Source organism: Schistocerca serialis, chromosome 2 (genome assembly GCF_023864345.2).
Source record: "Schistocerca serialis cubense isolate TAMUIC-IGC-003099 chromosome 2, iqSchSeri2.2, whole genome shotgun sequence".
In the NCBI taxonomy this organism is placed as follows: Eukaryota; Metazoa; Arthropoda; class Insecta; order Orthoptera; family Acrididae; genus Schistocerca; species Schistocerca serialis.
The window spans coordinates 496,314,680-496,558,472 of NC_064639.1; the positions used below are offsets into that span (position 1 = coordinate 496,314,680).

Sequence of the window (243,793 nt, forward strand, 5' to 3'; positions counted from 1 at the left end):
GGTACCTTGGCTATTCTGTCACTGAGTAAGTCATAAAACCGATCTTTCTCTTCCATGCTGGATGATAAGGTAGGAGCGTACACATTTAGGATGTTGACAGTGCCACTTGAGGAGCATATTTTCAAATCAATAATTCACTCTCTTCCACCGGATGGTGGTACAGTACAGTCCAGGAGGGCGTTTTTAACAGCAAATCCTACACCATGAAGTCTTTGCTTGTCTTGATACATCCCCTGCCAGAAGAATGTGTAATTATCCTCCCTGATAGAGCTCGCATCTGGAAGCCACGTCTCCTGCAGTCCCGGGATGTCTACATTCAAACGATGGAGCTCTCTGTCAATTATGGCAGTCTTATGGATGAAATCAACCTCTTGGGCATCGTCAATGTACCTTGGACACATGGTCCTAACATTCCAGGTGGCAATACGAAATAGTGATATCTTTATTATTTCATTTTTGTTGTTGGTAGGTGTACTATATCAACCCGCTTGTCGAAGATTACTTCTAAGCTTCACACACCCCGTGAAGCAGGCAGATAGTGGCAGGACAGCACCTTATTGGCTGGGGGGCTGCCCAGCTTGAGGCAGGCGGTAGCTGTCCAATGAGATGCAATGATCTCTCCCACCGTTGGAGGTGGCACCTGGCACTCGAGTCTTACGCCAATCAGACAGAGCTTATAACCGGTAACTGCCTCTTCCCGTGTTGTGCAAAGGTCCTTGGACGTCACTGAAGTGTCCTCTCCAGGATGCTACAAGCCTGAGCGATAAATATGAAGACACGTGAGTTGCCCAATCATCACGGTCTCCCTCTCGACCCAAATGATAATATCCAGAGGAAAGGCAAGCCAATACGTCTGGTATCACTTTGGTTGCACGAGCTGCCGAAAGGGGACGTAGTACGCCTTCCAACTGCCTTTGGGGCCCCACTCCAGATTTTTTCTTTCAGGGTTTTCTCCCTTAGACTTCATCCCTCCTGAGACCAACCACAAGGCAGTGGTGTGTTAAGGTAATTAGAGAAAGAAAAGGAATGGGAACTGAGGAGAGGGTAGGGAATAGGATATATGGGATATAGGATATAAGACGGGTCATTGTGAGACACACTTTGTCTGGCTCCTCTGCTGAGACCTGCCCAGCTAGGTTGAACCTGCCAGTAGCTACGCTACCACTGATATAGCTCTCAGCTTCCTTGGAGCACACAAACTCTCCCGCCCACATGGACAGTGCTACAATAAGGCGGTGCCTCATGGGAGAGAAGATATTATACTCATCACAAAAAAAGAATTGTGTCAACATTTTTATTGCTTACTCCTGTCGAAAAAGTCAATGTGAAAGGTCGGGCTGATTCAATAGTAGTAACTTAAAAGACCACATCCTGGAAACTGAAAACTTGACTGGAATAGTTACAGACAGCACATCAGTTACGACAGGAGCGAATAACGGTCTACACAAAATTTTACAAACTGATTATGGACTGCCAAATGTCGTACCTGTGCCTTCTCGTATGTCATTCTTTACAACTAGCCAATCTGCTGCATCTAGCATTCCTGGATCTTGAAAAGGCCTTTGATTGCGTGCCACACAGCACGCACAGCACAGCATGATGTGCCAGAGCAGCTTATTAACTGGGTGCATTTACTTTAAGCACAGCCAAGAAGTTATGACCGTACAACCTCAGGACTATCCGAGAACATCCCCGTCACAGTTGGCATCCATCAAGGTTCTGCATTATCACCACTTCTGTTCATTCTCGTAATGGACACCGTGACAACTGACCTGCACCGGCCATTACCACGGACCCAACTTTATGCTGACGACGTGATGCTGGCAGCAGAAAACAAGCTTGTTCTAGAGAACCTAACTCAAGAATGGAGCGACCGGTTGTCACAACATGTTTTGTGCCTTAATTTGAAGAAAACCGAGTACATGACTCAGGCAGACATGAAATGGGAACCATCACATTTAATGGTGAAGATCTGATTCGTGTGAGTAAGTTTAAGTACCTTGGATCCACGATCACCATTGATGGCCGACACACTGAAGAGGTTAACACCAGAACTCAGACAGCCTGGGTGAAGTGGCAAACAACAACTGGAGTCACTTGTAACCGCAGGATGAAAGATAATTTAAAATAAAAAATGTATTGCACTGTCATTCGACCAGTTGCCTTGTATAGTTGTGAATGCTGGCTGACTGCAGTTGAGACAGATCAGTGCATAAGTGTAATTGAAACAAAGATTCTAAGGTGGACAGCAGGCCTCACTAAGCTAGATCACATTTCTAATGACAGCATTAGGAAACAGTCTGGTGTTGCACCAATCCAAGACAAGATGCGTGAGAGTCATCTTCGATGGTTTGGGCATGTTTTACAGGCCAGTGATGACTCTATTGCCAAGGAGGATTACACACTTGAAGTCACTAGCAGTAGACCCAAAGGACGACCTAAGCAACGCTGGGCTGATACGGTTCATAAAGACCTTAAATGGGTGAACATCCACCGGACCCATGTAGTGGACCCCACAGGCATGTGGGACAAATGCTGAAGGCAAAGAAGAAGAAGAAGAAGAAGATGCTATCTTGTATACATAGTAACCATTTTAAGATTCCATTGTGTGAGTTCTACTGGCCATTGGTGTTTGCATAGTTTTGTTGAAAGTTATCAGTCTGAATTCTTAAACATACATCTTGTTGTGGTTCATTTTGTAAATTGTAACAGAAAGTTCTCATGTCTTTTTCATATTAGCATTTGAAGAATAAAGTTCAAATTTCTCTCTCGCTCTCTCTCTCTCTCTCTCTCTCTATCTCTCTCTCCCTCTCTTATTTTTTTAATTTTTTTATCTTGATTTGACTGAAGGCCCAGAGGTAGTCTAGATAGTGCATCTGGTAGTATGTTATCCTTTCCTCTTATGTACGTAATAGAAAATCTGAACTCTTGTTGAAAAAGAGCCCCGTTTTCTGAGTCTACTATGTTGTATTTTACTTCTCAGTAGAAATGTTAATGCACTATGGTCAGTGTGTACTATTGTTTCATTTACTGCTAATAGGTATTTAAATTTCTTAAATGCCCATATTATAGGTACAGTTCCTTTTTCTGTAATGTGTAATTTCATTCATACTGTGCAAGTATATTAACAGAAGAAGCTATTGGTCAGTGTCCTGTTGCATTGTGTATTATATTCCTGAAATGTGTGGGATACCAAACCATAATCTAATGCATTCACAGATAGATGGAAAAATAAAGAGAAATGTAGGTGAACTAGTAATATTGAGTTTCCGGAGTTTCTTTTAAATTGTTCTGTGCAGTGTATATCCCAGTACCATCCTGTGTCATGTTCAATAATTTCATTAAATTAGGTGCATTATGCATTGCATTTTGAAGGTATTTTTTTGTAAAATCCTACCATTCCTAGATAAGACTGAAGTTGTTTTTTCATCAGAAGTTTCTAGATGTAGTTTGATAATGCATCTAACCTATGTGGATCAGGCTTGATTCCAACTGTATTTATAATATGTCCCATAAAATTAACTTCATTTCTTCTGAATTGTGACTTCAACAGCTTAACTGTAATACCTTGATGGAAAATTCATCCATAGATTTGAGGTCTTCCTTCCATGCTGTGAATACTATTATTATATCATCCATATATAAAAGCACTTTATCCCTTAATTCTTTACCTATTACCTTATTCAACACTCTTACGAATACAGATATGAAAATATTTAGACCAAAGGGTAGTACTTTGGTTTGGTATCATCATCCTTTGAACAAAGATGATGTACATTGTACCTTGCCCCGGCAAACATTGTTATCATCTCCTTCTGTTATGGGTGACCTATTTTTTTCTGGTTCAGTTATTTTTCTGACAGTGCATGCATCTAAAAGCAATCACACGGTTCCATCTGGTTTTTTAATAACTACTAAAGGGTTGTTGAGAATGGGATATTGATTTTTTTCTTCAGTGGAGACGTGTTTCACAAAGTACAGTAGCAATTTATAACCAGAAATCCTTCCTTTGAAACTGACTTTCTCCCACATGGACTTTTTAGTGCTTTCATCCTTAATCATGATGCATGATTTCTGAAGCTCCAGTTGTTGCTTCAATTTTTCATTCAATACAGTTATACCTTTACAGTGGGAAACAGTATGTATCAATAAGGAACTCATACCAGTCAGAAACCAAACTCATCAAATATAGGGTGCCACAGAGATTGGTAATAAGTCCATTGCTGTTTAATGTTGGAGAGAAAGGGAAGAGAAATTGTAGACAGATGACATGGCAAAACTGAACAGTGACCCAAATGTGGAATGGCTTGAAAGAAGAGGATATGTTTCTGCAAACATCACAACTCAAGGGCTCATGGAAAATGAACTGGCTATAAATCTGAAAAAGACAATGTACTGAGTGTTTTTTTTTTAAGAAGAAAAAAAAAGGATAAGTCTGTGCGTACATATGTCAAGGTGGATGACACAAATCTGGAAGAAGTAGAATTCACTAGATTCTTAGATATCATTGTGGATAATGAGCTGAAATGGAAACAACAAATTAATTCTGTCTACAAGAAACTTGGCTCCATCTTATTCGTAGTGAGCCAGCTATTGCTATATGCAGACAAATATCTTCTGAAAACAATTTACCATGGACTCTTTGAACTGTACCTGCAGTATTGAGTGACAGTTTAAGGAAACTCAAGCAGTGAAAAGTCCAGGTTGGAATAACAACAGTATGAAAATGATAGATCACTACTAACCACACAAAGGTGGTGTTGGAACACAGACAGGAACCATGAAAATGACTGCCAAATATTTAAGCTTTCAGTCAAAAAAGTTCTTCTTTTGCCTTAGAAAATTCACAAACATTCAAAAAGTGTTAACTCACACACACACATGGCCAGTCTCTGAGCACTGGAGCCTGTCTGTAGCCTGCAAGGGAACTCAAACATTCGAGAAACAAAAAGAAAGTTCACATCATAAAAAAAGCATCAACTATCATTTGTAGAAGAAGGACTTCTGAAACATGCATAAATTGCTTCAAAAATCTAGGCATCTTAAAGTTTACATCTTTTTACACATATAAAACAATAATGTAAATCAGGAAGGTAGTTCAGAGTGGATTACAAATGCCACTGTACACATCCGTAACACACAGAGGAATAACAATACACAAAATATACCTCTTTGACTGACAGTGCTTGAAAAAGGACTACAGAATGTATTCAAAATGGACACTCCTTAGGAAAAAAGTGGTCATGAATGTTTTCTGTTTTTGATGTGGCATATACAACATTTACTGTACACAGTGTAATCCTACAGGATCAAATAAAATTCAATTCTATTACGGACCTGTGTACTTTGGAAGTGGGATTGTAGCCTAACATGTGACTCCTGAACCTGCCCATAGCCTGCTAGTTTGTTATACTATTAATGTGTGGAATGTAGCTACTTCTGCCTTTAGTGGATGAGGTTAAAGATGCCGTTTTAGTAGCGATTAAAAGAAAAAAAAAGAAAAAAGAAAAAAACCATGACTTTACAAATTTGTAGCAGTGTTAAAACTGCTGTCAAATGTACAAATGTACTTTCAAATGAACTGTTTACTAAATTAAAAGTATTCTGAACAAACAGTGTATCTAGCATATTCAGAAACAATTAAGTGCTGCTGCTCGCCTCCTACAGCTGAAAAACCTTAAAAGACATCAATTATTCCTTGGGATGATAAGGCATTATACCCCTTACTTAAGACACCATAAGAAAAGGTTCACATAAACTCCTATTTGCAATTTAGTTTTCTTGGCATTAAGTCTGTGATTTTTGAATTCATAGTTCGTTGCTCCATCACTCAACTCCTCAAAGCAGTAATTGTTGTCACCCTATCTATGCAGTTTAGGCCTTCATCAACATCTGGTACATCAGTTTCATCTGTTCAGAGGGATTTATTGCAGGAGTTCCTCTTGCAGTTGGCACAAATCATCATGCACTGAATCCCTGCCTTCTGACACCAGACATTGTGGAGCTGGTTCCTTGGAGGTAAAAAAGGGTTCAAGATCAGATTTTGAAACCTGCCATCCCCAGAAGAGTGGATCCATCTGGTGTCCTAACCACATTTGTACTTGTACGTAAGTGCTCAAGAATCGTTGGTGGGCTGCTTCAGATGTTGGCGGTAGGGATACCAGGTTGAATTTGGATTTCACAAGGAGTTTGGAAAACACATTGAATTGGAATTTATGTAAAGTATCTCCTGCCCTCCCTCCATAGAGGGTTATTAAAAATTGTAGGCCAGCTTCATCAATAGCTTCAGCCTGAGTATCATACTCACCGAAAGATTTGATTTCTTCTTCAAGACATTTATTTTTGACCAATGGCTTGCTACCTTCTTCTTGCACTGCTTGATGAGCGCTTAATTTGTGTCACTGAAAGATTTGATTTCTTCTTCAAGACATTTATTTTTGACCAATGGCTTGCTACCTTCTTCTTGCACTGCTTGATGAGTGCTTAATTTGTCTCCACTTATGGTGTGGAGAAATATGAATGGTGTCCTGATGTTGTCTGCCAGTATGAAGTCACTGGGACCAAATACTTTTGATGGGGTGTTCCTCTTCCAGGTTTTGAGAAATGTGTATTTGTTGATGGTGTAGCTAAGACAATGAGCATGATGTGACTACCTCAACCTTCTTATGCTACTGTGATGCCTTATGGGTCATGACAATGATCAGGTGGTTTATATCTTTATTAGCTTGTTTTACTGAGAAGCTTCACCTTCAAGCCTCTAAATAAGCAAGTTAATGAGACATTCTTTATTTCCATCATTGGAAAGGAATTGCCCCTGAGTAATGGTCACCACCATTAACTCAGTAAAGGTGACTTGATGAGTAGTGTGTATTTTGCTTTGGTGGAGGTGCTCAGCATATTTGATTCTGTTGGTGGGCAGGTCTTCTGGGTAGCCATCAAACACCACACTGGTCACAATTTTTAGGCATTCAATGTATCTGGTTAGGGTTGATCGAAATGTTCCATCATTCTTCCACACAACCCAGGGGAGAAGAAAGGTTATGATAATGACAGTTACCACTTGTGGGCATTCAGTCTTAGCTGTCTGAAAATGAAATCATCTCTGGCATCTGTGTTACAAAAATGCATTTTGTTTTAAAACTGAACAGAGGCTCATGTGATCAGGCTTGACATGCAACTCCACTTCCATTAGCATTCTCTACAGCTCCCTTGTGTAAGATTTGTGACACAACTTACTGCACCCCAACAAAGTTCTGATTCCTCTTGCTTTCAGTCTCTGCCTCATTCTCCACTGTTTTCTTTTCACACACAGGGCACAGACCGATCATTTTTGTATCTGCTTGTTTCCAACCAACAACAAAATTAATTGTAAATTTCAATTTTCAGTTAAATAACAAATTACCACAATTACTAGGTATAAGGGTAGTACTATGGCATGTTATAGTACTATGTTTTACCCTTAACCCATCTTCAATAAGAAATAGACTGAAAAAAAGAAGAAAGAAAGAAAATTCCCTACTTTTCCTCACAACCTACACAATCAACGTGAGTTGGTCAAACCTTGAGATAGGGCAGTATGGAAACAGGTGGTCCAAAAAATTCATCAAAAGGAGAATTTATTCCTCTATAACTTTTGATGGACCTCTTTATTGGTAGATGGGTGACCAAAGTATAGGTTAAAATGAAAATTTATCGTAAATGTGTAAAGTCTGTAAGGGAATGGGTGGTAAAAAAAATATGTCTGGCCTCATTCAATGCAGAAATAAATGCCCTACAACTTTTAATAGGACCTTGTTTTTGAGATTTTGAGTCCTGTATGAGATATAACCTTGAAACTGCAAAAATACGTATTTTGGCAGTACATGTTTATCCTCCACCATATAAGCACAACTCTGCCAAGGGGGAAATATAGGATAGTCATATTGGGCCACAAATGAAGCCATAAAAATAATTACACCTTTTGTAGCAATTATTTCTGATTTGGATTCTAATTCTACTGGCCTATAAGTGGCACAAGAAATTCAAAGTGGATGGTTGTTTCTGTGATGCAAAAGATTTGGGTTGACTGGACATATGAGAACAGACAGTGGAACATGTGAGGGATGTGATTTTACAAAGTCTACATAGTGTATCACTGAACATCCCTCACCCAGCAGCATGCAAAATTCTTGATAAATGATTAAGTGTGAAGCTGTACAAATTGCAGCTCCAACAAGCCATACATCTTGACAACAAACTGTGCTATACACAGTTATTCACTGATGTGCAGAACATCTCAAAAATGACAACTTTGGAAGTAAATTAATCTTAATGATGAAGCCACTTTTTTTCTTTTAGGAACGGTCAACTGACACAATACACATGTATGTTACACAGAAAATCTACATGCAACTGTAGAAAATGTCTTTTGTTCATAGAAAGTTAATATGTTCTGTGCTGTATCTAACAAGACAGTCCGTGGATTCTTCTTCTTTGCTGAGAGAACTGTCAGTGGTACCATCTATCAAGACATGTTGAAATTGCATCTCAAATCACAACTTGAAACTGAAAGCAGGGATTTCATCATCCAACAAAATGGTGCCCCTCCACATTTTCACAGTTATGTATGAGATTATTCGAATAAGATAGTGCCATGTCACTAGATGTGCTGTGTTGTGGCTGCTGATCAGGTACTATTTCAGTGGCCACTATGGTCACCACACTTGATGCCATGTGATTTTTTTCTTGTGCAGTTAGACCAAATATAATATGTACATTTCACATCTACCACAGAACATTGAAGCCTTGGAACATCACTTTATAACAGCTATTCTTACCAGCACTCCTCATATTATGGGTTGGGTATGGGCACAAGCAGACTGCTGATTAGATATTTGGCGTGTGATGAATGTTGGACACACAGAACATTTGTAAATATTATAAAAACATTTTTGAGAGTTTGTCTTTCACATACTTGTATAATTTAGTTGTATCAGTTTTCTGAAACTGCTCATAGATTATACATTGCTCTAAAATAGTAGTGAGTATAAGTAACTGAAGTTTATTGTTTTGACTGCTTCAGTATCAAAAATAGATACAGTATTGGACAGTTTAAGAGGCTGATCTAAGCTACTTTTGAAGGTGAAGCATATGATCATTCCATTTAAGATTGTTATGAATATGTACATTCATAAACTTAGAAGGTTCTGCACTCAGATTTTGCATTACATTTAATATTGATTTGTCCCTGCAGTTTTTTGCTGGTATGGAAATGAATGAACTGTGTTTTGTCAGCATTAGGATTGACTCCATTTGAATAAAACCACTCTATAACTTCACCAAATACAGTATTTGCAGTTTCCTCAAGATTATTGCAGGCTTCTTTACCAACCAGCTGCATTAATAATTTAATGTAACTATATTGCAATAAGCTATCAGTGCTTGTCAAGGCACGTTTAACATAGTAAAACTGACTGAAAAGTTACTTCTCTGGGAAAAAAAACTGTAATGTCCTCACCTCTGTTAAATAGCTGCTGTTTATCTCTCATTGCTACTTCTATGTCAATGTGATTGCAATAATATTTATTATAGCACAACAATCTGTTAAAATCTAGATATTTAGATAATTTGCAGAAGGAATAGTTATTAACAAATATTTTATGTGTGGGAATTGCAGTTTGTTGCTTTATATCCAGTGAGAGCTTGTTGAGGACCTTCAACCAAAAATAAAGAACACCAACTGAACTCCAGACAAAGAAAGAAACTATAAATGAAAATTATTTTTGGTTCTTGTATTGTGGTTGTATTAATCATAGTTCAACTGGGACAGATTTTTACAATTAGCAACACACATCAATAACGATAAATAAAAGGGAAATAAGTGTGAGAATTATAATAAGTAAATCATGTATTGTTCTTGGCATAATGTATTTATCAGGGTTACCAGCACAGCTAGCAGTGACATGCTTTCAGGAACAGGAGGCAAATGAAGATGTGTTACTCCCATTGTTCTACATCATTTCTTTGCACTTACTTTTACACACATAGATAAGAAGCAACAGCATGAGTTTCTTAATATACAGCCATAGGTGGACGGTGGTTACATAATGATCATTCCTCTTTATCATTCTCTCTCAGGTGCGTCATATGGAGTGTGTCTTAGCATTGCATCCCGACTACTGATCTGAATTGTTAAGGTCAGTTTGATAACTTCCGTAATACAAATTTTGTGCTAAATTATATGTCAGTTTTACTGTATGTTGCCACTATGTTATAAATGTCACATGATTAACAAATATTCTTGAATATAGTTTCATAGTTTTTGTGTGCTGCATAGTCGCTATTCAGAAAAAAAGTAGTTTCTGATGAACCACTTAATGACTGAGCACTTCTTGAAGAACATACTTTAGGAAATGTCTGTACAATAACAACGTTTCATTCTACATCATAAAATAAATAAGACATGAGAAAACCAGTTACTGGTTATTTTAAGCATCACTACAGCCATAAATAATTTTTGACTCTGTTATATGCATGCATAAGAGTATTGTCCTCCAACCGTCCCCTCCTGCTCCCTCCTCCTCCCCCCCCCCCCCCCCCCCCGCCCCGAGTCTCAGTCTTAGTGTGTTACTTACAATACTATAAAGATATTAATTAATTTACTCACTAAGATGCAGAAAACTATTATAAAGTTAATTATATATCTCCTGCTCTATCTTCATAGTTAGCCAGTGGTGACAGATTTATTTTCCAAGAGATTAAAACTGGAACTGCACTGTAAGCTAGTGAAAATGCTTGTTAATATGTGACAAGTTCTTACTTTTTTCTTTTTATTAATGCTGCAATACATTTTAGAGACTAATATTTGATGCATTTCATGCCTGTATTATGTAACATGAGAATATGTTGAACATCCAATTTGTTACTATCCCTTATATTTCTGTATTGAGGAATAGAGTACCTTGTTTGGGAGAAACTACTTATCTGTGTTGGTTTTTTTTAACACAGGAGTTGTCCATGAAATAACTTATGACTTCACAAAGCATGGGAAGTAGTAGGTGCAATGGGATGGTGTGCTTGGACCTCTGATAGCAAGAAAACCACATTCCTCCTCATTCTCCTGCAGTAGTTACATGTCATCATATAGCCTTTCCCAGTCCAGGCAAAACCTTGATGCTCTGACATGGTGAGGCATGTTCAGAGACATGGTTCTTGCTAGCACATCTGTGGGTCATCTGTGCAGAGGCCAAGTCTGTGGTTACAAGTCCAGCTGTTGTCAACACTACTCAGGATGAGCTAGATGCAGTGGCAGGGATAGTGGTGGTGTGTGAGATCACCTCAACCAGAGCTGACCCTGATGGTATCACTGTAGGCCATCGTAGGCCATCTCATGTGTTGACCTCATAGATGAGGATATCCTGACGTACCTCCACAGTAGTGGGAATTGGAAAGTTCTCTTGTTCATGTGCATGCCCATTCCAAGGCATCTAATTGGAAGTGTGCTAAGGGTAGAGCTCATGGATTTTTTCATCAGATGCAGGCAGTGGACCTGTGTCTCAGAGTGTTACCCATGTAGTGCCTTAGCAGACTTTCCTCTGTTCACTGGGGTTTCAAAATATTTATACATGTTAACTTACAATTTAGCTTTTTTGTGTTAATATTTCTGCATTAGTGTCATTGTGGTAGGCATTGAAAAAAAAAACATTATTGTTGCAAATTTGGTAATGGATTTATGAATGGTTCTATACTGGTCACATTCATACATCTGGTCTAAAAATTCCTTTAATTTTTGAGCTGTGTGTAATGCCCAGTAGCTTCAGCCTAGCATCTATTCCTCTGCCAAAACTAGAAGTGAAGATTTTAATTTTGTGAGTTCTATTGGATTTCTTCTCTCTTTTTGAACTGTGTCTTCATACAGGATTTTTTTCCATTTCTATGTGCATTTTGTGTTCTCCTTATTGTTTTAGTGCACATAGATTTGCCATTATTAGATTAAATAGCATGTGCACTTATATGGTCTGGTGTCTGAAGGTTAAATGTATTTAGCAGCTCTGGGTGTACATATGTGGATCAGAGGAAGGAACATGCTCACAAAAATGTGTGTGAAATCTTATGGGACTTAACTGCTAAGGTCATCAGTCCCTAAGCTGACACACTACTTAACCTAAATTATCCTAAGGACAAACACACGCACCCATGCCCGAGGAAGGTCTCGAATCTCCGCCGGGACCAGCCGCACAGTCCATGACTGCAGCACCTTTAGACTGCTTGGATAATCCCGTGCGGCAACATGCTCACATTGTCAATTTTATGAAATAAGAATAACATGCACTATTTAATTTTCATGGGCATATCAGTTTTAAAATTAATGGCATCATGTAAATTACACATTTTTTATTTTCTTGTCAGTCTTCTTGTACACATTTTATTTCTATTACAGCATACATAAGAACACACCTAGAAATTACTGCCCAACTACCTAAGCATGCCTACTTCCATTTTTTACATTTAATATGTTTTCACTGACTGAATTGAAAGGATTTTCTATAAGCAATATTTTCATCACTTGCTTAAATTTCTGTTTCAAGCTGATATTTGAAACATCAATAAATAAATAGTTGTACAATTTTATTGCTGTATAAGCAGTACTTTCTTCAAGCTTGGCTGTGTTGTGAAACTATTAACTTTCATCTACATCTAAATAAGCATAGATAATCTGCAAGGCACCATACTGTGTGTGGCAGGGAGTACCCTTCCAACTACTTGTCATTTCCTTTCCTGTTCCATTTGCAAGTAGAGCAAGAGAAAAATGACTGTCTGTGTGCCTCTGTATGAGCCCTAATTTCTTGTAACTTATCTTCATGGTCCTTACATGTAATGTATGTTGGCGGTAGTAGAATTGAACAGCAGTCAGCTTCAAATTCCAGTTCTCTAAATTTTCTCAATAGTGTTTCTTGGAAAGAACATTACCATTCCTCCAGGGATTCCTATTTGAGTTCCTGAACCATCTCTGTAACACTTACATGTTGTTCAAACCTACTGGCAACAAATCTACTAGTCCGCCTCTGAATTGCTTTGATGTCTTCCTTCAATTCGACCTGGTACAGATCCCAAATACTCAAGCAGTACTCAAAAATAGTTTGCACCAGCATCCTATATGCTGTCTCCTTTGCAGGTGAATCACTCTTTCCTAAAATTCTCCCAATAAACCAAAGTTGACTATTTTCATTCTCTACCACAGTTTTCACATGCTCCTTTCACATCATATTGCTTTGCAACATTATGCCCAGATTTTTAAATGAGTTGACTATGTAATGCTATGTATATCTTCAATATAATAGAGGGAAACATTCCACATGGGAAAAATTATATATGAAAACAAAGATGAGGTGACTTACCGAACGAAAGCGCTGGCAGGTCGATAGACACACAAACAAACACAAACATACACACAAAATTCAAGCTTTCGCAACAAACTGTTGCCTCATCACGAAAGAGGGAAGGAGAGGGAAAGACGAAAGGAAGTGGGTTTTAAGGGAGAGGGTAAGGAGTCATTCCAATCCCGGGAGCGGAAAGACTTACCTTAGGGGGAAAAAAGGACAGGTATCACTCGCACACACACACATATCCATCCACACATACAGACATGTCTGCTTGTGTCTGTATGTGTGGATGGATATGTGTGTATGTGCGAGTGTATAGCTGTCCTTTCGGTAAGTCACCTCATCTTTGTTTTTATATATGTATATCTTCACTTTTATTAAACTTCTTTTTATGTCCCCATGCAAAGATTAGTAGTTTTATATATACATACAGTAAAAAGTTAAAATTTTAAGTTTCTCAAATAGTGGCCTACAGCATTCTTTCAGCATTGTCCATTATTCTGACATTTACTATTTTTAGTTCGAAGATTTTCATTGCATGACTCAAGTGACTTTGCATTTCTATTCCATAGGTCATGACAGCATTAAAATATGAGATATACTCTATTCCCATAGCATCAAATGCCAGCAGTGGTTTATGTTTTGGAGAAGAAATACAGCTGAAGTTAGTTTGCTTGTTATGGTAGCATTGTGGTCTTTCCACAGTAAACCTTGCTGGTATCTATTATGAACACTAAGAACTTTGTGTTTTGGTCTGTACTCATATTCAGATCTTTCAATTGTGTTGATTCCTCTATTCTCACTCTGTTGTTCTTCTTAAGTAGCGTTGTTTTAATTTCCTCATTATTCAGAATTAACCAATTGTTTCCCAGCCACTGAGTGATAGACTTAAGTATCACTTTGCGTTTAATTTTGTGCCTGTAATTATATTATTGTTATAATCTGTAAAAAGAATCATTTTGCTTTCAGTGTTCAGAAGTAAATCATTCACATACATAAAAAAACACAGAGGACTTAATATGCTGTATTGTGATACACTGTGACTTATTTGTTGAAAATCTGACAAATATATCTTTTTTTTTCAGATTGTATTTCTGTTACTTGTTGTCTATTTTGCAGGTATGATTTAATGATACTAAGAACAGTTCCTCTAATCCCATAGCGATCAAGTTTCCTTACTAGTATGTGATGGTTAACCGGGTCAAAAGCTCTCAACAAGCCACAAAACATGCTTAGAGGCTTTTGACCTTAATCTAATCCCTCTGAGACTATACATACACATTCAAATGCTGATGACTCCATTGATTTTTCTTTTTGGATTCTAACTGCCTATTGTCTCTGATACCATTTCTTTCAAAATGTGAAGTAAATCTAATGTATACTTTCTTCTCAACAACTTTTGGGATAATGGGCAGTAGGCTGTCTTGTCCACATGTGATACAGTGCTTAGGATCTCCAATATTGTACAGTCATAATACTGGCTATTTAAATTCAATTTGAAAAACTACCTTTCATCAGACATGAATTAACTAGGTGGCAAAGCAGATAGTCCATCTCATTTGTTATTAACTTTAAATTTTATTTGAAGGCTCGTTTATGTGAGGGGAGATTTTATTATCAAATTTTTTATGACTTTTACTATGTCTTGCTTTGTTGAAGGACACAAGTAACATGAGCCAATGATGGTGTCTTGTTTTTTTCTAAGAAACTTAGGCTTTGTTGAGGACCACCTTTGTTATTTTGTGTTAATCTCTCGAGTATACTGGTAAAATATTTGTAGAAAGTACTTCTAATAGCTGCAGGATGTTCTATTACTCTGCTGTTTAGTTTGACCTTTAGGGATTTGCCATTATTGTCTGATTGTTTTCCTGTTTCTTTATTAATTATATTCCATTTGCTCCTGACTTTGTTTGATAACTGAGCAGTCATGTTTCTCACAAAAAAATTCTTCATGTCTTAGTGTAAGTCTTTTTGTAAGCTTCATAATATTCATCAAAATGGACAAGCCTGTGTGGATCTTTGCTAATAGTATAAACATGTGTTGATGGAGAATTTCCTTTAACATAGCTGTTGTACAAAAATATCATGCAGACTTTGCAGATGATACATTTTTAGAGCAAGATTTTTATAACTACACCTTAGTTTTCTGTTTCACTAGACATTATCTACACAGCCATAAATGACCTTACAAATGAAGTCTTAACAGTGCAGTAACATCTGTTAAATGTTTGTGTGTTATTGTTGCATTTGACTGTCAAGTTCACACCAACCAATGATGCTTGTGTGTTTAGTAGTGTAGTGTCACTTGTGCATGGAGTAACAAGTGGATCATAGCTGTCAAGCAGCTTCTGCTCCTAACACCAGGAGTGCTGTGTTTTCTAATAATATACTAATAATACTATTATTCTCTGTGTACTGTTTATTCTTTGCTATGAATTTTTATATGTTACATGTTTTATGTTCCATTCTTGATCCTGTCACTCTGGATGAGAGTAGTAATTGCATACTGATTTCCTCTCAAGTATTTGTAATTCAAGAATGATTTACCTCATAGTTTACATTCTGATCAATACTTGACAGACAGTAGTAATTGCCATGCTCCCTGTTCGCCCTCTTCATTCAATACAGTTGCTGCAAAAAAGTATTTTGTTCCACAAAATCTCCAGTCTCTGATTGTTCTGTTTTTGCAAAGGTCGAATAGCCCAAACTGAGCTGTACTGACAAGTGATGACCCCCCTGTGATTTGAACATAGAACAAAAACTATTCTGTTCATGTACTTTGGGACCTTGTATGGCCTTTGATTGTGTAGCTTATAAATTTATAATTGACAGACTAAAGTGTAATGACATCCCTCTTGCATTAATTCAGTCTTTGCTTCCTAAGACTTGCAAAGGATCAGATTGAGAAGCTACGCCACAGGAATGAACTAAACACTCAAGGAAAAACATAAAATACTGAACCACACAAAGTTTAGAACTGATTCTGTTCATGTTATCAACCTATATAAATTACTCTCTAAGAATTTTCAAGCACTAGTTAAGATCTGTAAATTGGGCTGATGACAGAAGTAATTTAACCAAAGGCCCAAACTGAAGCAGACAAGACACAGTCTACATGACAGCTGAACAGGACTATAATTAAATCACAGCAAACAATTTATGTCCAGAGTGTTCACTGTCACATTTTGTTGTCATACAGACATCACAAGCACTTGGTGGTTTTTACCAATGGCTCAAAGCAAGGGAACAATGCTGGGTATTCTGCTATCTTAGATTTTATCATAAAATCTGCCTGCCCAGCAACTTCTTGGTGTACTATGCAGAGCTCTGTGTGGTCAAGAAGGCACTGGAGCACATGAGACTTCTTAGAGAAGGGAAGTTTCTTGTCTGCACAGACTTTCTTAAAGCTCTGCAGGTATTCGGAAAATGTTCGTGGGAGATAGAATAGTTCAGATACCCCAGGATACGATCCACCTCCTGCACAAGCAGGAAAAGAGGTGGCCTTCTGCTGGGTCCCTGGACGTATGGGAATTGAGGAGAATGAGGATACTGACAAAGCAGCACAAGCAGCCTGTCAGGAAAATACCACAGTTCAAATTAGTATCCCCCAACAGGCTGTTGTGTCGTGGGTGTCAAAGAGAGTGATGGCTAAGTGGGGAAGTTTGTGTCTGTAAGTGGCTAATAACATGCTGCAGTTGGTCAAACTATTTGTCATGGTATACTTCCCTTTGAACTCCCCAAGTAGGCAAAATGGTCCTCACTTCTCTTCATATCGGACACTGTCCATTGATCATGCTTATCTGTTGCTGGATTAAAACCTAGCGCCGGGCAATGTTTTCAGTGTTGCACTTACTGTACACTGAAATTAATTATGAATTTTTTTATTGCTATGGTTAGAGTTATATGGCCTTTGCCCTTTATTTTAAAAGGAGTAATTATTCATTCACCAATCTTGCAAAGGGGCACTGATGACACACTATTTAGTACCCAACAATTTTGAATTCATCCGTCTATCTATGATTTTGCAGAAGTATCTATCACAGAGCCATAACAGTTTACATCTACATACATACTCTGCACAGTAATGTGAAGTGCACTGAAAGAGTACTTAGCATAATACAACATTTATTTATTTATCCATCCAGGGGTCATCTTACAATGATACAAAATTTGTTATCAAAATATAATGAAAATAAATAGCTCAAAAATATACATAGAAACAGAACATAAAAGTATGCTTTTACGAGGATAGAACAGGTTGTCGGCCATGGTCTTGATGAAGGAAGAAGCATCCTGGCATTTGTCTGAAGTGATTTAGGAAAATTACCAGAATTGCCAGACAGAGCAAACTTCTTTCTCCCGATTATGAGGTTAGTGTCTAAACAACTCACTGCCTCACTCAGTTTGTACCTAGTGTGCAACAGTCTCCAATTTACCCATGATTTGCCCCAGATAACTTATAATATGAAACACAGTTTTGGTCTTCATCACTGCACATGCAATTGGCCTCTACTGGTGACTCCTGAACCATGACATGCCCCTTGCAAAACTCCAGTTTGCTTGCAGAACTGATTCCAGGCCCATAAAAATGAAACTATATCCCACACATGCTTTGTAGTGTTTAAGATCCACTACAAAAGTCCTAGTGAGCCTCCTCAGGCAATTACACTTAACAAGATAGTGTCTAATAAATCTCATACAGAGGAAGAGGGTGTAGCAGACCAGAAGTACAAACCAGTCCTCAGTGAATGTACCCTGCTACCTAATAAGCCTAGCTCTGAAAATGGTGCAAATTTAAATGTGTCTAAATCTCTCACAATTTTCTATCAGAGCATAGGCCTAAGAGGACTTAAAAATTCAATAGACCAGTTTGTAATGGGTATAAATTATATTGAATGTGAAAAGCAACTGGAGATTCTGTGTTTTAGACTGAACACCGTGTCACTAGTAGTTTTCAACTGTTGTGCATCAACAGATTCAGTGTAGCATCCCATTATTGTAGATCCATCATGAAGAGGGATGGAACAGTGATTTATGTTAGAAATAACATAGACTTTAGAGGCCTATACTTAAGCAGTTTTTGTACAGAGCAACATTTTGAAGTGTGTGGCATAGAGCTGATAGCAAGTAACAGACCAGTTGTGATATTGTCAATTTACAGAGCACCTACAGGGAATCTCAGCGTCAAACAGAGTGAAGCAGTTTTGTCAAAACTGTATAAAAAACACATTTCAGTCATATTACTAGATGAGTTCAATGTAAATTTCTTGATTGAAAGTAGTGACAGAATAGAATTAGAGCAATTGATGAGCTCTTACAATTTAGTGCAAATAGTGGAATTTCCCACTAGGGTAACTGACCATTTCAGTACTCTAACTGATGCTGTTCTTGTTGATAAGTCTAGGCATGGCAGCTTGATAAGCAGTCAAGTCTCAAATGGGCTGTCAGACCATGATGCAGTACGTCTCACTATCCCTCAGTTTGATTTTAAGATAAAACCAAAACCTGTCTGGAAAACTGCGAGACCAATAAATAAAAAAAAACAATGGAGACATATAGGCTGAAGCTACAGTTAGTGGAATAGTTTGAAGTATATAATCAAACAGACGTTGACTCGAAATTTAATTTATTTATTAATCAACTAACAAGTCTTTTTGAGGAGGTGTTTAAAAAGAAAAGAGTCAGAGAAAACTAGTTTAACATGACATCTAAGCCATGGATTACCCAGGGCATTAAAGTTTCATGTAAAACAAAAAGATAATTGTATGTGTCAGCCAGATTGTCTAAAAATACTGAAATGATGGGGCAATATAAAGTGTATAAGATATTAAGGAAACTGATACAGAAATCAAAAAGTACTTAAAAGAGAAAATTGATAAATCTGATACAAAATGAAAACCATATGGAAGTATGTGGAAAGTTAGACTGGGGAAAGATCGGCTGCCAAACAAATTACTAGTTTGAGAAATGGGTGCAATACAGTGGATGATCCTGAAATACTGGCTAATATTTTCAACACTCATTTCTTAACAGTCAAAAATCAAATGGGGTGCCTGGGTTCTGTAAAGAAAGCTACAGAATTTATGCATAACACTTTAACTAACAAAAAAGATGAGATGCGTGTCTGGAAAATAGCAGTGAAAGAAATGGAAAAAGTAATTCTGCCTTCAAAAAGTAAAAACTCTGTTGGAGTTGATAACATTTCCAGCAAATTATTGAAATATTGTTGTAGAGAAATAAGTATAGTCAGCAACCATATTTGTAATATGTCACTGGAGGAAGGCATATTCTGTGACAGGCTAAAATAGGGACTTATATGACCAATTTATAAAAAAGGAGAAAAGACTGATGTTACAAATTATTGACCCACTTCATTACTCTCAGTTTTTTCTACGGTACAAGAGCAATTGATGCACAACCAAATGACTGAGCATCTTAGTAAATACAGTACCCTCAGCAGTAGCCAGTTTGACTTTCAAAAAGTTGTATCCACTGAGGATGCAATACAAGCATTTGTTGACAATGTTTTAGAATCCATAAATAATAATTTTCTGACAGTTGGAATATTTTGTGACTGGCCAAAATCTTTTGATGGTGTAAGTCACCATATTCTCCTGTATAAGGCCAACAACCTAGGAATGAGTGAAACAATAGGCAAATGGCTCGAATTCTATCTGTGTGGTAGAAAGCACAAAGTAATCATGGAAGGACTGCATCTTTTTCTAATATTTATAAATGATCTGCCACTATGCACAAAACATGGGAAAATCACCATGTTTGCTGATGACACTACCATAGCAGTTAATAATCCCTTGGGGAATGTGTCAAATAAGATAGTAAATAAGGCTTTTGCAGATATGACAAAATGGTTTGAAACTAATGGTCTTTCCATCAATCTAAAAAAAGACAAATTATGTTCTTTTTTCTTCTAATACAAATGTTACCAATGAAATGAATCTAAAAATGGGTGGACATGAGATTCTAAAGGTTGAGTCCTCCAAATTCTTGTGTCTGTGTATAGACAGAAAACTTAAGTAGCACTATCATATTCAAAAAATCCTATATCACAAATGTGATCATTGGGATGATAATAAGTAAATAAATAAATAAAATAAAAAAGGTCTGTTCAGAAGGTTAAGCTCAGCAACATTTGTTTTGAGAATCATGTCAGACAGTAGGGAGATGAGCACAATAAAAAGAGGTACTTTCGCTATTCCCACTAACCTATGGTCTACGGTGTAATATTCTAGGGAAATCAACTGACAGCAAGAAAAGCGAGCCATAAGAATTATGTGTGGAGTACATCCTAGGCACTCATGCAGAAATCTATTTAGACATCTTCAAATCTTTACAACTGCTCAATATATTTTTTCCCTGATGTGCTTTGTTTAAAAAAATAGCAACTTATTTAAAACCAATTGTTTGTGCCACAATTATAACACTAGAGAAAACATGTTATTCATTATGATCTAAAAACAAAGAGCATGGTGCAGAAGGGTGTTTTATACAGTGACACCCAGATTTCTAATGCCCTTCCACCAATACTTAAAGAACTGGTTGGAGACATACCCAAGTTTAAAGGAAAGCTGAAGCAGGTCCTTTTAGATGATTCTTATTATAGTATATATGAATTTCTAAGCCAAAATGCATAATACCTCCTGAGTATGCTTAAATCTATTTTTGTGTCCTCTGTGGCCTTATCATCATTCTTTGTCTATATATGGTGTAATTTAAAACTGAAATGTATTCTGTTCCTGTTATTTGTGTGATAAGAACACTATACTTGTGCACTAAACAATAATTTGTAAAACTTTGACTCATTCTATCCTGGGATATATTCTCCTATTGATCTACAGAACTTGAAATAAATAAATAAAATAAAAAATAAATGAAATAAATAAATAAAAAATAAACCCTTCCATTCACCTGAAAAACTGAGTCAGTATTGCTATGTGTTGGGTGTGATGTTGAAATCAGGAGAAGGACAAAACATTACTTTCAAGCACTATAGATCTTGGCACAAGATTTTCTTGTAAAAGCATTATGTTGTGATCATATACTATAATGTAATATGGTGATGTAGTTGTTCCCTTTCATTATTCGCCACTACTATGAGTCCTACAAGTAATCTTTAATTGTGTAGTATGCATTTCTTATGAAGTAATGTTTTCCCTGATTTGTACTACAGATTGGTAGATATACTCACACGGTGCAGTAAGTATATCGAGCTTTTTAAGCAGTTCTTTACAATGAGCCCGACTACCACTTCATGATGAGAGAATAAGATAGAATAACATGCAGATGACATTTTTTATGCATTCATTCCATGTTAACTGACAGACAGTATTTGTCCCTAAAAATTTTGTGTTTGCTGCACAATCTGTAGTGTTATTATTTATGTTTAATGCTGCAGAGTTGTTTTCCTTCTCTATGCTGAATTGCATATTGTTTGTTTTCTATATGTTTGATGCTAATCCCTTAACATAAAACCCTGAGTTATCTCATTTTTATTATTTTGACAGGAACTTAAAATTTCAAGTATACTCAGACAATTTAAGAACAGACTTTTGAAAAAGTAAAACCCAGTTTATATCCAAAGCACTGAAAGTTAAGTGTTTAGCCACTACAGAGTATTTAGCAATACATTTTTAGACTGGTTGTCATCTTTTGGTTGAGGTGGTCGCCACTACATATCATCTTTAGTGTTGCGTCTTTGGATACTCGTCAACAAAATCCATGCTTTCAAACACTCTTTTGTATTGTTGTTTAGGCAATGCTTTCAAAAAAGGATGGCTGAGAGATCCTCAAGCTGACATTGAACTGAGTGGATCAGGAAGTGAAGGAGAATGTAATGTTACTTCATTAGAGACAGAAAGTGATGACAATTCATGAGTCGAGTGACAAGTGCTTGCCAGTGGTATGAGATAAATACATCTACAATGCTCCAGCCAGCTCCTCCCAGGTTTATGTTCACAGGAAACCGTTGTGAAATACATGGTTGGACTTCGCAGTGATACAGAATCTAAAAAATGTCTTCAAGCTTCAGGCTATTTTAGTGAAAGTCCAGTGTACAAGTTTACTCCCGATGTAATGTCATTCATTATAAGATGTTTTTCATTAACAAAAAAATATTATTTTTTAGAACACAATTTGAGAAAAAAGACCACTCCATTAAGGGCGGGGGGGGGGGGGGGGGGGGGGGGCGTAATTTATTACATACAGTTCAGTCTTTTCAGTCATTTTCATCCATGAGGATTTCATTTGCTTTCTCTAATAGGAGTTCGGTGCTTTTATCAGTGACTGTGTTGTTTCTGTGATCAGCAAAGAAAACTTTCTCCTTGTGGCTTATACAGTCTGGAAAGTTATTGGTATATATTTAGAATAGAATTGGACACACTATACTATCTTGAGGAACACCAATATTTACATGTTTCTTGTTTGACACTTGTTTACTATAAAATCGTCATCAGCCCATAAGTGGACTGTTTCTACCATTTGCATCCTGCCTCCCAGATAAGACTGAAACCACTCATTTGGTATTCCTTTTACACCTAGTGCTTCTAGCTTGTGTAGTAGTATTTTATAGTTAACAATGTCAGAATTCTTGGACACATCTAAGAATATGCCTGTAACACAGCTATCCTTGTCAAGAGCTGCAAATACCACTTTTGTGACATATGTAAAGGCTGATATTGTACTCCTCCCATTCCAGAAACCAAACTGTGCTTTTAAAAGGTTGTATTTATTCAAATAATGTATTAGTACATTTTAATGATTGATTCAGTTATTGTTCAGAATGGACATTAGTGAAACTGGTTTGTAATATTCAGTACTCTCCATGTTACCTTGTTTAGAAAGGGCAACTCATGCGTGCTTTAGGTACTACAGAAAAATACCTGAAATAAATGACTCATTTATTATGTTCATTAATGGAGCTTGTACGCTGCCTGTGCACACCTTCAGAACAAAGACTGGTACCTCATCTGTGCTTGATGACTTCTTATTTTTAATTTGTGTAATATCTTCCTGACATCAAGCTCTGCTGAGGCAAACAACATCATCATACTTGTTGTGTAAGTGATGGTGGGTACTACACATGTTTTAGGAAGATTTTCGTTCAACTTGTCTGAGGTATCTGAGTAATAGTCCTTTTCTGTGGATTTTCTATTATTCTACCACATCTTTGGTTTACATGTTGTTATATTTGTACCTACCTTTTGCAGTTTCATATTTTATAACATCTGTTACTAATTTGGTTTTATTTTCTGCATTATGTGTTATTTTGTTATTGAATTACTTTTTTGCCACAAGCAGTACTTTTTTGTATATTTTTATTCCTTTGATGGTAATCAAGCAACTGTGGATTAGTGTAATGCTTTTATAACGAAATGAGAAATTGAACTCTCTGAGAGGTCTTTCTGATACCCACAGTTACCCATCTAGTTTCCTTACCCACTGTTGTTGAAGTGCCTAATTTTGGAAATGTCACCTCAAAAAGTAATTTAAACATTGGACAAAATTTAATGAACTTAGCATCTGCATTGCATTCTATATATGCTTCATGACAGGTCTGATTTGCCAATGCCCTACAAGAAATATGTACTTTTATTTTCTGAGATTTACAGCTTTGTGCATTTTATCAAGTCTGTCTTTCTTTGATATCCTAGCAGCAATGTTAACTATTTGTGCCATGCCAAAAATGCTCAAAATATATATAAATTAGCACTAATTTCACCCTCAAAACCTATGTTAATATCCATGTCTTCACATATTATTATATTAGCTGTGGAGGCTGAGACTCTTGCCAGGACTTCAGTAATGATTCCTTCCTGTTCCAATTAAATATGGAACATCAAAAGAATGACTGCTCAAATCCCACTGTGCAAGCTGTGCTTGCCATCTTCATAGTCTCTGCTTGAGTGATATACAGGGTGTTTGGAAAATCCTGTTGCAAACTTCTAGGACTTGCAGAGGGGAGAGTACATAATGTTTTCAATAGGAAACCATGTCCAGAAATGCATCATTTCCTTTCTATGGCAGTTTCAAGTCATCCATTTATGCTTGAGGGACTGAATTAGGCATGACACAATACAATTATTAGGTAATAGTTTGAAAGGAAATATAACAAAATATCCATTTATCACTTAAGCACACTTATCTGTACTTAAACTTGAACATTACATGTTTAAATTACTTCAAAACAAAAATGAACCAAGCATACTGTTTGTACAGAACAGTGCTGATGCATTACAATAGTGGCTCGAGATGGTGACCACCAATGTTGCTACAGACTTTATACCTAAAAAGCTTGTTCTCATCAAATTCTAAATCCCGCTTGGTGTCTCTTCAGTTCTGTAGTGTAGTGGCCAGAACTTGAGTCAACAGATCTTCCTCTGTTTCTACAGGAGTCTCATAAAGTAAACTTTTTACACAAACACACAAGAAGTAGTCCATAGGAGTTAAATATGGCAATCACAGTGGCCAAGCAGTTGGATCAACTTGGTATATCCATCTTTCACCATATCGTCTGCTGAGATATCTCCTAACCTCACATGATAAGTGAGGTGGTGCACCATGATGATGAAACCACATTTCCTGATGGACATTCAGTGGCACAGCTTTCAGTAATGGGTCCAATATGTTTGATAGGAAGGTCAAGTGTGCAGAACCAGTTAGCTTGGGTGGAAGTAGGTATAGCGCAATCACATAACGATCCAGAATACCTTCCCGCATGTTAATACCAAACCAGGGCTGAAATTCCCAAAGGTACATGGGTACAAGGGTTTTCATCTGCACAGACACTGCTGTTTCATAAATCCAGGACAGAGTCCCTAGTGAACTCACATTCATCTGTGAACAGAGCTCAACTTGGAAACAAGTGTATCTTGATACAGTGGTGCAGGAACCATGGGCAGTAAGTAGGCAACGCGTTATGGAAAAGTGGCTGGACCCATAGTGAGTACCCTTTGTAGCTGGTACAAATGTAACTGTTGCTCATACAGAACATCCCAGACAATACTGTGACTAACACTCTTTGTATGGCACAGTTGTTCGAGTTCTTATTGATGGGTCCTCTTCGATGTGATGTGGTACACCATCTTCCAATTTGGGTGTGTGGCATTGCTGTGAAGCACCACAATCCTGCCACCTCACAATGGAGGTACCTGTTTCTTGGAGCCACTGTGTGACTTGGGAAAAATGTTTGTGCGATGGTGTGCTATGTTGCAGAAAATCTTCACGATGCAGCCAATTAGCAGCTCTTCCCTTATCTTAGGCTTTGGCATACACAGGGAGCATATCTGTGTATTCTTAAAACGCGTATCTACTGAAAATGTGTACTGAACCATGTTTACTGCATTGGACATGCACAAGCATTTGATAGGTCTCGTGGCAAGGCAGATGTTAAGTGACATCAGGTGACTGTCTGACATAGTACATGTCATCCTGTCTATCCTACCGCATAGCTGGTCAAGCAACTCTGATACTTTTCTCTTTCCCTCAACAGATGTGGACCCATTACACATCTGAATTGAAAGTATCATGGAACAGAGATGATACCTTTTCAGACATACACTCTAATTCAAAGTATTATGTACTCACTCCCATCTACAAGTCCTAGAAGTTTGTAATGGGAATTTCTGAACAGCCTGTATATGGCACTCAAGAACATTTCTTGGTTCTTCACTTAATACTAGCTCTTGAAATTTTTTCAGTAGACTATAATGGGATGATTGGCACTTAACCTTAAAAAGTCCTCCAAGTGAGATTTTTCAATATTTCCCTTGATACTGTCCCATGAGTGAAACAAACCTGCGACTGTGTCGTGCTTGTTCTTGTTGTTGTTGTTGTTGTTGTTGTGGTCTTCAGTCCTGAGACTGGTTTGATGCAGCTCTCCATGGTACTCTATCCTGTGCAAGCTTCTTTATCTCCCAGTACCTACTGCAGCCTACATCCTTCTGAATCTGCTTAGTGTATTCATCTCTTGGTCTCCCTCTACGATTTTTACCCTCCACGTTGCCCTCCAGTACTAAATTGGTGATCCCTTGATGCCTCAGAACATGTCCTACCAACCGATCCCTTCTTCTAGTCAAGTTGTGCCACAAACTCCTCTTCTCCCCAATTCTGTTCAATACCTCATCATTAGTTATGTGATCTACCCATCTAATCTTCAGCATTCTTCTGTAGCACCACATTTTGAAAGCTTCTATTCTCTTCTTGTCTAAACTATTTATCGTCCATGTTTCACTTCCATACATGGCTACACTCCATACAAATACTTTCAGAAACAACTTCTTGACACTTAAATCAATACTTGATGTTAACAAATTTCTCTTCTTCAGAAACGCATTCCTTGCCATTGCCAGTCTACATTTTATATCCTCTCTACTTCGACCATCATCAGTTATTTTGCTCCCCAAATAGCAAAACTCCTTTACTACTTTAAGTGTCTCATTTCCTAATCTAATTCCCTCAGCATCACCCGACTTAATTCGACTACATTCCATTATCCTCGTTTTGCTTTTGTTGATGTTCATCTTATACCCTCCTTTCAAGACACTGTCCATTCTGTTCAACTGCTCTTCTAGATCCTTTGCTGTCTCTTACAGAATTACAATGTCATCAGCGAACCTCAAAGATTTTATTTCTTCTCCATGGATTTTAATACCTACTCCGAACTTTTCTTTTGTTTCCTTTACTACTTGCTCAATATGCAGATTGAATAGCATTGGGGAGAGGCTACAATGCTGTCTCACTCCCTTCCCAACTACTGCTTCCCTTTCATGTCCCTCGACTCTTATAACTGCCATCTGCTTTCTGTACGAATTGTAAATAGCCTTTCGCTCCCTGTATTTTACCCCTGCCAGCTTCAGAATTTGAAAGAGAGTATTCCAGTCAACATTGACAAAAGCTTTCTCTAAGTCTACAAATGCTAGAAATGTAGGTTTGCCTTTCCTTAATCGTTCTTTGAAGATAAGTCGTAAGGTCAGTATTGCCTCACGTGTTCCAACATTTCTATGGAATCCAAACTGATCTTCCCCGAGGTCGGCTTCTAACAGTTTTTCCATTCATCTGTAAAGAATTCGCATTAGTATTTTGCAGCTGTGACTTATTAAACTGATAGTTCGGTAATTTTCACATCTGTCAACACCTGCTTTCTTTGGAATTGGAATTATTATATTCTTCTTGCAGTCTGAGGGAATTTCGCCTGTCTCATATATCTTGCTCACCAGATGGTATAGTTTTGTCAGGACTGGCTCTCCCAAGGCTGTCAGTAGTTCTAATGGAATGTTGTCTACTACTAGGACCTTGCTTCAACTTAAGTCTTTCAGTGCTCTATCAAACTCTTCACGCAGTATCATATCTCCCATTTCATTTCATCTACCTCCTCTTCCATTTCAATAATATTGTCCTCAAGTACATCGCCCCTGTATAGACCCTCTATATACTCCTTCCACCTTTCTGCTTTCCCTTCTTTGCTTAGCACTGGGTTTCCATCTGAGCTGTTGATATTCATGCAAGTGATTCTCTTTTCTCCAAAGGTCTCTTTAATTTTCCTGTAGGCAGTATATATCTTACCCCTCACGAGATAAGCCTCTACATCCTTACATTTGTCTTCTAGCCATCCCTGCTTAGCCATTTTGCACTTCCTGTCGATCTCATTTTTGAGAAGTTTGTATTCCTTTTTGCCTGCTTCACTTACTGCATTTTTGTATTTTCTCCTTTCATCAATTAAACTCAGTATCTCTTCTGTTGCCCAAGGATTTCTACTAGCCCTCGTCTTTTTACCTACTTGATCCTCTGCTGCCTTCACTATTTCATTCCTCAAAGCTACCCATTCTTCTTCTACTGTATTTCTTTCCCCATTCCTGTCAATTGTTCCCTTATGCTCTCCCTGAAACTCTGTACAACCTCTGGTTCTTTCAGTTTATCCAGGTCCCATCTCCTTAAATCCCCACCTTTTTGCAGTTTCTTCAGTTTTAATCTGCAGTTCATAACCAATAGGTTGTGGTCAAAGTCCACATCTGCCCCTGGAAACATCTTACAATTTAAAATCTGGTTCCTAAATCTCTGTCTTACCATTATATAACCTATCTGACACCTTTTAGTATCTCCAGGGTTTTTCCATGTGTACAACCTTCTTTCATGGTTCTTGAACCAAGTGTTAGCTATGGTTAAGTTATGCTCTGTGCAAAATTCTACCAGGCAGCTTCCTCTTTCATTTCTTAGCCCCAATCCATATTCATCAACTACGTTTCCTTCTCTTCCTTTTCCTACTGTCGAATTCCAGTCACCCATGACTATTAAATTTTTGTCTCCCTTCACTATCTGAATAATTTCTTTTATCTCATCATACATTTCTTCAATTTCTTCATCATCTGCAGAGCTAGTTGGCATATAAACTTGTACTACTGTAATAGGCATGGGCTTCGTGTCTATCTTGGCCACAATAATGTGTTCACTATGCTGTTTGTAGTAGCTTACCCGCACTCCTATTTTTTTATTCATTATTAAACCTACTCCTGCATTACCCCTATTTGATTCTGTATTTATAACCCTGTATTCACCTGACCAAAAGTCTTGTTCCTCCTGCCACTGAACTTCACTAATTCCCACTATATCTAACTTCAACCTATCCATTTCCTTTTTAAATTTTCTAACCTACCTGCTCGATTAAAGGATCTGAAATTCCGCGCTCCGATTTATAGAACGCCAGTTTTCTTTCCCTTTTGATAACGATGTCCTCTTGAGTAGTCCCCACCTGGAGATCCAAATAGGGGACTATTTTACCTCCAGAATTATCATTTAATCATACAGTAAAGCTGCATGCCCTTGGGAAAAATTACAGCTGTAATTTCCCCTTACTTTCAGCCGTTTGGAGTATCACAACAGCACGGCCATTTTGGTTAGTGTTACAGGGCCTGATAAGTCAATTATCCAGACTGTTGCCCCTGCAACTACTGAAAAGGCTGCTGCCCCTCTTCAGGAACCACATGTTTGTCTGGGCTCTCAACAGATACCCCTCCGTTATGGTTGCACCTACGGTACGGCTATCTGTATCGTTGAGGAATGCAAGCCTCCCCATCAATGGCAAGGTCCATGGTTCATGTCATGCTTGTCAATATAAATTTAATACCTCCTGTTGGTGATATTCAGTATTGGCTGAACGTGCATAAGCAGTAGTCTAACATGGGGTGCACAGGCGATTTGTAAGCAATCTTCTTTGTACAGGATTTCCCAATATCCTGGCAATGAACTAAGTGTGCAACCAGCCTTAACTATAACTGCACCTATGTGATCACTCTGTTTCACATCTATTTATTTTATTTTTATTTATTTATTTACCCATCTGTAGACAACAAATATTGTATGGATGTTGTCTAAAAGTACGTGTAAATTTATGAGAAACAATCTGTGCAAAAGGAACATACAAAATTTAACATTAAGTAGTAAAAAGAAGAATACATACAAAATTGTACAAAAAATGTACAAAGAATTGGTCAAACAAGACACAGTAATACAACTTTCTATACATGTATAGTAACAGTATTGTAACTCCATAGTCTGTTTGCCCTAAGGCTTTACCTTTGTCTTCCCTAAACAGGAAGCCCTTATATTCACTACAATAATTCAGTAAATATTTTACCGCACTCAACAGCTGTCCATCACATTTTAAAAAATCAACAGAAACTTTAGGGGATGAAAGTGTTTTCAGTTTTGCCTTAATATAAAGATTATCAGAATTATTTATTGGCCTAAATAGTCATTTACTGAGTAAAAACATTGTTCAAGTAGAAATTATTTAAATTCTACTTTAAATCTGTTTTGATCTTCTAACTTTCTGATGTTGGCTGGCAGTATGTTGTAGAGTTTTGTACCCATACCTCACATGCCTTTGTGTGTATGTTCTTTTTATTTGCCGAGTATGGAGTGCTGTGCAATTTTGAGTATTGTAGTTATGCAAGTCAATTAAGGAAAGTATTGTTAGAACTTTAAGCTTTTTGAATAAGGGTTTTCATTGTGTCTGTGAATGACTGTGTGTTATTATTCGGATAGCCCTCTTCTGTAACAGAATGATTTGTTTTAGATGGCAAATGGTGGAACCCCAAAATATTATTCCGTATGCTGCAAGAGACTGAAAATAGCCAAAATATGCCGGCCTGGCACCCTCTACAGTACAAACATCTGCATTAATTCTAAGATGAAAACAAGCTGAGTTAAATTGCTGCACAAGTTTCATTACATGATCATTAGAATTAAGATTTTCATCTACATGAATCCCCAGCAATTTTGTTGATGCTACTCCATCCATGGCCTTGTCACCCAACAACAGATCAAGATTTACATTTTGACATATTTCCCCAAACTGCAAATAATTTGTTTTATTTGTGTTTAATCAACTGGTTTGCATTGAACCAAGTGTGGACATCTTTATTACTTGATCAGTCATTGTTTGCAGCATTTGTTGTGGTGCACCTATTGTCATACTAGTGTCATCTGCAAATAGTATGGCCTTTGCTGCTCTATCTGAGGTGTGAAAGTCATTTATGTAAACAAAGTACAATAAGGGACCTAGAATACTGCCTTGTGGCACTCCTATTTCCACTTTTTTTGCATCTGATACTAAATTTATTTTGGGAGATGGAGTAACCTGACATCAATCCTACAATCTGTGTTCTGTTTTGTAGGTATGATTCAAAACACTTTTTCCCTGTCCCATGCATACCTAATGCTTCCAGTATTTCTAAAAGAATGTCATGACTGACAGTGTCAAATGCTTTGGAGAGATCTAAATTTATCCCTACTGCGCTGTTGTCTTTTTCTAGATTTCTGATTATTTGTTCAGTGTAGCGCATTAGTGCTTTTTCTGTATTTTTACCTACCTGGAAGCCATGCTGATTTCTATTTAGTAACTTATGGTCATTTAGATATTTTTGATTCTGTGCTTCATTAATTTTTCTATCATTTTGGAAAATGCTGGAAGGAGGGATATTGGCTGTTAGTTTTCTACCTTATGCTTGTTGCTGTTTTTGAATAATGGCTTCACTTTTGACATTTTCATCCTTTCCAGAAACACTCCTTCACTAAATGATAAGTTGGCTATGTATGCCTAGAGCCTTTTGACTTGTGCAGCTGTCATTGTTATGATATAAACAGGCACGTCATTAATTCCTGCTGACATTTCAGGTTTCAAGCTTTTTATTACTTTGAACACTTCATGTTCATCTGTTGGATCTATCCTCTTGCTAGAAGCAACTTTTGGAAATCCAGGTGTTTCTTCGTTTGTAAATTTCAAGCTTAATGAAGTTGTATTTGTGAAATAATTGTTGATGTAATTTGGCAAATCTTGTTTTTTAATACTGACATTATCTGTGTTTTTGAGAATGATATCCTGGTGTTTGCATCTCTTTCCTGTTTCAGTCTTCACAAGTGTTATACCCTGTACATGTTTGAGTTGACTGGGCCCAAATGTAACTCATTGATTTGTAGTCATTGAATAATACATTCCTTTAGTTTGTGTAGTTAACCAATTTTTCATTTCCAAATGCTGAAAACAACTCAACTATTTATTCACCTATTTAAAATTTATCAAGATCTGACTAGATGTTTGTGTAGCTTTTTCATATATGGCATCATGATAAGTAACTGCATCCTCTGCAAAAAGTGTGAGGTTACTCTTACAGTAATACTGTCTGCCAGGTCACTAATATACCACGTGAACAACAAGAGTCTCAACATGCTTTCCTGTGACACACCTGAAGTTACTTCTACTTCTGTTGCTGACAGTCCATCCAAGATGTGTCCCCCTTGTAAGAATTCCTAAATTCGGTTAAAAAATTTATTTGAAATCCAATATAATTATACTTCTGTTAATGAATGTTTGTGCAGTACTGAGTCAGAAGTTTTTAGGAAGACAAGAAATACTTTATTCGCTGGAGTACCTAGTTCCACGGCTTCCAGAATGTCATGTGAGAAAAGTACAAGTTGAATTTCACTTGATCAGGGTTTTCATATCCAAGCTGGTTGGCATGGAGGAGATCACTCCGTTTGAGATACATCATTATGTTTGAGCTCAGAATGTGTTTTATGAATTTACAACACACAGACATCAATGAGATTGGACAGTAGTTCTAAGGATTACTTATGCTATCCTTCTTATTTACTGATATGACATGTGCTTTCTTCCAGTCACTAGCCACTCTTATTGTTGAAGGGGTCTATGATATATCATGGTTAAAACAGGAGCTACTTCAGCTGCAAATGTTGTTTGGAATGTAAGAAAAGCATCTGTTTCACAAAAGTGAACAATGACAATACTGAGTAATGTAGGTAAAAACACGTTTTACATAGATCTCTTCAAAGGTTTTGGAACCAACATTATTACACAAATGTTTCCAATACATAAATGCCTCAATGTGAGGTTCACTGATAATGATAAACATCAATACCAGTTTAACGATAATTTGTCATCTACAAAGCAAAAAGGTTAAAGAAAAATAATCTCAATGTCACATTTCACTTTTGACAAACCTGAAACCAGTCACTTAGAATACTTTTTGTAGACAGATGCTCAAATCCTTGGAACTGCATGTAGTATTCTATTACTTTTGAAAGGACTGGTACAACAAAGACTGGGTAGTAACTATTAGGATGAGTCTTGTCACTGTGTTTTACATAGATGCGTAACAACTGTCATTTTCAAGGACAGAGTGAAATGGCCATGACTACATATCCAGTTAACAGTAAAAGTAAAGGATATGCTATTATATATACAATTTTGTCACACAATACTGGGGGGACAATAAATGTTCTCAGATTACAGGTAACTTAACTTTGCTACTGCCATGGTAATATCAATTACATTACCTCGTTGTCTAGGATTTGTAGTAAATTCAGACACAAAAGTCTTCAACAAATTCATACTGTTTCCAGAATGAGATTTTCACTCTGCAGCGGAGTGTGCACTGATATGAAGGTAGGAGGCGAGGTACTGGCAGAAGTAAAGCTGTGAGTACCGGGCGTGAGTCGTGCTTCAGTTGCTCAGATGGTAGAGCACTTGCCCGCGAAAGGCAAAGGTCCCGAGTTCGAGTCTCGGTCGGGCACACAGTTTTAATCTGCCAGGAAGTTTCAAATTCATACTGTTTTGTAAATAATAGATTTCAGCTATCAGTCATCCTTTTGAATATTCCAAAGGACAACTGATAGCTGAAATGTATTATTTACAAATCAAAATAATGGTCGCTGCATGCAACAGTCTCTGAATGGAGGGTAACCTGATGAAAATTCATACTGTATCTTATATTAGGCAAGAATAGGAGAACTCTTACAATGGCAAAAAAAAATTAAGACCTCTCTGATAAGCTTAGGCTACCTTCTTTTCAAAAATTGACAGATTACTTTCATCTGTGGTTAAACATTCTTGTTGCGTCCATAATCAATGACTGAAGTTACTGTAAACAGGGCTCCAGGAAGTAACTGTTGGCCTAAGATTAATATCAGTGTTCCTGAATATGTTAAATTAGCAAATTAGATAAAAGATAATTATTTAACATGGCTGAGAGGGAGCAGCTTTTGTCATCTACATCTACATCTACATGACTACTCTGCAATTCACATTTAAGTGCTTGGCAGAGGGTTCATCGAGCCACAATCATACTATCTCTCTACCCTTCCACTCCCGAACAGCACATGGGAAAAACGAACACCGAAACCTTTCTGTTCGAGCTCTGATTTCTCATATTTTATTTTGATGATCATTCTTACCTATGTAGGTTGGGCTCAACAAAATATTTTCGCATTCGGAAGAGAAAGTTGGTGACTGAAATTTCGTAAATAGATCTCGCCGCGACGAAAAACGTCTTTGCTTTAATGACTTCCAACTCGCTTATCATATCTGCCACACTCTCTCCCCTATTACGTGATAATACAAAATGAGCTGCCCTTTTTTGCACCTTTTCAATGTCCTCCGTCAATCCCACCTGGTAAGGATCCCACACGACGCAGCAATATTCTAACAGAGGATGAATTAGTGTAGTGTAAGCTGTCTCTTTAGTGGACTTGTTGCATCTTCTAAGTGTCCTGCCAATGAAATGCAACCTTTGTCTTGCCTTCCCCACAATATTATCTATGTGGTCTTTCCAACTGAAGTTGTTCATGATTTTGACACCCAGGTACTTAGTTGAATTGACAGTCTTGAGAATTGTACTATTTATCGAGTAATGGAATTCCAATGGATTTCTTTTGGAACTCATTTGGATCACCTCACACTTTTCATGATTTAGCGTTCACTGCCACCTGCCACACTATACAGCAATCTTTTCTAAATCACTTTGCAACTGATACTGGTCTTCGGATGACCTTACTAGACAGTAAATTACAGCATCATCTGCGAACAACCTAAGAGAACTGCTCAGATTGTCACCCAGGTCATTTATATAGATCAGGAACAGCAGAGGTCCCAGGATGCTTCCCTGGGGAACACCTGATATCACTTCAGTTTTACTCGATGATTTGCCGTCTATTACTACGAACTGCAACCTTCCTGACAGGAAATCACGAATCCAGTCACACAACTGAGATGATACCCCATAGGCCCACAGCTTGATTAGAAGTTGTTCGTGAGGAACGGTGTCAAAAGCTTTCCGGAAATCCAGAAATACGGAATCAACCTGAGATCCCCTGTCGATAGGGGCCATTACTTCCTGCAAATAAAGAGCTAGCTGCGTTGCACAAGAACGATGTTTTCTGAAACCATGCTGATTATGTATCAATAGATCATTCCCTTCGAGGTGATTCATAATGTTTGAATACAGTATATGCTCCAAAACCCTACTGCAAACCGACATCAATGATATGGGTCTGTAGTTCGATGGATTACTCCTACTACCCTTCTTAAACGCTGGTGCGACCTGCACAGTTTTCCAATCTGTAGGTACAGATGTTAACAGATGTTAACATCCAGTATTGATTTAAGTGTCAGGAAGTCATTTCTGAAAGTATTCGTATGGAGTGTAGCCATGTATGGAAGTGAAACATGGACGATAAATAGTTTAGACAAGAAGAGAATAGAAGCTTTCGAAATGTGGTGCTACAGAAGAATGCTGAAGATTAGATGGGTAGATCATGTAACTAATGAGGAAGTATTGAATAGGATTGGGGAGAAGAGAAGTTTGTGGCACAACTTGACCAGAAGAAGGGATCGGTTGGTAGGGCATGTTCTGAGGCATCAAGGGATCACCAATTTAGTATTGGAGGGCAGCGTGGAGGGTAAAAATCGTAGAGGGAGACCACGAGATGAATACACTAAGCAGATTCAGAAGGATGTAGGTTGCAGTAGGTACTGGGAGATGAAAAAGCTTGCACAGGATAGAGTAGCATGGAGAGCTGCATCAAACCAGTCTCAGGACTGAAGACCACAACAACAACAACAGGTACAGAACTATCGGTGAGCAAGTGGTTGTATATGATTGCTAAGTAGGGAGCTATTGTATCAGCGTAATCTGAAAGGAACCTTATCGGTATACAATCTGGACCTGAAGACTTGCCCATATCAAGCAATTTGAGTTGCTTTGCAACCCCCAAGGTATCTACTTCTAAGAAACTCATGCTAGCAGCTGTTCATGTTTCAAATTCTGGAATATTCCATTCGTATTCCCTGGTGAAGGAATTTCGGAAAACTGCGTTCAATAACTCCGCTTTAGCGGCACAGTCGTCGGTAACAGTACTATCGGCGTTGCGCAGCGAAGGTATTGACTGCGTCTTGCCGCTTGTGTACTTTACATATGACCAGAATTTCTTCGGATTTTCTACCAAATTTCGAGACAATGTTTCGTTGTGGGACTTATTAAAGGCATCTCGCATTGAAGTCCGTGCCAAATTTCGCGCGTCTGTAAATTTTAGCCAATCTTCGGGATTTTGCGTTCTTCTGAACTTTGCACACTATTTCCATTGCCTCTGCAACAGCGTTCGGACCTGTTTTGTGTACCATGGGGGATCAGTTCCATCTCTTACCAATTTATGAGGTATGAATCTCTCAATTGCTGCTGCTACTATATCTTTGAATTTGAGCCACATCTCATCTACATTTGCATAGTCAGTTCGGAAGGAATGGGGATTGTCTCTTAGGAAGGCATCTAGTGACACTTTATCCGCATTTTTAAATAAAATTATTTTGCGTTTGTTTCTGGTGGATTTGGAAGAAACGGTATTGAGCCTAGCTACAACGACCCTGTGATCACTGTCAGTCATGATGCTCTCCATTAGCTCTGGATTGTTTGTGGCTAAGAGGTCAAGTGTGTTTTCGCAACCATTTACAATTTGCGTGGCTTTGTGGACTAACTGCTTGAAATAATTTTCGGAGAAAGCATTTAGGACAATCTCGGAAGGTGTTTTCTGCCTACCCTGGTTTTGAACAAGTATTTTTGCCAACATATCAAAGGAAGGTTAAAGTCCCCACCAACTATAACCGTATGAGTGAGGTATTTATTTGTTACGAGACTCAAATTTTCTCTGAACTGTCAAAGTTGTAACACTCCAGCCAATTTCACAATGTTAAATTTAACTTAAGTAGCTCAAGTATTTTAAAACAGTTAAACAATAATTACTTGTTATTTCAATCTCTAACAGCTGCTGACTTTTTTAATTTATGGCATGACATACTTCACATTCTTGAAGGTTTTCCTTCATTACTACTCATATACATGGTACCGTCAACTGGGCCAACTTTGGCCACTTTTTCCACTTTTTCAAGATTAAAGTTTATTATGTCCTTCATTTTTGTTTCCAAAAATGCAAAAAAACATCTTTGTTAAACGTGATGGGTTTTTGATTACATTTTACACAGGATGCATAAACCATTATTGTTCCCTAAATGGGCTAATGTTGCTCCATTGTAGGATAACTTTAGCATATTTATAATTATATTTTTTTGGAAAATATTTTTTGATCAGCTTGTCAATATTGTACATAAGTTACGAACAAATAATGTTAATATAGGTTCCATAACATAACTTAAGGCTGAAAAAAAGGCAGTTTTTTACTTTTTTTTACTTTACTGAATATTTTTTTTTTTTGTGTATAGGGGTGTAATACAAACAAGAGATGTATATTTATGAGACCAGAAAAGAGTGAAGTTAGCCAGTTCCAAAAGGGAGTAATGTTCTCTCCTAATTGGTCTGGGCTTCTTTACTCTAATTTTTGTATCTGAAAAATTACAGGTCATTACATCTTCTTTCCTTTCTGCTGGCCACTTCCAGACCTTCGTAGTTTTCTCCATGAACATCATTCTGACTATTTTGGATCCATCTTCTGTGACAAAACCAATAATTTTGCCTGGGCAGAGTTGTCCATTATAAAGGACTGCAACTTGGTTATTTTCTTTCAGGTCTTTTTTCCATGATTCATCCTCTTTTTGAGTTATCGCTTGTCGAATCATCAACACTGGAGTTAGACTCCTCACTAGAGGAGCTTATACACCAGTAGCTTTTTGTACATCTTCATCTACATACAGACTCTGCAAACCACTATGAGGTGCATGGCAGAGGGTATGTCCCATTGTACCAGTTGTAGGTGTTTCTTCCTGTTCCATTCATGTATTGAAGTGCAGGAAAACTGATTGTTTGAATCCCTCTGTGCATGCAGTAATTATTCTAATCTTATCCTCATGATGCCTGTGTCAGTGATACAGAGGAGATTGTAGTATATCCCTAGAGTAATCATTTAAAGCTGGTTCTTGAAACTTTGTCAATAGACTTCCTCAGGCTAGTTTAGGTCTGTCCTCAAGAGCCTGCCACATCAGTTCCTTCAGTATCTCTATGACACTTGCCCATGGATTAAATAAACCTGTGACCATTTGTGCTGCCTTTCTCTGCATACATTCAATATACCCTGTTAGTCCTACCTGGTATGGGTCCCACACACTTGAACAATATTCTAGGGGGGTTGCACAAGTTATTTGTAAGCAATCACTTTTGTGGATTGATTGCACTTCCTCAGTATTCTACCAATAAACCAAAGTCCACCACCTGCTTTACCCAAGACTGGACCTACATGATTATTCCATTTAATATCTCTACAAACTGTTACACACAAGTATTTGTATAAGTTGGCCAATTCAAACAGTGATTCATTGATATTATAATCATAGGATACTACTTTTTTTTTAAGTTAAAATTTTACATTTCTGAACAGTAAGAGCAAGTTGCCAATCTCTGCACCATGTTTAAATCTTATCAAGATCTGACTGGACATTTATGCAGCTTCTCTCAGATAGTACTTCAGTGCAGATAATGGCATAAACCCTGATTTTGCTGTTAATATTGTCTGCAAGATCATTAATATACAACATGAACAACAAGGGTCCCAACACACTCCTCTGGGGCACACCCAAAGTTACTTCTACATCTGGCGATGCCTCTCCATCCAATATAACATGGTGTGTCTTCCCTACGAAAAAGTTCTCAATTCAGTCACAAATGTCATTTGGTTACCCATGTGATCATACTTTTGACAATAAGCGTAGGTGTGGTACTGAGTCAAATGCTTTTTGGAAATCAAGAAACACTGCATCTACCTGGTTGCCTTGATCCAAAGCCTTTAGTATGTCATGCGAGAAAAGTGTGATTTGGATTTCACATGATCAAAGTTTTAGATATCCATGTTGGTTGGCACTGAAGAGGTCACTTTGTTCAATATACCTCATTATGAGATTTTCGCTCTGCAGCGGAGTGTGCGCTGATATGAAACTTCCTGGCAGATTAAAACTGTGTGCCCGACCGCGACTCGAACTCGGGACCTTTGCCTTTCGCGGGCAAGTGCTCTACCATCTGAGCTACCGAAGCACGGCTCACGCCCAGTACTCACAGCTTTACTTCTGCCAGTATCTCGTCTCCTACCTTCCAAACTTTACAGAAGCTCTCCTGCAAACCTTGCAGAACTAGCACTCCTGAAAGAAAGGATATAGCAGAGACATGACCTAGCCACAGCCTGGGGGAAGTTTCCAGAATGAGATGTTTCACTCTGCAGCGGAGTGTGCACTGATATGAAACTTCCTGGCAGATTAAAACTGTGTGCCCGACCGAGACTCGAACTCGAGACATTTGCCTTTCGCGGGCACTTGCCCGCAAAAGGCAAAGGTCCCGAGTTCGAGTCTCGGTCGGGCACACAGTTTTAATCTGCCAGGAAGTTTCATACCTCATTATGTTTGAGCTGAAAATATGTTCTAAGATCCTACAACAAACTGATGTCAGGGATATTGGATGGAAGTTTTGTGGATCACTTCTACTACCCTTCTTCCGTATGGGTGTGACCTGTACCTTTTTCCAAGAACTAGGCACAGTTTTTTGTTTGAGGGATCTGTGGTAGATTATGGTTAGAAGAGCAGCTAGCCCAACTGCAAATTCAGTATAGAATCTGAAAGGGCCTGGAGCTTTGTTCAGTTTTAACAATTTCAGCTATTTCTTAACACCACTGACATTAATACTTATTTCATTCATCTTTTCAGTGGCATGAGAATTAAACTGGGGCAATTCTCCTAAGTTGTCCTTTGTAAAGGAACGTTTGAATATGGAGTTAAGCATTTCAGCTTTTGGTTTGCTACCCTCAATTTCAGTTCCTGTCTTATTCGCTAGGGACTGGATACTAATTTTGGTGCCACTAACATCCTTTACATATGTCCAGAATTTCTTTGGATTCTGTGAAAGATCATTTGACAATATTCTGCTATGGTAGTCACTGAAGGCATCGTGCATTGCTCTCTTGACAGCCAAATGCATTTCATTCATCATCTCTCTAGCTATAGCCCTGTTCTCTGTTTTACACCTGTTATACAGTAACCTCTGTTTCTTTAGAAGTTTCCTTACAGTGACTGTATACCATGGAGGCTCCCTCCCATTATGAGCTGCTCTACTGCATACATATCTATCCGGTTTGTGATCAGCTATTCTTTTAAATTAGAGCCAGAATTCCTCTGCTTTCTCCTGACCTGTGCTGAAAGTTTCAAGTGCCTCATTGAGATATGACTACTGATTCTTTATCTAGTTTACAGAACATATATATTTTTCTGCTTGTTATGATGAGTCAAGCACTTGTAGTTCCAAGTCTGATGAGGTCATTTCTTACCCAGTTTCCCAATTTCCTTTTTCTTCTTGCAGTAGGTGTAGCCTCTGCTCTCTTACTAATTACCATTTCAGGGAATGTTTCACTGACACATTCAGCATTCACAGACCTTTCAGCACCAGGCGGTCTTTTCAAAACTGCATTTGCATCAAAAGTATAGATGTCACAACCCCTAAAACCTGAACCCAAGTTTTCTTCTTTGCCTTGAAAAAATTCTGTCACTAGCTTCTTAAGCAGTCTTGGAAACACATCCTTAGGCAGAGTCTTGAATTTTTCTCCATTTGTAGTCTGGCATCATGAATAAGTGCATTTAACTGAAACAGGGCCAACTTTATATTGGGATAAAGTTGTTCTAGATAAACTATTTTCTAACACCTAGTGTAATTTTGAAATGTTGTAAGAAAGCACACATAAATCAAGCTTTATTAAAGGGATAAAGTTATTTTATAACAAGTAACATAAAGAACTGGAACTTTCTTGAATTTTAAAGGTGAAATTAAGATCAGAGAGAACAAAGTTTTTATACTGCTTTACCATGACCAAAGATTGTAATCCATTACAACAGTGCTTCCAACACAAAAGCAGAGTTGGAAATCAGTATGATCAACTTAGACTGAGATTATACATACTAACAAAGAGTAAAGAAAATCTGCATTTCCAGCATCGTCTCCATAATCTCTGGAGGAAAATAATTTATCTTTTTCTTGTATGTGGGACAAAGTTGCCCCAAAGGGCCAATGTTGGCCCAGTTTACAGTACTAACTGAGTAAGGTGACACAGTGGGGATGGTGACAGTTCAAATCCATGTCCAGCCATCTATATTTAGGTTTACTGTGATTTCCCTAATTTGTTTAAGGTGAATGCCAATGTAGTTTCTTCGAAAGGGCATTATTGATTTACTTACCCCATTCTTCTTCAGTCCTGAGTGTGTGCTGCCTCTCTGATGATCTTGTCATCAATGGGATGTTAAGTCCTAATATTTCTTCTTTTTATGCACAGAACATGATTAATCAGTTCACCAATTATTGTAATGGTCATGGATGAAGAACTCTGAACCTAATACCGCCCCATCCCATTATAATGTAAACATTGTACCTGCACACAGCAGCAGTGCTAGGATTTTCATGCCCCAGGTAAGTGTGCTTAGACCCCTCCCCCCAAATTTTTTATTTTAAAATTTGTTTTTATGGATAAAGTACGAAAATTTAAATACAAAAAAATCACACACTGTCTGTTTTAAGGAATTTTTTAATGCTTGCCTTTCAATAGTTTACAAAACTACACTTCCTTTCTAGCTTTTTTAGATGCTAACTCTTTTATAATCTAATGAGCAGGCTAACTCTGGCTAATAAGACTATAGCTAAATCAACAAGCTGCTCTTGCTGTTACAGTTCTCAAATAATTCTTAACTCTTGCAAGAACATTGAATGAACATATGACCACTCCACTTGGGCAGCAATAACAGGCAAAACACAGAAAATACATAAGACTATCATTATCTTTGGAAATGTGTTATTAAAACTGTACTTACAAAGAGCATTGAGAAAGTGCAAAGGGGGAAGTGGCTGAGACCTAAAATTAGCTAGATGAAGCTTTTCTAATACCAAAATTTATACCTCAAATCCTGCTTATTTACATCTATGCTGTACAAACACAACTATGTTTTCTATGTGCCCTGATAGTGTAGAATTGTCCAATCTTATAAATGTCCATAAGAAAATGTGTTCATCATGTAGTCTATGGCAACATACCTTGTAGTTAGATTCCCTATAACTGTCAAGACTAATACTAAAAATAGTCCTCTGGCCTCAGGTATAAATCTGAGTCTGGTGTATCACCTATAGTGTGTTTCCTTTTGCCTTCCTGTTCCTCTGTGCTGGGAACTGTCACATTCAAGTCAGGCATACTACAATATTTTCTGCTAAATTGCAACTTTTTTCATAATTAGTTTATTTATTTATTTAGTGCCCTTATTATCATATTCTATTACATATTTACATCATTTACAAAAGCTTATCACTGGTATCAACATATCTTTATAACAAAAACATTATTCTGCTTACGTACATACAGATAGAAGAAAAGCTTACGAAATCCCTTGCTTGATTTTTTTAAAACTATTGAATACCAGCACTTTAGTTAACTAGGCATAGTAACATACAGCACAAAAGCTAGGTGCATAATTACATACATACATGGATGAAAGAAGTTTGGTTTTATCTAAGTATAGTTGATAATTATGAATTTTTGTTTGATAGTTATGAAGTAGATCTATAGATCTGAGCAAAATTTCAGGTATTTGTTAATGCTGTAGAAGCTGTTGTTTATTAGTAGAGTTTTTAGTTCTTTTTTGAATGTATTACTGTTTGGTATCTCTTTTTGATGCTATCTGGCAAAGCACTGTACAGAATATTTGGTTTGTAAACAGGACAGTCCTGATATATTGATTATCTGTGCACACCCCTATGATAGTCATCCCTGTTCCTTGTTTGATAATGGTAAATCTCACTATTCAAAGGTGAAACTTGATGGTTTTTAATGAAGCATATGCTTTCAAATGTAAATATATATGGTAAAGTCATGATTTTTAATTCCTTAAATATACCTCTACATGGTGCTCTGTAAGCAACATCACTTATTAATCTTAAAAGCTTTCTTTTGGAGCTTAAAAGACTGCTTTGCAAAAGAGGTATTTCCCTAGAACACTATTCTATACTTCAGTAGACTATGCATGTATGCATAATAAGCACTTAACGCTGTTTCGGCATTGCAGTAATCTTTAAGCACTCTTAATATGTAACAGTACTTGCTTAATTTTTTGTCAAGCATTTTGCATGTTTTTCTCATCATAGATGCTCATCCACCCACAATCCTAAAAAATTTATGTGATTCTTTTGCTGAATTTGGCTATTTGATAATTTGAATTTTACATTGATCCTATTTTTGTTCCTTATGTGGGTGAAGTTCATCCATACAGTTTTCTTGTCATTGACAACCAACAACTTTAAACCATTTTTCTGCCACTTCTACTGCTTTGTCGATTTTTTGCTGCATCTCGTAATCAATCTTCCCTTTTATAATGAAGCTGGTACCATCAGCAAATAATATGGTATCAGCTGTTGAAAACTGTTGAGGTAGGTCATTAATAAAAATCAGGAGTAACAATGGCACCAATACCAAGCCCTGGGGCACCCCATAATTAACTTTTTTATATTCAGAAGGGTACACATTTCCATCCTGAGTAATTTGTACTCTTTGTTTCCTTTCAGTTAAATATGACTTGAACCACTCATAGGAAATACCACGGCACCATAACTATACAGTTTTAACAGCAGTAGATTATGATTTATAAGATCAAACGCTTTGGAAAGGTCCAAAAGCAACCCACAGATCAGTCCCTTGTCCTCAATAGCTTTGTAAACAAGTTTTAGGAAACTGAAGAGAGCTGTTTGCGTAGATTTGCTTTTTCTGAAACCATTCTGTGCATTTACAAGAATTTTATTTTTGTTTAGGAAGTCTAGCACTCCGTCATACATTATTCATTCAATTATTTTCGAAAGTACAGACAGTAATGGTAGAGGTCTGAAATTTTTAATGTCAAACTTGTCACCACTTTTATAAACTGGTATTACTGTTGACTGCTTAAGTTTACTTCAAAACACACCAGTTTCAAAGGAGTCACTGATTATGTCCACAAGTTGAGAGACAACATTATTAATACTATATTTAATAATTTTCTCTGCTGATGTCTATTTCCTACACTGAGACACAGTATTTCCATTATGTGGTGCATGCAGTGTAACAAGGTTAGTGCTGTGTCCACATGTATATAGTCCTCAAACAGTAATGGAGGAGGTGGTTTAGCAATGATACAGAAATTGGGAATCATGCTGCAGCGACGCTGGCTGATAGCCTTATGAGATCGATGCGATGAGACATTTTGTTGATGTAACAAGTTGTTGAGAGTGGTGGTTTGGAACTCGAGTAATTGGGTAAAATGCATTTAAATTATGGTAAACCCAGTAAAATTACAGAAGCTGACAGAAAATATGTAAAACTGAGCTAAAAATGACAAACATGTGGATGACTGAGGGTACCTACATGCTCATCTGGGTGTGTGAAAATCCTTCCATTCCTGCACCAGAGTGACTGACAACTGACGGTCCATACTATCCATGCTCTCTGAGCTTAGGTCCTGCAGAATACTCCTTGTTCAACATGTGGTTATGCATTGTAAACAATAAAACAGAAAGATGCAGTGTCCAAAGATTTGACAATCGTGATGACCGCCACCTAGCACACCGAAAGAGTGATCATGTACCTGGATGCGATATGCCCCACCAATATGAGGAATCAATACTCTTTGTCTCTTCAAAAATGGAACACCAAGGCCTCTGCCAGCTCAACACTGTGGAACATGAGTTTAAACATAGAGGCCATCACCTCTGGAGAGCTGTTTGGAGATGCTCTACAGTGCTGCAAACTCTTCCAGTTTCGATATGTTGCAATGTATTCCACATTTTTGCCAATAGGAAACACCACCTTTGTCTTTTATTTCAACCATGTTGTGGGAACAGTTTAACTCACACTAAGTGATGACCAGTTTTCTGCAAGAGCTAATGGATTGAAACATGTTAATGGCTGTTTAGCATTTGAGAAAGACCTCAAAGTCATGGTTGAAAAACAAAATGTGTGGGGTGTACAAAGCTGAAGTCATACACTGCTTGGCTATGTTACAGCAGAAAAACAATGTATCAAACTAGTTACAAAAGAACAAGACACGAACCTTCTCTTGTGACTGATAATCTGTGGGATCTGGTCGTCCTACAGTACAGGTGACAAAACTTTGCACGGGTATGTGCAAACAACATCAATCACTGGCTACCTGCTCCAATTGACCAATACAGGTATATTTAACAGCGTCAACACATATGCTCGGTGTCAACATGCAGATGGTACTTGTTTTCGATATATTGAAGGAGAGGGATGCAGTAGTATCTTATTGAGTTCTCTACAGGTGACGTTAGTGAAGATTTTATAGTTCATAGTTTTACTCCACAGGATGTTACAAAAATAACAAGGGGGGGGGGGGGGGGGGGGGGGGAGAGAGAGAGAGAGAGAGAGGGACTTGACATTATTACACCGTCACATTTCTGGTGTTGTATTTGTAGGAACAGGATAAAGGAGCTCAGGACATTTACTGGGTGACACTTATAGATCGTCATTTGGTATCGATGAATTTAAGGTGCTATACTTCTGAATTTCTTAGTGCAGTCTGTGTATACTCTGTGTGGTTTTGAATTTCCTCCTGTATGTTAGCATGCTATTTTTCTAGTTGTGGTAGCCCTCCACTTGTCAGCATTGTAACTAATGGAACAGTGCTGTTGGAACATCACTAGATTTTGAGAGAATTAGCAAGGGTATGTGACTTGGTGGGAGACACCTCTCACTCGTGTAAATCATGTGGATTCAAATGCTATATACTGAAGACTGGAAGATTCATGGTAATATAGCAGGTAAGCGATATTCTGATGGAAGGGGAGTTGAGAGATGAGCTCTACACCACTACTTCTAAACGTTGTGGGCAAACATATTACAGCCTCTCACAGTCATCTCCTGAAGTGACTGCAATGAAGAAATTAGGAGTTAATATAAAGAATTTTGCTGGGAGACAGTAGGCAGCAGAATTTTAGTCTTTATTTTAATAGGTACACTAAATTCATGTCTACATCTGTATGCAGACATTGCAAGCCATCGTACGGTGGGTGGCGGAGTGTACCGTGTACCATCACCAGCCATTCTCCTTCCTATTCCACTTGAAATTAGAGAGAGGGAAAGACTGCCTATATGCCTCTTTATGAACGCCAATTTCTCGTATCCTATCTTTGTGGTCCTTATCCAAAACATACGTTGGTAGGATAGAATCCTTCTGCGAGCAGCTTCAGATGTCGGTTCTCAGTAGTGTTCCTTGGAAAGAAAATCGTATTCCCTCCAGGGCTTCTCATTTTAACTACTTGGCGAGAGTAATCCGACTGCTGGGAAAAATTACTCACCATGCAAAGTCACTCTCATGACCAATTTAATTAATAAGGCTATCAGTTTGATACTAATGATCTGCCACTGGGCGGGTGGAGGTGAGGGCTAGAGTACCACAGATACGATTCGGGAGTTGGAGCGGTAATCAGGGTTTTTTTTCGTTACAATGATATGTTTTAACGGAATTTTAGTCCCCACCTACACAGGGAGAGATAACAATCATAACAAAATCAGCTATATTACCGTAGTGTAAATCTGATATTTACAAATTCTCTGTGCCTTAAGGGACTTCACATGTAACGAAGCATCTGGCTTACTTTAAGAGAGTTCAAAAGTGAGGAAGTATACAATGACAGAGGCAGGTCTTAGCACTTCCTCATGAGCCAAAAATGAGTTTAATATTCTAGTCCTGCGATGCAGGATGTAACAGATTCTAATGAGACAACACTTATAGAAGATATAGCTTATACCGTACTACTACAGGATTTTCACAAGAAGTAACGATACTTTAGCGATGTGAAAAAGCGTGTATGCCCTGATGTCTTCTGCCTTTGAAAATAAATCGTATAAAAGGGAAAAGTCTACATTTTGTGTGAGAAATTCAAGGTGTATGATCAACAACATTCCCGTCTCAAATTGGGTAAAGTGGATTTTTTAAATTGGGGAGAGTCTATGTCATGGTGGAATTATTATTACAATTGTAGATCCATGCCACCTGCTTGTCTTGTGGTGCGCCGCAGGTATAGTATGAGTGAGCATGAGGCTTCGGTCGATCATAAGTCATGGATTAACTTAGCCTGTGATGGGCGGTTAGTTAGAAAGAATGCTGTGACCTGTCAACCTCTGTCTGTGGCCATGGGATCAATTCCTGGTTGCGCCACTCTCTGGATGACTGACTAGTAATGTGACCAATATGCTGGGTTATTGGTGTATGTAAAGTTTTTCGTAGTTCTGCACTTTTATAGACCAAGATAGGTTTAATAACATAAATTCTTGTCCTGTTGAGAATGGGCTTTCTGATCATGATGCTCAGCTAGTTACAGTATATGACATAGCTCCATTCAGTAATTCAAAACTACCCTCCAAAGTTGTGCGTTCAATTAATGACTCAACAATTAGAAATTTCAGAGAAAATCTTCAGCAGTTAGACTGGGATGAGGTGTACAAGGAACCCGATGCTATTTAAAATATAACTTATTTCATGATACATTTGTAAGAGAATTTGAAAACTGTTTCCCCAAGAAAGTAGTTAAATCTAATTATAAGAAACCACGTAAAAAACCTTGGCTTACTAAAGGAATAAAAATATCTTGTAACCACAAAAGGGAACTGAATCTAACAACAAGAAAGAGTAATGACCCAGAAACAGCCAAATATTATAAAAACTACTGCGCTACATTAAGAAAGGTTATTAAAAAGTCCAGAAGCATGTGCATCATGTCTGAGATTAATACCTTTGATAACAAAATCAAAACAATTTGGAATATTATTACAAGGGAGACAGGACAACCAAGAGTACAGGATGATGGCATCACCATCAAAGCGAATGGGAACTTCATAAACAAGCCGGAAGTCGAAAACATTTTGAATAATCATTTTTTAAATGTTGTAGAGAAAATAGGATCTAAATGTTCATTAGAAGAAGCAAGGCAGTTAATGGAAGAGGCCGTACCCACACCATTTGATACAATTGAAATTCCACCTACCTCTCCTTCTGAAATTAGGAAGATAATAAACTCTCTCAAGAATAAAAGCTCACATGGAATTGATGGCATTTCCAGCAGGATAATAAAAGCTCGTTCCCAAGAAATAAGTGGGATTCTTAGCCACATATGGAATAGCTCTCTGAAGCAGGGTATTTTCCCAGATAGACTGATGTATGCCATTGTTAAACTACTGCATAAAAAAGGGATACGTCATGTCAACAACTACCGCCCAATCTCTCTTCTGACTGCTTTATCCAAAATTCTTGAAAAATTAATGTATTGTAGAGTAGCTTCACACCTTTGTAAAAATAAAGTTTTAACAAAATGTCAGTTTGGTTTCCAGAAGGGTTTTTCAACGGAAAATGCTATAAATGCTTTCACTAATGAAATATTAAATGCTCTGAGTAACCGGAAGTCACCCGTTGGGATTTTTTGTGATCTATCAAAGGCTTTTGATTGTGTAAATCATGGAATACTTCTAGATAAGCTCAAGTACTGTGGTATGAATGGAACAGTGTTCAAATGGTTTAAATCATACCTAACTGGAAGAGTGCAGAAAGTTGAAATAAACAGTTCACATAATATGCAAAAAAACTGGTGATTTCTCAAACTGGGGAACAATCAAGAATAGGGTGTCGCAAGGTTCGGTCTTGGGTCCTCTGCTGTTCTTAATATATATTAATGACTTGCCATTCTATATTCACGAATATGCAAAGCTGGTACTTTTTGCCGATGATACAAGTATAGCTATCACACCCAACAGACAAGAATTAACTGGTGAAATTGTAAACGATGTTTTTCAGAAAATCATTAAGTGGTTCTCTGCAAATGGGCTCTCATTAAACTTTGACAAAACACAGTACATTCAGTTCCACACAGTAAATGGAATGACACCATTAATAAATATAGTCTTCGATCAGAAATCGGTAGCCAAGGTAGAATATTCAAAATTTCTAGGTGTGGGCATTGATGAGGGGTTGAACTGGAAACAACACAATGAGGATCTGCTGAAACGTTTGAGTTCAGCTACTTATGCTTTTAGGGTCATTGCAAATTTTGGCGATATACATATGAGTAAACTAGCTTACCACGCCTATTTTCATTCTCTGCTTTCGTATGGCATCATATTCTGGGGCAACTCATCATTGAGTAAAAGAGTGTTCATTGCACAAAAGCATGTAATCAGAATAATTGCTGTGTGTTCATTGCACAAAAGCATGTAATCAGAATAATTGCTGGAGCTCATCCAAGATCATCCTGCAGACACTTGTTTAAAGAGCTAGAAATCTTCACTGTAGCTTCACAATATATATATTCACTTATGAAATTTGTTATTAACAATCCGAATGAATTCAAAAGTAATAGCAGTGTACATGGCTACTGTTGTGACTCGCCGATTATTCAAAGTGCCGCCGCGCAATTACGCACGTCCTCTACGTGCGGTGCTGTCTGCCAGCCATGCAGCAGCTGCGCCACCGAAGCCGCCAGCCGAGCAGCGGCCGCTAGACTGAGACTCAGTGTTTAATCGAATGCCGACTTGTTCACAGGTCCACTTACTCACAAGGGAACCTCCCCATCGCACCCCCCGCAGATTTAGTTATAAGTTGGCACAGTGGATAGGCCTTGAAAAACTGAACACAGATCAATTGAGAAAACAGGAAGAAGTTGTGTAGAACTGTGAAAAAATAAACAAAATATACAAACTGAGTAGTTCAAGGGAAGATAAGCAACAATAAAGACGGTAGGAACTCAGGAGCGCCGTGGTCTCGTGGTAAAGTGAGCAGCTGCGAAACGAGATGTCCTAGGTTCAAATCTTCCAATAAGTGTAAATTTTAATTTTTTATTTTCAGTTTATGTGACAAACTCTTATGTTTTCATCACTTTTTTGGGAGTGATTATCACATCCACAAGAAAACCTAAATCGGGCAAGGTAGAAGGATCTTTTTACCCATTCGCCAAGTGTATAAGTTAGGTGGGTCGACAACATATTCCTGTCATGTGACGCACATGCCGTCACCAGTGTCATATAGAATATATCAGATGTGTTTTCCTGTGGAGGAATCGGTTGATCTATGACCTTACGATCAAATGTTTTCTGTTCCCATTGGAGAGGCACGTCCTTTCGTCTACTAATCGCACGGTTTTGCAGTGCGGTCGCAAAACACAGACACTAAACTTATTACAGTGAACAGAGATGTCAATGAACGAACGGACAGATAATTAACTATGCAAGAATAAAGAAAGTAAAATTTTCACTCGAGGGAAGGCTTGAACCAAGGATCTTTCATTCAGCAGCCGCTCACACTACCACGGGACCACGGCGCTTCCAAGCACACTTCGTCCATGATGTTGCTTATGTGGCCCATGGACTACTCAGTTTGTATATTTTGCTTATTTTTTCACAGTTCCACACAACTTCTTCCTGTTTTCTCAATTGATCTGTGTTCAGTTTATCAAGGCCTATCCACTGTGCCAACTTGTAACTAAATCTGAGGGGGGTGCGATGGGGAGGTTCCCTTGTCAGTGACTTATATGTGTTGTTGTGTTGTCCGAAATATATGTGTTAAATTTGAAGATTTAACAATTGGCGACGAGGTAGTGGATTTTTCCTTTTCACCGTTGACTCAACAGGGTTCCATGGCTACTGTCGAGTAGCTCTTGCAAAATCTCCTTGAACAGCAAACGCTTCTAACAGCGGCGATTCGCGATTTCGTCGCGGCGTCAAATGCGGGGCGTTTCTCGTCGTTGGCTGTACCTCCTTTTCCACCTTACGACGAGACGGCGGAAGACTGGTCTGATTATGAAAAACGTCTTCGACAGCACTTCTTGGCATTTCATGTCACGGACGAACAACCATGTAAGTGTCTGTTCCTTTCCTGGATTTCACCTCAAATGTATCGGTTGTTGTCGCAATTGGCTCCTTTGAAGGATCCTGCGTCTTTGTCCTTTGCTGAAATGTGCTCCCTTCTGTCTATTTTCAAAAGCAAACGCATGTGGTAGCCTCTCGTGTTGTCTTTTATCGTTGACAAAAAAACAAAATCAGTCCTATCGCGCTTGGGCTGCTGAACTTCACGGCCTCAGTCGAAAGTGTCAATTTGTTACTGACGTTCACAAAGAATCCTATGCCGATTCCATGGTACGGGATGCTATTATCCGATCGGTGCCCGACAAAGAAGTTCGGCAACGTGCCCTTCAGTTGGCGAATCGGACTCTAGATGAAGTTCTCTCCATTGCGCAGTCTTTTGAAATTTCTCGCGCCGCTGGGGCGCAGATAGAAGCGTGGGGTGACGTCGGGGAAATGCAACCTCTGTGCGCTGTTGACGACGCGTGCGGCGCGTCCCCGCCGGCCGACGTGGCCGCAGTACGCTCCCACGCGCAGCCTCGGCCTAGCCGTAAACAACCCACTAAGAAACTGCAGCAAAATCCCCGGCAACTTCCTTCATGTCCGCGGTGTTTTACGAAACATTCACGCGAGGATTGTCCCCAACGTTGGGCTGTGTGTCACAATTGCAAAAAGAAAGGTCATGTGTCTTCCGTTTGTAAATCCGACCGCATACACGATGTTCATGAACATGACGCTGATTCTGATTCTGTGTTGTCTGTCAATTGCACTTCTTCCCTTTCAAGGAAGTTATTCCTCACTTCCAAATCCTTGGTCGAGATGTTCGCATGCAAGTGGATACCGGTTCTGCTGCCACTATAATTAATTCTCAGACGTATCTTCAGCTGGGTTCTCCACTCCTGTCCCCTGTCACTCGGCAATTACGGACGTACAATAAACAGAAGATTTCTCTCTTGGGACAGTTTAATGCTGAGGTATCTTACAAATCCGTCGTTCGCACTGTTCCCATATTTGTGGTCGACCAGAGCAACGCAGAAAATCTTTTTGGTTTCGATGCCTTTCGCGTTTTTGGGTTTTCCATAGATGACTCTGTCAATATTGTCTCTGACGCTATTCCTTATGCTCAACTGGATTCCTTGTCAACGACATTTTCGTCCCTTTTTTCTCCTGGGTTGGGCCATGCAAACGACTTTGAAGCTCATATCACACTCAAACCTACTGCTCAGCCTAAGTTTTTTCGGGCTCGGCCCATTCCTGTGGCCCTTCGTGATCGGGTAAAACGGGAGTTGGATCGTCTCACTGCTTCAGGGGTCTTGCTTCCTGTCACTTCCAGTGAGTGGTCCTCTTCTGTCGTTGTAGTTGCTAAGCCCAATGGTGATATTCGTCTCTGTGGCGATTTCAAAGCCACTGTAAATGCTCAATGCCTCATCGACACTTACCATATGCCCTGTCCTGAAGAACTGTTCACTAAACTCGCTGGAGGACAGTATTTTTCTAAAATTGACCTGTCGGAAGCTTATCATCAACTTCCTCTCGACGCTGCTTCCCGGCAGTTTCTGGTCCTTAACACGCCTTTCAGCCTCTATCAATACCAACGCTTGCCATTCGGGGTTGCTAGCGCTCCTGCTCTTTTTCAGCGATTCTTGGAACAATTATTGCTCCCTGTCCCGGGGTGTATCAATTACATGGACGATATAGTTGTCACTGGCTCCACCACTGAAGAACATCTTCAAAATCTCCGCACACTTTTTAATGTCTTACAGACTGTCGGTCTTAAGTGTAATCTTCAGAAATCACAATTTTTTCAGGCATCTATCACATACTTGGGGTTTCAACTCTCTCGGGATGGTATTCGTCCGCTTCAACACACTGTTGCTGCGATCGATGCCCTTCCTCGCCCTACATCTGTTAAGGAACTGCAGGCCTTCTTGGGGAAAATAGCATACTATCACAAGTTTTTATCATCTGCGGCGTCGGTGGCTCAGCTGTTGCATCGCCTGTTGCATAAAAACGTGACTTTTCACTGGTCCGCGTCATGTGACACGGCTTTCCGGAAATTAAAGACTATGCTGAAACAGGCCCCGTGCCTGGCTACTTATCGACCTGGCCAACATCTTGTTCTTGCCACAGACGCCTCTCAATACGGGGTCGGTGCAGTCCTTGCACACCTTTTTTCTGACAGTTCGGAACAACCCATCGCTTATGCCTCCAAAACGCTCACGGATGCCCAACAAAAGTATTCTGAAATTGAGAAAGAAGCTTTGGCCATCATTTATGCTCTTCATAAGTTTGGTGTTTTTCTTTATGGCTCAAAATTTCATCTTGTTACGGATCACAAACCACTTGTTTCCTTGTTTCATCCATCAACGTCACTTCCCGACAAGGCTGCACACTGCCTCCAGCGTTGGGCTCTTTACTTGTCCCGTTTCAATTATGAGATTCATTTCCGGCCAATGGCTCAACATGCGAATGCTGATGCTTTGTCTTGCCTTCCCATGGGTCCTGATCAGGCATTCAATAGGGACGAACTTTTGTGTTTCCACCTGGATGCTGCCGAGCAGCGGGTTGTGGACGGGTTCCCCATCACTGGGGACCGGCTGGCGGCTGCTACATACAGGTTCTGACCCTACCCTCTCCCGGGTTTTATGCTGTATTCAGAAGGGTTGGCCAAATCGCCCGTCTGCTAAGACTTCTGATCCATTGCGGAGCTACTACACTTTGCGCTACCGCCTCACGGCTAGGGATGGTGTTATCCTCCTCTCCACTGACAATGCTTTGCTGCGTGTTGTGGTACCTGTGTCTTTCCGTGCTTCAGTCTTGCGCCTCCTTCACCAGGGGCACTGGGCTATGTCTCGCACAAAATCTCTGGCACGCCGTCATGTGTACTGGCCTGGCATCGACTCTGAAATCGCACACATGGTCGCTGCCTGCGGCCCTTGTGCGTCACAGGCCGCTGCCCCGAAGTCATCTTTGTCACCGTGGCCTTCGCCTGAGAAGCCCTGGGAGCGCATTCATGCTAACTTTGCGGGACCCTTTTTAGGTACTTATTGGCTCCTCGTAATTGACGCCTACTCTAACTTTCCTTTCATTGTCCGTTGCACGTCACCTACCACCGCGGCAACCACCAGTGCTCTCGCCCGCATTTTTTCTTTGGTAGGCCTCCCCTCTACTCTTGCTACTGATAATGGTCCGCAATTTGCCTCTTCCGACTTTGCGGATTTTTGTGCTCATCACGGCGTTACGCATGTCACGGCCCTGCCATTACATCCACAATCCAACGGTGAGGCTGAACGACTGGTCCGCACATTTAAGGCTCAGATGCGGAAACTTCTGACTTCTTCTGCTGCTGATGATGCGCTTCTCCAGTTCCTGGCATCTTACCGTTTCACCCCCATGGGCGATCACAGCCCGGCTGAGCTCTTACATGGCCGACAGCCCCGCACGCTACTTCATCTTCTGCAGCCTCCCACCTCACGGCCGCGGGTGCCTTCACTTGGCCGGTTCACCGCCGGCAACCTCGTCTGGGTACGGGGATATGGCAGGCAGCCAAAATGGAGCTCGGGCCGCATCTTACGACACCGTGGCAGACGCCTGTATGAAATCCAGACGGACACGGGTGTTGCAGTGCGTCATTCGGACCAGCTTCGGCCTCGGGTGCCAGCAACGCCTGTTCCGAATGCCGCCACACCACCTTTGGCTCTACCTGATGCTCTGGATCTTGGCATCTCTCAATACTCACAACGCAGCCCTCTCACCGTCATCGTGATGCCAGCACCAGAATGGACGCCACCAGGAGACATGCCCATGCAGGAACCGGAGGACCATCCTCTGTCAGAGTACATCTACTCGCCTCCTCCTCCTCACCGTCATCGTGATGCCAGCACCAGAACGGACGCCACCAGGAGACATGCCCATGCAGGAACCGGAGGACCATCCTCTGTCAGAGTACATCTACTCGCCTCCTCCTCCAACGGACGCCGACACATCGCCCATGTCTCCTGTCATATCAACTGGACTTGCCGCAACGGGCGGATTGGTGCATGGGGCCCCAGCAGATTCGACCCCTATGTCTCCTGTCATCTCGACCCGTTATCATCGGGGACACTTCCGTCTGTACGGGAAGCCTCCTCCTCGAGACTTTACGGCGAGTCAAACAACGCCTATGGACGTTAGCCATCTCCAGGACACCTCCATCAAGACCAGTGCAACCATTTCAAAGGGGGGAAAAGTGTTGTGACTCGCCGATTATTCAAAGTGCCGCCGCGCAATTGCGCACGTCTTCTACATGCGGCGCTGTCTGCCAGCCATGCAGCAGCTGCGCCACCTAAGCGGCCAGCCGAGCAGCGGCCGCTAGACTGAGACTCAGTGTTTAATCGAATGCCGACTTGTTCACAGGTCCACTTACTCAGTGACTTATATGTGTTGTTGTGTTGTCCGAAATATATGTGTTAAATTTGAAGATTTAACAGCTACGCTACTAGGAGAAAGGATGATCTTCACTACTCATGGTCAAATCTAACTTTGGCTCACAAGGGGGCAAATTATGCTGCCACAAAAGTCTTTGGTCACTTACCTAATAGCATAAAAAATCTGACAGATAGCCATATAGCATTTAAAAGGAAATTAAAAGAATTTCTTAATGGCAACTCCTTCTACTCATTAGATGAATTTTTGGATATATTAAGTGGGTAATTTCCCAGCCACCACAAATATAAAAAAAAAAATTGAGTGTCATGTAATATTTTGTCTAATGTAATATCTTGTATAGACACCTTTTATTAACTTGACACATTCCACATCATTACGAAGTGTTGTATTCATTATCTATGGAACAAGTACTATTCTAATCTAATCTAATCATTGTATTAGCGGTACCTAATGTACTTCTCTACTGGAGTAATAAAAGTTATAGCTGTGGCAAAAAATAAAAGTTAAAAGTAAACACCCATAATAAAATCCTGTTCAGTATGCTGCAGTTATCACCTCTTAGAAGACGTTTCGCTGTATTGTAAACAAGTCTTCCTAAGTTTACCATGTGCATGTAGTCATCTCACTCACACACCTGCTCAGAATAGCAGTGCTGGGGACGTCGGAGCACTGAGTAAAGTCGACTGCCTTCATGGAGCGTACCCGTGTGCCGAGACTGCAAATCTTGGCCAGGTCTGAACTATGATTTAAATGATGATGATGAGGTCCTATACTCGCCGACTAGGCAAGGTCGTAGCAGAGGTGGTTTGCCATTGCCTTCCTCTGACCGTAATGGGGGTGAATGATGATGAAAACAACACAACAACACCCAGTCAACTGGAGGCAGGGTTAATCCCTGACCCTGCTGGGAGTCGAACCCGGGACCCCGTGCGTGGGAAGCGAGAACGTTACCGCAAGACCACGAGCTGCAGACATCATGTAAATAGAATGTGATGGACTTTCTAATGAAGCAATCGGATGAACACATGGCGTCAAAGTAATTCAAACACGTGTGGATCGGTAGCAGCTAATCAGAGTAGGCAAGGGGGTCCGAACCTCCTCATTCTTCTGTGGCAGAAATGATAGTAATAGTAGGAACAATTATTTTTACAATAAACCTTTATGCAGTTTTGTCAGTGACCGCGAAAGAAAGTTAGGTTGTGTTATTTCTTCGAAACTGCCAGCACCAGAGAGCAAGTCAAAGTGTGAAAGCTTAACTTTAACCTAAAGCAGATGGAGGCGCGAAGCTTGTGGCGATGATGCCAGGCAAATGCTAGGCCGCCTATGAAGGCTCGATTGCTGTTGTAACCATGATGTCAGTACTAGGTACAGAAGAGTGGCTACACGTTACTGTAGCCGTGTTTTCGTGCGCTTACACTGCACGGCAGCCCAGTAAGTGTGGTGCCGCCTCTCCAGGTACCTCTTACGTTAGTTGTTTCGTGGGCAGTAGTGTGTGAACATGGATGGAGCCGAACCTTAACACATATTGATGTAACGCTTTCGAGTGAGGAGATCATTACTTCCTTCCAAAGCTGTTATTTTCAACGAGATGTGAAACTGAAAGACATGAATTTTTGTAGAAAGGACGTCCAACACCGAAGGCACACCTTCTCCAGAAAGACAAGTTCAAAACACGCGCATTTCCTTTTGAGCGATTTTAATTGTTTTTCTATTCCTCTGTCAACTATTTCGATATCTACCATTTTGTCATCTGTGCGACAAACAGGCGTCAATGAATTGGAAAGTACAGTTCTATGTACTGACTTGGCAGAAAATCCTAAGAAATTTTGGTCTTATCTCAAAGCGGTAGTAGGATCAAAACAGAATGTCCAGTCACTCTGTGACCAAAATGATACTGAAACAGAGGATGACACACTAAAGGCCGAAATACTAAATGTCTTTTTCCAACGCTGTTTCACAGAGGAAGACTGCACTGTAGTTCCTTCTCTAGATTGTCGCACAGATGACAAAATGGTAGATATCGAAATAGAGGGATAGAAGAACAATTAAAATCGCTCAAAAGAGGAAAGGACGCTGGAACTGATGGGATACCAGCTCGATTTCACACAGAGTACACGAAGGAACTTTCCCCCCCCCCCCCCCCTTCTTGCAGCGGTGTACAGTAGGCTTCTAGAAGAGCGTAGCGTTCCAAAAGATTGGAAAAGGGCACAGGTCATCCCCGTTTTCAAGAAGGGACGTCGACAGATGTGCAGAACTATAGACCTATATCTCTAACGTCAATCAGTTGTAGAATTTTGGAACACGTATTGTGTTCGAGTATAATGACTTTTTTGGAGACTAGAAATCTACTCTGTAGGAATCAACATGGGTTTCGAAAAAGACTAACGTGTGAAACCCAGCTCGCGCTATTCGTCCACGAGACTCAGAGGGCCATAGACACGGGTTCCCATGTAGGTGCCGTGTTTCTTGACTTCCGCAAGGCGTTTGATACAGTTCCCCATAGTCGCTTAATGAACAAAGTAAGAGCAGATGGACTATCAAGGCAATTGTGTGATTGGATTGAAGAGGTCCTAAGTAACAGAACGCAGCATCTCATTCTCAATGTAGAGAAGTCTTCCGAAATCAGAGCAATTTCAGGTGTGCCGCAGGGGAGTTTCGTAGGGCCGTTGCTATTCACAATATATATAAATGACCTTGTGGATAACAATTGAAGTTCACTGAGGCTTTTTGCAGATGATGCTGTAGTACATCGAGAGGTTGTAACAATGGAAAAATGTACTGAAATGCAGGAGGATCAGAAACGAATTGACACATGGTGCAGGGAATGGCAATTGAATCTCAATGTAGACAATTGCAATGTGCTGCGAGTACAAAGGAAGAAAGATCCTTTATCATTTAGCTACAATATAGCAGTTCAGCAATTGGAAGCAGTTAATTCCATAAATTATCTGGGAGTAGTCATTAAGAGTGATTTAAAATGGAATGACCATATAAAATTAATCGTCGGTCAAGCACTTGCCGGACTGAGATACATTGGAAGAATCCTAAGGAAATGCAGTCCGACAACAAAGGAAGTTGGTTACAGTACACTTGTTCGCCCACTGCTTGAATACTGCTCAGCAGTGTGGGATCCGTACCAGATAGGGTTGATAGAAGAGAGAGAGAAGATCCAATGGAGAGCAGCGCACTTCGTTACAGGATCATTTAGTAATCGAGAAAGCGTTACAGAGATGACAGATAAACTCCAGTGGAAGATTCTGCAGGAGAGACACTCAGTAGCTCGATACGGGCTTTTGTTGAAGTTTCGAGGACATAACTTTACTGAAGAGTCAAGCACTATATTGTTCCCCCCTACGTATATCTCGCAAAGAGACCATGAGGATAAAATTAGAGAGATTAGAGCCCACACAGAGGCATACCGACAATCTTTCTTTCCACGAACAATACGAGACTGGAATAGAAGGGAGAACCGCTAGAGGTACTCAAGGTACCCTCCGCCACACACCGTCAGGTGGCTTACGGAGTATGGGTGTAGATGTAGATGTAGAACGATCTGAAGAATCTATTTAGAGGTTTAGCAAGCCATGCTTCTTCTAAGTAATTTTATGTAATATAGAGAACTATCAAAGGAAGTGTAGTATTCCAGAGATAGTTAATGAACATCACAAACTAATACAAATCAGACACAACAATGAAGAAGAAGCTAACAGAGACATCATGAAAATTCCGAATGACATCGCAAGCCTTTTGTGTAAGAAAGAGCTGGCTGGCTTTGACTGGTCATGACGAGGCACGAAATTCCCTGAATCTCAGAAATTTCAGTCATTTTTAAACTTGTGCTAAACACAAAGCAGATTTGATAGCAAACTGGAAGCAAATGGGCTGTTTCAGGGGATTTTCGAAAAATATACAGAACAAAATGATTGAATGTATAAATGAGGAGATTTATGAATATGTACCTTCAAGTTTGGATAGAACCTTATTTCATGACTGCATTATGGACGGAGCAACAGATGTCTCAGACAAGCAATAATGCTCTCTTGTGAGACTAGTAAACTGCAACGGTATATTCCAGAAAATGTTCTTGGTTTTCGTGGTGTTATCGAAGCTAAAACTGCTGCTGCTGTAATCTCTGTGCTGAGTGGCTTGTTTCAGAATTATGAAATGAAGAGCAAACTGGTGGCTCAAACACATAATGATTCTTACGTCGTAGGCAGGATAATGAAATGGCCTGATTCGTGAAATTGCCCCCAAGCTCTTTTTGTTCAGTGCTTTGCACATCGTTTAGATTTAGTTTTGCAGCAGAGCTGTTCTTGTAAAAAAGCAGTAAGAATTTTTTTGTCCACACTTCAGGGCATTACTAATTCCTTCCACCGGTCTTGCAAACGCACATTAATCGTCGGCAGTACAGTTGGTGCACGCTTTCCTTAACAGTGAAACGAGATGAAACTGTACCGCTAGAACAATATCTGCCATTAATGAAAACCGCACGAGGCTCTTTGAGGTTTTAAATGAAATAATTGATAGTCCAGACTCTAGTGCATCGACTACAATAATCGCTGTGGTTTCAAAAATACCCTCCAAGATTTTAACTTTATTTTTCTTATCTCTGTTTCCCAAAGCATATTTTTAAAGACTGAACTGCTTTTCAACATTCTTCAGAAACGAACCAATGATGCACAGTTTTCCAACAATGCTGTCTCAGAATGCGTAGCTTACATGAAAAACTTTCGAAATGAACATAAATTGATCGACTTTTTAAATTCCACGAAACGCTCGACTAATTCGCAACCTGAAGCTTCCATGAACAGAGCTGGAACGATGGGTGAATACATTGGCAAACCACTGAGGTCAGAGCTGAAACGATGGATGAGTACATTGGCAAACCATTGTGGTCAGAATACAAACAAGTGTACTTCGAGGTATTGGATAATATTGTAACACAACTGGAAACAAGATTTTCACATTATGAAAAACTGCTCTTCCTTAAATTAGGCGATACTATTTAGTCTTCCAATTACGGTCAGAATTTCCCTGTAGACGGTGAGGATTCGTTATTACTTCAGTCACTCGCCATTGTGTGTAGGGAAACCGTATTTTCTTTCAAGTATGAGGAAAATATTTCACACTGCCAGTTTGGAAGACTTTATCAAAAGAATGACTGAGAATGAAACGAACCAACTTCTTCCAGAAGCTTTCAAACTATTTGTCTAATTGCTACCATTCGTGCAAAAAGTTCTTTGGCTGAAAGAAGTTTTTCTTGTCTAAAAGACGTAAAAAAATATTTCAGGAACAGTATGGTTCAGGATCGCTTATCGCCTCTTCCTTGTACCTCAAATGAAAAATCCAGTATTGCGAATGCTTGAATGCCGAGACACATTGTATGACTATATCGAAAGATTCGGGAAGAAGAAAACCGTCAAGTTACTTGTTCTACAAGTAACACAACTCAAATGCCCACTCTACCAGTTCGTTTGTAAATGAAAGTGAGTGTTATTGTTATTATTATTATTATTATTAGTAGTAGTAGTAGTAGTAGTAACAGTAGTATCCGCAGTAGTCTTTAGGAACACTAGGCTTGCTTACATTAAAAGGGAAGGAAAAGGGATTTGCCAATATGTTTCCTGGCCTCCCCAGAATTTAAATACAGTTCAGTTTTACAGAAACTATAGCTGCAACAGACAACAGTATGATTCACATCTGAAGTAGGAACCTCGCTAAAGTATCGTTACTCGGTGATCTGATATGTTTTACACAAAGCGTAACGACATCAGACGTTTCCACTAGGTTTGTAAGTCACATGTCGAAATATTGTGAGTGATGCGGCATCGTTTCTACAGAAGTCAGAAAACGTATTATGAAAGTTACTGCCAGCTCTCGGAAAACGGGAATAGCAAAATGGGAATAGCACATCGGTATATATTACACAAGATGAAAATGTTGCCGATTGCACTGACACATTCTGAATTTGTCACAGTACTGGGATGAAACGAATAAGCCATATGTTGAACATGCTGAGTGGTTTTCCAAGGGCTTGTTTGTGGTTATTGCGAAGAGACATGCAAAAAATTACTGTGAAGGTTGCATTTAATATTAAACCTCCGCCAAATCATCTGAAAGCAGCCACAGAACACCATGTGGCTGTGAGAGCTTATGACAGTACTTACCTGTGTAAAATCTGATTCCGAGATGTCGTGGGAGTAGTACTGCTTCCCTGCAGATGTATTCCTGCTTGCGTGAAATGTGGACCTACCCTTCCTTCTCTCATGTGCTGTCAGAGACCTGTTTAAGCTACAGTAGGAGAATTTTTGACGAAGGCCATGATGTAGTAAGGGATACTATTATTTTATGATTTATTATTCATACTTTCTTAATACGCATTGTGAAGAATAATGGTTTATCGCTAAAATGCATTCTTTTCTTGTTTTTTTCCTACATCAGTCACACTTAAGTCTGCTCTTAATATGATAACTACGATTACACTGTGATCTTAACACCTCCTGACCTGCGATGGAGAATCGTGGTTTTTTAGGTGTCGAAGCATGTAACTGACATAAAATACCACCATTCTGTCAATGTATTCAGCCTTCCACGGGGTTAAAAAAAACATCATAGTAATACTGTTAAGATCTATGCTGCAGAGTTTCATACGATATGGTAACAAGTGATTTGCGACATCTACACTGCACTAATCTAGTAGCAACTAGATTCTGTGTTGGGGTATACTTCAGGGAGAAAAAGAGAATCTGCATGCTGCCTATAGCCATGTGTCATATTACATTAGTAAAAAGCATTACACAACAAATGTAATCTGAATCGGCGCGTGAATGGCTTGGTTTCTGAGTATATGCACTATATGTCAGATGGAAGGATGGTGTCTTATACCAGTGCTTTAACAAGGGAACCAGTGCGCTTTACAGACATTGTACGATATTCTATAGTATGGAGCATGGTGTAGATTTGGCGAAATTGGTATGAATGCAGCGAGAATATTAAAAAAATCCATCTAGAGCAGAACTCGTTTACGTTGAAGTGGACCATTAGCCTGTACTACTGCAATGTCATTCTATAGATGACTACCAGCTTATAGAATACGATAAAACGCTAATTTTTTTTTTCAGACTGGAAATCTGCGATTATATAACATTTGGGACAAATGTTTACATTTTCCTCTGTTAAAACGAACCTGGGTTTTACGCTCTGATTTATAACTGTGGAAAAGGTCTGTTCGAGCTTGATCCTGTCTAATGCTATCAATGCAGATGTACATTTCAAATATGTACAATGTGGGATATATATGGTGTGGAAGACCGTGGTTTTAATGGAACATTTGTTAATGGTTACTGGCTATTTTTTTTTTCTTCATAAGCAAATTCCAATTCAAAATTAGGTTGGCGTCTATTAACATGTATATGACATGGAAGACTGTAGCTTTAATGGAAAATTTGTTAGTGGTGAGAGGGAGTACCACACGGATTAGATTAGATTAGATTAATACTTGTTCCATAGATCATGAATACGACACTTCGTAATGATGTGGAATGTGTCAGGTTAATAAAAGATGTCTGTACAAGATAATACATTACACAAAATATTGCATGACACTAACGTTGAAGTTGTTGTTGTTTTTTCCCTTAATTTATATCTAAAAATTCAGCCAATGAGTAGAAGGAGTTGTCATCTAGAAATTCTTTTAATTTATTTTTAAATGTTAGTTGGCTATCTGTCAGGCTTTTGATGCTGTTTGGTAGGTGACCAAAGACTTTTGTGGCAGCATAATTTACCCCTTTCTGTGCCAAAGTCAGATTTAACCCTGCATAGTGAAGATCATCCTTTCCCCTGGTGTTATAGCTATGCACACTGCTATTACTTTTGAACTGAGTTGTATTATTAACAACAAATTTCATAAATGAATATATATACTGTGAGGTTACTGAGAGGATCCCATGATCCTTAAATAGATGTCTGCAGGATGACCGTGGGTGGGCTCCAGCAATTATTCTGATTACACATTTTTGAGCAATGAATACTTTTCTACTCAACCATGAATTACCCCAGAATATGATGCCATATGAAAGCAGTGAATGAAAGTAGTCATAGTAAGCTAATTTACTGAGATTCTTATCACCAAAATTTGCAATAACCCTAATAGCATACATAGCTGAACTCAGACATTTCAGCAGACCATCAATGTGTTGCTTCCAGTTTAACCTCTCATCAATGGACACACCTAAAAATTTTGAAAATTGTACCTTAGCTACAGACTTCTGTTCAAAGTCTATATTTATTACTGGAGTTGTGCCATTTACTGTACGGAACTGTGTATACTGCATTTTATCAAAATTTAAAGAGAGTCCGTTTGCTCAGAACCACTTAATAATTTTGTGAAAAACATCATTTACAATTACATCAGTTAGTTCTTGGTTTTTGGATGTTATTACTATACTTGTATCATCAGCAAAAAGAACTAACTTTGCAACTTCATCAATGTGGAATGGTAAGTCATTAATGTATATCAAGAACAGTAAAGGACCTAAGACTGAACCCTTTGGGACCCCGTACTTGATAGCCCCCCAGTTTGAGGAATCAGCTGTTGTATTAACATTACATGAACCACTTATTTCAACTTTCTGCATTCTTCCAGTTAAGTACGAATTAAACCATTTGTGCACTGCCCCCCTCAAACCATAATGATTTAGCTTATCTAAAAGAATTCCATGATTTACACAATCAAAGGCCTTTGAGAGATCACAAAAAATACCAATGGTTGATGTCCGGTTATTCAGAGCATTTAATATTTGATCAGTGAAAGTGTATATAGCATTTACTGTTGAAAAGCCTCTCTGAAAACCAAACTGACATTTTCTTAGTACTTTATTTTTACAAATATGGGAGGCTACTCTTGAATACATTACATTCTCCAAAATTTTGAGAGAGCTGTCAGAAGAGAGCATCACTGTACTTAAATATCTGATAGACGTTTGCAAATTAAGTTCCACACATCTCATTCAGCTACATCAGAAACGATATAGATACTAAGCTTAAAATAATGCAAGTCAGTACCTGCAGGGTGACGTCATGGAGAATTCTTGACCTCCTGCTTAGTGGGTTATTATGTTCGAATATTAGATGAGAATAACATGTTAGAAATTCATAGCATAAACTTCTTTCTTGATGGGTAGCAAGCCTGGCCGCTACAGGCGAGTAGTGGATAGAAATCGGCTGGTAGTACCAAATGTTCGATGCACAACGTATTTATGAATTAAATCACTCAAAAAATGCAGGGCCAATCTGGAAATTAGTTCACATTCTGTTTATAGAAAAGATGGTTGGAGTTTAACATTCCGTTTGCATCATATCTAACAAACACTCTTAGTCACCTGAACATTGATGTATGGCATTGCATGACATACCGCCCCAAATTCCAACTGAGTCAACCGCAGTTTAAGACTCTTACACTGCCGATGCTGCTCAGCAGGTTGTGGCTGCGGAAATTGAAAACCTCCAGTGCGTTACTGTGACATGTGGACTGCTGTATCTGCGTGCGGGTGTCTTCATCAAACAAATCATTGAGTGATACAGACAATAGCAGATCCTTGACCTGCTCCAATATGGAGAATAGTTCTGCTACACGATCCCACATGCTGGAGGCTATAGCTGCTGCTACAGGTCCTGACAAACTGGGCTATTGTGCTGCTGCAGGTCTCGATAAGCTGGAGGGCACCACCTTTGCAAGTCCCATTTGTACTGCTGAACAAAGAACAAGATGAAGAAACATTACATGCAATTATAATAATAGCAACTACAGACATAGATGTAACAGATATAGCTGCAATATTATTAACCAGGGAGTACTTACTCTACCACTTCTCCCTCTTCTGCTGGCACTGCACGATCTCAGCTGCAGCTGATGTGTTACAATCCTTCCATTGACTGCAGCTTGGAACAGTGACCTACTGTGCTCACCTTATACCTCCGGCTGCCAGATCGCATGGTAGGGTCTTGCACTGGCATTGGGTCTGGTGGTGTGGAGGAGGATGGTTCGATGCAATCCCATCTATTTGGCTGCAGCGAAAACTGTTATTACGATAATTCAGTACGTTACTGCTATTAGTGTGATGCTCCCCCACACAGTGTAGCACCTAAGAATAATATCACTTACCTGCTGGATTGGAGGCAATCGCCTGTTGCACAGTGGAAAAGGTAGAGTGACTAGCCATTTCAAGCAAGGTTGACAATTCAAGTACAAGCAATCATCTGAGTGAGTTGTGAAATGCATCTTCAAGACATCCCTCTGTATCTCCATGATTTTTTGAAAAGTATTCTTTCTATAATTCTCCATTTTCACTTCTTTCCAGTCCTTATGTAGGATGCTATAGACACAGTCCTCAGCTGCATGCTTACAGATAATACAGAATTAATGTCCTCTCTGTCCAATACCAACATCTCATCAACTGAATGCATTGCAGCCACAACTACTTCCACACCAACAGCTCAGCACAGACTGAGTTTCTCCCATTTCCCATCAATTTCCAGGTGGGGCAGGGAAGGGGGATGGAGAAAGGGTGGGCATGGGAGAGGGAGGGGAAGCGCTGGGATTTTTCCCAGTTTCGAAGTAAAATACAAAATTGGCGGGAACCAATAGGAGGACTTGTAAAAAGCGGCAACATGTGAAAGCACAGATGCATTTGAAATGGGGTGGTTCACGAGGTCAGCGTTTTCAGCGTGTTTCAGTTTGCAGAAAGCATTTCCACCAGTGTCCATGTGTCCCAGGAATGTCTTTGAAACAGTCGCTACAAGCCAGAATGCTTAATGGTTTACAGGTGTTCACAGTTTGCGTTCGACTTGTTCGGATGGCTGTTATTTCCTCCTCTGCTGCAGGTACTATTTGCGAGAGAGAAAGGTTTTAGCATTACCCACAGTTGTCAGGTCACCTCTGTTATGAACATATGATCCTATATAGGAAGTCACTTATAATGCAGTGCTGGCTTGAAGACATAAGAAATGGTACAAAACCCTATAACTGACTGACTACCGATCTCAGACATGTTGTCTGCTTGTTGGAACTGGGTGCGATGAATTTAACCACACACTTGTGTTGGATCCTATGGGACGTCTGACCAGTGTGCGGTCCGATGCGGCGGCTATGACATGTCCCAGGAGCGCCGTTAGATCACGCACACGTGCGGCAGATTGTGCGATAACCGCTAGGTGCGCTAGTGTTCATTTAGAGGTAGCACATACAGTTTTTCGTTTAGAAATCCGGTTTTCAAGTTGGATGCCACCGACTTGCGACTCGTAAATAGATATCAGCATGTTTCATTCCCCAATGCTGTCGCTACATGACCCGTGTATATAGGGAGCAGGGATTTATAGCAGCACTGAGACTGTGGGTCGCTGTCCTGGTATTATTGTCCATCCTTATGTGTCTCCCAGCAGCTCTTCACATGTAGATTAGCACGAGGCTATTCCCCTGCACTTCAGTGATCATTTGCTGTCTTATTATTATTATTATTATTATTATTATTGTTGTCCATCCTTATGTCCTTCCCAGCAGCTCTTCAGTTGTGGATTGACAGGAGACTATGCCCCTGTACTTCAGTGATGGTCTGCTGTCCTATTGTCACACATGCTTTCATTGTAATGCCATTGATCCCTGACAATTTCAGCGCCAGTATTTTTGCAGCAGTGGGTTTTGTGTTATGTGGAATTCCTCATCAGTGCATTGTATTGTGTCCTCAAGTCCGTCTGACTCTACATTTATTGTTTGTAAGAGCTTGGAAGTTCTGGCTTTTGTGGAAGGATTTGTTGCACACTCTGTGAAGCTTTTTGCCGCATTCATGTATCGTATTTTTGGGCTGAGGTATCAGACGTATACTCATGTACACATGCAGATGCCATTGCTACTGGCACCTTTGCCTTCTGCAGTCCCCAAAGTGAGACTCCTCCTCTGCCACCAAAGTCAATGCCCCCAGGGGTTGGTGGTGTGACACCTGGTTCAGGTGCTGCTGCTGTTGCCAGTGCTAGTGCTGTTGCTCCACTTAGCCTCAATGATGACGGTGAAGCTTCTCGGTCCGACGCAGCGTGAGATGGCCTGGGCTGCAGAAAACAGCTGCTACATGCAGGCAAATATGGAAAGAGTATTTACACATTTGTTATTATCGCAGTAACATCTGCAGTAATCACACTCACTCACTGCAGTATTGACACTAAACTCTCTAACTGCCCCTTCAGTTAGCTTCCATTTGCGGCGAATCTTTCGCCCAGTGCAAAGTACCAAGTGACTGGAAAATAGCACAGATTATTCCTATTCAGTACAAAGGTAAAAGAATGGACCCGCATAATTACAGACCAGTATCCTTAATACCAGTTTGCTGTAGAATCCTTGAACACAATCTGAGTTCGAATGTGTGAGGACTAACAAGAAAATAACAGACGTTTTGGACTATCATGAAGGTGGGCGGGGCTACAGCCGCCATTTTGATGCCTTCTCGTTCCTACACTAAGTGGTAGCATTTGGTCTCTTTCTCTGCTAGTTTTCTTTCTGTGGTGTGTAAAAATGTGTGGAGCAATAGGAAATCCCATCACTTGTGAGGTGCGGTCTGTGATTGCGTTTTTGTTGGAAAAAAACTGCAAACAAATTGAAATTTACTGCGACATTTGTGATGTGTGTGGGAAATGAATAATGAGTGAAAGCCAAGTGATTTTTAAAATACTCGTACCAATGATCACAATGAGGGCCATAGTGGCAGGGCTGGCCTTCTGACTGATGAACAGCTGATAAAAATCAACGACGAAATTCATAAAAATAATGGTTTGACGATTACAGAACTTTCGCAAAATTTTCCTCAAATTTTGCAGAGTTTGATGCATGAAATTGTGGCGAACACGCTTGGTTACCACAAATAAACCAGTGGTTCCAATCACAGGTGACAGATTTCTACAGAGATGACACTGAAAACCTTGTTCCATGGTATGATAAGTGCCTCAGAAAAATAATTTAAGATTGTACCTTTAAAATATGTATAAGAAAATTTGGTTTATGCATACTGTTAATTTTTTATTTCAAAACGTCTGTTACTTTCTAGATAGCCTTCGTAACAAATTTCCTTGCAACGGAAAAGCTTCTGTCCACAAATCAGCATGGGTTTAGAAAGCATTGCTCATGCAAATCTCAGCTTGCCCTTTTCTTGTGTGATATCCTACAAACCATGGATGGGGACCAACAGGTATATGACAAATTAATGGATTTTTTTGGAAAGAATTTGCCATCGTGTCCCACTGCACACTGTTGACAAAGGTCCAAGTATGTGGATTAGTTTCCCGGATATGTGAGTGACTTGAAGACCTTTTAGGTAATAGAACACAGTACATTGTCTTCAGCAGTGAGTGTTCATCAGAGGCAAGGGTACTGTCAGGAGTGCCCAGGGAAATATTATAGGACTGCTCTTATTTTATACATACATAAATGATCTGATTGGCAGGAAGACAGTAACTTACAGCTGTTTTTGCTGATAATGCTTGGTGTTTGTGAAAGTGTTATTGAGTCAGTGTAGAAAGATACAAGGTAACTTAGTCAGGATTTGTAGTTGATGTGATGAATTGCAGACTGCTATAAATGTAGAAAAATGTAAGTTAATACAGATGAGTAGGAAAAACGTTCCAGCATTAGTAGTGTGCTGACTGACACAGTCACATAGATTAAATATCTAGTCGTATGTTGTAAAGTGTTATGAAATCGAACAAGCACATAAGAATGGCAGTAGAGAAGGTGAATAGTCGTCTTGGTTTTATTGGGAAAAATTTTAGGGAAGTGTAGCCGATATGTAAAGACGACTAGATGTAGAATGCTAGTGTGACCGGTTGGAGTACTGCTGGAGTGTTTGGGATCCACACCAAGTCGCATGAAAGGAAGAAATCAAAGCAATTCAGATGCTTGCTGCTAGATTTGTTACTGGTAGCTTCGATCAGCACACAAATATTATGGAAATATTCGGGAACTCAAATGGGAATCCCTGAAAGGAAGATGACACTCTTTCCACGGTGCACTATCACAGAAATTTAGAAAACCAGTATTTGAGGCAGACTGCAGATCGATTGTACTGCTGCCAACGTATATTTCCTGTAAGACGACCTCGAAGATAATATGGGAGAAACTGGGGCTCATACAGAGGCTTTTAGACAGTCATTCTTGCCTTGCTCTATTGGCAAATGTAACAGGAAACGAAATGATTAGCAGTGGCATGTGGTGACTTGCAGAGTTCGTGTGTAGACGTAGATGTAGCGAAATGCAGATGTGAATGTATTCAGTTTTCCACCACAGGTACGTAATACGAATGGAGTAGACATTAACTACTGATGACCATCTTGACTCACAAACTCACTAGTACATATTGCTATTTTTGAATTCGCTGCGAAATTTTGTATTTCCAACATTTTTTTGAATTTCCAGCCTCTATGTCAGGGGGAAGTGGGAAGCTTGGCAACAGCTCATAGCATATAGGATGAGGGGGAGGGAGGAAATCAGCAACAATGCAGACTGCAACAGAACTCGCACAGCATATCTACTCAGGTACACTTAGCAATGTTGGATAAAACTCGAGAAGTGTTAATATCTACACTATTCCCAGAAATCACCCACGGCAAGACATCCATTCGAAAATGGACATAAAATTGCATTCATTGACTCCTTTAAAGTCATAAGAACAAGCTGTTTCTGAAACATCTAATAAAAGGAGCGACTGATATTAAAATATCGAAAAACACTTTCAGTAAATTCAACTCGGTACAGCATGGAGCCCTGGTAAAAAGAGGTTGAAGCAGAGGTGGTAAATGTGTGATGAAAGTAATGTCTTTTTCCGTGGTGGACTGACAGCCAACGATGTCACAACTGGCAGCACAGCTAACCATTCACTGTAGTCTACGCTGCTGCATAAGAAGTCTTTCTTGGCAGAGGGTACTACTACTGCTATTAGCTCCTGTTGACTCATGTAGTTCGCAGAAGAATTCCTTACCTCATGAAAGCAGAGAAAGATCGCACCATCTCAGACATTGTCTCCCGTTCGGTAACACTAGTTTTCAGGAGTTTCTTTCTTTCACTAAAAAAACTTCTACAACATTTTTGCAAACAGGAATTGCAGAAGTGGAACAGGAAATGCGAGAGCTCTAAACTCATTCCTCGTGCACAGTATCTAAAGTTTTGTTCTTAGCTTACTGCATTCAAGGAACGGATACATTTTGCAAGACTTCTGCTGCAATGTATATGGAAATTGAAATGTATACAAAACAAGCCATTCAGAATTAGATAAATTTGCAGTGATCAGATACGCTGCAAAGTCAAAGCATTCAGCAACCTGAGAGATAACTACACTTCTTCCGCAACAGCATTTTCTGGAATTTGTTTCCCTGCCTCTGCCTCTCTTCAGGATGTAGCAGCTCTCTGCACTTGGAAATTATATCATTAATGTCATCTCGGACAAATTTTTGAAATTTTCTGCTCCTTGTGGTACAATCAGTGAGTCAACTGCTCATTTTTGTAACTAGAGTGCGGCATAGTATGACTAAATGGAGACAATCCAAACTGAAATGCTGAATAACTAATTTTGGATGGAGCATTGTCACTTCAGTAATTGTAGTAGTTATATCGAGACATATGCTTAATTTTCTCTGCACAATCTACAAGCAGCTCTCTGTCTTCGTATAAAGATTGCTCAATTCTTGATTCCAAATTCCATCTCACGTTGGCAACTCGAGGGACTTTTTTCACTATGTCAAATAGCATCGCTGTTCGCTGTCATAGAGTAGAAATATCTCTGGAGTGAGCATTCAGAAGCGCAGAATTGATTTTGTGTTGTCAATATACGTTGCCACAATGGTCACGTGATCTCGGGACGTCGTAGATCTGTCCGACATTTGTCCTATAAATTTTGAATGTTGTCATATCGCTACTAAAGACAGATTCCCTTCGTAAGTGCTGTGTGGATTTAATATAGACGTTTGCAGGCACCATAGCAGTTTACGTCTGATATTTGAAATAAATCGGGCTCTTAGCTTTGAAGAGCAAAATGTACGAGCATGACGTCACAGAAGCTTCACGTCAGCATGTATTTACAATGTCTTTCATGTCACATCTCGTCAAGTCGCTTAACACAGTACTGAACGGCGAAATTGGGCTTTTGAGTCACCATCCCTAATATGCATAAAATGTTAGAGTATAGTATCAGAACTGAGGAGCTAACGACAAAATTTGTCAATGGCCGAAGCAAACTTTATAACCTATGTTCTTGATCAATTATGTTTGGTAAATTACTGAGAAGTGAGACAACGTTTCAAAACATCGACAATTATTTGCTAGGGAAAATGTGTACATTCGTACACATCAAAGAAAGCTTCAAACGAATGAATGAAGCCTGTTAAACTTATCCATTATGTTTTTTCTTACGTAATTAATAACGTCATAAACAACTGTATTTTACTCCTTCAGTAAAGCTGACTTTTTTGCTTAAAATGTCATATGGTGGAATTTGCTTCATCTACTTATGTTCTTATACATATAAATTGTGGGCATCAGCGTCGTTGTGTTATTGTAAAACCTAAATAACTTTTCGCATTCAGATATACGACCTCGGTTGTGTAAGAAAGTGGAAAAAATATCCCAGTCGTCATGGAACATCTCCAATTTGTCACTAAAAGAAAGCGCTATTATAAAATAAAGATTATGAAGATACAACAGTACAAAATCCACTATTATAAGGAGAACGAGCGCGGTGAAAACAGGTTAACTTAAGATGTTAACAGACTGGTACCGTTAAAATTTTCTTCCCGAGAAACCTTGACGTACCGTGAAATGACGTGAAGATCCGTTGACGACCTGTGTGAATGCCTCCATTCGAAAGGTATTGTAGAACGTTTTGGTGTTATGCGACGAGATGTGACGTTACCTGATTGCGGACGGGAATTGGCGCTAAACAATCGACGTCGTCCCTAGATCACGTGACAATTCCAGTTTAATGTTGACAACATGCGCAGGACGCAATGCTCACTCCAGAGATATTTCTACACTATGTTCACTGTGACAAATTATTAAAACAAAAACAAAGAACCTTACTAACGTCAGTAAAAAAAAAAAAGAAAAAGAAAAGTGACGCCCATATTCTGGCTCATTGCTTAGTTTAAAATCAGATTCAACTTGTCCTGTGGACATAACAATGAACAAAGACGGCATGTTTAAAATGCTTTTTCAGTAGAGTCTGTACGTAAGAACGACGACCACTCATAACAGCTGCACCATCGTAGATCTGAGCAATAACTTAACTTGAATTATCGACAATATCCAGAAAAGTTTCTCTGACCGATTCAGCTAAGGTTTTTGTTCCATGTTCACGAGGAGTGTGGAAAACCCTTTATACAGTTTATCAATGCCTTTGTCATAAATGAAGGTATTAGCAAAGAACTGGCGGGAACACAGTCAGCTGTTTCAATGAGTTGGTGGGCTGTGCTGACGATCATCTGTTTCTATGAAGTTTCATGTTATTTGCTGTTGGTATGATGCACAGAAGATGTTGTGTCCCTGGCTGCAAATCTAATTATTATGAAGAGGATAAAAAATCCGATAGTTACAAAGAGCGCAGGGGTTTTCATCCTACAGGTTCTTGAAGATCAAATTGTCGGGAAATGAAAGTAACTCGCCATGTTGGCGAGTAATAAATAATAGCTTACAAAATATTTTATACGCCACAACGAGCAAGGGTACTGATACTGAAAATAGGTTTATTCATTTTGAGATTCTGTTCTAGTAGCTCCTCGTAAAATCGTGTATTCGGAAAGTGATGCTGTTCCGTACTTACTGCCAAATTTTCGTACGTATTTGCCCTCTCCTGACGTTTCTCAGTGCACACACTCAGGGTCTAGTGCAGCAGGGGATACAACCCGTCGGCTTTGAACAATGACGTCATTCCTTAGTCATAGATCGTAATGTCTTCACTTCGAGGCATAGATAACAAAGCAGTTCTGTGTTCTAATAAGCACTATCATTAAAATAATTGAATGTTAATCTAAAAGCGATCGCTTGATATTCGGTACACCATTAAACGTGAGATTTAATTAACTTAATTGTTTGTTTTTTATTCGGCCGGTACTTAATATTTTTCGTAATGATATTGAGGTAATGTGGACTATTAATTTTTTATTATAGAACAATTTGTAGTGTCTTATTTTCGTTTTTTGGCTTTTTAAAAAAAAACTCACGAGATAGAATAAACTGATCCTAAGATACAGATGCTTCAGTAGCTGATAAGTGTTTTTTGGCTTTTTTTAAAAAAAAATCTCATGAGATAGAATAAACTGATCCTACTTTATTAAGCAATCAATAAAAAAACTAAACTACAACATAACAGCTTTTGCTGTTATGTTTTGGTTTAGTTTTTTTATTGATTGCATAATAAAGTAGGATCAGTTTATTCTATCTCGTGAGATTTTTTTTAAAAAAAAAAGCCAAAAAACACTTATCAGTTACTGAAGGGAGCTAAAACACTAAGAAGAATCGCTTCTCGGCTTTTGACAAGATGTTGCTTAATAAAGTAGGATCAGTTTATTCTATCTCGTGAGATTTTTTTTTAAAGCCAAAAAACACTTATTAGCTACTGAAGGGAGCTACAACACTAAGAAGAATCGCTTCTCGGCTTTTGACAAGATCAATGTTTATCTCTCTCACATTCCTTTGTTTCTCAACATTCTCCTCAGCTCTTTCATCTTTGTAATACATGGTCTCTGGCGACTTGTGACGTCATTGTTCAAAGCCGACGGGTTGTATCCCCTGCTGCACTAGACCCCACACTCAAATTTCCAAAGGAAAATTTAAGTGTTTATTTGCATTATTATATACGCACCAATATTTATTTGAAATGTGGCTTACTGATGGAATCATGAGGCACATCTTTACTTTGCGTTTACACTCTATTAGTTTACGGCAGTCTATACATGGCTTGTGTCTTTTGAATTCCGTTTACATTGAAATGCTCCCGAAAATGTTTGTTGCCGTTTCGTACTCCTTATGTGGAATTCGGAAAGTACACATATTATAACATCATAAGGAAGCCTATTAGTAAGCTGCTAGTCATTTTGCATAAATTTGTCGTATAACTATGCAAACAAATGCTTATTAGTCTTTTCAGGAAAACTGCATTGTCTTTTACCTGACCCTCTTCTATTGTTGACTAATGTTCTGTAAAATATATACCATACAGGGTGAGTCACTAACTATTGACACCCAGAATAACTCTGAAAGTATGATATTAGCTGAAAAGTTTGTGGGACTAAAGTTTCATGTGATAATGGGGGCCATAATATGACATTGGTTTTCTGTTGCTACGTGGGGTCGTGTCAGAGATATGAAGGTCAACTTTGTTTTTTTATATGAGATGCTATAGTTTGTTGCATATTTTCTGATAGCGGCTATAGAGACGAATCCAATTATGTGTAACAGTAAGATTTTTGAAGGTCAAAAAGGTGGCATGAACGTCCATTTACAGAAGGTGTTCGAAGTGATGACCATTGGTACAATGCAGTGCTGCAATCTTCTTGTCGTGGATTGAGTGGTATTCCTTATCACTCCGGCACTTATCAAAGCACATGCCTCGACCATTCTCTCTCGTGTATCGTGCAAATAGTAAATATTCGCCGAAAAGGGCGTATCCATCTAACGTGCCATTGACATGTAAACACAATTCGACGGTTTCGTAATACAACACCAATAGGAACGGTAAGACTAGTATCGTCGAATCGAGGGAATGTAAATGATGTATTCTTTCGAAGAACAAGTCGATATGTTTCTCATTTATGGAGAATGCCAACGAAATTCAGTGAGAGCTAAATACTTATACGCTGAAAGATATCCTCATCATACTCACCCTACACGTCGTACATTTAAATATGTGTATATTAAATTGAGAACAACTGGATCTTTAACGTATTGGAAACAAATCCGGCAAAGAAAAGTTACTAACTAGGAAACGGAAATTGGTTCTCTTGCCACTGTTGTTCGAGATCCTTGTGTTAGTTCGTGTTAAATCATAAGGGAATCTGGCACGAGCCAGAGTAGTGTTGTTCGTGTTCTGCATCGCAATAAATATCATCCTTACCATATCAGTCTCCACAAAGAATTAACTGGTACAGATTGTATGTGTCGCATTGAATTCTGCTGATGGGCTCAACTTCATATCCAGAGGGATGACACATTTATTAATTTGATTTTATTTACTGACGAGGCTACATTCAAGAACCATGGAAATGTTAATTTGGATAACATGCATTATTGAACTACTGAAAATCTATGTCAGCTGCGGCAAGTTTCACACTAAAAACCATGGTCGGTGAATGTATGCTGTGGGATTCTGGAGGACAGAATTGTAGGCCCCTATTTCATCAAAGGAAATCTTAATGGTAGGAAGTACTCCACATTCCTGCAAGAAACATTAGGTCTGTTATTGGGTGAAATACATTTAGGAACAAGGAACAGACTGTGGTGTCAACACGATGGGTGTCCAGCTCACTTCTCGTTGATGACTAGGAATGAGTTGGGAGACAATTCTCAAATCGTTGGACTGGACGCAGAGATGTGTCGTGGCCGACTCATTCGCCAGACATGACGCCTCTGGATTTTTTCTTGTGGGGATTCGTAAAATATATTGTTTCTAAAGACACTCCAACTACACCTGAAGATATGCGAGAGAGAATTGTCAGAGCATGCGTTTCGATAAGTGTTGATGTGATAAGGAATACCACTCGATCCATGATAAGAAGACTGCAGCACTGCATTGATACCAATGATCATCACTTCGAACACCTTCTGTAAATGGACGTTCATGCCACCCTTGTGATCTTTGTTGACCTTCAAAGGCCTTACTGTTACATATCATTGGATTCATCTCGATAGCCGCTATCAGAAAATAAGTATCAAACTATACCATCCCATTAAAAAAAAGAAAGTTACTTTTCATATCTCTGACGTGACCCCACCTAGCAACAAAAAACCAACGTCATATTATGGCCCCCACTGCCCCATGCAACTTTTGTCCAACAACCTTTTGAGTTCCCATCATATTTTCGGAGTTATTCTTGGTGACAATAGTAAGTGACTCACCCTGTATTCCGTCATGTGCATTTTACCAATTCTCTTTAATGTATGCATGTATGTACATGCAAGCAATATTAAATTCTATATCAACATGCAAGCTAACTACAAGGTACTATAATGTAACACCTGCGGAAAAATGAAACTGGGTGACAGCAAAAAAGGCAAATATTTCTTCTTTAAAAGACTCTGACAGAAAAGTGGGGAACCCACTGCCTCAACCCTCATTCTGCTTTCTAAAAGTTCCAGCATGTAAACATATTAGCGCTCTTTTAACACAGAGCATATGAAATCCTTTTATCCAGTCTCTATTTGTAGTTTTTGTAGTTAAGCCTTCAAACTCAGCTTCAAGTAGGTAAAAAGACGAGAGCTAGTAGAAATCTTTGGTTAACAGAAGATATATTGAATTTAATTGATGAAAGGAGAAAATATAAAAATTCAGTAAATGAAGCAGCAAAAAGGATTACAAACGTCTCAACAATGAGATCGACAGGAAGTGCAAAATGGCTCAGCAGGGATGGTTAGGGGACAAATGTAAGATGTAGAGGCTTATCTCACCAGGGGTAAGATAGATATTGCCTACAGCAAAATTAAAGAGACCTTCGGAGAAAAGAGAACCACTTGTACAAATATCAAGAGCTCAGATGGAAACCCAGTTCTAAGCAAAGAAGGGAAAGCAGAGAGGTGGAAGGCATATATAAAGGGTCTACACAAGGGCGATGTACTTGAGGACAATATTATGGGGATGGAAGAGGACGTAGATGAAGATCAAATGGGAGATATGATACCACATGAAGAGTTTGACAGAGCACTGAAAGATCTAAGTCCAAACAAGGCCACAGGAGTAGACAACATTCCATAGAACTACTGATAGCCTAGGGAGAGCCAGCCCTGACAAAACTCTACCATCTGGTGAGAAAGATGTATGAGACAGGCGAAATACCCTCAGACTTCAAGAAAAATATAATAATTCCAATCCCAAAGAAAGCAGTTGTTGACAGATGTGAAAATTACCGAACTGTCACTTTAATAAGTCACGGTTGTCAAATACTAACACGCATCTTTTACAGATGAACGGAAAAACTGGTAGAAGCCGACCTCGGGGAAGATCAATTTGGATTCCGTAGAAATGTTGGAACACATGAGGCAATACTGACCCTACGACTTATCTTAGAAGATAGATTAAGGAAAGACAAATATACGTTTCTAGCATTTGTAGACTTAGAGAAAGCTTTTGACAATGTTGACTGGAATACTCTCTTTCAAATTCTGAAGGTGGCATGGGTCAAATACAGGGAGTGAAAGGCTATTGGCAATTTGTACAGAAACGAGATGGCAGTTATAAGAGTCGAGGGGCATGAAAGGGAAGCAGTGGTTGGGAAGGGAGTGAGACAGTGTTGTAGCCTCTCCCCGATGTTATTCAATCAGTATATCGAGCAAGCAGTAAAGGAAGCGAAAGAAAAATTCGGAGTAGGAATTAAAATCCATGGAGAAGAAATAAAAACTTTGGGGTTTGCCGATGACATTGTAATTCAGTCAGTGACAACAAAGGACGTGGAAGAGCAGCTGAACGGAATGGACAGTGTCTTGAAAGGAAGATATAAGATGAATATCAACAAAAGCAAAATGAGGATAATGGAATGTAGTCGAATTAAATTGGGTGATGCTGAGGGGTATTAGATTAGGAAATGAGACGCTTAAAATAGTAAATGAATTTTGCTATTTGGGGAGCAAAGTAACTGATGATGGTCGAAGTAGAGAGGATATAAAATGTAGACTGGCAATGGCAAGGAAAGCGTTTCTGATGAAGAGAAATTCGTTAACATCGCATATATATTTAAGTGTCGGGAAGACGTTTCTGAATGTATTTGTACGGAGTGTGGCCATCTATTGAAGTGAAACGTGGACGATAAATAATTTGCACAAGAAGAGAATAGAAGCTTTCGAAGTGTAGTGCTACAGAACAATGCTGAAGATTAGATGGGTAGATCACATAACTAATAAGGAGGTATTGAATAGAATTAGGGAGAAGAGAAATTTGTGGCACACCTTGACTAGAAGAAGGGATCGGTTTGGTAGGACATGTTCTGAGGCACCAAGGTGTCACTAATTTAGTATTGGAGGACAGCGTGGAGGGTAAAAATCGTAGAGGAAGACCAAGAGATGAATATACTAAGCAGACTCAGGAGGATGTAGGTTGCAGTAGGTACTGGAAGATGAAGAAGTTTGCAAAGGATAGATTAGCATGGAGAGCAGCATAAAACCAATCTCTGAACTGAAGACCACAACAACAACAACTCAGCATCTTGCTCTCACTGCTGCTTGTCTGTATAGCTATGTTTCTCTCCCATTGTTTACTTTTTCTCCCTTTGGTTTACATTATATCTCACTGCCACTGTCTCACTTCTCACTTACACTGTCATCGTTGGTTTTTCTTTCTGACTGCCACTGTCTCCACAATACCTCTGCAGCTCAAAAATTCTTGGGTGTCCAACTTACTTTTTCCACTAATTTCGGTCCGAAATCTGCCCTCTCGTACATCTATGTCATAGAGTTCGCTGGTCTGAGAGGATCCATTCCCTCTCCCCATCCTACGTATGGTCTCTACTCACCTGTATTTTTCATTTCCACTGTCTCCTCTCTGTTTTGCTCCCACTGCTTCTACCCAAATCCATCTCTCTACCTCTTTCAATGCCAGTATCTCTCATTGACAATCAATAACCCTTTTCCCTTTGGCTCCCACTGGTATTGTGTTCATCTATCTCCCTCTCTCACTGCCAGTTTCTCTCTCCTACCATCACTGTCTTCTCTCTCTCCCACCGTCACTGTCTCTCTGCTACTCTCTCAGCACAAGAAAAGCGCGAATATGTTTGCATATCAAAATTTTCGACGAGAAAGGCGAAATGAGGATTGAGGCAGCTGATTCCCAACTTTTCTGACATAGTCTTTTAAAGAGGAAGATTTTCGCCTTTTCTGTGCTCAGACAGGAGCATTTTTTTCCGTCGGTTCCATTCTTTTCCCTGTTACAGCAGGGTGTAATACTTATATAAAGCGAATTCTATAAGTCAGTAAATTTTTGATTGTTTATTTATGTATGTCAACAAACGAACGTTGTCAGATATAAACAACAAATAAGTACGCGTAATGCAGTGTGCCTCAAAAGTAATATACGTATTGGAAAGTATTATGTTGTCAGAACTGTCAGGTACTGTGCCGCGGCTCGATTATTGGAAGAATTGTCCAGTTGACATTCATTGGCCGAGCGGTTCTAGGCGCTACAGTCTGGAACCGCGTGACCACTATTGTCGCCGATTCGAATCCTGCCTCGGGCATGGATGTGTGTGATGTCCTTAGGTTAGTTAGATTTAAGTAGTTCTGAGTTCTAGGGGACAGATGACCTCAGATGTTAAGTCCCATAGTGCTCAGAGGCATTTGAACCATTTTGACATTCATTGACGTTAGATGTTGGTTGCCTTCTGTTTGCTTGGTTACCGTGACGTATTGCAAAATGGCTACTCCACAGCAGCAATCATTTTGTGTTCTTGGGTATGCAAGGTGTAATTCCGTGATTACAATAAAAAGATGTTTCATGTTGAGATATCAAACTGATCCTTCAAATGCGTAGAACATTCACAGATGTTATCGACAGAATGTAGACACGGGATGTATATGTGAAGGAAAGACTCCAGGCTGCACTCCTGTTTCTGACGAAAATGTCTCACGAATTCAAACCGCTAAACGTAGTCCTACGAAATCAGCTCGTCGTGCCAGACGGGATTTACAACGGCCTACAACACCAATTTGTTATATTTTGAAGCGTCGGCTGGGTATAAAGATACAGTACAGCTGTTACAGGCTATACGTTATGCCGACAAATGCAAACGTGTGGCATTTCCTGACGAGCTTCAGAATACTGTTTTCAGTTATATCACTTTCGCGTAATACATCGTGTTCAGCTACGAAGCGACTTTCCATCTTAGTGGGAAAGTAAACAAACACAATGTTCGAATTTGAGGTCTACAGAACCCACATGCGCGCACTGAACTTGTGCGAGATTCAGCCAAAGCCAATGTGTTTTGTGTGATATCCCACTCATCCGTTTGCGGCCCATTCTTCTTTGACAGAAACACGATTAAATAGTCAACAGTATCTTGCTATGCTACGTAACTGGTTGTTTCCAAGGCTGAACGAGGACAACTTCATTTTTCAACAAGACTGGGCACCCCCTTGCCGGAATCGCCAAGTGTGCGGGAATACTCGAATGAAACTTCCGAGACGTTCGTTTGGTCGTCAGACAGGTGGCGACTTAGCACTTCTCAGTTAACCTCCATGGTCATTGGGTCTGACGCCCTGTAACTTCTTCCCGGGGGTTTCATTATGGACAACGTTTATGCATCAACACTAACACAGAACCTAAACGAGTTGAAGAACCAGATCCGTACAGCCATAACACCAGCGACAATGAACGCGCTTACCGGAGTACAGATGGAATTCGAGTAGCGATGAGCCGGCCGCTGTGGCCGAGCGGTTCTAGGCGCTTCAGTCCGCCGGAACTGCGCTGCTGCTACGGTCGCAGGTTTGAATCCTGCCTCGGGCATGGATGTGTGTGATGTCCTTAGGCTAGTTATGTTTAAGTAGTTCTAAATGTAGGGGGCTGATGACCTCAGATGTGAAGTCCCATATTGCTTAGAGCCATTTGAACCATTTTTTCGAGTAGCGATGTGATATTGTTCGCCTCAGTGTTGGAGGACTTACTGAACATCTGTAATCTAAATTTTATAGATTGGTAAATAGTTGTCCCATGTGTCATTGCTATATAACTTATAGTTTAATAAATATATTCGATCGAAATAACCATATTCCTTTTGAAACACTCAGTACACTTTGCTCATCGATCACTGTTCATCGAAAACGCTCAGATTATGAATGTATCTTAACAGAGTTAAAATGTTATTAGAGATGTTTTATTGAATTTGCAGTCTTTCCAGTTTTACTTAGCATCTGTCATTCATTTTAGGTTCTTTTCAGGCATGTTAAGATCCTTTGTAGCCCAATTTTTTTGTCACTGCAATACCACTTTGGGCATATCTATAGAGGCGTGAAGTGCCCATTATACAGATATAGCTTGTCATAAAGTTTTCTTGTTGAAACATGCTGATTAAATACATGGTTTGACAACCTCAGAATCCTTGCAATGACCCAACGTCAGTTAAAGCTACTTCCATACCTCAGACAGCATATTACGTACATATTTTACATGCATAACTATAGCAATTTTAAACATTTGGATCTCGGTAGTGGATACAGATATCGAGAAAAGTTTGGCGGCTCCCCCAGATCATCATCATAAGAACATACAGTAAAAGTTTCGACGATTTGTCACGAACAGGAATTGGAGAAGTGGCCATCCTAAGAATTGGTGCTTCTGGTATACAAAAGTCATGGTTTTTCGGTCGTGTTGTGATAACGGATACAGTTATCGAAAATGGGAAAATGACGTGTCTAGATGAATGTCTAAAGAATGAACAGTTAAAATTTGAGCCATTTTCTATGGTAGGTTATTTACATAATTGCGGCCCATGTTGCAAACACAGCTAAATACCGGTTTTTGCTGTTTTCTGCACAAGTAGGGTAACTTTAAACCTCTGGATCTCATTGACAGATGATATCGAAAAAAGTTTCGAAGTTCACTGAGAATATCATCGTAAGAACAAATGGAAAAAATTTCTACAATTTGCCATGAATAGAAATTACGGAATAGGCCGACCTGACAACTGGTACCTTTCACAACCAGAAATTATAGTTTGTTTAGGGGTTTCCTCGCCCATGAACAAATGTGCTTTCATAAGCCGCCTAAGACCGCCATAGGCCACATCTCATGCAAGATTTTCTCAGTTTACCTGGACTGGAGGAAGTGTGTAAATTTTAAATTTTGACCCTGGACTATAGGATAGCTACTGTATGCCCTTTCTTCCGATAAGTATACAAATGGTCGCTAGGTCAAGGGCTGTCCAAAACATGTGACCCCTTATCTCTGTGATCAGTAGAACCTGAGATATGATCCCCTGAAAAGTCGCATTTTTTTGCGCGTGGCTTTTTGGAATATGTTGAAATAGTGCACTATCTTGCACAGACCATTACATGCATCCTATGTATGACGAAAAGAACAAGGTATAATGTCTGTCATAGTTTGTTTGTTGTTTATTTCGGAGGTAAACTATCTAACAGTATTTTAAAACTTTGGAAAAGCAAAACCATGTGAGTCGCGGTTAATTTTATTTTCTATATCCAAGGATACAATCATACTAGTCTAATTTGGCTTACATCTGCGAACGAATCTGCCTTTTCCTGCCGCCTCAAAGTGTGACGTCATCAAAGCTGTGCTTACGGCCTTGAGTTCATGAAAGCAGTTGGTTTATCCCAGGCAAAACATGTCTGACAACTATGACCATGGACCACAGATATAGACTGCGCGTGATGTCATTACACTGAAAATAACATCTGAGTCACGTGATTCGGGGCAGGACGCCGAGTTTTTATTATTACGCACTGTGTGGGATGGAGCTGACACAGTTTTTCTCATTTATAGCTGAAAAGAGGCATTGATTTTAACAAAAAAATAATTTGTCTTATTGCTATTGCATATGTAATAGTGCAGATAATCTGATTTCTCCGAAATTCATAACATTAATGCGATGGTTATCGTTTTTACGTGTGACCAGGTGAGATCTCCGGACAGTTCTGTCTACAAGCAACAAAATTACAGTTCTTCAGTAAATATATGCCCAGATAAGACTTGTTTTTACCCTATACACTTCACAAACGGATGGAAATCTCAATTGTGAAAGGGAACTATTTCAAAATACTTGCAGAGGGATTTCCATGAGCTGAAAGTTAGGACAGCTGTTTGTCTTTGGATGCAAAACTTGATGAATGACTAAGATTTTAAGACGACACATTGTTAATATACAGCTCACTACACAAGTATAATCAACGTTTTGTAATGTATTATGCTTCTTATCTTGATTTTGTTTCGGTATCTGTACTGGATTGAGAAAAAGTCAGAAAATATATTCGCTTATTTTGTGTAAATACCTGACATTATGCACACAAACGAATTACCGTTCTTACATACGCATACTAAAACATTTCATACATTTTCTTGCGGAATCGTTAGAAAACTAATGCTGTGTATAGAATTATTATATTTTCTCCCACTCCTGTGGAAGTGGTGAACTACAAGAATTCACAGTGCCAAAAAAGAGTATTCATTAAACAACAATATTATTCTATCGCTTGTTAAAAAGAACTGTTAATACGTTTCAACTTGACTACATGTAAAAACGACAACCATTGCTTTATTATCTGGAATTTCGGATAAACTACGTTAACTGTACTACTACATGTGTAACAGTAGTACTACAGTTACTTGAATGGACAAAATCATTGCTTGATTTCAGCTATAAATGGGAAAAACTGTAACTGTCAGCTCCACTTCGCACAGCGCGTAAAAACAGGAACTCGGCTTTCTGCCCCGAGTCACGTGACTTTAGATGTTAGTTTCAAGCACTAACACGTCAGAGATAGGGACATGCGCAGTCTATGTTATATATGGTCTATGACTACGAAAAACTGTGAAATTGTTGAAATATCGTTATCTCACCTTCGGTAACTGATACATAATCAAAGGCAGCATTTTCCTTTCTTACTCGGTCATGGTAGATTTCATTTTTGGAACACAACCTACGACCAGCTTAGAGACAGAAGTGATGACACTTTCTGCAGGACCTGACCATCATTTTGCTGGACAATGCTCAAGCATGTTCAGTGCAAGCTGTTACTGATTTGTTTGACTGATAGGGTTATACCACCTACTGCACTCCCCTGACTTAAGCCCTCGTAAGTTCAACTCGATTTCCAAACTGAAGGAAACACTTCACGGCATTCATTTCAGAACTGCTACAAATTCGTCGGGCAATAGTATCCTACGACTTCCACGTCGCTGCAACAGGTTATACACAATGCTGGTGACTACTTTGAAGGTCAGTAAAACTTTGAAACACGTATCTATTTTGTACGAGCTGTAAATAAATAGTTGCCACTATTAAAGTTCCAACCCTCGTACAATTCTCTCAGACTCTAATATTTATGGGGATGCACAGCTCCATTGCGCCAAAGTACGAACCGCCACTGGCCACAGCTGCCACCAACTATGCTCCAGTATAACAGAAAGTACAAGGAACTGAACAACAAACTTGAGACAAACCAAGAGAATGTAAGCTCACAAAGCACAGAATTAGTCACCCCAGCGCACGCACACAGATCAATTTTTAAGCATTTACAGATGGCGCAGCGGTTGAGTCACATGCTCAACAATGCGCGCACTTCCTCTACGTAATATAGGGACGTAGTGATCAGTGAAACATTTATGTTTCAAGCAGACGTTGTACGTAAACATGGGTAAATGTAAGAAAGTGACACAATGACACAAAGGGGCAAACACTTTTGTCCATGCCCATGGCCGTTCAGTATGTGAGGTTGGTGGACTTGTTGTTGGTTCGTGTTGGACTGTTCAACCTATCTCCAAGCAGTTGTGTAGCTCCTGTGGCCGCAAAGCATGACGTTAAAGTTGTGGTCGGAAGAGGATCCTGACTGAGAGAGACTGGAGATCCCGTTTTACAGCCTATGCATCGAAATCACTTCGAAACCTGACAGGAACTGCTGCAGGCAGTGACTGAAGATCCATCCCAACCTGTTAGCGAGAGAACTTTCAACGAGAACTGCATGCAATGAGTATTTGACGTCGGTCACCTTGCAAGAGGCCATTGTTCACACAGTCACACGAAGCTCTGAGTCTTCAGTGGGATAGAAATCATCGAACATGGACATTAGCTGACGCAGAACCTAAAGTGGCTTGACGAATGAAGTTTTTACCTACATTCAAGTGATGTACATCGTCGAGTGCACCAAACGCCAAAGGGAGCATTTCATCTGGAATGTGAGCCAGGTCAGGTTCAAGCTAAAGGTGAGTCTGCGATGTTTTGGGGGTGTTTTTCTTTCCATGAACTGGGCCAGCTCACTGAGGTGAGTTCTAACATGAACTACCATGTTTATTTAAACATTCTGAATGATCAAAATGCCTTTCTTCACCACCTACATGATGAATATGTTATTGATAGCCTGTTTTTCAAGATGACAACATCGAAGTTCATCAGGCTGTCAATGGTTTTGTGAACACTACGCCACCCTACTGCACTCGATTGGCCTGCAGAATAATCTGACTTAAACCCCGCAGAAAATCTGTGGGTCGCATTGGAACAGTGGATGAAACGCAGACATCAGCATCCCCGCTATTTGATGGAACTGTGAGATCAAATCCTCAGCCAGTGGCTTAAGCTAAATCGACTTACCTGCACTACCTTGTCGACTCACTTGCTAACGGCATCCAGGCGGTTATCAAGTCCAGGGGCGGAATTACACGGTATTAAATTATTCTTGTAATGCTCTCTTTCAGGGTGACATTTTCTGTCCAGTGAGCCTATAAAGTTTACCTGAGGATGCATGAAGAACCCATGTATGTGATGGAGGTGGTAAGACAAGAGCAATGCATTCTTCAATGCTGAGGAAGCTGTTGAAGCTGGTTCTCCACAGGGCCAAATGATGTGCAGCATCAGAAGGTGAGGTCTGCCATCAGGTTGTGCACTGTGGCACTTGCAAAATTACCATGGCCGAAGACTGACCCTCCTTTGGGGTTGTAATAAACACAATGGGAAACTGTAGGTAGATACCACCAGAAATATGTAGAGTATTCTTAACTTCTGGGTAACAGTCGACCAGCTGCAAGGTAAACTGAGCCTGCCAAATTTCTAACGGTTCCAGAGCATTGAGCAAGTAACACTACACAGTGTCATACTTGTTCAGTGCATAAAAGGCATGGGCAGGAGAGCATCCCAGTGAGTAGTGTCTGCTTAAGAAAGGAGGGGAAACCAGATTGTATCAATAACAAACAGGGTAATATTGATAGCTAAAAGCATCCAAGAATATAAGAATGTCCTCCTGTGGCAATGCACTAGGATATAAGTTGCACCAAAGGCAACTTCAAGTTCAGTTGCTAACAGCTTCATTTCTGTGACCTCATCATAGACCCAAGAGTCTCTCATGGCAGATAAACCAGCAGCCTGAGCAGCACTGGCTTTCAATGTCCTGCAGGCCTCCAGCCAATAGTAGCGAGCATGGAAGATCTCCTTACAGGAGCCGGAAAGAAACAACAGTAATTCGGCTGTTGGTGCATACACGCCATGGAACTGCAGTGCCAGCAAATCAAAACTCCCCGTAAACGACACTTCCAGCTCTTTAAATCAAGGCCTCAACATGCTGATGCTGTGTCAACGTGGGGCAACGATGCAAAACACACACACCAGCCAACCTTGGAGGAATCTTGGTGCAAACTAGTGCACAGCTAGGCATAATTCCACACTTGATGTGGAATGTAAATAGTGTGACATAGAAAGCTTAGACAGTTTCTCTTACCAGCATGTGAGACATATTTAAACCTAGGAGTAACGTAAGAGCTGCAAATTATTGGTTATCACATTGACCAGATGACTGCAAGTGACACACTAGTCTACGTTAGCAGTGGAGTACATCACCACCAGTTGCAAATCACAGTACTAGAGAAGATGGAAGCAAATGGAGACATCTTACGAGCAAATCGCCTTCTTTGCTGTGTATCGTCCACTGTTGGCCTGATTCGACAAGATTTCATTATCTTATTGCTCTCACTCCTCATGAATGACTTCAGGAGGTAACGGGCGAGTTGTGGGGCCCTGGATTAGATTAGATTAGATTAGATTAATACTTGTTCCATAGATCATGAATACGACATATCGTAATGATGTGGAACGTGTCAGGAACATACAAAGTAATCAGTCTTCTCCAGCATAGACAAATACAAGTCTGTATTATTATATTATATGTTAGGAATTGGGGCAGCCGCCCAGGACACTCGTCAAAGCTGGGGCATGGCAGCAGACACGTGGTGCCAAACGTTAGCCAGACGAGAGGGGTAGCCGCAGCGCATAGTCCAGGCGCGTGGCTAGGACTTCGCTGTGAAGAGGACGGTGCTTTGTGTCGATGAAGGAGATATCTATGCCGGGAGTGCCAAAGATGGCGGACTTCGTGAAACCTTAATGGCAGACATTTCACAGTTCATATAGAAATTAATAGTAGCCACATTAATCATGATACCCCAAAAAGAAACATGTACATTACTATTATATGCACGACGATTCTGATGGTGTAATCAGATTTTCAATATCTTTATTAGTTTAAAGTTTAGTATCTGACGGTAAATTATACAAGTAATACCCAGCAACGAATTTCCACAATTTAAACGCTTCATCCCATGTCGTCGATTGCCGTGTCTTTAGAAAGCTGTTAGTGTAAACCTCAACTGATATGAATTACAGGCATGTAATTTGAATAGTACATAAGTTATTGGAGGTCAAAGTGGCCAATTACTATCGATCGCGTCATGTCACAAGTCCTCCACAGTTACACGCAAAAACGGTAGCAGCATGCTTATAAATATATTCATCAATGTCTTTTTTATATCCGATATATACTATTCACGAAGAAAATGGATAAATATTTGCTGTGTTTTAGAAAGCACAGAGACATTAGGCTACTGGTCTACCTTTTGTTGCTATTTCTTTGATATATGTTTATTTAATTTGTTTATGTATTTCATAATGTGTGTTACAGCGTGTTTATGGTCCAACTGTAGGAATATTTAATTAATTTCAAGTTATTTAAATGTAAATCCAGTATTTCGTATGTGCTTAAATATGTTTGTGAGTGTACGTTGGATTGGAGACATGGAGGGAGCACTCTAGCCAATCACAGCGCTCGTTGATGGTGAGATTGTATGGAAGTGGGGGAGGAGGATCGTTTCGAGAGAGGAGTGTGGCAGTTCTGGACGGTACGGCACAGGACACGGGGGTCCGGGACGCGACGGCGCGACGGAGTCGCCAGAGGGACTTGGAATGTGTGGAGCGGTTTGCGCGTGGTCGCGAGAGATAGAAATACTTTGGAGTGCGGACTTGTGAACTTGAGAGATTTCCGAGGTTTCTACAGTGAAGACATAGTGTGCATTTAGAAGTGAATATCTTGCAAGCTATGTTGTTGTTCATAACTAATTACATGCAGTAGGAATCTATTGTTTCCCTGTTATTCAGCTTATATTTTATTTAATTGCTGGACCATCGACACCAACAGGTGTTTTGCAGAAATACACCACATTCTCAAAAGTTCTTCTACTCTCATACTCATCATTTAAAGTCGTTAAGGTCGTACCTGCAGATTTTAATTAATTTTACTCTTTCATTTATAAAGGTATGTGTTACTTTCATAATTCGTAATTGCCGAATGATAGAAACCTTCGACCATTCGATTCGTGTGTGTATTCTTATCGTATACTGTAGACTCAGCAGTATTTGGCCTGTAATGTGGCAACTACGTATCCCAGCCCCTAGACAATGAAACCAACCAAAACTTTTAATATTTCAACTCTGAGCCAAAGGGTACATGGTTGAGGGCCACCATCTTTTCATTCATTTTGCCGACCGGTGTGGCCATGCAGTTCTAGGCGCTTCAGTCTGGAACCGTGTGACTGCTATGGTCGCAGGTTCGAATCCTGCCTCGGGCATGGATGTGTGTGACGTACTTAGGTTAGTTAAGTTTAATTAGTTCTAAGTTCTAGGTGACTGATGACCTCAGAAGTTAAGTCGCATAGTGCTCAGGGCCATTTGAACCATTTGATTTCATTCATTTTCTTTTTGAAAGCCCGCAAGTTGCAGCAATTGTAATGCAAAACATTGAGATTGCAACTCCAGAAATACTAATGCTAGAGGCTGTCACCTTCTCTACATTGTGTAGCAGTACAATGCAATAACACTGAGGCCTTGCGACCCAACCATCTTACCAGTAAACAGTGGTGACAGCCCCTTACTGAAGACAACAAGCAAGTTGGGTTCAACTTGTTGAAGACATCAAGGGAGTTGGGCTCAACTTGCTTGATGTCTTCATTAAGGAGCTATCACACTATGTATATGCAATAATGTGGAATTCCCTCTTACTGATTGCCTGCCATTGAGTACCAACATTGGTTTGGTCCCAAACCACAATCATGCATCCACACCAACCTGCAGAGGCAGTAAAAATATCCTCTTCTTTTAATGACATCAAATTTGCAATTGATATAGAAATTATTTATTCCACAGTTGCAATTTTGGCATTAAGACCACTTTCAAATGGTATTGCTAAAGCTAAAAGAATGCAAAGATGAGGCACAGAGTGTATACACAGAACAGTACAAGCATGTCGTGTAGACTGTAGTACATTACAAGAATGGTGAAAATATTACATCATTTACATTTTGCTTCAGAACATGTTTGACTTTAAAATCCTCTGCATGTCATCGTCAAAAATATGCATTTTCACTGTAGAAATACAGTTACTTCAAACAAATGCAAAGCTATGTACATCAGGAAATGATGTAAATTTGATGAAATGTTACCAATGTTAACATCCTTCTCATAAATCTCTAACAAATCAACGTTCTAACACATTGCTTACATTTGAACTAGCGCCACTGGCGCGAAAATACATTCATAAGTCAGACTGTCTGTGCACTAATTAGAGACAGTACATTCCAGTGATAACAGTTGTATGCTTCATATCAAAGTATATTTTTATTTCTGTTGACAACATACAGTTTTCTAGGTGATGATGCAGTCGTAAGGTGCAAGGGGAAAGAATAGGAAAATTTATTTATAACAGAGTAGCATAAAAATACAAATGTGATCTGTTCAAAAAATATTACTTACAATCTTACAATAGCAACAGTCAACTAGCCATTACCAGTACTAAAAGTACCATTATTACTCATACTAAAATGAAATCTACATAATGCAAAAACAGAAGGGTCACCCAGGATAGAGGTAGGGGCAATTCCTTTCAGTTTATTTTTGAAACACCTTCTCTGGCGCTACTCTTCACCACAATATTTAGAATACACTTGAAGACAGTGCCCCTTAGCTCCTTTAGTTCTGTCTCCCATATTGTGATATCTCATATAAAAAAGCACAGCAAATATCAAAGTGCTTAAAAGCTTTCGATAAAAGGGAAAAAAGTAATTATACAATAATATGATGTACTGCTAAAGTAGCACAGATAAAACTTGTTACATGGTATTAATGAAGAGCCTGTAAAATTTTAAACTAAGCTAAGAGATCCATAAAAATGAATAAAATAAAGATGAAAATAAATAATAAATAATGTTAACACATATGATTCCTCCATGTTACCAAATAAAAACGGCATAAACATGTTATAAAATCAGGGTACACACATTTATGTACAAAGTGTTAGCACACTAAATTCATATAAAATGGGAAAAATAATGCGTTCTTATGCCATATTATTTTCTGTCATTTGTATATAAAATCAGCTGGAAATTATCTACAAACTACCATGTATTAAATAAGTTTCATCATTAAGACAGGATTATTTTTAATGTAGTTGTAAATCTCTGCTTCTTTGACAATGTTCATAATTCTACTTTTCATTGTATGCAGTATGACAAGGCCTGAATCCATATTTATTCTCACTTAATGTTTACTGAAGGTAGAGGTACTGCTCTGTCTTCCTGACATTTTCTGTAAACCACTTGTTGAATGCCTACCCAGTTTGTCCAATAAAACATTTTATGCATGTGCAACATTCTGTTCTGTGTACGCCTGATCTTGCATACTGGATGGTTCTACCGGTGCTGTGTGGTTTTCTTATCTAATGTGCTGTCTGTGTGAAAACTGATCCATACATTGGTTGAATACCTGTGCAATTTTATCATGAATCGTAAACTGCCTCTGTTTGTGGTGGCATATCTCGCCTTCCCTTTGTTTCTTCAAACGAATGGAATGTAAAAAAGGTGAGGCTATTCTCTTTGGGCTCAGAAGCATCTGAGTCAACTCTCCTTACATACCTGAATTAAAGAGTCAATCTGTATATCGATTAATCAGTGCTTATCATGGAGATATAGGTACAAGAGGATCTTCAGGATTAAAAAGAGTAATATTCTACAAGCTGCAGTGTGGAATGTCAGAAGTCTGAATGTGATACAGAAGCTAGAATGTCTGATCACGGAAATACGATGGCTCAATCTAGATATAGTGAGGGTTACTGAAATGAAAAGCAGATAAGAATATCTGCACAGATGAACATAGGGTAATATCAACAGCAGCAGAAAATGATGCAATGGGGAGTAGAATTCGACACAAATAGGCAGACAAGGAAGAGTGAGTCACTATAAATAGTTCAGTGATAGGATTATTCTCATTAGGATTGAGAGCACACCAATGCCAACGACAGTGTTTCAGATATGTATGTCTTAATCAGAACATGAAGAGAGAGAGAGAAAGTATGTTAATAAGTAAAGGCCAATTAACACTGTCCGTCACGTCAGATGATGTCAAAACATTCCACAATGCATTCCAAATGGCAGCATTGACACAGGTCCTCAACGGTCAGTCACTATTATTATTGTTATGCTTGTTTTCGCGGCAGATCGCAAATTATGCATGATGACTTGGATATCTTTTCCATTGAGTGTTCTTCCATAAGCGAGGTCAGGTCTCTGAAAACAAACAGTTAAGTTTTACAATAACAGAACAGAGCTAAAGCCTTCACTCTATGTAAATAAATACATAAGTTGATGAAGCAGTTTTCATTAAACAACATTTTAAGTGAAAAAGGCAGCTCTAATGAAGGAGAAAAATACGGTTCGAAATTAATTCACTGACTGTAAGTTCTTTGACATCAACTGTATTAGGTATAGATTTACTGCCTGTTAGTGAGACATAAATATTTGTGTCAGACCGAGATTCTAACTCAGATGTCCTGCTTATAGAGAGCAGTCGCCTTAATCCATTGACCTATTCACAGATGCTCCTCCAACTGACCCATACCTACACACGCCACATTCTCTGCATCGTTATGCTATGGTACCTCATACAAAACACAGGTTTTTATGATGGTATTAGTTACATATGAAAAACATAATGGATAAAGTTAGCAGAGTCTATTTATTCGCTTATAAATATTGTTTGATGTCTTTGTATGTATTCGATATAAAATAAATGTCGAAGTTTTGATATGTTGCACACTTCGCAGCACTTTACTGCAAAAAAATTGATCAAGAACTTACGTTATGATGTTTCTATGGTTATTAATAAACTTTGTCGTTGTTAGTTCCTGAATTTCGATGCTATATCTCGACTTTTTGCATCGCAGATGCTAACACATAACCTCACTACGACCATTCTGTACTGGACTAAGCAAATTCACATGACATGATGTGACAGACAGTGCAGATACACCCTGACATGATGGTACCATGACATGACGTGATGCGACAGGATAGCCAGTGTGGCTTAGCCTTAATTCAGCGTGTCAAGGTACATAAATATCAAATAATCATGGGTAACTGGAACATTGTGGTAGAAGAAGAAACAGAAGACCGAGTTGTGGGAGGATATGAGCTCAATAACAGGAATGAGAGAGGAGAAAGAGTAATCGAGTTCTGCAGTAAACTTCAGATTGTAATAACGAATACACTGTTCAAAGTGGAGGAGGTGTACTTGGAAAAGACCTTACGGCGAAAAAAAATATACATTTGGGGTCTGGTTATATTAGTTGGTTTAGTTTAGTATGGTATCGCATAGTTCTATTTCATTTGCATCCTGTACTGTGTGTCACAATGTTCTGTTGAAGCGTCACCATTTCTTGATGAATATGGCTTATATGTAATCCTGGTCCCCGTGTAGAAGTATGTTGGCCAGTCCTGCTGTGCCACTTCTGTGTGGACTTCTCTGAGGCATCTTCTCTGCTACAGGAAATTGCTAAAACTTTCTGACCAACTACCTATACCAAATTATTAAATGACAACTGAACATGCATTTTCACTTTCAACCATCTGTTTTCAGTTGTTTATTTCAGAACTGCATTTACAGTTCAATCCATTAACTTGACGCTAATGTGTCCTTTCTCTATGAGAACTCAAACAAGAGCGCACCCAATCCAACATCAATACAAAAGCTTTCTTATATGACGTTAAAAAATCATCATTTGTTTTTCTCCTAAGAGATCCCAAAATAACGTCATAATCCCATTTATTCTGTGTGCGTCTTCTGGGTCCATGGACTGCATACCAGACTCCCAGCAATTAGTCAGCATTCTCCTGGCTTCCACGCACTGCAGTCAAATATTTCCTCATATGCCCTCTCTGTAGGAACAGACACAGTATGCACAGTAGGTCTGTCGATATTTGACCCCTCTACTTTACTTAAACACTAAACATTTTTATCTGACACAAAAAGTCTTCATAGAGCAGTACAGGATTTGACCCACAATATCCTGTTAGACTACAACCTGGAGACAAGGAAAGATTTCACCTGGATTACAATATGGTCAGACAGAGATTATGAAATCAAGTATTAGATTATAAAGCATACCCAGGAGTAAATACAGACTCACATCACAATCAAGTAATGATGATGAGTACACTGAAGTTTGAAAGAATTTTCCAAATGAATAAAATGTGGAAGGAAATGCAGTACTGAGGAAGGATACTAAACATCTGAAGCTCTCTGGAGTTGTCGATACTACTCCTCATTACTTTTTATTTTCTGCAGTGCAGCCTCAACCCGTATTCTGTGCTCTGTAGACTGTTCATTCCATTCAGTACCTCCTGTAATTCTTCCTGGTTTTCATTGAGGATAGCAATGTCAACAGCGGATCATCCCCCTTCTGGAGGATGGAAACAGAAGAAAGTTTCAGGAGTGGGTTTAAAAATGAGCATGAAAGGATATCAAAGACAAGAGTCGTTGATGACATCGATATTTAATTGTAAACCAGGAAGAATTACAGGGTCCACTGAGTAGAATGAACTGTCCACTGAGTACATCACATGGACTGAGAGTAAAACGAAGAATGACTAAAGTAAGAGGAGTAGCAGAAACTAAATTAGTGAGAAACATATGACCAAAATGGAGGATGACAAAGTACAGAAATTATGCTATCTTGGAAGCAGAACGAAGCAAGGTTTACGTAAAAAAGCACGTTAGCATAGGCAAAGAAGATATTTCTGGCAAAAGAAGACTGCTAACATTAAACATCGGCCTTAATTTGAGGAAGAAATCTTTGAAGATGTACATTTGGAGCACAGCACCGTATGGAAGTAACTTAACGACTATGGGGAAACTGGAAAAGAAGGGAATCGAGGAACTTGCGATGTGTTACTGTCAAAAGATGTTGAAAATTTTTGATACATTATTAAAATCTAAACTTACATGGTCAAGGAATCCACAGTATTTTGTTCTTAAGAGAGTGGTTACTTGGTATAGGATAGGGTCTTTGGTTACTAACCAAATTGGCCTCTCTCCCGAGTTCGATTCCAGGCACTGGTGTTCAGACCAATTTCTTGCCCTTAGGGTGGAAAACTGTCGCTAATCGGCGATGATAAATGGCTCTGATTGCAGAAGACAGTGGGAGCCACGGTATTAAAGCCTCAAAACGTGTACCCATTAAATATATGGGCTGATACCGAAAAAAGTGTCGTCTTGATATCTTTATTGCGAAAAGATTGTGGATTAGTCCCCCATTCAGCTGCCCTGCAAGGGACTGCGAAGGGAGAGGTGACTAGGATAAAAGATTGAGCAGCTAACAAAACGGTAACATTCTATGAGTTGGAGTGAGGCATGTTGGAAGTCTGGATGTGTTAGAGAAGCTAGAAAAACTGAAAATGAAAGGCAAAGGTTCAGTCTAGATATTGTAGCAAACAAATGGCAAAAAGTTGGAATGAGGAATGTTAGAATTCTGGATGTGTTAGCGAAACTAAACAATCCGAAAAACAAAGGCAAAAGCTCAATCTATATATTGTAGCAAACGAATGGTAAAAACAATATTTCAGGTGTAAATGCCAGTGAAAGAGGAGGTCTGTATGTAGATATTGAACAGGTAACTCAACAGAGCATGTAAATGGAGATGAGACTCAGATAAACAATAGGGAATAAGAACGTTACTGTAGAGTAGGAAATGGAAGACTGATTTACAGGGAGAGTATGGACTCGGCCATAGGAATGAGAGGTGAAAAAGACTCCTTGCGTTCTACAACAAATTTCAGGTAGTAATAGCAAATGCCATAGGAAAGTCAGTTCTGAGGTTCTGTGCAGCTGTTGGGGAAGATGGTGACATTGGGATGAATGTAGTGGCATGGGAATTGGGGAAGTAAATGGCTCTCTTCCATGATATTGCAGATTATGTTCAAGGGATAGGAAAATAGCGGAACACAAAGGGAAGATTAGAGCCCTACAGGCTGCTCTGGATAGAGCTAGGGAGGAACTGATGAGGTTAAGGGGGGAGGTGGGTGGAGACAGGTGGAAAGTGGTAGCAAGGAACAGGGGCCACAGGATGAGAACAGTATCAGAGAGTTTCATCATTGGCACAAACAACAGATGTGCCTTGCTACCTCTGTCAGCTAAGGAAGAGGCTCAAGTAGATGTAAGTAGAAAGTAGGAGGAAAGTTCTGTTGTTAAGTAGTAGCCATGGAAGAGGTGTGGGCCAGATTTTACAGGAAAAACTAGGTGACAGGTAGCAGGTCACAAGTATTTTCAAGCCCAGTGCATGTCTTAGCCAAGTGATAGAGGATGTAGGATCATTGTGGAAAGGTTTTACAAAGCAGGATCATGTTGTGGTAGTGGGTGGAGCGGGAAACATCATTGATAGGGATCAGGGATACAATATTGAGTGTGACCTGGTAAAAATAGCATCTGCAACGAACCATACCACAGTTGACTTGGTTTCTGCTTTCATGTTGTATGACTGGCCCCAATTGAACAACTCTGTCCGGAGGGTCAATATGGAGCTAGATCAGTTCCTTTGGACAGCTACTTTGTCAAGCATAGGTTTGGTTCCTGTTGATGGTAATGGTATGTGGGACTTCACAAGACATGACCTGCATCTCAATAGGAAAGGGAAGGGTAAACTGGCTGGGATGATAGCAAAATCTTTAAGGGGGCCACTGAAACTCAAGGTAGTACTTTTTTAGGTTAAGATCAGTTTCCAATCATCCTACATTTATTGAAATTAAGCCTAATGAAAAGTTCAGACAGGCAGGTATTAGTGATGTGAAAATATCAGAAGATTCTCATAACAGTACAGTGAAAAATAATATTAGTATGTCACAAGATTCACATAAAAGCACAGAAAAAGCAAATGTTAATATATTGCAACATTATATCAGGGGGATTAAAAAACAAAGTAGATGAGCTTCTTGTTTGTTTAGAAGATTTAGAAACTGAGGGTGGAATAGATGTACTATGCATGCCTCAACATCATATAGTCACAGGTATGGAAATGGTAAATGTAGGTGGATATAAGCTTTCAGCACATGTAAGTAGAGACACTATGGAGAGAGGAGGAGTTGCCATATACACTCCTGGAAATGGAAAAAAGAACACATTGACACCAGTGTGTCAGACCCACCATACTTGCTCCGGACACTGCGAGAGGGCTGTACAAGCAATGATCACACGCACGGCACAGCGTACACACCAGGAACCGCGGTGTTGGCCATCGAATGGCGCTAGCTGCGCAGCATTTGTGCACCGCCGCCGTCAGTGTCAGCCAGTTTGCCGTGGTATACGGAGCTCCATCACAGTCTTTAACACTGGTAGCATGCCGTGACAGCATGGACGTGAACCGTATGTGCAGTTGACGGACTTTGAGCGAGGGCGTATAGTGGGCATGCGGGAGGCCGGGTGGACGTACCGCCGAATTGCTCAACACGTGGGGCGTGAGGTCTCCACAGTACATCGATGTTGTCGCCAGTGGTCGGCGGAAGGTGCACGTGCCCGTCGACCTGGGACCGGACCGCAGCGACGCACGGATGCACGCCAAGACCGTAGGATCCTACGCAGTGCCGTAGGGGACCGCACCGCCACTTCCCAGCAAATTAGGGACACTGTTGCTCCTGGGGTATCGGCGAGGACCATTCGCAACCGTCTCCATGAAGCTGGGCTACGGTCCCGCACACCGTTAGGCCGTCTTCCGCTCACGCCCCAACATCGTGCAGCCCGCCTCCAGTGGTGTCGCGACAGGCGTGAATGGAGGGACGAATGGAGACATGTCGTCTTCAGCGATGAGAGTCGCTTCTGCCTTGGTGCCAATGATGGTCGTATGCGTGTTTGGCGCCGTGCAGGTGAGCGCCACAATCAGGACTGCATACGACCGAGGCACACAGGGCCAACACCCGGCATCATGGTGTGGGGAGCGATCTCCTACACTGGCCGTACACCACTGGTGATCGTCGAGGGGACACTGAATAGTGCACGGTACACCCAAACCGTCATCGAACCCATCGTTCTACCATTCCTAGACCGGCAAGGGAACTTGCTGTTCCAACAGGACAATGCACGTCCGCATGTATCCCGTGCCACCCAACGTGCTCTAGAAGGTGTAAGTCAACTACCCTGGCCAACAAGATCTCCAGATCTGTCCCCCATTGAGCATGTTTGGGACTGGATGAAGCGTCGTCTCACGCGGTCTGCACGTCCAGCACGAACGCTGGTCGAACTGAGGCGCCAGGTGGAAATGGAATGGCAAGCCGTTCCACAGGACTACATCCTCCAACTCTACGATCGTCTCCATGGGAGAATAGCAGCCTGCATTGCTGTGAAAGGTGGATATACACTGTACTAGTGCCGACATTGTGCATGCTCTGTTGCCTGTGTCTATGTGCCTGTGGTTCTGTCAGTGTGATCATGTGATGTATCTGACCCCAGGAATGTGTCAATAAAGTTTCCCCTTCCTGGGACAATGAATTCACGGTGTTCTTATTTCAATTTCCAGGAGTGTATGTTAAAATCTGTCATAGTGTGAAAAATTTGGAAACTGAAAAATTTTGCGTAGGGCAACACATAGAAGCATGTGCATGTGAGCTTAAACTAAATAAAGGCATTTTTATAATTGTAGCTGTGTATAGGTCCCCATTGGGAAATTTTCAACTATTTTTGAAAAACTTTGATTCTTTGTCATGCTACCTGTCAGACAAAGGAAAGCAAATTATTGTTTACGAGGATTTCAACGTAGATTGTCTGAAAGAGTCAGACAGAAAGCTTGACATTGAAGCATTATTTGGTTCTGTCAATTTGACATCAGTTATTGATTTTCCTACTCGGGTGGTACTGGAAAGCAGCACACTGATAGATAACGTTTTCATAGACCAAGACTAACTCAATCAAATAAAAACTTTTCCTGTTAAGAATGGTCTGTCTGATCACGATGCACAGCTAGTTACAGTATATGATATAGCTCCATACAGTAATGCAAAACAGTCCTCCAAAATAGAGCATTCCATTAACGATTTAACACTTCAAAATTTTAGGGAAAGCTTGCAACAGTAAGACTGAGATGAGGTGTACAGGAAACATGATGCTAATTTAAAATTTAACCTATTTGATGATACCTTTGTGAGTATATTTGAAAACAGTTTCCCTAAGAAAACAGTGAAATACAGTTGTAAGAAGCCATGTAAAAAGCCATGGCTTTTTGAAGGGATACAAATATCTTGTAAACAGAAAAGGGAAATGTATCTTATAGCTAGGAGGAGTAACGATCCTGAAACAATGAAACATCATAAAAACTACTAAACTGTATTAAGAAAAGTTATTAAAATGTCCAGAAGTATGGGCATTATGTCTGAGATTAGCACATTTGATAATAAAATTAAAACAATTTGGAATACTGTGGAAAGGGAAACAGGGCAACCAAGAGCACACGAAGACTGTACTTCTATCAAACACAATGAAAAGTTTGTTAACAAGAAGTCAGAAGTAGAAAACATATTTAATGATCATTTCTTAAGTGTTGTAGAGAAAATAGGTTCCAACTATTCATTAGAAAATGCAAGGTAGTATATGGAAAAGGCAGTACCTACGCAATTTGATAAAATTTGAAATTCAACCCATCTCTCCTACTGAAATTAGAAATATAATAAATTCACTCAAAAGCAAATGTTCACATGGAATTGATAGCATTTCCAACAGAATACTAAAAGCTTGTTCTCAACAAATAAGTAGGATTCTCAGCCACATGTGTAGTAGCTCACTGAAACAGGTAATTTTTCCAGATAGACTGAAATACGCTGTTGTTAAACCATTGCATAAAAAAGGGGATAGATCTGATGCTAACAACAACCACCCACTTCTGACAGCTTTATCCAAAATTTTAGAAAAAGTAATATATTCAAGAGTAGCATCACATATTTGTAAAAATGAAGTACTAACAAAATGTCAATTTGGTTTTCAGAAAGGCTTTTCAACAGAAAATGCTATATATGCTTTCACTGATCAAATATTAAATGTAATGAATAACTGAACATCACCCATTGGGATATTTTGTGATCTCTCAACGGCTTTTGATTGTGTGAATCATGAAATTCTTCTATATAAGCCTAAATATTGTGGTATGAGTCGGACAGTGCACAAGTGGTTTAGTTCCTACTTAACTGGAAGAATCCAGTACAGATAGTCTACAAAAACCAGCAGAGTCCTCTAACTGGGGAGGTATCAAGAAGGGTGTCCCACAGGGTTCAGTCTTGGGACCCTTACTGTTCTTAATACACTCCTGGAAATTGAAATAAGAACACCGTGAATTCATTGTCACAGGAAGGGGAAACTTTATTGACACATTCCTGGGGTCAGATACATCACATGATCACACTGACAGAACCACAGGCACATAGACACAGGCAACAGAGCATGCACAATGTCGGCACTAGTACAGTGTATATCCACCTTTCGCAGCAATGCAGGCTGCTATTGTCCCATGGAGACGATCGTAGAGATGCTGGATGTAGTCCTGTGGAACGGCTTGCCATGCCATTTCCACCTGGCGCCTCAGTTGGACCAGCGTTCGTGCTGGTCGTGCAGACCGCGTGAGACGACGCTTCATCCAGTCCCAAACATGATCAATGGGGGACAGATCCGGAGATCTTGTTGGCCAGGGTAGTTGACTTACACCTTCTAGAGCACGTTGGGTGGCACGGGATACATGCGGACGTGCATTGTCCTGTTGGAACAGCAAGTTCCCTTGCCGGTCTAGGAATGGTAGAACGATGGGTTCGATGACGGTTTGGATGTACCGTGCACTATTCAGTGTTCCCTCGACGATCACCAGTGGTGTACGGCCAGTGTAGGAGATCGCTCCCCACACCATGATGCCGGGTGTTGGCCCTGTGTGCCTCGGTCGTATGCAGTCCTGATTGTGGCGCTCACCTGCACGGCGCCAAACACGCATACGACCATCATTGGCACCAAGGCAGAAGCGACTCTCATCGCTGAAGACGACACGTCTCCATTCGTCCCTCCATTCACGCCTGTCGCGACACCACTGGAGGCGGGCTGCACGATGTTGGGGCGTGAGCGGAAGACGGCCTAACGGTGTGCGGGACCGTAGCCCAGCTTCATGGAGACGGTTGCGAATGGTCCTCGCCGATACCCCAGGAGCAACAGTGTCCCTAATTTGCTGGGAAGTGGCGGTGCGGTCCCCTACGGCACTGCGTAGGATTCTACGGTCTTGGCGTGCATCCGTGCGTCGCTGCGGTCCGGTCCCTGGTCGACGGGCACGTGCACCTTCCGCCGACCACTGGCGACAACATCGATGCACTGTGGAGACCTCACGCCCCACGTGTTGAGCAATTCGGCGGTACGTCCACCCGGCCTCCCGCATGCCCACTATACGCCCTCGCTCAAAGTCCGTCAACTGCACATACGGTTCACGTCCACGCTGTCGTGGCATGCTACCAGTGTTAAAGACTGCGATGGAGCTCCGTATGCCACGGCAAACTGGCTGACACTGACGGCGGCGGTGCACAAATGCTGCGCAGCTAGCGCCATTCGACGGCCAACACCGCGATTCCTGGTGTGTCCGCTGTGCCGTGCGTGTGATCATTGCTTGTACAGCCCTCTCGCAGTGTCCGGAGCAAGTATGGTGGGTCTGACACACCGGTGTCAATGTGTTCTTTTTTCCATTTCCAGGAGTGTATATATTAATGACTTGCCACTCTATAGTCATGAAGATACAAAGTTAGTTCTGTTTGCTGATGATACAAGTATAGTAATCACACCCAAGAAGCAAGAATCAGCTGAGGAAATTTTAAATAATGTCTTTGAGAAAATTATTAAGTTGTTCTCTGCAAATGGACTCTCAATAAATTTTGAGAAACCACAGTTTATACAATTTTGTACAGTAAATGGCGTAACATCGTTCATAAATATAGACTCTGAACGGAAGTCTGTTGCTAAGGTAGAATACACAAAATCTCTGGGTGTGTGCATTGATGAGAAATTGAATTGGAAGAAACACATCGATGATCTGCTAAAATGGTTAAGTTCAGCTACTTATGCTATTATGGTTATTGCAAATTTTGGTGATGAACCTTTCTGTAAATTAGCCTACTATGCCTGTTTTCATTCATGGCTTTCATATGGCCTCATATTTTGAATTTGTCATTAAGAGAGAAAGTATTCATTGCACAAAAGTGTGTAATCAGAATAATAGCCAGATCCCACCCAAGATTACCTTGCAGACATTTATCTAAGGAACTCGGGATATTCATAGTACCTTCGCAATACTTTTATTCACTTATGAAATTTGTCATTAATAACCCATTCTAGTTCAAAAATAACAGCGAAGTGTATAGCTACAACACTTACTTTAGCACAGAAAGGGGTGAATTATGCTGCCACAAAAATCTTTGGTCATTTGCCAAATAGTATTAAAAGTCTGACAGATAGCCAACCAACATTTAAAAGCAAATTAAAAGAATTTCTGAATGACAACTCCTTCTACTCAATAGACGAATTCTTAGATATGAAGTAGTAACTGTAACAAGAATTAATTAATTAATTAATTAATTTGTGTAAAGAAAACTTATGAAGTGACATGTTCCACATCATTACGAAATGTCATATTCATGATCTATGGAACAACGATTAATGTACGTATGTATGTACATATATATGTATGCACTGTTAAAGAAACACAACACGAGGGGATATACTTGGAAAAGGACTGGAAGGGGCTGGCTGATTATATTGTAGTGAGACAGAGATTCTAAAATCCGATGGCACACAGACATAGATCATGGTTCACTAAAGATGAACAGTAGGTTGAAATTTAAGAGAATTGTCAGGAAGAATCATTGCATAACACAGTGGGATACTGGAGTACTAAGGAATGATTATGTGTATTTGAAAGTTCTCAGAGGTTGTAGATACTCTTATATCGGTAATGTTGGATACAGTAGCACAGAAGGCTGTTGAAGAGGAATAAATGTCCTTAATATGTCCAATCGCATATACATGTTCAAAGAAAACAATTGGGAAAAACTTTCACTAGCAAAAAAAAAAAAAAATGCTTCCAAGTGCAAGTATTCAAGAAACCATGGAAATTAAAAAACCTTCTGCAAAGGAAGGGGAGTAAAACAATAAATGTCAGTTTGGAATGGAATCAATGGGAAGCGTAGGAATGCCAAAACAAATATGGCTGCAGGGAAAATGTGAAGAGATCGAAAAGGAATGGTTGTCAGAATAACAGGGTCAGAAGACAGAAACGTCAAAACAACTTTCAGTTAAATTAAAAGCAAAGGTGACAATGTTTCTACTATAAAAGGGAGACCATGGGTGAATACAGAAAAGAAAATGGACTTGTGAAATGAAATGGACACTCTACTACACACCAAATGTGGACTAAAAAACAAAAATAATGAGGAGTAATAAAAATGAGATAAGCAACAGACCTAGCATGAAATTAGTAATAACAAAGTAGATGAAGTGAAGAATTTCTGCTACATTGAAAGGCAACAGACCTAACACGAAACTGGTAATAACAAAGTCGATTAAGTGAAGAATTTCTGCTACATTTAAAGCAAGATAATGTGTGACAGACAAATGAAGCAGGAAATAATATTCAGTCGGTCACAGACAAAGAAGGTATCAGCATAGGCTTTGAGAAAGAAGTTTTTAAGGATGCCTCACTACATTAACTAGTCAGATGAATGATGATCCAAAGAAAGGATGGAAAAAATCTCAGGCAGAAATTATGTATTTTACAGAATTTGATAATCACTCCTTGGGTCCTGAGACCTTGTTCAATTTGAGCGATTTCGACTATTTCTTAATGGTACTAAAACTAATACATATATATCACCTGTCATTGCAGTGAGGAAAGAATTAGAGAGGAGAATTATTCCTGGACTCTCCATTGGAGAGTAAGGTTTCAAAATGGAGTACAGCATTTCTGCTTTTATTTTAGTGCATTCTGTTTCAGTCCCTGTGTTATCCAAGAGTTATTAGTTGTGGCACCTGCCAAAACCTGAATCATTGATGATGTTTTGAAATGCAGGTGATATTTGAATGATACTGTTTTGTGGTGTGGGACTGTTATTGGTGCTAGAGATGGATCTAGCCCATCCATATGCAAATACGACCTTGGAACCATCAGCTGCTGTTGAAGTTAGGTTGACTAGTGGATCCAGCTCTGGTAACCATAGCGAAAAATTTGTTAGGAAATTAATTTTGTTTTAGGATCCACACAAACACTTAGTAGACTCTTCAGTTATTTCCACATATACAACACTAAAATATATAATTAGTAATTTATTTTTAAAAATAACAATAACATTTACAGAAAGTCTACTTTCTGACCTTTGACATTCTCAAAAATGTCTGACAATGTCACAATTTCAACACAATGGAGGACCTAATTAAACAAGTGTGCCACAACCTTTTAGAAGCCTGTCACTCTTATAAAACACATGTGCTGCCAGTCTTGATATGTGACATAAAAGTACTAATATAGTAACTTTCAATACAAATCAAAAATTATCTTGGTGATGGAACATGCACTTTGCTGTGTGCAATCAGTTGCAGTACTTGATTTGTATCCAGAGACAGGGCCACCTGTGAGTAAAGCTACTAAATTGAAACAACTTTTCAGATTTAGTCACATCGAGGCAAAAAGTGTCACTTGAGTGAGACAGTGAGAGCTGCATGTTTCCACACACAACATGTGTATCTACATACACACTCTCAAACCATTGTGAAGTGTATGGCAGAACATTACTTGCATAGTAGAAAAAATACTGCAATATTTTGAGAGAGCTCATTAAATGTCAAGACGTATGTATGACTTGACAGACATTAATAATTCAGATAATAACGTTAAAACGATATGGCATACAGTCAAATGGCAGACAGGATAGTTAGTCACGTACAAGATATCATAAGAATTAAACTAGATGACAATTTTGTGACTGATAATTCACAAGTAGTAAGTACTTTTAACAATCACTTTCTAAATGTAACAACAAAAATAGAATTAAATGGTTGAACTGAAGAAGCAAGAGGATATATTAAAAGTGTCCTCCACAAATCTTAATCAACTAGAAGTAGCACCAACATCCTTAATTGAAATTAACATAATTTTAAAAATTCTCATTGGTGTTGATGGAATTTGAGATAGAATTCTAAAAAGTTGCTCTACCTTAGTAAGTAATGACTTTACACACACACACACACACACACACACACACACACACACACACACACACACACACACACACACATATATATATATATATATATATATATATATATATATATATATATATATATATATACAAACACACACACACACATATATATATATGTGTGTGTGTGTGTGTGTGTAATGTATCACTGATATAGGAAATTTTTCCAAACAGATTAAACTAGCCTATTATTAAATCTCTCCATAGTAAAGATGACATGAATGATTTAAATAATTATTATCTAGTTTCCTCATTCACATCTTATCCCAAAATATTTGAAAAGGCGATCTAGTCAAGAATAGTCTCACATTTATGTAGAAATAATTTATTTAACATTTCATGGTCTGAATTCCCAAAAGGTTGCTTGGCTGAGAAAGAAACATAATACAGTGGTGTGCATATAAGAGTGGTGTGCGAAATGCGTAACGCTGCAGAACATCTAAAAATTAGACGAAAATTATCAGTGTCAGAAACAGAAAAACATCGGTATGCTAGCACACCGCATTTCCTGATGTAAGCGAGAAATAAGCCGAAAAATCACCATAAGTACAGATCGACCTATTCTTAACGAACTGTTTCTCGATCTAAACAGCAGGTCAAAATGTAAATAGGTTACTTACGGACCACTGATGATGCTGTACCTCGATAAAGTGAAACGCGTGTGGTGAAAAATCACGCATTTTTTGTTAAGAATAATAAGTGGTGTTAAGCCATAGTCATCAAGTAGTACCTATTCAAGGAGTTAAGCATTTTAACTGCGTTGTTATGATACATACATTCGCTAACGAAATTCGTCATAAATGATCCATCACTATTTGACAGGAACAGTGATGTCCATACCTACGATACTAAAGAGAAAAAGGACCTTTATTACCTGTAGGCAGCTGCCTCGCCCTTTCCATAGTCCAAACAAATGCATACACTCGTTGGAAAGGAAAGGCGGTTGAAAATGAAAGTACATGATTGGTAAAAGTGATCTGTATTTAGACACTACATTGCAAGACAAAGTTATAGGTGCGTGCTCGCTGCTTGTCGGTGACGGCCCATCTCCTCTGTCCCGGCAAGTTCTGGCCGTGCATTGTGTGGATGGCCGAGCAGAAAAAAAGTCTTTCCTGTGACGAGTGTCCGATCGCTGCTGCGCCCTTTTGTGCCTGCACAAATACAGAACATTCCGCTCTCCTAATTTATGTAAGCTACACAAATACAAATAATCACATGCAGCACACGTTACACCAAACAAACAAGGAAATAAAATGACTGAAGAAATCGTGTCCACTGTAAACAGAAGAATCACTTCAGTAAGTACCTTGATATTTATGTGCACCAGTGTCTACGTTTCCTGTGGAACAACACAGATCTTCGACAGTTTATAAGTTACCGTTGCTGTGTGCACTGAAACAACTCGTACCATACCATCAGGACCAGGGTGTGCGCCAGCAATGACCCCAGACTGCCACACGTGGGGTGGCAAATTGTCTTCCTTCAGGAGAATCGATGTACCTCGCGGTAGATTGTCCTTTGTTAATGACCATTTAGTTCTCTGTTGTAGTTGTGATAGGTTTGGCCGCCGTTTCCAGATGTGCTGCTTGCACTGCTGGATGACTACCATCTTGACAACCTGGATGTTGGCTCTGAAAGCAAGCCTAGCTCTGGGATCACCAATAAGAAAATGGCCCAGAGTAATGTATGAGAATTCATCTGGGTTGTCACGAAGTTGTGTAATGGGTCAGGAATTCTAACATGCTTCAGTTTGCGACTGAAGTGTGTATAATTCTTCAAATGTCAGCACTTGGTTTCTCAAGACTATCTACAAATGTATCTTCGAAGAGCAGCAATGAAAGCTAGGGAGGACAAATCAGCGACAAGTTTGATGTGTTCCGCCTTTGTTGCCATGCAAACGAACAAGGCAATGTAGACCTTTGTCCGAGCTTTGCTCCTCTTTTCTCTATTCCTTACGTGTAGTGGCCCTACATCGTCAACCTCACAATTAAGGAAAGGTCTGCTTTGCTCTACACGCAAAGCAGACCTGCTCCCACCATGTCTTCGGGTCATCTGGTAATGTCGTGTCCCATTCTATTTGTCTTTCCCAGAGGTGTTGCAGAAACACGTTGCAAGTCACTATCACTGGTACCAGAAGTCCCAATGGATCGAATATGGAGGCAGCCCAAGAAAGTATGCACCATTTAGTCCTGCTTGCATTACTATTTTCTGCGTCAGTGGCTAAGAATTGGAAGGTATCGCTATAAGGATGCCACAACAGACCCAAAGTCTTCACTGTTTCTTGCTGCTCGTTGCCCAGACTCCATGGTATTTGCACTTCATGATTTTCAGGTGGGATGTTTCCTAGCGATCTTGAATCGTTTGCACACCATTTACGAGGAGGAAACCCTCCACTGTGAAGTAATGTAATAAGCTCTTCCTGCAGACTGAAGTGCCTCCTCTATGGTGTCAGCTCAGCTCAAAACATCGTCTACATAAAAATCCCTTTCTAATGTGTTTGCAGCCCTTGGATGTGTTGTTCTCTCATCTTCTGGTAGTGACTGTTGTTAAACGATAGGCCTTGATTGGTTCGTTGGGAGACTCACGCCATAGAATTCTTTGTAGGTCTTTATCTACCTTTCCAACTTCAATCTGTCTACACATTTTTGTAAGGTCAGCAATGCAAGCATATTTGTGTGTTTGGAACCACAGGACAATTGAATATAAGTCATCTTGTACGGTTGGTCCAAACATCAAAATGTCATTGAGGGAACTGTTTGATGATGTCTTTGCTGGGGCATTAAAAAATAGTCGAAGTTCAGCAGTACTGCTTGGTTCTTTAAGCACTGCGTGATGTGACATGTAATACGTGCAGTTCTCCATATTTGTGGTCACCAGTTCCATATGACTCAAACCTTTATATGCTCTCATGAAACTGACATACTGTGCCCTTAATGCTGGTTGTCGCTGTAGCCTTCTCTCTAAGCGTTGTGAGCAGCGTGTAGCATTATTTACAGACTCTCCCAGTCCTCCATGATTATCTTTCACTGGTAGTTTCACCAAGAATCTACCATTTGCATTCCCCTGAATGATTTTCGCAAAATTCTCCTCACATAATCGCTCTCCTTTTGTGTGCACAGAAACAGACTCCATTCTTCTTGCAGCCAGAACCTTTCGACCTGAATGTTAAGGTTAGCATTGCGTGTAAGGCATGACAGTACTCTTCAAGCAGTGGATTTAACTGAATCAGGAGGTATCTTTCCTGACACAATCCAACCAAATGATGTTTCCTGTAAGGTTGAGTGGTTATCCCTTTTCAGTTGGCCAGGCTGCAATACATCGAAAAAGATCCATGTTCCTAGCAGAAGATCAATCTCACCAGGTTTGTTAAATGATGGGTCTGCATGCCCTGCATTTGTACACCTTCCCATTTTTGTTGGCGATGTTTTCAAGTGAAGTAGATAATAATACTTCCCCATGTTGGTGATCTCCTTTCGCTATGCGGTATGTTTGCTGTTGTCGTACATCCGTTTCTTAGTTTCTACTATCAGTATTACTAGCTTGTTCCTTGTGTAACAATGTGTTGTAGTTATTGTTACAAATACGGCAGTTGCCAGCATGGCATTCCTTCTGCGTGTGATTCGAGCCCAGGCAACTGAAACAAAGTCTTTGTCTGTTATCGAAGTCTATTCTGCTAGAAGGGTCACTCTACTTGAACTTGGGACACCTACTTCGCTTATGCATTGAGTTACCGAAAGCACAGTCGGTAGCAGTCGTGAGAAATGTACACTGAGAACTGTACCCTTCTGCCTTAGTATGCTTCGCGGGCGGCTGCTGGGACTTAGGCGCCATTTTGTTTGGATGAATGAGTGTTAGCGTCTGACAGCTGGTTTCTAAAAACGCCACCACATCTTTCAGACGAGAAAATGTGGTGTCAACTCTTTCACATTCCCACTGTTTCCTCAGAGTCACACTAATGCGATCTAACAAAATGTACGAGAGCAATATTTCATGCAATGGAATGCTGACCCACATTACCTCAACCGCGTTCAGATTTCTCACTAGCTGACTAATTAACATCCGTAAGTCCTTAGCAGATGCAACTTTCAAAAAAATGGTTCAAATGGCTCTGAGCTCTATGGGACTTAACTTCTGAGGTCATCAGTGTCGTACTACTTAGAACTACTTAAACCTAACTAACCTAAGGACATCACACGCATCCATGCCCGAGGCAGGATTCGAATCTGCGACCATAGCGGTTACGCGATTCAAGACTGTAGCGCCCAGAACCGCTCGGCTACTCTGGCCGGCTGATTCAACTTTGACGTTGGGCAGATTCAGAAGTTCTTTTACAAGCAGATCAACAATTAACTTGGGATTGTTATACCTTTGAACGATTAAATCCCATACAATCTTCCCAAAGTTACTTTCTGTAACTGGTAAGTTTTCAACCAGCTTAAGAGGTTCACCAAACACGCATGACAATAAATAATAATATCGCTGGACATCATAGTGCATTAAAGGTACCGAAGAAAGGCATGAGATTTCCTATGTTACCATTGAATTTTGGTAATGAAATTCCTGGGAGCTTTATTTCACCTGCACTGCATGAATTTGCAGACTTTGGTGGTAACACAACATTTGACTGAAGTATTGTCGCTATCTTTGATTCTAAATCTAAGCACATGTCTTCAAATGACTCTGTGTCATGAGATTATTCTACATTGGTAATCTCTAATTGAGTCTGGATGTCGTATTCATCTTTGCTTGTAGTTAGCAGTGACTGCATTACACTGAAGTCGTTGAGATTCGATCCTTCATGAAAGCTATTAACAAATGTGGAGAGTCTAATCACTCGTGACTTGATTACTGCTATTTTCTTAATTAAATTTCGTTTCTCGACAGGATCCTTGTTTCAGGAGAGTAGCACAAATGATAATAGATTAAGGAACTAGAACCAGGCTGCTCACAGAGCAGGATGATGGTACCAGTAGTGCGCTGACTGGGCTGCAGCTGCTGGCAGAGACGATGACAGATGGAGCTCACTGATGCACTGGTGTCGTGTTGTCGGAAATGCTTGGCTGTGTTACGACGTCTGTTGGCTTGAGGTGCACTTCACAACACGATTTTTGCGGCGTCTGTACCTTGGAGAGCTCTAGTGTGGACTTCTGTCACTGCTGATGCATGAGGGAAATGCAGAGCAAATGCTAACCTCGGTGAATCACACAGAAAGCCACGATAACTGGGTACTCGTAATTCCCGGTACGTGGGAATCAAAGCACATAACCTTTTGTGCTGGAACATGTTCGAATAGTTGTATCCAGCCTGGAGCACCAAAATGTAGGCAGCCGCAAAACGCGCCGTGCTTCTGCACTGCCTTGCTCTTTCCACAGTCTAAACGAGTGCACACACTCGATGCAAAGGAAAGCCGGTTGAAAATGAAAGTACATGGCTGGTAAAAGTGGACTGTATTTAGACGCTACATTGCGAGACACAGTTACGAATGCGTGAGCGCTACTTTGCGGTCACGGCCCGTTTCCCCTGTCCCGGCACTGTGTCGATGGCCAGGCAGAAAAAATTCTTACCTGCAGCAAGTGTCCAGTCGTTGCTACGCCCTTGCGGCACAGTACACAAATACAGAACAATTACCCATTATTCAAGCTGTCAGTGGCTGTGAAAGGAGTTCAGTACGCAACAACAAAAATTTTTGATCATTTGCCGAATAACATTTTTGACAGGTAACAAGGCAAGTTTGAAATCTAACCGAAAATCATTTCTACTAGACAACTGATTTTATTCTAAAGACAAATTAATATTTAAGAAATTGGTAGCCTATTACAAATAAATTGATAAAAATAAAAAACTAAAGGAACCCCTGTATTTAAAGTGTAGTTGCAAGAGTAGGACTGAAAAATAATATGTACATTAATGTTAACTCTAATCATGAGTACATGTGCTGTAAAGGCCAATTCACACTGCCCTTCACATCACTTCACATCATAGCACTGTCACCACACTGTGTCATGGCACTGTCATGGCAGAGCATATTTGCACTGCCTGTCGTGCCACGTCATTTCGCTTAGTGCAATACTGTATGGTGAAAGTGAGAGTATGATACACCATCTGTGAAACAAAAAGTCGAGGTATAATATCGAAATTGAGGAACTAAGAATGAAAAAGTTTATTAATGGCCAAAGCAAACTATATAACGTATCTTCTCGATCAACTTTCTGTGGTAAAGTACTGAGAAGGGAAACAACATTTCAAAACTTAGAGATTTATTTGCTACTGAAAGTATACACATTCAGACAGCTCAGACCCTATTTATAAGGGAATAAAATGAGCCAATCCATAAACAAATGTAATTTTTTCTCCATCATAATTGGTTTTTTTAATTGAAATGTAATGTAATGTAAACAGCTTCATAAACTTATGTACTTATTTATATGCAGTGTTATTGTCAGTTCCAGTCTATTACTGTAAAAACTACATAATTTTTCGCTTTCAGATATCTGGCCTCGCTTGTGGAAGAACACTCAACAGAAAAAATATCCAAGTCATTATGGAGAATTTGCAATTTGCCATGAAAACAAATGAGAATAACAAAATAAAGAGTAAGAAGAGACAAAAGCACAAAATTAGCTAATGTTAGATTAGTGAGTACATCTAAAATAGGTTAACTTCAGATATTAGCACACAACGCCATTGTCAAAACTTTTTCTCGAGAAACTTTGACGTGACGCGATGGTTTGTTGACAGCCTGCATGAATGGTTACGTGACGTGAGGGCTAGTGTGAATTGCCCTTAAACTCATTCGTTCCACGTCATTTCCATAAGAGAACCAGAAAAATGAACTATGTAGCTACCTAGGTAACAGAAGTGTAACATTTGTGATGCCATTAGAGTGGCATCATCTCTAGTTACATTTGCAGACACAACTGGAGGCACTGTACTCGTGTTCAGACAGGTAGTGAAAATCTGTCGAAATTACAGATTTTTTAAAAATCGTTCTTGTTATACCCCAGTCTTTTCTGAACAAGAATATGTATGGGTTTTGTATGATTGTTGTATATTAGTAGTAAAGAGAGAGAGCGTTTTCTAAACAGCAACACATTCCCTTTTGACTGTTGTCAATTCCGCTGTGTTTATACTGTCTGCAGCAGACTTTCTCTATTTTTACTTCATTTGATCTTTTACCACTGCTTTTGGATTTGGTCATCCTAGTGCTAAGCGATTGTAGGGAATGAATGTCAGTTCAGCCTGCTGTTTATATTTTACTTGTCATAGTGATTTGGAGGAGACACTTGATTTCAAGAAATAATCTTATTGCGTTTATAGTTGTATTTAATCTATGTAGATTGTAAGGATGATCAGAATAATACAGAGAAATACTAGCAATACAGAAGAAAAGAGGAAACCCATGTGGTCACCTTTCACAGGGTTGCTACAAATGAACACCCTGTCATTCTTTCTGTCTAAAGGGCCTTGTGTCATGGCTTATCGACAGCTAGTGTATCTGATTAAGAAAACCAGTATCAATAGCAGAAGTTATAAAACCTATATGTAGAGATGTGACTAGTAAAATCATTCTTGAAATTTGTAACTATGGAGAATTCATAATCCCAACGAAAATTTCAATGACTGTGTGGGAAAGCTTGCTTAAAACAGCATTTCTGGCCCTCCAAACCTTACAAACTGGTGTCATGGGTACAGTTTTCGATTTCAGTGATGTGTCAGTTATTAGGATGAAAGAGTTTGATTGGGAATAGAAGCTGAGGTGAATATAAAGAATGGGATTGTTTCAGTTGACCAGCTGAGGGTGGAAGAGGGTGATGTACCCTGCACATGACAAAAAAGGCCAGAATTCAAAAAAGGGCTTCCAAACGTAAACTGGAGGATAAAAAGCTACAACGATGAGAGGTATGAACCTGTTGAGTATTAACATTGAATGTAGGGTGAACAAATCATATCAAAAACTTCATATGGATTTTCATGACAGTATGAAGTTTTTTCTTTAGGTTCAATTTTCTCTGAAGCTAATGCATCAGTGTCGATGGAAGTTGGTACCAAAAGTAATTACATCACTTTTGAATATATACTGCAATTGGAAATCAAGTAAATGTACAGTTCTGTCAGTGGGCACAGCAGCAGATCCTCGCCAACCTGAACTTCTTCTCCGATGGTCTATTTACCGATGAATGTTCCTTCTCAAACAAAGGACAGGCAATTTACCGATGAATGTTCATTCTCAAACAAAGGACAGGTAAATACAAGGAACATGCATTATTGGTCCAGCGACAACCCACAATGGCTTAGACAGGTGGAACATCAACGTCAGTGGAGATTTAACGTCTGGTTTGGGATGCTTGGTACTAAAATTATTGGCCCTTATTTCATCAATAGTAGTCTAAACAACACAGTGTATGCCAACTTTCTCAGGCGAATTCTTCCTTCTCTTCTGGATGAAGTGCCGCTAAGAACCAGAATGCTTATGTGGTATCAACACAATGGATGTCCAGCACATAATGCCTTGTGTGTACATCGTGTTCTGAACTGAAAGTATCCTGCCAGATGGATTGGTCGAGGAAGAACAGTTCCTTGGCCTGCTTGGTCTCCTGCTTTAAATCCTCTGGACTTTTTTCTTTGGGGATGCATTAAAGACACTATCTATCGCGATATTCCAACAACTCCAGAGGACATGTAGGAACATATCATGCTTGCTTGTGATTCTCTTCAGCAGGCAACACTGGAAACAGTAAATATCAAAACACCAACAATTGTTAAAGGTGATGGTGTGACATCATTTTTGCTCCAGTCAGACAGCAGTGGGGAGGCCGCACTATTGTTCAGAAGAACATTGCTGGAGCCTGGAGTGTGAGGACATGTTGTGGGAGACAGCTCCAGAGTTATGACAAAATACACTTTGTCTTTGCACATATTGCATAAATAATGTATTTGTCAGTCAAGTCTTGTAGGAAGTGTCTCTGATGAGTGATTGTTTGTTTTCACAGTAACAAAATTACACAAGAGTAGAAAAATGCTTCCTCTTCGAAGGTATGATATATATGCATGTGTATGTATTTTTAAAATCATACTGCTGTTTATATCTTCATAAAAAAACAAAGCTACAATGAAAGCAATCATGCTGATAGATGTCCCCCTGACAGCTAAAGAACACACACACACACACATATATATATATATATATATATATATATATATATATATATATAATAGTTTTCGAAGAAGAAGCATTTTTCTACACCTGTGTAATTTAACAAAAAAATATTGTGTTTTCACAGTATTAAATAAACCAAATCCATAGCGATTCTTCCAATGACCATCCTAAAGTAGCAAACTCAGTTACCATGCCAACACTGACCTATTCAAAGCCTACTCGAAAAGTTGAATCTGAGGTATGAATTTGAGACATGGCAGTGGTATGGCAGTACACAGTCTACACTCATTTCACTCCTCATCCATGATTGGATAAACTAAATCAATGAAAGGAAGAACTGAGAAAGTGTAAGAATTTCTGGGAGTATAGAAAATTTTACTAGAATAATTGGGATGAAAATTGCAACTTGATACGGGTAACAAGTCACGATATATTCCAGTTTTAATTCAGTTGATCGATCTAAGTTCATGAGTGCCAGTAACTAGTGGGCTCCACCATTGTTGGAGACTGGAGCAGTGTTGGCTGAGATAAAGTAAGTCGTTGAGGTGTGGATGAAGCCATAGTATCTGGAAAGTTGCAAAGGCTGCCGGATGATTACACACAAGAATACTGCCTAGTTTGTGCTGGAGGATATGAACTGTGTCCTAAGCAACAATACTGTGAAGTTTGTTGTAGCAGACACACTTCTTTCCAAATGGGTGGAAGTAACCAAAGTGATGTAGAAAGTCAGAGGAAAAGTAGGGCTGGATAAAATTACGAATTGCCGACTGCGGTGGTCTAGCAGTTCTAGGCGCTCAGTCCGGAGCTGCGCGACTGCTACGGTCGCAGGTTCGAATCCTGCCTTGGGCATGGATGTGTGTGATGTCCTTAGGTTAGTTAGGTTTAAGTAGTTCTAAGTTCTAGGGGACTGATGACCATAGATATTAAGTCCCATAGTGCTCAGAGCCATTTGAATTTGAAAATTACGAATTGTGATAAGAGAGGTAAAATTCTGGTAGATATCATTCTGCAAACGTGTCACTTGGAGCTATCGACAGAAGGTATTCTAATATCAAAACATCAACAATTCTTAAAGGTGATGGTGTGACATAGTTTTTGATCCAGTCGGATAGCAGTAGGGAGGCCGCACTATTGTTCAGAAGAACATTGCCCGAGCCTGGAGTGTGAGGACATGTTGTGTGAGGCAGCTCTAGAATTATGACAAAATACACTTTGTCTTTCCGCATGTTGCATAAATAATGTATTTGTCGGTCAAGTCTTCTAGGAAGTGTCTCTGATCAGTGATTAGAAGTATTTTTGATTGGTGACAAATTTTCAGATTTATATGAAGTCAGACAGTCTGCAAAGCCTTTGCTAGTTGGGATGACATTACTACAGTGCATGTAGATATGTTAAATGTCTTTACTATCGCAATATTTTTGAGAGAAGTCATTTATTTTGTGTTTGTTGGGAAAGTACCAGCTTCCTAAACTATCCTGGTGGTAAGGTAGCAAGACCTGGGAGCCAGATACTGATTTTAACCAGAGTATAATTGTGAGAGATTGTTCTTGTGCATTCTGATGTGAGTAACTTTCTCTTGTGCATCAGAAGTATCGGGCTGAGAGCTAAAAGTTACATTCACAAGAACACTCTCAAATCTGATCAAAGCCTCTTGAACTTTCTGCAATTGCTGAAAAGAATGAACACCTAAGAAATTGGACACTGGTCCACAGCAGTACATTTAGCTTTCGCCAGATTTTTTGTGACTTATTTATAGTCCTGTATTTTCATAGAACATCCACTCTCAGAATTCATATGCTGGGGTGGTGCACGCTGTCAGACGTCCTGTAGGTAAGATCAATTAAGTTTGACAATGTGGATGATGAAATTGGACTTTGAACACGCAGAGCCAAAAAGGCACGTCTGCTAGGCATTAGAACCATGCCCCCCTGTTAAACTAAAGCTTCCTGATATATGCAGTTTACATGTGGTGCATTGTTGATTAGAGTTTGAGCTGTCGTTATTTTCTCTCATAGCACACCAATGTGTTTTATTTTGTTTAACATGAAAACGATAATTCGTCAAATTTATGTAAAACACGAGAGGGAAGAACGAATGTGTTACAATATGCACAAATATGAACTGGAAACATAACAGAGCACACTAATGTGCGATTGTTTCATGAAACTCTGTCATCATCCTAGAGACGAATATCGTCAAACCGTCATTACTCGACCTCACATGCTCAGAGTATGTTGACAGTACTGTGAATATACAGTCTTTGGTGCCACCAGTACTGCTCGTCAGTTTTCTGATTTTGACAATACATCAGTATGCACCCTCAAATGGTAAATGTAAAGATGCTTTGACAATATTACTTAACATGTGAAGGCTCATTCACAACATTGATGATTACCCTAACTGATTAAGGCTAATGTCAGGAGATTTGCTTTGAAAAGGGCACAGTCTGTATTATTCCTCATATTCTTTCAAGCCAGCTCTGTCTCTAATGACCTCGTCATCGATACTTCGAAATGATTTTATGGCCTTATTGACATAGTAATAGAAAACGTACAGAGTTAAGTTGTTCATTATAAAAGAATAATTGAATTATTTACATTTCTGTGATATGAATGTGTGTTGTGTGTTCTTTCAGACATGTCTATCATATTAGCCCCTTTCCTTTCCTTTGTCTTCTCTCCCCTCAAACTTCAATTTACATAGTATTCACATTCACCAATATTAAATCATATGTTTGAATAGGTTGTATTGACGTTGTGTAAACAGTTGATGTTATAGACAAGCAGCAGTTCTCTAAAATACTTCCAGTGAAATGAAAGATGCTTGTTACTAAACTTTAATGGAACTAACTTCAGTGGTGAGCAGTGATCATTCAGACAGTAAAGCACTAAATATTATAATAAATCAGTAACATATACATTGATTAAATTATCAATTAATAATGTAATTATAATTTTTATAATTTTAAGTAAACAATAGCAAATCAAGGGCCAGGCTCGTCTCAATAACACTCACAACTGGTAATATTTTAAATTAAAAGAATAAATGAAAAGTTCGAAATCACAACTGGTAACAGTTTACATTAAAAGCAGAGATAATGAAATAGTTAGACCTAATGTTAATGTATAATCCTACAAACCGACATTAATAGAAAAAGCTTGTTTTTGGCTTCAAACTCACCACTGACTCTTTGGTACATCACCTCTGCAAGATCAACGAAATTGAATTTCCGTTCTTATCTCCTAGGAAGCAAATTTTGCGATGACTTACTCAAAGAAATAGTCGTTCTTCCTGAATTCTTCTACTAGGTGAGCTTCAACTGTTATAATTCCAAGCTAAGATACTCTCTCTTATGCAGCAGAATTCTTAATGCAGCTTTTGATTCTATTCAGCACTGAAATTGACCTTCCTACTGAAGATGTACTCACAGGGATTGTATATGGTAATGACACTAAAAATTAAAATGTCGAAAACTTGCATTTAGCTTTGAATTAGAGATCAGTAATTTTGCAAGTTCGCTCATGGCTTTATTTCTAAACAATTCATTACAGTACACTACAGTCCGCTCTTTTTTTTTTCAAATCGAATGTCATCAAATAATTTTCCATATACATCTAAGAGACTTTGGAAGCTGCTCCCAGAGGACTGGTTGGAATATCGTCCATAGTTTTCATGCGAGAACAAATTTAAAAATTTCAGTTTAGAATAATCTTGAAACCTTAAACCCAAGTAGATATCAATGTTATCAGACAGTTCTCAATAGATGTGTTTGCAGTTGATACTTTTCCTCTTTGAGGGTTCTCTTGCAGGAGACACGGTTTCTTAAAATATTGTTCTCACTTGTCACAGAGTATAGCTACGAGGCAGTGAGTTTCTTGGATTTTTTGTTCACAGTACAAAATATCGTTTACTTGGTTATGTAGGATGCTGTGCAACACATTGGCAAAGCTAAATATTTAGTCAAATGTATTCAAGAGAAAAACAAATGTGAAACCTTCAATAAGTGCCAAAAAGCCATTATTTGATGCTAAAACATCTGAATTAATTTCTCGAGGATTTTCTAGCATTGCACTAAAAACATCTGGCTCTGCAAACAGTATTTACCAATATTGATGAATAATTTTATCACACTGCACAGATGTGTGTGAGATGATGTTGGACAGACATGTGGAAGATGATGTTACAAATATTTATCGAAAAATTTAACATATTTGTAAGTTCTCGAAAAACAAGGTGCAGGTTCATTAAGTGAACTAAAGCATAAATTGTCAGAAAAATTGCAGCACCCACCATGGACCTTGTTCACTAGCAGCTGGATGTAATATGTCCATACTGATGGCTAGTGTTAATTATTCACTTGTCATTGTCATCTGCAAACAGATGACGCTCAGGAGGCCAACCTGTGAACACCCTATTTCGACTCTGCAGGAGTAACTACTGCATTTAGAGGTGAACAGTGCTTGTAGCATTCATTCTAGGGTACAACTATGCCCAGTCAAAAGCATGTATTCCTAATGAACAGCTTCAGCCATTTGAGCACAGTCACACTGTGGGCCGGCAGGAATCTGGATGGATATGTCGATGGATTGCTGCACACTGTATCAGTGGCTTGTCGCCGCATTTAGCAGTGATCTGCGGAACGTACCTTCACCCATAGCTCAAGATCTGGACTTCCACACACTACAGGTGCATGTCAAACACTATGCATTATGCGAGCAGCAGTGGCTAACAAAGCGTCATCCAGTGACAAAATCCAGGCACATGTAGCACCTGCTGTGTCGCCATGGGCTCTTGGGAACTGTCTGCTTGCAGCTGGACTAAGATCACTTGCGCCTCTGGCCAGGCTACCCCAACTAGGATGGCTACTCGTGTGTCATGAAAGAGTCGAGTGGACAGTGGACTGACACACTATTGTCATCAGTTATGAGTAGTGGATGTACAAGTGCATTTCGTAGACCTGATGATCTGCCTGTTCTAGAACATATTCGTCCACAAGACATGGTTCCTAAACAAGGCTTCATGCTGTGCGTGGCCATCAGTTACAGCTTGGCGGCAACATTTGGTGTTTTCACAGGATCAAGTAACCGGAGCCTGTTACATTTCACAGGCTGTCATTATTATACTACTGCCATTTCTTTGACAGGAAGCTGATGTGCTTTTCGAGCAGGACAATGCATGTCCACATACAGAAACTGTTACACAACATTCTGTTTATGGTGTACAACTACCACAGCCCGTAAGATCATCAGACCTCTCGCCAACTGAACATGCATGGGACTTGATGAAGTGGGAACTTACATGTTTTCTACGGCCTGCAAGACCCATCCCTGATTTGTAACGAAAGACACAAGATGTTTGTTGCAGAATACCATTTGGAATCTTTATGATCATTTGAAAGGGAGAAGAATGTTAGAAGGGAGTACACTGTGTATTGATGCGACTGTTTAGGCACCATTTTCTCATGCAGATATTTTTCATTTGGTCGGAATTTGTTACCATATAGTGCTACAATGATGAACTACCTGTCACATCACTTGTTTATAAAATTACATTGTACTTTAGCGCATTGCATTTTTTCCAGCAGTGTATTTTGCACTTCACTATTTGGCTAGTACTTCGAGACAAAAAGAGATTTAGTACATGTGCTCAACACTGAAAAAATATGGCTTCAGAAAATGTGACTTACAGTTTTTGCTTAAATCTCATACAGATTTCCCACCATAGTCACTATTATGTGAAACATTTGAGCAATCAATTTTTCATTAAATTCGAATCATGATTAAGAAGTGCTACATAAGTACAGAAATAGCCTTAACGTATTTGTCACTATTTACACCACATCACGCCAACAATCTTTCCTTTGTCTGTACTTCATATACATAATGTGGAATAATAGAAAACTGTGCTTTATGCATCACATCTGAAGTTTGATCAACCATGACCATTACAAAAGGAACATCCACAATTTCCTGCTTTATAGTAGGAACTGTATGGACTGTATCAGATAATTCTGAATTTGGATTAGAAAAATTGCTATAAACTTTAAATTTGAAAACTCACTATCATCAAATTTGTTTAGGTGGGGTAGAGGTCCTTGGAAGAACAACTCTTGGGCACTTTGTGTTGGTTGTTCCAAGGCTTTCAACATTTTTAGTTCAACTTCATCTGGGCAGCGGCATTTTCTATGACGAGCATTGTTTTCATTGCTTTCGATTTCCTCCACAAATGATTGTTGAGGTTGCTCATCATCAGCATCTCCATCATCATTGATAACACTACTATCTTCAAAACTTTCTACAACTTCTCTGGACTGGTACAGTTTATTCAATAACTGCATTTGGTCAGCATAGACGTAGTTTTTAATGTCAGGTCCGCCAGCACCACTTTTATTGCATTGTTTCAGCTTTTTCTTCGATTTTGAGAATGCATCATGAAGATTGCCCCATCTCTTCGTTACTGCTTTTCCCGAAACAATGATAAACAAACACGGTAATCCGAGTGTGGATTAACTGAGTTGCGGATTAAATTCAAATTGTGGGAGACATACCAAGTAATAGTTGTGTAAGTTAATTGTACATGTGATCTCTTTACGTTTGGAATTTTATCAGGGTGTTGTTGAAGTGCTGAATTGTAGATGGATTAGAAAACTAAAGCGATGTTATCTTCTGACTTCGCCAGAAGATTATGAGTATGTCACTCGTCGAAACGTCGCAGTTTGAAGACACCGCCACCCAGCTGGAAGCCCGAGAACTCTTCGCCAGCTGTATACGCCGGGAAAGCATACATTCACATTTAAAGCGATGTCATTCTTATATTACTATTTCATATTTACCATGGACTATTGCTGCTAAATTGAAACAGGTAATTTTTTCCAGGTACCTTGCAAGTGTGTGCACCTTTACCGATCTGCATTTCTACTTCAGAATTGGCATTTCTACTGCAAGAAAAATAGTAAAAGAAGTGTGCGAAGCTGTTTGGTCAGTAACGAAGACAGAATGTGTACCTGGACTTTCCAAAGATAAATTTGAGTCCATTGCTTCTGATTTTGAAAAAATGCAAATTTTCTGCATTGCGTAGCTGCTGTATGTTCACATAATTTTCCCAACAAGAAGTGGATCCATGTATTTTAATTACAAAGGCTATTACTCTGTAGTATTAACGGCAGTAGCAGATTCAAAATATAATTTTGTGTATGTTAACGTTGGAAGTTTTGGCAAAGATTGCGATCCCTCGATTTTCAAGTGATCTGCTCTTTGGCAGTTGGTATTGACTAACACACTACAACTACCTGAAGAAAAATGTTTACTGAAAACAGAATCTCTGAAAGTTTCCTACTACTTTGTCAGAGAGAAGCATTTGGCCTTCAGAAGCATTTGATGCGGCCATACAGCGGAACACATTCAACACTAGAAAAGAGGATATTCAGTTATCGTTTGTGTAGAGCTCGGCGTCATGTCGAGTGTGCTTTTGCAATATTGAGCAACACATGGCGTGTCTTCCACAGGCCTATAAATGAATATCCTGATTTTGCAGTTGACATTATCAAAATGTATGTTGTTCTTCACAATTTTGTTTGTGACCAGGATGAGTGTTTGCCAGAAGATACTATAACAATCAGTGGACTGGAAAATTTAACTTGAGAGCCCACAGCACGAGATGATCTCCAAGCAAACAATGTTCAAAATATATTAAGAAAATATCTTGTGTCAACTATTGGGACTGTTCCCTGGCAAATGCGTAAGATATGAGTAATATGAAAGCTGAATTACTCTTGATAATTACAGTAGTAACTTAAGGGCACCCTTACCCCCATTACCTCAGCCGCAGTGTTAACTATTTGTTATATATGTGTATATAACAAATAGAGATAGAGCTGGAATCGTTTTTACTGTAAGGGAAATTTAATTTATGGATGGCTGTTATTAATAAAACTTTTTCAAGATTTTCTATGCCCAGTATATCAAAGTGAAGGGACTCATTTTTACCTTAATTATATTCTGGTTTTATTTACTTTTACATTCAAACATTTTAATCTACTTTACTTTAATAGTATTTACAGTATTTTTAATAAAAATTATTATGCTATGCAATGATTATCAGACATACATGCCAAGACTCTAAAGAAAAAAGTATCATATATTAAAAAATTATAGCGATAATACAAATTTTCAGTTTGGTTGCCCTTAAATTATTTTTAACATGAGCTACAAGAAATTTTTTATTTGCATAATATCATATGACAAATATAGAAGACATGATTTAAAGAACAAATAAAGTTGGAAACATAATATGCTGCTTAGCAAATGCATTTTTTCTTTGCTCTTCATTTCCTCGAAATCCTGATTCAGTTCGCAGCAAACTTGTCTCCATACATCTCTTGTCGCATTTCTGTCTTTAAAGGTGTCTATAGTTTTGTCCCACAAAGCTGGTCTTTCTTCCACTAGCTAAATAAGTGTATCAATGTTTATCTCATAACCCACTGGAAACATGTATAGAACTTACTGCCGAGCTACTATTTTATATTTTACTCCTATACACACAAAGTCGACTGTACATCAAGAAAGTATCACGAGAACTTAGGAGGGAGGACGGTCGGTAAACAATCGGTGAGTGTGCAAGCTCCTATTTGATCACGTGGGCCACTGTATTCCCGACACCGGCATGGCGCCGGTGGTCTACAGTGGCAATGACCGGTTGCTACCCGACTTTTTTACAGCGCCGGCCCGTGGTCGGCCAGTGTGCAAGCTCCAATGCTCTTCATTGGTTCACTACCGGAATGTGGATGTCCGATATTTTATCAGCTGGCCAAAATCAGTGTGTGTGCAACTAGCCTTACTCTGGATTATATCCTTCTGAACAAGGGTGCTCATACCGGGAGGCAACCTCCTGGTCCTGCCCCCCTCCCCCTTCTGTCCCCGCCTGTGAAACTACTGTATGGGTGCCATTGCGACAGCACTATGCATCGGTTGTGGCAGAAAAACACGCACACCATCTGTGACCAACAGAAGTGTGAGTGAAAGACTGTTACTGTCCAGCTAAGCATATAGTATATGTTGCTTTAGCTTGGCTCACAATGCTCTATGAATAATGTAACGCAATAAACGTATTAGTTCTGTGTGTTTCATACAAATTTAATGGTTTTATCTCGATGTTGTTGATTAACTGTGTGATTCCAGAATGAGATTTTCACTCTGCAGCGGAGTGTGCGCTGATATGAAACTTCCTGGCAGATTAAAACTGTGTGCCAGACTGAGACTCGAACTCGGGACCTTTGCCTTTCGTGGGCAAGTGCTCTACCAACTGAGCTACCCAAGCACGACTCACGCCCCGTCCTCACAGCTTTACTTCTGCCAGTACCTCGTCTCCTACCTTCCAAACTTTACAGAAGCTCTCCTGCGAACCTTGCAGAACTAGCACTCCTGAAAGAAACGATATTGCGGAGACATGGCTTAGCTGTGTGATTACTTACTTTATATATTGTTACAGTTATTATTACCGAAGCAGTGCCTCAGTTGTTTCGCCAGAATGCACTCCATTGATTAACTTAGAAAGCAGTTTCTACCAGCCATCTTCCTGCTCCTGCTACCGTGTTATTAAACCTATAATCTATATATCACAGCTTGTTTGGGTCTGATTTAGCAGCGAATTACATTTTCAACGATAGGTCTCAAGTGCCAATCGTTGTTCTTTAGTTTCGTACATACGGTTCCTCTTCCCTCGTGCGCAATGGCGGACGCTCGAGGATGCACAACAAACTGTGTAAAGAACGGGTGGGCGTTCTCGCGCCCACACGGTGCCTCATTGCTCAAGAAAGCTAGGGACCCGCTTCTTTGCTTGGAAGTTTGTTCGGCGTTCATTGTGATGAAAAGTCGACAGAAAAAGAAAACACAAAGGAGACTGTGGGTAAAGAAGTTTCTAAATAACAGAGGTGTGAGAAATACAAAATGACGACAAAGACTCATTTGCAAATTTCAGAAGGAAATTTTCTGTATGAGAAACAGCAGCGATAAGGTTGGCAATAACATCTCTTTTCCTTAACCGGTGACTTACATACCGCTTCGGACTATTTATTTCGCATTTCAAACAAAGCATTTCAGTGACTACTCCTGAAACTCAGAAATACTTAAGGGAGATTCTTAGTCGTTATGTTAAGGTTAATTACCTTTCAGTGCTTCATTTGTATATTGTATAAAAATGTTGTTTACATAACATTAATCTTGAAAAAATATATGTAGATTAAACGTCCTCAGAATCGACGATTTTGGGAATTTCATAGAGGACAGAAGCCACTAGAACGAAGTATGTGTTTTTCAATTTTTGTGTCTATTTCTAGTAGTTTATTGAAGAGCTTCTTTACTAAAAGATGTCAGGCTCCTCAGTAGCTGTGCTATTAAGTTGCTATAACATGAATATTCGTCCACAGTTTTCATACATTTCTGGCTAATTCCTCATTCCACTTAGAAACTTACTGTATCTTCTTCTTTACAACAATATGATCGGAAACTCTTCTATCTAATACTGAACGCTCAGTGCATCACATCTCAAATTTTTATTGAAAGAATCTTTAGGGGTGGTATTACATGTAAGTTTTCTTTGTAATTTAAGGTACTTCCCTTGGAGTCAACAGAAATTATTACACATAAATAGCTCAACACACGACACAATGAAATACGTACGGGCCGCAGCTTACTGTCTTCTGCTGAAAAGCGCAGAGATTTCCACCGAAGACGGGAAGCAATGCGCTGTTTCGCGCGGCATCATTTCCAGGAAATTACGCATGCAAAAATGCGCATGAGTAGTTGCGCTGTTAGAAATTTATGCTCAAAGCTGAACAGAAACAAGGCACCGTGTGCTCGTCCCTTTACTGAAATCTGTCATAGTTCGATTACAACAACAATGGTCAGTTCGATATTTTTATGTTGCCAAAAATCTTCGTCATAAACTATTTGCTCATATGAAAAAAAACATTATGAAGTTATAGCTAATATCTTCCGCAAGACCACATGTTAGCTTAAACAAGTAGCCCTATCGCCCGTTGAAAGGGAGCAATTAACAATCACCGTTGACGGATATTCTTGTATATGAAGTAGGCAGTCTTGTCATACTCAAACCAATTATAAATTTCATATTATATCACAGAAGTGTTACCATCAAATTATACTGGCTTAAAGCTTTTCTAAAGTAAAGACGCTATCTTGACATGAGTCCAACGATGCAAAGTAATGGACAAATATTTTCTAAATGAAAATTCTGTTGTTTACACAAGATAAACAATTCGTACGGTATATAAGTTTAGAGGCAGAACATTAGATTAATTATTGGATACTAGAAATGTAGGAAAATGAGATGAAAGCTCCTGACTAAACTCCTCTTTCGATGAAGAGTGCTACAAAGGAATCAACTTTCAAGATTTATACGATGAAGCCTACAGCAAACTGTTGACATCTTTCGCGATAATACGAAATATCAAGTATCTATATAGTCTTCACAATTACTTGTATCCTAAAGTGGAATCTTGGAGATAAGATAAGATTAATGCAAATATGATGGCCATAATGTCCTCTGGTATCGCTGTGTCCTTGTAAACAATAACTGAAAGAAACTGGAGACAGATTATTCCCGGTAAACTCGTGATCACGTCCCTTCCCTCATTCGTCGAAAGGAGCTGAAACATCTCAACAGTAGCTAACATTAGCTACAGTACACACGAAGTAAAAGTGCCAGTAAATACACGGTATTTTCTAGATATGATTCAGTAAGAAGCATGGTGGTAAACACGAGCCGTCGGTCAAAGTCACTGTTTTTGGCTTGAACATCTTTGCTAAATAAATGTGGCGAGCAAGGTATGTTTGTTTACATTCCTGATGAAACTGAATAAAACACGTGTCATCTGCTTGCCCAGTAAATGATTTCAAAATGGAGCAGTGCTACTACAAATGAAAAATAATTTCCATCCGTTGCCACAGAAGCAATTGAAATCACAGACTATTGTTAGTCGCTTTGAAAGCTTGATAGTTTTGTTATTACTAGTGGGATGGTTTTAGTCTGTCAGTCCGGAGGATTGTCTTGCAGCAGTAGATTAATATGCCCTACTTTGCATCCTTATTGTCGGAAAGGAGTTTCATTTGTTGCTGGAATGGCGTTCGGGTATCGAGGTTTAGCTTTTTCGTGGTTGTCCGAAAACTTACGGCGAATGTCGGAATAATTCCTTGGAAAGGATACAACCGATTATTTCCCCATCCTTGCCCTTGATACCTTTTTAGTATGTTGTGACTGTTAAAGGCTGTTAGTGAAAACAGAATACAGGCCTATGAGTGTGAAGTTTGACATACACAAAGCTTCACTGTTGAGAATTATGGAAATGGTATTACTAATTTTGGATTCCGGATGACCTTAGCTCATCACATTCCTATTTCCTCATCTCAAAATATTTGCTTCACACAATACTCATTAATGATGTAGATTGTGATATTCCCCCTTGAGCATTCCATAGTCAGATACAGTGGATCATTCTGTGCAAACATCTTAATTTGTATTCCAATAAGCCTAAAATAAAATGAACAATATTAATAACGAAGAGGGAGGAAAATAGAGAAGAAAATTGCCATTCAACATTTGAAATAAATGAAATTAATATGTAAGATAAAAATCTTAGTTTCGTGTTAACAGTCAATATTGCTTCGAACCATGTTAATGTGTGGCCATAATGCATATAAAATTACGAAAAGTTCATGTGATTTGGATGAATCAGAGCCTGTAGATTCTGCTCAATTTTTCATATTTCAATTTATATTAGTTTTGTTTTGGTTATTAGGTGAGATAGTTCAGTCACCATTCAGAATGTTAGAACTTTTTGATTGTTATTTCTTTATTTCAAAACTGAATTTCCATGTGGACCAACAGGCAAGTAATTTCATTGATCCTTCCTTTTGTAAAAGGAAACAGCCATAACAGTTGTGCTGTTTTTAATTTTTATCTGTGTAAGATATTACCTTTGTGATGTGTCTTGCACTGTGCTACAACTACATATATCCAATGACTGTCTCTATTGTCTACAGATAATGATGCAGAATACAGGAGAAGAAAGGCGTATCGCTACGTGGTGGATGGGTGGTGTCGCCTCAGCTGGTGCTTGTTGCTTCACGCAGTGCCTTGACACAGTGAAGGTAGGCCTTAATCTGTTACTGTGCATTTCTTTAGGAGTATGGAATTGGATTAAGTAACTCCTTGCCATATTTATATACTGTGGAGAATAATAACAAAAATTGAGGGAAGAGGAAAGTAGCAGAGGAGTTAGGAATGTGCATCCCATCAGTTGCATAATATATCCTTCATTTCTCATTAAAACTTGTAAAATGTGTATATATGTGAAAGAATCAATGTTTTACATCAAAACATATGAGAAGGATATTATGAGTTAGGGAATTCTCTAATTTCTGCAAACTTGATGAAGCTTTCATTCTTGTAAAACAACTGTTACGAGGTATTGCCCCAAATTTTATTTTGAAATATAAATTTTTATTTTTTTGGACATCATAACTCAGTATTTATATATTTTTTGCTGTTACGGGTGTTACATAGATGCATCAGATTTCATTCTTAAAGGAATAAATCTACCTCTTACAATTGCATAAAAAGAAAAGAAGTATTATAGTTTATTTGGTATAGAAGTATGTACTTAAGAAAACATGTTTGAAGGATAAAGCTATTTATTACACAAAAAATTTTGTTACAGTTTTAAAGCACAACTAGGCCAAGATATCGTTACTTACATTTACCTCATTTTGTAGGCCTAACAAATTTATGACAAAAATGTTTTCTTATTATTGATAGGTTTAAAAACTTTTTAATAATCTTTTTCAGCAACATCCAATTCAAAATTAAAGTAATAGTACAAACAGTTCCCTTGTTGTTTGATTTCTGGTGTTGTTACCTTAGATAGTACTTGACTGAATTTCACAAAACAAACATCAGTTTCGTCTAGTTTAAAAAGTGTTTTACTTTTTCCTCCTGACTTCAGAAACATTATTTTTACATCCTCCTCTTCATCAACCTCACTCTGGCAGATTCCCAAGTAACAGTATTGAATTTTGGATAGGGTTGGCTTCTTTTTGTCATTTGGAATGTCATCCAAGACAAATAACCCAAATTTTAAATCAGACTTTTCAATTTTATTAGTTAGGCTTAACTCACAAGCATTTCCAATATTGTCTTGTGATTCAGATAGTGAAACAGTCTCCTGATCAGAATCATCAGAACTGCACACTTCATGGAAGTTTATGCATCTTTTTGCATGTAATGTTTTAACTTTGGCCTCCTCAGTAATAAATACTGACACCCTTGTCATTAATGATTCTGCTGTTTTTGAAACCAGCAAATCAGTTGTGTTATAAGGCCAAAAGTGATGGCAGCCCTGAATTTGAGGAATCCCTTGTAAAATTTTCCACCTTTCATCCAAAATAGGACGGTTATGCTCCACTGTTATGTTATCAACCCATAATACCTTAATTTTAGAAAAATTCTTCAGAGTGTAGTCATAGCAGTCAATTGTGTTGTTAATAATAATTTTCCTAGATCTAACAGGTGTACACATGCTCCTCTTCAGTGCACCTCCAATGCCATCCATGGCTCCTTTACCATGTGAACTGGCAAAAAATTCCACTCAACTGTCAGTCCAAAGTCTCTCTCAAAATAACATGGATTGGACAGAGTATATTTGTTTTTGAACTGCCCAGCACAGTACATTGTTAAACATAGGCTCTTATGAATGGCTAGAATTTGCCTCAATAAGCAGTTTACTGGGCCTATATAAAATTTAAAACTGAGGTTAGAAATATTGTTGTTCTTGGAAAAGTTAGAATGGAAAACATAAACTATATGTAATCTAAAGAATTTTGGGCTTAATTAACATTTTAGGAGAACATCAGTTGAGTCAGGTTAATGCTCTAATTAACTTTTATAATGTAGGTGTAGTGCTTAAAGAAATGTATGCAGACGAATAAAAATTTTAGTTTTCATGCTTAAAACTGTTTTCATATGTAATAAACATAGTTAAAAAAACTTTTTTCATTCATAATAATACCCTTTGGTTATAATTTAAATGTAGGGCCTAGACCTACTAAAGATGAAGGTGGCATTAAACCTTCCAATTCAAGTTACGGGTGTTACACATGTGTTAATTAACACCCGAAACAAAAATTAGTAACACCCGTAACAGCTCTAAGAGTATTAAATAAGATTTCAAAATGCCATGTAATTGTATGATATTGTAAAACATGTGCATAACCTCACTTTTACAGAAAGGTATTGTACAGAACAAATTTACTAGATTACAAATTAAACTTTTGTATCTTTTTTGTTACGGGTGTTACAAGCTGCATATATATTATAAAACTAACAAAATAAAGAAATGCAATTAGCTTACTTCAACAAAATGAATTATTATGAGCTATAACAATGTTGACTTCAATATTCTTTGCAACAATAGAACAATCAGCCATAGATAACACAACTAATACTCATCTGGAAATAGCATAAAACATACCTCTCTGTGGTATCATAGAGTAGTGCACTTTAAACGCTTAGTGAAGGTAGAAATTTAATTTTTTCATGTTCATGATTATTTTGCAATGAACAAATGTACTTTTAACTTGACATTTTTAAGGTTATATTTGTAATATTGTCATTTTAATTTTTTTGTCACAAAGTCTCTTTAACATGGAATGACCCATAAGCTAAAAATGAATTTATCATTGCACCTGTATTTTATTTGCTCAGGTACAGTACTCTTATAGGTTAAAGAAGAGACCATCTTGCTATAATGGAGGAAGAAAGATATAAGAAACAGGAAAAGGCAAATAACGTACAGTCAGTTAACCATGTAGGATCTGACGATTTCACCATATTTCAGATAGAGAGGTTTGCTAAATGGAGAAGTACGTATCACAAATAATATAACAACAAGAAGTTCATAAAGTTTATTTGTTGGAAGAAATACATATTGAAGTGCTTTATCACAACACATTGATAGAGCAATTAGGAACTAACTACATTCTTAATGATACTGGAGCTGAGTGGTCAAACATTAAAATGCAATAAAGAAAGCAGTAGACAAAGCATCATAAAGGAAGATGTACATTAAGAATTAAGGGTTAAAATTTTTGTCCCAAGAAGTTGAAGAAGCCAAGGGTATGTATGAAGTAAGTGATGAAATCTTTTCCAACCTATCACAATATTTATAAAAGAAATAATAATTATTCTAAAAACAATTCTGAGATTCACTTACCAACAAGCCTCAGGTTGTTATGTTTGTAACACATAAGATGGTATTCATGGAGAGCCAATGTCGTATAAAGCCATGAAAACACAAAACAAAAATAGACAAAATTTCTTTAAATATCACTGAGTAAGAAGTGATAAAACATCTTTTCTTCCATAGGGTACAAGTATTAATATGAGTGAAGAAAAAAATGTCTTTTATGGCATAATTTGACTAAGGGGCTGGATTAGTTTATTGCCACGCAGGATTAGCCGAGCGATCTAGGGCGCTACAGTCATGGACTGTGCGGCTAGTCCCGGCGGAGGTTCGAGTCCTCCCTCGGGCGTGGGTGTGTGTGTGTTTGTCCTTAGGATAATTTAGGTTAAGTAGTGTGTAAGCTTAGGGACTGATGACCTTAGCAGTCCCATAAGATTTCAGACACATTTGAACATTTTTGATTAGTTGATTGGACACACCAAAAACCATGGGTGTGGAGGGAAGTATAACTAGGGGGGACTAAATGAAATAACTATGGAGGAGTTGATTTCAGTATTGAAAACTATGAAGAATGGGAAAGCAGCAGCCTTAGACAGTAGTAATTCAGGGCAAATTAAATATCCCAGAAAACTTTTACACAGTAAACTATTAAACCTTTATAATTTATTGGAAGCAGAATATTGCTGCCACTGTTTAAGTAACCAAATGTGAAAGTGGTCTCAAAAAATTTGCCACTGTTAAGCTGTTCTCCTGAGGCACCATTAGACTCGCTTAACAAAAAGGAAAGAAAAAACAGTACAAAACAAGACCTCATGTGCTGCCAAGGGAGACCGGAAATCGGTAATTACTGAACAGGTAGCACAAGTAAAATTGAGCTGTATGCAGACAGCCAGGAGTGAAGTATAGCGGATGAAATAGGAGTGAAAGCAGTCAGAAGTTAACTTGCATAACAAAGCCAGGAATTAAATTTAGTGCAGTCACATCATACATTTCTTTACTAACTAACACAGACATTTCCATGTTCCTGGTGGGATTGAAAGACATAAAAAAAAGAAAACCCTCTTAATCTCACTTGAAAGAAGACTATGTGAGCTGAGAGGAACAAATATCATCATTTTTCCAGTGTCACATCAACGTGACTTGGCAGAGCTGTCGTGTGTCAACAAAAAAACTGAAAGTGCTAATACAGAGATGTGGAATATCTGCTGTCGTTTTGAAAATGCGATATTTGTGAACAGTAGGAATTTTGGGAAGATTCCGCACTACACACTGTTCTCACTTAAATAGACAAGGAAAAAAGAGAGGAAAAAAAACATTATAATATGAAAGATTTAGAAATGGTAAATAAGATAAGATCTCAGATACTGCAGGGTGATGCTACAGAGGTCACACCTCTCATGTATGCTATGTAAAGAATCAAATGTAATTTTACTTCACTCCCAGCCACCTGTTAGCTGGTGTTAAAGAAAGGGAACATCTCAAATGACACCAGTTCATTGGAAGAATCAGAAGAACAAAGTCAGATAATGTGCCTGATACAACATATGGTGGGCTACCCTGTATGAAGATTTCTCAGCTTCCAGAAACATCTCAAAGAAACACCAGAAATTCACAGGAGAGCACAGTAATAGTGCAAATCAAGCACCCGAGGTATCTGTAACAGCAGTGCCATCATCAGTGAAAACAGAGATGGAAAAAAACAGCAGTAGCAGCAATCTACTAACCACAGCCCAGACACAATCCATGAGGTGCAGGAAACCTGTGCTTCTCAAGGATTTTTGGGACCTCACCAGGACACAGGACAGAATGTAACACTGAATACTGTAAATATGACCAAAAATTATCCTCATATTAATAAAGCACTAACTGTGATGTAAGTGAGTTTATGTAGCATTAGGAAGAAATTGTGGTATTTGAGCATTTCTGCAGTAACGAAAAAGTAGATGTTATATGTGTTTCAGAGCATTGACTGAGGAGTAATGAGGTAGTTTTCTTTGTTTCTCAGGGACATGTTGCTACCGATGTAATGTGTTGGGAAGTGAAAAAAAGGGTGGGGCAGGCATGTTTGTTTAAGACGGTACAAGATTCACAAAAATAGATCATAGCACATACTGTTCTGAAACAGATGGGGAATTCAGTTGTGTAAATCTTGTGGATTGTAACCTGACCATTATAAGTATCTCCAGCTCTCCAAGTGATACCATGGGTATTTTCTTTGAGTAATTTGAATTAATAATGTTAAGTTGTGAAAATCTAAAACAAATATTGCTGTCTGTGGGGACTTCAATATAGAAATGAGACGGACCAAGTCAGTAAGTCATTACTAACCACCTCAGATTGTTCAGTCTATATAATAGCTGTAGAAATGCCATATGTGATGGAACATGTATCAGTAACACCATTGGAACGTGTATCAGTAACACCATTGTTAACTTTGAAAAGGATTTGTATGCTGTCACTATTGTTGGTTGGGGATTTGCAGGCCATTATCAAATACTCCTTAGTCTTAACCAAAACAAAACTGTAGGATTCCCTTCTAATACATATGCCAATGCTATAGGAAAGGTAGCATGGGTCAGAGGGCAAGAGGAAGAAATAGTGAACCAATTCAGTCTGAAACCTAGAAATATGTAGTGGGACAGTATATACCAATGTCAAATGGGAATAAATGAAACTTCATTAAAATTTATTAGATTTGTGGTATACTTGTTCTCCTCTTATAAAAATTAGTCTTAAAAGCAAACATGTAAAGAAGAAGATTAAGTGGGTACACAGATGAACTTACCAATGTTTTGTTGTTGTTCTCTTCAGTCCAGAGACTGGTTTGTTGCAGCTCTCCGTGCTGCTCTATTTTGTGCAGGCTTCTTCATTTCCAAATACTTACTGCAACCTAAATCCTTCTGAATCTGCTTAGTCTATTCATGCCTTGGTGTCCCTCTATGATTTTTACCCTCCACGCTGCCCTCCAATACTAAACTGGTGATCCCTTGATGCCTCAGGACATGTCCTACCAACCAATCCCTTCTTCTAGTCAAGTTGTGCCACAAATTCCTCTTCTCCCCAATTCTATTCAGTACCTCCTCATTAGTTACGTGATCTACCCATCTAATCTTCAGCATTCTTCTGTAGCACCACATTTCGAAAGCTTCTATTCTCTTCTTGACCAAACTATTTATTGTCCCTGTTTCACTTCCATACATGGCCACACTCCATACAAATACTTTCAGAAATGACTTCCTGACTCTTAAATCTATACTCAATGTTAACAAATTTCTCTTCTTCAGAAATGCTTTCCTTGCCATTGCCAGTCTACATTTTATATCCTCTCTACTTCGACCATCATCAGTTACTTTGCTCCCCAAATAGCAAAATTCATTTACTACTTTAAGTGTCTAATTTCCTAATCTAATACCATTTGCATCACCCAATTTAATTCGACTACATTCCATTATCCTCATTTTGCTTTTGTTGATGTTCATCTTATATCTTCCTTTCAAGACACTGTCCATTCCATTCAACTGCCCTTCCAGGTCCTTTGCTGTCTCTGACAGAATTACAATGTCATCTGCGAACCTCAACGTTTTTATTTGTTCTCCATGGGTTTTAATTCCTACTCCAAATTTTTCTTTTGTTTCCTTTACTGCTTGCTCAATACATAGATTGAATAACATCGGGGATAGGCTACAACCCTGGCTCACTCCCTTCCCAACCACTGCATCCCTTTCATGCCCCTTAACTCTTATTACTGTCATCTGGTTTCTGTACGAATTGTATATAGCCTTTCGCTCCCTGTATTTGACCCCTGCCACTTTCAGAATTTGAAAGAGGGTATTCCAGTCAACATTATCAGAAGCTTTCTCTAAGTCTACAAATGGTATAAACGTAGGTTTGCCTTTCCTTAATCTACCTTCTAAGATAAGTCATAAGGTCAGTATTGCCTTGTGTTCCAACATTTCTATGGAATGCAAACTGAAATTCCCGAATGTCAGCTTCTACCAGTTTTTACATACATCTGTAAAGAATTCATGTTAGTATTTTGCAGCTGTGACTTATTAAACTGATAGTTTGGTAATTTTCACACCTGTCAACACCTGCTTTCTTTGGGATTGGAACAATCATATTCGTCTTGAAATCTGAGGGTATTTCTTCTGTCTCATACATCTTGCTCACCAAATGGTATAGTTTTGTCATGGTTGGATGGCTGGCTCTCCCTAGGCTATCAGTAGTTCTAATGGAATGTTGTGTACTCCCAGGACCTTGTTTGGACCTAGGTCTTCCAGTGCTCTGTCAAACTCTTCATGCAGTATCATATCTCCCATTTCATCTTCATCTACGTCCTCTTCCATCTCCATAATATTGTTCTCAAGTACATCACCCTTGTACAGACCCTGTGTATACTCATTCCACCTTGCTGCTTTCCCTTCTTTGCTTAGAACTGGGTTTCCATCAGAGCTCCTAATATTCATACATGTGGTTCCCTTTTCTCTCACAGCGTCTTTAATTTTCCTGTAGGCAGTATCTATCTTACCCCTACTGAGATATGTCTCTACATCCTTGGTTAATATCAGTTCCATGGGATTTGGGCGGATTCATCTTTATCCCCCAGGGATGTTAACATTCTGAGTTAACTGGCGGAGTGATGACCATCAGACCCCGAGTTGTTTTTGGTGTTTCTTCCAAGATAGTTTTCCTGCACAGAATTCTCTTCAAATCTTGAACTATTCTATAATCTATTTCTAAAATCTTGAACTATCCTAAATTTTAGTTTGTAGGAAACTGGTTATGACAGTCAGGTAGAAAACTTAAGAGAATCATGAATGAACAGTGATCTCTGGATGAAATAAGCAGAATAAGAATATTATGATCGTGAAAAGTGTAATATGATGGTACTATTTAAACAGATTGATACCTAGACAACATAAATGGAGTAAACTGAGTAGGACATTATATTTGTGGAAAACACAATATTGTATGACTAATTTAAACAACTATTAGACAGTAGTGTATAATTTTCTATTTAGTATAGAATATTTTATACCTTTTATGAAATGTGATGTAAATGGGAGGGTTTGTATAATTTTTGGAAGGGGTGGGTATTGTGCTGTACATTAAAACATTGTACACCAACATATGAATCATGACTAACACGGAACACACACACCACATCTTTCAAACAACCCTCACATGCAAGTGTGATGGATTCTTCACCATTTGCCATTCCATAGGGGTTGCTAAGATTTTCTTCAGGGACATCAAGGGTGAAGGTGAGAATGTCTGTTCTGTATTAGACGATTTAACAACATACCTCCTCCGGCTTTTCACTCAAGTACTGGTGAGGTGTAGGGATCCTGGGGAAGGGGGATGGGAAGGGTTTCCTGTCTTTGGGAGTATCTTCTTTCTCTTTTTCGATCTTAGCAACCATTTCTCCTCTTTCCTTACTTACTTATCATTGGAGTACCTGCCTATTTTTTCCCCTCTTTCCATATTCATCTACTTCTATCACAGAAGTCCTTCATATTCTCTGTGGTTTCCAATAACCTACAACTTATCTCCAAATGATAAGATCGAAGAATCAGGCTGCACAAACACACATCATCATTCACACAAAGGTATATGACTATGCGACACTTGATGGTTCATACCTCTCGACAGGTTTCTAGTTAGTAGTTTCGTTGTTTGTGTACTCATGTTGTTGTTGTCATTGTTGTAGTCTTCAGTCCAGAGACTGGTTTGATGCAGGTCTCCACGCTACTCTATCCTGTGCAAGCTTCTTCATCTCCCAGTACCTACTGCAATCTACATCCTTCTGAATCTGCATAGTATAGTCATCTCTTGGTCTCCCTCTACGATTTTTACCCTCCACGCTGCCCTCCAATACTAAATTGGTGATCCTTTGATGCCTCAGAATATGTCCTACCAACTGATCCCTTCTTCTAGTCAAGGTGTGCCACAAATTTCTCTTTTCCCTAATTCTATTCAATACCTCCTCATTAGTTATGTGATCTACCCATCTAATCTTCAGCATTCTTCTGTAGCACCAAATTTCGAAAGCTTCTATTCTCTTCTTGTCCAAACTATTTATCGTCCACCAAGAGACCAAGGCGTGAATATGCTAAACAGATTCCGAAGGATGAAGGTTGTAGTAGTTACTTGGAGATGATGAACCTTGCACAGGATAGAGTAGCGTGAAGAGCTGCATCAAACCAGTTTCTGAACTGAAGATCACAACAACAACAACAACAATGATAACAGTAACACAAACTATATCAAGTTTTATGATGCAATGGCCACACTGAACTTTAGAGATTTGTAGCATTTATTGAATGCTATTTGGTTTACGTTCAGCTGTTGTGCAGCACATTTTTTGTACTGTATCAGGAGCTACTAATTGTTAATAGCTATCTTATCCTGAATTTTAGTGCCCTTTTATGGATTCAGAAATGTTAAAGATAAAAATCGTTCTACAAAAGCAGAGTAATAAAAGAGAAATTTACGTGGGTCTTCCTCCTCTTCTTAAAGTATTGTGATGAAATATTTATATTTCAAGAATCATTGCTGAGAAATTAAGATATACGCATAAGGATGCACAAATTAGTTGAATACACTCTAATACCCTTTATATGCACTTATATACACTATCATGCAAATATGCAAAAAACTGAGTTCTAGTTAGTACAGTCATCATGCAATATGTGCATTGGAGGCAGTAGAATGATTTAACAGTCTGTCACAGATACTGGCTGTCTAAAATTTATAAGTGTTCCACAAAAAGATTTCTTCCCTTAAAGGATTCCCATTTAAGCACACAAAGCATCTTTGTGATAATCTCATACTGGAAGCAAGTTTAGCAGCAGACCTCTGAATTGGTTTTATGACTTATTTTTAAACTGGATGGTGGGGACCACAAACACTCAATTTCCAAAAATAGGTTACATAAGCAGCCACACACTTCTTCTTTATAAGTGCTCAATACTTTCCCAATAAACCATTGTCAACCAGTTGCCTACTCTATAATTGACCTTATATAGTAATTTGGTTTCAAGTCATTTACCAAGGATCATATTGTTAATACTGTATTTGAATGTTACGTGTATGTTTCTTTTATCCATCTGCATTTAAAGCAGGGCTTCACAACATACGTGCTCTCGGAGCAAGCTGTGAGCAGCAAGGCGCGAGCATGGAGCAGCGCGAGCACGCTACCCCCACTACCGGACCAGAGCGGAGAGTGGGGAGAGTCACGTGGGGCACACAACAGCTGCCGCCAGTCAATGTAAATCCGTGGCCACCTGCAGGGATATCACTCCCGAATTATTACTGCGACAAGTGAAACAAATAAAGGAGAATGTACACGTGCCACATAATTTTATTAGCTTAGTGTATGCCTCTACATTCGTATTAATTTGTGAACTGTTACACAAGAAATGATGTCCCTGAAGTGTGGGATTCTTGGTTATCTTTTACTTTTTTCTCTTTACAATTGCGTCTATGTTTGGAGTAATTGATTCTTGTGCATTGTAGGCGCAGCGTGCAGTTTAAATTTCGATCAGACAATGCGTTTCTCAGGTGCGTCTTGTTACATTTCATTGCAGCGAACAGTTGTTCACAAACATATGTGGAACCGAACATTGATATTATTGTAGCCGCCAATTTGTGCAAACGAGGAAATCTATCCTGAGGGAAGTGTCTGTAGAATTCCAAAATGTTTTTCTTGTTCTGAAATTTGTCTCTGTATTCTCTGCCCCACTGGAGGTCAATAATTTCTAGTTGCAGCTCAGGACGAATCTCTTCAATATTTGCTGAATATGGAGAGGAGAACAGATCAAAATCACTGTCTAGTGCTGTCAGATCTTGAAAGCGTTGATCAAATTCTTCCTTAAGGGCAACTAAACTATGTGAATAACATTCACAGTCTTTGTGAACATCTAGCACGGATGATAATTTAGGAAAATGAGCTAGATTTCCTGTTTCCAGTTGACCCACCCAAAGCGTCAATTTCATTTTAAAAGCTTGTGTTCGATCTATGAAACGAGTAATTAGCAGATCTTTACCTTGTAGTGAAATGTTCAAAGCATTCAGATGGCTAGTTAAATCTGCTAAGAACGCGAGATCACATTTCCATGAAGGTTCTTTCAATTCAGGAACACACATGTTATTTATTTCCATGAACTTATTTATCCCATCTAATAGGCAAAAAAATCGATTTAATAATTCGCCACGACTAAGCCAGCGGACCTCGCTGTAATAAGGCAGGCTACCGTACTGGCTTTCATGCTCAAGAAAGCTTTTAAATTGCCTGTGTTGAAGCCCATGCTTCCTTATATAATTGTTTGTACGAACAACAACACTCATCACATTTTTTAGAGTGATACTCTTTGCACATAAGTTTTCCTGGTGGATCACAAAGTGAACGCCCCTTATTTCATTCGGCACGATCAGTTTTTGTATTTTCTCCTTCAACAGCGCAACAAAACCTGACTTTTTCCCTGTCATCGCTGGTGCACCGTCTGTAGACACTGTAACTAAAGAATTCCACGACAATCCTATATTTTCAACACTTTCTTCAACACTACTTAAAATATCACCTCCGGTTGTAGTGTTCTTCATGGCTACTACATCGAGGAGCTCCTCCCTCACCTGAAGATCTCTATTAACACCTCTAATAAATATGGTAAGCTGCACTGTTCCAGTGATATCAACACTTTCATCCAGAGCTAGACAATACGCCATAAAATCTTTACAGATATTTGCAAGCTGGCTCTGGACGTCGTCTGCCATGTCCTGTATGCGACGCATAATGGTCATGTTAGATAATGGCACAATCCGAAACTGTTCAACTTGAGATGGACTCAAATGTTCCGCTGCAACTACCAAACATACTTTTATTAAATCGCCATAGTGAAGGGGCGCAGGGATTTTGCTAAAAGCAAAGCAATTTTGTAACTCACTCTGAGAGCTGCCTTAGTTGATTTTTCTTCGTTGTCCAGATCTTCTTCGGATAGCTTTCTTTTAAGTTTAATAACTTCCTGTGCACGATCTGATCCATCACATTTTCCACTTCCGTAGTCTTTCGCGTGGTACGACATATAATGTCGCTGCAAATTAAATTTCCTAAAAGAATTCAGTGTTTTGTGACATACTAAACATTTTGCAACACCATCTTTTTCTGTAAACAGATACAATTCCTCCCAATGGGGGTTGAACTGCGAAAGCATGGTTGGGGTTACACAACGGCGACTTGACATGATTCTTAACCAGCGAAGTGACTGTTAGAGCTGATAGTAGTACTTTAAACGTTACACAGTCGGCGCGAATTCAATAGGCACGCTGCGGCCCTATTCAAACGTGCGCGCGCATTTCCCCTCCCTCCCTACTCAGCGACCTTGCACCTACTCACGAGCACGTGCCTGAGCAGATGCGAGTACTCGCGCTCAAAACCGGCCATTTGTTAAGCCCTGATTTAAAGCAAGCTGGCAGTCATCGTGCCAAATAAAAATTCTGTCCAAGTCACCCTGAATCCTCCTACAGTCCCTCATTATGATGCCTCCCCACACACACAAATTAATAATTACCAACCAGTTTGACTCCCTACCACCTTCTTGAAGGTATTGCAAAAGCATCCACAAGAGCAACAACAAACCCATTACAGAGTAAGATATGTAGTCACATTCAGTTTGGATTTCAGAAGTGTCTCTCCACTGAACATGTCAGTTTTCAGTTTGTGAATCAGTTTATACAGATGACATTTTGTCAACTGTCTTCTTCTTCTCTCTCTTTTGCCTCTTTTTTTTCTTTCCTTCAAGCATCGAAAATATAAGTAAAATTTCCGTGAAAATTATTAATTTTTTCTCTGACTGCACAAGGCCTGACTGCACCATTAGAAATAATGTACAATGGAAAATAAAAAAATGAAACACAGAATTCTAAATATTTAGACATTTGTATTGAAAAGAATCAGAACTGGAAGGCACATGGTGTAATTCTTAAATCCCTAAACCCTGAAACTTTTTCCTTATTGGTAACAGAAGACTTCGGAGGTGGAAACATGAAAAAGTAAGTTTTATTTTCATGGTTTTTCACTAATGTCTTATGGCTTCTTGTGTTTTGAGATGACCATCATTGATGGATAAAGTGTTTGTTGTACAGAAGGATCTCCAGTCCCTCCTCAAATCCTCATGGCCATCCCATGACCTCTCAGCAAAGTGCATTTCTCTCCTCACCCCTGCTTCTCCCCCCAACTACTACCTTCTACATGCTTCCTAAAGTCCATAAACCCAACCAAGTGAGGTGGCGCAATGGCTAGCACACTGCACTCGCATTCGGGAGGATGGCGGTTCAATCCCATGTCCAGCCATCTTGATTTAGGTTTTCCGTGATTTCCCTAAATGCTTCAAGCAAATGCCGGGATGGTTCCTTTGAAAGAGCATGGCTGACTTAATTCCCTGTCCATCCCTAATCCGATGAGACCAATGACCTCACTGTCTGGTCTCTTTCCCCAAACAACCCAACGCCGCCCCCCCCCCCCCCCTACCAACCACCCAGGATGACCCATTGTGGCCGATTACTGTCCCTCCCCCCCCTCCCCCCCCCCCCCCCCTGAGAGAATTTCTGCTCTCATAGACAAATACCTTAAGTCTATTACGTACAGCCTACCATCCATATATAAAAAATACCAAACATTTTCTCCACCGACTCTCCACAGTTCCTGTACCTTTGCCACATGGTGCCCTGTTCATCACTATTTATGCCGCCTCCCCTTTACACTAACATCCCTAATGTCCATGACCTTACTGCTATTGAACATTACCTTTCCCAATGCTGACATATTCCAAACCAACAACCTTCTTCCCAGCCACCATGACCGACTATATCCTCACCAACAATTACTTGTCCTTTGAAGGCATTACCTACAAACAAATCCAGGGTACGGCTATGGGCACCCGCAAGGCACCATCTTGTGTCAAGATGTTCATTGGCCATCTAGAGGAATCCCTTTTAAACACCCAGAATCCGAAACCCTTCGCCTGGTTCAGACTCATTGATAACAACTTTGTGATCTGGATCGAGGGAGAGGACAGCCTATCCACATTTCTCCAGAACCTCCACACCTTCTCCCCCATTCACTTCATCTGGTCCTACCTAACCCAAAACACCTCATTCCTTGATGTTGATCTGCACCTCAAAGATGGCTGCATCAGTACCTCTGTCCATATAAAATCTATCAACTGCCAACAAAACCTATACTTTGACAGCTGCCACCCTTTCGATACCAAGAAGTCCCTTCCATTCAGTCTAGCCACATGTGGCTGTCGCATCTGCAGTCCCTCTCAAAATACTCTGAGGGTATCACTGAGGCCTTTACAGACTGTAATTGTGCTGCATTCTATGTGGGCATGACAATCAACAAGCTTTCTGTCCGCATGGATGGCCACCGACAAACTGTGGCCAAATAACAACTGGACCACCGTGTTGCTGAGTACTCCACCCAGTGCAATGTTCTTCATTTCAATGTCTGCTTCACAGCCCATGCCATCTGGATCCTTCCCACTGACACCAGCATTTCTGAATTTGCGCAGGTGGAAATTCTGCCTGCAATATATCTACGTTCCCGTAACCCTCCTGGCCTCAACCTTTGTTACTCATGGTCCTTACCCATCGAGCTCCATCTCTGATCCTATTCCATCACTACACAGCCCTCTATTCCGCCAATGCACCCAGTCTGTTTACTTCTCTTCTTTTCCAATACCGCCCCCCCCCCTTTACCCATGCAACCTCCTCCCCCACCCCCACCCTCCCTCTAACCTCCCGACTGCATCCAGCTGCCCTACCCTCTCTCCACCTAATCCCTGCATGCTTCCGCAGCAGCATTTTACCGTCCCCCCAGCCTCTTCCTTGCCCCCACTTGGCTGCCTCTCTCCCATCATACACCGCTGATTGTAGCCTGGCTTCAGCTGCCAGAGACTGTGGTCATGTGTGTTTTGTCTATTTTTGACAAAGGACCTCTCGGCCGAAAGCTTATTGTGCGACAGTCTTTTTGTTGTGCCTATCTACAACTCAGCATCTTCACTATATGGTAGGTAGCAAATATCCTTTTCATAATATTGTTACATTCCATCCATTGTTTAAATTAATGGAAAAGACAATCATATAAATGGTAAACATATCGCCAATTTTTTAGAAAATTTGTTTTATTTGTAAACTGAGTGATTCATTCCCCATCGTAGGAAAAATGGCACAAACACAGAGACAGTACTACTAACTTCATACAGAACTTCTGAGAAAAACAAACCGCAGAAAACTTAAGATTTACTTGCATGTCTGAATGAACAGACACAGATGACAATAGACAGCCATCTGAAACCATTTTGAAATAAATTTGCTGAATGTGAATAACTTGGGCTCAGCTATATTAGGTATAGATAGCTGCTGGACGCACATGAAAATTTGTGCCTGACCGGGATTCAAACCCAGATTTCCCGCATATCGTGATAAGCAACACCTAACACAACTGAAGGCAAGTTATTCGCATTTAGTGAATTTATTTCAGTGTATGATGAGAGTGTTAGTGTACATCGAACTCACTAAAGAGTTTTCTTGGAGATCATAGGACTGTCCTTGATAGGTCAAGGGTGCACTACACAAAGGAAGCAGCTACTTGGATAGCAGAGTAATTGTGAAGGGTACATGGGGTTTTTTAGGCTAGGTGGTGGTTTGAGGTCCTCTGATGAATGCTTGCCAGTCGATATGCAGAGAGCAAAATCAGACCTTGTACAAAGTAAAAACACTTAGACTTTCAAAATTTTAACAGTAAATATTTGAAGTATTCGGAACAAAGTTTCTGAATTCATTGCCCTCCGGGAAAGTTGTTGCACTCAAATTGTTCTTGGAACTGAGAGCTGGCTGAAGCCTGAAGTAGAGAGCTCCGAAATATTTGGCAAGATATGGAACATATATAGAAAAGACAGAGTAGGCACAGTAGGTGGGGGCCTTTTTATTGTGGTCAACAAGAATATTGTAAGACTTCATGGTAGCTTACAACTGTGTACCAGACCAAGACTTGAACTTGCCTTTTGCAGGCCAGTGATCTACTAACTGAGCTACCCAAGCATGACTCATAATCTCTTCTCACACCTTTCCTTCTGCCAGTGTCTCATTTCCTACCTTCCAAATTTCAAAGAAGTTGTGCAAAACTAACACTCCTAGAAGAGAGGATATATGGAGATATGACTTAACCTTGGTCTGGGGGATGTTCCCACAATGAATTTTTCATTTTGCAGTGGAGTGTGTGCTGATATGAGACTTCCTATCAGATTAAAGCTGTGCACAAGGCCGGGACTTGAACGTAGGTCATGTGCTGTACTAACTGGAGAAAGGATGTTGTGGAGTGAGGCAAAGTAGGAGATGAGGCACTGGTGGAAGTAAAGCTGTGAGGACTGGTCATGGGTGGTACTTGGATAGCTCAGTTGGTAGAGCACTGGCCCACAAAAGGCAAAGGTCCAGTGTTCGAGTCTCAATCTGGCACACAGTTTTACTCTGTGAGGAAGTTTCATATCAGTCCACACTCTGCTACACCGTGAAAAATTAATTCAAGAATATTGGGTATAACAAGGTTGAAACTGAGTCTATCAAGTTATCTCGAAGGGAGAAAAAGAAGTAAATGAACTCAAGTTAGTTATTAGATGTTTTTACTAGCTGCCAGATTCCACTGTAACAGTTGCAGAATCATTCAAAGAAAGTCTACACTCTTTCCTGTGGCAATACCCAGATCATGCAGTATTAATTGGAGGCAGTCGAGTACAGACAGGGTCATCTGTGGATTCGTTGCAGGTGGTACAGACAGTGAGTTTTGTGAAGTACTTTTGAACATGTTTTTCCAAAAAATGTCTTGAGCTGATAGTTTGTCACCCACATGCAGTGGAAATATTTACAACCCTGTAGCTACAAACAGGCCTCACCTTAAGAACAATGTCAGTCTAGACACAGGGATTAGTAATCATTTTATTATCATAGATGATATCTCAAAGCCGCCTAGGAGAGTATTTTTACTAGAAAGAGTAGATAAGCAGTTATTAGCATCCCACTTAGACAGTGAATGGATACCACTTAATTCCATTATGATGAACGTAGAGGAATTATGGGGAACATTAAAATTTATTGGAGGGGAATCACATTGTAGAGAAGGATGTGCTGAGTAAGTGGATTAAGGATGGAAAAGACACATGATAGTTTAATAATAAAATTTGGAAAATGCTGAAGAACCAGAGACTTTAATGTTCAGTTCAATAAAGAATGTGCAAATGATGAGAGGCGAAAGTTAGTAGAAATTCTTGTGTATATCAAAGGATTAATGTCCAAAGCATACAACATTAATTATCCTACCTTAGCAAAAGATCTTGCAGAGAACCCAAGAAAATCCTGATCCTAGTAGTAGTAGTAGTAGTAGTAGTAGTAGTAGTAGAAATAGAAGAAGAAGAAGAAGAAGTTGCTGGCTTCTGTCCAGTCACTTGTTGACCAGTTTGGTGTTGCAACAGAAGACAACTAGAAGACAGCTAAAGTTTAAAATTTTGCATTTGAGAAATCATTTACACAGGAGGACCACACAAACATTCCGTCATTGGACCATCACACAGACTCCTATATGGAGGACATAATAACAGGCATCCCTAGAATAGAGAAACAGCTGAAAGAGTTAAAAACTAATACAGCCAGATCAGGATGAAATCCAAATTCAGGCACTGGCCCCTTACTTAATTTGCATTTATGGCGAATCTCTTGCTCAGAATGAAGTCCCAAGCAACTGGAAAAAAAGTTCAGGTGATCCCCGTTGTAGTGCTTTGAGAACTTCCGCGTAAATTCTAGAACCACTTGTCCTTCTACCATCTCGGACACATGATATTTTAAAAATAAGTGTGAGAGAATGTACATACTACAGTGACACATGTTTGTGTGTGCAGGCCGGAAAGGAGTCATGAGCACAAGGTAGATGCGACGGTCGAACGGCATCGACAAGTGTGTTTGCCACTCGTGCCATGGAAGCCGTATTGGAACAAGGAGTGTTTATGTATCTTATAGTGTTTTATATTGTTGACTATTGTAACGAGAAAAAAGAAGAACAGTGGAAAATACTTCATGTCTTAGCCCTCAACGAGGCAAGATGTATTTTGGGTCCATATATTACGAGTGGTTCTTAAACCGACTCATTTATAAATGTTAATTAAACGTGTTTCTAAAGCTCGAAATATGAGTGAAATATGAGAAGACGAAGATATTTATATGTGAAATATGAGAAGACGAAGATATTTATATGTGGAATGTGAGAATGTTATTCTGCATAGTCTGAAACATCGTTAACTGGTGAAAACATAAAGTTTGTGTATTTACTCCACACGTTCTATCATCAAAAATCGTTCGAACGTGGTGACCAGTGGAAAGGACTTGATAAAACGGGAATTTTGAGAGGCAATCAAAGCAGAAGATATGATGTGTTGCCATAGCAACCAAGTATAACAAGACAAGAGAACTGTTTCACGGAATCGGATTTCTGCCTAAAAAGTTCAAATAGTGAAGGTTACTAAACACAATAAAAGAGAAGAAGTAAGGAAGATGTAACATTAAAAGAAGAGAGAGAAGATTCTGATGTATTAGACTAAGAAGAAATATGATGAATAATTCATCGAAGATGATCTGTTGTGGGGAGTAAGCAGCTCACACACATTACGGGGACGCAGATGTGGAAACCAACCTAAGTCTGACAACGCCGGCACCAGTCGCTGATGACTGGCACTGCTTCCACATATGCTCACCGACGCTGAAACCAGCATTCAACACTGCTGGCGCCAGTGCTGTTTGCTGGCACTAATTACGCGTCTGTTCACCAACACAGTTAGAAATCTATGCCGGGTGAGTGCAAAACAATAATTGTTTGAGTGTAAAGTTCAAAAGAAACTGTTGCGTAATAGACTGTTAGTATAGTTATTATACACAGTGTAGAATTTTTTGATGATTACTAAATCAAAAACTAAGAGAAATATGAATAATACACAGAGAATTGGGGAAACTTCAGAACAGCCATGGCAATGAAAGTGAGTAAGGAGGTGCCTGTCTGGTCTGAAGTAGTAAATTTAATCAAAGCCCAAAGGGCAGATTCAGAGGCTTGAAGAAAGACAACTGTAAATCCTCAAAGTCTTAAATTAGACTCAGTAAATACTCAACTAAATGAGAAAATAGATAACCAGGGTGCTTCTTTGAGAAATGAAATAAGTGCGACTTTAAATGCCAAACTAGAAGCTCAGAGTTTACATCTACATCTACATCTACATTGATACTCCGCAAGCCACCCAACGGTGTGTGGCGGAGGGCACTTTACGTGCCACTGTCATTACCTCCCTTTCCTGTTCCAGTCGCGTATGGTTCGCGGGAAGAACGACTGTCTGAAAGCCTCCGTGCGCGCTCTAATCTCTCTAATTTTACATTCGTGATCTCCTCTGGAGGTATAAGTAGGGGGAAGCAATATATTCGATACCTCATCCAGAAACGCACCCTCTCGAAACCTGGCGAGCAAGCTACACCACGATGCAGAGCGCCTCTCTTGCAGAGTCTGCCACTTGAGTTTATTAAACATCTCCGTAACGCTATCACGGTTACCAAATAACCCGGTGACGAAACGCGCCGATCTTCTTTGGATCTTCTCTATCTCCTCCGTCAACCCGACCTGGTACGGATCCCACACTGATGAGCAATACTCAAGTATAGGTCGAACGAGTGTTTTGTAAGCCACCTCCTTTGTTGATGGACTACATTTTCTAAGCACTCTCCCAATGAATCTCAACCTGGTACCCGCCTTACCAACAATTAATTTTATATGATCATTCCACTTCAAATCGTTCCGCACGCATACTCCCAGATATTTTACAGAAGTAACTGCTACCAGTGTTTGTTCCGCTATCATATAATCATACAATAAAGGATCCTTCTTTCTATGTATTCGCAATACATTACATTTCTCTATGTTAAGGGTCAGTTGCCACTCCCTGCACCAAGTGCCTATCCGCTGCAGATCTTCCTGCATTTCGCTACAATTTTCTAATGCTGCAACTTCTCTGTATACTACAGCATCATCCGCGAAAAGCCACATGGAACTTCCGACACTATCTACTAAGTCATTTATATATATTGTGAAAATCAATGGTCCCATAACACTCCCCTGTGGCACGCCAGAGGTTACTTTAACGTCTGTAGACGTCTCTCCATTGATAACAACATGCTGTGTTCTGTTTGCTAAAAACTCTTCAATCTAGCCACACAGCTGGTCTGATATTCCGTAGGCTCTTACTTTGTTTATCAGGCGACAGTGCGGAACTGTATCGAACGCCTTCTGGAAGTCAAGAAAAATAGCATCTACCTGGGAGCCTGTATCTAATATTTTCTGGGTCTCATGAACAAATAAGGCGAGTTGTGTCTCACACGATCGCTGTTTCCGGAATCCATGTTGATTCCTACATAGTAGATTCTGGGTTTCCAGAAATGACATGATACGCGAGCAAAAAACATGTTCTAAAATTCTACAAGAGATCGACGTAAGAAATATAGGTCTATAGTTTTGCGCATCTGCTCGACGATCCTTCTTGAAGACTGGGACTATCTGTGCTCTTTTCCAATCATTTGGAACCCTCTGTTCCTCTAGAGACTTGCGGTACACGGCTGTTAGAAGGGGGGCAAGTTTTTTCGCGTACTCTGTGTAGAATCGAATTGGTATCCCGTCAGGTCCAGTGGACTTTCCTCTATTGAGTTTACAGTTAAATGAAACTTTAAATTCTCAATTGGATGATCAAAATACAACTTTAAATGCTCAAAGTCTTTAGATTCAGGGAATACTCAATTAAATAATAAATTGGATGTTCAGAATGAAACTTTAAGATTGTTAAGTGCTAAAGTGGATTCGCAAAGTAAAGACTTTAGTAATTTATGTGAAGGTATGGGAAATTTTAATACTGGATTTGATGCTTTAACTACCAAAGTAGAAAATTTTAAAATAGATTTGAAAGAGGAATTAACTAATTCGTTAAGCAGTCATGTAAACCAACTGTTCACTGACTTTAGTCAGACACAGAGTAACCAATTTCGGGACTTAGCTAAAAAGTTGGAATTGGATATTGGAGATACATATAATAATGTAGAAGCTGAACTTGGTGAAAAATAAGGATCATTTCAAAGTGTATGTAATGTTACGTTTGATGCTGTAAAACATAGATTACACACTTCAAAAGAGAGTGTTGAGAAACAGGACAAGTTATTACCACTACTTCAATCACAAATTGCAGGCATCGATACTCGAGTAGATATTTTAAAGAGAAACTAGCAACTTAAGGTATGATGAATATAAGGAGCCTGGAGGAACAGGTAGAGGAAATGATAGATGGGAAAGTGGCCATGAGAGTAACCTCCGACTATATGTGTCCAAATTTGTCTTCTGAACTTAACGATGCCAAGAGAGGTAGAGATAATATGGAATAACCTTACCTGATGTTGTGTTGCCTAGTAAAGTGGTGATTGTTTTGTCATGGGAAGACTTTCACACAAAATTTAATGAGAAGTACTGGTTTGCACTTGCTCTAGTGAAGTTAATATCAGATCCATGGGATTCGGGTGGATTCACCTTTATCCCCCAGGGGCATTAACATTCTGATTTAACTGGCGGAGTGACGACCATCAGATCCCGAGTTGTTTTCGGTGTTTCTTCCAAGATAGTATTCCTGCACAGAATTCTCTTCAAATCTTGAACTATTCTATAATCTATTCCTGAAATCTTAAACTAACCTAAATTTTATTTCATAGGAAACTGTATATAACAGTCAGGTAGAAATCTTAAGAGAATCACGAATGAACAGTGATCTCTAGACGAAATAAGCAGAATAAGAATATTATGATAGTGAAAAGTGTAATATGATGGTACTATTTAAACACAGTGATACCTAGACAACATAAATGGAATAAACTGAAAAGGACATTATATTTATGGAAAACACAATATTATATGACTAATTTAAACAACTATTATACAGCAGTGTATAATTTTCTATTTAGTATAGAATATTTTATACCTTTTATGAAATGTGATGTAAATGCGAGGGATTGTATAATTTTTGGAAGGAGTGGGTATTGTACATTAAAACATGATACACCAACACATAAATCATGGCCAACACAGAACACACACACCACATCTTTCAAACAACCCTCACAAACAAGTGTGAATGATTCTTCACCATTTGCTGTTCCATAGGGGTTGCTAAGATTTTCTTCAGGGACATCAAGGGTGAAGGTGAGAATGTCTGTTCTGTATTAGACGATTTAACAACATACCTCCTCTGGCTTCTCACTCAAGTACTGGTGAGGTAGGGATCCTGGGGAAGGGGGATGGGAAGGGTTTCCTGTCTTTGGGAGTATCTTCTTTCTCTTCTTCGATCTTAGCAACCATTTCTCTTCTTTCCTTACTTACTTATCATTGGAGTACCTGCCTATTTTTCCCCCCTTTCCATATTCATTTACTTCTATCACAGAAGTCCTTCATATTCTCTGTGGTTTCCAATAACCTACAACTTATCTCCAAATGATAAGATCGAAGAATCAGGCTGCACAAACACACATCATCATTCACACAAAGGTATATGACAATGCGACACTTGATGGTTCATACCTCTCAACAGGTTCCTAGTTAGTAGTTTCGTTGTTTGTGTACTCATGTTGTTGTCATTGTTGTGGTCTTCAGTCCAGAGACTGGTTTGATGCAGGTCTCCACGCTACTCTATCCTGTGCAAGCTTCTTCATCTCCCAGTACCTACTGCAACCTACATTCTTCTGAATCTGCTTAGTCTATTCATCGCTACGATTTTTACCCTCCACGTTGCCCTCCAATACTAAATTGGTGATCCTTTGATGCCTCAAAACATGTCCTACCAACCGATCCCTTCATCTAGTCAAGGTGTGCCACAAATTTCTCTTTTCCCTAATTCTATTCAATACCTCCTCATTAGTTATGTGATCTACCCATCTGATCTTCAGCATTGTTCTGTAGCACTACACTTCGAAAGCTTCTATTCTCTTCTTGTGCAAATTATTTATCGTTCATGTTTCACTTCCATACATGGCCACACTCCATACAAATACATTCAGAAACATCTTCCTGACACTTAAATACACTCCTGGAAATGGAAAAAAGAACACATTGACACCGGTGTGTCAGACCCACCATACTTGCTCCGGACACTGCGAGAGGGCTGTACAAGCAATGATCACACGCACGGCACAGCGGACACACCAGGAACCGCGGTGTTGGCCGTCGAATGGCGCTAGCTGCGCAGCATTTGTGCACCGCCGCCGTCAGTGTCAGCCAGTTTGCCGTGGCATACGGAGCTCCATCGCAGTCTTTAACACTGGTAGCATGCCGCGACAGCGTGGACGTGAACCGTATGTGCAGTTGACGGACTTTGAGCGAGGGCGCATAGTGGGCATGCGGGAGGCCGGGTGGACGTACCGCCGAATTGCTCAACACGTGGGACGTGAGGTCTCCACAGTACATCGATGTTGTCGCCAGTGGTCGGCGGAAGGTGCACGTGCCCGTCGACCTGGGACCGGACCGCAGCGACGCACGGATGCACGCCAAGACCGTAGGATCCTACGCAGTGCCGTAGGGGACCGCACCGCCACTTTCCAGCAAATTAGGGACACTGTTGCTCCTGGGGTATCGGCGAGGACCATTCGCAACCATCTCCATGAAGCTGGGCTACGGTCCCGCACACCGTTAGGCCGTCTTCCGCTCACGCCCCAACATCGTGCAGCCCGCCTCCAGTGGTGTCACGACAGGCGTGAATGGAGGGACGAATGGAGACGTGTCGTCTTCAGCGATGAGAGTCGCTTCTGCCTTGGTGCCAATGATGGTCGTATGCGTGTTTGGCGCCGTGCAGATGAGCGCCACAATCAGGACTGCATACGACCGAGGCACACAGGGCCTACACCCCGCATCATGGTGTGGGGAGCGATCTCCTACACTGGCCGTACACCACTGGTGATCGTCGAGGGGACACTGAATAGTGCACGGTACATCCAAACCGTCATCGAACCCACCGTTCTACCATTCCTAGACCGGCAAGGGAACTTGCTGTTCCAACAGGACAGTGCACGTCCGCATGTATCCCGTGCCACCCAACGTGCTCTAGAAGGTGTAAGTCAACTACCCTGGCCAGCAAGATCTCCGGATCTGTCCCCCATTGAGCATGTTTGGGACTGGATGAAGCGTCGTCTCACGTGGTCTGCATGTCCAGCACGAACGCTGGTCCAACTGAGGCGCCAGGTGGAAATGGCATGGCAAGCCGTTCCACAGGACTACATCCAGCATCTCTACGATCGTCTCCATGGGAGAATAGCAGCCTGCATTGCTGCGAAAGGTGGATATACACTGTACTAGTGCCGACATTGTGCATGCTCTGTTGCCTGTGTCTATGTGCCTGTGGTTCTGTCAGTGTGATCATGTGATGTATCTGACCCCAGGAATGTGTCAATAAAGTTTCCCCTTCCTGGGACAATGAATTCACGGTGTTCTTATTTCAATTTCCAGGATTGTATATACGCGATGTTAACGAATTTCTCTTCTTCAGAAACACTTTCCTTGCCATTGCCAGTCTACATTTTATATCCTCTCTACTTCGACCATCATCAGTTACTTTGCTCCCCAAATAGCAAAATTCATTTACTATTTTAAGTGTCTCATTTCCTAATCTAATACCCCTCAGCATCACCCAATTTAATTCGACTACAGTCCATTATCATCATTTTGCTTTTGTTGATATTCATCTTATATCTTCCTTTCAAGACACTGTCCATTCCGTTCAGCTGCTCTTCCAGGTCCTTTGCTGTCACTGACTGAATTACAATGTCATCGGCGAACCTCAAAGTTTTTATTTCTTCTCTATGGATTTTAATTCCTACTCCTAATTTTTCTTTTGTTTCCTTTACTGCTTGCTCAATATACAGATTGAATAACATCTGGTATAGGCTACAACACTGTCTCACTCCCTTCCCAACCACTGCATCCCTTTCATGCCCCTCAACTCTTATAACTGCCATCTGGTTTCTGTACAAATTGTAAAAAATAGCCTTTCGCTCCATGTAATTTATCCCTGCCACCTTCAGAATTTGAAAGAGAGTGTTCCAGTCAACATTGTCAAAAGCTTTCTCTAAGTCTACAATTGCTATAAATGTAGGTTTGCCTTTCCTTAATCTATTTTCTAAGATAAGTCATAGGGTCAATATTGCCTCATGTGTTCCAACATTCCTACGGAATCCAAACTGATCTTCCCCGAGGTTGGCTTCTACTAGTTTTTCCATTCGTCTGTAAAGAATTCGTGTAAGTATTTTGCAGCCGTGGCTTATTAAACTGATAGTTCGGTAATTTTCACATCTGTCAACACCTGCTTTCTTTGGGATTGGAATTATTATATTCTTCTTGAAGTCTGAGGGTATTTCGCCTGTCTCATACATCTCGCTCACCAGATGGCAGAGTTTTGTCAGGACTGGCTCTCCCAAGGCTATCAGTAGTTCTAATGGATTGTTGTCAACTCTGGGGCCTTGTTTTGGCTTAGGTCTTTCAGTGCTCCGTCAAACTCTTCACGCAGTATCATATCTCCCATTTCATCTTCATCTACATCCTCTTCCATTTCCATAATATTGTCCTCAAGTACATCGCCCTTGTATAGACCCTCTATATACTCCTTCCACCTTTCTGCTTTCCCTTCTTTGCTTAGAACTGGGTTTCCATCTGTGCTCTTGATATTCATACAAGTGGCTCTCTTTTCTCCAAAGGTCTCTTTAATTTTCCTGTAGGCAGTATCTATCTTACCCCTAGTGAGATATGCCTGTACATCCTTACATTTGTCCTCTAGCCATCCCTGCTGAGCCGTTTTGCACTTCCTGTCGATCTCATTTTTGAGACGTTTGTATTCCTTTTTGCCTGCTTCATTTACTGCATTTTTATATTTTCTCCTTTCATCAACTAAATTCAATATATCTTCTGTCACCCAAGAATTTGTACTATCCCTCGTCTTTTTACCTACTTGATCTTCTGCTGCCTTCACTATTTCATCCCTCAAAGCTATCCATTCTTCGTCTACTGTATTTCTTTCCCCCGTTCCTGTCAATCATTCCCTAATGTTCTCCCTGAAACTCTCCACAACCTCTGGTTCTGTCACTTTATACAGATCCCATCTCCTTAAATTCTCACCTTTTTGCAGTTTCTTCAGTTTTAGTCTACAGTTCATAACCAATAGATTGTGGTCAGAAACATACTATATGTTGAACCATGTATGTAGACACAGTATGTACTAAGAGTATAGGTAAACATAGTGTCTATTAAGAGTATAGAAGAGTATGAAGTATTAAGAAGAGGTTGTGAAATAGATTTTATTTTTACCAGGAAATATTTAATTATAGTGTACATAAAGATGTATACTAGGGCAATGAACCACGAGGCCTATTCATAAAAGATACGGGGGGGGGGGGGGGGGGGGGACACCTGGCATTTGCTAAGGATATAGGGCAGACATACCTGCATGGAGATAGGATGACCTGTGGCCTGATGAATAGGTGAATAGGGATGTTTTAAAAATGGGGCGTACCTACCAAAACTTATGGTGTTTTATATCGTTAACTATTGGAATGAGAAAAAAGAACAGTTGAAACATTGTTAATTATACTTTATGTGTTGGACTTGCTAGAAGCAAGACATTTTCATAAATTATGTGGTTCTAAAAAGTACACTATTGCAAATGTATTTAATCGGATCCGACATGAGACGAGTCAGCTGATTTGCTTGAAATATGCTATGACTGAGGTAAAAGTATTCTTTGAGTACTAAATTATTTCATAAATAGAGAGAGAGTCTTATAAATTCCCGTAACCAGCATTATTCTTCGGAGAAGAAGGTTTTGGAGATTGACAGAGCCGGCAATCCAGAGAAGAAGATTGGCTGTACAGATAAAGTAAGTCAACCGTTGTGACAGAGGTGTGAATTTTGCTTGCAATCCAATGTCACACCGCTTCTTATCGTCACACATCGTTAGACTGCGCATAAGAAAGGTAAAAGGATGGACTCTCAAAATTACAGACTGTTGAACAATTCTGAGTTTGAATAAAACAAATTGTTTTGAGACAGAAAAGCATCTGTCCACAAATTAGCATGGATTTAGAAAGCATCGTTCATGCACAGCTCAGCTTGTTCTTTTCTCACTTGATATCCCACAAATCATGGATTGAAGCAGCAGACGCATCAGATTCCACATTCCTAGATTTCCAGAAAGTTTTTCACATGGTGCCCCACTGCAGACTGCTGACGAAGGTCTGAGCATGCAGATTATGTTCCCTAATACGTGAGTGGCTCCAAGACTTTTTAAGTAATAGAATCCAGTATGTTGTCCTTGATGGTGATTGTTCATCAATGACAAGGATATTGTCAGGAGTGTCTCAGGGAAGTCTGATAGGACTGTTCTTGTTCTCTGTATCCATAAATGATCTGATGGACACGGTGTACAGCAATTTACGGCTGTTTGCTAATGATGTTGTGGTGTATGGTAAAGTATTGTCGTTGAGTGACTATAGAAGAATACAAAATAATTTGGACAGAATTTCCAGTTGCTGTGATGAATAGCGGCTTGCTCTATATGTAGGAAAATATGTTAACAGAGATGAGTAGGAAAAACATTCCAGTGTTAGTAGTGTGCTGACTGACACAGTCATGTAGATTAAATATCTAGTCATATGTTGCAAAGTGTTATGAAATCGAACAAGCACATAAGGATGGAAATAGAGAAGACGAATAGTAGGCTTCGGTTTATTGGGAAAATTTTAGGAAAGTGTATATAAGGGGGTAGTTTGTGTTGTTGCCTCGGATGATGATTGCACGAATATTTTGTCAGGATTTGTAAGCGGTATGTCCTTGAGCTATAGCAATATGTGAACACGAGAAATAAGTTTAAGCAGTTTTATTAACAAAGGCTGATTATAAAACACGCACGCTACCCACACCCATCATCACTGTGTCTGACGTCCTAACACCGGCTAATTACGGTCGTATCGAAAGGCTCCATCGTGAGCTAAGAAAAGAGAGATATTCGCTCCCAAGGCCATGCTAGTTAATACTGCGTGCTGCAGACAGCGGCCACTGGCATGCTCTCTGCGATGCACTCTGGCCGAACACATGTGTACTCACCAAGCAAATTGTCAGCATTCCAGGTAGGTCAGCCGGCGAGCGCGTGTTACATACCATACAGCTGCGCACAATCCTTTCTTCAGTAGCTGTGTCATTGGACTTGCTATATTCGCATAACTGGCTATAAATCATCAGTAGAAATTTGACAATCCCAAGAATCATTGTAATTCTTTCAAATTCTGTGGTTCAGGAAAATTCTTTACATCTTCAGTTAATTTTGGATCAGGTCGAACACCTTCTTTGGTTATAACATGACAAAGATAGTTAACTTTACTTTGTGAAAAATGACATTTGTGTATTGATAAAGACAGGTTTGCGCTTCTTATATGTTCAAAAACAGCTTGTAGTCTCTCAGTATGCTGCTTCATTTTTTCACCAAAAATTATTACATCACCAAGGTAAACAAGTGCTTGTGTTGGGGTGAGCCCTCGTAAAACTGAATCCATCAGGCATTGAAATGTAGCTGGAGCGTTACGAAGTCCAAACAGCATATGAAGATACTTGTATACTCCTGTTGCTGTTACAAATGAAGTTTTTGCTTGATCATCTGGATGCACTGTTAACTGGTGATAACCACTTGTTAAATCACATACTGCAAAAATTCGACATCTGCCCAAGTAATCCAAGGTTTCCACTAAATTTGGTAAGGGGTAGATGTTGGGTGTGGTCACAGCATTCAAAGATCGGTAATCAACACAAAAACGGAACTGTGGTTCTCCAGAAATTGATTTCTTCTTTACAATTACAACAGGCAAACACCACGGTGGGTCTGAAGGATCTCTTGGTTTTATAATTCCAGCTTCTAATTGTTCTTTAATCATGTCTTCTACCAACTCTCTTTGACTGAATGGTATTCGGTAAGGTTTCTCTGTGATTGGGGCTGCATTCCCTGTATGAATATGATGCTGAACTAAATGAGTGACAGGTAAATTTGCACATTCTCGAAATAAATCTGCATACTCCAACAAAACAAGCGCTAAAATCTTCTGTTCATTAGCTGTCAAATGTTCGATCTTCTTCCAAATCTTGTGCTTCAGTTCATTATTAACTTCGTCTCCTCATTGCAGTTTTGTGGTACTGTTACAAAAATCTGTGTTTATAACTGCAGCATTTGTTACCTCATCTGGAATCTGTATTATGTCACTTTTACTTACACTCGACACTTCAGCAACTTTTGTTTGGCAAAACAACATCCTCATTGCTCATATTCGTTATTGTAACCGGGACTTTTGCGACATTCTGTCTCACCATTGTAGCAACACCTACACTTCTTGCAACATAACAAGGCATTATATCCAGTAACTCAATTTTCTCGGATCGCTCAATTACTAACAAAGTTCCTTCCTTGCATTGGGGTGACTTAACTTCAATGTAGATTATCTTTCCTGGGAATTTGCTGAGGCTGATCAATTTGAACATCAACTTGGACAGTTTGAAGTGATGCATCGTTTAGGCGGTCCATTCCCATGACGTCAGTATTGCTGCTCCTTTGAGTACGATCTGAAGAACGATTTCCTAGGTTGTAGTTGCTATGGCCTAGTCTGATCTTTCTTTCTGCGACAAATATCTCTGCCTCATTAGCGAACAAGAAATCAAATCCAAGTACACCATCATAACACATTTTGTTATTTGAAACTACTTGCACCCTTGCTGTGTATTTATCTTTATCTTTATTTCCACCTTTATCTTGGCCTTGGCCAAGAATTAATTTTAAGCTAACTTCTCCATAGTTATGTAGCTTTCCTCCATTTAACCCTCGCACTTTTAATAGCGGCGGTTTCAATTCATCCTGTTTATCTATGCCACACCACATTAATGAGGTCTGTGCTCCTGTGTCAATAAGTAGTTTGATGTTTTTCCCGTGATATACAGCACCTATCACGAAGCCATTTTCGGTCTGATTTTCGCTGGAACTAACAGGAATCACTGTCTCTGGCAAGGGGCAGATGGAGTGGTGGCCCGTACGTCCCCATACTCATTTGAAGATCTGGCAGATTGTCTGTTGTTCGCATTACCTTTCTCCTTGTTGCGACAATCCCTGGAAACATGACCCTGCATCCCGCAATGATAGCTGATTCGATTCTCTTTACAATCCTTACACTTGTGATCCAGCTTATTGCAGATGTAGCATTGTACTGTTGTGTTGAAAACTCTGTGTTCTTCTTTCTGCATCTCATTCAGTTGTCTTAGTGCTTCAATGAAACCAACAGCTGATTCTACTGCTTCCTGAAATGTTTTACATCATGCGAATCGAACAGCTTTGTTTACTTCCTCTCCGAGCAACCCATGAATGAATGTGTCCAAGGCTCTGGTTGGCTTTGAACAACTGAATGCGATTTTCATTTTTATCTTCTACTAAGTCATATGTTTGAGCGTTGATGTTTCGAATTCTGTCGGCAAACTGCTTGATAGATTCGTCTCGTCGCATTCGCAAACTGTAAAGCTGCTGTCTGTAAAATCTGATCGCTTTATTACGTTTAAATCTCTGAATAACAATCGTTCTAAACTCATTGTAATCTTTTGTTTTCACACAATCATTAATGAAATATTGTGCTGCTCCCTGGATTCTTAATTTGGCAACCATTAGCTTATTGGAATCTGTCCATGATCCTAACAGGGCGGCACCTTCAAGTTTACGAAAAAACACTTTCACGTCATCTTCGGGTTTCCCGCTAAACACTGGTACTGCTGGCAATAATGGAAAATTCTTTATTGTAGTTCTACCTGTACTGCATGCTATCATTTGCCAAGTCTTTCGGAATGTTACGCTCGCTTCTTTCTGCTCTTAACTGCTGAATCTCTTCTTGCAGTTCATTAATAACAGTTTGTAGGTCAACATTGTTATTCTGACTGGATTGCGACATTTTGTGTAATTTAACGCCAATGAGTCACTCAAATGTAAAATAAAAATCCATCACTGCCTTTCATATTCTAGCCAAACTGGAGTAGACCAACCTGAATTCCAGCATTGGATGTCCCTGCGTAGTCAGAAGATGTTTATGCTGCTGCTGCTGCTGCTGCTGCTGCTGCTCAAAGTTCACACTGCGCTGCACATCTTCAGGACTGTAGATTTCCAATAATTATCCCCATGCTGACACCACTTCTATAAGGAGGTAATTTGTGTTGTTGCCCCGGATGATGATTACACGAATATTTTGTAAGCGGTGAGTCCTTGAGGTACGGCAATACGCGAACACGAGAAGTAAGTTTAAACAGTTTTAGTAACAAAGGCTGGTTATAAAACATGCACGCTACGCGCACCCATCATCACTGTGTCTGACATCCTAACACCGGCTAATTATGGTTGTATCGAAAGGCTCCATGGTGAGCTAAGAAAAGAGAGATATTCACGCCTGAGGCCGCGCTAGTTAATACTGCGCACTGCAGACGGCGGCCAGTGGCATACACTATGTGTCACACTCCGGCCGGACACACGTATACTGACCAAGCAAATTGTCAGCATTCCAGATAGGTCAGCTGGTGAGCGCATGTTACATACCATATGGCTGCACGCAACCCGTAGACCCTTAAATGTAGCTAATTTATAAAGGAGACTGCATATAGAACACCTGTGTGACCCGTTCAAGTACTGCTCGAGTGCTTGGAATATCCACTGTGTTATGACGGTGTCAAAGCAATTCAGAGGCATGCTTTTGGTTATGTTAATAGGAGGTTTGATCTATACATGGGTATTGTGGAGATACTTCGCAAACTCAAATGGGAATCCTTGGAGGCAACAGGACATTCTTTGTGCAAAACACTATTGAGAAAATATAGAGAACTGGCATTTGAAACTGACTGCAGAACAACTCTGTTGTCATTAATATACATTTCACCTAAGGACCACACAGATAAGAGAAATTAGGATTTTTATGGAGGTATATAGACAGTCATTTTTTCTTTGCTCTATTTGTGAATGGAGGAAGAAAGGAAATGACTAGTGGTGGCACAAGGTACCATTCGCCATACACCATATGGTGGCTAATGGAGTTTGTTTGTTGATGTAGTTGTACATTAATTTTCTGACCAATCTACGTGATGATTTATTCTTCAGTATTGTATTTTTGTTTTCTTAGGTTCAAATGCAAACCCAACAAGAAGTTCGCCGCACAATGTTACAAACAACAATGGACATAATTCATTCAGATGGCATTCTTGCTCTAAATAATGGACTGTCAGCTGCTATAATGAGGCAACTTACTTATTCCACCTTCCGCTTTGCCTTTTATGAGGTAAGAATACTATAATTTTGAAATTTTCTCATTGCTTTGTTCATTTTTCAGCTGCTAACATGTGTATTGTTGGTCCCACAGGTATTTTTGCTTAGTACCAAGTATTTGATCAGAATTTTATCTTACACAGAATATACACAGTCTTTTGCAGATGCACATAAGATTTACTTTGTTTAGTTGTGTTCCAAGGAGATGCATTCCAAGGGTATTCATTATGATGGCACATTGTTGAAATCATACATAAAAGTTGCTTTTTGTAATACATGTCACTGCAGTTGGTGTGGCAAATACTTATTATTGTAAACTGAAGGAGGGAGGAAAAAGAAAAGGAACTATTGATGTTAGCTGCATTGGGACTTCATGCATAATCAGCAGTGATGAGTGAAATTGTGTGCCAGACCAAGATTCAAACCCACGATCAGCTTCTTACTGTACAGTTGTACTAACCATTGCGCCATCTGGACACAGAGTGTATTGCAATTGTGCGGACTGTTTTGGCACACCTCTCAGTTAACCCACAGTCCCACCAGCATGTCCTCCATCTTGCTGCTTTGAGATTCCTCCCGGAGGTCAAACAAAAGGTGGTGGATTCATTGCCCATGACCGAAAGAACGGACACCAAGCAGAATCGGCAGCTGTGAGATATTTTTATGTAAACTGAAGATGGAGGGGTGAGAAAGGAACAGAAAAGGAAGAAGCTATTGATGTCAGCTGAATCGGGACTTTATGCAGAATCAGCTGTGATGCATGAAAATGTGTGCCAGACCGGGATTCGAATCTGGGATCTCCTGCTTACAAAGCAGTTGCATTAACCACTGTACCATCCAGACACAGTGTTTGTCACATTTGCTTGGATTATCTTGGCATGCCTCCTGGCTGACCCACATTTCTACCTAGTACCACCTACCTGCAGTCCCTGTCCATGTCCTCGATACCCGCTACTTTGAGATTCCAGCAGGAGGTCAAACATTGTGCATCTGCACTGAAGGATGATTTAATTGCTCAGTGAGTTGAATCATTTATATGAATGCATAGTGTCTGTTCTTTTTGGGCATGTCCAAAGCAACAGGCACCATGCAGAATCTGGAACTTTTCACATTTTTATGTAAATTGAAGGTGAAGGGGGGAAAAGGGAAAGGGATGTAAAAGAACTGTTGATGTCAGCTGTATAGGGACTTTATGCGGAATTAGTGGCGATGAGTAGAAATGGGTTTTGAACCGGGATTAGAACCCGGGATCTCCTGCTTTCTAGGCAGTTGCATTAACAACTGTGCCATCCAGACTCAGTGTTTGTACAATTGTGTGAACTATCTCAGCATGCCTCCTGGTTCACCCATATTCCCATCTAGTGCCACCTAGCATCACCTATCTGCAGCCCCTGTCCATGTCCTCCAAGGGTGTTCATATGAAATGAAATGCTTTGGTATGAGGAAGATAGACTTTGTCATTTGCTGCAGCGTAATGTATCTACTTGTTTACTTATTAGCTGGTGGTTAATTTCCTAATGATATACATGTGACAGTTTCATTACAATTGTAAGGCTGTCATTTTATTGAATATATGAACTGGCTTCATGTGATAAATTTAATATTGTCCTATCGTTTCATTCAGAGCCCTTAAGTGAACTGCATGTGTACTGTCTGCTAAACTCACCAAGGCTCAGTGTCTGAAACGATAACAACCAGTGTGGTGTCACCGCCAGACACCACGCTTGCTAGGTGGTAGCTTAAATCGGCCGCGGTCCAATAGTACATGTCGGACCCGCGTGTCGCCACTGTGAGATCGCAGACCGAGCGCCACCACAAGGCAGGTCTCGAGATACGGAATAGCACTCGCCCCTGTTGTACGGACGACTTTGCTAGCGACTATATTGACGAAGCCTTTCTCTCATTTGCCAAGAGACAGTTAGAATAGCCTTCAGCTAAGTCCATGGCTATGACCTAGCAAGGCGCCATTAGCCTTACGTAGTTTGATAGTTATCGTATGAAATGTCTCATCAAGAACATTGTAAACCAAAGGACGATATAAAAGTTAAGTATAGCAGCTACGTACTTTTCTTGCTACCATTCACTACTTATCCTGTTCCAGAATTCACGCCCGTCTGCGTTAGTTAGCGTGCATTTCGGCCTCCTCTATCTACAAGGTGTTGGCACATTTACCAACACATCATTGGCGACGAGAAAAACGTGTTCTTTCTAATTGCTTACATTTACTTGTGTCATGGCTTCGCCAGATGTACTGTCCGAATTTTATCGCTTGCAGAATCAGCAGACGCAGGCGTTATTGGATGCCCTTGGACAGCTCGTCCAGGGTCTACGTGCACTGCAACACGATGCGGCAGCCGCCGCTTCACCGCTGCCGCAGCCACAACATGCAGTTGCACCGCCGTTTCGCAATTTTGATGCACAGCAAGAGACCTGGACTGAGTGGTCACGCCAGTTTGGATTTCATCTCGCCGCCTACAGAATTCAAGGTAACGAGCGGCAGCCTCACTTATTGTCTTGTGTCGGCGTGCAAACGTACCGTGTGATAGTGAAATTGTTTCCCCCACGCGACGTAGCAACTCTGTCCTACGAAGAAATTTTGTCGGCATTGGACGCCTATTTCAAAGAAACAGTTAATGTAGTTGCAAAAAGGTATTCGTTCTTTCGTACAAAACGTACGGCCGGTCAAACTAATAGGGAGTGGGTTGCAACTTTGCAAGGCCTTACTAGGGATTGTGCGTTTGAATGTGACTGTGGCCTTCCTTATTCAGATACTATGGTGCGTGATGCAATTGCACAGAACGTTTCTGATGTTCGCATACGGGAACAAATATTGAAACTAGTCAATCCCTCCCTTCAACAAGTGATAGACATATTGGATAGACAAGACACACTTGACTTTGCTCAGGAATCATTTGAAACTTCGCCAGCCGTGTGTAACATTAACCGGCCCGCCGGGCGCGCTGCGCGGCCCGGTAAACTGCCCTCGCGCACGTCCTCGCAGCTGCCGCCACGCTCTAAACCAGGTGTGCCGCGCCAGCACACAAATGCAGTGAAATCATGCCCGCGGTGTGCAACTAGACATTCGCGTGACAATTGCCCGTCACGCCAAGCTATTTGCTTTTTCTGTAATAAGAAAGGACATGTTCAAAGTGTTTGCCAGAAAAAGCTCAGATCAGACACTCACAATCATTCCAGGCCCTTTGCTTCATGCCGGAATCGAACCAAGGACACTCAGGCTCGTGGACCTTCGCCCATGGACATTCATGTAGTTAATTCCACTTCGTCCAGTGCCACTGTCTCTAACAGTGACTGTGTTCGTCCCACAAAAAGTGTGCGTCGACGTCGCCGGAAATCACGTCAATTAACAAGTGCTTCTGTACCAGTGTCTGTTCAAATTGCACAAAACAGTCACTCTTGTCATCAGCAGGACAATAAACTTTTTGTAGATTTGGACTTTAATGGCAAGGTCATACCATTCCAGCTCGATACCGGAGCTGCAGTTTCACTGCTCAATCACGACACGTACAAACAACTGGGCAAACCTCCGTTGCGTGCCACAAATATTCAGTTAAAAAGTTATTCAGGACAGCTTATCCCTGTGTTAGGACAGTGCACCCTTCTTGCAACATATAAGGGACAAACAAAACTTGTGTCATTTTACGTTCTTCGTTCTTCTACTGCAGTGAACTTGTTTGGTTTAGATTTATTTCAATTGTTTAACTTGTCTGTAGTAAATCAGGTCCTATCAGTGAACCAGACTGTGCCTTCAGACAGTGTTTCTCGTCTGTGTGAAGAATTTGCAGACATTTTTGCACCGGGCCTTGGTTGCGCTAAAAACTATGAAGCACATTTGGAACTGAAAGTAAACGCGCAACCAAAATTTTTCCGAGCGCGCAATGTTCCCCACGCATTGCGTGATGAGGTCGCAAGAACATTAAACGATTTGGAATCACAGGGTGTACTTGAACGTGTGCAAGCGTCTCTCTGGGCCTCACCCTTAGTAATTTTGCCAAAACCTTCCGGAAAACTGAGACTTTGTGTGGACTTCAAGGCAACAGTGAATCCACAACTCGTGATTGCAACTTTTCCCTTACCCCGCCCGGAAGATCTTTTTGATAAACTGTGCCCGGGTACATACTTTTCCAAGTTGGACCTAGCAGATGCGTACTTGCAAATCCCAGTGGACGCCGAATCCCAGCGCGTCTTGGTGGTTAACACGCATCTTGGTTTGTACCGCTTCAAAAGACTGCCATTCGGGTGTGCATCCGCCCCTGCATTGTTTCAGCAATATTTACAAACTATTTGTGCGTCGGTCCCTACTGCTGCGAACTATCTGGACGATATTGTGATCTCCGGAAAGACGGCAGATGAGCATTTAGCACACCTACGAACGTTATTTCAGGTATTGCGACAAAATGGTCTTCGCTTGCGGAAGGACAAATGTATGTTTTTTGCTCATGACTTACCATGCCTGGGACATGTCATCAATGCCCAAGGCATACATCCGAGTCCAGAGCACCTCCGTGCCATACAAGATTTGCCTTCACCACAAAATGTGAAGCAGCTACAGAGTGTGTTGGGTAAAATTAACTATTATCATCGCTTTCTGCGCAATGCCTCTTCCATTTCAGCTCCGCTTCATAGATTACGTCGTAAGGGTGTTCCGTTTGTCTGGACGCCGGAATACGAACGCGCCTTTCGCCAGTTGAAATCGGCATTGCTTTCAAATACTTGCCTTACGCCATTCGATCCCCAGAAACCCCTTTTGTTGATGGTAGATGCATCGGATTTCGGGATCGGTGCTGTGCTTGCGCACAAAGTTGGCTCGCATGATCGCCCTATTGCCTTTGCGTCAAAATTGCTCTCGTCTGCGCAAAGAAATTACTCACAGATAGAGAAAGAAGCTTTGGCTCTCGTGTTTGGTGTTACTAAGTTCCATGATTTCTTGTATGGTCGTCACTTTACCATCATCACAGACCACAAACCTTTGACGTCGCTTTTTCATCCGAACAAGCCTGTACCTCCGCGTACAGTGCAGAAATTCATTCGCTGGTCTATTTTCCTCTCGCAGTACCGCTACGATATCTTGTATCGGTCCACTGCTAAGCACGGAAACGCCGATGCGTTGTCCCGTTTGCCTGTTGCTGAGGATAAAGCATTCGATTCTTCCGAACTTGCTTGCATGTTCATTGATTCGGAAACCGATGAAGTGGTCGAATCATTTCCGATTGATTTTCGTCGTGTAGCTACAGCCACAGCTGCTGACCCTGTCCTTGCTACCGTTTTGCGTTTTGTTGCTACGCAATGGCCTTTGTCAAAGTCTCGGATCGAGGATCCGTTGGTTCGCCAATTTTTTGCTCACAAGGAGAGACTTTTTGTTCGACGTGGTGTTTTGTTGTTGCGTTCTGATAATGATCAGTCCAGAGTCGTGGTCCCACGTTCATTACAGTCCTCTGTCTTACGGCTTCTTCACCAAGGACATTGGGATATAGTGCGAACGAAACAACTTGCTCGTCAGCACTGTACTTGGTTCGGAATCGATGCTGCGATTACGAATGTGTGTTCTTCTTGCATGGCGTGTGCCGAACAACAATCCGCACCACCGCGGCAAGTCTTTGCATGGCCAAAAGCCACTTCCCCTTGGCAACGCTTGCACATCGATTTTGCTGGTCCATTCTGGAATGCTCGATGGTTGGTTCTGGTAGATGCCTTCAGTAATTTTCCTTTTGTTGTCCGGATGTCTTCCACGACGTCAACTGCCACCATCCAAGCGTTGTCTGCTATCTTTTGCATTGAAGGTCTTCCGCAGACTATTGTTTCCGACAATGGCCCACAATTCATGTCCGCAGAATTTCAGTCATTCTGCCAGGCCAATGGTATTCAACATCTGACATCCGCGCCGTTTTCGCCTCAGTCAAACGGTGCCGCTGAACTATTGGTCCGGACTTTCAAGTCACAGATGTTGAAGTTGAAAGAGTTGCATTCTTGGGAGGACGCGTTGTTGCTCTTTTTGTCATCGTATCACTCTCAGCCCTGAGATGGTCGCTCGCCGGCTGAGTTGCTCCACGGTCGTCTTCATCGAACCTTGATGTCTTTGCTGCATCCGCCGCATCAGGTTCCTATGCAGCGGCAGACTTCTGCTTTTGCTCCAGGCGACGTTGTATTTTATCGCAACTATTGAGGTTCACGGCGTTGGCTCGCAGGGCGCATTCTTCGCTTCCTCGGCCGCGCGATGTATTTGGTTTTGGGGGCCTCTGGTGAGGTGCGTCGGCGTCTCAATCAGCTGCGCCTCTGTCGTTGCACGGGTTCTGCCGCTCCCCGTCTGCTTTCAGCGACGGTGCCGTCCGGTCAGCGCTCTGGGGACCCATCTACTGGCTCGCCTCATCCCCAGGTGTTACAGACGATGCCTTCCATTTTGCCCCATGGCGACGTGCCGCCGCAGCCGCCGCCGCCGCAGCCGCCGCCGCCGCCGCCGCCGCCTGTTCTCCCGCCGGCGCCGCCCGCATTCGACGCTTCGCTGCAGCCGCCAAGCGCCTCCCTGGGTCACACGCCGCCGATCGCTTCCCGTGCCCAGCTGTCCTCCGCCATGGAACTCTTGCATGCTCTGGACCACATGGCGTCTTCGCGCGTCGGCTACCCCGACGCAATGGAGGTCGATCCTTCGGCCCCTCCTGTCTCTTTACGGGCGCATACACCGCATGTTGACGTGCACCCTGGACTAGGTTTTCAGGCGTTTCCTAGATCCCCTCGGACCGAATGGCCGGGTGCGGGTGGCACAGCCTCGCCTGTTGTTAGGCTCCCCACCTCATCGCATACGTCAACATGGGGTCCTCCCCACGGCAGGCGGAAGCCTTATAACACGACCGTTCGCCGATTTGCGGGGGAGGAATGTGGTGTCACCGCCAGACACCACACTTGCTAGGTGGTAGCTTAAATCGGCCGCGGTCCAATAGTACATGTCGGACCCGCATGTCGCCACTGTGAGATCGCAGACCGAGCGCCACCACAAGGCAGGTCTCGAGATACGGAATAGCACTCGCCCCAGTTGTACGGACGACTTTGCTAGCGACTATACTGACGAAGCCTTTCTCTCATTTGCCGAGAGACAGTTAGAATAGCCTTCAGCTAAGTCCATGGCTACAACCTAGCAAGACGCCATTAGCCTTACATAGTTTGATAGTTATCGTATGAAATGTCTCATCAAGAACGTTGTAAACCAAAGGACGATATAAAAGTTAAGTATAGCAGCTACGTACTTTTCTTGCTATCATTCACTACTTATCCTGTTCCAGAATTCACGCCCGTCTGCGTTAGTTAGCGTGCATTTCGGCCTCCTCTATCTACAAGGTGTTGGCACACTTGCCAACACATCAACCAGCATCCAAAATAGCCATGTTTGTCGTTGGTGGTGCATTCAGTGTGATGGCTGGTTTTGTGCAGATCTCCACGCTAGTCTATCCCTTGCAAGTCCCTTCATCTCTGAATGACTACTGCAACCTGCGTCTATTTGAACCTACCTCTACATTTTTTACCTCCCCACACTGCCTTTCATTACCAAATTTAAATTTCTTGATGCCCCAGGATATACCCTATCAACCAGTTGTTGGATCATGAATTTGTTTTCTCTGTAGTTCAATACAGTACCATCTCATCCAATCTACCCATAATGTCTCAAACAGTCTTTTGTAGCACCTCATTCTATTCCTGTCTGAACTGTTTATCATCAAAGTTTAACTTTTTTACATGGTTTACTCCAGAGACATACCATCAGAAAAGACTTTCTGACACTCTCTGCATTTTGTATCCTCTCTTCTTCAGCTATTGTCATATATTTTGTTGCTGCCCAAATAGCAAAACTCATAGACAGCTTTTAGTGTCTAATTTTCTAATCTCATTCCCTTATCATCTCCTGATTTAATTCGACACTACATTCCATTACCTTGTCTTACTTTTGTTGTTTTTCATCTGATAACTCCTTTTCAAGATGTTATCCATTTCATTCAACTGATCAATCAAGTCCTTTGCAGTCTATAAAAGAATTACAAAGTCATTGGCAAATCTCAGTGTTTATGTTTCTTTCCCGGAATTTTAATTCCTTTTTGAAATTGTCTTGGTTTTGTTACTGCATGTTTCCAAGGTACAGATTGATAATATCAGAGATAGGCCATAACATTCTCACTACTTTCTCAACTACTGCTTCTCTTGCATGCCCTATGACTCCAGTCTGGTTTCTGTACCAGTTGTAGATAACTTTTACTCCTCGTGTATTATCCCTGCTGCCTTCAGTATTTAAAAATTGTGAATTCCAGTTAGTATTGTCATAAGCTTTCTCTAAATCTACAAATGCTGTAAACATAGATTTGCCTTTCTTCGACCTTTCTTCTAAGATAAGTCATAGGATCTGTGTTGCCTTTTGGGCTCATACCTTTCTATGGAGCCCAAGCTGATCTTCCTGAGGATAACTTTCACTAGTTTTTCCATTCTTCTGTAGATAATTCGTAACAGTAAAATAATAAACAAAGCATAATAAAGAGTATATTTAAAAGGGTTCTTCGCCACTCTCCCTAGATAGAACTGTCGTAATGTTAAAGCCAGAAATTATTTTGTGGCTTTAAGAATCTTGCTAGTATGGTTTTTATTATTTTGTTTTATAGTTGAGCTGGAAGTTGTCATATGACACAGTTATTATACAAGCAAATATCTGAAAACATTATTTCATCTGACGACAGTACAATAGCGTGTCTGTAGACAGAACTCAGAGTTCATATTACCCACGTCATTACTGATTGTACTTTCATACAGAGACACGTTATTTGAAATGAAAAATGTTTTGATCATATGATATGTAATGTTGTTACATGTGTAATTAACAGTAATTCTGGATAATTTCCCAGACTAATTGAAATATGCAAGTGTTAATCCACTGTGTGAGAAGGGTGATTCCACAAATGTCAATAACTTCCAGCCAGTTGTTGTTTTTAAATAATTTGTGGGAAGATAAGGTACTTGAGAATTGTCACCCACTTATATGATAATATGACACTTAGCTAATCACAATTCGGATTTCAGGAACAGTGATGTATTGACAAAGCAATTCTTAATAATGCCTGTAATTTATTTGTCCAGGGATCATTTTACAGTTATGTTAGATCTGTCAGCTTAATGCAAGAAGAAACATGTGATGCAGGGTGAGTTGGGAGGAAAGGTACACGCTTTGAGGTTGACAGTATTAGTTATTCTGAACAATAAACTTCATATGGACATATGCCCTATTCTGAATGGTTTCCAAGATAGAACACATTTAATGTCACTTTTGTATGTTTTTCTTGAATGACTCAAAAACCACACCCTCCAGCAAAAACATGTCAAAGTACAAAATTAAACTATATTAAATTTGCTGCAAAAAAGGTCCTATTCATTTTTTTCTCTTGAACTAAGGGTTTGTGCGAAGAAAGCATGAGAATGTTGGAGAAACTCGCTTGACGCGCGTGCGCTGTAGCTTACGTAGTTTTTGTAGGGCAATTTGAGGTAGTTTCCCAACTTGATAGGTCACAAGTGTTCCATATCAAACTGTTCATCTCAGCTTGCTACCTCAGTATGCTACCTCAAATTGGCCTACAAAAACTACGTAAGCTACGGTGCAAGTGTGTTAAGCGAGTTTTTAAACATTCTCACACTCTCTTCACACATACCATTAGTTCTAGAGAAAAAATGAATATGACCTTTTTGTAGGAAATTTAATATAGTTTAATTTTGTGCTGTGACATATTTTCACTGGAGGGTGCGGTTTTAGAGTTATTCAAGAAAAACGTATAAAAGTTATATTAAATGTGTTCTATCTCGGAAACCATTTGAAACAGGGCACACATTCATATGAAGTTTTTTTTGTCCAGAATCACTAATACTACCACCCTTCAAAGCATGTACCTTTCCTCCTGACTCACCCTGTATATACAAACATATAAAGGTATAGTTGAATTTAATGAAGAGAGTACAGGACAGGCCACATTGAAGAAACCATCCAGGCATTTGTCTGAAGTGAGTTAGGAGAACAACAGAAAAAATCAATCAGGGGAGATGGACAGAGCATTAACCACCATCCTCTTGAATTTGAGAAACAAATGCGCTGTCTTAGTTTATTAGATCGAAGGTAAAGTTCTCTTATGCATTGTTAATTTAGTTTAATGGCATAAAAATAATCATGCACTGAATATTTAGTCTTCTCTTAGCATTTAATATTTTTTTTAAACTATGAAATGACACTAGTTGAGATGTTATGCAACTTATCCAAGGTATTTGACTGCATCACTCACTGCTCGAGAAGCTGATAATGGAATGGGTAAAGATAAACCGCTAACCATTTAGTGAAGGCATTGATCAGCACATAATCAGGAAGTGGAATGTGTTTATGCACCTACCTACTACTCAGTGCCTCCACTATATGGTTGAATCATGGTGTTTTCATTGCAGACAAGGTTCACCACATGCTTGGTTTGCATCTAATTTAAGAAGCAGACTGGAGAAACTTCTGCTCATCTGTTCAAGTATTTCATAGAAAGGTGTCGCATCACTGACATGAGCAATAATTTCAGTCGGCATTCCTCAGTGAGTTACAGTACAAAATTGGAATGTAGTAACAATAACGTAGTAAAACATGATGTAGTGGCATCTGCAGAACAATATTTATTGAACACAAGAAAAAAGTACAGGAAGGACTGATAAAAGGGTACTCACACTGATAGTTGTAGGACAGCCTTGCCATCTGCGGAAGTGTTATAAAAAATCAGTATCCAATTCATAAATGGTTCTGAATCAGTAGTAAACGTGGCATCCCAATGGCATTTGAATAGTATTTGTCTTATGTAAGTAGCATCTATGGCCAAGTGTGGCTATTTTTGCAGCGCGCTGCAGTGTGGTTGGTGCCTCTGCTTGACCCAAAGTTTGTAGTGACAGCAGAGAAAAAAATTGCTAGCAGTAGCTGCAGCATCTCCATTGGAGCTGCTGAGTGACCTTATTGATGTTTGCACTGACTATACTGGAGCTAGTCTCAACAAAACAGTCTTCTGCAAACTAAGTGACAGACCACAACTCGTTTGCATGCACATTTCCAGTATGGAAGTATACTGTGCTATCCCGAATTTTGGGAAAAAAAGCACAGTTTATCCTTTTTTGCACTGCCACAAGTACAACGCCTTTGATTAACATAAAGTAACAGCAAGATATAGCAAAGAGGGTAGAATGTTCTGAACTCTTGTGTGCAGAAGTTGATGAAAATGTTCTGGAAAAGCAGTATGGTGGAACTATTGTAAGGTGTAGATTCCTCTACTTATGGCATAAGATTACTATCAATTTCAGGTTGAGGGATATTCTTAAGTTAGTGTTCTGGGGATACTTGAGGCATCTGGAAGCAAACTGCAGTAAAATCACTTTTTCTCGAAAATGAGTTGTTGCCACCATTTTGTTCTCCATACTACTGTCTATCTGTTGTGCCCATGAAACACAAACATACCAGGAATCCAGCCTACCATACCAAATGTCAGTGTGTCCACTTATGATTGCAGAAGCAAAACTGAGTGGATCCATTGCACGATGAAGTAGCAGAACTTGGTGTATCCTTAGCAAGTGCTATTACCTAAGAAGATTTGATTATGCAAAACTTGCTTTGTATGTGTTATGTCTTTTGTCTGAATAATGCTGCTTTCCCAGCTTATTACTTCATGAATGTTGGTTTTAAACCAATGTGTGGCAGTTTTGTCAAATTTTCCCTACTGCACGCTACTGTAAAACAAGAAACAGTAGCATGCCAGCTGTTACAAAGCCATATTGGTGAGTTTTTCATGGCTTGGCTTGTTTGTGAGTGCATGGAGAACATTTATGGTGTTTTTGTTGAATAAAGAGTCTTTTATCATATTCTCCATAAATATGGATGTTAATGATGGAATACATGTACAATCAATTCCAAAAGTTCAGCAATGCATAGCACATGAGGTAAGATTCAGTTGTCAACTCCCATATTTTGTGCCATTACTCTGCATGAAAGTATTAAGAACTACGTTATCAGCATGTCTGTAAACAGTGATTTACACTGTGATGTGTTAGATTCTTCAGGACTTGATCGGCCTGGCTGGCATCCAAGAACCTGGGTGTAGACGTTGGACGAGATGGTCGGCCTCCTTCTTGAGTGTGTAATCTAATCCTCACTTGCATCATTTGTTGATTGTCTCTGTTTTTACTATTAACTCTTTCAACAAGCTTCAAGAGGAGTAAGAATTACAATAAACTTTTTACTTATCTTCTTTTTCCATAGTTGGCTCCAGTTCTTCATGTCTAGGGGCTGATTCTTGAAGCTGAAAGTTTTGACATTATAGGTTCTCATGGTTCCAATTGATGTAATAAGTTCTGAAGAATTGCCTGAGTTGGATTTTTTTGTTTTACTCAAAATTTTATTCTCTCACATTTTTCTATATCACACTGTCCTTACAATTTCCACTTCAACAAAGCCGAAAATTACATTGTTCTTCCAAAAAATAAAAGCACATCCAAACACATGAGAGGCATGTCCACTGCTACCTCACTCTGCGGTACTAACAATATTACAAAGGGTTTACAAATTCTCTTGACACATTAATTTCTGTTAATTTCTATTAATATTTTATAAATGAATCCAGAAATAAATTTAATAAATTGCACTGAATTGCATAATTAATAATAGAAATTTTAAATGTGTCAAATATTTTGTAATTTCAAATGTTTCTAAAGGAAAATAATTTCAACTGTGCATTCAGAGCTAGTACATATCAATTGTAACAATGAAAATAAAGTAATTTCTTTTTATGGATTTTAGTCTGAAAAATAATACATCGTGTTCAAAATCATATTAAATTCTTGTAGAAAACCAGCTGAGATATTATTAACCTATTCGAAATCCAAAAGGATATTTTTGGTATCGATTACTTCTGTTGAGGGAAGGTAATTTTATAGGAGAGAGTCCCTTTACAGTATCCCCCCTCAAAAAATTTCGAAACAATGTGTGTACAATATTTTGTGACTTACTATCAGGTTTGCCAAACGGTGTACAAAACGATGCCAAAAGATGGAATACAGATGTATAGAAATATCTGATACATAACGTACTACAGAAAACATAAAAAAATATCTACTATACAAGTCATAATTTATACATATATCAGGATATGGCATTCAGATTTTCAGATCTGTGGAACATTCTCTCACAAGACAGTTGACACAAAGTCAAAACTACAACATTATTGGATTTCGATCAGGGAAAAGCACAGAATCAGCAACAGCACACCTCACACAACACATTCTAGAAGCATTAGATAAAGGGAACTACACAACAGGTATATTTCTTGATCTAACTAAAGCGTTTGATACAGTAGACCACAACATATTGTTAAATAAGTTAGATGAACTTGGAATTAGGGGACTTGTGAAAAAGTGGTTCCAGTCATATCTAAAAAATAGAAGACAGATAACTGAAATCTCACATATTTCAAGTTGCTCAAACTATATTGTAAAGTATACTTCAGACCCAGATTATGTAAATATAGGTGTCCCACAGGGTAGTGTCCTTGGCCCAGTACTATTCCTCATTTACATAAACGACTTCCCACAGAGCATCAAGCATGGACAAACAATATTGTTTGCAGATGACTCAAATGTTCTAATCAGTGACAAATCACCAGATGCACTAAAAGAAAAAGCCGAACAAACACTAAACAGTGTACGTGAGTGGGCATCCAATAATAAACTAACACTAAATCTTAAAAAAAACAAATGCTGTTAACTTCTATGTCTGCAAAAAACCACACTTTAACAACTTTAAGTTAAACAATGAAACTATAGAATGTGTAGACTACACAAAATTTCTTGGTATGCATGTTGACAGTCAGTTAAAGTGGGAAGAACATATTAAAATACTTAGTAACAGAATCGCTACAGCATGCTATGCTCTGAGAATTCTGACTGCAGTTTGTGATACTACATGTGTCAGATCTGTATATTTTTCTTATATCCACTCTGTTATTACCTATGGAATAATATTTTGGGGAGTCAACAGTAAAAATATTCAAATAGTTTTCAAATTACAAAAAAGAGCAATTCGTATAATAACCAAGAGTGGCAGTAGGGCTCACTGCCTTGAACATTTCCAAAAGCTGGAAATCCTAACTGTCCCCTGTGAATACATTTTTCAAAGTGTTATGTATGTAAAAAAAAATATTGACTGCTATATGAAAAATTCATTAGTACACAGCTATGAAAGTAGAAACCAATTCAATCTGCATCTAGAGAGGAAAAATAAAGTTAAAACTCAGCAGAGCTTGTTGTACAATGCTGTTAAATTATATAATAAATTACCCCAAAAAATAAGAGATATTGACACAATCGGACAGTTCAAAACAAAACTAAAATTTTTTTTATTAAATAAAAGTTATTACGCAGTAACGGACTATCTGAATTAAAACATGTAGTGTAATTAAAGTAGCCTGCATTGTAATACATGAGGATATAATTATGATATGTAATCAAAAATTGTACAGTACTATAAGAAAATTACAAATTACATAAGGATATAAAACTAATTTAAGATACCTCAAAAATGTGTGTAAATACTAATTTTATGTGTATAATTGTAGGTATATTGTATTGTATATGTTTTTGCTGACGAAATCCACACAATGTAAATTGTTACATGGATTAATAAAGAAATCAATCAAACTAAACTACAGAAATAAATGCAGAGACAAGGTAAATTATGACAACTACAAATTGCAAGTTTACGTCCATAAAATCACACCTTCAGAATCTTCAAAAGAGAAGAGAGAAAAAATTTATAGTCTAAGTGTACGAAGAGTGAGCCAACTCAAAAAACTCATAACTATGGATACAGACCAGAAGAATATACTCAATCATGAGTAGAAATAGAACATAAAATCAATCAGCCACATAAACCACAGTATTTGAGGATATGTTGACCCATGAAAAGACAAAATAATGAAAAAAAATATATATATATTAGGGACTATGCTTACGATGTGGGGACCGACCCTTGAATCCGAAACTCACCAGGTACAAAGCAGCAAAAAATGTTTTGACCCAAGAAAATGAATAAAGCTCATAATAATATCAATAAGTTCAATCATATGTGAGAAGTAATTATAAGAAGCACCTAGCCTCAGTCAATAGTTGCACACACTCCTTGAGTAAACACACTTAGTTGCGATGACCAAGGGTATCCAAAATGGAGTTAAGCATGAGTTTGCTCACAACTTAAGTTCCAATCAGATACAATATTGCAGTGCTCAGGATAAATACAGTTAATAAGAGTCATAAACAGCTTTGAAAGATGACATAATCGAGTGTGGACCAAAATCGGTATATGAAATCAGACATGTATACACCTTGTTATATTTTCTATACTAGTAAATATCATCCACACTATTTGCTAATTGTTCATGCAAACTAACCTACATACGTAGAGGCCTAGAAGATACATTTACAATTGATAAAAAAATACATACTGATTTAAAGTTACATAATGTATTGGGAAGTCAGTCCCCCTACTTGAAAAAACATACATTTTTGTGTATTAACGCTGTCTTTGGCGGTATTGGCTAACAATTTACAAATCTCAGTCACAACACTGATGTAGTTGACAGATGCTGAGTACATTACCCAGCACCTGTGATCTCTTGTAAGTCGACTGGACCAGCAGGGTACAGCCATACAGCACTGTGGGAGTGGGTCCACCCACATCTTTCGGTTTCCTCCTTAGATTTCTCACCACATGGTCCAACGGATTGGTAACTTCCTGTCTAGCATTCACATCAAATTCTGAAACATTGTTTTGTGTACTAAATATGCTGTTTAATACCTTCCTCACATCACACGGCATATGCTCTCCCTATTTATATTCCAAAAGCAAGTATGTAGGAATTATGTCAGATAGGATTAAAAAGATGATCACATAAGAAACTTTAATAAACAGAGCTAAATGCAATGAAAAAATGAACTAATAAGGTGATACACACAGATATACTAAGATACTATTCCTAATTTTTACAATATTTAATGGCATTGTCCCAATTTCAAAATTGTAAAAGGATCTACTCATTTAGTCTCATGGCATACACGTATCAAATTGTTTCAAAAACATAGCGTATATTTTCTTCCAGACTAGGGATCATTAAGCATCCCTGTTCATAGATTTACCAAATTGCTTTGCTTATCTTTAGTTCTTCTTATCTTTACATCTACAATGGGCATTTCCACAAAATTGTAACTATACTGGATCTTGTCTCTAAATTGTTCAGATGTGCCACAAATTAGGTTACCTGTGTTAATCAACAGTTACCTTCCCACTGATCAATCTTAATCTTAATGTAAGGCCACCTAAAATCTGAATCATCTTCTCTGTTATTAGACACTGCATGCAAAAGATCACTTTCAATTTAATCAAATACTACACCCACACTGTCGTTACAGGGTTTTATCAACTTAAATGTTATCATAGCATTACTGTGGTTACTCGTGTTGTCAGGTAAAGATTGAACATAATGAATGGATTCCATAGCACAGCTAATATCACTTATTACAGAAGGAACACAAAATACATTACTGTCAAAATTACACTTCCTGCTTAGATCTTCTTTCACTTATTCCATCAATTTGGATACAAATTTTGACTAACCACAGCTAACTTATTCCAGAATCCACAAGTTTCCCTATCTTTTTCAAGTCCTTAAAAGCTTGTTGTGCCCTTTCTACAGCTTCAGCTACATGAGGCTCATCTGATTCTGACTGAGGCAACAGGTCAAATCTATTTTCAAGATTTATGACAAAGCTGTCTGATGCTCTCCTTTGCCTGTTCCCCCTATTACCTGTTGCCACTGAACAGAGGTGGGAAGTGGCAACAGGTGATAGGGGGAACAAGCAAAGGAGAGCATCAGACAGCTTTGTCATAAATCTTGAAAATAGATTTGACCTGTTGCCTCAGTCAGAATCAGATGAGCCTAATGTAGCTGAAGCTGTAGAAAGGGCACAACAAGCTTTCAAGGACTTGAAAAAGATAGGGAAACTTGTAAAGAGAAAGAAAGTTCTGTTGTTAGGTAGTTCCCATGGTAGAGGTGTTGGCCAACTACTGCAGGAAAATCTAGGTCCAGAGTACCAGGTCATAAACTTTTTCAAGCCTAGTGCAGATCTGGGTCAGGTAACAGAGGATGTAGGTTCTTTATGCAAGGATTTCACAAAGGAGGATTATAGTGGGTGGTCCGGGAAATAGCATTGACAGAGACTCTGAATATTCCATAGAGAGTGACCTGGTGAAGATAGCATCAGCAACGAAGCATACGAGTGTGGGATTTGTGTCTGTGTTGAGACGCCATGATCGGCCTCATTTCAACTCTTCCGTAGGGAGGGTGAACTTGGAGTTGGAGTGGCTGCTTAGGACAGATATAAGGTCCCATATTGGTTTGATTCCTGTGGATGCTACCGATAGGTGGGACTACACTAGGCATGGCCTTCACCTCATTAGGATAGGGAAGGGAAAACTGTCTGGGTTGGTTGCAGAAAACTTAAGGTGGGACGCTGTCGCAAGTGGTAAAATACCAGTGGTCACAAGTGTCAGAGGGATGCCTTTTTTAGGGTAGGGAAGGGGGAAAGAAAACAAATTTTAAGAGAGATTGGAAGAGACACTCAGTTTGAGAAAACAGATGAACATGAGTCAGATTTTAGCATACAGCCTCCATTTAAACAATGTTTAACAGAAAGTAATCAGAAACTGCCAGTTCATCTTCGCCAAAGCAGTTATAATCCCATTAGTATGCAGTATCAGCTATCTTTATTACGCCAGAACATTCCGGGACTCAGAAATAAAGTTGATGAACTACTCATTTGTATCGATGAAATGAATTCATCTAACCAAATTGACATAATACGCCTCTCTGAACATCAAGTGACCACTGGTATAGATATGTTACACATTTCAGGATTTAAGCTAGCTTCCTACTTCTGCAGAGTAGATATGGATGTAGGAGGAGTTGTCACATTTATTAAAAACTGCCATAAATTCAAGAACATTGACATTAATAAATTCTGTTTGGAGCAGCATCTAGAAGCATGGGCAACAGAAGCAGAGTTCCATAACAGATCCTATATAATAGCAACTATTTACCGAGTACCTACAGGAAATTATAATATATTCATAAATCATCTAGAAGCTCTTTTGGGTTATTTAACAGGAAGAAACAAAGAAATTTTGATTGCTGGTGACTTTAATACAGATTTTCTAATGCTGTCTTCCAGTGAACATTCACTACAGTTAGCAATGTTGTCTTTCAATCTAACTCACACTGTAAACTTTCCAACTAGGATCACTAAATCCTCAAGGACAGCCATTGATAACATTTTTATAGACAAATCAAAGGAACAAAATCATATCATAAAACCTGTTATAAATGGACTATCAGATCATGACATGCAGCTCCTTGTTTTAGATGTAAATTCTAAGCAGATTATCAAGACTGCTAAATCTGAGTACAGGAGAGTAGTCAATCAACCAAAAATTCAGTGTTTTAGAAAACTGCTCAAAGATATGAACTGGAAAGATGTTTATAGTGCTCATGACATGAATGAAAAATATAACACATTCATGAACAATGTCAGTACCATGTTTGAAAACTGTTTTCCTCTAAAAGTTACTCAAATTAAACAGAAGTCTATAATAAAATCATGGATTACACAAGGAATAAAGATTTCCTGTAAGAAAAAAAGAAAAATGTATCTGTCGACCAAGAATAGCTCCAATGCTGCTGATTTAGCTAAATACAAGGAATACTGTAAAATATTAAAAAAAGTAATTCAGACATCTAAACAACTGCACTATGAGAAGAAGATAGCAATGTCAGGGAACGAATTAAAGACAATATGGGATATAGTGAAAGAGGAGACTGGTAGAACCAGAAAGGAACAGGAACAAATAGCACTAAGGGTAGACGACACATTAGTAACCGATGGGCATAGTGTGGCAAATCTATTTAACAAGTACTTTATATCCGTTACTGATAGAATGGCATTGTCAGGATCAGTAAATAATGCCCTTGAATATCTGAAACTAGCCTTTACAAATAGCTTCAGGTACATGAATATGTCACTCACTTCACCCAAAGAAATAACTTCCATAATAAAATCTTTAAAAACAAAGCATTCTAGTGGTTACGATGAAATATCAACAGAGTTAATTAAGGTACGTTCTTGTGAGTTTAGTACAATTCTAAGTTACTTATCTAACCAGTCAATTATAACTGGGACATTTCCTAACTGGCTAAAATATGCAGATGTTAAGCATCTATTCAAGAAAGGGGATAAAGAGATACCATCAAACTACAGACTGATTTCACTTTTGCCAGTGTTCTCAAAAATTTTCGAAAAAGTAATGTACCATCTGACCACAAATAACATATTATCAAGAACACAGTTTGGATTTCTGAAGCGTTCTGATATCGAGAAGGCTATTTACACCTACAGTGAAAAATGTACTTAATTCATTAAATAACAATTTACAAGCAGCAGGTATTTTCTGTGATTTGTCAAAGGCATTCAATTGTGTGAACCACAACACCCTTTTAAATAAATTAGAATTCTACGGTGTCACGGGCAGTGCTGCAAAATGGTTCAAGTCATACCTCGCTAGCAGGAAACAAAGGGTGTCACTGCAAGGGACTAGTGAATTAAGTCATCAGTCATCATCAGAATGGGAAGAAATTACAAGTGGTGTCCCACAAGGATCCATCTTAGGGCCATTGCTTTTTCTTGTGTACATTAATGGTCTCTCATCAGTTACACTGCGAGAAGCAGAGTTCATTTTATTTGCAGATGACACAAGTATTGCAATAAATAGTATGTCAAGTGTAGTTCTAGGAAGATCTGCTAATGATATTTTCATGGATGTTAATAAATGGTTTAAAGCCAACTCACTGACATTAAACTTCGAAAAGACTCACTATATGCAATTCGGAACCTGTAAGAGGTTTCCACCCAGCATATGCATAAAGTATGAAGAAGAGCAGATAGAAGAAGTTGACAGTCTTAAATTCCTGGGATTACAACTTGACAATAAATTCAGTTGGGAGGAGCACACCACAGAACTTGTGAAACACCTTAACAAATCTGTATTAGCAATTCCAGTGTTAGCAGACATAGGTGACATAAAAATGAAAAAGCTTGCATACTTTGCCTTCTTTCATTCCATAATGTAATATGGTATAATATTTTAGGGTAACTCTTCAAGTCAAGCGAAAGTTTTCAGAGTCCAAAAGCGTGTAATACGTATTATTTGTGGAGTAAATCCACAGACATCCTGTAGAAACCTCTGCAAAGAACTGGATATATAACTACTGCCTCTCAGTATATTTACTCCTTAATGAAATTTGTTCTAAATAATATATCTCTTTTTCCAACAAACATCTCAGTTCATACATACAATACCAGGAACAAAAATGATCTGCACAAGTACTTAAAAGTACTTACTTTAGTTCAAAAAGGGGTCCACTACTCAGGATCACACATCTTCAATAATTTGCCAGCAAACATAAAAAATTTAGTTACAAATAAAGATTAGTTTAAAAGGAGCCTGAAAGACTTACTAGTGGCCAACTCCTTCTACTCCATTGACGAATTTTTTAATAGAAACAAATGATGTATTGTATATATTCATACTATTAGTATTGTTATTTCAACTTAAAAAAAAAAAAAAAATTGACATGTTCCACATCCATTAGGATCTCCTCAGCACGGATCTATGGAACGAAAAACTAATCTAATCTAAACATTTATCTATGTTATCGTCAATCTGTCCCAAACAAACTTAAAAAAAGTTTTCACCTTAATTCTCTAGGCTTACGGATAACAAACCTTAACTTTTGGATCATTACTCTGCATGACATTAATGAAAAACTGCTTTGACTGGACTGGACTTCCATGAATCTCACTAACATCATTACATACATCACTTACCTCACCTGTTTTGTCAACATCACTCACAAATACCTCTGAAACTTTATTATTCTTAAACTCCACAAATATGTGATACTCATCATCATCATCATCATCATATTCTTCTTCCAAAATTACTTCTCAACAACATCATTAACAACAGAAGTCTGTTTGCCATCAAAGTTACTTACCTCACCTACATTCATTTGCAATAGGCTACCAGTCTCAGACTTACCAACCTCAGTTATTTAACAACTCTCATTCAATCTACATAAAAAATACCACCTAGTTCAGATTCAATATAGTCATCACCTGATTTACATACATCAGTAACACTGTTTTACAACAAAAAGAAGAAATCATTAGTACATACTACATAAAAAATTTTCACTACTCTCACATTCTGGTTTGTGATTAGCACCTACGTAACTATAATTAAACATAGTATCCCAAAACTTTTGATCAAAACATAAATGAGAAATCTGATATTCCTTCTGTTCAACTTCAGATACTCATGCCATATTGCCATATTATTGTCTAATTGCAAGTGTAAATTGGGGGTCCTGTACTTGTTGTGTTTCCTAGCCCCAAAACAGTGGACCTCCATTGAGGCGGACTGCTGTTTCCCGAGTAGTTACTTCTATATTGTTTCTCCTATTAAATTGCCCATGGTTTCCCTCATTATTTCTATCCTGCTGATGTTCAAAACTTCTGTCTCTATATTAGCATCTTGATCTTTATAGAAGTTACCATTATCTCCGTTTCTGTTGTTATTCCCATTGTGATTTCTATCATTATTATTGTTATGGTACATACTTCTTTCCACTGCCCTATCCAGTCTCTCAACATATCGTAAAAATTGTTCAAGACAATCATCAGGCCCATGTACTAAATCCCACTGCAACCTTTCTGGAAATCTCCTTTAAGTGCATCAATCAATTACATTTCGTCAAATGGTTTGTCAAAGCATGTTAATTTTTTAAGCTGATTCTTACAAAACTCTTTGAGAGTACTGTCTCTATTCCTACAATTGGGACCATTCAAAAATTCACTTTTAATTCTCCCCTGTTCAGCTTCCAACCAAAATTTATTTAAAAAACTTTTTTCAAAACTTTGATATGTTTCCCACTGACTTAAATTTAAATTTACCCATGACAGCACTTTGCCTTCAACATATCTTCTAACAGATTTAATTTTTTAATTGTCATTCATGCCTGACACAAAACTCGCTCTACAGTGGTGGAGAAAATCCACTGGATGTAAATTGTCTGATGGAAAACTTTTGATAGGAGTGTTAGACCATGCATTACCATTGTTTGAACATAGAGTTTTGTGAATGCAATTTTCCTGAACTGCTGAAATCTTTGGATCTAAAAAATTTAAATTAGTTTGCATATTGTTTCCAACACTGAAAATTTTTTGGTCTAATCTGATGATGTTTTATTCCATTTTTTCCACTATGGCCTTTTGTTCAACTCTGACGTCATTAACATTCTTTAACTGTCTTTCCGATTCAGTATCAACCCATTTTCCAAAATAATAAATTTATTTTCTAAGATATCAATTTTTTCATTCACACTTTTTAACACTTCTGACAACTCAATTTTTAGCTCTGAAACCTGATTACTGAGTTGGTCCATTTGCTCTTTGACCCTGTCCATTTTACTATTGTTTTCAGTTCTTATTTCAGATAACTAATAACTGCACTAAATTTGCTGTTGTTATCTGTTTTCATTTCCTCTAGTGTTGCCAAAATTAACTGCAAAATATGCGTTTCTATTGTTTCTTTGCTGTCTACGATTTCACTAGCCTCAGACATGTCCTAACTGGGTCCCACAACTTTCACTTCTACATTAAACCTACCCTCATCTCTATTCAGTTTGCTAACAAGCACGTGAGTGCACAAACAAATTAATTTCACAAATAGTTTGTACTTATATTTCCTTTTTGATGTCCCTGAATATAGCTGGAAATTCCTCTTTCATTCGATCCGGTCCGTCATTGTTGGTAGTGCATCGTCAGTGTTGATACGACTTTGTTAGGCAGCTCTCAGTCTTATTTCTTCACGTGATCAGAAATTCGTTTACACATAAACTGCAGATGTAGATGTAGATGACACAAATCACTCTCCTTTCTTCTGCAGCAGACAAAATTTCATTATTAGTCAATTGATCCTGGGCGATGCCACCACTTATAATCTACCTCTCACTCACACCATTTGTTGATTGTCTCCATCTTTATGGTTAACTCTTTTAATAAGTGTCATGAGGAGTAAGATTTTACAATAAACTTTTTACTTATCTCCTTTTCTCATAGTTGGCTCCAGTTCTTCACGTCTTGGGGCTGATTCTTGAAGCTGATATTTTTGACATTATAGGTTCTCATTGTTCCGGTTGACATAGTAAGTTCTGAATTTCTTTGTTTTACTCAAAATTTTACTCACTCACATTTTTGTATATCACACTGTCACAATTTCCACTTCAACAAAGCAAAAAATTACATTGTTCTTCTGAAAAATAAAAACACATCCAATCACATCAGAGGCATGCCCACTTCTACCTCACTCTGCGTTACTAACAATATTACAAAGGGTTTACAAATTCTCTTGGCAAATTAATTTCTATTACTATTTTATAAATGAATCCAGAAATAAATTTTAAAAAATTGCACTAAATTCCATAATTAATAATAGAAATTTTAAATGTGCCAAATATTTTGTAATTTAAAATCTTTTCTAAAGGAAAATAATTTCAACTGTGAATTCAGAGCTAGTACATATCAATTGTAACAATGAAAATAAAGTAATTTCTTTTTATGGATTTTAGTCTGAAATATAATACATCATGTACAAAATCATATGAAATTCTTGTAGAAAACCAGCTGCGATATTATTAACCTATTCAAAATTTGAAAAAAATATTTTTGGTATCTATTACTTCTGTTGAGGAAAGATAATGCTATTTAGAGGAGGGCATCATTTTACAAGTGGGACTCAATGTTAGTGGGCTACCGTGGCCTTAAACAGTCATGTCCGTGGTAGCTGTAACCTGCTAGCCATCAAAGTTCTTGCACTTGGGAGGGTTGATCTTGTGTAGTGGGCATCTTACACTGACGTGTTCGCCTGCGCACTTCACACTTTCCTTGGGGAAGGTACAGCGGTGTGCCATGTGTCCCACCCCCTTGGCAACAGAAGCACTAGGGAGGGCCTTTCTTGTTCCGTAAATGTTCAACAGTGCCCAGAGTGTCAGCTGCATAAAAAAGAGCTTCTTGTTCTCACAGTTGCTGTTGGTGATCAGCAGTTAGTGAAGGCAACTCTCTCTGTGTGTGAATGGATTTGATGCACATCACTGTGCACACACCAGATCCGATGTCTTCCAGGGCTTTCTTTTTCAGAGTTCAGGGCCTGTGTGTTTTGAGAAACTCTAGAACACTGGCCTGACGCGATTGACTGGGACAGCATTATAAGCCTAGGAAGGAGGTGAGAGCTTTGTAGCTTCACTTTGACTTTTCTGAAATCTTCAGCATTTGGAAGGAGGAAGTACACGTTTTCATCTCCTGCACCCCTCATAGTGAAGAATGCTGTTGTCCACTCTTTGATCTGCTGCAGGAATCCTTTGTAGTTCTCCTCAACCTCCACAGTGCTGCATGAAAGCTGATGCTCAGATCGCCTGGCAGGGAGTGCCAAATGAGAGCTGGCCATGTCTTCTATGGGTTGGTTTTTGGCCATTCTTATGGCCGTCCTCTATCCAGCCACCATTGATTGATAACTGTTGGCGACGGGGATGATGGTGGCCGCTTCTGTGGCCAGAATTTTTGGTCAAGTATAAGAATTTCTCAGGGTCAATTAACAATTACCTCACCTAGTGAGTAAAATTAAGTGCTCAGTGATCATAGAATAGTTTTCCAATTAAGAATAGATGTCGACAGTCGGTGTTGGAAGGATGCAGTTGCTGATGTCGTTAAGCCACCTAGTCAGTGGCACTTCAGATTTGCCCTGTAAAACGGGTTGTGATAACCAGAAGTAAACATGGAAATGCAATAGTAAGAGATAAAGTGGCATATAGAATGGACACTGCTGAAGGAAAAGGGATATGCAAACGTGGCAAAGCAATGGAATCAAATGTTATCCAATTTGGAAGAGCCTTAAAAAAAGCAAACGTGGGGGACAAAAATCTTGCTTTCTACAAGAATATAATCTGTGCTGTCAACAATACAGAGGAGGACTCAGACTTTGAAATCCGTCCAGAGGATAAGGTGTTGCCAGGAATCATCTTGCGAATGTTGCAGTTCCTCTTTCTGTGCTTGTTAAGAAAACTGGAGAGAAATTATGCCTTATACAAGACACCTTTGTTGTTTCTTTTTTAAACCCTCATCACCAGTTTTGTAAAAGCCTCATTGGTACTGCTATGGAGGCCAAGTTGCCACTGTTCTTATGGTAGGCCGCGTTTGTGAGATCGTAGAATGGCTTCTGGTGAAATACACCACTAAGACAATTTCTCCCTGCCACTATTACACACCTGTACCCCAGGGTCAGGTAACAGGATTGGAGAATGAAGGTTCTACAACACTCCAACAAAATAGTAACAAAGTCACACAAATGAGTTAAAAGGTTTACTTATCTTTTGACTTGTTGAATAATGAAGTCTGCAACACTGCTTGTAATATAACACAAAAAAGGTCCTGAATGGCTAAGTGCAGATAATCATAAGTAAACTTCACAGTACATAGAAAATGCAATAATAACTACTATCTGTTCATGTCTAAGAGTTCACTAGATGACATTCTCCGTCTAAGTCAGACCTGGTCGATGATCTGTAACCAAGTGCAGTGAGAGCTGCTTTTCTATCTGCTGAGTGGGCTTCTGCCCATCGTTGTCCAGTCATTGGTGGATTGTACTCGGCCAGCAATTGGCCAAGGCGAAGTTAATACTTTCATCCTCAGCACCTCCTGTGGCGCTTGTGCAACTTGCACTAGTGGCGAGTCTCTACTGCACTGGCATCAGTAAGCTTCTTTGCACCTGTGATGTTGTTGCCTGGGCTGTGTCTTGTTTGGATGACACAGCAGCTTTCACTCAACATGTTTCAGCACTTTTTTGCCATCTTCAATGGGTTTATTTGTTTATCTTCCTTCTTACATGAAGCTATTTGATATTTATGCCAGTTGCTTTGGATATGCTATGCGATCTACAGTTTTTGATGTTGTCGTGTTATTGCTTTCTTTGTGTTGAGGTAACACACTTATTTCTTGTGCTTCTGTCATCACACATTGCTTTTTATGATTTATTCACTAAGCTTGCTTGGTGAACAAATCATGAAAAACAACACAAATAAAGTAAAACACCACAACATTGAAAACTATGACAAGCTGTAAATTGCATATTAAACTCAAAGCTACTAGTATAAATATCCATTAGTTTCATGTGAGAAGGAAAACAGACAAATAAACCCACTGATGATAGCACAAAAAATGCTGAAACATCTCTGCTTGAAAATGAAACAACAGAGATGTCTTGCATAAGGCAGAATTCCCCTCCAGTGAGTTGCACTGTAATTTAGAAGGTACAGAATAGGACTTACAGTTTGTGATGTTTTAACTACTTTTAGTCTTCTGTGCGTCACATATTTGTAATCACAGTCAACTATAGTCATTAACTCAGTTTCTTTTCTCCTTTGTGCCAGTATTAAGGTGTCTTTCTACTGTTAACTTATGATAATATATACACATCCATCTTTACAGAAACAAAACTTTGTAGATCCGTGGGAACAGATGCAAAACTTGATGAAACCAAATTATTTTAAGTTATAACTAGTAAAAGAAAATCCGAATATTTCAAGCCTTGTCAGAAATACACTCCTTAGGTAAACACAAATCTGTGATGAAAAGGAATTTCATATATCTGCCATACGAAGGAAGTAAGTAAGAAGTGTTTCGCATTTCCTAAAAAAAAAAAAGTTCGGATTCAATCACTGTGTTTTGCTTCTTGATGTGCTAGAGGAGAATAATATGGAATAAACCATTAACAAATAATTGATTCAGTACATAAAAGGAAATAATTAGAAATATGTGTGGGATTCACACTCAGGCATCTTATGTTAATCTCTGTAAGCAGGGGAATATTAATTTCAGCTTCATAATACATTTATTCACAAATGAACAATCAGTTTGATTTTTATAGCAGTGGTAATACAATACTAAAAAAAATTAACTGTGCTGTTCTCTAGTGAAACTAACTGTTGCAGTGACGGAGTGTAATTCGTAGCTGGTATGCGCTTTGGTAGTTTATACTGGTGGTTTGTCACTGAGCACCTGAAGGATAATTTGGAAAATATTTTGAGTAGATTTCCCCACCATGTTATAGTTCTGGGTGGAGATTTTAATCTGCTGGATATAGACTGGGAGACTCAAACGTTCATAACGGGTGGCAGGGACAAAAAATCCAGTGAAATTTTTTAAAGTGCTTTATCTGAAAACTACCTTGAGCAGTTAAACAGAGAACTGACTCGTGGCGATAACATATTAGACCTTCTGTTCACAAACAGACCCGAACTATTTGAAACAGTTAATGCAGAACAGGGAATCAGCAATCATAAAGTGGTTACTGCATCGATGATTTCAGCCGTAAATAGAAATATTAAAAAAGGTAGGAAGATTTTTCTGGTTAGCAAAAGTGACAAAAAGCAGATTACAGAGTACCTGATGGCTCAACACAAAAGTTTTGTCTCAAGTTCAGATTGTGTTGAGGATCAGTGGACAAAGTTCAAAACCATAGTACAATATGCGTTAGATGAGTATGTGCCAAGCAAGATCGTAAGAGATAGAAAAGAGCCACCGTGGTACAACAACCGAGTTAGAAAACTGCTGCGGAAGCAAAGGGAACGTCACAGCAAACATAAACATAGCCAAAGCTTTGCAGACAAACAAAAATTACGCGAAGTGAAATTTAGTGTGAGGAGGGCTATGCGAGAGGCGTTCAATGAATTCGAAATTAAAGTTTTATGTACTGACTTGGCAGAAAATCCTAAGAAATTTTAGTCTTATGTCAAAGCGGTAGGTGGATCAAAACAAAATGTCCAGACACTCTGTGACCAAAATGGTACTGAAACAGAGGATGACAGACTAAAGGCCAAAATACTAAATGTCTTTTTCCAAAGCTGTTTCACAGAGGAAGACTGCACTGTAGTTCCCTCTCTAGATTGTCACACAGAAGACAAAATGGTAGATATTGAAATAGACGACAGAGGGATAGAGAAACAATTAAAATCGCTCAAAAGAGGAAAGGCCGCTGGACCTGAGGGGATACCAGTTCGATTTTACACAGAGTACGCAAAGGAACTTGTCCCCCTTCTTGCAGCGGTGTACCGTAGGTCTCTAGAAGAGCGTAGCATTCCAAAGGATTGGAAAAGGGCACAGGTCATCCCCGTTTTCAACAAGGGACGTCGAACAGATGTGCAAAACTATAGACATATATCTCTAACGTCGATCATTGTAGAATTTTGGAACACATATTATGTTTGAGTATAATGACTTTTCTGGAGACTAGAAATCTACTCTGTAGGAACCAGCACGGGTTTCGAAAAAGACGGTCGTGTGAAACCCAGCTCACGCTATTCGTCCACGAGACTCAGAGGGCCATAGACACGGGTTCCCAGGTAGATGCCGTGTTTCTTGACTTCCGCAAGGCATTCGATACAGTTCCCCACAGTCGTTTAATGAACAAAGTAAGAGTATATGGACTATCAGACCAATTGTGTGACTGGATTGAAGAGTTCCTAGATAACAGAACGCAGCATGTCATTCTCAATGGAGAGAAGTCTTCCAAAGTAAGAGTGATTTCAAGACTCATATCAGGTGTGCCGCAGGGGAGTGTCATAGGACCGTTGCTATTCACAATATACATAGATGACCTTGTGGATGACATCGGAAGTTCACTGAGGCTTTTTGCAGATGATGCTGTGGTGTATCGAGAGGTTGTAACAATGGGAAATTGTACTGAAATGCAGGAGGATCTGCAGCGACTTGATGCATGGTGCAGGGAATGGCAATTGAATCTCAATGTAGACAAGTGTAATGTGCTGCGAATTCATAGAAAGATAGATCCCTTATCATTTACCTACAAAATAGCAGGTCAACAACTGGAAGCAGTTAATTCCATAAATTATCTGGGAGTACGCATTAGGAGTGATTTAAAATGGAATGATCATATAAAGTTGATAGTCGGTAAAGCATATGCCAGACTGAGATTCATCGGAAGAATCCTAAGGAAATGCAATCCGAAAACAAAGGAAGTAGGTTACAGTACGCTTGTTCGCCCACTGCTTGAATACTGCTCAGCAGTGTGGGATCCGTACCAGATAGAGTTGATAGAAGAGATAGAGAAGATCCAACGGAGAGCAGCACACTTCGTTACAGGATAATTTAGTAATCGCGAGAGTGTTACGGAGATGATAGATAAACTCCAGTGGAGGACTCTGCAGGAGAGACGCTCAGTAGCTCGGTACGGGCTTTTGTTAAAGTGTCGAGAACATACCTTCACCAAAGAGTCAAGCAGTATATTGCTCCCTCCTACGTATATCTCGCGAAGAGACTATGAGGATAAAATCAAAGAGATTAGAGCCCACACAGAAGCATACCGACAATCCTTCTTTCCACGAACAATACGAGACTGGAATAGAAGGGAGAACCGATAGAGGTATTCAAGGTACCCTCCGCCACACACCGTCAGGTGGCTTGCGGAGTATGGTTGTAGATGTAGAAAAGTGCGGAGGTGGCCAGGAACCAATGTATGTCTCAGAGGTGCACTCCCATGGAGAGCAGGGAGTTGTATCTTGTTCTGAGATAATGTAGGGATGTTGGACACCTCTCATCACCATCAGAGGTAATTTGGCGGCTGTGCATTATTGCGACAGGTTTCTCCAACTTATTGTCCAACTCTACCACCAGTATTCTATCAATAGGTTTATCCTTGAAGATAATAATGGACAAGCATATTAACTCACTTAGTGGACAGTTTCCTCCAGGAGGCAGTAATCAACCAAATGGATTATTTGTAGATATGACATGAACCTAACTGAGCATGTTTGAGGGAAGTTGAAATGTGCATGGGATAGAGCAACACAGCAACACAAGTTACAGTATTTAGATTTTTATTTCATAAGGTTTATTCTTTCATTTAATGTTCACCTTGACTACAAGCTTGTATGTGTTTATGGATATTTATGTGGTGCAAAACTTTTTTGTTCACTTTTTTTTTAGAAATGTTTTCGAACAAAATATTCCGTTGACATGTTCAACATTGTAATAGTTTTTGTGAATATGGTCAGTGGAACATGACAATAAGTTACTAATGAGTATGATGTCATTTAAATATCATTATGTTGTTTGAAGTTTTAATAATGGATACTCTTAAATGTTATAAGATTATTTTCAGTAAAAAAAGTGAATACTGAATGCCCTGGTTTCGAAATTGGAGATTCACTTGATGGCAAAAGGAAAACTTTTTTCCTAAATACCAGAGTGTGGTTGTTCCCTTTCCATACTGCTTGTGATCTGTTTCATGCCTGATGATAGATTTTTCATTTTTTATGTTTTTAATCTTTTCTTGTTGCAATTTGGAACTTATCTTTTACCATTAGTTGGAGGCGCCTGTGGAGTAATTATCTATTAGTACTATAGATGCATTGACAGCTTATGCGAAACCTAACTGATTTCAGGCTGTGAAGCAACGCATGGACCCTAAAGGAAATAATGTTCCTTTCCACCTTAAAATAGGAATAGCAGCAGTTGGTGGTACAATTGGTGGTTTCATTGGAACACCAGCAGATGTAATAAATGTTCGTATGCAGAATGATATGAAACTTCCTCGAAACCAAAGGAGAAAGTTAGTATGTTTATATAATGCACACAAATTTGATTATTTCCTTGACAATATGTAGCTATGAGACAATGTTTTGTATAGCACCATCAATATGTTATTGTGTTTTCATGACTTTTTTAGCTGTTATCCCTAACTAAAGTAATAAATGAAAAGCACTAATTCACTTTTGTTCTACAGTATTACTTTTATTGTGTTAACCGGTTTTCGGCTTACAGGGCTATCTTCAGACAGTTACTGTGTATTGTCACCAAAGAGGTTACAATGTTTGTAAGTGACATTGGAAAAGAATTTACACATCTAGATTGAAAAAGAAACATACAGTAAATAACATCTTTGAGAGTGTGGTGTCACCGCCAGACACCACACTTGCTAGGTGGTAGCCTTTAAATCGGCCGCGGTCCGTTAGTATATGTCGGACCCGCGTGTCGCCACTATCAGTGATTGCAGACCGAGCGCCGCCACACGGCAGGTCTAGAGAGACTTCCTAGCACTTGCCCAGTTGTACAGCCGACTTTGCTAGCGATGGTTCACTGACAAAATACGCTCTCATTTGCCGAGACGATAGTTAGCATAGACTTCAGCTATGTCATTTGCTACGACCTAGCAAGGCGCCATTACCAGTTACTATTGATGCTGTAAAACATGTACCGCCAAGAGCGATGTTCACCAATTACGGATTAAAGTAAAGTATTCCAGCAGCTACGTACGTTTTTTGTTAGTCTCATTTCCTTGACCTGTTCCAGACCTCACACCAGCCTGCGTGAGCTAAAACGCGTGCCTTTCGGCTTCCTCTCATAGTGGGTTGGCTCTCTTGCCAATCCACAACAGAGAGTGTGGTGGTAATGCAGTGCAAAAAGTAAAAATTTGGACAGTAAATAAATATAAAGGGAGTAAACAGGAAAAATGCTTTAACACAAAACTGGAAAAGTATTTGAATCTTGTCAGGTGCATTTTGGTAACATTTGAGTGCTGCTATATTTTTAATTCACCTGACAATGGTGCAAAATGAGACACTCAAAGATAACCTGATTGGCAATAGTCATTAAAGAAAGAATCCTGGAAGTATTACGTCGCTCCAGTCTCAAATACCGGTTAATCAAATTGGATTTCATTAGCATTTTCATTTGATTTAAGTTCTGGTTGTGGTCAAAACAATAAACACAATTAATTAATTCATCATTTGTAAGCCTAAATATGCACTTTGTTTACCAAGTCCATCTTCGGCACCAGATTTATTTAATACATTGATTTATCTCCTAACCAATTCCATGGCACATGTTGTTGTTTGTTGTTGTTGTGGTCTTCAGTCCTGAGACTGGTTTGATGCAGCTTTCCATGCTACTCTATCCTATGCAAGCTCCTTCATCTCCCAGTACCTACTGCAACCTACATCCTTCTGAATCTGCTTAGTTTATTCCTCTCTTGGTCTCCCTCTATGATTTTTACCCTCCACACTGCCCTCCAATGCTAAATTTGTGATCCCTTGATGCCTCAGAACATGTCCTACCAACCGATCCCTTCTTCCAGTCAAGTTGTGCCACAAACTTCTCTTCTCCCCAATCCTATTCAATTCCTCCTCATTAGTTATGTAATCTACCAATTTAAACTTCAGCATTCTTCTGTAGCACCACATTTTGAAAGCTTCTATTCTCTTCTTGTCCGAACTATTTATCGTCCATGTTTCACTTCCATATATGGCTACACTCCATACAAATACTTTCAGAAACGACTTAAATCTATACTCGATGTTAACAAATTTCTCTTCTTCAGAAACACTTTCCTTGCCATTGCCAGTCTACATTTTATATCCTCTCTACTTCGACCATCATCAGTTATTTTGCTCCCCAAATAGCAAAACTCCTTTATTACTTTATGTGTCTCATTTCCTAATCTAATTCTGTCAGCATCACCCGACTTAATTCGACTACATTCCGTTATCCTCGTTGTGCTTTTGTTGATGTTCATCTTATATCCTCCTTTCAAGACACTGTCCATTCTGTTCGACTGCTCTTCCAAGTCCTTTGCTGTCTCTGACAGAATTACAATGGCACATAGCATAATAAAATATGAATCTTAGCATTTATAGAAAACTTCCTCTCCAAACAGCTGATGTTTGCAAAAAAAAGTAGAGGGGAAAGGTTAGAAAACTGACGCTGAAAGCACAGTTTTCTTTTGGAGAGGAAAAATTTTCTTGGAGAAAGAAAATAAATTGAAGCAACAATAACTTCGCAAAAACTAAAAGGTTTTTTATGAACCTATAGCGTACTGTACATGTATATGGTCATTTAGTTTTTTGGTTAATGCCAAGCTTTGCAGAAAACTGAAGAAGTGAGATAGTCCTCAAGTTTTATCACTGAGGGAGCAGTGCTGAGAAAAATACTACTCTCATTAAAATTACTTTAAAATAGAAAAGTTGAGAAATTGATAACAAATATTATATTTAAGGAGAGAAATGGTAGGATGAAGTTAGTGAAACCAAGTAATGTGTGGCAATGATCTTTACTTCAGTTACAAATTCTGGGCTGACAGGCTGTGGTCAGTACATAAAATTATTCACTGGTATTTTGTCTGAGAGTATGGAAGACATCTTTGGAAATAAAATAGCAGCGGCAGTGTAGTAACACATATAAGGCAACACAAACACACAATTGACAGTTTTTATTGATATGGAACATGATACTACAGTAAATTTGCAAATCAAAAACCCAAAGAGCTACCCCAAGAGAAAAGTACAGTCACAAGCAGAGTAACTCACATTCGCAAAGCACAGTTATGTAGGCAGTATCAAAGCTAGTGAGGGGCAGCTGAATGATAGGAGAGAGCTGGCTTAAATGCTGGCAGATGGTATGTTGGCTAATCACTATAGGTGTACTGCTTCCAGAACTGGTGAGGATTGAATTGGAGTATTATAGGCATCAAATGGCAGGTTGGAGGGCTCAGGAACTAATTATGGCCACCAGTGTAATGGTGTTGGGCCTTAATGAAGCAACTTGAGGATATCTGCACAGAGCAACATTCGTATAACCAATCTTGGCGCACTGAGCTCAGTTGTGAGCAAAACAATGCCATCTTTGAAAATCAGGCAGTGCCCTAAGGAAAAATATTTATACACAAGGACATTCTGACCACCAATGTAATATGTAGCTGGGGATATACGGCCTAATTGCTTCAGTGCCTACAGCATTGCAGACGTGGGTGCTGGTTACAGGGAAGCAGTCTGTCATCAATTGGGCTTCATCATCCAAAAGAGTACATAATATTTCTTCAGTGTCAAGTGATAGATGTGAGCCCATAGGTAAACGTGGTAATGCATCAGTGTTTGCATGTTGTGACAGAGTGAAAATGAATTTCATAGTTATATTGACTCAACCTGTGCTGTCTTATCCAGTAGCTGAGGAGGTGGTCCAAACAATGAAATAAGTGGATTATGGTCTGCTACAAGACGGAACCTAACTCCATACAGGATTACATGGAATTACAGCTGGGGCCTCTTTCTTGATCTGTGAATAATTTAGCTAGGATGGATTCAGTGTTTTAGATATGAAAGCTATTGGGCATTCTCACCTGTCAGTGTCACAGTGTGACATATTGGAAGGCATCGGTGGTAAGTAGAAGTTGCTTGCTTAGTTGGAAAGTAACCAAGTATGGGGCAGAAGTTTTTTTTGTTTTTGTTTTAAGCATGTATAATGCCTTTTTTCACTTATCTGACCAAAGGAAGGGGGGTCCCTTTGTGACTTAGTGCACTTAGAGGATATGAAATTTGTCCACTTGTGCAATGAGTTTACTGTCGTAAGTTACTTTTCCCTAAAGGTCTGTAATTCTTTTATGTTGGTTGGTCACAGAAGTGCTTTGATTGCAGCAATATGTTTGTTGGTTAGCAGTTTTGTTTTGAAATTGTATGGCTGAGACATTCAATAGATGGGTGAAAATAATTGGCTTTTGTAAGTTACATTTGAGACCAGCCTCTTGCAGGACTTGGTAAAGAATTTGTAGAGTTTGTAAGTGTTACCGTTTCATAGCACCGCTGGACAAGGCTGTCGTCTAAGTTAAGCAACAAGGAACTGGCTGCAAGCTGCATTAGTTGCCCCAAGTGTGCTGGCTATACCAAAAGCTAATTGCTTATATCTGAATAGTCTGAAAGGTGTGTTAAATATCCACAAGTTGCTGGGATGTTTAGTCCAGCTTCTGCTGGAGGTATGTGCCGGAAGTACTGGCCGACCGGGAGTATAGCCAGTAATTCCTCAAGCCATGGAATAGGATGCGTATCTATGATGGTTTGAGCATTTACAGTAGCCTAAAAATACTCCCACAGAGGTGCAATTTTGGTTAATGTTATTCGTGATTGTCATGAAAGGTATTACCCTCTGACTCAATTACTTCTGAAGTCATTAATATGTTAGTTCCAGTTTTACTTGCTCTCACAGAGTGATCGGTATGGGTCTAGCAAGAAAACATTGAGGACATTCCAATGGCTTTATGGTAATATCTATTTCAAAGTTACTCTCAAGAATTCACTACAAATCTGTTCTAATTTTGGAAAGGAGCCTATTCTAAAACACAATTTAATGAATCACTAATGACAGAATGAAATGAAGAGAAGACGTCCAGACTGAAAAGATTTTGTGCTACTGTGCTGTTTGCCACTAGAAGAGTTACATGATGATTGACATTTTTATATGAGGCTTTATGTTGTAAATTCACTTGTGATGTGTCATTTAGTGCTGGTCAATCTTGAGTCACTTAATTGTTGGTAAGTGGGAACATTGATCAGAGGGGCGACGGCCCTGTGTCCTCTTGAAATTTTATCGACTGATTCCCAATACATGTAGTAATAAACAAATTGTTTGACTCTGCTAATTTGGAATTAGCATCTGTCTGGATGGCATTAATATTCATTGTTAATGACATTTTACTGTGTGTATGTTGTGTGCTAGTACAACAACTTTTAACATAACCTTCTCATTGAAATTTATTGCAGACATCCTATCTGTGAGAATGGTTTATCCTGGTATGCTGAGAAAAACATGCTGGGCAAGAAGGAAGTGACTGTTAGCTTGGATTGAGATATTTTGTTGTAATTAAGTGTCTTTTTCTCGGACAATGCTGGGCACTTAACTGTTCATATGTTTGTAACTCATCAGAGTGTCGGCTGCCCCATGTCCAATTGAAATTTTATGAGTTGATTCCCAATATGTAAAGAAATAAATGAATTGTTTGTCCCTGCTAATTTGGAGCTCTCTAGATGACATTAATATGCATCACTATTTAATTTCACTGGTTTGTAAATTGTGTACTAGTACAACAACCATTTGTAATGTGACTTTCTCGTTGACAGTTATTGCAGGCTGCCCATCTGTGAGGGCAATTTATCCTGATATTCTGTGAAAAACATAGTTGGCAAGAAGAAAGAGGTTGTTAGCTTGTTCTAGCACCTGCTGTGAGTGAGGTCCAGAGGAAAAAGTTCACAGTTTGCTGCAAATAAACACTGTTTCCTGGTTGTTAGGCTTGAATGTAACTGAATGAGGAAGTTTGTTGATGTCCATACTCCATTTGCACTACCGCATTGTTGGCCCAACTTTCCAATTGCCTGCCTGCCGCCTAGGCAATTTCAAACGAATGTGCAATCTGTAAGATCTCCTCCAAAGATGGATCAACAAACTGGAAGGCTTACTGATGAACTTTTCTGTCATGGGCTGACAGAATAATGGCATCCATAACTATTGAACTGATGTAGTACTCCTTATGCAAGGCCTACACAAATTGAACTTGCAACTTAGCCACGGCAGTTATGCTACCCAGGCAAGGTATGACTGATTAGGCTACTTGTGATAGTGGTAAAACTCTACCCACGCAAAAGTGATGAGTGTCTTGATGGTATTATTTGAGTGTTGAAGCACAGTTCGTACATATCAAAACACAGTCCACGTGTTGTGAGCAACCAAACATGTCACCACCTCTGTAATAACTCACGTAAGGAAACAGAAACACATAACAGGTGGTTTTTATTGACACTGAATGTGATGTTACAGTAAGTGTGTAAATCACAAGTCCATAGAGCTGTACAGTGAGAGAAGCACTGTAACAAGAGAGTAACACACATTCGCTGAATACAGTTATGTGAGCCGTATCAAATCTGGCGAGTGGCGATTGGACGATAGGAGAACCAATAGACGATACATTGGCTGGTCACTGTGGCAATGGCGGAGGCAATGCCAGTGGTGTGCCTGATGAGATCCTGCCATCAGATGGTAGATGTTGCACTCGTGTGTGCCAGTCCCATACCGGGCATGCAACTGCGGCACTATGTAGCATTGTAGCTGCTATTGGTACATTGTGATAACATTCGGAAGTTGTGGTAAAGCAGTTGCATTACTGCAGGCAGTGGCCATTTTACCTCTGAAGATGTCTCCTGCAGTCAGAGATGAAACATCAGAAAATAGTTTCGTATATTGACCACAGTATGTCAACCTGGAAATTTTAACTAAGGGAAAAGTGTCAATAATGCATTTGAAGAAAATTCAGTAGTGTTATCACAAAAAAGAAAGGCTGGGCACAACAGTAATGTAATCCACTAAAATAGAACATTTATAACTGTATCCAAACTCTCTGGGAAGCAGGTAGCAATATTATTGCAATAACTTTGGACTATGTTATAGTTTTACATAAAGCGAACAGTGTGTGAATTTCTGCGTGATGAAGGAGACACAATACCTAAACATATAAACAAGAAACACTATTTTCTGACTTAGCATCTGAAAATTAGAAGATTCATATTTTTTGATTGCAGTAAGACCACAAGAGTTCTCTTAGTTCTTCACTTTTCATAAGCATCAACATAAGTTTATCTTCTTTCTTTTTTTTATGTGGGTACCACACAACTTAGAGTGCAATCAATCTCACACAATCAACTATGATAAGTCATTTGCTGAATAATTCAGATCTGTTCTTAGCTAGTTAGTTATTTTCGTGTCTTGTGGATCATGTTCACAATAGTTCTCTGTTAAGTGTTTCAGAAGGATTTATATTATTTGTCAGCAAGATTAATGCAGGAGGAAAATATTTGTTTGGGTGCACAATGTTCTCTTTTTGTGCTAGTCATATTAAATTGTGAACAATCATTGAATTTATGAACACTAATTTTGTTTATGTTATAATAAATTAGTAATGATTGTATCATAAAACTGCAGTTATGACAGTAGGCCTATTGATGATTGTTACTTGCTTTTATTTAGTGGTTACTAAATTCTGAAGAATGTGTGGTTTTGTATGTGAAGTTGTTTCTTTTCCTGCTGATGAATTATGCATTCATTCATCATCTTTTTATGTGGTTGTATTCTAATCTAAAATTCTTAATATTGTACCTTATTTGCAGAATGCAATTTCATTGTGCTCTGTTTGCAAATATAGTTATCGACATGTATTTGATGGGCTGGCACGCATATACAAAGAAGAAGGCATGCGTGGACTTTTCTCAGGAGCGACTATGGCTACTGGTCGATCGATATTGATGACTGTGGGTCAACTAACTTTCTATGACCAGTGCAAAGGCATGCTAATGTATTATTTAGATCTCAAAGACAACATTAGCACCCACTTCCTAGCAAGCATTGTGGCGGTGAGTGCGTAATACCTGAGATGACATTTTTGTCTCTGTATATTAGTTAAACCATCTTTTTGTTTCTGTACAACATGGAAAGCATAGATTGCTACTCACCACACAGATGAGATGTTGAGCCAAAGACAGGCACAATGAAAAGAATACCAGAAATATATCCTTCAGACAAAATCCTCTGTCAGAAGTAGAAGTCTCACACATTTCTTGTAGTGGCCAGTTTTGCAGCTGTTGTATATAAATTGCAGATATTTCAAAGAAAATGCCTTTTTTGCTTGCTGCACATCGAAATTTTTATTTTTATTTATGCACCCAGACGCGTTTCGCCTTTTCACCCACTGAAGATGCCTTCTAAAAAAGGCGAAATGCATCTGGATGCATAAATAAAAATAAAAATGTCGATGTGCAGCATGCAAAAAAGGCATTTTCTTTGAAAAAATTGCAATTTAGAAGTATCACACATTCACAGAACAACAAATCACCTGGTCATGCTACTGCCTACAGTCACCAGAGCCTGAATGCGGAGTAGTTGCAGTGTTAATGTGTGAGAGTTCTGCTTCTGATAAGGGACTTTGTCTAAAAGCTTATATATTTCTAGTATTCTTTTCACTGTGCCTGTCTGCGACTTAGCAGTCCATCCTTTCCATATTGTAGTTATTCTATCCTGGACTTTCTATTGTTTATTTTTATTAATGTAATGTTTTATATAAACGTTTTGTTGTGGTGTCCGTATGAAACCATACCAAAAAATGATAAATCTGTTAAGTGTAATAGCAAGATTTAAAACTTATAACAACATTGTAAAATGTTGTTTTATTTGACAGTGTGTGGTATTGGTTTCCAGCATCTTATGAAAAGTAAATACTTGTAAATTTATGTATTACTGCTGTATAGTTGTACATTGATAGTTATAGATAATAGCCTGCATGTTTAGGCAATACTATTATGATTGGTGTGCTGCTTTAGGAAGTGTTCCATTCTTTTGCTTTTTAAGTAACTTGCTGGACATATTTTGAAGTATTAGAAATGGCTTTTATTCTTATACATAATCATTAATAAATAAAAATAATAACAGTTGAGAGAACTTTGAGTTTCATGTGGAATGAGGTAACTCTTTCATCACCACGCTAAAATTGCATTAGATAGGTCTGTTGCAGAGATCTGTATCTGCTTATCATGGTTTGAGTTTTCTGCAGATTTCAGAAGTCACAACACATGAATGTTGGAGATGATTCCTTGTGAGAGGCCTCTTGCTAATAAGCATGCTTATCAAATCATGCCTCATGACTTATGTCAGCTTGACTAGAAAACTTTTCTGATCCACTCACATGTGTAAATTACTTCCAAAATAATAATACGTAAAAAGCCATTCTTCCTCTTACACTAGTTGACTGCTGTTTTAGTCAGATACTTGAAACTAAATGTTTATGTTACTTTACGTAGAATTCTATTAGCTGTCTACATACTGGTAAATTCAAAACATATTTAGTATGAACATAAATGTTAAGTAGAATTTACACCCCAGAGTGCAAATATTCTGATAAATTATAGCAGGAATGCTTGAGATAACCTCTTTGAATTTCATTTGGAATAAATGGAGCTTTGCATTTTCCTGCCCAACACCTATTGCACCAGTACAAAGAATTCCAGTCTGAACCCTAGACAGGGATGCTTTTAAAGCATAAAATGGGTCATCTTTTCAAATAGTTGTCCTGACAACTAAAAACAAATCAGAGCAAAAATGTACGCTATTGATATTATCATTTTTACCTAAATCTTTAGTTTGCTCTTAAGGGCTACTAATTTTCTCTCTCTTTGGTATATTTATATAGTAATAGGAAGTTATTTAAATAATTTTGGGAATAAAAGTAACCATTGACCAGACAGTTTATAGTCGAAAGGCACATAAACAAGACAGAACTTTTGTATGCCTTGGGTAAACACTTTTTCAGAGTTATGGAGTGCACATACATATACCTGGGCACATGACGACGTAACTGTGTACAAGTACACAGAGTTCATCAGGTACATTACTCAGAGTTGTGATCCTCTGTGACAAATACAGTGGTGACCAGAGTGCATTAGTGATGTGTGTTTAATGCAGTTACCAGGCTTGGTAGGGTATATAAGGTGCATGAACTGCATCAGATGTTGAGTGACCACTGTGAAGAACTTGGAAATTCCATGTACTCATGTGAGATGGCATTATCAGAATCTAGCATAGTTTGAAAGGTCATCATGGTCAGTCTCCATTTGGCCTGCATGTTGAATCATGCAGTATCAGCTTTTTGGAGAATTCAGATGCAACAGTTGCCCAATGTTGGACTGCATGGGAATGTGACGGCAGGCATATTCATTGTCAAGGTTCCCGTCGATTATGCCTGACAACCACAGGTGAAGGTAGCTGTATTGTGCATCAAGCACATCATGACCTCTTTTCATCTGCACCTGCCATCCAAGAACAAGTAATGGACTTCATGCTACAAACAGTGACATCCTACGCAATTGGTCAGAGACAAGCAACAGCCAGACTAGAGAATTACTGTCCCACATCTCGGCTGCCATTAAAACCACAACACTAACGGCTGCATTTGGAATGGTGCCATGACTGGGGAGCATGGACTGCTAATTAATGACGACACATTGTACTCAGCAATGAACTGAGATTATGTTGTATCCCTCCCTCAAAGCGGTTGCTGAATGCAGATATTTGGGACTGAACTGCTCCTTTTAAGCCCATCCAGAGACAACCATTGTATGCCACTTGGAATGAAGTATACTGTGGGTGTGTTTCTATGTTGTGGCACCACTCACAGTGAGAGCAGAGTGATGGAAGTGCTGCCCATAGTGTATGATTAGACTCATGGTTGATATCCTTAGAAACCTGTAAGAAATCATATTCCTTGTTGGTGTAGGAGGATGAGACAATTACAACACATACTTTTTCATTAACAGATGACACAGGTGTCTTTGTGGTTCATTCAACCATTCAGATTCATTCATTCACTAACATATCATTTCCCAAAAAACCCATAATGAGGAAGAACCTTTAGGGATGGAGATCAAATTAAGTTATTCATTAATAGACAGAAGCAGCCTCTGCAGACAGGTTCTGTAAAGTATACCAAAACCAAATTATGACTAGTGCTAATCTATTCACACTGCTAATTATGGGAATTACTTCTAGATTACTTTATTCATACATATGTATATTAGGAAATGTCCTATCAACTGAAAGGCCTAGTAATATTATCATAGACAAATTGGAGGTGTGTACTCTTGCCTTGTCATATATGAAATGACTGTAGGTCTTTTCATTAATTGTTATGCCTCTAGAAAAATGTTGTGCATATTATTCATAAATCTGTCATAAATTTGGTGGAAAAAGATTGGTCAAATAATTTGTGTTGCATAAAGTATACTGCATATTCCTGTTTTAATGTCATGCAGAGGCTCTGGATGTAACTGATGATTTCCAGAACTTCAAAATCAGTTGTTCTGTTTGCTCATGTACCCTGATAAGTGCAGCTATGCTTCATTACTACAGAAACAAAGATCACAGCTTGGGTGTGATGAGTTTTGTTGTGTCACTGACTGACACACACACACACACACACACACACACACACACACACACACACACACACACACACACACACACACAATTACTACAAAAAAATCTTAGGCTAATACATGAAATGAAATTGAAATGATGTGACAAATAGAATAGTGGATCACTCCAGCTTGTAGCTTATATGTTGGGGGAGGGTTGGATGGTGAGGATTGTAAATAAGTACTCTGTTCTTCATTTATCTCCAGAATATAATATCTTTGATGGTAGAAGTGATAATAATGCCCTAAGAAAAGACACACAGTGTGTTATTTGTCAATTCGTGACATATAACAAGGTGTCAAAACCCTGGAACTAGTGATGTGTTGGAGGGGAAGTGCAGGAGCAAGACAAAAAGTGTTTTCTGCACTTTCCATGTCCTTGAATTGAGATAAGAGCAGAAACATAATATATAAGTGCAGTGTGCAGTTACATAACATTGGCACATCATTAGAATAGTACTTTTTAGCATTCTGGCAAATGTATATTGAATAAGCTCTGCAAGTGTTGTGCAGTTCATTCATGTGCTGAATGCACTCTACTGTTGCTATTTTGGAATATTAATAGTAAAAGTAGTGACAGTTTAAGGTTATAAAATATTGAACTGCAAGCAATGCCATCTATTATTTGTTCATATTATACATTATTTGGCTGTTCCCACATAATGGTAATCTGAGACAATTCCATCTATAACAGCTCTTAGTACTATATTCTTTGATACTCTGCATGCAATGGCACTTAAAGACACTGTGACAGAAACAGGTACAGATATATGCCTGTGAAATTTGAAAAGGAAATGAAAGGCTGAAAGAACACTAGTAACATGCTTCATTACAGCAACTGATGAAAGAGAGACAAGCAAAGATACAGACCATGAGTGCTTTTGGATGAATCTGGGAGAGACCATAGATTGTTCGAGTATGTTTGACAGTGCAATCCAGAGTCTGCTTTCTGACACGGACTATGGTGCCAATGTCATGAAGTGTGAAGAATATATTGATACCTCAGGAAGGCACTTCTGAAGACAACTAGAAAGACTGTAGATAATTTACCTTCATTGGTTGCACACCTGATATTTGCATTAGCTTCTCAGTCGTTATGGCAGCTCAATGACCTGTGACATTTACCATCAAACTTTCAGCCATCAGATTAGAGCTATTTTCTGCAGAAAGAGAGAAGTGATCTAGGTTTTTGGAGCAGTTTCAGTCTTCTATAGACTAAAAACCTTCAATTTCTGGTACTGGCAGACACGTCTTCCTCTGAGGATACTTGGATGACAACTAAGGAGCTGTTGAAGGCATTCTATTTAGTGCTGATTGATATGAGGAAATTAAATGAAACATGGTTTCTTGTTATGGAGACAAAACCTTGTAATTCAGGCGATTATGGTATATGCAAGTATAGGATGTAGATGAAAACTGTGACATGTGGAAGTTTGGGTTGGTCCGGGGAGTGTGCTCGAGTGGCTGAGGCGGTCAAGGCAACAACTTGTGTCAAGCGGAAGATCCAGGTTTGAGTCCCAGCCTGTGAACAAATTTTCATTGTCACCAATGCATAATGCAGCCAAAACTCAGCAATATTTACAAATGTGGACATTTTTCTCATAGTTAGAACTTTGTTTGTGGAGATAGAAGCCACCATCAACTTGCTACCAATCACATAGGTTGATTCAGTATTACTAACACCAAGCCATTTCTTAACTGACTAATGCCTGTCCACATTTCCCGCTCGTCCTGTACCCATTATATTGGAGGATCTTTGTTAAGAGGTGAGGGAAAGAAAAATGCTGCAAAATTACGTCATAAGGAGATGGAAGAAAGAATGTCTTCAGGAACTCAAGACAGCATTGTGAAGCCCAGAATCCTCACAAGAAACCTTTCATATTCTGAGTGGGAAATATTGTTCTCTTACAGGAAGATACACAGCTGAGGCACATGTGAAGAGTGTACACATTAGTGAAAGATGATTGGAGAGAGATGGAATAGTGCGAACCTTAGTTCTGAAGACACCTGTACTGTGCAATAAGACGTCCCACTTGAGATTGACAAGGATTGGGATGATGTTCAGGATCGTAGCTAAACACACTGTTCATTTTATGTCTTTGAGAGTAGAAGTAATAATAAAGCTGCAAGAAGAAATATGTGGTGGTTTTGTTTGTTAATCCATTATATAACAGGATTAATACTACATAATATTTTATAAAGAGGAATTATAAATTATTTTCATCAGTTTCAACAACACAAAATATTAATTACAGTGCTTTACATTACTTTGATGTTTCTGTTTGTGCCATATTTTTGTAGCAAATGCAACTTAATGTTATACAATCTTCAAGTAATTGCCTTTAGTTTGCAGTGTGAATGGACTAGTGCTAGTGGAAACTGGTTGTTAGTGTACTTTACAGAAGTATCTTCCAGTAGCTGCTTCTGCCTGTTACTGTATAACTTGATTTGTTTTCCACAGTCAGTGAATGGATGGTAAAATTTGGAAAATTATCTACCTCTCATTAATAATATTTTGGTATTTCTTCTCAGCATCCAAATGGCAGTCAGGTTCTCTGCATCAAGTATCTGCAGTGTCACATACATAGCAGCTCCACTTCACCAGAGAACATGTTGCTTTCTGATTGGTCACAAGACTACTGTGGACTTGACAGACTGGTGGATCATGTTTCTAAAGTGATCCATCTGTTTCCAGATACTGTTTGTATATTGAACAGAGCCCAGCTGCCTGCACAGCATCCAATTTAACTAGTCAAGAGGTCAGTTTAGAATCTTCTTATACCCTTTTTTCCCCTTACATAACTGCTTGTCTTCCTATCTCTCCACACTTTCTGACAGAAAACCAATGCATAATAAAAGATCATTGATGGAGAATTGTCCCAAAGCAATGTTAGATATACGTGTTTTGCCAGATATTCAGAAGACACAGTTATTTCAATAGGAGGAAGACCTCAACAGCTGAACTTCTTATAATGTTGGTAAGAAAATAAAATACTATATTGTGTGCACAAAAATTTGTGAAAGAGGAAATGTCTGGGAGCTGTGGGATTAGATTTTTGGAACCTCTTTGTTGAAGGTTTCTTACGACAGTTGATAGAGTACAATATGTTTGTTCTATCAGGACATTCTGATGTTTAAAATATTTATTAAGTTGAAGATGCTGCCTCTCACTTCAACACAAATGAATGTAGCCCTTATCTTTTGACAGTGCCAATGAATTAAATTTCAGTATGAATGCAGTGGTTTTTCCAGATCATCGTTTACTCTCCTCATGGCACTTCCTTCTTTCTATTTGTCTTTTGGTCTGGACTATCTATATTGTAAAAATTCCTGCAGGAATAACTTCCATTTATGAAATTAAGTTTGTGAAGATCATGTTTTAGCTTTTGTATTTTGACAATAGTTAGGTGTTTCTATTGTGTGTGCCATATTTATCAACGACCTTACTGATTTGCAACACCATGCAAGCATTTTGTGTATAAAGTGGTGATTGCTTTTTTAAGAGCTTTCACATCTCTCTTCATTTTTAGAGAATTTTTAAAATACAGTGTCCTGTTGTTGTCTTCTGCTACTTTTTGTTGAGTACACTTAAGATTATTTTTCCTGAGAAGGTTTTTGTTCCATGATATGTATTCCTACCATTTGGACCATAATTAGTTTGCAATATCTGCAAAAGCAGATTCTTGTATAGGTGGGATGCTACTCCAGATACCACATCTAAACAATATAAGCCATTAATTCCAAAATGGCACAAGGCCACTTGTAGCACTATACAAGTTATTGGTGTCAGTGTAGTCATCCTAAGCTAGGTGTATCATTGACCTTCAGAACAGCACAAAATTCTTGACTTAGAGATATGTTGTAAAGGCAGTGATGTAGATAACAGCACAGGTTTTTGAACTAGAGCCATCCATACTTGCCATGTAATTGTGATTTTGTCCATGTACAGTTGAAGAAAAGACAGCAAGATACTGTTTACATACCATATCAGTGGGTTAAGATAATCCGGAAACTGCTAGTAATATAAGTATTGTTGATATTGAACAATGCATGACCATAGATTACAAAATCTTATTCTCCACTCTCATTAAGTACTGTAAGAAAAGAGTGACTGTGAGCAATACTGCATGTAGTCTGATCACCTGTACATTTCATTTCAGGTAGGGATTCTTAATTATCAGTTGCTTGAATGTCTTTATGAAGAAGAAATACTAATAAAAGCTCCCAAGGTAAAGGACACTGGGAATTACATAACAGCCAATGATCCTTAATATCACTGATATTTAGGAGAACTGATGGAGAAACACAGAATGTAAAAGGAGAAACATGCTAACTCATAAAGTGAAGTCTGGCACCCAGATTAAAAGTGTGAATGTATTGTTCACACTGTTGTCAAAACATTAAGAAAAATAAACTATGTTTCTAGCTTCTAGCTTTCTTTTGGCTCTCTTATGTTGAAGTTGTACAATCTGGAACACAATGACTTCCTTTAATATTTTTTCACACTTAAACCATTCATTCTATTTCACTGATATGAAACACACACACACACACACACACACACACACACACACACACACACATAGACACACACACACACACACAGAGAGAGAGAGAGAGAGAGAGAGAGAGAGAGAGAGAGAGAATGTCAGTTAATGTCAGTATAATAAACTAAATTGTATCAGACATATCAAGAAAAGGACAGAGCTACACATGTGAGCTTTTGGCCAAAAGGCTATATTCTAAAGTAACACACACACACATGCACACACACATTGATGCAGGCACAACTCACACACACATGACCACTGTCTTTGGCTGCTGAGGCAGTGGTCATGTGTGTGTGAGAGTTGTGCTTTTGCTAATGTGCGTGTGTTCTCCTCTTTAGAAGAAGGCTGGAAGCTTAGATGTATAACAGTCTTTTTGTTGTGCCCATCTGCGACTCAGTGTCTTCTCTATGTGGTGATTAGCAATCTAGGCTTTTCAGAGATATACAAAAATAATTGATTTTTTTCAGAAGTAAGGTTGCTGGACTTTTGCTGTTCTGGAAGTCATGACTTCAGTTGTTTCAACCGAATGTCAGTTCATTTCCTTGAAGCAGAGTTATTTCATGTGTGAAATACAGAGGTTTCAGGGAAGGGACTTCTGAAATAATTAATAATTATCATCATCAACAAATTCTCAGCTGCAACTGGTTGACTGTAGTTTTCTTTACCAAGCACAGTATCGCAATATTCAAGACACTTTGTGTGTATTTATGAGGAGTTGGTTTCAAAGCTCCTTCCAGCCAGTGGATCGAGATTTTCTGTTTTTCCATAAATTGCTGTCGGCAAATTCTGCTGAGGTCCTCAAATAGGTCAGCACTGGCTTTCATCCTCCATCTGAGTAAGTGCTCCCACACCTTCACGTCAATGAGGCATTAAACTCGAATCTTCCTCCTTTCCCCCTGTAATCCACAAACAATTTTTTACACTTTTGGCTTGAGTGTGTTGTGCAGTTTGTTTTTGTGGTTTCCTTTAAATGTGGTATAACATTTTGTTGCTGCATGATATATATTTTCTAGATATGCATAAATTTGTAAAATGTATTAAACAAGCAGCATTGTACTTGTGTTATCATTCGGTCAATATTTCTTGTTTACATTTTTACAGGGAGCAGTGGCTACTACACTAACTCAACCTATTGATGTGCTCAAAACACGTACTATGAATGCCCGACCAGGAGAATTTAAGGTACAATGCCAAATATATAAGGTGCAGTGAATGTTCCTGTTTGTTTGAATATTCAGCTTGTCTCTCTATTTATTACCAGAATGGGTTGTGAGTCATGCATGGGTAGCTCAGATGATAGAGCACTTGCCCGTGAAAGGTAAAGGTCCCGAGTTCAAGTCTCGGTCCAGCACACAGTTTTAATCTATCAGGAAGTTTCATATCAGTGCACACTCTACTGCAGAGTGAAAATCTCAGCCTCATTTATAGTTGTGTTCTGTATTCAGTGACTACCACTGACATTGTGCACAGCAGCATTGATGTGTACATATGAGAAAATAAACTTTTGGAATTCCATATTGCAAAAATCAACAGCTGCAGCTAAATATTTATTTATTTTTATGTGAACACAATTTGGGCTTTGTCCATTTTCAGCGCAACAGATCTTTCACATAGAGTGTAATTACTATTGATCCAAAAGCATCACTGTTGTCTTGTTGTAAATCGAAAAACACATGAATTGTGACAGTCTCTCGTAGCATGCAGTGTCAGTACCTAGGGAAATTTGTCAGTACTGTGTTTTTGAAACTTAATTTCCTAAAAATTCATGAAAATTATTCCTGTGATGATTAGTTTCACATAAAGGTTATTTATTGCACATGATGCAACACTAAGTACATATTACTTGATGTAATTAAAGTGACTGAAGAAGGTGTTACTTTAATTAAGACACTGGAGAGGTGGCTTTTAAATATCCAACTGACTGAATTTTCTCATTATGAGAGTATTGAAGGCGAACTGTTTTAATTGTTAAATACCATTCAAAAGCCAAGATCGCACAAAATATTTTTTTATTCAAGAGAACTGGTTTCAACAGTGTTAGCTGTTATCTTCAAGCCCTAAAAATTTTTTTTAGTAAAACATGTTCATTTTAAGCTGACCTCGTGCACAAGACATGGATAAAAGTCAGCAAATTATAAATGTTTGTCATTACTAAAATATATAAAAACACACAGCAGCTTGTTCAAAAGTCCATGTCCATATACATACTGCTCACAGATGACTGTTACATTCTACAAATGTGGTACATAATAGCACACCTGCTTACATATGCTGAATGCATACTAAACAGTTGAAATCCACTTTCAAAGGTGTACAAGGTGCAAGGTTTTTTTTTGTGCAGTATGTATATGGACAATATGCTGTGTGTTTTTAAATATTTTGGCAATGACAAACGTTTATAATGTGCTGAGTTTTATCCACTTGACATCTTGTGAATGAGGTCAGTGTAAAATGATCATGTTTTACTACAAAAAAATGTTTAAGACCCGAAGATGACAACTAAGACTATTGAAACCAGTTGTCTTGAATTAAGAAATATTTTGTGTGGTCTTGGCTTTTGAACAGTTTTTAACAACCCATATGACAATCTAGATTTATTTCTTGATACAATAATTTACCAACAGCTGTATGTATTGTAGACATTTATTTTATGAACTTCTTATATCCACAGTCCATAATGGACCAGCAAAGATTATCTAGATTTAGGTTTTTTATGGTTTCTCTAAATCATTTAAGTCAAATGCTGGGATGGTGCCTTTGGAAAAAAAAAAAAAAAAAAAAAAAAAAAAAAAAAAAAAAAAAAAAAAAAAAAAAAAAAGAAACAATCCATTTCCTTTGTAATACAGGTGAATCACCTAAAACTCACACCACAAATATTGCGAAAATGGAAAGTGCTATTGATATGAAGTTTTCATAGAATGGTTTGGTAGTCAGGGTCCATATTGTTACCCAACAAACAGATTGTAATAATTCTTAAAAAGAGGTATTTTTTATGCAAACATACACTTTGCAAAATGGAGCAATGGCTATTGACATTAACTGATCAATAGCAGGGTAAATTAGAATGTCAGTGATGTTTGTTGCAAGATTCTAGTGTGAGTCATTTACAAGATACTGTATTTTGAGAAGTTTCTGTACTGACACTGGTTTGTGCCATTTGAACTGCGTAGTTGTAGTTTCTCGGTATGATGTTTTTATATCTGCTTACAGTGTGCTTGTGTGCTCCTTGAGTGCATTGCGACATGCTAGTCAGTTAATGTGTGGCAATCCAAGCAGTAAGTTGGGACTGGATCATGGGATTCACCAATGCAGAAATAGCCGACAAGCTCATGGTGTATAGAGAATATAGGAAGAATGCAGTTCATTCTTGTATGGTGAATGTGGCAAGATATCCCAATAGACATCAACCATCTTGGCAATTATTTATCAACCCCTTCAACCAGTTATGTGAAATTGGTAGTGTAAAACCTAGACAATGTAACAGAAGGAAACAAGTGGCAAGAGAAGAGGGGGAAATTAATGTTCTTGCTACCATTACAGTTGATCCGCATATTAGCTCCCGCACAGTTGCATGAGGAAGTGGCATGAGTCAGGAAAGTGTCGTACACATTTCCCATCGACATAGGTCCCATCCCTATCAGATCTCTCTCCCTCAAGAACTGCATGGATATGATTATGAAAACCGTGATTGTTACCAGAGGTGTTGCGCAAATGTCGATGTAGGAACTTTTGTAAATAACTTGCACTAGAATCCTGCAATGAACACCGCTGACATTCTAATTTACCCTACTGTTAGTTTGTTGATGTCAAAAGGCATTGTCCCATTGAAAAAAATTATGTTTGCACAAAAAATAGACTTTCTAAGTATTGCTACAGTCAATTTATTGGGTAACAGTATGAGCCCCTGACTCCCAATCCATTGTGTGAAAACCGCACGTCACTAGCACCTTTGATTTCCACAGCATTTGCAGTGCAAGTTTTATGCGATTCACCCTGTATTTGTCCATCCCAAGCTTGAAATCTATTTCTAATGACCTCATTATTGATTGGACATTGAACCCTAATCTTTCCTGCTTCCAGTTTGTTTTTTATGGTATATATAATTGTAGACATTTCTCTGAAATAATGCCCTGGCAGGAGTTATGTTGAGAGTTAATTATTTTTCTTTCTTTTGTTGTTATACACTGTGGAAGGTGCTTTTATATATGTTCCACTTTTAAAAAAATACTGTATGTAGTAATTACTCTTTGCTCTGTCAGTTACCTGTTGTTTCTTGTTCAAGCATATTGTGAGTGTATAAGTTACATTAAAATCTAGTCCTTTAAACGTGACGACATAGTTACTTACCTTTCAAACAAGAATTTATCATGAGGTTATGGGCCCAGATATGCGCAAGTAGAAGATTGGATATCTAACTATTTGTCAGCTATTATAAAGGAGTCCACAAACAGGTCAGTGATGCATTGTGTATTGATAGATTTTCTGAAGTAGCGTCCAAAATTCATGGAATTATTTTGTTGAATGTCAGTCAAAATACAGTCAGAAAAGTCAGTCATGTGCTTTAAGTTCACAAATAATAAATGGAGCTGGTACCTGATGGTGCCTAGATGTATTCCATCATGTTCAGATCAGGTGAATTTAATGGCCAAGACGTCAACATGAGTTCACTATCATGCTCCTCAAGGCAGTGTAGCATGATTCTAGCCTTGTGACACAGATGGTTATCCTGGTGGAAGATTCATTGCTTTTAGGGAAGATATCAAGCATGAAGGGATGCAGGTGGTGTGCAATAATGTTCACGTAGTCCACAGCTGTCATGGTGCCTTCAGTTACTAACACAGAACCCATGGAAGCTCAGGTAACTGCCCTCCCCCCCCCCCCCCTCCCATAGCATACAACAGGATGTTAAACCCTAATCTTCCTTCCTTTTTTAATTTCTTTATAGCATAACACTGCACCCACAAGCCTGTGTTCATGGCTCAACGCATGCTTTGAGCAGCCATTCACCTGGATGAGGCATAACAAGAAATGTGATTCATCCAACCAAGTAACATGTTTTCATCGATTCATGATCCATTCTTGATTACTCTGAGCCCATAATTGACAGTGTTGATGGGTCAGCATAGGAACACCTAGCGGTTGTCTGCTGTAGAGCTCTGTATTCAATAATTTGTGCTCGACAGTATGCTAAGAAACACTTGTGCCTGCACAAGAATTGTACTGAGACATCACTGCAAACTTTTAGAATTCCCAAGAAAATAATTGCTCTTGTCAAGAAATTACATGTGCCAGGTTCAACATCAAGGGCTGCTTTCAGACCCAATAGCAGTGAAAACGGGAGGTAAGCAAGGTTGCATGCTCTCACCGATAGGGTTTAACATAGCACTGAATACTGTAATGATGCAAGTAATGGATAACATGAGAGGAATAAAATAGAACACATCTAGAAGACCTACATTTTGCAGATGACCTTCACACAGTGTTGACGATATGAAAGAGAAGCAAGAAGATCTGAAATCTGCAGTGAAGAGTGTCAGTTTGAAAATTAATGCTCAAAAAACAATAGACATGTGGACAAACAATAACAGCACTGCAGAGCTTAAGCTTGGGAACCAGGTAATTGAAAGAGTGGATAAGTTTTGCTATCTTGGGACCATGATTACACCATATGGTGGTGCAACAGAGGACATTAACAGCTGCATCAACAAAGCCATAGGTGCTTTTACAATTCTCTGCTCTATCTGGAGGTTGAAGAAAACAACATTGAGAACAAAACTGTGGATATTTGAAAGTTATATAAAATCTGTGCTTCTGTATGGATGTGTAACATGGAAAATGACAAATCAGCTAATCCATAAGCTGCAGACATTCAACATCTGATGTCTGAGAAACATCCTGAGGATATGGTGGCCAAATATCATCTCTAACTAAATACTCTGGGAAAGAAACAGCCATATTGTGAAGGAAGCACTTTATTGGGTCCCATAGGGATGATGGAGATGAGGCAGGCCCAAAATGACATGGAGATGATCAGTTGAAGCAGAAGGTCAACAACAAGGAATAGAATGGGAAGACATGATCCTTTGTTGCATCCCTATGCTCCACATAAAGAGTTAAAGAAATTAATAAATAATAATCTTATCCGACACAGATTGCTGCCTATCCTGCTTTACGCAGTGGCCAGGCTGCAAAACTCTGATCACATTCTCTGAAGAGATGTGTATAGTCAACACCTTGCTGTCTAATTGTGGTTTCACCACCCTTCAACCACCTTCCATAGACATTCACAAAAGTAAACGGTTGACCACTGTCACAATTTTCAAGATGTTCATTTCCAGGCACTGGACCATAACAATCCACACTTTTACAGAGAAGCTTATGGCAGTGGCTTTCCCCACTTGTGGTCCATATCATTGCTTGAATGATTCCCTATTAGCTTCTATTTCATGTACATGCAAGCATGCACGTATGCATGCATGCATGCACATACGCCCCAGCTGAATACATTGTGCTGGCACTTGGTGGGTTGTGTGAAGTGGAGTGGGGAGGGGAGAAAGGTGGTGAGGAATGGAAGGGAGGGCAGGGAAAGGGTGACCAATGGCTGGGAGGGAAAGGCACCAGATGCATGGGTTAGGAATGTGGCACTGGTCAGCTCATTCTGGTTACAATCAGAGGGAATTGTGCATACTGCACAATGAAATGGAGTATAGGAGATGGAGGGTGGTATAGAACTGAGGAAAGAAAGACTGCGAGGAGGTGAAAAAACATTTTTCACTCATTGGTAATTTATAGCGTATTGAATATATATTTTACACTGACTTATGTTATGTTAGAGAATTAAGGAGTGCAGAAAAAATAATTTGGGACATAACACAGAGGAATAAGCAAACGATAATGTATTTTATATCTCAGCCTATACAAACAGGAAAGGAAAGTACTAGCAAGCAGACATAGATGAAAAAAATACTTAATCAGGGAACGAAATAATAACACATCTGTTTCTTAGTGCAGTATATGAAGTACTGCTACTACTGATATTGCTACAGCTTGTTGTTAGGTTTATGCAAGTTCCTAATGTAATTTGCCTTACGAAATGTGATGTTCTAATCAGTACCAGATAATATTTAAAAATGTATTTGATATTTACATATGAATTTGCTTAATTTTTCAGAGTATGTGGCATATTATTCTGCACACAGCTAAGTTGGGGCCACAAGGCTTCTTCAAGGTATGTATCAGACAAGTTCCTGTGCAAGAAGGAAAACTATCTTCAATATTATGCCTGATGTATACATACTCTGCCAATATCATTATTATCTGCATAAACATTTTCCTATTATGAGTAGAGTCCTTTGATGTGGAGGTATGTTACACTAATTATGAACAGTAGAATGAGTACAGACAAGCACTCATTATGTAGTGGAGCCATTGAGTAGTGGATAGGCATATAAACAAGGTAGATTGCAGCTCAGATTTTGAATTTTCGTTTTATGTCATGGTATACAGACACACAGATGTCCACAGTTCCAATGTCCTGGTACTGTGGCTTGACCTGAACATTTTGCTATCTTCTGTGGTGCATTTAGAGCGACATGGGAGTGAGGAAGATAATGGAGAGCCAGTGGCTAGGAGATGGACAGATGGTAGAGGAAGATAATAGAAACATGCTATCAGAGAAAAGTCATCTTCTTGCAGGCAGGGGGACTAACATGTTGCACATGTAACTACAGGAGATGGGATTGTAGCGGGCACTAGTGTGGAAGCCAAAGGAGTAAGAGAGCTGATGGGGGGGAGGGGAGGGGGAGTTAAGTGAGGAATCAGTGTGGATGAAGGCATGTGGTCGAGGGCAAGATTATTTGGTGTCTTGGAAGTGTTGTTCCTGGCATCACATTCAAAGAAGCTGCTGTAGGAGAAGGAAGTAGCCTCCATGTAATATGGTTTATGAAACAGCCCTTGAAGCGTGCTATGTTGTGGTCTGCCAGTGAGTGGTCAGACAGTAACCATTCACTTTCACCGAGCGAGGTGGCGCAGTGGTTAGCACACTGGACTCGTATTCGAGAGGACGACGGTTCAATCCTGTCTCCGGCCATCCTAATTTAGGTTTTCTGTGATTTCTCTAAATCGTTTCAGGCAAATGCCGGGATGGTTCCTTTGAAAGGGCACGGCCAGTTTCCTTCCCAATCCTTACCTAACCCGAGCTTGCGCTCCGTCTCTAATGACCTCGTTGTCGACGGGATGTTAAACACTAACTACCACCACCACCAGTAACCATTCATATCAACTGATGATGGGTCTTGTTCATATAAAAAAAACTATGCATCAACTGCAGTAAAGGTCATGAATAATGTGGATGCTTTTGTAGGTGAAATTGCCTCTCACGGGATGGATGTTTCAGTGGCAGGACTGGACTAGTATGTGCTTGGTGGATGCTTCAGAGAAGTATTCTATCTGGATCTTTAATGTGAAAGTAGGCCATTTGGCTACTAGTTGCAAATAGGAGTGCCATAATGATGGACCATAATGCTTTTGCATGTTGGATGGATGAAATAATACCACTACTGAAGAGGTAGGAAGTATTTTCATGAGAATATTCCTCATTTCATGGCATGAAAAGTCTGGTCATAATCTTGGTAAACAGTATGGTGGAATGGTGGAACTATTCCAGTGATAATGTTAGGTTCGTGGAAATAGTTGAAGCACAAGAATAGGAAGATATCACATGGAAATCACTTTTAAGATCAATTTTGAGAAGCCACAGAGGCAGGGAGCGGCGGTTGCTTCTAGAGTAGATGAGTCATCCATGTGTAACAAGGCTCTATTGGAGTCTCTTCTCAGAAAAGGGACAACAGCTACTGAAGTGGAAATATTGCTGGTAACTAATGCATTTTATAAAGTTGGAGACTTTTTATTGTGACATCAAAGAAATTGATTTTTGGGGAGGTGGCTCATTGAGAGGGCCTGTGAAATTGGTAAGAAGAAAGGTATTCAGAATTTGGAAATGTAAGAATCATATACTTTGGCACTGGGTTCGGATCATTAAGTCTGAATCTGAATTGTATCTTTAAATGGTTAGGCCCATAACTATAGTAGATTTTCTTACTACGTTTTTATGTTTTTCTCTCAGAGTAATAGTAGTTATCATGAGAACATAATTTCTCATTTGTATAAGGACTGCAGCAGTCGGCATATGATCAGCAGGATTTTGGAAATGGTACTATTTGATAGTAAAAATATTGTGTGTGTGTCTGGGAGGGGGGAATGATATTGATGTGGAAACAGATAGTTTTAACTGTTACAAGCAAGGATCCTCATTGTGTTTGCATAGTAATTAAGGATCAGTGATGGTAGAATGGTTTGTGTCATTGATGTAGGCAATTATAGTCTGTTCAAAATTACTTTAGGATTGACACTTTGGCAGGAACAAGTCAACGTGCAGAGCAGAGTTGCCACATCCCACACTGTGCCCTCAGGTAATACTATGTTTCATATAACTCTATTGGATTCACAAACTGTTCTATGCAGAAAGATATTATCAGTGACTTCTGGAAGAATTGAACTATTTTTTTATTTTTGTTTTGGTTACAGTAATAAATTTTTAAGGTGATATACGGTAAGTTTACAAAAATGCATTTCCAGACAACATCACAGAATTTTTGACATGCAGGAAATTTTTGTTATTGAATTTGGTTGAACACATTACACAAACAAATTATTAAGAATACATCTTTTTTTAGCTCCAAACCAGAGCTCTGTTGGAGACCTTTGCCAAGAGATAATTTGAGTTAAATGCTATACGTGATGCTGCGCTCGCAGTTGCCCACTACTTGGTATCATTGTGAGAAACAGAGTGCTAGTTTTATGATTAATCTGTTATCACATTTACAGATCAAATTTTATATTTATTTGTAACATCACAAAAGAAATTATACCTATTAAATGAGGGGTGGAGATTTATTTCCAAACTTCTGAAAATATATTTTACTATGCAGATACTTAAAAAATTGCACATGCCAGACATGCATCTAAATAATCCTGTGCATCTTTTTTTTGTGATGACAATGGAAAAACTCTACTGACATTAATCTCGTTGTCAAAGATGCTTGAAGCAACAGACACTGCTGATATTTAATGACATGATCATTTTCTATAACAGATTTATTGCTGAGTGCCATGACTGCAGACAGCATATTATTACACACACACACACACACACACACACACACACACACACACACCACACACACACACACACACACACACACCTACCTTCAGTCTCGGGCAGTTTCTCAGGCAGTTGTAGCCACATTATTATTATTATTATTATTATTATTATTTCCTTCACTTTCTCAGACGTTAAGTCCGGTTAAAAATGGAGTGACACGGACCTTGATCAAGCGTCACTTCCTTTTAACTGTACGGTATGTGTTATATTGCATTTAGGAACTTTCGGGTAATTGAACATGTATCAATAATTACGGATTTCTGTAGCTGTATATATATGTTTGGATGTAGCTGTATTGCATTGATGTACTGGTGGATATTGTGTGGTATGACTCCTGTAGTTGATAGTATAATTGGTATGATGTCAACTTTATCCTGATGCCACATGTCTTTGACTTCCTCAGCCAGTTGGATGTATTTTTCAATTTTTTCTCCTGTTTTCTTTTGTATATTTGTTGTATTGGGTATAGATATTTCGATTAGTTGTGTTAATTTCTTCTTTTTATTGGTGAGTATGATGTCAGGTTTGTTATGTGGCGTTGTTTTATCTGTTATAATGGTTCTGTTCCAGTATAATTTGTATTCATCATTCTCCAGTACATTTTGTGGTGTATACTTGTATGTAGGAACGTGTTGTTTCAAAAGTTTATGTTGTAAGGCAAGCTGTTGATGTATTATTTTTGCGACATTGTCATGTCTTCTGGGGTATTCTGTATTTGCTAGTGTTGTACATCCGCTTGTGATGTGATCTACTGTTTCTATTTGTTGTTTACAAAGTCTGCATTTATCCGTTGTGGTATTGGGATCTTTAATAATATGCTTGCTGTAATACCTGGTGTTTATTGTTTGATCCTGTATTGCAATCATGAATCCTTCTGTCTCACTGTATATATTGCCTTTTCTTAGCCATGTGTTGGATGCGTCCTGATCGATGTGTGGCTGTGTTAGATGATACGGGTGCTTGCCATGTAGTGTTTTCTTTTTCCAATTTACTTTCTTCATGTCTGTTGATGTTATGTGATCTAAAGGGTTGTAGAAGTGGTTATGAAATTGCAGTGGTGTAGCCGATGTATTTATATGAGTGATTGCCTTGTGTATTTTGCTAGTTTCTGCTCGTTCTAGAAAGAATTTTCTTAAATTGTCTACCTGTCCATAATGTAGGTTTTTTATGTCGATAAATCCCCTTCCTCCTTCCTTTCTGCTTAATGTGAATCTTTCTGTTGCTGAATGTATGTGATGTATTCTATATTTGTGGCATTGTGATCGTGTAAGTGTATTGAGTGCTTCTAGGTCTGTGTTACTCCATTTCACTACTCCAAATGAGTAGGTCAATATTGGTATGGCATAGGTATTTATAGCTTTTGTCTTGTTTCTTGCTGTCAATTCTGTTTTCAGTATTTTTGTTAGTCTTTGTCTATATTTTTCTTTTAGTTCTTCTTTGATATTTGTATTATCTATTCCTATTTTTTGCCTGTATCCTAGATATTTATAGGCATCCGTTTTTTCCATCGCTTCTATGCAGTCGCTGTGGTTATCCAATATGTAATCTTCTTGTTTAGTATGTTTTCCCTTGACTATGCTATTTTTCTTACATTTGTCTGTTCCAAAAGCCATACTTATATCATTGCTGAATCCTTCTGTTATCTTTAGTAATTGGTTGAGTTGTTGATTTGTTGCTGCCAGTAGTTTTAGATCATCCATGTATAGCAAATGTGTGATTTTGTGTGGGTATGTTCCAGTAATATTGTATCCATAATTTGTATTATTTAGCATGTTGGATAGTGGGTTCAGAGCAAGGCAGAACCAGAAAGGACTTAATGAGTCTCCTTGGTATATTCCACGCTTAATCTGTATTGGCTGTGATGTGATATTATTTGAATTTGTTTGGATATTAAGTGTGGTTTTCCAATTTTTCATTACTATGTTTAGGAACTGTATCAATTTAGGATCTACTTTGTATATTTCCAATATTTGTAGTAACCATGAGTGGGGTACACTATCAAAAGCTTTTTGGTAATCAATGTATGCGTAGTGTAGCGACCTTTGTTTAGTTTTAGCTTGATATGTCACCTCTGCATCTATTATCAGTTGCTCTTTACATCCTTGTGCTCCTTTGCAACAGCCTTTTTGTTCTTCATTTATAATTTTGTTCTGTGTTGTATGTGTCATTAATTTCTGTTTAATGACTGAAGTTAATATTTTGTATATTGTTGGTAGGCATGTTATGGGGCGATATTTAGCTGGGTTCGCTGTGTCTGCTTGATCTTTAGGTTTCAGATATGTTATTCCATGTGTAAGTGTATCAGGGAATGTGTATGGGTCTGCAATGTAACTGTTAAATAATTTAGTTAGATGTGAATGTGTTGAGGTGAACTTCTTTAACCAGAAATTTGCTATTTTATCATTTCCAGGGGCTTTCCAATTGTGAGTAGAATTAATTGCTTGGGTGACTTCATGTTGCAAAATTATTACTTCAGGCATTTGTGGTATCATCTTGTATGTGTTATTATCATTATTATTATTATTATTATTATTATTGCTGACAATGTAACAATTAAATTGGGCCCACATCAAGTCTGCTGATTTGAAATAGCAGTGAGAAGATGGCAGCCTAATGACTGCATGCTGATACATTTTTGCTAGCTCGTCAGTTTCATGTATGAGAAACCGTAGTTTATGGACAGATGTTAGATCCGTAAGTTCCACCTTTTTAAATTTATCCTTTACTTTGAACTTTTGACACTGAAGCCAATCACTCAATAAACAATAGTAATAACACACAAAATATTAAACCTACAATGGTATGAGATGGAAATAAACAAAATCTCAGCATACAATGCACAATTCCTAGGTCAGCAGACTGCCTGAGCCTGAAGTGTAGTCCAAGCCGGAAGTGTTATATTACGGGGAGGGAAGGCCTGGCAAACAAGAGTGATAGCTCCAGCTACAGGTCCTGTGGGATTGGTTGAATTATGCCTTGCCTTCCTCCTAAGCCTCACCCCACTACTACCTTCCTAGTTGTCAGCCCTAAAGTAACTTCAAACAGGCCATAGACTGAGGGCAGTTTGTTGTAGGTGTTGGTTTACTTGGAGGTAAATCCTTTCAGAGTGAAAACAGTAACCATCTACTATAAGGCATCCACAGTGTTTAGCTTTGTGGATTTTAAAAAGTATAGAAAAGATGGGCGAGTACAGGTATGGAAAGGAGTTGATTCAGCGGGAAAGTTCTGTGATGGATTTAGGATTGTGACGAGATGGTAGAGCTCATTCTGGACTTCTGGAATGAGATCCCTGAGGTTTGGGCATGATTTCGGGGATAGGAGAGTGGTAATACTGCACATTGAAATCATTTTATAAGGTACAGTTTTAAGCAGATGATTGTTTACTCACCCTACATTAATAACTTTTTGTCAATTATGTCATCAAGAAAGGTTTGTCCTCATGTTACTCTTTAATGCCTTTACCAACTTCTGTTACCATCACCCATTTAATATCGCATTTTCATCTGTTCATTTGGCAGCAACACACTTCCTTCTCATTTTCCACACTCTTGCTTCATTTTCCTCCGTGCTGCATTAATTAGCTTTAATTTGTGACATTATATATCTGTAATGAACACTTTAGCAATATGTTTAATTCTAACAAACAAATGGAAACTGTCTGTCTGGTGGTTTTGCATCTACATGATGTAATACCAGTATTTTGTTGAAGACCATTAATCTTTACTCTGTTTATTTTTTCATACCAGTAGTTACTACTCCAGTTGTTATTTTGGCCTCTGGCATTCATAACTGTTTTCAGTATTTTTTTATATTTTCACATTTTCACTATTGGCCATTAAAATTGCTACATCATGAAGATGATGTGCTACAGACACGAAATTTAACTGACAGGAAGAAGATGCTGTGATATGCAAATGATTAGCTTTTCAGAGCATTCACACAAGGTTGGCGCTGGTGGTGACACCTACAACGTGCTGACATGAGGAAAGTTTCTAACCGATTTCTCATACACAAACAGCAGTTGACCGGTGTTGCCTGGCGAAACATTGTTGTGATGCCTTGTGTAAGGAGGAGAAATGCGTACCATCATGTTTCCAACTTTGATAAAGGTCAGATTGTAGCCTATCATGATTGCAGTTTATCGTATCGCGACATTGCTGTTCATGTTGGTCGAGATCCAATGACCGTTAGCGGAATATGGAATCGGTGGGTTCAGGAGGGTAATACGGAACGCCGTGCTGGATCCCAACAGTCTCGTATCACTAGAATGCAAATATATAGTAGTACCAACAACAACCACAATAATAATAATAATAATAATAATAATAATAATCACTCATGTTCAGAAAAAACAGATCAGCTTGAACTACTAGAAATAGGATGTTCATATTCATGGGGTGCACTTTAGTATGTTCTGCAGAAATGATTAGCATCTGAACCATATTGGCTCATGGGTTCTAATGTTCCGATGACTTTAAGTGCGAGTGTGGATCTGGGTTATATCGGCTTATTCCCCCAAACCATCTTCCACTTCTTTATGAGGTGACTTACTTGGAATTTGCAGCCACTCTTCTTTACTGAACAGCCGCCTGCTGGAAACCCTCTTGACTTCTTCTCCGTCTGATAATGCTCAGTAAAGGAATTTTTAGACTCTTTCTACTTATAAAATAAGTAGACATACAAACTTTACTCTTCGTCAACTAATGATATATTTGAACTCCACTTCCACGTGAATATGTAACTTCGTGCAAGTCTCTTATATAGTCGGATGTAAGAAACAGATTGATTTGCACTTAAAAGAAAGTTGTCTTGGATACCATGACCTTGTTAGCATGACTCATAAAATGAGTCTTGCCTCTAACAAGGTTGCATCAGGAGTCTACCAGAGTACTTTTTCAACTGTTCTTGTTTTAATAACAATATTCAATGACAAAATAAGCATAGAGCTGCTTATAAACTCGATGGTTCTTCCTTACACACTCACTAAAACACCTGTGGATTGCCTGGTAGGTACTTGTCAGTGCCGTACGACCACCGCGTCTACTTTATTCCCGTGACTGATTTTAAACCTGCACAAACAAACATGTGACACGCAGTAGGTAGGATTCTACCATTCCACACACTTATCCAGAATATCAAGTGTTCAAGACGGTAGAAGGCTGAGTGGTTCTAGAACTTACACAGAAATTCTTGAAGCACTACGTATCCCCCTCCCCCACCTCACCCCCTCTCAGATGGAACATTTGATATTTTACGCATAATTATTATGCAAATAATATCACTCATAATGACATTTCATATCTTAACAGTATACATTTCTTACACATGTTTATGTACATACCTTTCCTTTCCATAACAATTATCTGTCCTCTCTTGAACAATCTTTTGCTTTCTGTTTCTCTACTCTTTTCTTATTTTACTTTGTTATGAAGACATGAGCATTTACTCGTGGTTTTAGTCAGCTTTACTAATATTTAGGAATTGTGAGGAGTCTTTTTCTTTTCTTTATTTCCTTTTTTTCAGTTGTAAACTTTAGGTGTTTGACACATGAGTAAACTATTTTCTATTTTTATCTTTTGTACTACCTTTTTCTTAGTATGTACTATTTTCATTATTTGTAGCTTGTAGGAACTCTGGACAAAATGAAAGTGTTCTTTTGACTCTCATTTAGTTCCATGAAAAATAATAATGCTAGTCAGTCATAGAATTCACACTTCCCAGAACAATCCCTATAAAATTTGTGACTTTTGTCATGACACTGTTCTCTTCTCCTAGGATCAGCACCTATTCCTTGCTTGTGGGTTGTCATTATGAGAGCACTTCCTCTTTCCATTCTGGTAGGTATGCCTCTTACAAAACATCCCTATTTTTTAGGCCACAGATCGTCCTATCTCCACATAGGTACACCTGCCCTGTATACTTAGTGCATGCCGGGTACACCCCCTTTATCCTTTCTGAGTAGGCCTCACGGTTCATTACCGTAATATATATTTCTATGTATACCATAATTAAATATCTTCTGGTGAAGATGTAAATCTATTTTAAACTTTGCATTCATTCTTTAATATATCATTTACTCCCTAGAGTCCTCTTCTACTTATCAACTTCTATATTTTCAATAGTTACTATGTCTACATATACTATTTACGTCCCACTATCCTACAATTCATCAGAGTACTTATTACGCTGATGTAACCTAATAATCGACATGACTAATTCTACTCCTATTTTCGTTTTCTTTCTTTGCTCACGCCTCTGTCGTATGTATCCATTACTCATTACTACTTTATAGTTGTTCGTTATGTATGTGCACCTCTTCTTGTGAATATTCGATGTAGAACCGTCATAGATTTCTATATATGTGTGCATATTTCCATATGTACACACATTTTCCCTACGACACCTGGCAGTTCTCACATCGTGATAGGCTTCCTCTTATGTGACTTAATGTTTGTGTGTGTGTGTGTGTGTGTGTGTGTGTGTGTGTGTGTGTGTAGTTTGTGAATATGGAAAGAGGGAAAAAATAAACAGGTCCTCAAATGAGAATTAAGAAAGGAAAAAATGTATATGGATGCTAGGATCAAAGAAGACAAAGAAGATAGCCCCAAAGACAGGACCCCCCTCCCCCTCCTTCCCTAGGAACTCTACCCCTCAGGTACTTGAGTGAGACCCCGGAGGAAGTTTGGTGTTAAATTATCTCCTACAGAACGGCCTTGTCTCACCTTCACCCTTTGAGGTCCCCGAAGGAAATCCTAGTAACCCTAAAGAAATGGAAAATGATGAAAAATCAGGCACACTTGTTTGTGAGGGTTGTTTGAAAGGTGTGATGTGTGTTTTGTGTTAATCATGATTTATCTGTTCTTGTAAATCATGCTTATAGCTACAATACCCACCCCTTTCAAAGTTTATACAAACCCTGCCATCTATATCACATCTCATAAAAGGTATAAAATACTCTACACAAAATAGAAAATCTATACATTACAGTATAACAGTTGTTCAGCTAGTCATGTCTTACCATATTTTCCACAAACATAACTCTATTTAGTTTATTTCATCTAGATATCACTTTATTTCTGTGATTCTCTAGAGTTGTTCTCAATTTCATAGCCATATCCGGTTTTCTAAGCAATAAGATTACAGAATAGTTCTAGATTTTAAAGGAATTTGGCGCAGGAAACTATTTGGAAAAAACCTCGAAAACAGCTCGGGATCCAACGGTCGTTACTCTGCCTGTTAACTTAGAATGTTAACATCCCTGGGGGATATACAATTTTACATCCTTTACTTTGTATCTACCCTTCTTGAATCCAGTTGTGGGATCTACTAAAAATAACGTCTTAGGATAGATCACCATTTGTACCCAGTATGGTCCCTCATATTTTTGAAAAAACATGAGTCTCTTTCAACAGAGTTGAGCTGGGAAGATGTTGTTTTATAAGAACCAGTTCATCGACTTGGTACTGAGGTTCCACAGCCTTTTTGTCATGCTTACTTATTCTTTGTAGCGCCTTTTCATTAATTTTTAGAAACTATTTCCTGATTTACTTGTTCTTCTGCAAAAGGTTTGCCTATAACTTCTAAAGGCATCAACCCAGTCGATAAATGGGGTAATTCATTTAGGATAAGTTCAAAGTCCTTAATTTTCGTTGCCCATGAAGTATGTTTTTCATGGCAGTAAGTACGACATAATTTTCCAATTTCCTTCATTACTTGCTCACACAGATTTGATGACGGGTTATAATTGGAGATTAACACTTGTTGAATACCTTCCCTTGCTAGGAATTCTCTAAATTTGTTACTGCCAAATTGTGGTCTATTATCCGTAAGAAACCGTTTTGGTTTACCTACTTCTAGAAAGTATTGTTGTAAACAGTGTTTAACCGTCTGTGTATTTGCTCTTTTCATGGGATATAGTTTAACATATTTTGACCAACATTCTGTGATAACCAAAATGTATGACACTCCTCCCTTTTCTTATGGAATTGGTCCAAAAAAATCTGCCGCTGCAAGGTTGTGTAATGACTTAGGAATAATAGGATACATTTTGTATTTCACCTGAGTATTATTCTCTTTTACTTTCTGGCAAGTTTCACATCTTCTAATCAAAGATGCTATCTTATGACCTAGTTTCTTCAAATATAAAATTTATTAATATGAGATATACATTATTTTATTCTGAAGTGTCCATATCCTGTGTGAACATACCACACCAGTTCGTCTTCCATTATCTTCGGGATACATAAGCGACAGCACTGTGATGTTACACTGTCTCTCCAAATCAAGTTATGATCTATAATTTTCCATTTTCCTAATTGATTAGGAGGTAAAGAGTTCTGGATACACATAGAAAATATTTCTGTGAAATAAGGATCATGATGGATATTCCGTGTTATTCTTTGAGCCATTTCCTTTACCATGATGTTTGGATATTCTACTGATATACAGTTAATTTCAAAATTGACGCAGTGCTCTTCAGTACATTTCAATTCTTCCATTCCTATGGGCAGCCTCGATAAAGCATCAGGTACAATATTTTTGGAACCTTTTACGTACTGTATCTTAATATCGTATTCCTGTAGGAAAAGCATCCATTGCATCAACCTACTGTGTAGTACTCTACTACCCATTAGAAAGGATAAAGCTTGATGATCTGTATAAATATGGATTTCTGATCCCCATATTAGTGTTTGAAACTTTTGAATACTCCACACAATCGCCAATAGTTCTTTTTTGGTAGCTGTGTAATTTAGTTCATGCTTATGTAGGCTATGGCTAGCAAAAGCTATGCTTCTATGTTCTACATGACTTGGATCCCATTCTCCTTGGAAAAGTTTGGCAGCAACACCGTAATCAGATGCATCTGTCTAAACGGTTCGCCCATAACTGGATGATGTAATATGGGTGACTCAACAAGCGCTCTTTTAACATTTTCAAATGCATCATTTGCACCTTGATCCCAAGTCTACAGTACTCCTCTTCTTAATAAATGTAAAATTCTCAGGTCATTTAACTCTTGCCCGCGTACGTACCGTCAATAGTATCTGGTCATACCTATTTATTGTCTTACATTTCTGGGGTGCAGACATCCTTTGATAGCTTTTATGCATTCAGGGTCCTGTCTTGTTTCCTTTACTCCTAAGAACTTAAGTTCTTGGCACCCAAAAAACGATTTTGACAGCTTCACTGTAATACCTTTCTCTTTAAATTTTTTCAGAGTCTTGCGCAAAGTTAGACAATGTTCCTCCCAAGTGGCTGATATTATGAGGATATTGTCTATGTATATTATCAATTTCTTCAATAAGTCTCTCCCTAGTGCTTCATCTAAAACACATACAAATATGGACACAGAGATATTAAGTCTGAATGGCAACACACTGAAATGATATGATTTTCCATCAAACAAAAAGGCTGTTTACTTTTTGGATTCTGGATGTAATGTTATCTGCCAATGTCCCATGGTCAAGTTCATTGTGCTAAAGAATCTTGCCTTTTCAAATTTGGATAACAATTCTTCGATATTAATCGGTCAGTCTCTCTCCGTCTCTATATGTCAATTCAGTGTACGAACGTCTAAGACTAATTGTACCCCACCTGTAGCTTTCTTCACCACAACCAGAGGATTATTCATTACACTGGAACTTCTTTCTGTATTATTATCAATCATTTTGTTAATCTCATCCTGAACTGCTTCCTTCAAACTCAATGGTACTGGATACAGTTTGCAAAAGAATGGAGTGTCATCTTTGATTTTGAACTTACAGATATAGTTGCTGTTGTTCCCTGGACAATTGGAAAACACCACTTCATACTTCATTAAAATTTTATATAAATCTCGCCTTTGTTGATTGATTAATATTAGGGATTCATTAACTTTGTCTTATATATCAATTTGATGTGTTCTTTGATCCACATTATTGATTTTTGGTGATAAGTGAGCTGTAACTGTTAATCACAGACACCGATACTCAGTTGTTTGTCCCTCAATATGACCATTTGTCGCAAATGGTGTCCAACATCTACTGTCCCCTCTACCAAAACAAAAATGATGTTCATCAAAGTTTAAGATGAATTCAAACTCTGACAACCAATCTAAACCAAATAGTACATCTCTATTAATATTCTCTACTATTAATAGTGTTTGACAAAATAACGTATTTCCAGTACTGCAGTTCACTTGAGTTTCATATTTTACAAGTTTACTTTTTTTATCCCGATTATGTATACTCCAGTCACTGGCAATAACAGTAAGTGCTGTTTATTCTGTATCGAGTTAAAAAATGTGTTTGAGATGAGTGATACCTCACTCCCCGAATCTATAAATATGTTAACCTTGGAATTTTCCACTGTCCCTGCTATTATAGGTTGTGGATTATTAGTGGCTAAGCTAGGTTCTTCAAGCGGCAACCATTCCTATGTGGGTATTTTGTGTGTAAAGTTAACATACTTTTATGGAATAAGGCCTCCTAATGTATCTCCATGACCTGGGCCCCGGCCCTGGATTCAGGTTGAACAACATTTTCCTCACTACTACTAATTATGGGTGAGCTACTGAAATGAGATACTACATTTCCATTCTGTGTTTTATAGTTACTTGGTACAAATTCTTGAGAAGCTACCAGATCTAAATTTAATGTGGATGCTTCTTTTGACAGTTGTTGTTACAACTTTTCTTATTGTACTGGTGTACTTGTGCTAAGTTTGCCTCATGCTTTTTAAAATTATTTCCGCTATTTCTTTTATAGTTTGATCCTTCACCTTGGTGTAAAGTTTCGTTGTGCTCCTTATTTATTGCATCAAGTGCGTCAAACAAAAGACAACAAGTCTTCTATCGTTTTTGAACCACTAAATAAGATGTCTTTTCTCGCATAGATTGGCAGTCGTCTAACTAAAATACGACCTAATCCTTCTTCCATTGGGTTATCTAAATACTTTGCTCATGTTAAATGCCAATCGAAATATTTCCTCATAGTACCCCAAGTATTATTATAATATTTTGGGTCCCACAGATCTAATATTAACTTTTCTTGGGCACTGGCAGGCCAGTACTTCTCTTTAAATTTATTTTGAAAGTCTTCCCAAGAGGAAAAATTCTCAATATTTACTGTTCCCCATTCTGAGGCTTCCCCTAGAAGGTACCCCACAGCAAATTTGATCTTCTTGGAATCTTCCCAATTTTTTGGCAAAGCTTGGTTAAATCTTTTTAAGAAATGGGTCGGATGTGCATCTCCGTCCAGCTTAAATTTAGGGAATTGTCTAGATAATCCTGAATTAGCTCCCCACTGCAAATCAGTCACTGCTTCACTAGTTAACACAACATTAGGTGAAGTTACCCTTTTTTCTACGTTGTCTTGGATAAGCTTAATTTCTCTCCACAGGTCGTCCATACTCTCCCTGGAATCATTAAGTTCAGAAGACTGAATAGGCGGTACATTCCCGGATGTTATTCTCTCAGTAACCTTTCGTTCTATAATTTCTCGAAATTGTTCCTCCAAACTAATTACATTTATATCAAAGTTAGCTATTTTCTCTTTGAAATTCCTTTCTACATTATCCGCCTAGGTGTTGACACCCGTAATTTGTGATTGATTGATTGGCATTAATTCATTATGCTTATCTACACTCTCTTTCAAAGTATTCATTCCCTGTCTTACATCATTATATTTAAAATTGTACACATTTTCAAAAGATCCTAACTTTTCAATAGGTTGTGATTCTACATTATTACATTTGTCCTCAATGTCAAGTTCTAACATTTTCAATAAATCTTTAAAAAGTATCATTCTGTTTCTGACTAAGGTCAGTAAACATATGATTTATATGAGTGGTCAAAGAATTTGTCAACTCTTTCTTTAAATCTACTTTTAAATTCTCTACTTTATTACTTATAGTGCTGAACTCAGTCTTCAAATCATCCATGCCTTCACATGGATTACTAAATTCTTTGCTTTGATAGTCGGCTTTGGCGTTTAACAAACCAAAGTTGTCATTTTAATATTTAGAGTTTCATTCTGAGCATTTAATTGAGAATTTACTAAGTCCAGTTCTTTACTTAGTCACACATTGTGCATTTAAAGCTTCACTCTGGATATTTAATTGAGAACTTAATGAGTTTAACTTACGACTCTGAGCTTTGATTAAATTTATCAGCTCAGCACAGTGTGGCACTTCTTTGCTAATTTTCATGGCCATAGCGAGGTCTTGAGTTTAACCATTCTGTTATATTATATATTTTCCATACTTTTATACACCTTAGCTCTTGTAAGCATTTAAAACTAACTTTAAATATAATAATTACACAATAACAGTTCACTCAACAGTATCTTGTACCACTTCATACTAAAGTAAACAAGTTTTGTTTCACGCTCACCTGGCGTAGAATTCTCGTTGCGTAGGTGAGCGGATGTGGAGATAAGTCAGCACCGGTGAACAGCAGCTAGTGCTGGTGATATCGGATGTATGTTGGGTTTCCGCTTCTGCGTCCCCGCGATGTATGTGAGAGCTGTATACTCCCCGCACTGAATCTTCTTAGCTATGCATACTTCTTCTTAGACAAATACGTCAAAATCTTCTTTACTATTTTTATCGTTGTGAATTTTTCATTTCTTCAATGTTTTTCCATTTAAATTGTGATCCATTGGATACTTGAACATATTCCAATGTCTCGGGGTAATTCCCTTGTCTTATTATGTTTGGTTGCTATGGCAACGCATAACAACTTCTTCTCTCGTTTTTGACTTAAAATTCCTGTTTTCTCAGTCCTTTCCCACAGGTTGCCACATTCTAATGTTCTGACAACTTAAAGTGTGAATGTGGATCTGGGTTATATCGGCTTATTCCCCCAAACCACCTTCCACTTTTTTACGAGGTGACACTTGGAATTTGCAGCCACTCTTCTTTACTGAATAGCCGGCTGCTGGAAACCCTCTTGACTTCTTCTCCATCAAATAATGCAGGGTACAGGAATTTTTAGACTCCTTCTACTTATGAAATAAATAGACATACAAATTTTACTCTTCGTCAACTAACGATGTATTTGACCTCCATACACAATAAAAATTTCACTTTCCACATGAATATGTAACTTCCTGCAAGTGTCTCATACAGTCAGACATTAGAAACAAATTGAGTTACAGTTAAAAGAAAGTTGTCTTGGATACCATGACCTTTCTTAACATGAATTATAAAATGAGTCTTGCCTCTAACAAGGTTGCGTCAAGAGTCTACAAGAGTACTTTTTCAACAGTTCTTGTTTTAATTACAATAGTCAATGACACAATAAGCACAGAGCTGCATATAAACTCCATGGTTCTTCCTTATATACTCACTAAAACATCTGTGGATTGCCTGACAGGTACTTGTCGGTGCCGTCCGACCACTGTGTCTACTTTCTTCCTCCGACTGATTTTAAACCTGCTCACACAAACATGTGACGCGCAGTAGTTAGGATTCTACCATCCCACACTCATATCCAGAATATCCAGAATTGCCTGACAGGTACTTGTCGGTGCCGTCCGACCACTGTGTCTACTTTCTTCCTCCGACTGATTTTAAACCTGCTCACACAAACATGTGACGCGCAGTAGTTAGGATTCTACCATCCCACACTCATATCCAGAATATCGCATGTTCGAGGCGATAGAAGGCGAGTGGTTCTAGAATTTACACAGAAATTCTTGAATCACTACAGGGTTCAAGATGAATATCAGTATTGCAGGGCAACACAACTTACAAGTAAAATGTGTCTGCAGCTCTTGATGTCACAATAAAGTGAAGTGTAATGGATCATTGTCACTTGAACAGACGTGCAGGATGCATCGCAGACATACGTGCGAACTGTACCGTAAAATCAGCGATTTTGAAAGAGGGTGTGTTATTGGCATGAGAGAATGTGATGCATCCATCTAGGAAACTGTTGCTTATGTGGAACTTAGTGTTTTGGCAGTGCAAAGGGTGTGTGCAGAATTGTTCATGGAAGAACACGACAAGTCACACCACTATCCTCCTCATCCCCGACACAACAGTGGAACAGTGGAAAACATTGTACACTATCAGGGGTGACAGTCTGTCACCATTTATTACAGCATAAGTTCGTGTCGTCCACTGGCTTTGACAAATGTGCAGAAACATGCTAGATGGCAGTGGTGTATGAAATGATGGCACAGGGGGACAGGAATGACATCAGATAATGTTTTCAGATGAATCCAAGTTTTGTTTGTTTGAAAATAATGGTGCAATTTGGTTCGCTGCAGACAGGGTGAGCGGCATCACAGTGACTGCATTTGCATAACCACCACAGATGAATTTTCGAACCAGTGAATGCACATGGATGGCTACACCACAGGATGCCATTCGCACCTTATATGCGTTGATGTCACCATGCGTGGAACAAGTTATCAGGCCATGGTGGGCCCTCTGCCTATTAATGCGACAGGACACAAGCTGAACTGACTGAAATGTTAATAATTTCTGCAGAACATACTAATGCACATATCCTGTGAATATGAGTGTCCTATCTCCAGTCATTCAAGGTATTTGTTTTTTCTGAACAGTAGTTTAGATAAAATAAGTTTTATGTCTGACATAAATTATGAACAATTGCTGTTACCCATAACATAGAAGTAACTGAACACGATGTATGAAAATATCTGTAATATGTGACTTGCAGTTGAAGTTAATATCTGTGTGAACATCAAAAAATTAGAAAATTTTGGTGTACTGCCATACCTGTTGATTTTTCCCTAATGCTGTCAAGTGGAATGTCAGATTCCGAGCAGTAAAAAAATCACATGTATAGTTTTTTATCAAATTTTGGTGACATCCTATATGCAGAGAATTAATTAATAATTTTCAAGAATATGTAATTTACATTTTCTGATGCTTGTTTACAAAATTCTTAATTATAGTGTTCACATTATCAGCTGTAGAAACTACTTTTGTTTCATGAATGTGTTGCTGAAAATTATTTATGTATATAAAGAATAAAAGTAAACTAAGTATAAATCCCTGTGGCTAGCGAAATGTTTCTCCCCATTCTGTAGATCCTGTTTTATTATAATTAGTGCTATGTTCTGTTCGTTAGGAAAAATAAAAATCTGTCACACCGCCAATACCATAACATCTGCATTTCTCTAAAACAGTACTATAGCTGAATAATTTAAAGATAAAAATTTGCCATTGCTTTCTGTGAAACTTTGATAGTTGGAATCATTTAATAATGTGAAAACTAATTCAGTGCTGTACTCTTTTCCTTCAACAGGGCTACATTCTCAGATTTGTTCGTCTTGCCCCACACACAATACTGACTTTTATCTTTTTTGAGCAACTTCGTCTCAATTTCGGCAGAATTGTGCCTCCTGATAGATGATAACAACTACATTTAATTAGGTAAGTAGTGACTCATGAGTCTCAGTTAATTAAATTTTTCATTGAATTTTATCTGTTCTTTGATGGAGGTGAATTGTAATTGGGAAGTTTAGAAATAAGAGATACAATCATGAAGCAGCAAATTTAGCTTTAAGCAAGATACTTGCACAGTCAGAGATTAATTATCACCAGAAGTAACTTTTTATAACTGCAGTTGTAATTATACCAACTTCAGTTTGTCCAATTATTCCTCCATTTTATTGTCATCAGCTTTTAGAATATGTGGTTCTTCCAAAAACATCTATGGTTGTACAACAATTGTCACTCAGTCTATATCTTTTAATCTTGAAATTTAGTTATGAATGCTGAAAAAAACGACCACTTTAGAAATGTCAGACTCATATGACCTGATCTTGGTATATAAATGATGTACACAGTTGTGGACATATGGTTTGTGATGATGACCACCTATCTGCAATATGTTACATGTAGTTAGAGCCTGGTACTGTTTGAATCATCATCATTTATGTTCATCCTAGCACCTGTGTATGTATATTCAAAATCTATAATAAAAAGTTTTTCTTGCATTTTGTGTTTTTTCTTACATTTTAATATACACTGATGAGTAAAAACCTTATGAATCCTGTCCATTGTGAGACTGAATGCCACCTGGTGGTGTTACGGTTATGTAATGTGATAAGACCCAGCACCTGGGATTGAACATGTCATAAATCGCAAAGCTGGTTGGCTGTTTGTGTGTTACTTTTGTGAACATTTGTGTTGAAGGACGATGAAACTATGAATAGGTGACAAGGTGTTGGATGTCCATTGTTCGTCCGCCCCGGTAGCTGAGTGGTCAGCGTGACAGACTGTCAATCCTAAGGGCCCGGGTTCGATTCCCGGCTGGGTCGGAGATTTTCTCCGCTCAGGGACTGGGTGTTGTGTTGTCCTAATCATCATCATTTCATCCCCATCGACACGCAGGTCGCCGAAGTGGCATCAAATCGAAAGACCTGCACCAGGCGAACGGTCTACCCGACGGGAGGCCCTAGCCGCACGACATTTCCATCAGGGAATGTGGTGGTCTAAGGCTTGCCCAATCTGTGAAACAAGGTAGATGCCGATCTGTGGCAGATATGACAATAGAGTATGGTTATGGTGCAGGCACAAATATTTCGGAGCACACTGTTCAGTGCATGTTGTTGAAAAAGGAGCTCCACAGTAGACAACCCCTACATGTTCCCATGTTGAAGCAACAATATCGGCAATTATGATTGCAGTGGCACAGGGTTATTGAGACTGGACAGTGGATCAATGGAAATGTGTGAAATCCAGCCAAACTGGTGCTTGAAACATGCACCATACCACGGGCATAAGTTGTTGGGGGGCAGTACTGTGCTATTGGGGACAGTCACCTGGGCTTCTAAGGAGCCTGTTGTAGGAACTGAATGCACCTTGACTGTTGTGTACTCTGTGAACATTATTGTGGGCTGCCTGCATCCCTTCATGCTTGAAATCTTCCCTGACAGCAATGGCATCTTCTAACAGGAAAGCTGTCCCTGTCACAAGGCCAGAATTGTGGTACGAGAGACATAATATGAATTCAGATTAATGTCTTGGCTATTAAATCTACCTGATCTGGAAAACTGAAAAGGAATTGTTGACTCCATACCATGTAATATTGCTTCTATATTGCATTCTAAAGGTGGAGCAACAAGCTATTAAACAATGTTCATAATTATTTTGGCTCATTGGTGTGCTACTTCATACCATTGAGGATTCTTACATAATCATTGCTCTAGTTGCTTCCATACAATATTGTTGTTATTTTTCATCGGAGACTTTATTGGCAGTGTTTTCTTCCCACTGCTCTCTGATGAGATAGCTTGAGGTGTTACCAGATTGGGATGATGTCGAGTTTCGTAGTGGCTGTCAACGTTACAGTTGAGCACAGGATGAGCACAATGTGCGATATCAGAGCTTTTGCTTGCCGTGAGATTATTGGTGCCTGAAATGTGAGAACTCAGTTTTTGGTGTCATGCAGGCATTGGGATTTTTGTACACCATCATACCGAGGATGTGCTGTGAGCACAGCAATCTGGAAGAAAGAGTTGATGCCAGAGTCAACTGCACTGTGTTAAGTGTTGATGGTAGGGACTCCCATTGTATGTTATGGATTGTAACGATGGATAGCTAGCAACAGTGCAGCAAATAGCTTACCAAGTCAACAACATTAACCAGTGCACAGTCAAGCCACCTCATTGTGTGATGCACATCAAAGGGGAAAGAGGAGCTCCTCCATTGGGACCTAAAACGTGGCAGAAGATCATCTGGACAGATGAGTAGTGGTACATAAAGGTACATCCTGATAAATGGTGCAAGTATGATGAAAATGACATGAACTGTATGTATTGCTTTCCAATACTGCACTGCTCAGGAAAGTGACAGCAGTGTATTTTTGTAAGGAATAAGTGCAATGGGGCACGTGATATGTGATTTATAGTTTCTCCCTGAAGAATGATATACAAACCTACTGTCCATTCAGATGGGTCTGCTTGTTCATCAACAGTGCCCCACAGGTGATTGTGTGTTCAGCATGACAGTGGCCCATAAAAAAAGGTCTGCAAAAATTAAACAAATTGTGGTGTGGTCAAAAGCTACACAAATTGACAGGTGAAAACGAATCTAAAATGTTTTGAAAAAGTCTGCTCTTTCTTATGGGCCTTAAGTAGACACGAGAGGAGAAAGTGTCAAAGACAGCAAAGAGGAAAGTATTATGTATTTAACTTCTCATTTAGTTTGTGGGAAACTTAACATAATTTGTGAAACCTATAAGTAGTCCATCTTCAGCCACTTTCTTGTGCTCAGATTTCTACTGCTAGTATGTGCATCCTTGCTTTTGCTATTTGATGACATTTATACTTCACGTCCTGTCTTTCATACTATGAGGGCATGCAGAAAATGTAATGCCTCCAAATTTTTTTATGTGAAAACTCTTCCAGCTTTCTTAAATCAAACTAACTTTTTTCTCATGATAAATTTTTCATCAGTTGCAAATAAATTTTATTATCTTTACCAGTTTTGACAAATTAATTTTTCATCTTCAGAAGCTTACTTTAGCAGACAGTCAATATCTTCATCATAGAAGGATAATGCGATGGTATGTTCAGAAATTTGCACAATGTGTGTGATTATTTTAAACACTGTTTGTCAATCTACAATAACTGAACCACAGATTTTATCCTTCTATGAAGAAGATATTGACTGACTGCTAAACTAAGCTTCTGAAGATGATAAATTAATTTGTTGAGACCAGTAAAGGTAATAACATTTATTTGTAGCTGATGACTGAAATTTATCCTGAAAAATAATACTACAGTTGCTGAAAATTACAGCCACAAATAAAACGAAAAAATAATAAAACTAACTTTTCAATAAGATTATACATCTTTATTCTTCATGTCTGCATGTTTATTTCTCAACATAGTCACCCTGGTGACAAACACATTTCTCCCAAGAGACCAGTTTGTTGATAATGTAACTGTAGATTGTTTTGCTCACCTCTGGTTGCACCACTTAATCACTATCAAAGTAAAGTCCTCGAAGATGTTCTTTAAGTTTTGGAAACAGATGAAGATCAGATGGGCCCACATACCGACAGTACAAAGGATAATCAATGACAGTGATCCTAAGGCGTTGGAATTGTCACAGTGCTCTTGTGCGGTGTTGTATTGTGAGGCTGAAGGAGAAGGTGCTTCATGTCTGAGCCAACTCTTCGAATTCATGCTTTCAGTTTTCTGAGGGTCTCACAGTGCAGGTTTATGGTGTTGCCTTTAGGCATGAATTCTAAATGCACCACACTGTGAACATGCCAGAACACTGTTAGTGTGGCTTTGCCTGATGGCGGCATGATCTTGAACTTTTTTGGCATCGGTGATGCTTTGTGGCAGAACTCCACTAATGCTCTTTTCTTTTAGGTTTAAAATGGTGAACCTAGGTTTCATCATCTATCGCAGTGTTGTCAGGGAACCCATTACCCACACACTGAGAAGGCAAAAGAAATTGTTGACAGAAGTCCAGTCTCCACTGTTTGATGTCAGGGGTGAATATTTGAGACACCCACCCCACACGCAGTTTTCTTTGCCACAGGTGTGCAGTGATGACCTGTACACAATCCTGAAATATTCCGCACTTACCTGAGAGCTGTGTCTGTGCTATCTGATGATTATCTCTGATGTGTTCGTAACTCGATTCTGATGAAACTTGTCAACATTTGTTCACAGCCTGCCACTCTGAGCTCCTTCAAACATGTTGAGGTTAGCACCATTTCCTCCATTATGAGCATGAACCAAGTATCACACATTACTGATGATGATTAATTCAACACCATACATAGCTTTCATTTTTCTGTGCATTTCAATTGCAGATACCCTTTCTGTGATTATAAACTTGGTTACAGCACACTGTTTCTTGTGCACTGACATAGTTATGTTTCACAGTGGCATGTTACACACTACAATTCATAGCTCTCTAATGGCAGAGGGTTTCAACTTGCCAGGGAAGTTGGGAAATTGACTGAGTAACATGCATGACACATAATACTTAAACCATATTGACAACATAAAATAAAAAATTTGAGGGCATTGTTTTTCAGCACAACTTCATAGGCCTATATTTATTTTTGATGGTTTTTTAGTTTTTATTTTCACCTTGTTATTTTCCTTCCCTTTGATTAGATTGCTTGCTTCTCATTACAGAAATTTTTTTAGGTATCTGAGTTAAGATTGTGTGTAGAGCCTGTATTTCTGATAATTTTACTAAACTTATTTCTTTCTTTGAAGTAAATATACTGGCACAGGGTGTTGCAGAAATAATCTTCTCATTTGGAGATATCACTCCCACAATCAGAAACACAACAGATTTCAGGTGAATCAAGTGATATGAAAAACTAAGGCATGTGTGATGCAGTTATTTAATGACTTTCAAATGTGACACTGGTAAAATGAGAGCCAATTTTGATGACACATTGCGGAAGTCATTCATGGAAGCCGGCCATGGATTTGTGTCTCCCCCAAATGGCAACCAATTTTTGTACCACAGTTAAAATCATTCATGGAGCCTGTCCATGATTTTGTATGTCATTGCAGGTAGTTAAGAATGTTATCAACAGAGATTTCAAGTTGATGCCATATTTGTAGATTTCCAGAAGGCTTTTGACACTGTTCCTCTCAAGCAACTTCTAATCAAATTGCAGGGCTATGGAGTACTTTCTCAGCAGTGTAAGGGGATCTGTGATAACGTGTCAGAAAGGTTACAGTTTGCATTAACAGAGGGGAAATCATCTAGTGAAATTGAAATTATATCTGGCATTATAGGCCACCTGATGTTCTTAATCTTCATAAACAGTTTAGGAGACAATCTGAGCAGCTCTCTTAGACGGTTTGCAAATGATGCTGTCATTCAATGTCTAGTAAAATCATCAGAAAATCAGAATAAGTTACAGAATGATTTAGAAAAGATATCTGCTTTGTGTAAAAAGTGGCAATCGTCCTCCAGCAATAAAAATTGTGAGGCTTTCCAGGTGAGTACTACAGAAATTCTCTTAAATTTTGGTTTACATGAAAAGTAACACAAATTAAAAAGTTGTGTCACAATTGAATTTTGATGCATTACATTTACAAACAACTTAAATTGGAACCATCCTGTAAAAAATGTTGGGGGGGGGGGGGGGGGGGGGAGGTGAACCAAAGGTTTAATTGACAGAACAATTAGAAAAGTACAACAAATTTTCGACTTCCTACCCTATGGTTATCTTGTGTATTGCTGTGTTGTAAGCGACCCATTCAAGATAAGATTGACAGAACATATAAAGAAGTTCAAAGTGGACAGCTTGTTTTGTATTTTCTCAAAATAAGGGAAAGGACTTCACAAACATGATAAGCTAGTTTGGGTGCAATTATTAATACAAAGCTGTTTTTTGTTGCTGTGAGATCTTTTCTCAAAATTTCAGTCACAAACTTACTTTTGACTTTTACCTACTTAGAGAGAAACTACCGTTATGATAAAATAACAGAAATAAAAGCTCACATGAAGAATTCAGGTGCTCATCTTTTGCACTTGCTGTTTTAGAGTGAAATAGTTCGTTATGTAGTTACTTGTTCCATAGATCAAATTCGTGATAGTGTTAGGATGTGGAATGTGTCAAGCTATTAGAGTAGAGAAATATTTTGAAAGTGGTTCTGTGCACTATGGCGAACTCTTAAGTGTGAATTGGAGACTAATCATTGATAGACCATGTTGATAAGGTATTGTGGGAGGGGAAAAAATTAAGTAGATAATCAACTAATGATGTAAGTGTAAATATCGAATGATAAACATTTTGCTCAAAATTGTGAGTTAGTAATAAGAAGTTTAGGCTGCAGCACTCTGTGCTTGTAACAAAATATGTTATTCAAGTCCACCCAGTTTGAATAGTGTTCACTGATAATCCGTTAAGAGTGTACAATAAAACAATACTATCCAGCCCTCAACTCCGCAACTTCATGCTTACTATCACTGGACACAGTTACCGCTGGCTGATCTCCCAGATGTGCAGCATGGCCATGGTCAGTTTCCTTTTCCATGTCGAGTGCACTAGAGCCATCTAATGATCTCATTACTGAAAAGAAGGTAGACTTTGAATCTTCATTCCTGTCAGTCACTCTTTTCAGAAGACATTGTATGTATTCTCTGTCTTGTGTTCTTTTGTGCTTAAAGTAACTATAATGTCTTCATAATACTTATATTTGTTGTAAGTCCACCTGGTTGTGAATGCCTTTATATTTTAATTATGATATGATCTCATTATCATCTATTCGAGTTATTCCTGTGGTAATAATTTATATCATCTTGGAATGTTTACTTGAATTATCTTGCAAGATTAAAAATGAATGTTTTATATTCTCTGTCTTCTTTATGTGAAAGGGTGATACAGCCCTACTTTTTGAAGTTACACACTTTTTACATCATTTTTTGAGGTTTATGCAACCTGTAACTAAGTTGATTTTCTTTGTGACTTGTTTGTAAATTCTATTTGCTTAAAGTTTTATTTTAGTTTCCTGTATTCTGATTCTCAATGATTCAGTTATTGAGCTCTTTGTTCTCTTTTTCACCCATTTCTTCAGGTTCTGCAAAAGGATTGTAGACATTTCTTCATCTGGGAGAAGCTCTAGCACTCTAATGGTATGAAGCAGTATTTGTATAGTATTTCATTTGCTTGTGTGACTGTGATGACATGATTTATAGTTTGGATAAATTACTAAACAAGGCTTGTGAATTTATCTAGTGTATGAAATTGATGATAAATGTAGCAGTAAAAATACTATTAGTTTGAAATATAATGTGTTTTATTTGATTAAATTCTGCATTACTGCTGACCTTACAATCCATGAAGGATATGGGTGTGCTCTTGTCATTATGCCCATTAACCCTCAAGTGGACGTGCCAATTTTTGTAACATGAGCAGGTATGTGGCACAGTTTGTACATGTATAAAGGATAGCTGTCTTTATGTTATCAGAGGAAACATATATGAGCAAAATCAAGACAATGTTATAATAAACTTTTGTGCACTAAATCACTGCTTAATTAAACAATAATAAATAAACTTTCATCGTATCACTATGTTGCCATGTACAAGTGCCCTTGGAGCATTAAACAGCAAAGCTGCATCAGAGCCTTGCCACATGATTATTTGATTACTAATTATCTTGTGGACAAGTGCATCATTGTGGGATTGTGCTGCTAGCTTAGAATCTGGACCATTTTCTTCCATGGATCATTTTTTTTTCTCATATAGTTTGCTGATTATTTTATACTACTGCTGCTTATTTGAATTTATGACAATGCAACGTATCAATGTGTTGGCTGAAGCAATGATGAAAGAATAGGAACAGGCTTGCAATTGTAAAACAGCAATGGAACAGTAGAAGGCAATGTTATTTGCGATTGGCACACTTTATATATAGGAATGTCGACTCGAGGATTAAGAGAGACCGATGCAATTTCTAATGCAGGCTAAATAGTTTCGTGGAATATGAGACCTAATGGTCAATACGACCTAATGGTGAATACACAATATCGAATTATTTTTCCATTAAACAGACTATGACACATATATGTAGCATATAAGTGCTTAGAGGTCCATTGCAAAGATGGCCTACACATGTTTTATAATTTTAGTGTTTCTTAGTGATGCGTCCTAACATCCAAAAAGATTTTATTCAAATATATGTAGCATAGTTTCTTTGCCAGTCATTATCATGCGTGAGAAACATTGTAGCAGTTCCTAACGAGGGCCATATTTTGATATCCACACTTGCACTTTTGTATCACTCATATGGGATTAACTGTTTGCAATACAGTTTTATACTGATTTAAATATGACTTAAGTAAAATAAAAATTTGAAGCATCTACTGGTTGACATCCCAAGCACCTACTAAAAATTTTGCGTTTGTATAATGTAGTTGTGCCTGACATATGATGAGATTCATTTTATTTTGTGTTCTGTTGATGGTAAGGCAATAAAAAACAGGTTGTTAGTTCCTTTCTTATATAATGAAGGAAGAGGAAGTTTAGGATCTTATCAAAGGAAGCAACCACTCACTAATTTGAAGTAATGTAAAGGAAACATAAAAAGTGAAGCCAATATGCTGATATTAGGCTATGAACGCATTTGTATCTGTCTGTTACACATAAAAAGTATTTTACTCAAATTGTGAAGTTCTAGCTTTCTATTTAGTTGGTGCATAATTACTTTTAGTTTGAACAGTTTTTCCTATTCATTAGATTTGAGTGTGTCTTGCTTTTTTTTTGTTATGTTTTGCTATAGAATAATGAAATTATGAGTACAGTGGACATTGTGTTTTCCTTCTGAGCAAGAATCACCACACTTAAAATTGTTACTTTGTATAAATTACTACTCATATTATTCTGGTTATTGATGTCTTGACACTTGAGTAAATACATGATATTGTATTGTTGACCCTTAAACATTTCATAATTGATTTAGGACTATAAGAATCCAAAACAATCGTTGTTTTAACATGTTTTATTTGTGGGCAATATCTTTGTCTAATACAATGGTAAAAATGACAAATGGCCTCTATTCCTCTGTTAATGTTACTACACTGATAATGCGAGTTTCTATGAAGTCTATTGCTGATCACTTAATGTGTACTTGCTTAGCGGTATATTTGTTAATACATAAATAAAGAATATTCTAAGCAGATGCTACAGTCAGTATAACTTTTTTCATTTTATAAGTGGAGATTATCAGTATATAATGCATATATTACAGAAGATATTACCTGATGCAGAAAAAAAATTAGAATATTTCCTTCAGCAATTTTCATACTACTGATGCAGCCAAAGTAATGACAATATTAATAGTAGTGACCCCGTTAGACTGTGGTTCTCATACAAGCATCTGCGAACCAAAGTGTTTCAGAGGCTTTAGGAAGAATATGCAGTGCTTCCTAACAACAAATTGTCTCCAATGAGCGGGACGTGACAGCTGTTCACATTAGATCAATTTGAGCAGTTTCGGGCGGGCTCTTGCGCATGCGCAGTTGCGTCGTGTATGAGTAGTACCTTCTTCCCCTTCTGGCTACAGATGTATGACTGGGCGCCACTATCTAAATTGCTCCGGTTCGGAAATATCGTAGATACGGGGCTGATGCACAGAGCACTCTGAGTTGTAGTGGGGAGATGAGTAGTCTACGCGTGACCTGTGTTTACGTTTAGTGATTTTGCTATTTCCTCTTCGTTTATTGCTCTCACATTAAATGAAAACAAAACGAATTTCTGTGGCCGAGAGCTACCAAATGAATCAAAATACGTTCGCATAATTACAGAAGTTTCAGGTTTTATTTCCTACTTTCTGACAGACAAGCATCAATCGCCTTGCTGAACAATGAAGTTATTTTTGTCGGTTTGCTAAAGAGATTTGGCTTTAATCTTTTGCGCTGAGGCAGTCAGTTTATTTGAAACGAAGTGTTTTATTTGACACTGTTGGCTAGTTTCAACTGTTCGCTGCATTTCAAGTGCACGTTTTCCATCTTCTAACTCGTATGGCATTATGCCATAATAAAGAACCAAACATGAGATATTACAGTACTGGTACTCCAGAAAATTTACATCCGAATCTGGACATACGATTGTGCACTTTAAGCCGAATTATGCATTTTAGTATGGTTCACGAAATTCCGATGCTTTTGAAGTATCCTTTGATGTCTTGTTTCTTTTATGACGTAATGCAAGATTTTTAAATTGTTTTACACGTATGAACATGCGGGCTTCCTGCGTCATCGTAGCTGCGCGTGCGCAGTGACGCCTGTGATCTGGCGCTCTCTGGCAACTGCTGAAACGAACCAATTTCTAACTGGTCATGGGAAAATATTGCGAATGGTGATTTGAAAAGTGTTACTTTCAAAGTAAATTTCCTTTTACGCAAGATGAACTATGTGCGAGAATGTATGATAAATTTCTTAAATCACAGAGCGTTTGACACTCATTTAAAAATCAACTCTTTGAGGACGACCATTTAGAAGAATTTCGAGCCCAGAAGATCAGACATTTACGTCGTTATTAAAAATTTTACTGGCACATTTGTGATGCATCTTAAAGTGTAACACGCTCAAAAAGATCAGCATTATATGTGGAAGCTTAGCTTCTCTTGCAGCTTATTAATATTATTTGTGAAAGCTTTGTTTTTCTTGTAGCAACTCTACGTATATTAATTTGAACCATTAACTTTTCTTTTTGTGTGTTCGCGCTACTGAAGATTGATCTTTGCTATTGTTTGACTACGTCACGTGTCCTTTGCTGTCATCAGCTGGCGAGATCACGTGACATGAGCTATGACTGGCTTACAAAAGCGCGTCGTAATCTCGATTTCATTGCTTCGGAAAGTAACGTGCTGTGTTTTGTGGAATTCGAATTTATACCTCTGTAACACGAAAAAATGCAAGGTACATGTTGCTGCACATCAAAGTTCTTTCAAAAATGTGTTTTTTCCCCCCTGGGTTTCGTTTTGTAAAGTGCCGGCAAATTCCACGTCTGTGTAGAAAACCATAAACATTCTAAGGATTGATAAGTTTTACAGTGCCGAGGAAAAGTATACTGTCACTTAACACGGAAAAAGTGTATTTTCACCCGGGAGAAAGTGTATTTTCAACCGGGAAAAATCCGGGAATTTTTTTTCCTTGTCCATGTATACACCCAGAAGAAGGGATCAGTAGATGAAACTATAGTATCAGAGTTGTAATATCACCAAGAATGTGGTAACAGATGAGA

The 243,793-nt window shown here is 39.0% G+C and overlaps 2 protein-coding genes across 7 annotated transcripts; one reads left to right on the forward strand and one right to left on the reverse strand.

Moving 5' to 3' along the window:
- Nucleotides 1-107,848: 107,848 nt before the first annotated feature.
- Nucleotides 107,849-108,457, reverse strand: LOC126456139 (uncharacterized). The gene has a single exon (XM_050091892.1). The coding sequence runs from the start codon at nucleotides 108,455-108,457 to the stop codon at nucleotides 107,849-107,851; it is 609 nt and encodes a 202-aa protein (XP_049947849.1).
- A 17,473-nt stretch (nucleotides 108,458-125,930) lies between these two features.
- LOC126457435 (mitochondrial dicarboxylate carrier-like) lies at nucleotides 125,931-241,196 on the forward strand. 6 transcript variants are annotated; one of them, XM_050093709.1, is made up of 9 exons: nucleotides 125,931-125,952; nucleotides 127,541-127,648; nucleotides 160,069-160,224; nucleotides 190,934-191,100; nucleotides 198,505-198,712; nucleotides 207,973-208,053; nucleotides 214,043-214,099; nucleotides 232,353-232,480; nucleotides 239,623-240,060. In XM_050093709.1, exons 2-8 carry the CDS (start codon nucleotides 127,544-127,546, stop codon nucleotides 232,458-232,460), a joined length of 882 nt encoding a protein of 293 aa, XP_049949666.1. In that variant the 5' UTR covers nucleotides 125,931-125,952; nucleotides 127,541-127,543; the 3' UTR covers nucleotides 232,461-232,480; nucleotides 239,623-240,060. The 6 variants fall into 6 exon arrangements, 5 of the variants coding, with proteins under 5 accessions (XP_049949666.1, XP_049949665.1, XP_049949664.1 ...); XM_050093708.1 differs by lacking the exon at nucleotides 125,931-125,952 and adding an exon at nucleotides 126,010-126,193; XM_050093707.1 differs by lacking the exon at nucleotides 125,931-125,952 and adding an exon at nucleotides 126,012-126,325 and having other exon boundaries at nucleotides 239,623-240,058.
- Nucleotides 241,197-243,793: the final 2,597 nt, after the last annotated feature.

Excerpts from the sequence above, each read along its gene's own strand:
- LOC126456139 (XM_050091892.1), bottom strand. The coding sequence starts at position 108,457 with ATGGAGTCTGTTTCTGTGCACACAAAAGGAGAGCGATTATGTGAGGAG.
- LOC126457435 (XM_050093709.1), top strand. The coding sequence starts at position 127,544 with ATGATGCAGAATACAGGAGAAGAAAGGCGTATCGCTACGTGGTGGATG. Across the intron at positions 127,649-160,068 it reads AGTGCCTTGACACAGTGAAG|GTTCAAATGCAAACCCAACA; the intron begins GTAGGCCTTAAT and ends TTGTTTTCTTAG. Across the intron at positions 198,713-207,972 it reads TCCTAGCAAGCATTGTGGCG|GGAGCAGTGGCTACTACACT; the intron begins GTGAGTGCGTAA and ends ACATTTTTACAG.